This window comes from Semicossyphus pulcher, unplaced genomic scaffold, assembly GCF_022749685.1.
Source record: "Semicossyphus pulcher isolate SPU_LCO1_2020_fin unplaced genomic scaffold, fSemPul1.0.p SCAF_1, whole genome shotgun sequence".
Taxonomy (NCBI): domain Eukaryota; kingdom Metazoa; phylum Chordata; class Actinopteri; order Labriformes; family Labridae; genus Semicossyphus; species Semicossyphus pulcher.
The window spans coordinates 1723733-2011380 of NW_027211603.1; the positions used below are offsets into that span (position 1 = coordinate 1723733).

At 43.4% G+C, this 287648-nt stretch overlaps 10 protein-coding genes and 19 non-coding genes across 29 annotated transcripts; 26 read left to right on the forward strand and 3 right to left on the reverse strand.

Annotated features, from left to right (window-relative positions):
* Positions 1-64592: 64592 nt before the first annotated feature.
* On the reverse strand, positions 64593-154107 carry LOC138599864 (nuclear receptor ROR-alpha A-like). The gene is made up of 13 exons (XM_069671657.1): positions 153957-154107; positions 99036-99047; positions 92673-92705; positions 73997-74082; positions 73306-73447; positions 72585-72856; positions 72303-72492; positions 68286-68407; positions 68038-68170; positions 67600-67707; positions 66430-66540; positions 66229-66341; positions 64593-65334 (listed from the first exon to the last, which is right to left on the reverse strand). The coding sequence occupies exons 1-13, from the start codon at positions 154105-154107 to the stop codon at positions 65170-65172; spliced, it is 1638 nt and encodes a 545-aa protein (XP_069527758.1). The 3' UTR covers positions 64593-65169.
* On the forward strand, positions 106752-106824 carry trnav-uac (transfer RNA valine (anticodon UAC)). The gene has a single exon. It is a non-coding gene; the product is annotated as a tRNA-Val (tRNA).
* Positions 107145-107217, forward strand: trnav-uac (transfer RNA valine (anticodon UAC)). Its single transcript has one exon. It is a non-coding gene; the product is annotated as a tRNA-Val (tRNA).
* Positions 107539-107611, forward strand: trnav-uac (transfer RNA valine (anticodon UAC)). The gene has a single exon. It is a non-coding gene; the product is annotated as a tRNA-Val (tRNA).
* trnav-uac (transfer RNA valine (anticodon UAC)) lies at positions 107932-108004 on the forward strand. The gene has a single exon. It is a non-coding gene; the product is annotated as a tRNA-Val (tRNA).
* On the forward strand, positions 108325-108397 carry trnav-uac (transfer RNA valine (anticodon UAC)). The gene has a single exon. It is a non-coding gene; the product is annotated as a tRNA-Val (tRNA).
* On the forward strand, positions 108718-108790 carry trnav-uac (transfer RNA valine (anticodon UAC)). Its single transcript has one exon. It is a non-coding gene; the product is annotated as a tRNA-Val (tRNA).
* Positions 109112-109184, forward strand: trnav-uac (transfer RNA valine (anticodon UAC)). Its single transcript has one exon. It is a non-coding gene; the product is annotated as a tRNA-Val (tRNA).
* Positions 109505-109577, forward strand: trnav-uac (transfer RNA valine (anticodon UAC)). The gene has a single exon. It is a non-coding gene; the product is annotated as a tRNA-Val (tRNA).
* trnav-uac (transfer RNA valine (anticodon UAC)) lies at positions 109898-109970 on the forward strand. The gene has a single exon. It is a non-coding gene; the product is annotated as a tRNA-Val (tRNA).
* Positions 110292-110364, forward strand: trnav-uac (transfer RNA valine (anticodon UAC)). Its single transcript has one exon. It is a non-coding gene; the product is annotated as a tRNA-Val (tRNA).
* Positions 110686-110758, forward strand: trnav-uac (transfer RNA valine (anticodon UAC)). Its single transcript has one exon. It is a non-coding gene; the product is annotated as a tRNA-Val (tRNA).
* trnav-uac (transfer RNA valine (anticodon UAC)) lies at positions 111079-111151 on the forward strand. Its single transcript has one exon. It is a non-coding gene; the product is annotated as a tRNA-Val (tRNA).
* Positions 111471-111543, forward strand: trnav-uac (transfer RNA valine (anticodon UAC)). The gene has a single exon. It is a non-coding gene; the product is annotated as a tRNA-Val (tRNA).
* On the forward strand, positions 111865-111937 carry trnav-uac (transfer RNA valine (anticodon UAC)). Its single transcript has one exon. It is a non-coding gene; the product is annotated as a tRNA-Val (tRNA).
* Positions 112258-112330, forward strand: trnav-uac (transfer RNA valine (anticodon UAC)). The gene has a single exon. It is a non-coding gene; the product is annotated as a tRNA-Val (tRNA).
* On the forward strand, positions 112651-112723 carry trnav-uac (transfer RNA valine (anticodon UAC)). The gene has a single exon. It is a non-coding gene; the product is annotated as a tRNA-Val (tRNA).
* trnav-uac (transfer RNA valine (anticodon UAC)) lies at positions 113044-113116 on the forward strand. The gene has a single exon. It is a non-coding gene; the product is annotated as a tRNA-Val (tRNA).
* On the forward strand, positions 113438-113510 carry trnav-uac (transfer RNA valine (anticodon UAC)). Its single transcript has one exon. It is a non-coding gene; the product is annotated as a tRNA-Val (tRNA).
* trnav-uac (transfer RNA valine (anticodon UAC)) lies at positions 114588-114660 on the forward strand. Its single transcript has one exon. It is a non-coding gene; the product is annotated as a tRNA-Val (tRNA).
* A 16232-nt stretch (positions 154108-170339) lies between the features above and the next one.
* Positions 170340-177007, forward strand: gpn1 (GPN-loop GTPase 1). Its single transcript, XM_069660862.1, has 13 exons — positions 170340-170515; positions 171701-171794; positions 171991-172097; positions 172334-172371; positions 172564-172642; positions 172726-172820; positions 174411-174456; positions 174546-174692; positions 174968-175050; positions 175996-176035; positions 176110-176200; positions 176323-176430; positions 176527-177007. The coding sequence occupies exons 1-13, from the start codon at positions 170348-170350 to the stop codon at positions 176631-176633; spliced, it is 1203 nt and encodes a 400-aa protein (XP_069516963.1). The 5' UTR covers positions 170340-170347; the 3' UTR covers positions 176634-177007.
* An 8069-nt stretch (positions 177008-185076) lies between these two features.
* LOC138591624 (stathmin-4-like) lies at positions 185077-191533 on the forward strand. Its single transcript, XM_069662272.1, has 7 exons — positions 185077-185102; positions 187002-187069; positions 187217-187312; positions 187702-187910; positions 188503-188667; positions 188787-188804; positions 189663-191533. The coding sequence occupies exons 2-7, from the start codon at positions 187057-187059 to the stop codon at positions 189669-189671; spliced, it is 510 nt and encodes a 169-aa protein (XP_069518373.1). The 5' UTR covers positions 185077-185102; positions 187002-187056; the 3' UTR covers positions 189672-191533.
* Positions 191534-191572: 39 nt separating this feature from the next.
* Positions 191573-194035, reverse strand: il17a/f1 (interleukin 17a/f1). Its single transcript, XM_069662482.1, has 3 exons — positions 193991-194035; positions 192512-192711; positions 191573-192375 (listed from the first exon to the last, which is right to left on the reverse strand). The coding sequence occupies exons 1-3, from the start codon at positions 194021-194023 to the stop codon at positions 192129-192131; spliced, it is 480 nt and encodes a 159-aa protein (XP_069518583.1). The 5' UTR covers positions 194024-194035; the 3' UTR covers positions 191573-192128.
* A 9051-nt stretch (positions 194036-203086) lies between these two features.
* Positions 203087-205405, forward strand: il17a/f2 (interleukin 17a/f2). The gene is made up of 3 exons (XM_069659288.1): positions 203087-203137; positions 204092-204255; positions 205171-205405. Exons 1-3 carry the CDS (start codon positions 203105-203107, stop codon positions 205403-205405), a joined length of 432 nt encoding a protein of 143 aa, XP_069515389.1. The 5' UTR covers positions 203087-203104.
* Positions 205406-207304: 1899 nt separating this feature from the next.
* Positions 207305-208776, forward strand: LOC138590135 (membrane progestin receptor beta-like). The gene is made up of 5 exons (XM_069660706.1): positions 207305-207589; positions 207680-207792; positions 207903-208059; positions 208132-208347; positions 208465-208776. The coding sequence occupies exons 1-5, from the start codon at positions 207305-207307 to the stop codon at positions 208774-208776; spliced, it is 1083 nt and encodes a 360-aa protein (XP_069516807.1).
* A 2636-nt stretch (positions 208777-211412) lies between these two features.
* On the forward strand, positions 211413-219620 carry LOC138592574 (uncharacterized). Its single transcript, XM_069663410.1, has 9 exons — positions 211413-211499; positions 213936-214001; positions 216778-216904; positions 217039-217096; positions 217200-217269; positions 217777-217857; positions 218075-218149; positions 218318-218392; positions 218716-219620. The coding sequence occupies exons 3-9, from the start codon at positions 216783-216785 to the stop codon at positions 218991-218993; spliced, it is 759 nt and encodes a 252-aa protein (XP_069519511.1). The 5' UTR covers positions 211413-211499; positions 213936-214001; positions 216778-216782; the 3' UTR covers positions 218994-219620.
* Positions 219621-224780: 5160 nt separating this feature from the next.
* On the forward strand, positions 224781-236746 carry LOC138593648 (zinc finger protein 395-like). Its single transcript, XM_069664728.1, has 10 exons — positions 224781-224849; positions 227192-227382; positions 227487-227611; positions 227809-227918; positions 229260-229462; positions 229548-229648; positions 229984-230290; positions 230557-230652; positions 232058-232128; positions 233649-236746. The coding sequence occupies exons 2-10, from the start codon at positions 227206-227208 to the stop codon at positions 233758-233760; spliced, it is 1302 nt and encodes a 433-aa protein (XP_069520829.1). The 5' UTR covers positions 224781-224849; positions 227192-227205; the 3' UTR covers positions 233761-236746.
* A 1123-nt stretch (positions 236747-237869) lies between these two features.
* On the reverse strand, positions 237870-241324 carry gtf2a2 (general transcription factor IIA, 2). The gene is made up of 4 exons (XM_069662604.1): positions 241154-241324; positions 239109-239213; positions 238536-238693; positions 237870-238266 (listed from the first exon to the last, which is right to left on the reverse strand). Coding segments are annotated over exons 1-4 (336 nt in total). The 5' UTR covers positions 241226-241324; the 3' UTR covers positions 237870-238265.
* Positions 241325-274563: 33239 nt separating this feature from the next.
* foxb1b (forkhead box B1b) lies at positions 274564-275866 on the forward strand. Its single transcript, XM_069662308.1, has one exon. It carries the CDS (start codon positions 274922-274924, stop codon positions 275864-275866), a length of 945 nt encoding a protein of 314 aa, XP_069518409.1. The 5' UTR covers positions 274564-274921.
* The last annotated feature ends 11782 nt before the right edge of the window (positions 275867-287648 follow it).

Sequence of the window (287648 nt, forward strand, 5' to 3'; positions counted from 1 at the left end):
AGAAGCCTTGAATTGCGGCCAAAGTGGACACAAGGTTTGTTTAAAAGGTCCAGTTGGCACAAGACCAGCGGGCAGCGGATTCCCCCTGATTGATGGCGGTAACCTTCACAGTCCCAGATCAATAGCCGAGCGCTCCCCCTCCATCAGCCGTATTAAGCAGTCAGACACAGATGAATCCACAGAAACATCATCATTAGCCTTTAGATTATGGAAATCCCCTCAAACAATAAACAATTGCTCCCTGAAGCGGCTTTTTCCAGCATTATCACAACCGGGGCTGAATTTTAAACCAGCGTTAATCTGAGCTGCTTAAGCCTCACACACACACACACACACACACAAGCACACACACACACACACACACACACACACAAACACACACACACGCGCGATATGGAAATGTACTATGATCTTATTCAGTGTAGCAGGGATTCATCACCACAGTAAGCAGAGGATATTCAGTATTCACAAGATAATTTCTCTCCACCATAACTTGGCCGTGTGCACCTGTTGCAGTGACGGATTTTATTCCTGAAAAATAATTAAATAAATGACATATTTTCACTAAGACATAACACGTGGACAGAAACGTCTTCTATTTCAAAATAAGTCTGGCATCAAAACCGAAATGTTCCAAACATGCAACAAAACTCTGACGTCTCGTTTAGATCACAAACAAGCTTCTGTGAGAGAGCCGGAGCTGCCAGAGAAGTGATACGGCTCACACTGATTGATGTTGAGCGTTTTCTGTGTAAGAGTTCCAAATTTCAATTTGATTGATTTCCATTTTAAATAGACGTGTTTGTTAATGATTGCAGGAGATTTCACTGGTGATCTAAGTGCATGACAAAAGAAACAGTGGATAATGTTTAGCAAATGTGTTGCAGAATTGTGCTGAAAATATGAAGCAGAAAATGTATTTGTACTTTCAAAGCCGCCGTTTGACGTTAAAGAAGTAAAGGTTAAAGGTTAAAGGTTGTTTGTTTAACGATTCACATTCAGGCTGAAAGCTGTCGGCAGAAAGCTGACGAGAAAATCAAAAAATATTTTCAAAAATATGTTAAAAACTTTGACAATTTAAACACAGAACGACTTGACAGAAAGCTTTGTTTTGTGTGGACTTTGGCGCCCCGTGTGGACAAACAGCGCATTGTATCTCATCCCGTCCTGTTCGCGCGTGTGTGTGGTATTCTGTAACACAAATTTTCCTCTTGCATCCTTTTTCTGTCCAACATGCAGTGAAACTTTAAAATGTCAACAAAGGCTGTTCTAGCGGTGCGCTGTGAATCGCTTCGTCTAAAACCGTTAACATTAAACATGACTAGATAGAAATAATGAACCTTCTTCTTAATGGTCTTCTTTAAAATTAATACAGATGCCTCTATACGACCTGGAAAAGCAGTCAGTGCATAAAATACTGACGGCGTATTCGGGCCATTGTAAAAAACTGTAAAGCAGTCGAGAGCTAGGAAACAGAATGCTGGAACGCGACACAGAGGTACAAACGAACCGGCAACGAGACAGGAGGGTAAAATACACGAGGTAATGGGGCTGATGAGACACAGCTGGGGAGAGCACAATCAGGAGCAGGTGAGCATGTGACGGGGGAGGGGCAGGACACAGACCGGGAACAGAGACAGGGCTGAGTGATTTCAAAATAAAACAGGAACAGACATGAAACAGGAGGAAAAATAAAATAAAACTTAAGCTAACGGTCGGACAGGACAGTCTGCTTCTTATGTGAAGGGAGGCTAAACATGCTCCGAGCTCCGTGCCATGCACGCCTGTGTGAGCAGCAGAGCCAACAGGGCCGAGGAGAGACACGGGTGAATCAGAGGGAGGGGGCCGTGAACCCTGACCTGCTCTTTAGGGGGGTGGGCTCAAAAAGGTTCCAATAAACACGATTTTACTAGTTTTTGTTTCTTGCCTTTGACTTCATAATCTCATAATTTTGCAATTCTTTCAGGTAAATTTACGACTTTAATCTCTGATTTTCTCGATTTTTCTCTGGATATTTCGTTTTTTCCTTTTCATGTGGCCCTAATACGCCGTCATAAAAAACTCCTCACAGTATGTTTAAGAAAAGCCATAAAACATGCCTTCACCTCATCACTGATCCACGCCTGCAGCACCATGAAACGGGAGACATCACTAAACGTCTGAACATCTTTCCATGGCAGCCGTTTGTGTGAAATTGGCTTCCAGTCTAATAATGTAGAACAGGTCATGATTGTGTATTGGTGTTTTATTGTGTGCTGCAGCTTTAAAAACAACCTCTGTAATGGAGTGAAACAACGAGCCTGCTAAAAGAAACCAGCGGGCGGAGGAAGAGAGGGAGGGCTATAGAATGAGATGTGCTTTAAATGGAAGAGGGACATCTGTAGCTGACAGCATGAATCCTTATCCCAGCCATGTAGACACTGCTCATAGCACTGTGTTTGCTTATTAGCCCGCGGCAGACGAGTAGACACTAATACGATGCTTTGTTCCACGCTGTTTCGCCGGGCAGCCACTTATTTTTTTTTAGACACGACTTCTCAATAACAAGAGAAGACAAAAGCTGCACCGAGGCGCAGCGGATGTTTGCTGCCCTAACCAGAGACGTGGAGATGTAGTTTGAGGCCTGAATTAAAAACATCCACTCTGCATTACAGAGTGTGTGGAAGAAAGCCAGGCAGCAGCAGGATGAGAGTAATGGAGACAAAGGCAGAGAGGTGGAGGAGAAGGCATGGGGAAAAAAACGTGCATTGGAAGAGAGAGAAAACATAATGTGAATCAAAGAGGACGCTGCTCCGTGAGAGACGACCTTCAGAGAGCAAAGAGATGAAAAGAGTGATAAAGAGAAAAGAGGCACGTGTACGACTAGCTCAGCTGGCACGCAGGCGGCCTAACATGAAATACCACGACCTTTTAGCACAACATTACGCAGCGTTAGCATCTTCTGCATAAAAAATAACACACTGAAAATATGCAAATGTCAGTACCCGTAAACTACAATGCACAGTTTGATGGTTTGTTTCCTGTATTTGGTCCTACTTGAAGTCCGTTTACGTTCTCACCAGAATCAAACCGGACCGTGGTTCGTTTGGAAACAGATGGAGACCCGTCTTTTCGAGCGTACCATGGTCCGGTTGTTTGGTCCGCACCAGAGTTTCATTCCGGCGTTCACACCACCTAAACGAACCGCACCGAGGAGACAGACGCTCCAGGGTTCGGTCCAATCGGACTAAACAAGGCTGCTGCCTCGGCGGCTAGCCTCGTCTTCTGTCCACCAATGATCACATTTTAAAGCTGTTCTCCTCTCCGTTCATTGCGACCCTCTTCCACCCCATTCACCTCCAAGTCCAGCTCTTCCTGTATCCTTTCTTCACCTCCACCACCAGAGTGTAGACTCCATCGGGGGTGTCCCATCCTGCTCTCGGCCTCACGACCCCTTCGAGTACACGGGGACATCACGATTGGGTCTAATCACCAGACATTGCACGATTGTCATCTTTTCAAACTTGTAAAACAGTCATTCTTCACTCATCATGAAGTCTCTCCTGATTGAAATGTGACTGAATGAACATCATGCTGTTTTGAAGAAGACTTGAAACTACAGACTGAGACTTATTAAACTTGTTAGGAACATGTTCACTGAGGGAATAAATAAATAAATACAAGAGAGAAGAAGCATCACTTTCTCCAAGAGCGAAGTCGCCCACTGCTGGTCTTTAGAGAGAATGCAGGTTTAAGGTACATTGGCTTCCTTCACTGGGTAAAGGCATTGTAATTTTAACAGATGATCTGCCCCATGACGTAACGCAAAGTGGTGGTAATTACTCATTGTTCTGTGAGACTATACTGTACTGCTGGTTCCAAGCCCAGTACATGCCCAGCATCCAGAGCAGGCAGCAGCGACCGAGGGTGAGAAATGAAGACAATGCACAAGTGCCAAAAAGCTGCAGTTCCTCTGGTGTCCACTTGAGGCTGTCTCCAGCAGTGAGTCAGTCCCCATAGAGCCCCATGTTAAACTTTACAGCAGAAATAAACATGTTTACAGCCTGGTACAAAAAACAGTTTGGGTCTCTATAGCTCATTTCTCTCTTCATGACAACTGTACGGGGAGAATCTTTATACAGCTCACCTGTTTACATTATATTAAGGCTTAAAGTGATGCAGCGTCATTTTCTGCTCATACTGACTCACCTAAAAACATTATTCCAGCCTGTAAAAATTCAACCACAGCAACATGATATTTGTGTGTTTTTGGCCTCTGAGGGGAAACCATTGTTGCTCCTAGATAATTATAATCGTTTCACACTAACAGTAAGCCTCTGCTGCAGCGAACAAAGGAAGGGATTGTGTGAAAATATTGTTCCTCTGGCTTTTTATTTTCCAGAAAGCAAAAACAAAAGATTTCTTGGTCTCTGGCACAAACTCCACTCCTCCCTCATCTCCTCTTTCATCTCTGTGTCCACTTCATCCTCTGCACTCTCTATGTATAGCTCCATAATTACAGCTCAGGCCGAAGAGGACTCTGGTTAGTACAGCAGCTAAATGAGTGTTTGCTTTGAAAATCTCTGACACGAAACCAGCCCCATTCTTACCTGTGCGTTAGTATGTGCGCTGAAAATCCTCCTTACTTTATACTGTTAACTATATTAAATCTAAATAAGGTTATTAGAGAAATCTTTTAAACATGCACACCTCTCAGATCAACAGAAACGTCTCCTCCAAATGTTCAGCACATTTGAGAGCATTTCAAAGTCCTGAGCAGCAGTCAGACCTCAGTTAATCCCTGTCCTCTCTGCTTCCCTCCGGGCAGCAGAAAAGTGTGCATGTGGACCGGTGGGAGGATTGATGGTGGCCTGGAGGCATTCGTGGTTCAGTGCAAGCTGACCAGTGCAGAACATGGAGCCTGTTGGCCTCTTCTCCCTGGAGCCACTTCCAAAGTAATCTAACTGTAAGAGAAGCCCCTCCGGTCCTCCTGTGTGAAAATGATCAGGAGCAAGTTTTTACAGAGAGGCGTCTGTTTACAAAGCTCCGTCCGAAATGCATCAGCAGGAAGTTTGTCGTGATAAAAGCCTGCAAATAGTCACTTGTTGAAGCAGTAAGGCCATCGACTGTTTAAAAAGATAGCCGACATGACAGCTCCCTAAAAGTGAAGCCTCTCTATCGCCCCCTGCTGGCTGGCTGCAGTACAGCTCATAAAGCCCGCCTCCTCCATGTTAACAGATGGGACATGAGTCAAACTATAAAATCAAAATACACGTCAAATACATTTTTCTCTAACATGGTTTCTGTCATTATAGTTAGTTCTTATCATGCTGATTTATGTCACAGTGTTCATTTTTCTGACACGTTTACTTTTAATCAGTTATTTGATGCTGTAAAAATGATGATTGACAGCTCTGTTGACCAATACGGCTCCTGCAGCGTTCTGTCTCTGATACCACCTTACCTCGCCCCCCTCTCATCCCATCCTACTTTGACCCCCTCTCTTCCCACCCGACCTCGACCCCCTGTCATCCCACCTTACCTAGACCCCTTCATATTCAACCCACTCTCCACCCCCTCTCACCCTGCCTTACCTCCACCCCCTCTCATCCCACCCTACTTCAACCCCCATCATCCCGCCTTACCTCCACCCCCTCTCACCCCACCGTCCTCACAGTAGCTGTGGATGTGAAATAACTGCACTGTAAAGCGCTGGATGTTAATGTCGTAGCCTGGTTATCGAAGGACTCAGAGAAAGCACTTTTCTTTTATTCAGACCTTGTCAGGGGTCCTTTGATTTTTTTTTGTCCTTTTTTCCCACATGGATTTTCTGAAAGCCGTTCACCGTCCTCTCGTCGCTGCAGCAGCTTTAACACCAGTGGTTTTGTCCGTGATGAAGGAGCAGAAAGGTCGCGGCTGCGATCCCCCACCGAAGCTCTGTGTGTGGGAGCTCGTATTTGCGCTCTGTCGGCCTCCTTTCACACAATAACGACGCAGAGCCACCCTCACAGCCAGGGAAATGTCAAAACGTCTTCTCCGCATGTGTGGGTGAGCACAGGCGGGATGCGTGCGAGGAGACGTGTGAAGAGGTGTTGAGAGACAGTCAGACGGAGGATTCAGGAACAGTGAAGACAGCAGCGAGGAGAGGAGGCGGTTGTTACGTACCTGCTTTCTGAACTCCTAAATTAGTTCAGCAGTGAGATCCCACCTGGAGAGACTCCGTCAGAGATCACCACTTCATTTAATTACCTTAAAACCTTTAGATGAACATCGATCTTCTCTCAGCCCCATCTCACGTCGTCCCGGTCCTTCTGCAGTGAGTAAAACCTGTTGTAGCTGCATTGCATGCTGGTCTATTTCCAGCTGCTGTAGATGTATGAAGGATACTGAAAAGAAAAGATGCTGTTGCTGAGATGGGATTTACTGCAGGACAGAAAGATGAACACGTCCACATGAATTCAATAGCTGTCGATCTATAAAAAACACTTAAAGCCTCTTATGAACGAGTGTTTTATATTTCCTGTTGTTTGGTTGTAAGCTGCTCTAAATGGAGGACTGCTGGGTTGAATGTGCCCCTCAAAATATCACTAAATAATTCAGTCGGAGTTTCGGCCCGATCTCACTCCCTACTCTGCAAACAGGGCAGCTCGGTCAGTGGCCCTAACACTTGAAATACGCTGATAAAGCTACCTCTGGTCATTAGCTGCTGCTGGCTCGTCGGTGAGGGTTTCGAAATGACTCTTTGAGGACAATAATTACGGCCATTAGAGCCTGACTGTTGGTAGATTGAGTGGCACCGGCTGCTGCCTGAGAGAGAGAAACAAAAGACATCAGAGGACGAAACATTGAACTCTGACTTTACACAGGATGTAATTAATGAGCCGTATTCCTGTTTTCCTTCATGCCAGAACCAGAAGCTGGTATTCCCAATTTGACTGCACTCATAATTTCACAGAAGAGGTCGGCCGAAAGTTCCACCAGGTCCAAATCTGGACGGTCGCCCTTAATGCTTAGTTAGACATAATTCTGAAATGTCCCCTCGCGTTACAGAAACACTGATAGAAAGTTGTCTAAATGAACCACATTATAATATGAATGCTAACATGGAGAATGGGCCAGCACCATGTCTGTTCTTATAGTCACTGGACCAACACGTCTGGAGGCTGCTCAATGTGTTGACGGGCTGCTGAAGTCAGCTGATGAAGAGGCCAAACGTCCTCCTGGCGTGGCGGTATGGGGTGTCCGTTGGGTCAAACAAACTTCCCTCTAGGAGAGGACGCCGTCGCCTCTGTCGGTGCAGCTCCGCAGATAAGACTTCTTGTTCTCCGTACAGTACCTTCCCTTTGGACCCGGCACTTCATGATGATGACTCTTGGTGTGGAGGTTCAGTTGGTTCAGCGCCACAGCCACGCCCCGAGCCCGGGGTTTTTAATCCTGTGTAAAAACAGTCAAAGTTAAAGTCTCCTTTTGTTGAGTAACACATGGACGTTGGTCGTACTGCTTATGTACTGTATGTAAGAACTTTGAAACGCATCAGTGATCTTTTTCTTTATCCTAACCAGGTCAGTTTCTGCCTTAACAACCTGTTTGCACATCCAAACACGTAACATGTGACATGTTAAAAAATCTACTTTGACATGTAACTGGAAGCTGCTGCATAATTATTATCACTAACATGGCAGCAGAGTCCTGCACGAGCGTCTGGACTTACCCCTCGATCCCACAGGATCTGTCTCCAGCACGTTCCGTCTGCGCTGCGTTTCTGATCCGTCAAGCCCTCGCCCACAGGAAGCATGTCTGATCCGCAGTGCAGCGGAGCGCTGGCCCAAGCAGCTGGATTCGCGAGATCACAAGATCGCGGGAGAACGACATTATCGCTCGAGAACTGAGAAATCATGCGATAACATCAATGTTAGCAGAGCAACACACAAACTACAGCTCAGTTTGCACATCCGAGGTTGATTATCTGCTCATTTAGAAATCATTCCGTGATTTTTGTGCTTCTACCATTGAGGAGTACGCTACTTAATTAAAAGTGTTCTTTTTTCGAGATTTCAGTGTTGATCTTAAAATAAACGGAAAAAAACAGGAGTCTATCCCGGTCTGTACATGGTGTTTTATTTTGAAATGACCGGATGCTGTATGCTACTTTCGTGTGTGACTTCCTGTTTGGAACGATCTGCTCTGTTGAGCTTGCCACGTGTTTGAAGCGGCCTCCGTCAAAAATAGACCCGGCGCGTATCTTTAGCAGAGCAGAGTGTCTCCACAGCACACACCGGAGACGGACCGCGGCACGTGCTGTGGAATCACGATCATTCACTTGAATGGGCGCGATCGACTCCGGAGGTCACGGCGCACACGGACCGCGCCGGAGACGGATCCTGTGGAATCGAGGGGTCATGCCCTCATTAATGCTAAAACTACGAACTACAACCGTGATTATAACACAAGGATCAATGAATCAGCAACCATACAGACAAACAGGAAATGATACAGCAGGGTTAAAGGTCAAATGTTTCACTCAAAGAGGTCGTACACATTCAGCCAGGAGTCCTCTTTGGCCTGACGGGTAGTCATGGAGCTACAGAGACTGCAGAGGATAAAGTGAACACAGAGATGAAACAGAAGAAGAGAGCTGGTAGCAGAGACGAGAAATCTTTCCTCCCTGCGCAGAAAGCTGACCCTCTAACTAGATCACCGTGTTTTGGAGCCAAGGCTCGCTGCCGTGTTTGATGAGTTGTGAGTGAGGCCGTGTTTCTGTGTCACGCTCTTTGAAGCGGCGGGTCACATCTGAAAGCGATACACGGAAATTAATGTGCTCATCCTCATGAAACAAGTCGTGTGTGGCGAAAAAGGAGGTCAAGCAGCTCCGTCGTGCCGAAGAGAAGTTTAAACCTGATCAGTAGAACGGATCTGTGTGATAGATAACCACAGTCAAACACAAGATGATGTAAAAACAGAAAGTGTTTCTGCTGCAGAGAAGAATATTGCAGCCATTCATCATGCAGATGAGGAATGAACATTTAAATGAGGGTGTTTTTCTTGCTCACTTGTAAAAGAACTTCTTTTGTTTGCTCATGAAGCCCAACAGTTTTTTGCCCTCTGTCATTTTGCGCCCGTCGTCTGTGTTGGTTTTTGTGTTGTTGTGAATGTGATGTCAAAATGCAGCTGTTCCAAACATATTTGGTTTTATTTTTAGACGGCTTTGTTCTGCCGCTTCAGCTCTCGTCTGTTAGTCTTCCTCTCTGCCTCTCTCTCTCACATCCATTATCCGTCCTGCTCTCCTCCCTCGCTCCGCTCAGACTCAGACCCACCTGTCTGAAGAGCTGAAACCATCCTCTGCCGTGCTGAGACAAGATAAAAGCTTTGCTTATCGAGGTCCATCTCATCACCATATATAACGACCTGTCGACCCATTAGAGAGGACAGAGGGCTCTCAACACAGAGCACAAGGTTTAATGGACAGCAGCAGAACAATATGACGTCAGCAATAACCGATAAAGGTAATAAATCAATCAATCAGGTAGAGTTTATGGTGCAGAGGAGGGATGTTATCTTCCATTTTAGCTTGATAGCGACAGCCAAGAAAAAGTGTCAGGAAAACATCCGTAAAGTCCCGACAAAGCCGATCGTGACAAACACGATCTGTCACGCAGCTCCTGACCTGTTGGAGAAGAATGGTGCTCCAGGGCCGCTCATCAGACGGGCAGCCTTGTTTTCATCAACAGGTTTCCATGGTGAGAATCCCAGTGTTTCTTTCTGTTCATGACTCTGATGGTTTGATGTTATGGTCATCTGCTCAGGATGCTGCTCCAGTGAGGAGTGCGCAGCGGAGCACTGGCCCAAGCAGCTGGACCTCCGAGGTTGATCATCTGCTCATTTGTTATCATTCTGTGATTTTTGTGCTTCCACCATGGCTGAGTACACGACTTAATAAAAGTGTTCTTTTTTCAAGGTTTCACTGTGTTGTTGTTTTGTTGTTGTTGTTGTGAAAACAGAAAAAAACGGGAGTCTGTCCCTCTCTGTACGTGGTGTTTTATTTTGAAATGACCGGATGCTGTATGCTGTTTTCGTGCGTGACGATCTGCTCTGTTCAGCTTGAGGCGTGCTTGAAGCGGCCTCCGCCGGAGACAGACGTGCTGTGCACGTTCACACTTTAAAGGAGCTCAAAGTTCAGGTCACAGATTAAAATGAACTCATCATTTATTCCCTTTTTTTAAGCTGCGATCCCTCCGTCATTGTTACTGATTTCTTGCAGTCATCATTCACTCTCAGATATTTCCCGAGACTGGCCGGATGCTTCAACGCGATGTGTTTCCAACTTGTTGCTGATGTGACGTTTGGACTTGTTTTTCAGACCTGCAATTTACATAAAATGTGAGATTTTCGTTAATTACTTCAACTGTTCATTAGAACTTCAGCAGTAACGGTTGCTGCATTGTCTGAACTGCTAGCAGCACTCGCCGTGCCGAATGCATGCTGGGTGCCGTAAATCTGTCTTCAGCTGTTGTGCAACACAGCGCTCGGCGTCTGCCAGTGCCTCTCTGAACGTCGTTCACTGCAGCGTGAACTACACTCACGTCCACGTTTATGAGCTGCAAATTGATTCTGTCAGTTCACTGTTACAAAACAGAAACAGGCTAATCTAAGCAACATCAGACAGAACAGAAATTCAGTCAGATCATCAGAGGGAAAGTCTTGCAACACATTCTTCTTGAACTGTAAAAGTTATTTTTCATCCCACACGTGAAACCCCACAGCTGAAAACCACATGAAACCCCTCCGAGGCTCTCAGAGGACATTTTGGGAAAAGCAGGAAACGACTAACTGGAGTGGAAGCTGTCGAGGAAGGTGGAGGTGAATTACATCGCTCCATCATAGTCCTGAAACATCAGCCGTCATTCAGCTCAAACACCTCGTCAATGACTCTGTGTTTCCAGAACCACATTACAGCACAGCACACAGAGAGAGTCATGTTCTGGATACTGTATCTTTGTGCTTTCACAGACGGTAACAGCCTCCTGCTGCTGCTGCTGCTGTCGTTCTCAGAGCACAGTCATGTTGGACTGTTTATAAAAGCTTTTATTTCTCCACTGAGACGTCTTCATGTGGAAAAGCTTTTAGTGTAGTCGGTGTATAATGAGGAAAGAGTCATTCCAGGTAATTCTGCTGCTATTCACACTAGATGACGCAGTCTGGGAGCGAAGACAGCACCAGGAGAGGGTTTAAGTTACAGGTTTACAGGAAGGTTAAATTACTCCACACTCAGCAGCTCTTCTTCCCTTCAGGCCGAACACGGACTCAAGGATGCTCCGCAACTTCTACGGGTGTCTTGACATTTGAATCACCCACGCTGAAGCAGTGGGCTCTACAGAGGGTCAGCAGGAAGGATTGATGGAGGAGCTCTACTCCAGCAGCGCAGCAAGAAAAGCCAACAGGATCATCAAACATCTTGACCCGACAGAACCAGGCTGAGGAGCAGCTTCATCACCAGTTACAGGCTCTTTCTCAGATCTGCCTTTCTGCAGCGCGACGAACCCAAAATAAACAGACTGTGCGGTTATTTCCATGCACTGATATTCCTGGACAGCTCACGTCAGCGCTGGCCCAAGCAGCTGGGGTCGCGCGATCACAAGATTGCGCGAGAATTGCGAAATCACGTGATAACATCAACGTTAAACAGAGCAGCACACAAACAACAGCTCAGTTTGCTCCTCCGAGGTCGATTATCGGCTCATCTGGAGATCATTCTGTGATGTTTGTGCTTCTACCATGGCTGAGTACTCTACTTCATTAAAAGTGTTTTTCCAAGATCTCAGCGTGTTGTTGTTGTGAAAACACAAACCGGTCTGTACGTGGTGTTTTATTTTGAAATGACCAGATGCTGTATGCTGTGTTTGTGTGTGACTTCCTGTTTGGAACGATCGACTCTGTTCAGCTTGACACGTGCTTGTAGCGGCCTCCGTCAAAAATAGACCTGGCAATGAAGTATCTCCTTGTTGAACTACTAATACATGTGAGAAGTCCAGTAATAACGTGTTCTCAGAGCGGATGTTTAAACATTTCAGTCGTCCAGGTTTCCTTACAGCGCGTTTAAACGTCACCACGTGTGTCGCAGCTGCTGGTTTAATGCATTGCAAAAGGACAAGCGAAGAGATTCAGACACACTGAAGCATTCAGTCTGCAGCACTGGTCCTCTTTAAACATAGATGTCAGGCTCACATTCTCAGCAGATGCTGCTCTCCCCTTCAGTTACCCTCAATGTGTTTTGTGCCAAACTGCACTTAAGCCATTTCCATATTCAGCATCACAGCGGGCAGCCGTGCAGACTGATGAGGCCTCTGGTGTGCATTAGATCCACATCCGAGCCGAGAGGCTGAAACATGCTGCTGAGTGCTGCTCGGAGAGAGACGCAGATGAGCTCCTGTTGAACAGCAGCAAACGGCACTTATTCTTCCAGTTTTACTCGTTCAGCCACTGATGATTTGTTCTTTGTACATCGCAGAGACGAACATTTAATGTACTCGCTTTTTAAAGAAACATTTCAGGGTAAAGTGATTTGTTAGGTCCTTTGTCTCCTTCTCTACCGCTGTTCACATCAGGGTAATCATGGTCGTTTCTCTTTGTCACAAAATACACAGAAACAAACAAACACAACAGATCCATAGAGACACACTGTAGCAGAGACTGCACAAAAAACAGGTTATTAGCTCCTGTACTTAGTTCGGTAGTGATGTTTGTGTGACCGGATAAAACTTTCTCTGCATAATGTTTTGTTGCCCTCAAAAGAATCAGGAGATAAATCTGTGTCAGGCACATAAAGACACATCTTTGTCCAGATGTGTGCAGTGGTCTGCAGCCGTTACGACGGAGGGAACAGCATTCCACAGCAGTCAAGTCTGGGCTGTTAAAAGACCAACTCTTCTCACAGCATCATCTACTGTATATACATGCATTAAACTCAGTTAGCGAGCGGAGAGAGGAGGTGCAGACCGCTCCTGAACTGTAATTAATCTTATGCCTGTGTGTCTGAAATGACACCTGCGAGCTAGTTCAGGCAACTCGAGCTGCACTGACAAACACTTCCTCCGCTCTCTCCCTCTGCTCTGTCGTCACCACCGCTGCCCTGCACCAGTACTGCGCTCATACTCTCAGCCCCACCACCACCCCAGCATCCAACTGCAGACTCCGGCTGGGGGGGTTAAAGGTCAACATCTCATCACCCCACAAATTTCTGCACTTAAAACAAATCTGCGCGGAGTGACGAGGTCGGAGCCGAGACACCAACCAAATCTGCTGCCACAAACATTTTAAACTATCACAAACGTGAGCTGTCTGACTGAAATATCACGAGCACAGAATCCTTTGTGAGTCGAACTTTGAGTGCAGGTAGCGGTGGAAAGTGATGCACAATTCATGGGGCTAGAAGTGAACACAATCCATTCTCTGTGAATCAGCCCCTCAGTGTCAGACCTGCCACCCTGTATGCCACCTACACGCCATTTAATCAGTTTTTCCTGTGACATGCCGGTTCAGCAGAATTCAGCACCTTGGAGAGGGCAAAAGAACATCCTGAACATCTTGGAAATCTCTTCCCGTCCTGCTCCTGTACGACATCAAACTCGGAGAATCTCCCTTTCATGAGGAAATAAAGTCTGAATCAATACTCGTCTCTGCCGAGCACAAACAGAGCGGGATTTAATTTGTTTCACTCTTCCTACAGTACATGCCCGCTGCTCGCTTTCATTACATCTTATTAAAAGCTGCTGACGGTCTGTGCGAGCCGCTCCAATCTCAATGTGAGCTAAACTGTGTATTAGTTTGGTCCGACGGGGAATATCCATTGATCTGTGATATGTGCAGCAACGACTGATCGTATCGTTCAGCGTCCCGCGGGTGGAGGAGGTGGAGGGAAGATTACATTGAGTGAAACTGAGAACAGAGGTGAGCCATCTGTGCGTGAATCAATCACTTCTCCTGTCGCCACTTTGGTTCGAGTTTTCATTCTGAAACATCACTGAGTCATTCTCCTGGTGAGAGCTCACGCAGCGTGACGAGCCGGTCGCAATCACAGCACATTCCCAAAACTCCAGCCGAGTCAATATTGCATCCACAGTGTGACTGAACATATGGTCGGCTGCCAGAGACGACAGTTTGATTCCAGGAGCCGCAGCGCTTCTTCATCTTTTCTCTTGTTTTGAACTTCTTCATCTATTTATCTCAGCGCGGATCATTAGTCTAAGAATCGAGTTACTGCTGAGTTAGAGCTTCAACATCTGTTTCGTTACGCAGGAGAAGAGAAGATATTCAAACAGATGAAAGCACTGGCGGTGTTTGCATTAGAATGAGGCTCCATTGTGTCCTCAGCAAAGAGGATTTTCTGTGTTTATGTACGTTTATGTGGCTCTTTGCTGCTGCTGTGTGGGAAGCAATTTAAATGCACTCAATACAGGATTATGGACACACACACACACACACAGTCAGTATAGTAAACAGTGATTATACATCAGGTTTGTTGTTTCAGCACCATGGACAGCAGCACTTTTCTCTCCTTGAAAGCTCTGGAGTCGCTGCCAAAATGTCTCAGAAATTAAAAAAGTTAGACACCTGTATCGTGACGGAGAGTAGCAGGTAATCCAATTTTCTTTAGGCTTCACTCGGGATCAAAGAAATGTTATTTTACCAGCCTTTCCTCGTCCCAAACTAACTTAAACGCCTTCTTGTGTCTCTGACACACAAGGCAGTGTCTTCTCACTTCCTGTACAGCACGTGGTTAAACGTCTGCTCGGTTACGCTTTAGGACAAAATGGTTAAGGTTAGAAAAAGCATCATCCCAGCTATAAACCTTTTGTTCTAAGAGCGTTCTGAGAATGTTACGTGCGATGTTCTGGTAATGTTTTGATCGGGATGTTTTTATTTGGTTCCCAGAATGTTCCTTTTTATAGCAGGAGAACATCTCCCTTAAGGTCAGGTCGCGTACACAATCGGCTGCGTCATGAATGTAATTGTTCACATACTTGTCTCTACTCTACACGTGTTACTGGAAGATACCTCTAGAGGGCACAGGCTGTACGCAACTACCGTATGTGCGGGATGTAAACAACAGACATGGTGACACTCAAGGAGGTTACTTTTATGTTCAGTCTGAATTCTCAGTGGACGGTGACTGAGAACATTCAGTAGTCAGCTCAGGCGACTGATGAGCGGTGGACAGAACATGAGAACAGAGAGTAATCGGTCATGTCTGAAGTGTGTGTATGAGTGGAAATGTTGTATGATTCATACAGCAAACCAAACAAAGGAAAAAGGTTGAGGAGGATGCAGCAGGCCCAGCCGAGTGAGAGAGAGCTTCTAAGAAAGGCAGGCCTTTATGCTTTCTGGAGGCCCAGCTCAGGTGGGCAGGATCAGCTAACGACCCTCCCAGCTTCACTAACAAGGCATCCCAGTACCTGAAATAAACGATCAAACACTAGAGGCAGACAGACTGGGAGGGGATCATCACACTGCCCCTACTGTTCATGTGCATACTGCATCATGCGTATGCGTAGTGTTGATTTTTGAGGATGTGCACAGCCGCGGCTCCACACAGACGCAGGGAAAGCACGACAGCCATCATGCAGACGCAAACTCGTAGTTAAAAGCAAGTTTATCTCTGGATTAAGCGGACGTGCTTAGTCACAAAGTTTTCTCCAAGCTGGGGGTGGAGGAATTTACGTTATACTCAGCTGATGTCCCGTCTTGACTCGTATCAACGCTGAAAGGTCTCTTCTGAGTCTGTAAGAAAAGTGGAGGGCAGAGAAAAAGCTTGGCAATAAGAATGGGCGGCTTCCAGCAGAGAACTGCAAAGATTTTCACCTAAAGTGGCAGTTTAGAAAAAAGCTTTTCCTCCGTGCGGCCGCATGCTTTCATATACGCTCTCTCTTCAATGGGAACAACTGAGAGACACTGGCGCTCAGGAGAAAGCACGACGTGGACACAGGCCCTTTATCGTGATATACACCAACATAATCCTAATTTGAGGACATAATTTCTTCCTGTTCAGAGATAATTGATGACAGGTGTGCTGGAGCCAGGCTGTCAGCTGCCAAGCATCACAATCAGCCCTACTACAAAGATCCGCTCCGACTATTCCGTACCTAACACCTGTTCCTGCGGTTCCTCCAGCCTGACTCCTGCATCCGTCTCCACGCCTCCTGCTTCCCTCGTCTCCTGCTCCGTCCCCTGGCTCTCTCTGCACTCGCCCCCTGCAGCTCTCTGCTTCCAGTCTCTTGGGTTCTCTAGCTGTAACAGTAATGCAAAGCTTTTCTAGCAAGCGTTCATTACTAATCTTTAACAGGAAGGAAAAAGAACCGACAAAACAAAGCTCAGGTCTCTTACTCTCTTTACTCCTGATAAGATTGATTTATTTATAGATGAAGTGAGATGTTGTAATTCTTCTTATTTACTAGATACTACACAGGTATCAGTGTGAGTTTTCAGCCCCTGTAGGTGCTCTGCTTTCTCCTCCCCCTGTCTCTTTCATGTTTGTCTTTCAGCCTCACAGGCAGAATCAGGTGTTTTCAAGGTCGGTGAGGACGGACGCTTCCCTGCCTGGAAATCTAATTCTCAGATCAATCTGTGGTCGGTTAACGGGCGATGTGCAGGTCTCATCAGGTGTTTGTCGGAATCTGGGATTAATTAAATCTGCCTTCCTTTTTAACCGCTTCCCTGCCTCCTCTGAGAACCATCATACACACACACACACACACACACACACACACACACAGACAAACACGCAGACACACTCCTGCCTGTGTGCTGCACCCCCCCCTCGCTCTGCTGGATCCCAGTGAGCCGCGCATTCAAGCTTGTAAACCAAATAGCTGCTGTTCTCATCCACAGTAAATGTTTCCCCGCTGCCGACGAGGCGGAGGGACCATTTCAATATTTATCACCTGTAATGATTGTCACAAAATGCCCCGCCACCTGCTGTTAGGGTCACACACACACACACACACACATCCAGAGAGGGGAGCAGGCAGAGAGGAGGCGGTGAAGGAGCGAATGCATATTTATCACTGTGCTCCTGTCTGCCGTATGAAGTAAGGACAGGATTTAACTAAGATGAGTGTGTTCATACTGACTTTCAGTGCTGCTTTAAGGCCACACAGCCCATCCTCTGTGGATTTACATATAAATCCTTTTACTGCACCTTTTACTGTCGGATGATATGTGGAATTTAAAGGAATGCTTTCACAGATCACACACTGTTTCTACTGTGGAAAGCCGGGAAAGGTGGAGGAATGACTCTGAGGTACATGAAACATAAAGTGTATTTTATAAAGGATTGAAGGGAAACGGGAGGGGATCAAACATGGACCGAATATTCCTCCAGTCAGGGGTGTTTGTGGGCACTGAGAACAGAGTATTTCTGATCAGCTGTGACGGGAACCAGCGTATCCCCGCTGGTAATGGACAGAAGTTTCCTTTAGTCGGGGGAAAATGAGAGAGAGACAGAACGGACATGATTAGCATTTTTCTGCAGCATTTCTCTCGTCATATTTTTGCTGTAATATACATATATTTTTTATAATTTTAGAGTAGGCATCCCGTGATCGCTCCTTTTTGTCCGTCAAACACAGACTTTAATGCCTGAAGAAGACGGCCTGAGTTAACAAGGACAGTTGATATCTAACATAGTTTTCTCTGACTGCGGCTGTATGTTTAGTGTTAACGCCAGGGTTCGTTGAAGCTGCTTTGTCACACAACTAAGATTGTTTTATACTCAGCACAACCTTCCTACCAGTCTCTTCAGCAAAGCCAGGGTGAGTGTGACACCTGTTTGCTTCTCTGGACTGACTCACTGATGCACGTGAGTGAATTTCCTCCCTGATTACCTGATGGGCTGCAGGTGTGAACACTGCAGTGGGGATCTGCCTCTTGCAATTCCTCTGGATTGGCTGAGCTGTTTTCCTCAAGTTTGCAACACAAAACGGAGCCCTGATACTTTAAGTTAAACCTTTTAAAAGTAACTTGTAAAGTCCTGAGTTTTGTGTTACCAAAAATTAAACCCCCTTTGCAACTCGTTCCACATGTGTGTTATATCATCAGGACGGCGTGTAGCCTGCTGTACGTCTACCTTTGAATGTATCAACTCTACCATCATTGCGTCACCTCGTTTACAGCCCATAATCTGTAACTCTGCAGCCTGATAACAGGACTGACAGACGCAGTATAACCTTTACAGCTCTTTATGAAGCTAACAGTCTGACAGTGAACTGGGCAGAGGCAGACAGTATTAGTCACAGCTGTTTCCATGACAACAATACAACACAGGCTCTTAGTCCCACCAGTGTTGTGGAGCTGTGTTTAGCTGCAGATGCTTCTTCACATTTGAAGTCGAGCTCTTCACAGCTGACGAGCACTTCTCCTCCAGACACAGCTTACATTTCACCGTCATGTTGTTCTCGTCCCTTTCACCCAAACATTCAGAATAATGTGAATATTTACACAAAGTAAACGCTGTCCTCTCTGACAGCTCGCTAGCTGAGTTAGCTAGCTACACATGCGCACTGACACAGCTGTGTTTACCTTCTGCTGGTACGCAGCGACCTGCCAAGGAGGAGGAGAGAAACAGAAACAGAGCTTCAGGGAGTTTCTGTTTCTGTGGAGACAAAAGGAAAAGAGAAATATGGTGATTTATGTTCAAGTAACAGATTACTGTTTATGGAAAAGGAACTAAATAACAGATTACTTAAATTGCAGTTACTACAAAAAAGTAATCTGAGAACTCTAACTATTAGTGAGGGCTAAAGGACTGTATGAACTCTTGATATATGGCTGGGCCTGATTTCCCACTTCGCTGTCTGTTAAACATGGACGCAGACAACTTCTCTCCTTTAAAGGCTTTAATGAGCGTTTAGGAGCAGTCCAAACATGTGGGTGGTTCTGTAAAGAAATAAATAATACAAATTCAATCATATGCATGTATAGAACATTACATATCCATATACACACCTACATATGCACTTCAACATGTACATATACACACATCCATATTCATATAACAGTCAGTGATATAATAAGGTCCTCTAAATAATTGAGTTACTGCTAAGACACATGCATCTACTTAGCTAGCTAATTTACTAACACGAGTTGCCCAGGTCACTCGAGTGATTATCAGTCTAACAACAGAACAAAGAAGTAGTAACTTCAAGTGTCCAACTTACAGTTCTCAAGGACGCACGCACATGTCACTGCAGTCCGTTAATCAGAACAACCATTCGTCTGCTCTCCTCCACGTGTCGCTCTCTGTACTCTGCTGCACGTGCACGCTCCAAACGTGCTCGCACTATACGAACTGTCACAGCTGATTGACGGCCTTTTGAACACTAACAGATTACTTTATAGCATGTTAGCCCCAACACTGATTAACTGGCAAATGGGAGAGACAAAGCCTATATCTGCCTGTTCAGACGGGTTCTCCGTGTGGCTCAGGAAAACAGGAACCCAGAAGTATGTTCAGTTAGTTATTCTGACTTTTTATTTAACCTGATGTCTGCTTTTACTCTGTAACAGAAGCCACTTCAAATGTAGCCAAGTCAAACACTGGTGTTTGAATAATCAAAAGTAGAATTGGAACAAACTCATTTCAGTGTATTTATGCAGGTCCACTTTGGCAATCACTAATTTGAGTTTTGTGGGTAGTTGTGTAAAGCATCAGCACTGTTGCTATGGTTATCTGCAGCTTCATGTACCCAGTGATTTAGAAAAGTGAAACTGTTGAGCAGAAGTGTGTGATTCGCTCGTTCGGCTCTGTGATGCTCTAAATATTAAAAAAAAGAAAGAGAGCCAGGTGTCCCTCCGATAGCAAGTTGTACCAAAGCCCAGACAACATGAGACACGTTCTGGAAGAAGATGTCAAACTCTCTAAGTGTAACCTGCACTAACGAGGATGGAGATGGTTCTGTATCCTGATGACGCTTCCAAATAAAACATGCCGACAGCCTCCAGCGTGACCTTTCCATGACATCCAAGCTCTGCACACTGTGTACCGTGCGGTGTGTTCAGTGCACAACTACACAACGACACATAACCACACGTGTCTGAAGAAATAGAGCAGAAATACTGCAGGGATCTGGATATATCTGAACATGTGTTTGTGTGTGTGTGTGTGTGCGTGTGTGTGTGTGTGTGCGTGTGTGTGTGTGTGTGCGTGTGTGTGTGTGTGTGTGTGTGTGTGTGTGTGTGTGTGTGTGTGTGTGTGTTTAGGGGGTTAGTGGGATCGTGTCAGCTTGACAATTCATAACCTGACTCACCTGCACAAACTGACTGTACACAGGTACACACTGCTTTGAAATTCTAATGATGATCAGACTCTGTGGCAGCAACAAGAGCAGCAGGTACATAAACACAGCCCAGTGCGTGTGCACATGCACGTGCGTGTGCGTGTGTGGTAAACAGAGCGGTGAGTACACACTGTCCCTCCGCTGGCTGAACCTCATCTGGGAACGTTTCTTCTGAAAGTGAAGTTTGGTTCAAGAGAGAAACTGGGCAGAAGTTGAGAGGAACGAGCAGTTCGGGTCAGTCGGATCACAAAAAGATGGAGGACATGACAGCTCCCTAAAAGTGAGTCCAAACCCTCTCTATCGCCCCCTGCTGGCTGGCTGCAGTATAGCTCATAAAGCCCGCCTCCTCCATGTTAACAGATGGGACATGAGTCAAACTATAAAATCAAAATACACGTCAAATACATTTTTCTCAAACATGGTTTCTGTCATTATAGTTAGTTCTTATCATGCTGATTTATGTCCAAGTGACAAGTTTACTTTCAATTAGTTATTTGATGCTTTAAAAAGGGGGTGTGGCCTCATGATTGACAGCTCTGTCGACAAATGGGGCTCCTGCAGTGTTCTGTTCCCGAGTAGCAGAGTAGAGAAGGAACGGCGAGAGGAGACGTAACTAGTCCAACTAGTCTGAGTCCAAAATGGCGCCTCGGATGGCAGCGTCGGTGCTGCCCTCTCTCGTACTCTTCGGTTTTCTGTTTAAACCAGAGTCAAATTCCTTGTATGTGTACATACCTGGCCAATAAAACTGATTCTGATTCTGAACTAACACTAACACTACAGTCATTGAACTTTCCATCACCGTGAATATCTGCTTCAGACCGACACAAGCAGCTGTTCTGCTGCAGACTGAGCCCACCTGAGGGCTCCATAACGCCAAGGACACCTGAGGGCTCCAACACGCCAAGGACACAAGGGAAAGGTGTGTTTTTCCGTCACTATTGCGGCTCCACAAGCCGATCTCTACTGCACACACACTCTGGATACAAATGAGCAAGTTGGCAACGCCTGCTCCGGGGGGGGGGGGGGGGTTTAGCTTCATGTTTGTACAGCAGGAGGAGGTGGACACATCTTTATATACAGTCATTGACCCCAACCTAAAAGTTTGGACTGCACCTGTGACAATATTTTGATCTGGCTATTTTCAGCGAGTGTTTTGTGAGCGTGAATGCTGTAACTGTTGTTTCATGTTTTATTTTCCTCTCTGAAGAGACTTCGAACTTGAATGTCTTCTAAATAACAACTAGCTGAGGGACAAAAGACAAATGGAAGTTGATGCATGTCATAGCCCTGTCTGCATCCCACTGCTTCCCTGAACTTTCTGCTCAAACACCAGGTGGTTTTCAGACTCTCCGAATACATTCATGATGTTGCCCTTGGTTGTACAAACAAGAAATAAGAAAAGAGTGAGAGAGAAGTTCAAATCCTGCTTACTTTCACCAGGGCAACAGTTGAGGCTGACTTTAGCTGTTACCTGTTTTTTACAGAATTCAACAGGATTGTTTAGGCTGACTTTCCAGATGATCCCCTCTAAAACAAGTAGGTCAACTTAGCAGAGCTCCAAACTACGAGGGTGTAAAAGTTTCTGCACATCCTTGAAACTCAATCTTGTTTTTCTCCAGCGAGAAAAACTTTCTGTTTTTAAGAAAAAGTTCCTCAAGGGTAGAGTTCCCAGGAGCTGCAGGGACAGTTGATTATCTGCACTGTATTGGATCAATCTGTCTTTGAAAATCAATAAAGTCATTCACACGGCAGGTGTATTCGGTACAGTAGGGTCCTGAGGGGCAGGAAACGAGGCGGTTCAAACATCGCTAACAGAGAAAAAGGAGCGCTGCTGTTGAATTGAGGACGTTCCCAAGGGTTTTAGACCTCAAGAGCGATGTTATTCCCCCAGACAGTCCTTCAGAGGAAGAAACAAACTCTAGCTGGATACACACAGTGGGTTGCTCACTTTGCTGAAGCTGAGCAAAGAGGGGTGCTGAGAGAAGTGTCTGTCACACTTTACATAACAAAGAAGCTGCTGCACGACTCATCACTATCCCTGTAACTCTGCACGAGACGAGGAACGCTATCAGAATAAGTAGAGACGCTGCACTCATGCACACACAAACATAGCTAAACACACACATGAGCTTCCTGTCACCTTCCATGTGTGTCTCACATAGCTGGGGAGAAGTTTTGGGAAGGTCGTGAGCAGTTTTATATTCAGGACGAGCGCTGTACTCCCAATGGAAGCTGACAGCTCGCCATCAGCAGAACCATCAATCACATCACAGATTGAGCCCTCGGCAGAGTTTTCCACAGCATCAAAGTCTCTTGAGACATCTCACCAGAGAATGGAGGAGAGAGCAAGATCGGTCCAAAGTGAGGTTTACACTTCATTCAATCAAGGAAAACTACATATCTGAGGACTTTAGTTTCGTAAGGTTATCTGATCCTTGATCTGACATCCGGTCCTTGATAGCTGCTTGGCAGTCTTGCAAGGTGGAAACTTTACTTTCTGGCAGTCAAATTGAAATCAAAGTATAGCTGTGTTTCGTCACCTTAACATTCATGAGAAACGCTCCTAAATGGACCGAGTTACACTGATCAGCCATAACATTATGACCACCTGCCTAATATTGTGTAGGCTCCCCTTTTGCCACCAAAAGAGCCCTGGCCCATCGAGACATGTACTCCACTAGACCTCTGAAGGTGTGCTGAGGTATCTGGCACCAAGAGGTTAGCAGCAGATAAATAAGATAGTACTTTATTGATCCTGTTACGTTCCCCTGAATAACCCGAACACGCAGAGGTCTGTCACACACAAAGCCGAATAGCCCACTGGCTCTGGCTGTCTCCTCTCTGCTGCTCTTTATACTCTCTCCTGATTGCTGGAGTGGTAACAGGTGAGCCTGATCACCTGCTGCAGCAAGTGGAGATCAGCACCTGAGGAGCACAGGAGAGAGACACACACAGAAAACACAACACAAAACTACGGCACGTAACACCTCCCCCCATAAGAACAAACTTATAAAAGTTTGTTATAAATGGGAAACATACCCCAGAAAAGTGTGATTCAATTAACACCAGTTCACCCACCACCATGAAATGTTTCAGTGACATTACTCACCAAAAAGCCATTGCTAAACACACCACATAGTGGAAGCAACAGTACTAATCCCACTACCAACCTGGAACGCATATCACAGGACAGCATCAAACAGAGTGGGGCAAGAATGAAGCTTAACAAGTGTATTTGCTTACTGACTTTAAAGAAGGTTGTGCAAAAGTGATGCCACACTTGACAGACACCAAGAGCTGAACAACTTGCCATCCAGTTGACCAACAGAAGGCACTGACTAACCATCAAACATGGATCATACACATACCAAGGTGGACGACACCTCACAGGGGACAGCCGACGTTTTTGTCTGCTTCCTCTGGACCTCTTCCTTTGTTTTGGGATGACTGGGGTTGAACACGTGGTTGGGGAAGAAACACTTTTCAGGCCACTGACCTCCCCTTGGGCCAGTGGAAGAGACACTATAGGAGCAGCCACTTGCAGCTCCATCACACCTTCAGGCTCACCTGAAGTGCAGTTCACGAGGTCATCTGCAGGGGATGACCTTTCCACTACAGTTCCGCCAGGAGACACTTTATGAAGGCCCACACCTCTGACTGATTTTGAGGCTGCCTGCTGCTTACGCTGCAATGCTTTGCAATCAGCAATGATGTGGCCAGGCTTGTGACAATAGAAACACTTTCTTCGTAACTTTTGACATGAAGCGGACAACACTCTGGAGCATGTGACACCACTTTTGCCACCATTGCTACAGTTGAAATTGCAAGACAAAAAATCATGCTTTGCAGAGACAATTCTATGAGTAAGTGCAAACTCATCTGCTAGAGTAGCAGCCTGCTGCAGGGTAGTTACCCTCTGTTCATTCAGGTAATCCACTACATGTTCAGGCAAACAGTTCTTAAAATCTTCAAGCAGAATTAGCTCACGCACTGAGGCTATGTCCTTAGCATTCAGGGAAGAACACCACCTATCAAACAGGATCCCTTTCTTCTAGGCAAAAACACTGAAAGACTGGCTAGATGTTTTTGTAAGGCCCCTGAACCTCTGCCTATAGGCTTCAGGCACTAATTCATAAGCCTGCAAAATAGCACCTTTAACCTTTTCATAGTTAATACTGTCCTCCAAAGAAAAAGAGTAGAACACCTCCTGAGCCACCAGAGGGGAAATTCGGTTGTTGCAACAGCACAAAGACAAGTAGCAAGAATCCTTTAAGTCCTGTAAGTTGCGAGGTGGGGCCTCCATGGATCGGACTTGTTTGTCCAGCACATCCCACAGATGCTCGACTGGATTGAGATCTGGGGAATCTGGAGGCCAAGTCAACACCTTGAACTCGTCGTGTTCCTCAATCCATTCCTGAACCATATCTGCAGTGTGACAGGGCACATTATCCTGCTGAAAGAGACCACTGCCATTAAGAAACACTTTTTCCATGAAGGGGTGTACTTGGTCTGCAACAATGTTTAGGTAGGTGGTACATGTCAAAGTAACTTCTACATGAATGGCAGGACCCAAGGTTTCCCAGCAGAACATTTCCCAAAGCATCACACTGCCTCCGCCGGCTCGCCTTCCTCCCATAGTGCATCCTGGTGCCATGTCTTCATGTAAGTGACGCACACGCACCGGCCATCCACATGATGTAAAAGCCTTCTTCCATTGGTCCAGTTTTCCTTCCTTGGAACACTTTTGGTAGGTTCTGACCACTGCAGACCAGAATCACCCCACAAGAGCTGCAGTTTTGGAGATGCTCAGACCCAGTTGTCAAGCCATCACAATTTGGCCCTTGTCAAAGTCGCTCACATCCTTATGCTTGCCCATTCTTCAACTTCGAGGTACAGAGGGTTCACTTGCTGCCTAACATATCCCACCCACTGACAGGTGCCACTGTAACAAGATAATCAGTGTGATTCCTTCAACCTATCAGCGGTCATAATGTTGTGGCTGAACTTGGAGAAGAGAAGAGGACCAAGTATTGAACCCTGCGGTACACCACATAACGTTTGAGCAGATGAAAACATAAACGAAATGACAAATTGAGAAAAAGGTCCCAGTTATGTCAACGAAAACACTTGTTTAATGTTGAAATTATGGAGAGACACTTCACTGGACACCCATTCACTATTTTCACTGTCGACCGTGCAACTTAAAAGGTCTCACTGTTGTCTAGAATTCATTGAATGTCGACGTATTCGGACGTTATATTGAGTTACAGCAGATTGTGCCGCAGATATAACATCAAACTTAAGCTCTTGATATTCAAGGTGAGAGTCACATATGAGGAAAATGAGTTTTTGGATTGCTGATGAAATTGGAGATATGAGCCGACTTTGACTAGTTTAGGTATCATATCATGGTGTTCCAACTCTACCGTTCTTACATTGATAAGCAGCCGGTTCTTCAAGGAGAAAATGAAGAGATCAGCTTCCCTGTGCGTGTGTGTGCATTACTGATGCAGACCATGTTTGAAACTATCATCATGTCAAACATTCACAGTCTGCTCATTTAAGTCATTCTTATCTCCAGCCATACTGCCACACAAATCCCCAGAAATGAGTCCTAATCTGGGAGATCTGTGGCAGGATTTAACGCTGGCTGTTTAATTCAGTGTATCCAGGACCACTCAGGCTCTATTTTAATTATAGAAAACCAATTTGTCTTAGACACTATCTCTTCCTTATTTATTTCCTGTCCATTAAAACTTTTGGATTTCTAATAACTTCCTCTAAAATATGCTTTAAATATATCACAATAAGACGCAACATTCTGCCTTCAGGATTTATTTGAACACCTGTCAGGCGTCTTTTGAGAGGATGAGGTGAAGCAGACTGAACCACCTGTGTTTTCATGTCAGCTCCTGTCAGTCTCTTGGCCTTGAGAACAAGAAGCACGAAACCCTGGCGGCTGTGAAAGCTGTGAAGTTTGATGATCACCTTTGTTTTTGCCTGAATGTGAGAGGCAGTTCATGTCTGGCATGACTGTCAGCTTGTTTTATAAGAAGAGAGGAACTCAGGCTGTTATACAACTCAGAAAAACAAGTTTTATCTCTCTCATGGTGAGTTTTAGTGTCGACTTTGGTCTAATCTACACCGACCGTCTGAAGTCTGATGGTCAAGGACAATAAAGTCACATTTTATTTACTTTCTTACTTTAAGTTTGGTTCTAGTGCAAGGCAAACCGGCAAGTCTGAGTGTTAAGCTGCCCCGGTGGAACCAGGTCTGGACCTCTTATAGGGAATTAGACCCTTTTTTGAAAGATATATTGGGGTCTAAATAGGAGAAAGTTGAGGTGGTTCGGGCATCTGATCGGATGCCTCCTGGGCACCTCCCTGTGGAGGTTTTCCAGGCACGCCCCAACTGGGTGGAGACGCCGGGCCAGACCCAGTGCCCACTGGAGGGATTATACTGTATATCCCACCTGGCCTGAGAACACCTCAGGATTCCCCAGGAGGAGCTGGAAATCGTGGCTAGGGAAAGAGACGTCTGGGTCAACTTGCTTAGCCTGCTGCTACCGCGACCCAACCTCCAATAAGTGGAGTAAAATGGATTGATGGATATTGGGGTCTAAATGTCTGAGAGGTACGAATTGCTCGGGTTATTTGCTTCAGCTGGCAGCCTTGAAACAGGCTGTAAGGGCTGCAGGCCTGATCAACGCCTGTCCACTAAAAGTGTTTGTTTACTTTAGAGAAAGGATCCCTACAGAGAGACCTTTTTGTTAAAGAGAAAGATCCTTTACTTGGAGCCAGATACAGCCGTTATATCGCTCTCTTTAAAGCAACCAGACGCTGATTGAGATAAAATGGAACCTTACCTTGCAGGACGCAGGAGTTTCTGAGTTTCTATTGCTGCATTTATGTCTGTAAGTTTGTGTTATTGTGTTTGTGGTTACATCGGACCGAGCAAATTATTTGTGTGACAAACAGACCACCCAATCGAGGCAGAGGTACACAGACAGCTCCCATTTTCTGTAAGATAAAGTCATGTTTTTGTCAATGGACTTTTGTGTATTTGCAGAGAGCCATGTAACGGATGTTTCTGGTTTAAAAAAGCATCTTACCCTGACTCCTCATTCTTGACACCTCCCCGACCATCACACCTCCTCTGTGGTGAAATGTCACAGCCGCTCGTGCACCCTGTGACTCATCAGTGCGCTGACAGGTTGACATTTGGCTCCTCGTCGTAACCCTCGTCTGCAGCTTGTTATCTCTTAATGCAGCAGGCCGGCTGCGCTCCACGTTATCAGGCTCCGGACAGGATAAACATGTACGATACAGGAAACGCACAGCGCCAGACCTTCACTCAGGAATAACAAAACATGTGACGGTATGGAGATGAGACGAGTACTTTACAGACAGGTCTGGTCCACATTCAATGCTACATTTACCAACATATTGAAAGCTGTTTTAAACTGCAGCGATGGAAATATTTGTCACTCTAAATGTGAAAGGTCCTCGGCCATCAGCTGACACTGTTCATCTTTCGGCTGCTTTCAGGTTCACATTGAGGTCAGACCTGTATGTTCTGTATGTTATCAAGAAGGGATGCACGATATTATCGGCACGTTATCTGTATCTGTAGATTATGGCTTGAAAATGACATATCGGCATCGGCAGATATGTCATTTTTCTGCAGATATTTTCCGCTGATAAAACAACACTAATTCTGCCTAAATGCTCGATGATTCCCTTAAAAAGCTTGACGTAATGCTACGACATTAACTCTGCGCAAGTGCGCGTGCACTGCCTGCGCAAAGTTATCAATAATATACAAATAAAGACTAAAAAGTCGCAGAAACTCGAGCCGAGAAGTTAAACAACTTTAACAACTCTTAACAAGCTCATAGCTAGCTCATATTCTCATCATTTTACCGACTTAACAACAAACACCAAAGCCGACGCTAACAGAGAGTAACATAAACATCAGTGCAAAACTAACTCACATATTCATGGACGCACACTCGATAAAAAGAGTCCGTCTGCGATCACTGATGTCTGCGTAGCAGGTGCAGTAAACAAGTCCGGGCATGTCTCCCTCGCTGTGTTTCGGGGGGATGCTGCATTCAGGTGCGCTCAGAAACGTGAGTGATCAGACACGCTTTTGTACAATGCCTCTTCTGTCAAGCGTGAAGAAGGGTGCAAGGTCTGCTTTATGGCCGTTTTTGGCCAATATATTTAATAAATCGTCTAATATATTATTCTCACAGCAAAATGCAATGAACAAACATAACAGTTACAGACACATAATAAAGCACTGTTTTTGATGATGTTGAAACAGTGTGTTTCTCAATGGCGTAAAACATTTTTAAAACTGTGTTTATAACGTACAATGTGAATGTTTTCACCCTCTAATGTGGACTTTCTTCTTGGAATAGTTTTGTGTGAAAATAAATGAATACATTTATCCTAAGTAGTGGGGCGGCTGTGGCTCTGTGGCTCAGTGGTGGCTCAGTGGCTGCAATCATTGAGCTGAACTGGGCTTTACGTGGCAGCCTCTGCCATCAGTGTGTGAATGAGTGAATGCAACATGTAGCGTAAAGCAGCTTTAAGTTTGCAAGACTGCTACATAAGTACAGTCCATTTACCATTTTCTGGCTTCTCTCACTGACTTTGACAGCGTGTACAGAGTGTTCTGGGAGCAACAGAAGCGTTTTATCAGTACAGAGAAGCAGAAAGCGTTTTCTTTAAGTCACTCAGCACACATCTGTCACACGGCTCGAACATGCAGTCATATTTATCTGCCAAGTCAGAGCAAGAATCTGTGATCGACTAATCCGACAAAGTGACCGAAAGGAATTTCCCTCTTTTCCTCCTTCTTTCCTGTCGCTGCAGCTCTCTAATCTCAGTCCTCGGCTTCCTTCTGCAGGTTCAGTAATGTGTGTGTGTGTGTGTGTGTAGGGGGGGAGCTGGCGCCCTAGCAGAGGTGATGCTTTCCCAGAATCGACCGTGACTCTGAAGAGCTTTTTTCTCACGCTGGGCTATTGGAGAAAATCCTGTCGGAGCCCTGCCAGCCTCCACAGGGGATGATACTGCACTCTGCTTTCATCCTGAGGGAGGAACGCTTTAAAGGAGCCTGAGCCCAGGCTGCAAACCTGCACACCATCTCATCTGTGTATTCTTCACACTGTCAGAAAATCCAGTGTGCAGAGCCGAATCAAATGATGGAATCTATTAACAAGTATTGTACGTACATCACAGACTTGCAGATCGTCTTTGTGTGTGCCATCGAGCTCCATTGATCCATTGACCACATCAAAAGCCACACTGCACATGTTCCTGTATTTCCATGGACACACTGTGTAGGTTATTTTAGTTGTTCAGACTAAAACAGAAGCAAATTTTCAGCTATCGTTCTTGTGCAAGTTTTAAAACTGGATACAAAACCCTGCAATGTCTGGGTTCATGATATCACCCAAAGCAAGTTCTCCAGGATCTGTGTCTGGTTTGACTTTCCGTCTGCTTCCAGCCACTCGAGGCTGACGGTTTGATGAAGCACATCGTAGGATCAGGAGGATTTGTTGAAACATTTTATTGATTGATGCACATTCCTTTTCCTGTTATTTTGAAAGATTTCCATCTCCTGTCATTTCAGTTCCTGTATTTGTCTCCTTGCCCCTTCACTATCCAAACCTGTTGCGTTCCAGACAGCTGGGAACTTGAGAACTTCCCAGTAGAAATTTCCGACTTCCAACCTCAGAGCGTTGTTGTGTGACGTTGGACATCTCATTTCTTGAAGTCGGGGCAGATGAATCTCCTCCGAGTTCACAAGTTGGAATTTTGAATGGCACTCCAGAGCAAATGTTTCTAGTCGGAGGTCAGAAAAACTCGACTTCATAATTCAGATTTGTAAAAAATCTGAATTTGGCTCAACCCTTTCTGGTGTAACGTCAGGAAACTGATGGGCTTCGTGAAAATGCATCAGGGGAAGTTCAATCATATGTGTCTAATTGTGTCGTAGCATCTCGGTATTGGGTACTGAATTAGACTCACCAACAAGGCTGCTGAACCTATGGACCAATGACTGTATATATAGATGGAAGACGCGTCTCCATCTGCTCTCATTGCACGAAATTGATGCCAAAATAGCCCCTGTGATAGGCGCTGCCATCTTGCGACGTTGACGTCATTTGGAGCCAGAGTCTGCGCAGTAAGGATCGGCGGGTGAAGTGGCTGTCGCCACTTCCACTAACCAAGACACACTTTTAACTTACCTAAAAAACAGCAAGGATCCTGCACGCCAGCTTCTTTGTGTTGGTCTGAGGTTAACGTTCACAGGTATGGAAACTTCAATGACTGTAGTGATTGTTTTTGTTATGTCTCCTCTTGCGGTTCGTCCTCCACTCTGCTAATCCAGAACAGATCGGCTGCAGGAGCCGTATTGGTCAACAGAGCTGTCAATCATCATTTTTACAGCATCAAATAACTAATTAAAAATAAACTTGTCAGAAAAATGAACACTTGGACATAAATCAGCATGATAAGAACTAACTATAATGACAGAAACCATGTTTGAGAAAAATGTCTTTGACGCGTATTTTGATTTTATAGTTTGGATCTGTTAATATGGAGGAGGCGGGCTTTATGAGCTATACTGCAGCCATACAGCAGGGGGCGATAGAGATGCCATGAACCACGGTAATATCCTGAGGTCATGAACTTGATGGTCACCATCCGGCCATGAATATAACACATCACACTGCTAGGAACTCTTCGTCTCCTGTGGTACATTACACTTCACATCGCTACTTCACACCTGAAATGGAATTTAATTTTATTCTTATGATTGCAAATGCTTCGCCTTCTTTCTGATAAGTTTCTGGGTAAGTTTTAAATGAGTCCACAGTGATGAGTTTGTATCGCTGTATCAATCGATCATGGCTGAAAAGAGTAAACGGCTTCTAATGTTGTAATCAAATGGAACATCAGATTTGTGACATGTCGCTCAGTCAGTCTGAGACAAACGAATCATCAGAATCAGATTCTTCAGGTGTTTGATGTGATGAGATCTGGCAGCTGAAAAATGGAGAGCGTTCTCGCTTTGATTCGCTGTAACACATTAAAGAACCACCCAGCTGCCGATCTGCTCCGCTGCTCCTTGAAGAGAGGAGGAGGAGTGTGATGCTTGATTAGTCTGGGCTGCCTAATTACCCACGCTGCACTGCAGGCTCATCAGCGCTGCAGCCTCGTCGGCCCCTGCCTCGTCTCGTTTTGTGTTTTAGCGTCGACTCGTCGAGATCAAACTGCAGAAAACACAGAGCAGCGTTAAAGACTCATTAAAGGCCCACAGGATCTTAATGAGAACTATTTACACACTAAAGCAACGTTAAATTAAATCTTTCTACTTCTTAACTCATCTTCTGATTGGTGTCAGATTCACTCCATGTTACAACTGTACAAGTTGTTTTTGCATGAGGAGGCTGAAATGCTGCAGATCTACATGATTTTATTGTTTTTACATGATTAAAATAAACTCTTGACCAAGTTTGAAAACAAGTGGTTTGAATTATAGACTGAAAACCACATTCACACAGTTATATGCCCTGCTCGATGGTTCTCTGGACAATAACCAAAGTTATTTGTATTTACTGTCGATGTGAACGGAGTTACCACCGGAGCACGTCGAGGCTTTAATACCACCTGCTGGCCGAGCACACAGCTGATGCAGAGAGCTCCAGGTTGTGACAAATGTCTTTAAGTGATTAAACTTTGACTAAAGCGAAGTTATTTTTATCTCCTGGTCTCGCTTCATATTCCCAGAGTAGGCCTACACGAGCTCCTCAGGCCTGCTTGCATGAAGGTACATTTAATGCTGCTGCATAATGTTGCCGTTTGTTCCCCCGAGTAGAAAATGCATCTTCAGAGGACCGTGTCGATTTACTGTGAGATGAGATATAATGCTTATCATGTTCAGCGGTTTAGTTAAGGGTATTAGCATGCTGAATGTTAATTAGCATTGTTATGCCCCATCTTTAGGTGGCCAACACACAACATGAAAAAGGCCCGTCCCCCCCAATGTCCCAAGCAGCCTCTGCTGCAGACTCTGTGACTGATTACTCAGGAATGTTACATTGGGCTTCATCTTTGCCATGTGATGCTTTCAGCATATTTTCTGAGCGTGCAGAACCTTTGAGGTTATTCTGTAGAATATTCTGGACAGTATTCATCATTGTTTGTGAACGTTGCAATAATAATAAACATACAATTGCATAAAGGAAGCAGATTGGTCCATTCCCATGTTGATAAGAGGATTACAAACTTAAAAATATCTTATTAAGGTACATTTACAACATGTAAAAAATGTGCGCTTAATCGCGAGTTAACTATGGACAACCATGCAATTAAATATTTTAATGGATTGACAGGCCTAGTTATAATATAAAACAGATTCTGGATGAAAGAAGAAGATGTGAGCTGTGGGATTCAGGAGGAGGAGACGACGTCTTGTGTCTCTGTCCACAGCTGTTCTGGTTTCTGAAGCTGAAGTTTCTTCTCAAACCAGACATTCTTACACACATTCACCTTAAAGAGTCTATGAACAGAGTTTACGCTACGCCAATTAAGACCACACGTTTGAGTGCGGACATGTTAGTGCAACATAAGTGCTTCAATTCTATAGATCTGCATTATATGACTGAAATCACAACGTATTTATCATTTTTACACTTTTGATCTATTATTTTTGGACTACACGGTGGCGCAGTGGTTAGCACTGTCGCCTCACAGCTACAGGTTCCTGGTTAGAATCCCTGTTTAAACGTAGTGGGCCTCTCCGTGTGGAGTCTGCGTGTTCTCCCTGTGCATGCATGGGTTCCCTCCGGGTACTCTAGTTTCCTCCCACAGTCCAATGACATGCTCGTTAGCTTCATTGGTGACTCTAAAAATTGCACAAGAATGTGACAGAAAGGTTGTCTGTCTTTATGTGTCAGCCCTGTGATTGACTGGTGACCTGTCCAGGTGTAACCCCGCCTCTTGCTCAATGACAGCTGGGATAGGCTCCAGCCTCCTGCAACCCTGAACAGGAGAAGCGGTATAGATGATGGAAGGATGGAATGATTATTTAACAAATCCTTATGGTCTCTAAAAATACACTGAATAAACACTGAACATTATGCTAATCTGGAACGTCTCATGATCCAATGATCATTTCCTGGTCACGCTTCATATTCCCAGAGTAGGCCTACACGAGCTCCTCAGGCCTGCTTGCATGAAGGTACATTTAATGCTGCTGCATAATGTTGCCGTTTGTTCCCCCGAGGAGAAAATGCATCTTCAGAGGACCGTGTCGATTTACTGTGAGATGAGATATAATGCTTATAATGTTCAGCGGTTTAGTTAAGGGTATTAGCATGCTGAATGTTAATTAGCATTGTTATGCTACGTCTTTAGGTGGCCAACACACAACATGAAAAAGGCCCGTTTCCCCGCAAAGTCCCAAGCAGCCACAACAGTTCACAATATAACAAAAAAAATAATAGAAAAAAACTAAAGATTAAGGAGCGTGTGGGGAGCAGACAGGTTCTCTATCTCCTGTCGAAGTAGCAGTGAGGGATGCTTATGAAGGATTGGGAACACCGGGCCCTGGTGTTCCCAATCGTGATGACACAACCACACCCACTGGCATCTGAAACACAGACAGCAAACAACAGCCAACAAGCAACCACAAGGTTGGTTGTCATATACCTTGTAAAAATCCTTCCAAAGCATCTCCTCTTTCTCCCTCATTAAAAATTCCTGAATCTGCATAGGCCCCGCCCACTATCAATCAATCAATCAATCAAATTTTATTTGTATAGCGCCAAATCATAACCAGGGTTATCTCGAGACACTTTACAGAAAGAGCAGGTCTAGACCGACTCTTTGTTAAGTTATTTAAAGAGAGGCCCAACATCAATCCACCATGAGTAGCACTTAGCAATTCGGCACATTGGCAAGGAAAAACTTCCTTTTAACAGGCAGAAACCTCGAGCAGAACCAGACTCATGTTGAACAGCCATCTGCCTCGACTGGATGGGCCGAAAATGGGATAGAAGGAGATGCAGGATAGAGACAGGCAAAGAGAGCAACAACAACATATGTTGTTGTTACCACAACAACATATGTCCTTGTTACATGAACAACAACAGACACATACTTATGGTTACAATGCCAATAATAGTGGTAGACTAGGGTGAAGATTGGCTAAATAAATAAATAAATAAATAAATTAGCGAGAGAAGCAGAGTAATGATAAAGGCTAAGGTAATCGTAATTGTAACAGTTGAAGTCAACAGGTCTACTATTAGCATTAGCAGCAACAATAATGATACTATGGGGAAGGCTGATGTTAGTAGTTGTTGCAGTCGAGCAGGTGGCAGCAGCAGGTGGTCTGCAGCAACGATCCTCAGGAACCTTCAACACAAGGGAGCACAAGAACTCCCGGGAAGATATGTGGTTAGTAATATTAATGGGACCAGAAGATACAGAGTTAATGAGCTGCATTAATATGACAGATAGAGAGAGAGAGAGAGAGAGAGAGAGAGAGAGAGAGAGAGAGAGAGAGAGAGAGAGTCAGAGAGAGAGGAAGAGAGAGAGAGAGAGAGAGAGAGAGACAGAGAGAGAGGAAGAGAGAGAGAGAGAGAGAGAGAAGCTTGGTGTGTCAGATCCCCCCGGCAGTCTAAACCTATAGCAGCATAACTCTGGGCTAGTCCAAGCCTGAGCCAGGCCTAACTATAAGCTTTATCAAAGAGGAAAGTTTTAAGTCTACTCTTAAAAGAAGAGAGGGTGTCTGCCTCCCGGACCTTGACTGGTAGATTGTTCCAGAGGAGGGGGGCCTGGTAATTGAAGGCTCTACCTCCAACACTACTCTTAGAGACTTTAGGTACCACAAGCAGGCCTGCATCCTGGGAGCGCAATGTTCTAGAGGGGTAATATGGCACTATGAGCTCTTTAAGATATGATGGTGCCTGACCATTAAGAGCTTTGTAAGTAAGAAGAAGGATTTTAAATTATATTCTAGATTTTACAGGAAGCCAGTGCAGAGAGGCTAATACAGGAGAGATGTGCTCTCTCTTCCTAATTCTTGTCAGCACACGTGCTGCAGCATTTTGTACCAGCTGCAGAGTTTTTAGTGACTTATTAGGGCAGCCTGATAGTAACGAGTTACAATAATCCAACCTGGAAGTAACGAATGCATGGACGAGTTTTTCTGCATCGTGTTGAGACAGGATGTGTCTGATGTTTGTTGCGAAGATGAAAGAAGGCTGTCCTTGATGTTTGTTTTATGTGGGAGATGAAGGACATATCCTGATCAAATAGAACTCCCAGATTCCTAACAGTAGTGCTGGATGCCAGACTGATGCCATCTAGGGCAGCTATATCATTAGAGAAAGAGTCTCTAAGGTGTTTTGGGCCGAGCACAATAACTTCAGTTTTGTCTGAATTAAGTAGCAGAAAGTTTCTAGTCATCCAGATCTTTATGTCCTTAAGGCATGCTTCTAGTTTAGATAGATTGGTTTCGTCTGGCTTCATAGATAAGTATAATTGAGTATCATCTGCATAACAATGAAAATTAATAGAGTGTTTCATCATGATATTACCCAGAGGAAGCATATATAAGGTAAAAAGAATCGGTCCGAGCACAGAACCTTGTGGAACTCCATGACTAACTTTGGTGTGCATAGAGGACACATCATGAACATTAACAAACTGAGATCGATCTGATAGATAAGATTTAAACCAACTTAGTGCAGATCCTGTAATGCCAATTAAATGTTCTAGTCTCTGTAACAGGATGTGATGGTCTATCGTGTCGAAAGCGGCACTAAGATCTAACAGGACGAGTACAGAGAGAAGTCCTCTGTCTGAAGCAGTAAGTAGATCATTTGAAACTCGCACAAGGGCTGTCTCAGTGCTATGGTGGACTCTAAATCCTGACTGAAAGTCCTCAAATAAACTGTTGTTATGAAGAAAGTCACATAATTGATTAGCGACTGCTTTCTCAAGGTTCTTTGAGATAAAAGGAAGGTTAGATATAGGTCTATAGTTAGCTAAGGTGCCTGAATCTAGGGTAGGCTTTTTAAGAAGTGGCTTAATTACAGCTAGTTTAAAAGACTGGGGTACATAGCCCGTCGATAAAGACATATTGATCATATCTAGTAAAGAAGTGCTAATTGAGGGAAAGACTTCCTTAAGCAGCTTGGTTGGAATCGGGTCTAAAAGACAGGTTGATGGTTTAGACGAAGATATCAGAGAATTTAGCTCAGGAAGGTCAATTGGAGAAAAACAGTCAAGGTAAACATCAGGTTTTTGAGCAGTTTCCAAAGATACATCTGCACCAGTTAACGGCCGGAGGTTACAAATTTTGTCTCTTATCTTTAGGATTTTGTCATTAAAGAAGCTCATGAAATCATCACTGCTGAGGCCTATAGGAATACTTGGCTCAGTGGAGCTGTGACTCTCTGTCAGCCTGGCTACAGTGCTGAAAAGGTACCTGGGATTGTTTTTATGTTCTTCTATGAGGGAGGAGTAGTAGACACCTCGAGCATGCCGTAGGGCCTTCCTGTATTTATTAAGACTATTTTGCCAGAGTAAACGAGACTCTTCTGTTTTGGTGGATCGCCACATTCTTTCAAATTTACGCGACATTTGCTTCAAGTTACGAGTTTCTGAGTCATACCATGGAGCTAGCCTCTGTCGTTTAATAATCTTCTTTTTTAAGGGGGCAATCGAGTCTAGAGTACTTCTCAGCAAGCCTGCAGTACTATCAACAAACTGATCAAGCTGAGAGGGACTAACATTAGCATAAGAGCTTTCTGTAGTAAACAGATGTGGTAAAGAATTAAAAGCAGCTGGAATTGTTTCCTTAAATTTAGCTACAGTCCTGTCAGACAAACATCTTGTGAGTACATTTTTGTTAACTGGAGAGTAGTCGGTTAATAGGACATCGAATGTTACTAAATAGTGATCTGATAAAAGAGGATTTTGTGGGAAGACAATTAAGTTTTCGGTTTCAAGGCCATAAGCTAGAACAAGGTCGAGGGTGTCTATGCAGATTACCATTTGCCCCCTCCGTCGCGAAAACAAAACACGTCTCTGCCATTGTTTAGCGGCGACTTGTTGAAGCTTAGCTCGCTTGAAATGTCGGAATAGTAGTAAAGTAAAATTCCGATGGCGGTTACTGCTGGCTCACGCATTGCCGAAGTGGTTGCCATAGGTTACACATAATGATATGCAAAGCGTCACCCCGTCTATTAACGGGATTGGCTCCTTAGGTTTGTGACGTCTCAAACCTGCCAATCTGAACATGTGTTGTTCAGCCTGTCCTTGGTACGCTGCAGTTTAAAAGCAGACAGGCCCAGCCATGGAGATGACTGCTGATGTTGTCCCTGACACGTCTTGTAGCACATGAAGTACACCACCTGGAGATGTTCACAAGGTTAAACTCTGGATTTTACCTGGAGGGGGTCTTTAAATAAACTAAACAGAAAACTGGCTCTGCACATGCTCGAAACAAAAGATAGTGTGGCCGGTTGAGAGAGGAGGGTGATGGGTTTTCTCCACTGACTGTATAAAAAGATGGCCGACATGACAGCTCCCTAATACTGAAGCCTAACCCTCTCTATCGCCCCCTGCTGGCTGGCTGCAGTATAGCTCATAAAGCCCGCCTCCTCCATGTTAACAGATAGACCTGAGTCAAACTATAAAATCAAACATGGTTTCTGTCATTATAGTTAGTTCTTATCAGGCTGATTTATGTCCAAGTGTTCATTTTTCTGACAAGTTTACTTTTAATTGATGCTGTCAAAAGGGGGCGTGACCTCATGATTGACAGCTCTGTTGACAAATGGGGCTCCTGCAGTGTTCTGTTCCCGAGTAGCAGAGTAGAGGAGGATTGGCGAGAGGAGGCGTAACTAACACTACAGTCATTGAACTTTCCATAAGCGTGAATATCTGCTTCAGACCGACACAAGAAGCTGTTCTTCCGGCTCCACCTGCTGATTTCTGCTGCACAGTCTCTGACTCCAGAAATCGTCACCAGTGCAAGATGGCAGCGCCCGTCTCAGGGGGTATTTTGGCCTCAATTTAGTGCAATGAGAGAACATGGAGACGTGTTCTCCGTCTTTATATACAGTCGGATATTGTTGAGATAACTGAACAGGTGGATTCATGAGGACTGTGGTGTTGATGTGAGGATACGAGGATTCTACACGCCAAGCCCCCAAAACAAGCTCTGACAGAAACACATTCAGCGAGATTCAATTAACTGTACAGGAAATCCAATTATGCTTTTGCCAGCACTAATCCGAGCCTGGTCATTGGTGTTGCTGATAGCGTTGTTTGCCAGGGAATTATTTTCGAGCAGCCAATCAAAGCTCTGACTGCTGTTAAGCCCTTTGTTGATGCTGCACATTAAGGAGACCACAGGCGCTAATTCAATCCTGCAAACACAACCTTTGGAGTGTTCTGGATGTTCTGCGAGTGGGAGGACGTGAGGTTTGCAAACACTCGTCGGCCCGGCCGGTTGGAGCTCAAACATGGTGCTTCTGTGGCATGTTGGATTCCTCTCTTCTCCCCGCTGTCAGTCATGTATGAAGAGGAAGGCCTCAGTGTGTTTCCTCAGGCCTCTGATGGAGAGGAGACAGACTGGTGTGAGACAAGAACACCTTCAAAGCTGCAGCCCAACAAGGAGAGGAAGGTCGAACCTGCAAACGCACTCACACACATCATTAAGTCACATTTTAATGTGAAAGTTGTTCCTTCAAATTTACCGACAATTTCAGGAAATTAATGTCTGTATGCAAAAAAAACTATTTGGTTTTTAGACAAGAAAAGCTCTCGTTGATTCTGAACTCAGGAAATGTAGATGTTTCTGCAGCGCAAGGACGGAAACTAATCATTTATTTATTTAAATCTTCATCACAATGAGAAAAGGATTAAAATCAAGATCAGTTAGCAACCTAACTTTTGAATTTGCTCCAAGAAAAAAGATTACCACAAAGTATGTAGGGCACAGTAACAGAAAGCTCAGATGTACGACAAACACAGGTGTGATCCACAGGAGAGCAGAGTTTGTGAAACCCAAAGTCAAGTAAAGGAAGGTGCATGAGACTTGCATACTTATCTACATGTCATCTTTTGTCTCGCTTATGTTACCTAATTAAGTGTATCTATTAATTGTCCCAATAATAATACTTGTTCTGATAAAGACGCCACCCTGTGGAGATTTTCCGTTCCACTAGGTAGAGCCCCTGGGTGAGTGACCGCTCCAAACGTTCCTTAAATCAGCATCTCTCTCTTCATGTCACGGCCGCCCGATCCGGATCTGAACCATTCAAACCTCCTGAATGTGATCAAGAGGAAGATGGACAGTCACAAGCCATCGGACACAGACGAGCTGCTCCAAGAGCGGCCTGACGTCAGCCAGCAGCTCTGTGACAGACTGCAGAGAGCATGCAGAGATGCATGAACGCTCTGATTAAAAACCAGGTTATTCCAACAAATATTGATCTTTGAACTCTTCCTGAGTTAAAACATTCTGTTGTTTAAACATGAACTTGTTTTCTTTGAGTTATTCGAGCAGTGAAAAACATCTCTTGTTTCCTTAACCAGTCGAAACTTTCTGCAAATAAAAGAGCCAAATGAGAATATTTGATTTGGAAGTAGGAGAAATGTTGTTTACAATAAAACAAAAGTTCATTTCTGTGTCTCTTCCGGAGCTGTATATCCCCTCTGGCCTGGGAACACTTCGGGATCCCCCAGGACGAGCTGCCTGGGTTAGCTTGCTCAGCCTGCTGCTACCACGACCCGACCCCAGATAAGTGGAAGAAAATGGATGGATAGATGGATTTTATTTGTGTGCAGTTTAAGGAAACAAGTACTGACTTATTGGTGATCTTTAGGTAACCAGCCCTGCAATCACAGAACCACACAGGTCAGTGGTTCTACCCTCAATGCACAGGAGCGCTTTCTAAATTAGCACCTCTACCATCGACAGGAAGTACAACCTTATACATGTTTGTACCGTGTTTTGACTGGACTTTAGACTAAATGCTGCACACCATTTTTTCCTGACAGTGTTTGTGGGGAGTTTCACACACATGAAACGCAGCAGCAGTCAGACATGTTCTCCTCACGCCTCCTGTCATCAGCAGCAGCGGGGGAGCCGAGGAGAACGGGGGACACATTCTCTGCAAAATGAGAGGTTGTTGAAAATTGTCCAACACACTGACTGGTGCTGATGCTCCTGGGCCGAGCAGGAATAATGAGAACATCTGCTCCTGTTATTTCCCCCAATTTACAAGTGAATGAGTCGTGGCGTGCGCTCGGCTGTCGCTGCACCCACCTGAGCGCTCCCAGGAAGCCGCTCTGAGCCGAACTGCCCCCCCGAGAATCTGCCATCACTGCAGCCGCGGGGAACTAATGCGAGTCATGTTTCATACGAGACGTGTGTGAGTGTGTGTGAGTCGGTGGTCGCGTCAGATGTGTGTTTGATTTGTTGGCAACGACTTTAAATTCATCGTGTTGCCTCCTGAAAAAACACATCTGAAGAGTAAAGTAAACACATGGACTGCTCACAAACAGGCGACGTGTTCGCACCTCATTAGCAGATCAATTAAACACCAAATGAGCAGCAAACACTCTGAAAGTGTTCCTTCATTAAAACCTCACACAATTTGCATTTTTGTTTCCACCAAACACATTTTCGTGTCTCGAGCAGCAAAGAGACGTAATGACACTTCAGGAGTCGAGAGGGAAACAGGAAGTGATGCGAACATTCGGCGGCAGATGAAGTGCTGATAGTAGCGAGGATGAGTTACTTATATATTCAGTAGGACTGTTTTATCTTTTCGAGTGTGTGTGTGTGTGTGAGAGGGAGCAGGCTGGTGTTAACATGTTATATAAACCTGTGTTTGTAGGAGTGTGTGTGTGTGTGTGTGTGTGTGTCCCTGATGTTCACAGATTCACACTGTGTCAGATGAGCTATACTTAGCTACCCTCGACGCATGGCTCCACAGATGGAGATGTCTGTCTGTCGCTCGGTCGGTTCACCACTTTATTGAATCCTACCTACCTCAGTGATCCTCTGAGCTTACCTCTAGCGCCACCAGCAGGTCAAAGTTGTCTTTACGAGTCAGATTGGGACAACACTGTGCACAGAATCATCGCATTCAGGTTCAGGCTCTCCGCGGTGGTCAGGGTTACATTATGGTGGGACATATTCAGATCCATTTACCTGCCAACAGCCCTCGCTGTTGTTTTTCTTTCTTTATAATATAGAAATAAAGTTCAAAGTGAAGGAAAGAAAGGCCTCACTGAAGCATCACAGTACCAGCATCTACAGCAGACGTTCAGCCTGTCATCTTGTGCCTGTTTTATCCTGTGTGTGGATGTTTTCTACTAAGAGCTAAAGGTTTTAAGATTTAAACACTGTTTCAGGCAAGACAACTTCCTGTTTGCACAAATATTAAACAGCTCATTTTCTGCAGGTAGGAAGCACATCACTGAAACCCCTCTGTGCTCAGAGTAAATATTACATATATAAAGCTTTACCCCCCCGGTCCAAGCTGGCGTCTGAATCCTGAAAACACTCAATATTTTTATCATTCATAGCATGAATCGATAGTCCTTCCCAACTCTGCAGCTCCGCCTCTCTTCTATGTGTTTTCCAGTTACCCTCTTACTTAGGGAGCAGATTAGCTACCCTGAGGCAGCAGTGTAATGGGCAGTGTGGCGGGCTGGGCAGCAGGTCGATGGACATTGATCCGCCTCATTATTCCGCACCATCGAACGCTCACCTCGGCCATTAGTGGCTAAATAAAAACCAAATGCTCTCTCTGTCTAATTCTCAGTAATATTCGGACGCTCGGCTCTACCTTTGGTCCTTATTGTTGTTTAAGAGCTGCAGCACTCTATCGACTCGTTGTTTAGGCAGAGTGGCTCGGTGTTCCGGCTTGGTGGATGTAATTACCGGCTGTTTTAGCGTTGGAGGGCCTCGGGCAGAGGAGAGGAACTCGGGAGGCGACGGTCGATGGCGCCCGGCAGCGCCGAGCTCTTATCAAGAGAGAGGAGATCTAATTCCAACTCTCAACTTTCCTCTTTCAACCACCTCAGGAGGACGGAAGGATGCAGGCTGTTAGTGCTGCATGTCCGTGCACTCTGAGATCTTAACTCAGACCAACAGGACACACACACACACACACACACACACACACTTTTATATTGCGTTATCCCTGTCAATCAACAGAGAAACTTTTTCTTCAGTCAGACATATTTTAGATGATTTTCTTCACTTTTTTATCGCCTCTTTTTGCAGGAAGAATTGATGATGACAGTTTTTGAACTTTTTACTGAAAATTCAGGAAGAAAAACGAACAAACTGTGGATGAAGTGGAGGAGACGGCGTGAACACGGGCCGCACATGTTACTTTATGCTGCACGTTTGCTTTTGTCGCCATGGCTGCGGTTGTCGTGCTTCCTTCTTCTGTCAGCTTGCTTCCTGATTGGCTGTCATTTGGTTCCGCACACACAACAGGATATCAGATCGTAAATATCGAACACGTTTAATATTTGAAATCGGTGCGGCCACGACGCTCTTCCGAGCAGCTCGGGGGAAGTAAAATCACGACAGGGACATCTGCAGAGATCATCTTTAGAGCCATCAAAGAATCAGGACTTTGCTTACTTTTGTCTGAGGGAGGGAATCAGGCCCAAAATCAGCTCGATTATCTTGTCGTGTGTGGCCCGCTTAAGAAATTTGTATGCAAGGGAGAAGATCTTTGGTGTGGGAAGGGTCGTCTGGTTTCTGTGCGTCTACGAGCGCTTCAGCAGGAAAGCAAACCGTGCAGAGTGCAAGAGGCGGTTTGCACTGGCAGTGATGCAGTCATAGAATCCATTGTTATCTTTGATTGATTGTTTAGCATTTTATGAATCTCTCTACAGGCCGTTTACGTCCCCTCTACGTCTTAAACTGCATGTCTGAAAGTGCACAATGAAAAGTGCATGGAACAGGAAGATTAACTCGTGAACAAAAAGGTCTTGAACCAAATAATAATAAGTACAGGAAATGACACGTTGTTTTTAAAACTTTCAGTTCATGTGCAGTGCATGATTGTGTCTGTATGTTAGCTGTCAGAGACGAGGGATCCGGTGAAGTATTCCTCTTCACTGTGACTTTCCGTTTTAACAGGAGAAGCAGAGCAGAAGTATTTCACACTGTTACCGTGTGTGGATTCAGTTTCTTTATTCCTGCTGCAGAAGGTGCACCGTGTTTACAGCCAGATAACCTTGACAGCTATTATATCTGATTTTTTTATTATTTCCGCAGCCGTATGTGCAGGAAGATAAGAACCTTTTATTTGGGACGATTCTGAGAAGCTGCTTTAAACTCCAGGAAGCCGGATAAACACATTAGACGATGGTAATAGTGTTGATAAGGTTGGCAGTGTGATGCTGCTCGGCTGCTATCGGGGAGGAAATACAGAAGATAACAGCGATGAGAGAAAAGTGGCTACACTGCTCTCATCACTGCCTTTGTTACTGATGTTGTAGGCGGTGTTTCCTGATGAGGACAGACTGACACACGGGAAACACAGAGAACTGACTTAAAGTTAAAAACAGTCAAATCACGCTCTCACATTAATCTTGTTTATGAGTCTCACGTTTAACCTTTAAGACTCTGATTAAGTCACTAACCCGTCTGTGGTTTCAGATCCTGCCACACTCTCACGCTCTGTAATCAGCTCATTCCCCTCACCTGGTTTCCATCTCCTCACCTGCAGCTCGCTCCCTCGTCAGTGCTCCGTGTTTCAGTTAGTGCCTGCCAGATTTTACTGTGTGATTTTACAAGCTCTTCAGCATCTTCACCTGTTTTCCGCCTGATCAGCCTCGTGTGAATCTGCTTTACTGTTTTATGTTACCTGCCTGCTCCCTTTGGATTGTTTACCTGTTGGTCTGTTGTTGGTCATTGTTACTCTTTTGTCTTATTGTCGTACTTTTTGTTTCAGATCTTCTGTCACCATTTAACACTAAGGGCCCTGTTTAGACGGCGGAAGGCGCACAGTCTAAAGTGATTTAGGGCGTGTCTGACCTACTGCTGCTCGTTACACGGCGCACAATCTGGGCGCAAGACGCAAAGAGGTTGGCTTAAGTTCCTGGATTATTCACAGGCGTGTTTTTGGCATAACATGATTCAAACCAATCAGAGTGTCAGCTCTCATTCTCTTTAAGAACCCGGTGCACCTGCAGGCAGGCGTGTTGCTATTTACACAGCGGCTTTCAGTCTTTCTTCTTATAGAAACCGGACCCCGACTGGCTTATTTAACTTATTTCTTTCCACTGTGTCCACTGTGAAAAAAACACAGGTTAATGTACGATACATGTCGAATCACAGACTGATGTTAAAGCGAGGCACGCTGTGTACATTTACGCACGAGGCGCAGCATTAATGATTTAGTGTTTATTAAAGTTCTGCATGCTGACCATCAAAGACAAGAAGGCTTTAAATGTTTATTTACTTATTGTTGCTGCTGGATCACATGGCTGTATTCTGTCCGTGCGTAATGGACGCGTAACGGGACTCACTGGACAGTGTTTTAATATCTGTGGGCACGATTGTCGGTGCCACAGGGGGTTATGTTTGAGTATGGTAATTAATTTACCTCCTAGTTGCGTGTGTGAGTGTGTCTCAGTTTCTGTATTATAGAGAGCGTGTGTCTGAATGAGCGCGCAGTATGGAGAGCTTTGTGTCGGTCTCTGTAGTTTTTGGCCGGTGCGCGGCTCGAGCAAGAATCTGACTGTAAAGTTTACAGCTCGACATGCTGTTGCTCCTGTACGCTCTGTGAACGACGACACGGCTATAAACATGAAAAATTAGATTCCACAAACAGAATGAAGCCGACACAGTGTTTCCTATACTGATCCTTTGAAATGACTTTGTGGGCAGGCCTGCTCTTTATACTTTATAAAGGGGACTGAAAGTTATATGAGTCATGCATACGTTTGTGAAAATATGCATCAGAATCACAGCAGGTTAGAAGAACTGGTGAATAGATTCCCACAGCAGCCATCAGGATTAAAATAAGACATGAAACCTGTTGGTTTCTTGGATACATTAACATGTGTGTCACTCCTGTAAAGACCCGGTTATACTCCCTAAAATTTTTTTTGCAGATCCACTTAAGGAGAAGTCAAACGCAGGTCAATACTCGGACTAGTGGAGTGTTTTTGCCTTTTGACCCAGACTACAGTAAAACCCAGGGGCAACAACTCTCTCCCCTCTGCTCAGGAGTTTGTGAAAGCTTCCACCTCACTGACCACTAAAATCCATGAAAGCTATACAAGAATAAGGAGCACACAGAAATCCTGCTGCACGTTTGTACTCTGGGGGTTTGTCCGTACGCTAATAGATCCTCTGAGGAGAGCAGCGCAGCTACGAGGGAGCTGGAATCAATGGAGCGGGAAATTAGCCCTTAATTAATAAACATTTGTATTCAGCCCGTCCACCGCTGCCGGAGGAGCTACCTGTGTGCATACTAAACACAGCTCTGACACATGCACACACACAGAAAACCGTACCGGATTAAACTACAGGTTGTAGCACAGGTGTTAAGATTCAGCAGTGAATAAGAATTGTAATAAAATCCTGCAACAAGACAATTTAAAATAATTAAAGCAAATAATCTGATTGTTTGATATGCTGCTTAAAAAATGACTGTAAGAACGGAAAGAGAAACATCAACGTTGCAATGGCAAGAGAAACCATGTGAGCTGATAGGTGGAACAAGGTAGACAGAAAAGGGACCAAGAACAGATCCTTGTGGTACTCCTTAAGAAGGGCAACAAATCTTTTTAGTTTTAAAGGAGCAGTCTGCCCCTATAAAAAGCTGCTGTCAGTCAAAGCTGGTGTTCTCTGCAATCGATAGAAGCAATAATATTTTAACTTGGCGCCATAGCTGTGGAGAAAGTTGTACAAACAGCTCGTGGTTTCGTCCATTCTACATTCCTGCAACACCCAGCATGCATTGCGCCCCTCCCTCTGAAAGGAACGGCCCAGAGAGAGACGCTGGAGTGAAATATCGTTTTCCAGTCAAGGACATTGATCGCTGTCGGCAACGGCTCAGAGCGGTACAGAATCCAAAATACGACGAGAATATACCGGTGGATCGTCTAAAACAGGTCTGCAGTCTACATTTCAACGACGATTTTGAACGAGACATGACATCGGAGGCGGGGCGTCCTGGATTGAGGAAGTGTAGTTTAGCGAGCTCCCTGGCCTCCGCCAGATTTCCAGGGCCCATTGGAGAAGCGGATAGCGCTCTCCAAATGTTTTTTCTGGCATAATGGCCCAGGCCAGGTACAAACAGCGAGTGCCTCAGAGTAACAACAATCAATGCGATTATAAACAAATGCACAACATTGTAAAAATAGTGAAGGCTACACAGCGAGAGGCTTGTCGGCGAACTAAACGCATTCAGTGCTGCGTCGGTCAGGCGAACTCTGATTGGTGCGAGGGTCTGGGTTGGTTACCAATCAGCCTCCTCGGGGGGGGGCAGCTGTTCCAGACAGATTCTATCTTCTTACAGTAAAATCATTTGTATCACAGCTGGCGTTTCAATTTAAATGTAATGATTATAGAGCAGAGTTAGTACATTCCTTGAAAAAATAAAATAAAAGTGAACATGCTGTTTCTCTAAATTACCCTAAAAGGTGTCCTAATGGAATATTGAGCAGCATTAATGAGGTTATTTAAAAGGAGGATTCACTCAAGTGCAAAATGTGTTTTGTTGTGTTCTCCATGACAACTGCTGACGCGGCCCGGTACTGTACTTTTGTTATTTATTCTATAATATGAACTTTTTAATGTTTTTAAAAGTAGTTAACTTTGGGGCGCTGGTTCAGCTCAGTTGGTAGAGCGGGCGCTGCATGTACAGAGACCACAGTCCTCGACGCACTGACCGCAGGCTCGACTCACGGTCTGCTGATCATTTGGTGCATGTCACCCCCCACTCTCTGTTCCCAACATTTCCTGTCTCTCTTCAGCTGTCCTGTGAAATAAAGGCAAAAAACCTAAAAAATTATCTTTAAAAAAAACTAGTAACTTTTGCACTATGACACTGCGTGAATTGGGACCTGGTTTCAGGCAGCTGTGAAGTTAAACCCTCTGCGTGTAGCCAGTGTTGAAGCTTGATTTCCTTTTTATCTGAAGCAGCAAAACTCTTGTTTGTTGTTTTCAGGGCGCCAGGTGGACTGTAAACGATGAAAAACAGAGAACATGCGTTCAACAATAGAAATACTGAGAAAATATGTGGTTAACAAAAGGAGAAGTAAAGAAGAAAAGAGAGACAACAGGGTGAGAGACGGAAAGTGGAGGGGGGAACGAAACGGAGAAAACGGTGGAAGTGACTCAGCCGATGCCGTTAGATCTCCACCTCGAGACTCAGGTAACATGAAGTTATTTCTGAATGTAACAAGGCTGAAAAGAAGCTCAGCTCCACACCTCTCCACGCTCCACAGGAGAGGTTAAGAAAGCTCAGCGGTGAGAGAGGGAGCCTGGGAAATAAGTGAGAAATGGAGGGAACATGAGGTGCAGGTAATGGGAGGCGTGGAGCAGTCCTGCTGGCAGATGTGATTTAGTAAGAGGAAGAAATTGCCAAGATTCACGATGTCTGGAGAAAGTGAAACAGAGGTGGAGGAGGGATGATCGGGTGATGTTGGGCAGTGGGAGGAAATGTAAGAAGATGGGGTGTAGGCTGCAGGATGGAGGATGCTAAGGGAAGAGATGAAGGATTGAAATAAAGATGAAAGTTCTTCTCAGTTAACCGTCTGCTGGTTTTAAACCAAACGCCTTTGCTTGTTTTTCCTGCCACATTATGACACACGTATTTCATCTCATCGTTTGGTTTAAATCACAAAACTCAGCCTGAGTCAGTCTTTTTCTGTACTCATATTAAATCAGCATTGAGCTCCAGTGAACGTTTAAAGTAGGGAGGGAGGTAATGCCTTGCTAACCCTGCTAGCTCATAATGCTAACCCAGCTAACGTTACAGCCTCAGTCTTTGCAGATTGAACACAAAGTGTTCAAGGCAGCTGTGGCCAAGAGCTGCTGCTGTTTCTGCTCCATTGTTTGTTTTTGTTTAAATTTCCACCAGGAGCATGATGGGAAATAATCTCGACAGATGCTAGTTGTAGTCTTGTACATAGTGATCTCTATTTAGGCTACATAGAAACATAGAAACTATTCTACATAGAAACATAGATTTTTTATTACAGGAGGTGTTCTTGTTTCCGTTTGCAGTACGTATTGTCAAGGTTTCGGTTTAAACTAAAAAGGTGAGGACCCAGATGCAGACTTAGATGCTTTGGTTTAATAAACAAAAGACAAAAAGGAAAATCAAAAGACACAGCAAAAAAAACTTACAAACAAAACCAGGAACAGGGTAATCCAAGGAACACTAGGAAATCAGGGGAGGCATGAAGATAATCCAGAGTAAGGGACATAGACAAAACTCCAGAGAAGGATGACACAGGATGGACAACATAGACTCACATACGATGGATCACAATGAACAGGCAACGAGACAGGGGAGCACAAAGACTAAATAAACTTAGGAGGTGAGGCTAATCAGACACAAGTGAGACAATCAAGGGAGCAGGTGAAAACAATAAGGGCAGGGCACATAATCCAACAGGCGGGAAAACACACAAAGGCAGGAAGTAAAACAAGACAAAACATACATAGGGCAAGAACTACAAAATAAAACAGGAAACACTAAAAACCAAACTCAGGACTGTGATAGTAGAACTCATGCAGAAAATCTCTAGACAAGAAAACACAAATGAATTACATTACTAAACAAGACTAAATCAAGACAAGAACACAATATATTAAATACAAAATTAAACATGAGAACTCATGACAAGGGGCAAAGTGACAAGGTAAATCAAGAAATAATAACTGAACACCGAAATACAAGACAAAAACATAACTAAACTAGAATGACTCATGACACGTATGTATTCCAAGTAATATTGACCAATCACGTATCAGCAGGCTGCAGCATGTGCAGGAAAAACAGTCTGTGAAGAGAGTCGTAATGACATCCCGGCTCCCATCGACCATTTAGCTTCTTACTAATCTCTATAGAGAACAATCTGTTCTAGATCAAAAATTCAATTTGAGACAAATTCGCTTGTAAGTATTTAGATTTCCCGACTTCCTCGAATGCATCATAAATGATGGCTCTGCCCTCCGTTCAATAAACTTCATTTTAAAGTGGTCTTCTTCTCCTCTTGAGGACAGACCTGACAAAGCTTCATGTTGTTCCTAATCTGCATCATGATGTTGTTATTTAAACTGAAGAGCCGTTAATTAAAGTCGATCACAAGAAAATCTGTTTCTGTTTGGGCTTCATGCCGCTGAAGTGAGCCAGAGTGCAGCCTCTGTGTAACTTACTGTTTACAGCGAAACAATGCAGCTAGGAACAGGAAGTCCTTTTATCACTAAACGCTGGTAAATCCGGAGTGCCCGCAAAATTCACCGTCGCTCCCAGAGGATAAATCGGAGCCGATGGGTTCGGAGACTGGTAAATAGTGACCCTGCAAGATATAGTCTTTGAAAAGTCTCCTGTTTGCTAAACATAACTGTGTTTCCCAAAATGTTGCTTCATCCCTTAAATCATTTAAAAACACTTGAACCTGTTGGGTTTTTTTGCGTGTTAGTCTTTTGTTGAGTTTTTCTTCAGAAAGTTTTTACTAAAGCAAATTTTAACTTTATTTTCTGGCAGCAAATTTAACCGCTGGAGAATTTTTGCAGTTTATATTATTTTGAACAAACTCCCCGTCTCCTTCCAGACGTGTGTGAAACCTCCCTCACTTAAACTCACATCTCCCTGTGGCCTGAACACCGGCGCTTCCTGTCTGCGTGATGTGAGACTATACAGAAACAAACATCCATATCAATGTGACCGAGAGAGACAAAGTGGTACACGACTGTCGTAACTGCCACAATTTGTCATCATAACAGGTTTTCAGAGACGGGATTGAGTCCTCGCTGCCCGAACATGTTCCTCTGTTTGTGTCGATTTCACAGGGATGATTGTTGGGAGACGACGGCGGCTGATTGTTTGTTTACTCACTCGATTTGGATCCGAGGTGCTTGTTCAAGGATAAATTACTTTTTTGACATGTTTCTTTTACGCTCTCAGTTCAATTCCGCTGATGAAAACACGGATAAACTGAAACAAACTTAATATGAAATATGAGACACCTTAATCGTACAAACAAACACGAGGAATAAAGGTGTGCTCGTGTGCAGGTAACATGGGGGGGGGCAGCATTATTAAGTTATCCATCTGTAATGAGTATCCCTTTGGTAAATCAGCCCCTCACTAATGAACAACCAGAAGCTGTAAAGGGGCTTTAATGAAACAGGAAGTTTAACGCAAAACAGGTTTAATGTGCTGCTCATTATGTCCTCATTACAGCCCGTTTAGCCTCGCACACATGGAGCAGAGACGCAGGGAACGCCAGGGAATAATAACAGAACAACGTATGAGAAAATACGAGCTCAGGTTTTATTACTACCACATGAGAATATCCTTTATAACTGTGTAAACATGTAGAAATAAAATGTTTAATGTACAACTAGAGTTTATTTTCAGGGTGTGTTACTGGACTTTTACAATGTCAGTGAAAGACATTTGTTGACTGACTGCTATTAGCAAACTGGAGGCTCACACACAACATCCTTAAGTCTCACCATGCTTGGTTCTACATCACATAACCAACGTGGTACTGTTCTGGATTCAGTTTATCAAACACATTATGCTGTAGGACTCCATCTGTTTATTAAGTCTGGTTTTATTTCACCAAAAACATGAGAATCAGCTGTCAGACGGTCGTCACACACCAGCAGAAGCAGAAGCCATCACCCGACCACCGTGAGTGCGATCACTGCCAAACAGTCTCTCCAAACCACGTCTTTTAAATGTATCGAAAACTAGAAATAATACAACTGTTAATTGGTTTAACTGTTTGTTGATGGTTTTGGCCTTTATCGAGTAGGACAGTGGAAAGATTTGGAAATGAGGAAAGAGAGAGGGGACGACATGCGGCAAAGGGACGAGGCTCGGAGTTGAACCCAGGGCTGCTGCATCGAGGGCTGAGCCGAGCCACTATGATCGCTGAGCTAAACCCCAATTAAAAGTGCGACAGATATGACGGCCAGACAGAGCTTGAAATGAGACAAATATGGCAGCCAGCCTGAGCTCAATAGACGGAGTGTTTAATCTGGCAATGTAATATAAATGCCTGTCGATAGCTGTGTCCCAATCCAGGGGCTGCAGCCTTCAAAGGGTGTATTTAAGGGGAACTGCATCCCAGCGGCGCGGCACGGCGCAGGCTGTCCCAATTCAAAGGCTCCTTCAGGTGCGGCCGAAAAATGTGTCCTTCATTTCCCGGCCTAACCTATCCCGAGATTCATAGGGCGCCAATTCTAATGAAATGGCGGACTCTTACGCAGCCGAGGAATACACTTTAAAATGTAAACGTTTTTGGTTTCAACTCAATCGAATAGCTGAGATACAAATATCTGAGAAACCAAAAGGGCCCTTTTAACAAATTATCTTTAAAATAATTGGTTAACTTACTCGACATTAGTTATGCTAGCTAGTTAGCCCGCTAGCTACCTGTTGCTACGACAGGAGTGGCGTTTGGTGATGCAAGGGTAGACCAGACCGTCTCATTTCAGTTAGGCTTTCACGTCTACGCAGGCTACGAATGGAGCATCCCCCGTGGACCGCCTCCTTCGAAGGCTGCAGCCCGTGGATTGGGACACAGCTGATATATTAGCTAGCAAGCATAAAGTGCATGTGAAGCTAGTGTGGTGGTAATGCTGAAAATAAAGGGTATCCAGCAACCGACTTGTCTTTGTGACTATCATGACCTTTGCAAAGGGGCAACTGCACACAACAGAAACTGTGTCTCTTTATAAAATAAAGTGGAAGTGTGGAAATCTCCATTCCCTCGTCTGTCGAGTCTTTAAGCTAACCGGCTATTCTGGAGCCCCGGCTAACTAGCCCCGCTGCCAGCTCTCTCTACCTACACCCAACAACGTTACACCGTGTGTATGAACGTTTGACACACAACTCTGGGATTCATCAATATGTTCTTACTTGAGTTTGTTCGTTCTCTGCGAACAAAGTTCGACCTTCCTCAGAGCATGGGTACGCACACATGATGAAGGACCGGCTTTCTCAGGAAATGTAAACGCGCTCTTCTAACTTAATGCACGACATCTTCAAACTATTCATCTAAAAAAAGCCTTTAATAGACAACAACAATTAAAACTGTTAATTTACTAATGCAGTGACCACATTAAATTGTTAATTCTAATGAATTAACTGTTGCAATGAGCATTGCTGTTTTCATTTGAATAAAATGTTTGTTTGTTTTTCAGGATTGATTTGCACTCGTTAATTACAAAACAACACTTGAGATTATGAAATGATCAGTTATTGAAGCCCAAGCTTCATTATTTTTTAACATGGTGACTCGTGAGGACACGCTTCGAAAAAAAGTGTTTTTTTATTGCGTCCACCTCCGACCCTCATTTATCTCGTCTTCACCTCACCACTCTCTTCCTGATACGCTGAGCAGATGTCCTTACACAAAGAAATGGGGGCGTGGTAGTCTGCAGGTTGCAGCAGACGCTTGTCAGTTTAGAATGATTCTGATTCACTAACATACGCACAGTGATGTCATGAATCTGACGGTGATTTGGGGTATTTTGAGTAACAACATTTCTACGCATATATTAGCGAATGAGGCCCAATGAGCCCCGTGTGTCAGATACAAACATTCTGCTTAAGAGAAGCTGTTTGTGCAGCTTACATTTAATACATAAATATAATATGATACACTAAAAGATGTTATTTTAAGATGGAAATATAATGTTTCTCCTGTCGGCAGGTTTTGTCCCCCTGATTTCGACACCACGTCTGCGTCCTTGGTAAAAGGCAGTGCACATTGTTCTCCTCACCAGCTGCAGTAAAGCGTTGGCAAACTCCTCTCTGTTTGTAGCATTGTTCACACAGAACAGTTTACATTTAGCAGCTGGCTGTTGTTTTTTCTGTCCTCGTCCTGGCTGGAGACAATTTCCATTAAATGCTGAGACAAACCGGTGTTAGAACGGAACGCAGCCAAAACGCAGCTCAGAAACGGGCTGCCCGTTCTCTGCCAAACCTCCGTCTCCTGAATGACACTGTGATTTACACACCCTACATGTGCCTCCTCTTCTTTTACCTCTTTCCCCCTTCATCCGGCCCCGCGGCTCGAATTACCACGACGCACAGGAGGACGTCCCCGAGAGGCGAGGGAAGGAGGGAAGTCACTGGGGAGGTGTGTTTGTTAATGAGATGGATGGGACTTGGCAGGCAGCAGAGCCTGGCAGCAAACAGTGGACAGAGAGAGACGGACGTGCAAATGTGTGAGCTCCACTCGCACTTAACCAAACAAATCTGGAGCAACAGCAGAGACCTGGACTGTAAATAGCCTCAGAGTCCATTTCGGAGCCGAGGGATTATCCGCATTTCCGTACTGTCAGTTTGATAAAGCCTCAGTGAAGCATATGTGAAGTAGGACTGATTTCACGGCGGAGCAGAGAGAGCAGATTGTAGCTTTAGTAAAGCAGAAAGGTTTCTGAGAGGCAGAAATAATCTCTGTGAAAAATCAGGAGCTGCTGTGATCTCTGTTGCCACACCCCCTAACTGTGATGTCATAACAGGTGTTGGCATCGAATGAGAAACACCTGTTGAGTAATCACTGGCTGGAAGGTCCCAAAAAATTCAAAGAAGCATTTATATCTGTGTGTGTGTGTGTGTCTGAAGGACTTAAAGGTAAAGGTGGAATTGCTCCAGGAGATTGCGTCTGCTCTCCCCGTGCATGCGTGGGTTCACTACAGGTCCTCCGGCTTCCTCCCACAGTCCAAAGACATGCTCGTTAGGTTCATGGCTGACTCTAAAGGTGGAGTGTCAAAGGTCGTCTGTCTCCCATCGCTCTGTGGTCGAGTTCTGATGCTCACCTGTCCATTGTAGGCGCTTTCAGAGGTGGACAGGGGTCAGCATGGGCACCCTGACCGGTCTGCAGCTACACAGCCTCATACACAACAGACCGTGCTGCTCTGTGTGTTCTGACACCTTTCTGTCAGAACCAGCATTCACTGTTTCAGCAGATTGAGCTTCAGTAGCTCTTCTGTTGTCAAAGTCGCTCACATCCTCACGCTTGTGCATTTTTCCTGCTTCCAACAACTTCAAGGACAAAATGTTCACTTGCTGCCTAACATATCCCGCCCACTGACAGCTGTCTTTGTAACAAGATAGTCATTGTTACTGTCACTCGACCTGATCGGTGTACGTCCGTAGGATGGATTTCCAGTAATCCCACATCCTTCATTATCTCTCCACTGAGTCTCTCTGTCGCCATAAAGAGGCTTAAAAATGCACTAAAATCTAGCTACCCATCCAATAGTTGTTGTGATATATTTTACGCTTGATGTGGACCAACATACAAACATGCCATGAGGAGATAAAGGATAATTCCAGTATTTTTAGACCTTCTTGCAAAGGTGGGATCCTTTCTTTTTAAGACCCTGAATCAGCTGTTATGTTGCTCTTTTGAAAGACACCAGACTCCCCTGACAAAACCAGAGATTGTGGCTTGCAGAGCACGGGAACTGCTGGTCTACCACTGCCTCAATTACAAAATAATGTTAACAAAAAGGTTGTTCTCTGTCCAGACCCCCAAAAAGACCCTCAGTTAAGATGTCTGCCTGCTAAATTCCCTTTAATAGACCCAAGATGAGCTCAGAGACTCCTTCTGCAGCTGTTTCTGTGAAGCTTTTTCTTCCATCACACTGAGCAGAGGAGCTGAGTGACACTGATCTCAGCAGGAGGAGCGGCAGCAGAACACACGGCTGCAGGACGGACACCCTCCGGCTGTCGCTCACCTCGAATGGATCGCATGTAGCAGCTTTCACTCCTCCACACTTCTCCATTTTCTCATCTCACCCGCTACACACACACACACACACACACACACACACACACACGCACACACAGTGTCCACTTCTGTCCATCATATTATCTGCTCAGCGAGGCCACATCTCCTGTCTGTCAGCCTCCTGTGTCAGAGCTCTTGAAGGGTTTATCACTTTATCAGCCCACTCAGGACCGTCGACTCGCCTGATAAAATCACATCATGGTGTCTGTCCAATGACACGCCTGTAACTGCCCCGGGCCAAAGCCAATTGCTACTCTTCACGCCTATTTTCACCCAGGTCCTCGTACGTCGCTGCTGCTGCTGCCTGCAATCACTTCAGTCACAGGAGATATTTTCACACACTCAAATCATGTTAGATTTATTCCCAGTGTGACTTGTGAGAACAAGTTTTAAAATAAACCGACTATAGCCAGGTCGACACGACAAAGTGCTGTTGACAGCATGCTCGTCAGATCCAGCTGCAGTTACATGTGGCACAATGAGGCGCTTCGTTAGGACGAACAAGCTGCACTGTTTTCTGAAGATTTGTGTGTCCTGATCAAGCGGCGACCTCCGGTGTTGCAAAAGACTGCAGTTCCTCGAGTGGCCACTTGAGGCTCAGAAACAAACACATTTTTATATAACACACTCCTTTAATTATATTAAGTCTTAAATTACAGGGGAGGGGTCACTTGATTGACAGGTGGATCCTGCTGGCTGTCTGCTAGACATCAACACAGACACACAGACACTGAGCTTAACTTCACCTGTTTGTGTTGTTGGGATTTATGGAACTTTCTGTCCGTGCAAGAAGTCTGAGCTCCAGCTTTAAGTGAGTTAAATGTTAGTGTTATTGTAGTGATATATTTTTAACAGTAAGTAGCAGGTATACTGTGCTCGCTTTAGCTGCTGGTTAGCCTGTAAAGTGTTTATCAAACATTAATTTAATCGTCGGACAGTGCAGGAGTCAGGAGTTGTCGGGTTAGAGATTACAGCGGATCGTAGCGATGAAGAGACCGGTTATTTTAAGTGTCCCATTACATGTCGATCACCTGCCGCTCTCTCGCTCGCCCGCTACCTCTTTAGTCTGATAAATAAACACCTGCCGTCAGCCACCGTCACAAACAGAATCTCTGTGGGAAGTTGAACTAGCTCATTCATCGGCTAATGGATCACACACGGACTGTTTAGCTTTGATAACTTCAGCTCCACCCTCTCATCCAAATATGGTCACTTCTGGTTCCAGGAAACCAACATGGCGGCGGCAGAACTCGAGGCTACGCTTCATTTATGCATTCCGGAACACGGTTGGTGGCATCACAGTGGTTACATCCATTATTTATACAGTCTGGTCCAGACATCAACAGATTGATTGGGGGGAAATCATTTATCATCGTCTCCATTCAGTCACAGGTGAGGCTGATGCCTGAGTGTTGGTTGGTTGAGAGTGTCTCTCTGAAACATGCAGCCTAATAAAAAATTAACAGTGTTCATAAGAAACCATAATTATATTCTGGGTTATTAAATAATGATTTTACAATCACAGTATCAATAAATACTGCAACAAGTCATGAATTAATAATATAAAGTCATTCTTCCATTAGAAGCGGCTCCTGTGCCTCCAAGCAGGAAGCAGTCACCTCAGACACATCTCCTTGTTTCCTCTGTCCTCGATGGTTTACAAAGTTGCACTCCAGTTTTGTTTGTGTTCACACCAAAAGTTTTGATACGCAAGGAAACTGCTCTCTGATTGGTCAGAATTTCCACGTGGGAAAACTGAAGTTCACAAATAGAGATTGTGCGTTCCATCTACCTCGGAAGTTGGAAGTTGGAACTGGGAATGACATCACACCCGAGTTCCCCGAAGTCGGACAAACAAGTTGGACGCCTCCAGTAAAACAGTTATTGTGTTTGCTCTCTCAGAATACAGACAAGTACAGAGCAAACATGAGGTCCACAACACGTCCACAGAGAGAGATTAGACAGTAGTGTGTGTACGACGAGTCAACGAGACACAAATTAGACAGAAGGGCTAATCAACAGTAGCTATACGTGCGGAAAGCTCCAGCCAGGTTAGCCATTGAATCGAACTGAACCGTGGTTCTTTTGGAAACAGACTGCGACCCGTCTTTTCTGGCGGACCATGGTCCGGTGGTTTGGTCCGCAGCAGAGTTCGATTGCGTGTTCTCACCTGTCCAAACGAACCGGACCAAAGCTTTCAGGTGCATCCTATGTCTCTTAATGCATCCACAGGGTAAAGGACCAAAGTTGAAGTAAATGTTTTAATTCCGTCCAAAGAAAATGCAAATATGAGAATAGATGCAAATTTGCTGCAGGTGACGTGAAAGACAAGAGTCACATGAATACGTTTATTCACATCGAGCCTTGAGGCTGTGTTGGGAGGACTTCCAGTGTTTAAACTCCCCTAAAATCCTGACGTTGCATTCAAAGGTCGATCTGATCATCTGATTAACAGGCATTTAAAAAGCTTTCATTTTAAAAGTGTCTTTGCTGATGGACCTGACAAAGCATCAATTCAGACTATTAACAAATCTGTATCTTGATGTCGTGATTGCAGCATCCTTTTATTCATAGCGCCGTGGTTAACCAGATTTCAGATGGACAGGTGCTTCAGTGCTGAAAAGGAACACCAATTTGGTGTCCATCAGAGAAATCCTCGACCAGATGAGCTGGAAAGTGAAAAGGTAGAAACATTTCAAGGTTGTTTGTTTTGAAAGGAGGTTTGCAGCGAGAGCAGAAAGTCTGACAGAGGAGGAGAGGATGCTGAAAGAACAAAGCTTTGCATGCTGGGATCACAAAGAGGTTTGGAGTTTGTGAAGAGCAGGAGAGAAAGACCCAATGTGTCAAGTGAGTAGCAGCACCATGAGGGAGACTCCTTCGGCTGTCTGGGCTGTCAGCTTTTTCCTCATGTGAAATCCAACTTGATATTGATCCTGAGCACAGATACAAACTCCATCAGACATAAAGTAATCTCATTCAGTGTGTGTGATCCTCTGGGTGGTGATCAGCTCTGCAGCGTGTGTGAAAATCTGTGTAATCTGCCTGTTTTCTGCTGAAACGCGGTCTCCTCTCCTGCTGCAGGTTACAAGAAATGCACCTGTGCACTACTGCCATCTACTGGAGACAAAATGCAGATAAATACAGAGAAGTCATCAACACTCCTCTTACAATCCTATCTGAAGCTTTACTACAAACTTCCTGTGTCCCCAAATAAAGAGTTCATAGTTTCTCTGTCAGATCACAACCAGCAGGTTTATTCATGTGTTTATTTATTGTGTTGTTTTCCTCAGAGCAGCAGCTTGTAGAATCAGAAAGAAAACAAACAGATGCATCTTTTTCATTCAGTTTTATTTAACACATTTCTGACACAGAAGCTCTGCTTTGTATCAAACATGTTTCAGGTTAAACTAAGAAATCAACAGACCCGAGCCTGACACGCTGATGCAGGTGCAGGCCGGGCGATTACATTCTCTTACTATGATAGTTCACTATCATAATAATGTTTGACAATTTAAAGGAAAGGTGTGTTTTTATACAACTCGCACAGCAGCCGAGAAAACCTGGGTTGAATATCGCACAAAATCACCCTGAAAGTTTGTTCTCCTCTCTGATTGAAGTTAATGTCACTTTACCCAGGTTCATATTCCAGACGATCTACACACTTGCGGTTGTGAGCCTAGTTAGCATGTAGCTTGAGCGTGCCAGTCTTTGTCCATTTAAACGTATTTACTGTGATAAAAGCATCCAGACATGTGTGAACGTTGAGTTTAAAGGTTCATTCTGGTTATTTTAAAACCATATTCATGTTTTTATTTTTTTGTTCTGGAATTACTCCAGTAGATGCAACGAAACAGGAAGCAATGTCTTCAACGTAATTCTAGAAGTGGCTGTTTTTGTAATGACTGTACTTTAACAAAAAGGTGTATCTCTGTAGGGAATCTTTCTGTGATGTTGTCAGACACTTAGAAAAACAATTCGAGCCTGTCAGCGACAAAAACAAGAACTTCAGTGGTCTCACTCGGATAGAAACAATTGCCCCAAAGGATTTCATTGTAGCCGTCAAAGCCTGTTTTGTGGCTGCTGGCTGCAATGTAATCTACTGGAGCATCAAAAAATCTTTTGTACCTATGACCCTCAAGCTCCACAGGATCCGTCTCCGGCACTTTCCGTGTGCACCGCAACCTCCGGAGTTGATCACACCCATTCAAGTCAATGCTCGTGATCCGACAGCACGCGCCGCGGTCCGTCTCCGGCGCCGGGTCTATTTTTGACGGAGGCCGCTTAAAGCACGCGTCAAGCTGAACAGAGCAGATTGTTCCAAAAAGGAAGTCACACACGAAAGCGGATCAGACACGCTTCCTGTGGGGAGGGCTCACGCCGTCTGATGGACCAGAACCGCGGCGCAGACGGAACGCGCCGGACACGGATCCTGTGGGATCGAGGCGTTGGTCATTTAGACCCCAAGACTTGTAAAATAGAAAGTTAAAAAAAAATCAAGAATTTCCCTTAAAATTTTGCCTTTGGAAATTTACAAATTCCCCTGAAATATTTATCTTGCTGCAGGAATTTTTTAATTTTTGTTTCACTGTCTGTAATTTTGCTGAGCACTCGTTGCAGTTATGACATTATTAACATTTTAGTCACCAGAAACACGGGACTGTGCTCGCCCTCAGATAAGATTTATCCAGTGGAGGCTGAACATGTTTTTCTGTGAGGTTGTTAAGAACACACCTTTCCTTTCATGTGTTACCCTGTGAGGACACAAACAATGTGGCATAGTTGATAAAATCAAGACCCTGCTAACAAACGGTTACCTAGCACCACACACATGTTAAAAACACAGATGCTCTCTGTTATGTACCTAAATCTAATAAAGAGCAGTGCATATCAAACCAGATATTTTACATTATGATGCATATCAATCAACAGATAAAAAGTCCGATGCTCAGAGGGCATCTATACCAGTATTTTCCTGCGGCCTGTACAGACTTATTCATAAAGTTACTCATAGAACGAGGGTCAAACCGAAGAGTGGCATGAAGAGAGAGAAGGGTGTCATCAGCGTATGTGATCACGTGACGACTCGGGACGAGATAGTCAGCCAATAATACACAAAAGGAAAAGCCCCAGATTAGACCTTGCAAAGTAGAATCTGCAGTGACATGCCTTCATTTTCAAACTGTACACAATGAACTACAATAAAAACACATTTACATTATTGCTCGACATTCAATTATGGCTGAAGTTACGCTCGTGACTCAGCAGAAATACAGATTTGTTTTGGGCTTTGGACCCGGAGACTGACGTTGGGGCGTGGTGGAGCAGGTGGCTAAACACAACAGTAGTCGTGTTATCTTATTGACTGTGTGTTTTTAAACTGAAAGTGTGATGGACGCACGTGCTGAGTCAGCTGTAAGGGTTCAAACAGAAGCGCATCTGTTCTGACAACTGAACACCGTGGCTGTATGCAGACACGTGGTTTGAGGAGGCTGTCCGAACACAAAAGATAGATGTGTAGGTCATCTGTGCAACAGCTTATTGCGACCCACATTTACCTCAAACTCTGTTGGCCCTGATAATATAACCTGATAAGAGGTGGTAGTCAGCTGAAGACATAAGGAGAATGATAAAGTCCATTTGGCGTGGCGGTCAACAAAGGCAGAGTTCAAGTTCTGCACAATAACGAAACTCAACATTGGCTTCTTTTAGCTTCATGCATCACATCACTTAAATAAGTGACTCAAGTATGTCATTTAACTAACGTGAGAAGGTGTCTACTTTTACCCCGATCCCCAACCTTTACCTTAACCTGAACATGTCGTATGTATAAACCTCACCTAACTGAGACCATGAGATTATTCAGGTGTTTCGCTGTGAGGCCGTGTTGTCTGTCATCAGGACGGGCTCTATTTAAGGAAACAAGAGTGGATTGTTTAAGAGGTTAGGAACAAACAACCTATGTGGTTGGATAAGAGGGCTTTTAAATAAGAAGCTGTGACCACCAAAGTTTTTTAAGGTCTACCGTAAAACTTGGAGTATAAGACGCAGTCTGTTTTGGGGGGAAAAGGTTTTCTATACCTATTTATTAATAAAAAGGTGTATACAAGTTATTTCAACACCATTTCAATCATTTTGCATTCAAAACACACAAATTACAGCCTACCATCTGTTTTCACCGTGTCCAGTTTGCAGTCCTGCTAGCTGCCGGTGCTGTGACCTCAGCCTACGGTAACGCTGATTGTTGCGAGGATGGCGGCTGCACTGGCGATCATGACGGCACATGTCCGTGATGACGCTTTAGCTAGATTATAGCGCCATCGTCTGGACGCAATAATATACCTCTCTCTGCATTTTATACTGGTTTATTGGTCGCACCGGTGTCGAGGACGCACCCCACTTTTTAGATTAAAAAAATGCATTAAAAGTGCATCTTGTACACTGAATTTTATGGTGATTACCTGATCGTGGTTATGTCTACCCTGCCTGTGAAAACATTTGCATACTGTCCTCTGTGGCGTTGGGACATAACCCCAATGACGCTGCTCGCTCTTTCAATCCCAGCTACAGTAACAGATAGCGACCGTTCTGCAGCAGCCTACACCAGCTAATGGCTCAGCTGATTTCTTGCCACACATCCATCTCATACGAGGAGCTCCGTTTAGGCTGCCTATCCTCTACAACCTCCACCTTAGCTTCTGCTCGGGATTCAATGTTTTCTTGGAACTTCACCCAAACAGACATCTATCAGTCAGGGTATCTGAGCTCTGCTACTTCCACTTACACTAGTTTTAAAAACAACTTGTACAAAGTAAATCTGTGGATGGTGAAAACATGTCCGGTCTCCCAGCAGTCTGTAACCACCAGCTAGAGACTGTAGTGCAATACAATAATATTTTCACCACCTCACCATGGTCTTCTCTGCATAGATTCTATATTGCTCGTATTATTACCCTGTTATTTTTGTTATATTGCTCGCATTAAGCTGGTTGGATCATCAATGATCGTCTTCTTCCTCTCATGTCTGCAGAAACTGTCCACAAAATGTTCTATTACTTATTATTTATGTGGATTTCAAATGATTCCGATGGGGTGAATGGATAAGATCGGATTAATGGATCCAGACAAACTGACAGAAATTGATGAACCTGCACTTTCCTTCCAGGGCCACCAGATGGTGCTACAAGCTAACTGCTACATTAGCATGGATGGGCGGATATAAGGCAGGTGGAGGAGGAATAAAATCATGGATGACTCAGACATTTGCAACCTAAACCTGTCTTACATCTGTGCTCACTCTGAGGAAGTCTGCTCCAAAAAGCTTCACTGTTAACTTATCTGTAACCTTCTGCTTCTGGAAGTTACTTTAACTGTTAGTTTAGATTTAGAAGGAGAGTGCATCTGGACACAGACGGCTCTGAATACTGCTGTGTAGTTAGCTGTTGTGCAAAATTACTTCATTGTTGTCCATCTTTGCTCCCGTGTTCTTTGACTCACAGAGTAAGTACGTTTTTATCCTTTTGAAAAGTCAACAAAATACAAAGCAAAGAGAAGAAATGTGATCAACAATGGCGTCTATCTTAAAACCTGTTGAAATCATGACTGCAGCTTTTCTGTTTCTGCTAATTAACAATGAAGTCAATCTGCCTGAGAAGAGACAAGAGTATGACATCTGGTGATTAGATCTGCATTTCTGCATTAACCTGAGTGATGCATCGACAGACGTCAGGGAAAGAAGAGCAGTGTGTTTACTGGACAAAGAAGCGATGTCAATGGAAAAGGTGAGTGGAAAGCAGCTCTGAAACACTGTGATGTTAGAGGATAACAGAACAGATGTTCTCATTACACCCATCTGATGTTGAAGCACACGTTAAGTCCTGCGGAAATTTGGTGTATAAGTGCAAAGTCAAAGTCAGCAGGACCCGCTGTAGATCCAGTCTCATGTGCCCTGGATGACTAAAACATCTTCACAGACTTCTAGAACATTTCTGAACCCCTTCCTAAACTTTGTTCTCCCCTCCTGTGCTTTTATCCAAACTAGAATCAGAACAAGAAGAGAAATAAGCTGATTTCCTGGACGTGTTTTTACAGAGTGGTGCAGCTATAAAAAGAGAGAGTGCATAGACTGTATATAAGAGTTGAACGTAGCCACCGTGTGACACCCGTTATTGTTCGTTTTTAGACCTCAAGTTTTGCCTTCTGTTTTTGTCCTTATCAGAGCCAGATGTCACATATTCAGACCAGAGAGTGGCGCTAGAGAGGTGCAAGGGGTTAGCAAACACTAAGCTTCAGCTGTTGCTCTAGCTTGGCTGACAAGGTGCATCAGTGAATCACACAAGTTGTGATATTAGTTGCGATGAATTTTGGCAAGCTAAAAACAGGCTTTAAACAAAATGTGGTCAGAAAGGGGACTTTTAATTCTTAATCAATGTCTTAGACAGAGTGCGTTTGAGCAGCTGGGGTTGCAGTTGTTTTCAAAGAGAGGGAAGCTTTTTGCGCGCTGCTCTTGCATTGCTGATTCCCTCACGTTTTTGGGGAAACACTTCAAACGGCGCCAGTTGTAAAAACACAAAGCAGAAAAGCGCCCGACAGGCAAGTCCTGCCCCAGCCTTTCACTGTTATACAAATGACATTTAACTCTATGCCCAGTTAAATCCTGGCTTTACTGATGTTTCTCACATCATGTCCTGTCTGACTGAAACTGGATGTCCAGGATCTCCGAGCCTTTGCAGTTCGGGCCCCACAGCTGTGGAACTTCCTGTCTGATTTTTTAATTGTAAAGCACTTTGTAACTTGCTGTTAATGAGTGCTGTATAAATAAAGTAATTTTTTTATAGTTAAAAGATGAACATGACATTTTTCAAGTCGCTGTAGTAGTGACTTGTCAATCACAGGTTGCCCCGCCCCCGCTTTATTGTCTTTTTTGACTCTAAATAAGGAGCATCATCTACTAACTGAACATCATGCTGTGTTGAAGAAGACTAGAGACTGAGACCATGAACTCATTAGGGACACGTTTCCTGAGGTAATAAATCAGACTAACCAGTCGCCCCCTGCTGGATGTTAGAAAGAACGCAGGATTAAGGAGCTTCTACATTGACTTCCCTTTTCTGAGGCCACGTCCACTTCTTATATACAGTCTGTGGATGATACCAAAGTGGTTTTTGAAACATTGATGTGACAACATAAAGATGAGGCATCCACTGTCAGGGCTAACCGTCGAGGATAAGAAGATAAATTGTTTAAAACAGAAGAAGCTATCATATTAGCTTGATGCACATCCAGTTTAAAAGGAAAAACCCTGCTCCTGTGTTAACTGTTTGTCCCGTTAGCGACCACGCTAGCTAGCTGGTGAGCCTTTTCAGCTAGACCGCACCAACTTGCATATCAGTTTGTTCACTAGCCACGTTGAGCTAATTTTAATGTGCTAAGTTTTGTTGTGAGCGACACTCGAGGTGAACTGTGAGAAGAAGTGCTGATGTCATGACAAACAGAAGCAGGTTTCAGTGTGAATACTGAGTCTTATTGTGTCAGAGGTGAACCTGATCCAGATCCAACATCCTGAATCTGAGTGTAAATAAAGGTGGAGGGAGTCAACCTGATCGCTCACTGCATCCAAACGAGGAGGAGGAGGAGGTGAAGTTCAAAGTCTCTGTTTTTGTCGACTCAGCTGTCCAAGAGAAGAAGAAGTGCAGAGACAGCGTGAGTCATCAGCCCGTCCTCCAGGGCCGTGGACACCGGGGTCGGCTCATCAGTTCGCCGCTCAGCTCTGAGGAGGTCAAAGTTCAGTCGTCAGTCTGCAGAGTCACCTCCAGGTCGGCTCCAAACAGCTCCTTATAAAGAGGAGGGAAGTGCGTCCCAACGACGTCGGGGTACACAGCTCTGAACGCAGACAGCTTCTCTGTGTGCCGACAGCACAGCGAACGCAACGCTGACACCTTACATCTGAGCTGAGGAGGGGAAGAGGGAGGGAGGAGGCACGGAGGGGAGAGGAAGAAGGACGGAGGAGGCAAGGAGGGGAGAGGAAGAGGGAGGCAAGAGAAGAGGAAGGAGGAGGCAAGGAGAGGAGAGAAAGGAGGAGTTGAACAGAAGAAATGAAAGAGAGGAGAGTAAAGGAAGATGGAGACAAGGATAAAAAAAGCAAGAGGAGATGAGACAAGAGGAAACAGGAGACCAGGAGAGGAAGGAAGAGAGGATACAAGGGGAGGAGACAAAGGAGACAACAAAAAGATGGAGGAGACAAGGAGAGACACGGAAATGAGGAGAAAGAGGAAACAGGAGAGGGAAGGGTAAAAAAAAAAAAAGGAAAATGAGTGGAAACCAGGAGGAGATAAATAGGACACAAGGAGAGAAGACAAGGATAAGACAGATAAAGTGGATTAAAATTGAGAGGAAAGTCAAAGGGTAACAAGGAGTGGATTGGAGAGAAGAGGAAACAAGAGAGGAGAGGAGGCAAGGAGATGACAGAGTGGAGAGGGAGAAGGGAGGAAAAAAGAGAGGGGACAAGGAGGTACAAAAATATTAATGATAAGATTACCTTCACAGGTATAAAAATACAATTTTAAAAGTGTATAAAATGTTTAATTATTGTGTATTTTTATTACAGGTTGGTTTGAATATTGCTGTAGTTCACAAACTCGCCACAGGAGGGCGTGTGAGGCAGCTGCTCTGACAGTCACAGGGCACATTTGTCTACTTTAAATACTTAAACCACATTTTCCTGATGATATTTTCAGCACTTTTGCTTCTAACAGACTTTCTTCAGTGTATTTTTGTAACTTTTACTGAAGTTAAGTTTTATTTATACTTTCTTTTCTGTCTCTGTAACGGTGCTGTGTGTGTACCTTGTTCAGCAGTCCGTCCTCTCTCTGGTTCTTCTGCAGGACGTGTTGCAGAGCCAACTGAGTCTTCTGCTGCAGCTTCTCCACCTGCAGCTTCTCCTGCAGCCACGACCGGTCTGTGAGAGCACACAAACATACTATAACCTCAAATAAATCTCCAGGAGAACAGAGATGAATGTGTGTGTGTGGAGTGTAGAGGCGTACCTGCAGAAAGCAGAACGAAGGCTGAGAACAGAGCGAGCTCATCCTCCGACAGGTGCAGTGAACACATGCTCTTAGCAAAGTCAAACACTGACGAGATCAAGTCATCGCAACCTGGTCAGACACACAGAAACACACACACACACACACACACAGGGAAATAGTGATGAGCATGGAAACATATTAAGTGGAGTTCTTCATGTGACTTGTTTGTTCATAGACTGAAAGAGAAAAGGAGCCTCTATTCACCACATTATGCCTTAGAGAAAAATGCACTGCTGAGGCCCCTTTATACAGTTTTATCTTAATATTTCCCTGCAATAATGAGTACAGTAAAAATACTAATGAACTAATGTTTTTTCACAACAGGTACATTTCAAAAACTTGGATCACCCAGGAGGTCATATTCTGTTTCTGTTTCTCTCCTCCTTCTTGGCAGGTCGCTGCGCACCAGCAGAAGGTAAACACAGCTGTGTCAGTGCGCATGCGTAGTTAGCTAACTCAGCTAGCGAGCTGTCAGAGAGGACAGCGTTTACTTTGTGTAAATATTCACATTATTCTGAATGTTTGGGTGAAAGGGACGAGAACAACATGACGGTGAAATGTAAGCTGTGTCTGGAGGAGAAGTGCTCGTCAGCTGTGAAGAGCTCGACTTCAAACGTGAAGAAGCATCTGCAGCTGAACACAGCTCCACAACACTGGTGGGACTGAGACCCTGTGTTGTGTTGTTGTCATGGAAACAGCTGTGCCTAATACTGTCTGCCTCTGCCCAGTCAGACTGTTAGCATCATAAAGAGCTGTAAAGGTTATACTGCGTCTGTCAGTCCTGTTATCAGGCTGCAGAGTTACAGATTACGGGCCGTAAACGAGGCGATGCAGAGACGGTAGAGTCGATACATTCAAAGGTAGACGTACAGCAGGCGACACGCCGTCCTGATGATATAACACACATGTGGAACGAGGCGCAAAGAGGGTTTAATTTTTGATAACACAAAAGTAATCTAACGCGTAACCTTTCTCAGGAGGCAACGCAGGAACGTAACAAGTTACTTTTAAAAGAAATGTTACCTAACACTGTTCATATTGTAGAAATAACATAAATGTGGAAATCCTGGTATTTTCACTACATTTTGACACAAGAGAACCAGGAAGAAGTTGTAAGTATCATCTCACCTAATGCTTTGAAGACATCAGGTCCGGCAAATTTCCCATCGAAGTAGACGGTGTTGTTCTGAGAGTCAAAGACCCGACACATTCGGACGAAGACGACCTCCAGAGAGCCTGCAGAGACAACATGGAGACACTGGTGATTAGTGTGTAATCTAATGGTGCCAAATTTGTTGGGGACTGTTTTCAGAGGTGGTGATACTTTGGGGCAGCAGGATGTTGTTTGCTGGACTGAGTCAAAATAAAAAAAGAAAGAGCTATCAGAAAGTGTGACTCACTGATGTGTTATTTTAATACTTTTTGGACAACAATGGAGCTTTATGGCAGAGAGGAAGAAGATTTTACAGGCTGCCAAACAGACAGCTCTTCTAAGTAGATATATTTGAATTGTTTGAGTCTGAATATTATATATTGAATATCATCAGACCAGTTGAAGCGCCTCACCAGCTTTCAGCAGAACGATCTGGTCATTCTGACAGAGATCCATGAAGCCGTCGATCCGTTTGGCGAACTCCACCACGTACTGTATGGCCTCTGTGATCTTTACCGCGCAGAGCTGCCACATCACCTCCCGCGGCTGCAGAGAATGCAGAGGGAAGATGTCAAAACAAATACACCTGAGCTTAAGACTCAAACAGAACTCAAAAGAAATGTTCACATTTATTACTGTGTCCTGTAAAAGATAAGCTCACCTTGCTCTGATAGCTCTCCACTTCATCCTGCAGGAAGTTCTGCCAGCTCATCTGCTGCAGCTCCTCCCTCAGGTACTGACACGTCTCCAGGTGAGACTTTGAGATGATCTGAGCCCGGTGATCTGCAACGAAAAACGAGAGACAGTGAGCTGGTGAACATGGCTGAGGGAGCCAGCGATGTCAGGGGCTTTATGATTAAAAGAAAGTAAAAGCGATAACGGCTAATGTGGTGAAGCTAAAAATGCTAATGCTAGAAATCGAACCATCACCTCCAGTTACAAACAAACTCAGTGTGACTGAGTTGAGCTTGCTTTAAGTGCCTCAACACTTCCTGCACATGATGAACTGCAGCCCTCACACAGACTAATAATGAAGAGACCGCTGGAGGCTTTTGTGTCTCAGCAGATTTGTTCATGTTCCACAGTCAGGCTGTAAACTCAGAGCTTGTTAGCTTGTTAGCCTGTGGATATTATCACTGCTGCCTGCAGAGTTTGCAGAGACTCACTGCTACAGTTTGTATGATAATTAGACAACTTTCAAAGCCTTTAAGTGCTAATGATTCTTTTTATTTTTATTTTAATACTTGAAACTTCTTGAGGTAAAAAATCCACGAGGACATTTCTCTCTACCTGAGTTTTGTTGTTGCGATGAAACGGCAGCAGAGATGTCAGAAAAACAAGAAACGGTCACACGCTTATTGCGTGAGTGTTAAAGTGAGTTCTGACGCACACAGAGCTCAGCCGAGGGGAGACAGCTACACTTTTTGCTCTTTTTGTAAAGCGTCTTGAGATAACTTTGGTTATGATTTGGCGCTATATAAATAAAATTTGATTGATATGATTGATTGATTGAACACAGCATTTGTGTAAAACACTGTAGGACCATAAAACTGGTCAAACAAAACGGAGCTGGAGGAGAAGAGAAATGTTGGAAGAAAAGATTTGCCGGACAAAAATGGCAAATTTATGAGCTTATAAAGTCATAAACTTGCGAGAAACCAAAACTAGTAAAATCGTGTTCATAGGAACCTTTTTGAGCCGCGAACCCCCCCAAAAAGTAGGCTGTGGTTCACGGCCCCCTCCCTCTGATTCACCTGTGTCTCTGCCCTGTCGGCTCTGCTGCTCACACAGGCGTGCATGGCACGGAGCTCGGAGCATGTTTAGCCTCTCTGCACACAAGAAGCAGACTGCAGAGAGGAGAAAGACTGAGCGACCCTCTGCTGCAGAAACACACGTTTCTCTGCTCCCCATTTGCCCCAGGGGTTACATCACACATGACAGTTACCCTACAACCTCATGACGGAGACTGAGAGGAAACAAACAGAATCAGAAATTCTCTATTGATCCCCGGGGGGGCAAACTTGCATTACTGATAAAAAATATTAAAAGTTCTTTAAATCAGTCGTTTTGTTGTTTGGATGGAGGCTGATGCAACAAACAACCAGCCCAAGGTTGTGGTTGAATACTTTAAGTGCATTACGCGTTTGGGTGGGCGTCCAGAGAGGATTTGTGCGCAGAAATTTGTGAGTTTATTCTTGCAAATTTGCGACTTTAATCTCAGAACGTTTTTCTCAGAATATGACTCTTCTCCTCCAGCTCAGTTGTATTTATTTATTTATTTTTACAAAGGGCCTAATGAGCCGCGATATAAACCAGCAATTCCAGTTAAATTACTGTTTTTGTCAGTGGAGTTTATTGGATTTGACACATTGCGTCTGTGTTCGTGTCAGTGCATCTAGTCCAATGTATTGTGGCACAAACATGGGATTTAGTCCTTCGGCCAATTTTTTATAGTGTATCAAATGTTAGTGAACGCAGCTCAGATCAGGAACACACCAAAGAGGAACAGACAGTAACTGCTGCTCTGTGCTGCTGCTAATTGTTCCTGCATGAAGGAATAAATGAATACATGAAAACAGCCAGCTAATGCAGCGTCTGTTTGAGGAGGTGGGGGCGCAGGGGTCTTATGGTAAATGCTTCGTCAAAGAATAAAAAAATCGGAGTAAAAAATAAAATCTCCAGAGAGAATAAAGAGATGATTTCCCCCACCGAGTGCCCCGCCACGTCCCGATTGGCCCTAATTAACAGACAGCTAATTACCACACAGAGATTTTAATGAGCTCTGCAGATGAGTTTCCAACCTCCTGCTATTTTAAACCACCTTTCTGTATCTGTTTGCCCCACAGATCTCTCTCTACTCGGTTTCTTTGTCTCTTTAACTCTTCTTTGTGGCTCCTTCTTCCTCCTACTATCCGCTTCACTGCTTTCAACATATTTCCTCATCTTCTCCGTGTGTTTTTCCCTCCAGCTCTCTACAACCTTCTGCCGTATGCCTCTTCTTTTCTCTTTCAAAGCACCACGCAGTATACCACCAGATGAAGATACAGATCTTGTATCCATCATGAGAGATCACAATCAGACCTGTTCAGTGTATCCTCATAAAGTGATATCTCAGGAGAATTGCAGCGCATCTGTTTGTGCATCATCCTGTGAACGTCTTCTTGTCCCGGGTCAATAAGTTCAGGCGCTTTGTCACAATATCTGTTTATGCATACCAACTACATAAATATACTTCCATACATAAATGTTGTGCTGCAGAAATGTTATACTTTAATGAATGATGGAACCAATAAGGTTTCACTTAAGTTTTAAAAATGGTCGAATATTGCTGCAGGAGAGGAGGAGATATTGCCACCCCTGGGCCCTCAGATCTATCAAACTCTAAAAATGGTGGAGCCTACATTTCCCATGATGCAAAAGCATCTATTTACTAAATATTCTTTGCCAGATTCACCCTGCACTAACTCACTCCCAGATGGTTTTGTTTACTGAGTTGGGAACTAATCTAGGCCACTTAATGTGGACAGCAACTCACGATTACGACCTAATACTGTATTATACAACGCTTAGTTCTGACCAGGTGGTGCAGTGGTTAGCGCTCTCACCTAGAGCTAGAAGGTTCCTAGTTCAAACCCCGGTTCAGATGTAGTGGGCCTTTCTGTGTGGAGTCATGTCTCCCCATGCATGTTCCCTCCGGTTACTCCGGCTTCCTCCCACAGTCCAGTGAGTGAATGAGTAAGTGAGTGACATGAGGCTACAACATCACTGGGACTTTTCACTCTGTGTATCACTCCGCCTCGGCCAGGTGTTCTTAATACTATTAACTAACATTACAGCAGAGCGTGTTTGTCTACATTAATCAAGCTGGTACCTCTGAATCACACAGCAGACTCTTATCTCACTGGTTGTAATAAATTCAAACGTACAGATAAATGTTCATGATAAAAACAGCTGATCTGTGGTGACCTGGAGACACAGAGAGCGGGAGGATGTTTGGGTTGCTTGGCAACAAAAGTCCAGTTGCAGTTAAGTTGTGGAACTAGTTGAGTTGGTGGAGCAGAAAATAATCTGTTGTTGCTTTTTACTACTATTTGCCTCATGTGTAGCTGTTGTATAAAAGCAATATCACACTCGAGGTTGTGATGTGTTACTGAATATCATCACGGCTGTGATTCGGTCGTAGGCAGGAGGCCTGCGGATAATTAAAAAACTACATCAGAGCAAAATATTGAGGTTTCTGACCATCAAATTTACTTTCGTCTGCTACATGAAGTCAAGTTTGTCATCTTAGCAAGTTGTGTTTTCTCAGATTTTCCAAGATCTTCACATGAATTTGACCTGTAGGATTTCATTTTTCCGATTATTCCAACCCCACATAAATGCAGCGTAGTGACCAAGTCGTTCACTGTCCCCTAACTTAAAGCTAAGCTAATTTTGCAAATATGTTACTTGTACAGCAAAATTTAATTTATAATATTTGAGTTTCTTTTTCTATTTTGAGGTTAGAATAAGACACATCACAAACATTAAACAGAGAGCTAAGTGTCCCTAATTTGGGGGTTTCGTGTGCCTTGACAGAGTCATGATACTTTGTTCGGTATAATCTTAAAGTTTGGGGGGCACAAAGTCCTCCCAGGCCCCTCATACACCTCCACCTCAGCTCATCCCTCCATCTCACCTAGTTCGGCCATCGACGCGGTGGGCGATGTGTCCCCGTTGCTGAAGGAGCAGTATGGGAAGAAGCCATTACTGGATCCGTAGTCACACAGCGGCTCTGGTTTGATGCCGTTAATATCGAGGCCCGACTGGTCTGGGGAGGGCTGGAAGTCCAGATAGAACCCACCGCCTCCTCCTCCTCCAGAGTCTGCCTGTTTGTGGCAGAGAAGATGTATACTCTGTGAGTGAGTCAATAAATCTAAGTGTTGAGAGTTTGCACCTCTGAGAAATAAAACCCACAGACCTTGGATGATACGGATCCTCCTTCAGGTGAGTCATGATCCATGTAGCCTCCCAGCTCATCCGGCAGCTCCGTGAGGCCAGTGGAGGACAGGCCGTAGTGAGGGGACAGCGGCTCAGCCTCGCCCGGGCTTGGGGTGCCGAGGCTGGGGTGGGACAGGAGGAGGGAGCCCTGCTGCTGCTGCTGCTGCTGCTGCTGCTGCTGGAGGCGGTGTTTCTGCACCTCAGCGTACAAACTGTCCCGCTGCTTCTTAGACATGCGTCCAAACTTTACAGCTGTTTGCAGTGGAAGAGAGCAGGGGAGAAGTTAGCAAATAAATGTATGTATTTCTGTCAGAATCGATTTTTTAGCAAAGCAGGAGGCGGGAAGAAAACAGAGACTGGAGGTGGGTGCCAAGGCTTTGGAAATCTTTTTAATCCTCCACTAGACCAACATCTTCATTCTCTACTCCAACACACTTTTGTACAGAAACCTCAAAAATTGATTGATTGACTTCAAATTGTAGTAGAACTTGATAGGACATAGGTAAAGGTAAAGACAGCACACTGATTGAACCTGAATCAAGCCGAAGAGGTGCCTTCAAACAGCTTTATGCATAAATAACACAGACAGACACTTCTGCACTGCTGCAGCGTCTGCAGACTCAAGATGTAAGTATTCATCACTTTGTAATATCTATGTATCTGTGTGTGTGTGTGTGTGTGTGTGTGTGTGTGTGCCTCACCGTCTCGGGACATGCCCACAGCCAGACATTTCTGCAGACGGCAGTGTTGGCAGCGGTTACGGCTCGTCCGGTCGATCAGACAGTTTTTCTGGCGAGGACACGAGTAGGCGGCGTTACTCTGCTGACTCCGCCTGAAGAAACCCTGAAAGAGGAGGGAAAATAACATCTTATTATATATACAGTTGTGTTCAGTCAGTGACACCATGATCAGGCCTCCTCTAATCTTTTTTCTTTGATACATCTCCCCCTCTTTCCTGCCAAGATCCCTTGTATGGACAACCCATAAGCCTCTCTCTCTTTCTCTCATATTTGATAAATCTCCATCCTCTGCTTGTTGGCTGTGAAACGAGCCTCCAGCTGCAGACAGCAGCTGCTGCAGCTGAGCACACCAGCTTGTTTGAGGAGCCAACCTAACCATGAGAACGTTTTCTGTGCCAAGCGGCTGTGACTGAAGGTCCAAAGTGAGCGTCAAATGTTTTCTCTGCTTCTGTTAATGGGACTCAGACTGAGGATGAACTCCAGGCAGGCGGAGACGGAGCAGAGTAAGAAAGACAACCCGCCCAGGTGTCGTAAATAGAGACCACCTTTTAGAGAAGCAGTTAAAAGGTCTAGATAATTATAATAAATAGAGTTAACTTCCTGAATGTTTAAAGACGGTACTGTAGTCAGGAGCTAATTCTGAAAGGCTTACCTTGCAGCCCTCACAGGTGATCACCCCGTAGTGGATCCCTGATGATTTATCTCCACAGATCTTACAGGGAATGATTTCAATCTGAGCTGTGGACACAGAGAGACAATAAACTGTCAGGATCATTCACAACATGAAAGCCACCTATACTACCTCTCACACTGTTCACACCAAAAAATATCAAAACCAGACGTGTTAAAGTTTTGTCAAAAATAAAATGGACACACATCTACGGCACCAACAGAAGCATCCTCCATCGCAGACAGAAGCTTAGAGTGGGAGAGGAAGAAGGAGACGTCCTAACTCACGTACTGTGTGTGCCATTTAGGCACAACTGAAGGAGTGTAACAAGACAGGAAAACACAGTCGGACACTTGAGATGCTGTTACTGATGTATAGAGCCGGGTAGCAGTAACAATCAACCCTCTTCTCTTTCTACTAAAAACTAACCTACACAGCAATAATAAAAATGATGGCTGCTCATAGCAACTACAGCTTTAAAGATGCAACGTAGAACAGTTTGTCGCTAGCCGACACTGTGGAAGCCAGCAAAATGATGGCAATCAGAGATTTCAAACATTCATACAACATACATACGGCAAAATACAAGAGGAGCTGCGCACTTAGCTCCCGCTCGCGTTAGCTCGGCTTGTTTTGAGGTTGGAATTCGCGTCTACTCGCGTCATTGCATAGACTTTGTATTGAATCTCGCCGCAGATTCGCGTCTATTCGCGTTCGGTGTGAACGCACAGTAACTGTGCGCACAGTAATTAACAGCGTTTTTTGTGCTGTCAACGCCCATAAACTTAATTTCAGAGCGCGTCAGGTATAACAGTATACTGTTGCTAGGTTACGAAAGTTGTCTGGCGGCACTTCCGCTGCCCTCGGTAGTGACCGTTAAGTCTGTTTTAAATCACTCAATATGCTTAACATTTGCTCTTATTCAAGAATATTTTTACAAAAAAGCATAAAAACAATGTAAAGGAATCGCATCTGGCGTTAGCAGCAGCTCTACAGCTGGAAATTGTACCCTCGAAAACACGTAAGGATTAGCTTCTCCTCCGCCATTGTTGTTGACAAAGTTGATATCGGAATATATATCGGAATACCCGCCCCTTCTGGATTTTGATTGGTCAACAATCTGACCCAAAAATAACCAAGTGAAACACCTCAAAATACTCAAACACGTGGGATTTATTAAAGGACAATCGAACAACCGAATCATTAACTGAAGTCAAATGAAACTCAACAAATCACAGCAACACAAAAGCTGCGAGGCAGAACCACAGCAGTCCCCACTCCAGAAGCCTCTCTACTGATGTCTGTGCTGGTGTCTTAAATACCGTTCCGAGGCCAGGTGCACCTCATTAACAATCAGATTCACCTGCAGCGGTTAGGACAACAGAAGGGGAAAAGGGACAAACAGAACAGGGAAACATGCAGCCGTAACACGAACCATGACTTAAATATTACACAATATTTAATGATTAATCAGATTCTTCACTGATCAGAACACTTGTTTCTGTCTGTGCTACTAGATTTTTTTCCCAAGCAATTCGTGTCTAATTATTTTAACTTCAACTTTTGAGAACGTTTTCTACATTTATTTCTTAAAGGCTGACACACATGCAGACATCAATACATCTGTGAGGAGCTGAAATCTGCAGTTCTTCAGAGGCGTTAATTGGCAGCTGGATCTACAACAGCAGTTGTTCACACTTGTTTTGTTATTAAAGATCAGTTCAGAAGTGAAGGATCTCAGAGCGTGTCTGCAGTTCATCAGACTGAGACTGAAAACACACAGACTGACCGACCATGTGTATTTATACACTCAGCAGTTTGTAACACTGACAGCTCGACTCTGAGCCGCTAAATTTAGCAGAGGGAAGTTATGTAAGTGTGCAGCCACATGAACACAAACACACACTGTGACACACAGGCTTTTACACTACACACACAAACACACAAACAAGGTGTAGAGGAGTCTTGAGACGAGCAGGGGAGGAGGATCATTTCCCAGCTGCAGCACAGACAGACTCTTTGTCTTGTGTCTGAGGTTTACAGACTACATCTGCTCCTGAATCAGATTTATTTCATCCAACAAAACAAAAACATTTACTATTGTTGTATTCAAACCACTTCAAACAACGTTTGTTCTTTTAAATCCATTTGGAAATAAAAATAACAACACGATTTGCAGTTTTGTGTTTCATTCTGTCCCCGAAACACGCAGCCTGTTTGTTTTTGTGTCGAGTTTAAAGCAGCTGGTCACAATTTGATTAATCAACTCCATCTCATTATGTCAATCAACACATTAGAGCCCAGATTCTAACCTCATGTGAACCGACTTCATGACTTATGTGTGTTTAATCCCTCCTCCGTGTCCCTGTTTGCCTCCGAGTCTCTCCCCCTCCCTAAGAGAGGAGTTGACCACCTGACCCAGTGAATGAAGATCTTCAGCTGAACTCATTCAACCTCAGCACAGTCAGATTAACTCCAGCTCTCTGTGTGTACACACTGATTTGATCTTGGTTGGTACCAGCCAAGAGAGGACTCCATAATCCTTAGGAAAAAACAATAACTCACTCTTAACCCCAGTCTCACTGCAGTTTGTGAAATAACCACTATAATATAATCTACAAGTATATTTTGTGCGTGAAATACAAACGCCGTTGGATGGGTCCAACAGTCACTGAACTTTACATCAGGAGCCGAAGTTCGTTTTTTAATTTATTTGTTGGCCTTTTATGCCTTTGTTGACAGTGAGAGATCAGTAGATAGTGCTGGAAACAGGAGAGAGCGAGTGGGGATGACATGTGGCAAAGGGTGTCGAGCCCGGGGCGCTGCATCGAGGACTGTAGCCTCTGTATAAGGGACACACGATTTAACCGCAGAGCTAAACCGCCGCCCCGAGTTCCATGCGTCACTTAATAATCACTTAATGTGCTGAAGATGTGCGGACTACTAACTTCAACAACTAAGTGCAGCTAAATGGTTTAAAACACAGTTTGAAATGACAGGATCAAGGACACTGACATTGACAACATGTAAACATAACCTTCAGTCCTAAAACCAACAGTCACTTGGCAGTAAAGACGTGTGTGTGTGTGTGTGTGTGTGTGTGTGTGTCCTCAGTAAATGTCAGCTTCGGCAGCTGCGTTCAGCTTCAACCGCTCTGACCAAAGTGTGAAAATGGCCAGATCGGATTCACCGTGATGTCACACCGCTGACTGACCAAACAGCTCCCAGACCAAAGTCTCCTTTAAAACCATCAGCTCTCAACATGTGACCGTCAAAGGTTATAACAACGGCAGCTTCAAGTGCAATGGAAAACAACAACCAACATGTGTTCAGTGCGGTTATCACACCTTTTTACGAAGCTGTGATTAGCGTGAGAACAAGTGGAGACGAGATGTTCCTTCTGAGACCACAACACAGTCCAAGTGGTTTATGATGCTCAAGTGTTTCAAACCGAAAAGAAAATAATGAAACAAAATGCTTTCAAAAAGAAAAGAGGCAAACCATGACTTTTTACACAGCTTTCATTTGCTAAAACAAGAACAATTGTTTACACTTTAGGAGCAGTTTGTAAGATTTGGTATCAAACATGTAGGAGAACGTATAGTAGCAGGGACGCTCACGAAAAGCCCCCTCCAGAGCCAGTGTTTGGTTTGTCCGTTCTGGGCCACTGTAGAAAGATGTCAGTGTAACATGGCCGACTCTGAGGACCAAACACGCTTCCTCTGATACTTTTGAATGTTATATATTGAAATTTTGAAAATCCATTTATAATCTTCACAATGAGAGTTTGATGTTCAGACTTGTACCACTCTCTAGTGGTACTAAGCTACAGCCAGTAGCATAAAGAGTGGAAACATGGGGAAGCATCTAGCCTGGCTCTGTACCTACGAGCACATTTAAAGCCCTCTAATCAATATTTCATAACTTGTTAATCTGTATATATCTGCTTCTAGGCTCTGTCTACCATTATGGAATTTTTTGTCAATAAAGTTTATTGAATTTCAGAATGCTGATATTAAACGTAGAGGATTATACTTCAGAAACTGTAGCTATTTTAGTATTAACAAATGTTTGAAAGCAAACAACAACATAAAAAGCAAAGCCTCACACATACAAATCAAATGATGCAAACACACTAATGAAACCACACACACACACACACACACACACACACACACACACAGCAGCGTCTCTGCTGCTGTTTCCTCTCTGCAGTAATTAGCTCTCTGAGCGTTAATCCCGTCTGAATTCTGCATTTGAACATCAAAGACGACGTTCAACAAAGCCACCGCCTGAAATTAGAGCTGATGTGAGAGCAGCAGATATTTATACACTCCGCCAGCTGCAGCACAAACATCTGCTTTGTTTCTTAAGTCCCCCTCAGGCCCAGTGGAGGAGCTGTGAAGGCTACTGAGGCATGTTCTTCTTCTCTGGCCCACAAGACAAACAGACGAGTGATGGAGGAGAGAACAGGAAGAGTAAAGGGGAATCTACACAGGCAACGTTTCTGAAGCGAATGTTTGACCCGCGTGTGCCGGGACAGAACCGCTCCAAAGTTATTCAATGCTGAATTTAGGCACAATTAAGAAATAAGTCTACAAGTTGGTTGCAAAGTTGTCACTGCCACCCTTATTTATGGCCAGGAATCGTAACTACCATTGGCTAACTTTAAACTCCCCTCAAACTCCACAGGATCCGTCTCCGGCGCGTTCTGTGTGCGCCGCGGCCTCCTGAGTCGATCGCGCCCATTCAAGTCAATGCTCGTGATTCCGCAGCAGAAGCGTCTCTCCGCTCTGCTCCGCTAAAGATACACGCCGGGTCTATTTTTGACTGAGGCCGCTTCAAGCACAAGTCAAGCTGAACAGAGCAGATCGTTCCAAACAGGAAGTCACACATGAAAACAGCATACAGCATCCGGTCATTTCAAAATAAAACACCACGTACAGACCGGTACAGACTCACGTTTTCTTTCGTTTTCACAACAACAACACACTGAAATCTTGGAAAAAAGAACACTTTTAATGAAGTAGTATACTCAGCCATGGTAGAAGCACAAACATCACGGGATGATCTCCAGATGAGCAGATAATCAACCTCGGAGGTGCAAACTGAACTGTTGTTTGTGATTTCGCAATTCGCGTGCGATAATGTCGTTCTCCCACGATCTTGTGATCTTGCGAATCCAGCTGCTTCGCTGCGGATCAGACACGCTTCCTGATGGCGAGGGCTCGCCCGGTCTGACGGACCAGAACCACGACGCAGACGGATCACGCCAGACACGGATCCTGTGGGATCGAGGTGTAAGACTCATCTTTGCTGCAGTTGCAGCCGGTGAAGATTGCAGAATAGATGCTGCTGTGACGCTTACGTGTCACGCACGTTCGTCTGATGTTACAGTGTCGGTGTAGATTCCCATTTAGTGATAACAGTAAGATATGAAATGATGCTATATAGCAAAGTTTCAGGAGCAGACCACGCCTCAACCGCGCCTCTTCCGGCATTCCCATGAATTCAAACCTAACCCTCTCCTGTTCTCTCGCTCGCATTCTGCACCCCTGCCTCCCACCCACCCATTTCTCTCTCTGTCCTCCTATCCGTCCGGCCCTGTGGGGGTTTATCATGCCTGGGATCTACGGTGGATCCCCAAAGAAGTTTCCCCAAAACGAAGGTAACAGGAAGTTTAACAACACTGAATTCAGCATCATCAATTCAGATATATATTAATCGATAATTGTCGAATCGCATCCCGTTGAAGGTGTGGTCCTTGCTGGTGGAATCAGTAATGTTTGATGATTATGAGCTGGCGTCCCCTGATGTTAACAGCAAACCAGGTGTAACTCAAATGTTTTAAACAGTGTCGGTAAAACAAACAGCTGAAAGAAAAAGGAAGGAAACGATTTGACTTGTCATTCATCAGATTCACACAGCGGCCATTTTCCTCTGATGTTTATCTACGGGTAGGAAACTCAAATGCTGTTATCGAAACAACTGCTGTGTTAGAGGCTGTAAATCATCTTTGAGTTTTGGCCTTTTTGTAGAACAAAACATTTGAAGATGTCACCTTTGAAAAGAGAGATTGACATTTCTTTCTGGTTCCCATGACCTGCAGCTCGGATAGACCTTTAGATTGATGATCAAGACGTGACAGCACACCGTCCTCGCCCTCTTCTAGTGTCTAAGTCAGAGGAAATTTCTGCGATGATTCATCAGCTTTCATGATCGTCATCATCTGCAAGCAGTCGTCAAACAGCAGAGTGTGTAAGTCCGTGTCTGTGAGTGTGATACTCCGTCATCATCATGTTTCCTCTCTCTCCTTTTCTTCTTCACTGTGTTTCAGTCAAACGCACAGTTACATGTGACATGTGCTTTTCTTCACGTCTCCTCTTCCTTGTCAAAACCTGGAGCCGTTTTTTATTACAATTCGGTTATATATTCGAATTTAGAATATTCGTTGACAGCCGTAGTACGAGCCATGTGTTGCATGCTCTGGAAGGTCAAAGGGCAAATCGACATGACCGAGCAATCGAGGCCAATAAACACCCAAAAATGTGAAACCCATGAAAATATGAGAATATCCATTCCAAAGACATGACCCCTTTAATAACCTTCATAACATAACAACAAATATGTTGTATGCTGTTTTGTTGGGACAGTCTCATGTATTTAAAAGTATTAATATTTAACCTGTTGTTACATGAAACTAAATGGTGACCATAACTCCACGAGCCGAACTTGGGCAGGGCTCATCACCGTTATCACCCCGACTTGTCAAAGCTGCCCTTTATAGTGTTTTAGCGACGTTAATGTCCACCAACGCAGAGAGACAGTGTGACTATAAACTGAAACCAGAGGCCCAAAACGACCAAAACCTTTCAACACATAGTTTAAAAAAATCATTAAATAAGGAATTGAATTGTTGCTCTAAATGTCCGGCCCTCGCTAAGACCACTTTTTACCTGGTTGCACTTCAGATTCATTGTGTCGACCTCCGTCAGCTTACATCACTACAGCTCTGTTCGATGAGACGTCACCGACAGAGAGCCTCTCTTTTTTAATCTACTCGTCCAGCTTTCTGATAATCTCAGAGTGGATGTAATAACGGCAGACATATGGCAGCCCACATGGATCACCAGCACTCTCAGTGAGCTCGTCAGCAGATGAAGCAGCAGCTTGTTCAGCAGCCACAGTTGGTGGTTTCGCTGAGTCACATCTCCAGCAGGTCCACGCTAATCTCCACACTGTGAGTCGTATATGTTCATATAGGTTTACATCATATGCAGGAACAACTCGACCTATTTATGATTCTGGAGAAGTTTTCTTTAACCTTGTAACTACGTGTAAGAGAAGTTCAGTATTACCAAATGACAGAGGTATGTTTCCATCCTAAAACCAACCCTAAAACCCATCAGATCATTTTGTTTAATTGCTCATGGTCTGTGAATTCCACTGTTTATTTTGCTCAGCAACAACTACACAGTGTTACGACCAAAAAAACACTTGAGATAGGACTCACAAAACACTTGAAGTAAACAGCCTTTACTTCCAAAAAAGGAGACGAGATCCTAAAAAGGGAACAGGCAGAATCTCACTCCAAAGAACAAAGAAAAGATAAAAACAAAGCAAAGAAATAATGCTGGTACGCTCGACCGAAGGGACAAAGACGAGCTGGCGCAGAAGGACGGACAGACAAAGACTAAATTTGGACGATCTAAATTAAGAGGACAGAAAAGGAACCAAAATTAAGTTAAAATGAAAACACGCAGAGCTGGAGACGACGCTCAGTAGATCAAAAGGTGATCCTCATGGTTTAAAACCTGGGTCCTATTTGTTTTGTATTGTTTGGGGTCTTAATGGGTACAAAAAGTTTTGGTACTGCTCCAGCAGATTGCAGCCATTACAGCCTGCTTTGCTGCCGGCTGATACAATGTAATCCACTGGGGCAAATGCACCTGATCGAAGCGCGTCCACTAAAAGTTCTTGTCGTTTCACTGACGGGTCTGACAACATCACAGCAAGGATCCCTACAGAGATCTTTCTATACACCGATCAGCAAAACATTATGACCACTGTCAGGAGATGTTTGCCACGTGCCACCTACCGAAACATTGCTGCAGACCTTCATGGAAACAGTATTCCCTAATGGCAGTGGCCTCTTTCAGCAGGATAATGCGCCCTGCCACGCTGCAGACATGCTTCAGGAATGGTTTGAGGAACATGACGACGAGTTCAAGGTGTTGACTCAGCCTCCAAATTCTCCAGATCTCAATCCAATCGAGCGTCTGTGGGACGTGCCGGACAAACAGGTCCGATCCATGGAGGCCCCACCTCGCAACTTGCTAACATCTTGGTGTCAGATACCTCAGCACACCTTCAGAGGTCCAGTGGAGTCCTTGCCTCGACGGGTCAGGGCAGAAGGGGGAGCTACACAATATTAGGCAGGTGGTCAGAATGCTGCGGCTGATCGGTGTAAGATTGAGATGCTTTTATCTCCAAAGCCACCAGACTTTTGTCTTTAAGAACACGGCCATCGGGGCAGCAGTGTGCTGAGTATGATGACTCTGAAAAGAGTGATGTTACTCTTTAATAAAAAGGTCTTTCTCTGTCGGGATAAAAAATAAAAAATCAAACAAAAATGTGTATCCGGTTGATCTTTAAGAAAACGGCCTTGTTTTACCTCCACTTCCTGTTCCTCAGCTGCTCTCTGAATGATGTTAACCTCTTTGTTTCTGTCTTCACCATCTTTGCACTGACTCCATGTGCAGATTAAAACCGTATTCTGCATTCAAAGTAATTAAATTCAGAGCTCCCCATGAACACTTGAACCTGCCCGTGTTTTCCCCCTGGACTCTGCAGATGCTTGCTATAAAGCTACCACTGTATGATGTGTAATTAGCAGTATAGCAGCGCTGCGTCGAGGCTAATGAGCTGGAAGATTTCCATGTGAGCCACCGCGTGTTTACTCCGAAGATGCTAAAGCTCGGGCCAAACAAGTCCCTGATGGATAAATTATCTGAAACCCACATTAAAACATAAAGTTTTTTAGACACTGGATCAAAGAGGAGGCAGAGAGGAGGGCCGATTAGCCGCCACAGAGCCTTTGAAATATGTCAAGGTTTGGAAATGTAAAACCTCCTCACTCAAACGCCCCAATCTCCTCCTTTCTCTTCTATCGCAGCCGACGTTCACAGTCGTTCAAGTGATTCTAGTTTTTCTCCTGAAGTCCTTTCTTGGTTTTCTCTGAAGCAAAAAGCTTATTTCTAAATATAAAGAGTTCTAAAGAAGAGGGAACAAATGTTACGCAGGAACAGACTTGGATGTCATTTCTGTTTCAGTTTACAGAAAATGGCTGTTGGAAAGTCAGCTGATGTACATCAACGTGTCTCTAATCTGAAGACTGAAGCCGGAGATATAATTAAGTTTAGCTACGAGTTTGCGTGCGCATGATGGCTGCCCCGCATGCCCTGCATCTGTTTGGAGCGGCGGCTGTGCACGTTCTCAAAGATTAAAGCTACACGTACGTGAGATGCAGTCTGCACATGAGCAGTAGGGGCAGTGTCGAGTCAGAGGGGATGTGACAGGGTCAACACAGCAGCAGGGACAACAAGGGGAGAAAGTTCTGGAGACGAGCTGATAGACCGAGTCCTCAATGATCCACATCTGTACGATGTGTTGTTGCCGCTGCACAGAGACAAACATGCCTGTCAAACAGCTGCAGACAGATAAGTTCTGTTTTAGAAGTCGACGTGGAAACCTGCAAAACTAAATGGAAGCAGGTCCGGGAGCGTTACGTCCGTGCACGGAGGAACATGTTGGAGAGACGGAGCGGGGACGGAGCAGACGGTGTGTTCTGTCCACCGGGCCACTGAGGTTTCAGAATGATGTTTACATCCTGCACATACAGTTGCATACAGCTCTCTGGTGTGCCCTCTAGAGGTATCCTCCAGTAACGCCTGTAGTGCATAGACAAGGTTCATGATGCAGATGGTTGTGTACACGAACACAAGGTTAAAAAGCAGGAACACCTCCGGCCTTAAGCTAACAGTGTCTGAGGCAGGATTGTCACATGAGCATGTTTTAGTACTTTGTTTCGGTATCATGGCTCAGTTTACGGGCAGCAACAAACAACACTGTTCAAACTACAAAACAATGTTAAAACGAGAGAACTGAACTCCTACTATCACACACGTACTGGGTGAATAACTGCTTTATTTTGAAATACACAAATGAGACTGAATGTCAGCAGGCCGAGCTCGACGTCAGAGGAAAAAGGTGAATATTATGAAATCCTTGTTCACATTGTTGACGTCATGTAGGTTAACTATACGCATGACACAAGACTAAAACTCCTGATACTAAGCAGGTTTTTATCGGGACGACGAGACTTTATCTGTGTGCACCAAACTGAGAGACAGTTGGGTACCATCCGTCCCTGACCAGTTCTTCACCTCCTTTATGTTCAGTGTTTCTTTGCACTGATCTGGCGTGTGATTGGTCTCCGCAGGCTGCAGGACAGCACGCCGCCCACCCCGACGACCTGTAGTCCACCTTTCAGCTCCTCCTGCTGGGCCGACCAGTCCACGGCCGCCTGTCTCCTCCTGCTCGAGTCAGGAGGTCCGTCTAACCTCCAAAACCCTCAATCTGTCACTCATCTGCACCTCCTGCCTCCAGTTTCTCCCTCCGTCGCTTCAGCTGCCTGTCTTTACTCTGGAACAGTCACCCAACAGTCAAATATGTGAACCTCAGCTCATGTGAGGGGTAGAGGGAGACAGATGGATAAAATTCATGAGAAAATAAAAGGAGTTGGACTTCTGCTCGTCATTTTCTTTTTTTGTAGCTGAGGTTGATGATGTCACTCGTCCCTGCAGAGAACAGTTAAATAATCTGCCGGCTGTTGTAATCCTCTGACATAACAGGCTGGCTAAACGCCTCCTGCAGCGCCTTTCAAAGACTGTGAGTGTGGACCAGACAGATTTAACACACACACACACACAGACACACACACACACACACTGTGCAGAGCTTGGAAAATCCAGATTTGAGCAGTTTGAAAGAAAAGTTGCCTCCTTGAGGAGAAACACTAACGCTGCTCTGAATAAATCATGACTGGCATTAAAGTGAAATGCATTTTGGGAAACTATGAAGTTAATGTAGTAAAACTTTAATGACGAAGGAAAAAGATGGAGTCAGAACTGTGAGTGTGTCTTTCAGGAAATAAACAACAACCGTGTGGAAGAAGAAAACACTTCCTATGATGTCATCCAAACAAAGTGCACGATTATAATTACAATAAATTCTAATTAATGCACATTTCATGTTGCTATTAGTGATGGGTCACGAATTTCAAATATTCGAATAGTCATTCATTTATAAAAAAAAATTGAGGAGTTCAAGCGATTATTATCGCATATTTTTTCTATTGTTTTTACTGGCACCTGGTTGTAATGTGGTCCTACCACCAGAGGGTGGCAGTAGCCCATCTGAAAGTTGTTTGTTAACAGTCATTAAACAAGAGAAGAAGAGAGCGTACGTCCAGGTGCCCGTAAAACGTGTGTGGTGTTGTGAGATTCAGAACCGGAGAAAAATGCAGCCTTGAAAAAGTTCTGTGTGGAATAAACAAAAAGGAAGTGCAAACTTTAAAGGTAAAACGAACACATCACACATCTACAACAAATAAGCATTAAGCAAAATAAAACCAACAGAGAAGACGCGAAAAAGAAGTAAATCTCTTTCTCTTTATGTCAGCGTGAGTTTGTGCACACAGGCGGAGGCTCTTTGAGCAATGGTCGAACACGTTATGTGTTCACATCATGTGCCAGCACCACAGAGAACATGCCATGGAAGTTAATCAGGCCTGTTTGTGGTGGGCATACGATTCCTCATGATAGTGTGATGATGACGTGTGAGTGGCAAAGTCCTGTTTGGATGGCGGTCGTGGGCGAAGGACAGGTCAGATAAACACAGGACTCTGAGTTAGAGTCCCGTGCAGGCAAAGGTGACTTTTTATACAAGATTGACTTTATTATTAGAAAACTCAGAACTGAAGATTAAATCAATCTTTAAAAAAGACTGTGAAAGAATGTGACATTTTTCAATTTGAATTTATGGTTAATAAAAGTCAAAAAGAAAAATAAAAGTAAAAAAAAAAATTAAACAATCTAAGTTAAAAAAAAAAGTACATTTTCAAAGTAGTAAAAATGTCTGTCTTTCAGATTAATTAATTATATAAAACAGGAAGAATCTAAGAAGCTAAATATAAAATAAAAAAAACAATAAAATTGAAAATAAAAAACGACAAAAAAATTACATTCTACATAAAAATGAAGTCTTAAAGTTTTTATTCTACATATAAATTCTAAGTAAATAAAAAATTTAAAAAAGAATGAAGGAAAAAATGCGAAACAATTCTAGCAAAAAAAAGTCTGGATTGTGTCTTTAAACTCACATCTCAAGAACACTTTTCACTTGTGGCTCTTGCCCTTTAATTGTGTGTGTGTGTGTGTGTGTGTGTGTGTGTGTGTGTGTGTGTGTGTATGTGCGAGCGCCAGGTTTCATCTCTAGCAGCAACTTTTATTTACTCATGCTGTAACATCACCTTCACCACGAGTAGGACTGAAAACCACATCCTCCTCCTGTCCACCACACACACACACACACACACACACACACACACACACACACACACACACACACCTCCTCTCCTGCACTGCTGCCTCTATCACACTCCTCATTTCACTAACTCATTTGACTGACAATTCCTAGAATAGCATTTACACGAGCAGTGAGGGTGTCGTCTCTCCAGGCTGCACAGTAAACACAACAACACATGTGCACACAGAAACCCAACAGTGAATGAAGATCTTTGATCTGTTACTCAAGTAAAGGTAGAAACACTACAGTGCAGTAACACTCTGCAACTGTGAAAGCCGTGCATGAAGCATCAATATGCTGAAAATGCAGTGAAGTAATATCACCCATTTTGCAGAACAATCCAGAATGATGCATGTTATAGGGTTATATTAAAACTGCAGCTGGTGAAGATGGAGCTCATTTAAACCAGTTTATACACTACTGGGTATTTAAATCCATATATGTCACACACTATTTAACAGTAAGTTTTTTTGTTTGTTTTCTTGATTAAAAACTTGTGAAAAAAAGTGACAATTAAATAATTTTTTCAAATCTCATGAAGTAAAAAAAATGTAGAGTAGAAGATTAAAGTTGCAGAAATTCATCAACTCGAGTATTCACACTACTAAATTGTACTTCCTTGAGAAAACACACTCAGTTACTTCCTTAAAACCAACATTTTTCCAAGCTGCAGCATCAGTTAAAGGTTTTATAATAAATGAAAACAAGGCTACACATCATCAAGTATTCAGAGCGACTTTGAGAAGAAGAAAGACAAACAGAGTGGAGCATCCTCTCAGACATAAAACATCTTTGAAAGAACTTGTGCAGCACAGAAAAAAAGAATTCAAGAAGCTGTGATTAAAATGATAAATATAATAAACATGAAAGCTTCAGTCTGCGGTGCTTCAGTCGGATCAAAACAGACAAACACAGATTATAATTCTTACCTTTCATGGCAGAAATGACAAAATACATATTTATAATCCAGACTCATGGAGGGAGCAGCAGCACCAGTATCCTGTGTGTGTGTGTGTGTGTGTGTGTGAGATCAGCAGCAGCTCTCTCCCAGCTCTGTCAGCCTCTGCTGCTCTCTGCACCACATGAGGATCCATGTGACGGTGACATCACCCGTCTGCCCCGCCCCTCCCCTGGCCTACCCCTCTGTCTGACACAGCTGTCAGCCAATGAGAGGAGAGGGGAGGTAAACAACGGCTCTGATTGGATATTTGTGTGTGTGAGTGTGAAAGTACTCTAATGAAAGTGATTTTAGTAGAAGAAGAATTTTTAAAGATTGCTTTAAGGTTTTAAAAATGATGCTTTTAAAGAGAAATTTAACATCTTTGCATCTTGAAGTTGTTGGTTTATTTCCTGGTTTAAAAGGCAATAAAATATAATAATAAAGTGGGTAAATGTCTGTAATAGATACTTTTTTTGTTGTTGTCATTTTTGTTTGTTTTCTATTCAATAAATAAACAGAAATTAAATGAACCAATGGACTGATGAACAAACTACTGACGTCCTTCCTCAGTGTGCTAAATGTCAGAAGAACACCAAACAACACCTAGCGTGTTTGTGTTGCGACCTTTTGCAACTGCGGTTCATAGAAAAAAAAACATTTCAAAAGAAGAGGAGGAAGGAAGGAGGTTTGATACTCAGAACAAGAGAGGAACAACCAACAAGGAAGATATCAAAGAAACCACAGAGAAAAGCAGCTTCAGCGCAAATCTGTCCACCAATCACATCCATCTGCTCGTCCTCCAGCTGCTCCAGCCAGCAGCTTTTTTATAACACAATGATTTGCACCTTCAGTAAAAGCATCCACTGATGTTGTGCTGGCCTCAATTGATGTGACGCTTTTATTTTGAAAGGGCAGGGCACATTTGGAAAGAGTCTCTTATGGAGCCGCTGAAGTCACAGTAATGAACTGCACTTACACTTTCTAGTCTTCTGACCCATCGAGCAACACAAGTCGCATTCACCCTTTCGCACATTCATGCACTAATCAAGTGCCGTGCGAGGCAACCGTTAAACTGATGATGCGCACACCGATGTAGAGCAACTTCAGGAGCAACTTCAGGAGCAACTTGGGGTTTAGTATCTTGCCCAAGGATACTCCAACATATAGAAAGGAGGAGCTGGGGATCGAACCACCACCATTGGAGGGTGACCAACCTCTAAGCCACAGCCGCTCCATACTGTAAAAACAGACAAAAAAACGCCACCCATTGGTCTGTGAGTGGGGGTATATGCATGGCTAAAACCATCTCTATCGCCCCCTGCTGACTGGCTGCAGTATAGCTCACAAAGCCCGCCTCCTCCATGTTAACAGATGGGACATGAGTCAAACTATAAAATCAAAATAACATGGTTTCTGTCATTATAGTTCTTATCAGGCTGATTTATGTCCAAGTGTTCTTTTTTCTGAGTTTATTTTTTATTAGTTATTTGATGCTGTAAAAAGGGGGTGTGGCCTTGTGATTGACAGCTCTGTTGACAAATTGGGCTCCTGCAGCGTTCTCTTCCCGAGTAGCAGCTAGCATCTATAGTATCTAACACTAACACTACAGTCATTGAACTTTCCATAAGCGTGAATATCTGCTTCAGACCGACACAAGAAGCTGTTCTGCTGCAGACTGAGCCCACCTGAGGGCTCCGACACGCCAAGGACACCTGAGGGCTCCAACACGCCAAGGACACCTGAGGGCTGCAACACGCCAAGGACACAAGGTGAAGGTGTGTGTCAGGTAGAGGAAGGGGCAGGGCGTCAATACTGCAGCTCCACCAGCCGATCTCTACTGCACACACTCTGGATACGCACAAGCAAGATGGCAGCGCCCGCTCCATTGGGATACATAAAGACTGTCTGGAGTCTGAAGTCTGTTCTGACTGAAGGTTGTCTGTCACACCGGAGAGCATTTCTGTAGTTCAACAACTCCAACAGAGTGAGACGTCTTCATGATTGAGACTTTGAAGCTCTAGTTTTTTTCACCAGAAGAGTTTAGTATTTGGCTCAAGAACATTTGGAAGGATTTCAGTTTGTCAGACTCACATTAAATCAACATTTAAGTGAACAAAAGACTCAGATCTGGATCAGGGAAGTCTCTAATGTAAACCTGAACAATTGAACTAAATTGATTTCCACTTCATTTAACGCCCCTCTCTGCTTTACACAACGCATCCACACTGAGCTGCGAAGCATCGTAAAAACGTTTGAGCAGAGTAAATCTCAGTGTGTAAAGTGGAGACGGCTGCAGGCGAGAGCGACTCCTGCCAGCAGAGCGAGCACACTGAGGAGCAGCAGGAGCTTCATTCTTCCTCCAAATTGGCGGAACAGGGGGGCGATTTACGCTTCGAAAGGCTCTCCACCTCCCCTCATCACCGCCAGTCAATAGATTCACAGCAGCACGTTACGAGCTGTTGCCTGAAGGATCTGAGCTTCTCCCTGCGATCATCCCACGCACAGTCGACTGCAGGAGGATCTCACATTCATTATCCGTCCTTATCAGCTCTAATGAGAGCGACGCCGCTCTGGCAGCCGTCCCCCGTCACACATTTATTCTCATTTATACCGAACACTCGCACTCTTTATTCTAATGTGGAAAAATAAACATAAAGTACACAAGCAGCACAGAGACAGCATAAAAACTTCAGTGAATATGTTTAAATTCAGCTGAGACCACCTTCAGCTAAAAGTCTTTACAGGGTCTGTTCACCAGCGTCACAAAACAATTGTTAGAAAGCTCTGTTCCTCTAGTTGTATCTGCTCATAGACGGCTTTGGGGAATAGTAACAGAATAGTACAGAAGTCCGTTTGTGGGACTTCCATCCAACCAACCATCCATTTTCTTCCAGAAGCAGGCTCAGCAAGTTCGCCCAAGTGTCCCTCTCCCCAGCAACGTTGGGATCCTAATCAGACGCCTGAACCACCTCAACTGGCTCCTTTCGATTAGCCGCTCTACTCCGAGCTCCCTCCGGATGTCTGAGCTCCTTACCCTCTCTCTCAGGCTGAGCCCAGACACCCTCAGGAGGAAACTCATTTCAGCCGCTTGTATTGCGATCTCATTCTATCGATCACTACCCAAAGCTCACGACCACAGGTGAGGGTTGGAACGAAGATCGCCTTACGGGTCCGCTCCTCCTCCATCACGACAGTCTGGTACAACGCTCGCATTGCTGCTGACGCTGCACCAACCCATCTGTCAATCTCACGATCTGTTAAACACTCACTCACAAACAAGACCCCGAGATACTTGGACTCCTTCGCTTTGGGCTGTAGCTGTAGTAGTAATTGAGTTTGTGGGAAACGCTGCAGCTACAAGCAAACAGCGTATTAAATTGTCATGCTTCATACTCGGACAAATATGTTAATGATGCAGATATTCGTCCTGTAGGAGGGCCCAACACACTATTGTGCCTCTTCACACTTAAGCTGTGAATTATAGCAAACCCTCAAACAACGGCATCATCTCGATTAGCTGCCATTATTTTCCTAAACAGTCACATGCTTTCTAAATTTCCACCAGATCCCTTTTTGCTTACGTCTCTGCTTGTGCTTATATTTGTCCTGCTCGTGCTCGGGCTTTATGCTCACACTCAGATATAACATCAGCCATAACATTATGACCACCTGCCTAAAATTGAGTAGCTTCTTTTGTCCCCACATCAGCGCTGACCCGTCGAGGCATGGACTCCACTAGACCTCTGAAGTAGAGGTCTTCACGGGTCTACTTGAACCCGAGGACCCGGGACCCGATGCGGGGTCCGGACGGGTTCGGGTCTACGTATTACGTGCTCAAACGGGTCCAGGTCAGGACTCGTTCTATAATCCTGGGTTCCGGGTCTGTTCAACATTATGTGTAAAACCCGAGTGGTTCCGGGAAGACCCGGCCGTGATTAGAAAGTGTTCATGACTAAGGTGCTGTGTGTGTCCGTGTGTGTATTTGAACTTGCAACAATGTGTCATTCGCACGAGGACGTGTGGTAAATAAAGTGGAAAAAAACACAAGACAGAGCAACGAGCTGAGTGACGTGTCACATGACTGCAGGTTCAGAGAACAGTTAAGCCAAAGCCGGTAAAGATGGATACCTTCCTCACTGATGTGGACAAAAAAGATCAAAGAAAATGAATCTAAAAAGGTAAAACCTCGTTTATGCAAACTGTGGACAAAGACGAGAAGAAAGTAAGCGCAGTGACGTGTAACACGTGTGTGTGGCTTCTAAACGAGCCGCGCGTTTGTCATCCGTCTGAATGACGGCAGGTCTGTTTCGCCCGGCCGGGTCGGGTCCGACATAACTCAGTTCGGGCCCCAGCCTTCAAATAATAGACAGGTCCGGTTCGGTTCCGGGTCGCACAATTATTGGTCTCTTAGGGTTCGGGCATGAAAGTTTGGACCTGTGAAGACCTCTACTCTGAAGGTGTGCTGAGGTATCTGGCACCAAGACGTTAGCAGCAGAGTTGTGAGGTGGGGCCTCCGTGGATCGGACTTGTTTGTCCAGCACATCCCACAGACGCTCCATCGGATTGAGATCTGTGGAATTTGGAGGCCGAGTCAACACCTTGAACTTGTTGTTCCTCAAACCATTCCTGAAGCATGTCTGCAGTGTGGCAGGGAGCATCATCCTGCTGAGAGAGGCCACTGCCATGAGGGAATACTGTTTCCATGGCTGATTGGTGTATTTATTGTTTGTAAGACTGTGTAAGAGTGTGAGGAGGAAATCTCTGCAGATTTGAAATCCAAGTGCAGGCAGAGACTACCTGAGGGCACAGTCTGGGTTTTGAGGGACAGAGTTGCAAAATCTGAACATAGCTCAAACTGAAAGGTCACAGTCTTCAATAAAAAGATCCATAAGCGAGTCCCACTCATGTGTTCACATTCAGCTCTTCTGCAAACTCCACGAGCAGCCACCACAAACAGATGAAACAAAGGCACCAGTGAAAACAACACAACGAACCTCATCAAACCAAAGAAAACCTCCGGCTCCTTTCACTCCTCATCCAACATACAGAAGACACAAACAGTCAACTTACATGTGTGTGTCTTCTTCACGGCTGCTGACGAACCTGCAACAGAGACACAGAGACACAACCGTCATGTTCTGGATCTGGATGTTGTTGCACTCGCAGGTTTTTCAGGTGACTTGGAATGAAATGACTGAGATGCGTCGTGTGCTTTCTAACACCAGATTTTACTTTGTATGTAACTCCCCTCTGCTAAAGTTCACCTCTTCTGTCAAGTCTCCTCCCATCAGCCATCGAGCTGCCGTCGGGGCAGACATACAGGGCTGGGTCTCCTTGTTCAGTTCTTTCGGTCACCTGAGGCCCGTAAATTGATCACCTTTAGATTTGTTTCATCTTTACTAGATTTAATAAAGTTAAGCACTGTCGCTTAACAGCAGAAAGGTTGTGAGTTTGAACCTGGTCGCTTACTGTAGCTCTGGATGTGGCTCCCCCGTTAGTCAGAAGAAGAAGAAGTCCATGTTACAGTTGAGGTATTCTCACAGGATTTCCAGCCCTACATTTATCAGTACAGGTGAATATACATAAACGCTGATCCCAAAATAGCACAGAATCCCTTTTACTGGCCAGGTGTGGCTGCATGTTTGACAGACTAACGCCCGTCTCGGCGCTCTGCAACAGCTCGTTGTAGCTTTAAAATGTGTCGTTGTTTGGTGCAGTTTGTGTCCCAGAAGAACGACAGCTCAGATAACTCGTCTCTGCCTTCACTTGTTTGGCAAACTAGCTGCAAAACACTGAAAACACACAAAATGGCATCCCAAAACATGACACAGTTCTGTCCTCGCTAAACTTTCTGTGCTCACAGATCTGTCCCCACTCACCATCACATCCACTGTATCTTGTTAAACTGTGACTGTGATGAACGGAGGAACCCTGTGTTACAGTTTCCCAGCAAATACTTTTGAGGAAAAATAAACAATCTGTTATTTCTGAATGTTGACTTGAATCCTTTGTGAGCTGAAGTCTCGGGGTGTTAAAGAGCAGATTCCTGCAGCTCCTCCGCCGGCTTGTTTCTGGTCACGTTTAATGTTGAAGGCTGAGGTTGAACACCACAAAGGAAAGCTGCTGCCGCTGCTGAATCACTTTAAAATCATCAGTAAACCTCCGGCTGAGGACGACAGAGACGACGTGGTGAAACGGTGGGAAACAAAACCTCTTTGAGACGGTGACTGACAGACGTCTGTCCTCAAACTGTCCCAGAAACACTTTGATAAAAACACTTCATTAGAAACTGAAGGAGTAAATGACCTTGATGGATCAGCGTAACCTTTCTGCATGTCACCAGCTTTATTCTAACTGCCTGTACGCACATGGGAACGTGACGCGTGTCCCCCGGGGGCCACAAAAGGTGATTCATGCCTGTTTTTTGTTTCCAGGTCACTCTGAAAAATGGAGCAAAAACAAGCCGGTGTGTTTAATGAGACGCAGCTCTTGGTGGTTTACCTACAGTGGTGCATTGTTTGAATGCACAGTGCATATGGTTTACTAATCAACATTACTTAACACGAGTTGGGACAATTCACTAAGAGTGGATTGGACGGATTGCGGGTGCTGATAGCTCCACTATCTGCTCGGTCTCAAGGACTGATTCACAAAGCAGATAGCACTGATGATGTTCAAGACACGCAGACCCGTGTTTGCTCTTGTTTTGCGTCTGATTGTGAAGCTGTCTGCACATAATACAAAACTACACAACAACAACTCATGACAGACTTATACGGCCTTTAATGACCTCAACAACCACCAGAGATTCAATTATCAAAATGTTTAAACATTTAATGAAAGTATAAAAATGAAACTTAAAAAAATCATGTCGTTGACTAACATCAGTTTGCACTACTGCAGTGGTTCGCGGTACTGAAGTTAAGGGTAAGATTTCTACAGGGACCCTCATGTGCTGAAGACGCTAGCTGTTTTTTAGCTTTAGCCTCACTCTTAAAGGACATCATGTACTATAATATTTATGTCATTATACTTTTACAGGGTTCTCCTTTCAAAACGACCGACCTGGAAACATTAAAAAGTCAACATGAGGATTTTTAGTTGCTCAGGTATTTATTCTTTTTTTGGATCCCCGTTAGCTTGCACAGAGTGGTCGCTAGTCTTCCTGGGGTCCAGACAAAAACATAAAACACTTTAAATCAAACAGTGTTGATAAAAACATAAATAGACACAAAAAATCAAACCTGAGATCAGAAAATAAAGAAACTAGCCCGGCTGCTCTGTTCTGTTCTGTTTGCAGTTGTTTTCTGTTGCACTTGACCAAATGATGGGGCAGTATTCCAGATGTGACAGAACCAGTGATCGAACAACGATACCGAAGATGGAACAAAATCCTTGAGATCGCAATACCCTTTCCCGTCATGGAAACAAGACGATCAATTTGATCAGATGACAGCAGATTATCTAATTTAACACCAAGTAATTTGGTCTTTGTGACCTGCTCAACTGATGAACCATTTGACATTAATTAGCTAGCTAGCTAAGAGCTGTAGGTGTTATCTGACACCACCAGGGACAGTTTCAGGTTCAGTGATGATTCAAACGTGTGTAAACTGAGCGCCAGAGAAACGTCACCTCCTCTGACATTTAAAGATAAAGAAGATAAATCGCTGAAGCTGTTTCTGTTTCTCTCCTCCTTCTTGGCAGGTAGCTAAACAAAGCTGTGTCAGCGCGCATGCATAGCTAGCTAACTCAGCTAGCGAGCTGTCAGAGAGGACAGCGTTTACTTTGTGGAAATATTCACATTATTCTGAATGTTTGGGTGAAAGGGACGAGAACAACATGACGGTGAAATGTAAGCTGTGTCTCGTCAGCTGTGAAGAGCTCCACTTCAAACGTGAAGAAGCATCTGCAGCTAAACACAGCTCCACAACAGTGCTGGGACTAAAAGCCTGTGTTGTATTGTTGTCATGGAAACAGCTGTGCCTAATACTGTCTGCCTCTGCCCAGTTCACTATCAGACTGTTAGCATCATAAAGAGCTGTAAAGGTTATACTGCGTCTGTCATTCCTGTTGTCAGGCTGCAGAGTTACAGATTATGGGCCGTAAACGAGGCGATGCAGAGACGGTAGAGTCGATACATTCAAAGGTAGACGTACAGCAGGCGACACGCCGTCCTAAGGCTAATAACATCTGCTAGCAACACTCGAAATTTCAGCCAATAGTTGATTGGTTCTGGTTTCAATGATGGACTAAACCACAGCCTGTTTTCTCATTTGAAGGCAATCTCAGAGGAGGTGAAGTTTGTGGCGCTCGGTTAAGTTGCAGTCATCAGTGAACCTGAAACTGTCCCTGGTGGTGTCAGATAACACCCACACCTACAGCTCTGCAGCCTCCTGATCTGATCTCCTTCCTGGTAGAGCAAACGCTGGCTGCACTGTGGTATTACTGAGAACCTGAGCGAGGCACACGCAGAAGCTCAACAAGACGGAAAAAAGAGTACGAATTAACGATCCAGTTGATTTCATTGATCATCAAACGCTGACCTGAAAACAACTCGATATCACGCGGCTGCAAAAACCAACATCAGCAGAAAAACACTCGCTCTCTGTTTCCAAGTTCAGCGAGCAGCGTCGTTTATCTGCAGCGACCTTTGACTGCCCCCAAAATTAATCCTGCCTGCACACAAACACACTCCACGCGCTTCATATTTCAAAGACATGATAATGGGGGAAGTCATCAACACCTACAAGACTTTATCACAGAATCTAGGCCAGATTAGAATATTCATTAGCTCTGCCCTTTTCAACTCACGGCTGCAGGAGGAGACGCTGCTGCAGAAACACACACAATAGTTCAGGCTGTCAGGTCGTGGTGCAAAATGAAGTGGATCAAAACATCGACAACCTGAGAGGGAGAGAATCGTCTGTGACCGACACCGTCGACACCAGAAGCCTTTCCTCTTCTTTCCTTTGTCCTTGAGCTGCTTTTATGTTTCTTAACGGTGTATTATCGTTTTGTGGCTCCTTGTGGTGCTTTGGAATCTTTGTAATTGTCTTCTGTCTCTATCTGCCGTCTCTTTGAGGTCGGTTGATCTTTTGTGGTTATTTTGCATTTCAGTTGATGTTCTGCAGGTCTGTGTGGTATTTTTGTGTCTCTTTGTATTTTGTGTATATTTGTGGTGGTTTTGCAACTCTTTGTGGTTCTGCGTCATGTTGTGATTATTTGCACCACCTCATAGTCTTTCTTATCTCATTCTGTGTTAATGTGTCGGTGTTCATCTTGTTAACGAGAATTATGAGGATAGATGTTCGTCAACAACCTTTTGTCCATGAGTCATTGTGTCCTTGAGTCATGGACAAAAGGTCGAGCTAAACACATTAAGAGACGGGATAAAATGTAAGTGGTGGCTGTTGGACATTTAAAATCCATGATATTTTCCCCACTGTGCATCTAACAATACCAACAATGCATCCTGTAACTCCGGGGTTCCCAACCCCCGGTCCACGGACCGGTACCGGGCCGTATGTGACAGTCCAAACATACATGGAGGCAGAACCGTCTGTTCATGGGTGTGAAGTGTGCAACCACACAGGGCCTCGCGCCTCTAAAGACACTTCAAAAGTCGCCCAATTCAGGTGGAAAAAGCGCAGACCTGGCAACTCTGGTTTCGCATCCCATGAAACTTTGATCAAGAAGCCTGATGCTCCTCTGAAGCTCTGTGTTTATCAGTGAAATATATGAACTACACAGCATATGGGCATATGACAGCCTGTGGAGACGAAGTTTATACCTTGCGCAGAAATACGGACGGATCACAACGTTATTGATTCAGGTATGAGCATCAAAACACACTCAGGTCTGCGTCATATCTGCTTTCCTGACGTCTGTCTCCTCCCCGCGCGGCATGATGACTCTGATAAACTCTGCGTGGCTCACCTCGGGCTCATCTCAGTCACAGCGTGTGAAAACGTATTTTATGCTTTATGAAGGGTTTTCACAGGAAATAAGGGAGCGATAGCGACACTATGAAGTCAGGGGCGGAGCCTGAGAAACACACACAGATCGGCGTCATCACTGCGCTGCATGATTACAAACTGCTCACTGCTGGATCGCATTATAAATTCATGCATGTCAATGAGCAGAGCCAAACTACACCCCCCAGTCTGTCAAAAATATGATTGCTGCTGACTGGTCCGTGTAGTCAAAAAGGTTGAGAACACCTGCTGTGATTGGTTGAATTGGTTAAAGGGTGTCTGCAGATCCCCTGACTCCCACCCAGCCATACAGGTGATGATGTCCCAAAGTGGCAGCTCGACAACAGCGCACACAAAACGAACATGTATCACGAAGCTGGTTATGAACGTTCTCTGTTAACTTTCGGCTTTGACGCTTCTTCCGCACTAAAACGAGCGACCGTCGGCTGTCTGCTTCAGTCCAACTGTTTAAATGAGAAGCGATGATCAAAATATAAAAGGTTTTCACGGTAACTTCCTAAATTGATGATCACAAACAAATCCCTGTTTGCAGCCACAATCAGGCACAAGGTCTCCTGCAGGTTTACTCTCAGGGTTAAAGCAAAGATTAGTTCATAAACAACTTTTCAGCTTACAGCTTTTGTGCATAGCGTGTATGTAAAAACCCCTCGGGGATAAATGAAGTGTATCATCTTCTCTTTCTTCTCTTCTCAAGACATCAGGCACGACCCCGGGTGACAGAGTTTTTAGGGAGCCCCGTTTTCTAAATAAAAGTTGGCTTTTGAAGGATTGTATGTGAGATGAAACAGAGCTCTGTGTGAGCACAATAAGCTTGTCAGGATACCAAGCAGCAGATTTAAAGCTGCACAAACAACATTAGGACATTAGATACAACAAGTTTTACACCGACTCCTGTTTGCAGATATGTCACATCTGTCAGTAATCTGATCGTTAAAGCTGCTCTGTGATCATAAGTTGCTCCTCTTGGTTCGTGCGTCTCCTCCTGCCCCTCTCTCAGTGTTCTGCAGTCTGTCACATCACACACTGACACACTGACCCAGAACCTGCAGCTCACTGCTGAAATATTCAAAGCTTCACTGAAGAGCGGAGACGAGTCTGAGTGTCGGCCTGTCTGCAGAGAGAGAGCGGATTCACTCTGTGGAACGTGTCTGCTTACAGACGACAACAAAGGACGCATGCTAAATATTCTCTTTCTCCTTTAAACACATCAGAAAGCTTCACACGGAAAAACAAATGACATCAAATTAAATCAAATATCAGAGTTGTGTTTGTAGCCTCGTTAGCAGCATGGCTCTAAAGATTGGGATGTTTGCTAGTCAGGCTTCCACTTGGGAGGAAATATGTCAAAAATCAGAGGATTGATTGCCATGAAATATAGTTTGAACACTCATTGTTTCCAGAGGAAGAGGCCCATTTACTCTCATGATCCCCTGACCTTTTCCAGCCCCTCCAGCAGAGTAAAAATGAGTCAAAACACTAAACTTGTGACTTTCTGATCAGCCTCAGCTGCACATTGATTATAAATTAGCAAATGTAAATGTTAAGTTGGTGCACATATTAAAGGAAGAGTTCATGTTTTCTGGAGTGGGAATGTATGAGGTACTTATCAGTAGTGAGTTAACAGTCAGCACGGCGACCGTTAGGAGAAACCGGCCCAATGCCCACACAGAAGCTAAGCAGCGCTGCAGACAGGGCCAAGACTTCAACGTACTTCAGCCACTCTAAAGAGTCCTACATATAAACAAACGTTTCAGTGTACGCTGTGTTTTAGTTTTGTCACCACTTCACACTGACATCAGACGGCCCTTTACCTCATGTCTCACTCCGCACAGCGGCCCGGTATGCCTCCGCATGCAGCACGGATCAGAGGTTTGTGGAAGAGACAACAAATACAAGAAAATATGATATTATGGAAACAACAAAGTGCTGTTCACGGCCGGGACTGGAGGATACTCTTTTCCTACGCATGAGGTGAATCATATTTTAATTTGTATTGCTCTCTTTTCTTTGATCTCCTTTTATTGCTTTATATTTCTTTATTTCCTTTCTTTCATCTATTTTAGTTATTGTCTCCTTCTTCCTGCTTTGTCCCGTTGGTCTTGTGCCTGGTTATGTTGTGTGGGTTCTCCTGTTGCCTGTTGGGTTTTGTGATTTGCTCGTTTTTGTGATCTGCTTTGCTTGTTTGTCAAAGCACTTGGTAAACTCTTGTTTTTAAAAGTGCTATATAAATAAAGTTATTATTATTATCATGCTGTATGTCAGCTGTTTGTGTGAAAGTGCAGCGGCTAGCATCGACTGAAATCAAACATCACTTTTCTGAAGATATCCCCGTCGGTGCTTGTTTTTTTCTGGACTGTTCAAACCAATGTTTATATAGATGGACAACACGTCTCCATCTGCTCCCATTGTACGAAAGTGATGCCAGAATAGCCCCTGTGATAGAATAGTCATATGGAGCCAGAGTCTGTGCAGTAGAGATCGGCGGGTGGTGCCACCGTATCCACTTCCGCTAACCCAAACACACACTTAACTCACCGAAAAACAGCAAAGATCTCGCTCGCCGGCGTGTTTAACAGAAGAACAGCTTCTTGTGTTGGTCTGAGGTTAAAGTTCACAGGTATGGAAACTTCAATGACTGTAGTGATTGTTTTAGTTACGTCTCCTCTCGCTGTTCGTCCTCTAGTCTGCTAATCGGGAACAGATCGGCTGCAGGAGCCATATTGGTCAACAGAGCTGTCAAACATCATTTTTATAGCATCAAATAACTTATTAAAAGTAAACTTGTCCGAAAAATGAACAGTTGGACGTAAATCCGCATGATAAGAACTAACTATAATGACAGAAACCATGTTTGAGAAACATAATTTTTCTGAAGAGGAAAGCCAGCACTAAACTGATTCAGACATCACGACGTCGTGATGCAGATGTGTAGGAATAAAAAAATGATGCTGTGTCAGGTCCGTCTGCAAAACAAGAGTTTGGTTTCTGATGCACCAGGATGTCAGAAGAACCACAACAATAGTACATTTGTCTGTGAACTTGAATGAATTATGTCTCATTATTCGTGTCATTTGCGCGGCCCAGCATGTTATCCTAACTCATGTCTTTGCACTGACTCTGAATGTATTTCGCTGCCTGCAAAGCCTCCTTTGCTTTCGGGCTGAACACCTTCAGTATTCTTTTGCATGTCCTGAAGGATTTTCTTGTTCTGTCTCTCGGTTGAATCTGACTGTTGCATTCTTAATCTAATCAAACATTGAGTATGCACTCAATACTGGAGCCTCTCTGTCATCCTGCTCTGCTTTATAATTCATCAGCCGAGCCGAGCAGACGGCAGCGACATAAGGAAACACATGAGGGACGTAGAAGCTGCTTTCCTGTAGGGGTCTGCCAGGCTGGACGCAGCGGCGAAGAGAGAGAGGCTTTAACAAGAAGAAGCAGGCGACATGGTGAGCGGATCCCTCCGGGCTCTGATGGATGGAGGGAAGAAACATTTGTTCAAGACGCGGCGAGCCTGGAGGATGCAGAGGGAAGAGCTCTCTGGGGTGAAGGAACAGCTCGGACAACCCTCTCCAGCTGAGCTCAGATATTTCAGCTTTTTCTTAATGTAGTGAACAAACACTGTGTTTTATGTGTCTCCTGTCTTTGCTTCTGTTCCCACAAGTACTTCACTCCTCACGCAAACACACTCCCAGCTCATGTATTTTTTAGTCAACTGTCTGCTTTTGTTATGTGTCTCAGTTACTCGCTAGAACTGCTCAGCTGCTCGGTATGTTTTTAATCTGAACAGGATGAAGTGGTTGAGTTTTAAAGACAATTTATGGCTGCAGCAGGAATTTACTTGAAAACACCTGGGCCCTTTGTGTACATGACTTAGGGTCCACATGACGAATAGGTAAAAAGTGTTTTGGAATTGCTCCAGTAGATTGCTTAAACCCGCAGCCACATAAAAAGGCAGAAAAGTACATACACTTAGGGTCCCACAGGATCCGTGTCCGGCGCGTTCCGTTCCGAAGCGGCCTCCTTCAAAAATAGACCCGGCGCGTATCTTTAGTGGAGCTGGTGCTGTGGAATCACGAGCATTGACTGGAATGGGCGCGATCGACTCTGGAGGTCGCGGCGCACACGGAACGCGCCGGAGACGGATCCTGTGGGATTTGAGGGTTAAAGTTCTTGTTTTCTCACTGACAGGCTCAGATTGTTTGTGTCTGACAGCATTACAGAAAGGATCCCTGCAGAGACAGAGCTTTTAGTTAAAGAGGAAGAGGATTTTTTGAAGCAGAGACAGCGACCACTTTCTTCAAAGCCACCAGACTCCACTGACAAAATTTCCTGATCAAGAAACATGACATTGCTAGTTTACTAGTAACAGATTTGATCTGCGTATTAGCAGCCATGACATCCTGTTTCATGGCTGCAGGCTTAAACAATCTGCTGGAGAATTTCCCAAACTTTTATACCTATTAGTCATTTAAACCCCAAAATCTGTCTGGATAGGGCCCAGGTTTAAAAATAACACTGCTGTGAGGCAGCAGACGACATCATAACCTCCCTGCAACCGAAGAGAAACAAGCTTCTGCGCTTTTCACCTTGACGAGAAATTTCTGGGGGAAAAACATTCGATGATGAAAAGTTTTTGGGTTTTATTCTTATATGACATTGTCATTTCATTCAACTCCCACAGCACATTTCTCTATTTTGATTTCAAACACCCTTTGATTTATTTTTGTTCTGTTTGTTTCAAATAACTTCAGAGGTTTCCCTCTTCAACCACAGAGTGCCTTGACTTCCTGACATGTTTTCAGAAGAGAGGAAGGCACACGGCTCACTGCTGCCGCTCCTCAATGAGCTGCTCTCAAACCACAGAGATCAACTGAGCCAACGCTCCCGTGTCAGAGTGACAGAAGTACCTGAAGAGAGCGAAGGACGGAGACTCAGTTTCAACAGCGTCTGATTGGATCCTGATGGAGCCGATTACTGGCCAGTGGCTTCAGACTGTTTTGTGTCACGCTGTAACCCATAATGACAAAGGGAAAAAACATTTGTTGGCCTTTCTTGCTAATTTTCATTTACATACTGAAAGCTGCAGGCTCCTTGGATGGATGTGAGTCCTCCACACTGAAATTATATCGCTTTAGGTCTGGGTTACAGTCAAGCAAGCAGCAACCTCTGGGTCTGACTAGGAAAGTCAACATGTTCCTCAAACCTGCAGTTCCTCTGGTGTCCACTTGAGGCTGTCTCCAGCAGTGAGTCAGTCCCCATAGAGCCCCATGTTAAACTTTACAGCAGAAATAAACATGTTTACAGCCTGGTACAAAAAACAGTTTGGGTCTCTATAGCTCATTTCTCTCTTCATGACAACTGTACGGGGAGAATCTTTATACAGCTCACCTGTTTACATTATATTAAGGCTTAAAGTGAGGCATCATTAGGGGTGTGGCCTCTTTGAATGACAGCTGGGAGCTGCTAGCTGTCTGCTAGGTGTCCCCTCAGCTAACTCAGTCACTGAACGTAACCTCTGGGCCGCGTTTGTGCTGTTGGTGCTTTTGAGTTTTGCAAGTATCAAAGAAATAATCTGCCTTGCTGTGCAGTTTATTGTACTAATAATCCAAGAAGAATGCAAGTTAGCACTAATTAGCACTAATTAGCTGCTGAATCCGTCTAGTGGAGCAAAACCTTTTGCACCAATAAGTCATTCAATCCACCAAACATCTAAAAATATGTCCAAGCTTTAAAAAAAAAGCTGAAGCGGAGGTTTTGCCAGGTATCACTCACCTTGACTGTTTCACATTTTACAACTTAAGAACTAAAAGTGCTGGAAAGTCCTCCAGGCTGCGGCAGGTACAACCAGAGCTGTCAGAAACTACAATCTCTGCTGCTTCACTGTGTCTGAAAACTGTTTTAAAGCAGAGAAAGATATAAAACACAGCAGGCTGACACCAAAGATGGAGTGAATCTGTCTCCCTCCGAGTCTCAGCAGAGATTACAGCTCCTGGATCTTATAATTGTTCAGAGCAAGTTGCTCCTCGTACCAATTATAGCGCATTAGCAGCAGCCGCCAAAGTCATTTCATCGTTGCACATCAGGGAGCTCAAAACAAAAAGGAAAAAAAGCCACCCTTTCTCGCGCTGACTTCAGTCGCCTGCAGCTTCAAATGAACTGAGGATTTAAGATGGTGCAGATAAAATGAGATTTAAGGATTAGACAGAAATGTGAGTGAACTTTTAGTGACTTGTTTTGAAATGACAAGAGGAAGTGAGAAACGCTGAGACAGAATCATCTTCTGAAAAGCAGCTCAGGAAAGATGGTTGGTATAAAACCTCAACAGAGAAAAACATTTTACTGTAAATAAGGAGACGAAGAAGGAAATGTTCAGCACCACGTTCACACAGTATACTATAGAACTCACTGTGTAAAGGCCACCATGTCTGCTTAACATGCAGAAGGTCAACAGTTCAGTCCCCAGTGAAGGCTGAAATGTGTTTTATGGTTGGATGCTACAGAAGTACTTTCAATACATGAAGGACAACTGTGGTCATAATCTGGACCAAGCCATGTCCACATCAAGGATGTTGCCTACAAGTACCAAGTTTCTCTGCAGGGCACTTTACCTAAACTCCATCCATCCATTATCTGTACCGCTTATCCTGTTCAGGGTCACGAAAGGCTGGAGCCTATCCCAGCTGTCATTGGGCGAGAGGCGGGGTGACACCTGGACTGATTGCCTGTCAATCTCAGGGCTGACACATCAAGACAGACGACCTTTCACGCTCACATTCACACCTACGGGCGATTTAGAGTCACCAATGAACCTAACGAGCATGTCTTTGGACTGTGGGAGGAAGCCGGAGTACCCGGAGGGAACCTACGCATGCACAGGGAGAACATGCAGACTCCACACATAGAGGCCCACTACGTCTGAACCGGGATTCACCAGGAACCTTCTAGCTGTGAGGCAGTGCTAACCACTGCACCACTGCTCACCATTCCTTTGCATACTATTTGTTATACAAAGCTATGCACTTATTCTTTAAACACACTGGAAATTAAGAGCATGAGCTATCAGGTATACACGTTTGCTTTCAACAACAGTGCGTACACACTCTGAGAGTACAACTTCTGTTACACACACACACATGCCTCCTGGTAGTTGTTTCCTGTCTAACCACAGTAACGTTCACCACCACATGAAAGAGCAGCAGCTTATCACCAGCAGCCAAACACAACTGACACGCTGCTGCAGCAACCGAAGCATCGACAAACACTGTGTTCATCAGGTATGCGAGCCGGGGAAGTACCACCGACCAACCTGCCAGTCTTCACACGCTGCTGTGAAGGTGTCCACAGAATAATAACACAGAGCAAGTTTCACCTTTATGAAACAACTAAAGGAGGAAACAGTGCATGTGGTGGGGACATTTGTTTGCAAAGGATGAATCAACATTCGATGCAAAAGAGTGTGTTCATGGTAATAAAGGAACAGTTATGTGTTTTTATGTTATGTGGGCTTTCAGTTTGAGAACATTTTACTTGGTGGTGAAAATTCAAGTTGATTGACAACAATGGTCCAAAGCACAGAAGCTACATATCACACCACCCCCTCCCATGCTTATTAAATATATTCAATCTGTAGTTTGAGCTTCTTGGGGCTCCAGTTGGAGTCCATATGGAGGCAGAGACAGGCTGCTCCGCCTTCTGAGTGCCGTCCTCAAACCCCTTACACATACACACAGACAGACAAGCAGCACCCCCTTCCTGCCCTCGGGGCCCCCATATGGACCTGATAGATTCTCTTTTCCAAAGCTGCTTGCGCAAAAATGAGCAGAAAGCCCCCCACACAGAAAATAATTCAGTGCAATAGTACAGTCCACATAAAATAATAACACGTAAGGTTTACTGCAGCTTGTACAGATCACATGAGTCGCTGAGAAGCAGCTCTTTTGAAAGCAAGATTACAAAGTTTTAATTTTCTTGTGTTACACTGCTCGAATATTCAACACTACCTTCTTAGACAGATCAATTATTAACACGCAGAGAGCTGTCATCACGTCTGCTCTACACACTGAAAATCCTGCTTGATGCCGAGTGGAACCAAAAGGCTGTCGAGGTTCCCCGTGGAAAAGGAAATTCAAGATTGAGCCAAAATGAAACAAAGAAACAGAGTAATAACCTGAATCATCTTTAGACCCACAATTACACTGCACTACTGAGGTTGTCCATACATTACTCAATTGCAGTGATCTGGCCCATTCAACATGCTAGTCAACATACAAGTCACAAAAAAACAAGGTGATGAACTCAGAAAATTTCAGACCTGATACTTTTCAGCATTCCTAACCTTCTCAAGATATTACCCCAGAGGGCTGAATGTGAAGACCCAAATCAGCTGAATTAAACTTTAAACCGACTTTACCTCGTATAAAGTCCATGTACAAGCTGATAAGTGCAATGAATGTGTAGGTCTGAAGATGCCTCAGGTTATCCCATTGCTTTCAATCTTGTCCCTCCTTTTTCAAAGGTACATAAGACCAACTTCTCTGTTCATCAAACGCAAAATCTTGGGCGGCCCTTACCACATGATGCAGTGAGCTTATTAGGTTTCACAGTGTAGTGGTCATCTTCTTTTTCTATTTGTAGGTCAATTTTGTATTTCCTTTTCTACGGGGAAATAAGACAGACGTCTGCAATGAAGGAAAAGTGCTGTAGGTTGTTCGTGAATCTGTAATTCAGTCACAGTAATCCTACAATAATAGTAATAGTAATACCACATGATGCAGTAAGATTGCCATACAGTACAGGTTCCATAGTGTAGTGGTCATCACGTCTGCTTTACACGCAGAAGGGCCTGGGTTCAATCTAAGAAATATTGAGACCCAGAAACTGACTCAACTCCTCAACTTGTCCAGACATTACCCAGAGGGGCTGGAGGTGAAAACTCATGTGTCCAAATCAGTTGAACTGAACTTGAGACGCACTTTATCACACTGTTTTTTCTGTGTGTGGATCATCTTGTATGTCATTTTCATGGGTAAAAAGACAGATTTCTGCACTGAAGGAAAAAAGGCTGTAGGTTGTTCGTAAATCTGTTGCTCTATCGCAGTAATCCTGGCAGCCCTGACCACATGATGCCTTAAGATTACCTTACAACAGAGGCTCCGTAGTGTAGTGGTCATCGCGTCTGCTTTACAAGCAGAAGGTCCTGGGTTCAATCCCCAGTGGAACCATAAGTATGTCTTATTTCATCATGGCTAAGAAATCTGGAGACCCAGAAACTGACTCAGCTCCTCAACTTGTCCAGACATTACCCAGATGGGCTGGAGGTGAAAACCCATGTGTCTGAATCTGTTGAACTGAACTTGAAACACACTTTATCACATTGTTTTTTTCTGTGTGTGGATCATCTTGTATTTCATTTTCATGGGGAAAAAGACAGAGTTCTGCACTGAGGGAAAAAAGGCTGTAGGTTGTTCGTAAATCTGTAGCTCTATCGCAGTAATCCTGGCAGCCCTAACCACATGATGCCTTAAGACTGCCAGACAATGGAGGTTCCATAGTGTAGTGGTCATCACGTCTGCTTTACACACAGAAGGTCCTGGGTTCAATCCCCAGTGGAACCATAAGTATGTCTTATTTCATCATGGCTAAGAAATCTGGAGACCCAGAAATTGACTCAGCTCCTCAACTTGTCCAGACATTACCCAGTTGGGCTGGAGGTGAAAACCCACGTCTCTGAATCTGTTGAACTGAACTTGAAACACACTTTATCACATTGTTTTTTTCTGTTTGTGGATCATCTTGTATGTCATTTTCATGGGGAAAGAGACAGACCTCTTCACTGAAGGAAAAAAAGGCTGTAGGTTGTTCGTAAATCTGTAGCTCAAACGCAGTAATCCTGGCAGCCCTGACCACATGATGCCTTAAGATTACCATACAACCGAGGTTCTGTAGTGTAGTGGTCATCACGTCTGCTTTACACGCAGAAGGTCCTGGGTTCAATCCCCAGTGGAACCATAAGTACGTCTTATTTCATCATGGCTAAGAAATCTGGAGACCCAGAAATTGACTCAACTCCTCAACTTGTCCAGACATTACCCAGAGGGGCTGGAGGTGAAAACCCATGTGTCCAAATCAGTTGAACTGAACTTGAGACGCACTTTATCACATTGTTTTTTTCTGTGTGTGGATCATCTTGTATGTCATTTTCATGGGTAAAAAGACAGATTTCTGCACTGAAGGAAAAAAGGCTGTAGGTTGTTCGTAAATCTGTAGCTCTATCGCAGTAATCCTGGCAGCCCTGACCACATGATGCCTTAAGATTACCATACAACCGAGGTTCTGTAGTGTAGTGGTCATCACGTCTGCTTTACACGCAGAAGGTCCTGGGTTCAATCCCCAGTGGAACCATAAGTACATCTTATTTCATCATGGCTAAGAAATCTTGAGACCCAGAAACTGACTCAGCTCCTCAACTTGTCCAGACATTACCCAGATGGGCTGGAGGTGAAAACCCATGTGTCTGAATCAGTTGAACTGAACTTGAAACACACTTTATCACATTGTTTTTTTCTGTGTGTGGATCATCTTGTATTTCATTTTCATGGGGAAAAAGACAGAGTTCTGCACTGAGGGAAAAAAGGCTGTAGGTTGTTCGTAAATCTGTAGCTCTATCGCAGTAATCCTGGCAGCCCTAACCACATGATGCCTTAAGACTGCCAGACAATGGAGGTTCCATAGTGTAGTGGTCATCACGTCTGCTTTACACGCAGAAGGTCCTGGGTTCAATCCCCAGTGGAACCATAAGTATGTCTTATTTCATCATGGCTAAGAAATCTGGAGACCCAGAAATTGACTCAGCTCCTCAACTTGTCCAGACATTACCCAGTTGGGCTGGAGGTGAAAACCCACGTCTCCGAATCTGTTGAACTGAACTTGAAACACACTTTATCACATTGTTTTTTTCTGTTTGTGGATCATCTTGTATGTCATTTTCATGGGGAAAGAGACAGAGTTCTGCACTGAAGGAAAAAAGGCTGTAGGTTGTTCGTAAATCTGTAGCTCAAACACAGTAATCCTGGCAGCCCTGACCACACGATGCCTTAAGACTGCTAGACAATGGAGGTTCCATAGTGTAGTGGTCATCTCTACTGCTTTACACGCAGAAGGTCCTGGGTTCAATCCCCAGTGGAACCATAAGTATGTCTTATCTGACAATTGCTGGGACATTTTGAGACTCTCAATCTGACTCTTCTCCTGAACTTGTCCAGACATTACCCGCAAGGGCTCGGTGTGAAAACCCATGTGTCTGAATCAGTTGAACTGAACTTGAAACACACTTAATCACACTGTTTTTTTCTGTTGGTGGATCATCTTGTATTTCATTTTCATGGGGAAAGAGACAGACCTCTTCACTGAAGGAAAAAAAGGCTGTAGGTTGTTCGTAAATCTGTAGCTCAAACGCAGTAATCCTGGCAGCCCTGACCACATGATGCCTTAAGATTACCATACAACCGAGGTTCTGTAGTGTAGTGGTCATCACGTCTGCTTTACACGCAGAAGGTCCTGGGTTCAATCCCCAGTGGAACCATAAGTACGTCTTATTTCATCATGGCTAAGAAATCTGGAGACCCAGAAATTGACTCAACTCCTCAACTTGTCCAGACATTACCCAGAGGGGCTGGAGGTGAAAACCCATGTGTCCAAATCAGTTGAACTGAACTTGAGACGCACTTTATCACATTGTTTTTTTCTGTGTGTGGATCATCTTGTATGTCATTTTCATGGGTAAAAAGACAGATTTCTGCACTGAAGGAAAAAAGGCTGTAGGTTGTTCGTAAATCTGTAGCTCTATCGCAGTAATCCTGGCAGCCCTGACCACATGATGCCTTAAGATTACCATACAACCGAGGTTCTGTAGTGTAGTGGTCATCACGTCTGCTTTACACGCAGAAGGTCCTGGGTTCAATCCCCAGTGGAACCATAAGTACGTCTTATTTCATCATGGCTAAGAAATCTTGAGACCCAGAAACTGACTCAGCTCCTCAACTTGTCCAGACATTACCCAGATGGGCTGGAGGTGAAAACCCATGTGTCTGAATCAGTTGAACTGAACTTGAAACACACTTTATCACATTGTTTTTTTCTGTGTGTGGATCATCTTGTATTTCATTTTCATGGGGAAAAAGACAGAGTTCTGCACTGAGGGAAAAAAGGCTGTAGGTTGTTCGTAAATCTGTAGCTCTATCGCAGTAATCCTGGCAGCCCTAACCACATGATGCCTTAAGACTGCCAGACAATGGAGGTTCCATAGTGTAGTGGTCATCACGTCTGCTTTACACGCAGAAGGTCCTGGGTTCAATCCCCAGTGGAACCATAAGTATGTCTTATTTCATCATGGCTAAGAAATCTGGAGACCCAGAAATTGACTCAGCTCCTCAACTTGTCCAGACATTACCCAGTTGGGCTGGAGGTGAAAACCCACGTCTCCGAATCTGTTGAACTGAACTTGAAACACACTTTATCACATTGTTTTTTTCTGTTTGTGGATCATCTTGTATGTCATTTTCATGGGGAAAGAGACAGACCTCTTCACTGAAGGAAAAAAAGGCTGTAGGTTGTTCGTAAATCTGTAGCTCTATCGCAGTAATCCTGGCAGCCCTAACCACACGATGCCTTAAGATTGCAGTGCAAGAGAGGTTCCATAGTGTAGTGGTCATCACGTCTGCTTTACACGCAGAAGGTCCTGGGTTCAATCCCCAGTGGAACCATAAGCATGTCTTACCTGACTATTGCCAAGACATTTTGAGACTCTCAATCTGACTCTTCTCCTGAACTTGTCCAGACATTACCCGCAAGGGCTCGGTGTGAAAACCCATGTGTCTGAATCAGTTGAACTGAACTTGAAACACACTTAATCACACTGCTTTTTTCTGTTGGTGGATCATCTTGTATTTCATTTTCATGGGGAAAGAGACAGACCTCTTCACTGAAGGAAAAAAAGGCTGTAGGTTGGTCGTAAATCTGTAGCTCTATCGCAGTAATCCTGGCAGCCCTAACCACACGATGCCTTAAGATTGCAGTGCAAGAGAGGTTCCATAGTGTAGTGGTCATCACGTCTGCTTTACACGCAGAAGGTCCTGGGTTCAATCCCCAGTGGAACCATAAGCATGTCTTACCTGACTATTGCCAAGACATTTTGAGACTCTCAATCTGACTCTTCTCCTGAACTTGTCCAGACATTACCCGCAAGGGCTCGGTGTGAAAACCCATGTGTCCAAATCAGTTGAACTGAACTTGAAACACACTTTACCACATTGTTTTTTTCTTTGTGTGGATCATCTTGTATTTCATTTTCATGGGGAAAGAGACAGAGTTCTGCACTGAAGGAAAAAAGGCTGTAGGTTGTTCGTAAATCTGTTGCTCAATCGCAGTAATCCTGGCAGCCCTAACCACATGATGCCTTAAGACTGCCAGACAATGGAGGTTCCATAGTGTAGTGGTCATCACATCTGCTTTACACGCAGAAGGTCCTGGGTTCAATCCCCAGTGGAACCATAAGTATGTCTTATCTGACCATTGCTGGGACATTTTGAGACTCTCAATCTGACTCCTCTCCTGAACTTGTCCAGACATTACCCGCAAGGGCTCGGTGTGAAAACCCATGTGTCTGAATCAGTTGAACTGAACTTGAAACACACTTTATCACACTGTTTTTTCTGTTTGTGGATCATCTTGTATGTCATTTTCATGGGTAAAAAGACAGAGATCTGCACTGAAGGAAAAAAGGCTGTAGGTTGTTCGTAAATCTGTAGCTCTATCGCAGTAATCCTGGCAGCCCTGACCACATGATGCCTTAAGATTACCAAACAACAGAGGTTCCGTAGTGTAGTGGTCATCACGTCTGCTTTACACGCAGAAGGTCCTGGGTTCAATCCCCAGTGGAACCATAAGCATGTCTTACCTGACTATTGCCAAGACATTTTGAGACTCTCAATCTGACTCTTCTCCTGAACTTGTCCAGACATTACTCGCAAGGGCTCGGTGTGATAACCCATGTGTCCAAATCAGTTGAACTGAACTTGAAACACACTTTATCACATTGTTTTTTTCTTTGTGTGGATCATCTTGTATGTCATTTTCATGGGGAAAGAGACAGAGTTCTGCACTGAAGGAAAAAAAGGCTGTAGGTTGTTCATAAATCTGTAGCTCTATCGCAGTAATCCTGGCAGCCCTGACCACATGATGCCTTAAGACTGCCAGACAATGGAGGTTCCATAGTGTAGTGGTCATCACGTCTGCTTTACACGCAGAAGGTCCTGGGTTCAATCCCCAGTGGAACCATAAGTATGTCTTATTTCATCATGGCTAAGAAATCTTGAGACCCAGAAACTGACTCATCTCTTCCACTTGTCCAGACATTACCCAGATGGGCTGGAGGTGAAAACCCACGTCTCCGAATCTGTTGAACTGAACTTGAAACACACTTTATCACATTGTTTTTTTCTGTTTGTGGATCATCTTGTATGTCATTTTCATGGGGAAAGAGACAGAGTTCTGCACTGAAGGAAAAAAGGCTGTAGGTTGTTCGTAAATCTGTAGCTCAAACGCAGTAATCCTGGCAGCCCTGATCACACAATGCCTTAAGACTGCTAGACAATGGAGGTTCCATAGTGTAGTGGTCATCACGTCTGCTTTACACGCAGAAGGTCCTGGGTTCAATCCCCAGTGGAACCATAAGGATGTCTTATTTCATCAAAGCTGAGAAATCTTGAGACCCAGAAACTGACTCATCTCTTCCACTTGTCCAGACATTACCCAGATGGGCTGGAGGTGAAAACCCACGTCTCCGAATCTGTTGAACTGAACTTGAAACACACTTTATCACATTGTTTTTTTCTGTTTGTGGATCATCTTGTATGTCATTTTCATGGGGAAAGAGACAGAGTTCTGCACTGAAGGAAAAAAGGCTGTAGGTTGTTCGTAAATCTGTAGCTCAAACGCAGTAATCCTGGCAGCCCTGATCACACAATGCCTTAAGACTGCTAGACAATGGAGGTTCCATAGTGTAGTGGTCATCACGTCTGCTTTACACGCAGAAGGTCCTGGGTTCAATCCCCAGTGGAACCATAAGCATGTCTTATTTCATCAAAGCTGAGAAATCTTGAGACCCAGAAACTGACTCATCTCTTCCACTTGTCCAGACATTACCCAGATGGGCTGGAGGTGAAAACCCACGTCTCCGAATCTGTTGAACTGAACTTGAAACACACTTTATCACATTGTTTTTTTCTGTTTGTGGATCATCTTGTATGTCATTTTCATGGGGAAAGAGACAGAGTTCTGCACTGAAGGAAAAAAGGCTGTAGGTTGTTCGTAAATCTGTAGCTCAAACACAGTAATCCTGGCAGCCCTGACCACACGATGCCTTAAGACTGCTAGACAATGGAGGTTCCATAGTGTAGTGGTCATCTCTACTGCTTTACACGCAGAAGGTCCTGGGTTCAATCCCCAGTGGAACCATAAGTATGTCTTATCTGACAATTGCTGGGACATTTTGAGACTCTCAATCTGACTCTTCTCCTGAACTTGTCCAGACATTACCCGCAAGGGCTCGGTGTGAAAACCCATGTGTCTGAATCAGTTGAACTGAACTTGAAACACACTTAATCACACTGTTTTTTTCTGTTGGTGGATCATCTTGTATTTCATTTTCATGGGGAAAGAGACAGACCTCTTCACTGAAGGAAAAAAAGGCTGTAGGTTGGTCGTAAATCTGTAGCTCTATCGCAGTAATCCTGGCAGCCCTAACCACACGATGCCTTAAGATTGCAGTGCAAGAGAGGTTCCATAGTGTAGTGGTCATCACGTCTGCTTTACACACAGAAGGTCCTGGGTTCAATCCCCAGTGGAACCATAAGCATGTCTTACCTGACTATTGCCAAGACATTTTGAGACTCTCAATCTGACTCTTCTCCTGAACTTGTCCAGACATTACCCGCAAGGGCTCGGTGTGAAAACCCATGTGTCCAAATCAGTTGAACTGAACTTGAAACACACTTTACCACATTGTTTTTTTCTTTGTGTGGATCATCTTGTATTTCATTTTCATGGGGAAAGAGACAGAGTTCTGCACTGAAGGAAAAAAGGCTGTAGGTTGTTCGTAAATCTGTTGCTCAATCGCAGTAATCCTGGCAGCCCTAACCACATGATGCCTTAAGACTGCCAGACAATGGAGGTTCCATAGCATGGAACCATAAGCATGTCTTGTTTCATCAAAGCTGAGAAATCTTGAGACCCAGAAATTGACTCAACTCCTGAACTTGTCCAGACATTACCCTGAGGGGCTGTGGAAACCCGAGTTTCCTGAACTTGACACCTGTTCTTTCCCTGTTCTTTCCCTGCCAGCACTGTTGTATAAAGTCCATGTATGTGCAGTGCAGTGCATGTGTAGGTCTGAAGATGACTCAGGTTATCACATGCCTTTTTCTCTGTTTGAGGGTCATTGTTGTATCTATTTTTTTCCATAGGGAAATAAGACTTCTGCACTAAGGGAAAGATTGTTGTAGGATGTTCAAAAATCTCAACATTAATTGCAGGAATCTATGGCTGCCATAACCACATGAAGCTGGAAGACTGCCATGTGACTGCCATCATATCTGAGAAATCTTGAGACCCACAAATTGACTCCACTCCTGAATTTGTCCAGACATTACCCAGAGTTGCTGGATGTGAAAACTCAAATGTCCAAGTGTCTGAACTTGAAACCTGATTTTACTCTGCCAGCACTCTTGTATAATTTCCATGTACAAGCTGCATGTGGAGGTCTAAAGACGACTCAGGTTATCAAATTACTTTTCCTTTTCCATAGGCAAAGAAGACAGACTTCTGCACTGAGGGAAAATGTTGTAGGATGTATTTAAATCTCTAACTTGAATGCAGGAATCTTTGGCTGCCCTAACCACATCATGCAGTAAGACTGCGACATTGCAGCGGTTCCATAGTGTAGTGGTCATCACGTCTGCTTTACATGCAGAAGGTACTGGGTTCAATCCCCAGTGGAACCATGAGACTGTAATAATTCAGTGGCTGAAATAAGAAGAATGAGCCACACGGAGAAGCCAAGGTGATCTCAGCCTTCTTTACATCCACAAATTCACTGCACTCCTGACTCTTTTAAGGTCTGAAAATTACTTGGTTCACCATGGAATATTTTAATCTGCAGTATCAATATCAGTGCTTGTACTTAATGTACGCTTCTCTTGGGTCCTAAAAATTGACATGCTGGAGATGTTCGTGTGTGTGTGTGTGTGTGTGTGTGTGTGTGTGTGTGTCTGTAGAGGCCTCGGGGGTAAACACAGCTCTGTGGCAGTGCAGTGTGTTTGTATGTGTGTTATCTCTACACTTACTACTGTTCTGTTCTGCACACAGACGAGATGCTCCAACTGTGAACACATCTTTGTATGATTCAATCTCTCCTTGTTTCCCAACAGATTTCCTCCAAACACACCCATCAGCCGATCACTTGTGTCGGGCGATAAATCATATTTTATTTTCTATTATAACCACTCTTAATTTTAAACAATTATAAAATCAAGACAAAGGAGATGAAATTATTATTGCGGGTAAAATCTGCGGTTATATAAATGTTGAATGTTTAAATCCCTGACGAGCCCTCACAAAATAGCACGATGGCTGAAGAAACTCATCCCCCGACAGAAGGAGGCTAAATAATGTCTTTGCTTCTGGTGCTGTGCATTACATTGGCGGTCTCCTACTGGTATAAAAATACATGACAAGCAAGATACAGTGGGCGACTGCTGGAAGATGAAGGGAAAGGAGACGTGGATGACAGACTGCTTTTGGAGGAATAGGAACCACATGGTGGAAAGGCTCAAGAAAACCAGCGAGTGGTGAAAAAGTGGACCTCAGAGCTGTAACCATATGGGGAGTTTCTTCCCACATTGGTTGGGCAACATGTGTTGATGGAACTCTTGTGAACAAGGAACATGTTGACAAACAGGGCAGGGTCACTGTGGGGAATGAAGAATGGCAATCAGTGCAGGCCGACTCAGCAGCTGACATGGCTTTGATCAGGCTTGGGGAGTAACGAATACAAGGCTTCATGTAATTAGCATACAAAAGGGTATTTTCTGTTACAGATACATTTATTATCTGGGGATTACTAAAAGACGATACCAAAGATGCTCTTTAACATCTGGCGTCTCATTTTTAAACCGTCCATCTGACTGTCTCTGATAATACCATGCACCTGCACGTCTCACAAGTCTCTCAAGGTTGCCATCAACAGTCTATGGTTGCAATCAACAGTCTATGGTTGCCATCAACAGTCTATGGTTGCAATCAACAGTCTATGGTTGCTATCAACAGTCTATGGTTGCCATGGCCTGTGGTGAAAATAATGCTTTCACTGGCTGGAAACATTTTCAGGTAAGACCAACCGCTGATGCACAGAATTCCAGAACGCACAGAATTCCAGTTAAAAATGTTAGCCAACCTGTCGTCTTCTTCTTCTACTACTGAATAATAGTTTGAGACTCTGGTGAGGCTGCGGCCGGCATGGTGTGGGGAACAGCAGGCTTAACAATGTACATTTAAATGTGCATATTTACCCCTTTTAATTTAAACCGGCTTCATGCATTACAAAACTATAGACATTTCTTTTCTCTGTATTTGCAGATTTGGTATTGAAGTAATCCAAAAGTAACTGACTGACTAACATTAAAATTGTGATGCTTGCCTTATGATACTGATTACATTTTTTAACAGGTAGTTAGTAACTGTATCAGAGTACATCTTTAAAGTAACCCTCCCAACCCTGGCTGTGATGAGCAAAGGTAAAGTGCCCTAACTGGAATGGTTGATGAAACCTGAGTGTGTTGAACTGAAACATGTTTTATTGCTTCAGAAATGGAAAGAAGTGAAAACATTGTGATCGAGTCTTCTGAGGGCCCGATCAGACGAAGCGCGTTTTCCAGGCTGTAAAACTTGAGGCGCACCGCACTGCCTTTTTTGTTGAAGCCTACGGTTGTAAAAAAAAAAAGAGCAGATCGGTGCGGCCTTTTTTTCTACTGTTGTTAAGGCAACCACCGAATCATAGCTGGCATTAACCTAACCGTTATATTTTAAACTGACAGAAGGCCCGCCTCTCCTTTCATCCGATTGGACAATGAGAAAAAACGCCCATGACATCGGGCGCTTTTCTGCTTTTCGCACAAAAAGCCTCTCATTGAAAACAGTGACAAAGATACAAATGTTACATAGTTGTGTTTTAATGCCTGGAAAACATAAAAAAGAAAATCCTGCTGTTGCAGCTTTTCTTTCTAATCAAGTGACCAGTCAGTAAAACAACAGTGTAATTACAAGAATCAACTGAGCCTCAACAACACTTCAGATTCCAGGTTGATGAGGCAATCAGCTGTACCTCTCCATTTCACTCTTCCAGCTGAGTCCCTGTTAGTGGTGGTGTTTGTCAGGAGCTTATGAAATCAGCTCAAAGGAAGAATGACCATTAAGTTAATTTGATCAAACCCAAAAAGAAGTGTTTCGTCATTTCAATGAATCATAATTTTTAAAGATTTGGTTTCACTTTTTAAATTACAAGAAGCCAGCAGTCATTCTCTGTCATGGTCAAACATTTCAATGACTTCCTCTGTGATCTGAAGTGATCAGCAAACAGGCCTGTTGTTTAGTGCAGCCTATTCACCTTTACTTCCTGCAAATGTACATGTTATGGCTGCATTTGTGTCAGAGAATCACTCTGTTTCGTCATCTGTTTGTGCCAGTGAACACATGCTAAGTGTGTGTGTGTGTGTGTGTGTGTGTGTGTGTTACATCAGAGAGCCATTATGTAACACTGACATCTGCTGGGAACAGAGTGGGTGTTGGTGATGGGCTGCAGCTTCACTGCTCCTTCTGCTGCAACTACCATTTGTGTGTTTATCTGTTTGTTTACCCGTGCCTGTTTGTTTGTTTACTTCAGTATATGCTCACATAGTAAGTCCTGAAAATGAACGCAAGTGCAGAGATTGAATTGGCATAATGCAGGGTAACACTCAGGGCTCGTCTAGACTCATGATTTGAATCCTTAACCCGCTTTCATTTTCACCCCGACTTTATGCAGAGTTTTTCCTGCAGCAGCCTCCGAGTAAAATGTCTGCAAGAAGTCGGGGTGAGCCGATGTGTGAACGCAGCAGGTAACAGTCAGGAAGCTCACCGCGAGTTATATAGACGATTATATCGTGTGACCGGTGTGAAGCCAGAAGAGCGACACATAACAGGATGATTAACAACATCCGAGGTTGAAGATGAAGGATCGACAGCAGCAAAGATGTCTGCAAACTCGACAGATGAGGAGATTTGGGAGCTTCTGTTCATTTTTAACTCAAACTTACTTTTCTTTGACGTCCTACCTGCTCAGACTGCTGGAGCATTTGCAGTTTTGGGTTTTTACTTCCATCTTTCAGCCTTCAAACTCTTCAGGCTTTTAACACCAGCAACCCTCTGTGTAATAAACAGGGGAAATGATTTTAATGTGGATTGAATGGAGCTTCCCCTGCATCCATCTTGTCAATTTTCAGGGGGGCCGTCAGGCTGAGTTTAAGAGCGCTAAACTGGTAGACGATAACTTAATCCTTTTATCCGTATCCTTGCCGCAGGGCAACCAAAATAAACGCTGAATTGTAAGTTGGGAGGAATGTGGTGAAAGAGGAAAGTCTGAGAGCTGCGACTGTGAGAGGAAGGACTGCATAACACAGCACAGGAGAGACGAGAGGGAGCTAATAAAGATGTTTTTATTTGCCTGGGAGCTGGAAAAGTGAATAAATGAGTAGGTTTATTACAGTCGGCTTCCCTCCGACATCTCATGTCCTCTTACCACAGTGTGCGGTGTTAAAAAAGAGCACTGCAGCTGCAACACTGGTGATTTCAGGGGTGAAACTGACACGAGAAAGACCACGGTCTAAAAATGAACACTAGATAAAGCTTTTAAAATCATGTGCTTCTGTTAGTGACCTAAAGTCACAGTCCAAACACTCCAACAAAGATTTCATTAAGTCTTCAAATGAAGCCCGAGCTTGTTTCCAACACTAAAGCACACGAGGTTCATTGTCAACATTAAAACTAAATCTCCATGTGTCAAAATAAGATTGAGGTAAGCCAACCCGGTCTAATGCGGTTTTTTTGCATCCATGATCTCGTCTCGTGATGGCAGAAATGAGTTTTTACATCAGAATAAACAGCAACATAAATAATAGGTAATATTTAAGTGCCTTCAGGACTCCCACTGAAGGCACCACCAAGAGTCGCTCGTTATCTACATGCTAATCAGACAGATTTTAAGTGACTGGAAGGTTCATTTTATCTCTTTTGATTGGATCGGGTTACCAGTTTCCAGCTATCATTTTTAATATCGTGTACAAGGACACAAATTTCCCTTTTTTTCCCGTGTCAGTCAGAATGAATTCAAAATGCATGTACGTAAAATGGGAGGATAACTTGTGCTCCAGCAGGACAGCCTTCTCGTGTCGGTCACAGCGACCGCATTAGGCATTGGCATGATTTTTTAGGGAGCAGCCTTCAGGCCTTTTTTGCCGGAAAGCTCCTTCTCTACCAGGAGACTGCTGCACCCTGTGCCATGTACTAAAGATTATGATGACATATTATTTCAGTCCAAACGATGGACTGTGTAAACAGATAGACGACGCGTTTCTGCCTCCTCTCATTGTACATATTTATACCCCCGGAGGCGGGCGCTGCCATCTTGTGCTGGTGACGTTGTTTGGAGCTAAAGACCGTGCAGTACAGATCAGCGGGTGGAGCCGCGGTAACCATGTCCCGCCCGTTCTGCTAACCAAAACACACGTCACTTGAACGAAACGAAAGATCACAACGTCGGCGTGTGTAACAGCAGAACAGCTTCTTGTGACGGTCTGAAGCAGATATTCACGCTTATGGAAAGTTCAATAACTGCAGTGTTAGTGTTAGTTATGTCTCCTCTCGCCGTTCCTCCTCTACTCTGCTACTCGGGAACAGAACGCTGCAGGAGCCCCATTTGTCAACAGAGCTGTCAATCATGAGGCCACACCCCCTTTTTATAGCATCAAATAACTTATTGAAAGTAAACTTGTCAGAAAAATGAACACTTGGACATAAATCAGCCTGATAAGAACTAACTATAATGACAGAAACATGTTTGAGAAAAATGTATGTGACATATTTTGATTTTATAGTTTGACTCATGTCCCATCTGTGAACATGGAGGAGGCGGGCTTTATGAGCTATACTGCAGCCAGCCAGCAGGGGGAGATAGAGAGGGTTTGGCTTCACTTTTAGGGAGCTGTCATGTCGGCCATCTTTTTATACAGTCCAACCATGACTAAAAATGTACCTGTGTCGTAGTTTGATCATGTTTAGGCGATAAAGCGCTTTGTAATAAAAACACGGGTCCCCTGACATGCAACATGACCATCCAATGACCTCCATGTGTGACTTTCCAGTGTGGGTTCAACCTCTTTTATCTCACCTTCTTTCAGTCAGTCAACCTTCACTGGTTGTACAGTAAATTTATTTAAACACAGACAGGTTCGGCAGCCTTAAATAAACCTGTATGTGTGAGTGAGTGGGCAGGTGTGACAGCCGTTCATTCATCCTGCCGGTGCAGTCGACTCTCACCTGAGCAGCAGCAGCCGCAGCCGCAGCAGAGAGGCTAAATAAATCACAGCAGCGTCTCCAGACATTCAGGAGCTAAAAACAGGACAGCAGAGACAGAGAGAGGCTGCCTCGCACGTCCCTGCGGAGCGTCGAGAAGCATCTGAAATATCTGTGCTGCCCTGCAAAGGCCGCAGGCTGCAGCGCTCCCGGGCAGACTGACGAAGAGGAGCCAAAGTTTTCAGCAAATGAATCAGAGCACGCTCCCCTCACAGCAACATGAGCTGTTTGTTTCTGCAGCTTTCTCCCCCAACAGAAAGTATTGTGGCATTTTACCCATATTTGATGTGTTGACATGTGACTCAGGTTCCTGGCTGGAACTGAAGCAGAACATACTAAACCTCTTAACCACAGGAGTATCCAACCAGCTCTGGCTGAGCAAAGATGTGTTTCAGCCCTCTAGGTTGGAACAAGTCAATCCACATCCATCGAACACTTAATAAATTTAGTCCAAAGGAAAATACAACGGTCTGTCTTCCTCAATCCCTGCTTTTAAACACCACTCCCTAAACCGAAAGGGGAAGTCCGTACTAAAATAAAGTGCCATGGTGCCATGAACAGATATGTACGGAAGCCCTAAGCGGACATGTATGCATGCATTTTATTCACTCCGTTTTCCCGTCATAACGAGTACTTTCCGGTTGTTTTCTGGCGATCTTGACTTGTTTATCTTGTTGCAAAGTGTTTTTTTAAACAGTGGGAAAGCGGCTCTATGCTCCTAACACCTGCTAATACCCGGCTTTCTTGCTTAGTGGGAAATGTCACAATCGGCATTCAGACCCGGGTCAAACGACTCTGCAGCAGACCCGGGTAAGTAACGCCTCGGCTCCAATCGGCATTGATGGGAACACAAATCCCGCTTCGACACGCTAATCTCCGCCCCCTTTCCGGTGCGATGCTGTGCTCCGTGGGTAACTCCTGCGACTCCTCGTCATCTCAGCTACAAACTGGGGTTAGGGTTCGTTTTGCGTCTCATACACAAGGAAGGTAGTGACCGTGTAGTCTCTGTTTCAAGGTACCGTTTAATGCTTGTTCCTCTCTAATAACAAACTTTGTCCTTATGGTTTCATCACAAACTCCACCTTTAAAAAATATTATTATATTTATAAACACAAAACATAACTTCTTGTACATATTAAAGATTTTCAAAGATGTTCATGCAACTAAATGTCTGTTAAGTCTCCATCTATTGCTGAATGAGGTAACACCACGGTGACTGAGCCTGTGGCCCACTGATGAAAGTCTTTGTATAAAGTATTATTACAGACTGGGTGTCTGTGGCGACTTTCACAAGCGGCGCCCAGTTAGTGACGCGTTTTCCATCAGCCAGCAGTGGTTGGTCTGCCAGAGAGGGTAGGCGGAGCTAAGCGGCTGCTTTTCCGCTCTCTGCAAGTGCTGCGAGTAAACAGTAATCTACTATGGCTGAACAAACAAAGAAAAGATGGATGACTACAGATACAACTTCAACAAGAAGTGAAAATCCAAAGAAACAGAAACAAACTCGACGCTCAGATGAAGCAAACAGTCTGAAAAGGAAAGCGACCGTCAGCCAGGAAAATCAAGAGTTACAACCGGAGCCGACTGTGGACGTCTGGTTATGTGGGACGTATGCGCCTGCAATTGCTTTTTATCGCCATTAGTGGGCACCAAATAGAACGAAACTTAGAGATTACACCTTTAACAGTGAATAAGTTAATTAAAATCTGTGCACAAACAGCCTTATTGGACGAGTGAACTCCCACCATCGAGCTGTATCTCAGACTCTGTCAGCCGTTCATTCAGCATCTCTGACACCTAAACGTGACCTCCTTCATCTACAGCCTCCTGAAACTGGAGCACTGCCTCTTTAGACAACCACGCGGTGTCACTGGTCTGTGCAGATGAATCTACAAACATATTCAAGAACGCTGAAATGCTGCAAAAACAGATGATTAAAAAGATGCAGGCGAGATAACTGCAGTGAGACGTAAATGGACGTTGTCATGTTTCCATATTCTGACACATTCAAACTGTTGTTACACTGACGACTAAATTCACATCATGTTCCATTTCTGATTAAGAACTCTCCGCACTGTTTCCCTGTTTAATTAACGTAGTAAGCTGGGAGCCGCTCAGATGGATGCTCTTGCCCTAAAGTAAGCATTGTTAGCCGATGACCAATGGTGTTGCAGGTTGTCATTAATATCTCCCCGTGCTCGGGGGCCCCTCGGACCCGGAGCGCAGCAGCAGCAGGAGCTCCAGCACATCTTTATCTTCCTGGACCGAGCTGCAGCTCGCCGGGCCAGGTGAGAATCCATCATGGCTATTATTACCTGAGGCTCCGCACTGAATCCATCACACACACCAACACACACACCTACACACAAACACACACACACACACACACATTCCTACATGACCAACAGTGGATTCTTATTCTAAACCAGCAAAGTGAGGGCGTCTATTTCTGCACATTGAATTGACCAACCTGCTGCCTGACGTCCTTGAATCAGTGATCAGCTCTGTGGGCAGACCTGACACACAAATCTGCATCATGATGTAGTTCAACATTCCTTCAGTTTGTTTTTACAATTAAATCACAGCTAAATCAGTTTATTCTGGGTTCATAGCGCTGTGGTCAGAAAGATTTCAGCCTCTGTAAGACTTGCTGGATACAGTGAAACTCCCACTCAGCGGAGACAGATGGACAGGCGCTCCACAGCTGAAACAGAACGGCGGTACTGATCCAAGCTAACAGCTCATCACACTGGGCACTGGTCCGCCTCAAGTAACTATCCGCATCTCCAATGGGCCCTAGAAAACCTCCGTCAGACGACGTAAAAAGCGTCATCTGGCGGAGGCCAGGGAGCTCGCTAAACTACACTTCCTCAATCTAGGACTCCGCCTCTGATGTCATGTCTCGTTGTAAATCGTCAGGTTTGAAATGTAGACTGCAGACCTGAAGATCCGCCGGTATATCCTCGTCATATTTCTGTCCCGCTCTGAGCCGTTGCCTGCAGCGAAACAGTCGTATTTCACTCCAGCGTCTCTCGCTGGGCCGTTCCTTTCAGAGGGAGGGGCACAATGCATGCTGGGTGTTGTAGGAATCTAGAATGGGCGAAACCACAAGCTGTTTTTACGACTTTCTCCTCAGCTTTGGCGCCAATTTCAAATATTATTGCTGCGACTACAGAGAACACCAGCTTTGACTGACAGGGGCTTTTTCCGGGGGTGAACTGCTCCTTTTTAAAGCTTGATCTTGGCGCCTTTTGTGGACAAAGTACGTCTCTCTCTCTCTCTCTCTCTCTCTCTCTCTCTTTGCTGATCTCGTCCTGTACACGTGTCGTATTTTCTGACTAAGAATCTCCTGCTTTCTTGTAACAGTCAAACGTGTCACTGTGAATCTTTGGAAAGCTTAAACAAAGGCACTTTCGGTTGATTCGTATGACACGGACTCGGTGGAAGTGATGACAGGAATCCAAATAACCAATAAGATCAATCTTCTTCCTGATGGTCTCGTTTGCATTTGTAGCTCATACAGAGACATCAGTATTACTTTCAGTCTGCTTTAGAACCAGTTAAAACTCCTCACAGGAGGTTCGAGCATCCTTACTGCAGTGTAACTTTGACACACACGCAGAACACTGAAGCTAAACTCGTCTTTACCTCAGGTGCCAATTTTTCTCACTGAACTCTATGTGACTCTGATGTTTCCATCAGATCGAGTTCACCTCGCCATTAACCTGAGGGGGAAGTGTGTGTGTGTGTGTGTGTGTGTGTGTGTGTGAGGGTCAGGAAGAGGGGAACGTTCCCGATAAAGTGCCGTAACATAGAGCTCAGTCGAGGTTAAGTGATGTTAAAGGAACCGGAGCAGTGAACCAGTCAGAGCGCAGTGTGGAGCAAAGGACCGCCGTCAGTGATGTCACAACGTGCTGAAGTCTCTGACATCATGAACCGTGTGTTTTTAGTAACTTCCAAACATTTGCTTTGAACCTGTAAATGCTGCTCTTTTCTCTCGCTTTCAGCCTCTTCTCTGCCCGCTCGCATCCACCTTCCTCTGAGCTGAAGTTGTCTAACAGCCAAACACAGTTGTACGTTTGTAATATTTAACATATGAGCTCCTGCAGCTGTGGTTGTGCAGGCAGCAGGAGATTCCAAACAGTTTAACTCCCGCTCTGCTCCTCATCCTCGGCTCAGGAGGAAGCTCTGCCTGCAGGAGAGACGCAGCCGCTAATGAACAAACACACTGTTTGTTCTGCCGCCACAGGAGGGAGATGATGGAGACAGCGGGGCCTCGGAGAAACAAGAGAGGAGGCTGGTGTGAGCCGAGGTCTCCGGTTGTTTAACACACAAGCAAAACACAAAGACTTGATGAAGGGATGAAAAAGGGAAAAGTTGAAGCAGCGTAGCGTTAAAAACACTTCAAATGAGAGAGATCACAATAAAACATGGTTCCTCTTCAGATAACTGATTAGCCTGTTATTAAATCTTAGATTAGGATTGGTGCCACTGGTCCACATTTTTCTAAGTTAAAGGGATAGTTCGGATCTTTGGACACCAAGTTGTCTGAAATACCTGCTCGTAGTGTGGTGGATGCAAAGCTACTAGCTCACTCACCCACTCCCGTGGTCGGAGCTCTGGCCGGTTCTGAACGTAGAATAAGTAGTTCCGGCGAGACGCCAGGGTCATGAAACCAAAACTTTTACCCGCAGGCGATGGGGATCCATTTTCAACACAAAATCATCGTCCTACGATTTCATATCCCAAGCCGTTTTTTGGCACTATTTTCTCTCTAAACTAAAAGACAAATCTGCCGTAGGACAAAAATATCTGATGTCTGACTAATACGGAAAAACTGTCAGTTGAAAAGTGCTGAAGCTGTCATTACAACCGTCCATTTAAATACATTTAACTTATCAGGCTATCTGTGAGCATGATTTGTATTGCTGTATAGGTGGAATTACACAAGGGCTTAACCATCTATCATTTAACCTTTGCAACTGCGATGTGCACATGTGCAATACTCACATCGCATCAACCTGCTACTTTTTGTGCAAAATGCAAACTCACCAGTTTCTCGCTTTCCATCACTAACCTACAACAAAAGTCCGTCTGATATCAGCTCGGCGGCTCTGATGGTAAACGCCTCGTCGCCCTTGGTTACCAGCCTTGACTGAGGAACAGCTAACAAATGTGCTCTGGAGGATCTGAGATCACAATTTGGAACAGAAGGGGTTAAAAGCTCTGTAATGTAAGCGGGGGTCAGACCGTGTTGTGCTATGAAAGTGATTAAAAGAATCTTAAAATCAATCGTGCGTGTAACGGGAAGCCGATGAAGAAAGGACAGGATTGGGGTCATGTGGGAGCTACGGTTTGTCTTTGTTAAAATCTGGGCAGCAGCATTCTGCACTCGCTGGAGTCGAGCTACTGAGGTCTGACCAAGGCAGGTAAGAAGTGCTTTTCAAAAAAACAAAGGCGGGAATAAGCCTTTTTTAATGTATTTATAAAGAAACGTTTCACCTGAACTCTCGACTTTTTCATGTAGGCGACAGAGTTGCTGAACCAAAAGTGATAAAAGTAGGAGAGGGTTTTTATTTTGTTAGCGGGAAATAGACTTAAAAGTCCCAAATGATACAGTATGATCAGTCATTTTATTGGAGAATGATTAAGGCTTTAGCCAAGTAGGAAACGTTTACAACATGACCCAACAAGAATGATGCTGAACACAAATTAAACCACCATCGGTCAGCAGGTTTCATGAACAGGGAGCCAGTTATAATGAAGCAATACGTTTTTTAATCTCACTGTAATCAGAGGTATCAGGATCTGTAACAGGAAGGAAAGAACCGAACACACAGTATCTACAATAAATCCTTCCTTCCCGAATCTAGCTCTAAAAAAATGTGTTTCCTGCAGTTGAACAGAAACCTGATTTACTGGTTCAAGTCTGAAATGTGCACCCACATGGGCTGTACCACGCTTTAAACACACACACACACACACACACACACACACACACACGTGCAGGTTCAGACAGGCTCCATCTATCAGAAGACTCAGGAGTAAAAAAAAAAATCAATGTGTGAAGGACGGTGAAGAAGAAACCTTCAAGCAGAGAAAACAGAGCAGCGGGCTCATCAGTTATAACCCTCAGTGATGCACTGAGACGCAACAGACGACAACGCTCAGGTGTACTGAATGAACCCGAACGCATCGCAGCTTAAGAGCAAACTGAAGAGATTATGAGGGAGTCTGTGTTTGAGTCTTTCATCTTATCACAAAAATAATGAATCAAATTCATCACCGTCCACTGATGTGTTAACTGAGCTCTGTTTCTGTGGTGTCAGCATGTCATTACAACATGTGGTCATTGTGTTTCTGTGACATCTGGTCGGATAAAACACTTGTGTGAATGTTTTTGTCTTTAGCAGCGCTGTGATTGGCTGTCCGCATGAAGCCGAGCTCAGAACTGCAGGATAAAACCACGTCTTTTATCATTTCATTCCCTGATGGGCCCTGTGTTGAATATCGTGTCCTGACAGTGTTTGTTGTCGACTTTACAAACAGCTCTGAGGGTTCGTGTTACATCAAGGTTTCATCAGCCACATATCACAGACCAGCAGTACAAAGCTCCATCAGCAGCCTGAACGCAGCGTACCAATCTTCTGCCTCTGCAGCAGCGAACTGTCAAAGACGAATCAAAGGCCAGCACATTTCTGTTCAGCTGCAGCCAAAATAAAAAACAGAAAACAAACCAACAACTGAAAAATAACATGCACAAAAAACTCAAATCAAACAGCTAAATCCCATTAGAGGAATAAGTCTGCTCGTGTTCCAGACAGAAGTTACAAGACGGTGGGAGGAGAAATCCTAAATCTGTAGAGAGGAAACGAAACACTATAACAGCAGCGGAGTCCACGCTCATGCAGACTTTCACTATTCATGTTCCTTTTATGGAGGTGTTTTACCTGTTGATATGTTTGTGTGTATCATTTTAAAGATGGTTATAGTGTTAAGTGTAAATATTTGCAGCCATATACATGTTTTATTTGTGAGTTCTACGATTACTTGAGAGCAGCCAAACGTACGGTGGGCGATCACGCTGCAACAGCCCAGACAGTTTTCATTTGAGAAACAGGCCGCCAATTCAAACACATGCAAAAGTCCAAAACAAATGCAACGATGGAAACGTGCTGCAAAAGAAAAGACGCGCTGTAAACACAGAAATGATGCAAAGTCTGTCGTGTCGACACCGTTTTTCTTTGCACGTGTTTTCTGGGTTTGTGTGTTTTTGACATCGTTTCTGTGTTTGCAGAGCGTTTGATGTCGATGCATTTGTTTCAGGCCTTTGCGGCACGTTTTTTCATTTGAGTGGCGTTTCCATCGTTGCATTAGTTTTGGACTTTTGCATGTGTTTTTGAATTCGTCTTGGTTCTTGTTAGCGCTGCGGCTATATAAACAGACCGTTCACGGAGCAGGCGTGATGCATAGTACTTTTAGTGGTTACACCTGCAGCTCACACACGGCGTGAGGTTGTGTGTGCCGACAGGAAGTAGGAGATGGTGAGCTTTAATTTCCAAAAGTCACTGTCACCGTGCTGATGGCGCTGATCAAACATACATTTGATCATTGTAAGAAATTGAAACATGTCAAACAGTAACGCAACTGCAGCCCACAACTTTATTTTTATTCATTTATAAAGAAATGTGTCGCTCCACCTGAACTCTCTACCTTTTCATGCGGGCATCAGAGTCGCTGAACCAAGACTGATAAAAGTAGTTTAGTTATGTTAGCAGAAAAAAGTCCCAAATAATACAGTGGATTCCATGTCGACTGGATTTGCAGCGTTGTTCTTTACACGTGTTTTCTAGGTTTGTGTGTTTTTGACTTTGCATCGTTTCTGTGTTTGCAGAGCGTTTGACGTCGATGCATTTGTTTCAGGCTTTTTCAGCACTTTTCTTTTTCATTTGCGAGGCGTTTCCATCGTTGCTTTAGTTTTTGAATTCTGCATGTGTGTTTGAATTTGTTTCTTCCGATGGAAACCGATCGTGCTGCTGCAGCGCAATTGCACTTGTTGGCCACCGTACAAATGTCACTTCCCTGGCCTCAGATTAACCAAGCCCCTACTTGGATGAACGTCCACACACAGGACCGGACCTTGGCATGAGAAGTGTTCTGGTTTCTGTTTGTGGTACGCTTGTAGTCCGAGTAATATTGAACCAATCACGCAACAGCAGGCTGCGGCGTAAGCAGGAAAACCAGTCTGTGTGTAAAGTAATTTTCTTCTCCTCTTGAGGACAGACCTGACAAAGCTTCATTTTGACTTGTTACTAATCTGCATCATGATGTTGTTACTTCAGCAAACATATGCGTGATGTTTGAGGCTCGAGAGCATCAGAAAATATTTTTTGTTCTTAAAGGCATGAAACTCAGAATAAACCAGTTTTCAGGTGTAAAGGAGGCTGTTTTTATGTTTGTTATTCATGCCACGCTGCGTGGTGGAAATGATGAACATCCAGTAAAATGCAGAGTGTTAACAGTCCACACTTGTGTCTCAATGCTTGTGTGCTGTTGGACTTCAAAGGCAGCTGATGACTGACGAAAACGATCACGAGCTTCCCCTCCTGCTCGGGCCGTCAGTAAAGATTCAACTGCAAGTCTTAAAATCCATCACTGATGTCGAACACACCATCACAAAGCGGCAAATATCACGTAAACATTACGTCTGTTTCCATGACGACTCAATGTACATTTACATACAGGATAAATAAGCTGTAACAGAGAGATGGAGCCAGAAGTGTTGGGTAATCCACGTCTGAAGAGGACTTTTGGTCTCCTCTGTGTGTTTGAGGGGAAAACAGGTGACAGAGCGTCTCCTCCTCCATCTGCTCCCAGCAGCCTGAGGAGGTGAAAGGTGATGCCCCGCCCACCTTACCGTCAAGAGGTGAGAGCCAGGATGACGAATCAAACCCACACTGTCACACATACTCACTTATATAACCTGCTGATTATGTGTGTGTGTGTGTGTGAATAAATTGAGTTAAACACACACATTTTATATCTTAATTGACCACATTTAAATCTTAATTTCACATTTATTACACAACAAGAATGTACGCTAACGTAGCTAACAGAGGCTAAAGAAGTTATTTGGAAACTGTATAATGTTCACTATGTGGCCAAAAGTATCTGTTCACCCCTGTTCATGTATTTCTCTTTGGTGACACTGAGGTTTTATGCCCCAGTGTTAACAACATAATAATCTTATACAGTTTAATAATTGACTGTATTTACACTGTAAAAGTGACTAAATCAGCCATATAGTATGGCCTCTATAAAACCCCACATTTTCAGCAGTGTTGTTGTACACTATTCTCCCATAATGCAATGCTCACAGGAAATGTAAAAACTGTTTGTTCTTGTGAAACAACTTCCTATCCCAAGACAAAAAAATGATCTATTACATCCTTTCTGACTTTATGTATGAAGTTTATTTGGCTGTGACACAACAAAGTATGTCAAGTTGTTTATATTATTATAATTCTTATAAACACAGAAGTATGAACACAGCATGACGTGCAGTTTGTCTGTGCTAACATTAACAAACATTAATAAACCGACTATTTCACCACATGTTGCAAATTATAAGAACATTGTTTTAATATCATTAATATTTAAAAATAGGAATAAACTGTCGCCACACCTACGGGCAATTTAGAGTGACCAGTGAACCTAACGAGCATGTCTGTGTGTGGGAGGAAACCGGAGCACCCGGAGAAAACCCACGCATGCACGGGGAGAACTTTGTCCAAACCATGGTTTGCAGCAGTCACCTTCTCGCTGTGAGGCAACAGCGCTAACCACTGCACCACCGCGCAAAAAGTGACATCACAGGTAGGAAACCACCGTGTGTTCAGTGGAGAAAGGGTGTATAGGTTAGATGACGGTGGTGGGGTAAGAGGGTCAAGAGGGATTTTATGCTTAGGAACATGAGGGTCCAGAGTGCTGGGGGCTGGCTTTTGTAAGCCAGGGATGGAGCTGGAGCTGCTCCAAGGAAGGACGTTGCTGAGGGTCCTTATTTAAACACAGGCGCAGAACATCCTTGCAGCTTTGAGACAACTTCTTGCTGATCATCACGTTTTGGTTGCGGAAGTCTGTAATCTGAAATCTCCTCCTGTGCAGCATGTCATGAAGGACCACACCCAGCTGCCACACTGTGGTGGGACCGGCCCTGTGGTACCCGCTCTGGAACCACTCAGGTGGGGTGTGGGCGGAGGTGCCGTAGAAGACTCTGTATGTGGAGCTCTTCTTGGTGAAGCAGCTGAGGCCAAAGTCGATCAGCCTCACTCGTGGGACTCCAGCGCTGGTTTCTATCAGGATGTTCTCCGGCTTGATGTCTCGGTGGAAAATGTTCTTTGACTGAAGCTCCCGGGCTGCTTCAACCAGCTGCTTGAGGATCTCTCTTGTCTCCTCCTCCTGCAGGGACCCTCCTCTGTTCACAATGTGATCAGATAGGTTGACAGCGGGGACTGGTCGCTCCAGAACCAGGATGAGCTCCTGGTCCAGATCATAATAGTCCAGCAGGGAAATGGATGCAGATTTTCCTCCTGCTGCTCCACTGGAGATCTTTAACATGATGGCTACCTCCAGAGGGACCCTCTTTCTCTTCAGAGTGACACCTTTAAAGATTACATTGTCCCTGGGAATGTGTTTGATGGCCACAGGGAATTGGTCAGCCCTCCTTACACCAGCGTAGACGGACCCGAAGCCTCCCTCACCCAGTGGGCTTAGCTGTTGATATTTGGCCTCGAACTCTCGTCTGCTGGCATCTTCCAGTCCGTCCAGTTCAGAGACCCTCTGTCTCTTTCTTGGTTCGGTTCCATCCTCAGTGAGTTTCCTCTTCATCCTTGTGTTGTCCTCTGAGGGTTCAGGATCGGAGGTCCTCTGCCTCTTCCTGGTGTCTTCTTGATCTTCTGAGGCTTTTCTCTTTCTGGCCCCTGTGCCTGCAGAGCCGGACTCAGGGGCCCTCGTCCTCTTTAGTGGTGAATCTCTGCCAGAACCGGTGTTGGTGTTTTCTCCCCTGGTCCTGACAGAAACTTCACTGGGAGGATCAAGAGTTGAACATGTGTGAGAATTACAACCAGCCATGTTGATTTTGAACGAAGTTTGAACTCAGTGACTCGACTTGACTTGTCCTGAAGTGTTAGCAGATACTTCTGACCTGCTCAGTCTGGAGTCCGGATCTTTTATGTCTTTTATGACGTCATCAGAACATCAAAGCCATTCTAGAACCCTGCTGTGTGTGTGTGTGTGTGTGTGTGTGTGTGTGTAGGTGTGTGTGTGTGTGTGTGTGTGTGTGTGTGTGTGTGTGTGTTTGTGTGTTTGTGTGTGTGTGTGTGTGTGTGTGTGTGTGTGTGTGTGTGTGTGTGTGTGTGTGTGTTTGTGTGTGTGTGTGCTGGGCTTCTATATCCTAATCTGGTTTGAGCAGCAGTTCATCCTCATACAAAGGTTCAGATGATCAACCAAAGGTTAGCTCCTGTTGAGGGTTGGTTACAGATAATCTCTTGTGTCTGTTTTAAGCTTTAAGCATCTCCAAGAGACGCGTCTGCTTGGGAATGTTGTAAGATATTCCTTGGTGTCAACGTCAAGGTACCTTTTAACATCTCTTTCAAGGTACCATTGAGCATGTCACACACAAAGATGTTTGGTGTCTGTTTCAGGGTTTACCCTTTAGTGTCTGTTTTAAGATTCCCTTTAACTTCTCATACAGATGCACAAGGTAGGGTCCAAGTGTCTTTAAGGTACCCTTTAAGCATCTATGTCATTGCCTTTATCTTCTTTTGTAGATCCACAAGGTAATGGCTGTTAATTGTTGTTTCAAGATATCCTTCGGTGGCTGTTACTCCTCCTCTCTCCTCCTCTGTATCACTGAATAAAACACAGGCTGATGGCACCTACTGGAGCCAATCAAAGTGTGATTCGGAAACGTGACTGTTTACATCAAAGACTCTATAAATATAGATGGACGACATGACAGCTCCCTAAAGTGAAGCCAAACCCTCTCTATCGCCCCCTGCTGACTGGCTGCAGTACAGCTCATAAAGCCCGCCTCCTCCATGTTAACAGATGGGACATGACTATAACTATAAAATCAAAATATGTCACATACATTTTTCTCAAACATGTTTCTGTCATTATAGTTAGTTCTTATCAGGCTGATTTATGTCCAAGTGTTCATTTTTCTGACAAGTTTACTTTCAATAAGTTATTTGATGCTATAAAAAGGGGGTGTGGCCTCATGATTGACAGCTCTGTTGACAAATGGGGCTCCTGCAGCGTTCTGTTCCCGAGTAGCAGAGTAGAGGAGGAACGGCGAGAGGAGACATAATTAACACTAACACTGCAGTTATTGAACTTTCAAAATATGTCACATACATTTTTCTCACACATGGTTTCTGTCATTATAGTTAGTTCTTATCATGCTGGTTTACGTCCAAGTGTTCATTTTTCTGACAAGTTTACTTTTAATTAGTTATTTGATGCTGTCAAAATGATGATTGACAGCTCTGTTGACAAATACGGCTCCGCAGCACATCTGTTCTGGATTAGCGTAGAGGAGGATCACTGAGAGGAGACGCAACTAAAACAATCACTACAGTCATTGAAGTTTCCATACCTGTGAACGTTAACCTCAGACCAACACAGAGAAGCTGCTCTGCTGTTTTTTCAGTAAGTTAAGTGTTTGTTTTGGTTAGTGGAAGTGGAAGTGGCTGCGGCGGCCGAACTCTACTGCGCAGACTCTGGCTCCAAACGACGTCACCATCGCAAGATGGCAGCGCCTATCACGGGGCTATTTAGGCATCACCTTCGTACAATGGGAGCAGATGGAGACGCTTTGTCCATCTATATATACAGTCATTGGTCTACATCAACAACAAAGATGGCTGATGAGCACTGATCTATAAACATGCAGAGAGAATGAGCAACGCGCCAGGCAAATAGAGGAGACTATCCATAAACTTTACACTTCGGATCAAAAATTCACTGGAGCATGGGCTTGTTGGAAAGCTCTTTTTCTCTAGTTTATGCGGAAAAAAAACGCAGGTCTCTGTGTCAAACTGTCGAAGAGTTATGAGTGACGACATGGAATTTGGGCACGTATACGGGCCCGTGGGTCTAAGAGGGTTAAGGTACCAACTGTCTGTTACAAGGTAAGCCTTAGTGTCTCATACAGATACACAATGTAGCTTCTTGTCAGCAGCAGTATCAGGATTCCTGTTAGTGTCTGTTTTAAATAAGTGTAACTTATTTTTGACACTCGGCTAACATTAAGCACATAAACATCTTGGGTAAGTAAGGAAAAATATCACAGTGTGAGTAAAATAACTTATTGTTAAGTTGCACAGAGGACTCAGAACCTGGGTGAATATTCTGCACTGATTGACCCCTCAGTCGTTTCCTCTGAAATCACTTTTATTTGTAGCAAATGAGACAAACAGAGAGAATCAGGGACGTCTAGAGGATGTCTCTTTTAACACTTTATTCCTACAATCTCACAGAATCCTCCACACAGGAGCTTCAAATCTTCTGAAGGCTTGCAGGCGAGGATGCAGCACAGAAATCTCACAGTAATGAAAGTAACGTTACTGAGAATGAATCTAGTTAAAAATCAGAGGAGCAGTGATATAACCCTAAAGGTGGTTATGCAACACGATCTACACATGCAGAGAGTGAAATATGAGACAAGTGTGTTCAAACACCACCTGTGCATGTGTGTGTGTGTGTGTGTGTGTGTGTGTGTGTGTGTGCCTTGTAATCTGGTGTCTTACAGTCCTATAGAGAGCAGAGAATCCTTATTAGGAAGCTTTGACGTTATGAACAAGGAAGCAGGCTGTTTTCAAGTAAGAAAGAAGCCGTCAGATTCCTGAGGAAGAAAGAAAAAAGTTTTCTAATTCAAAAGCGAAGACGAGTGAAACATCCGGGAGAGATGGCAGAGAAAAAAAGCTTCCTATATGAGGAGGAAGGAGGGAGGATGCAACCTAATTAGAACAGAAGAAAGTCTTCTTGTTCAGATCCGGGAAGAGAGAAATCCAAGTGGGGGAACAGGAAGTGAGGAAAGAACTAATAATAAGCACGTGTAGTCAAAGGTCGAATACACCTCCCAGCCCCGCCTCCATCCACACTGCCCATGAATCAGAAATATTTCAGACTAAAAAATTCAATTTCCCAGAGTTAATTTACTTCTCCAAGCAGGAGGCGAGCGGCCGAGTTTAATTTGAGCAGGAGGGGAAGGTGACGGAGGCGAGGCCACAGAGGGAATATTAACGAGGACGGACGCAGCTCTTATTTTATAAAACATCTGCACATTTCACTTTAAAATCGAACCAATGTAAACATTTGCATGAACCCCCCCTCGCCCCCTCGTACGCTGTGATGACATGCTCTAAGTTCCTCTGACATGTGACCAAACAACTTCGTCTAATTACAGTTTCCATAAATAAACAACGTATAGAAAAGTGTCAGGCTGCCATGTCGATGATAAGCTATAACGCCTGATATTGGAATTTAAATGGGTTTGGAAACGCCAGCCTCCCACTCACACATGTGGCTGCGAGATAACAGCACACACCGGACTGTGTGTGTGTGTGTGTGTGTGTGTGTGTGTGTCTGTGTGTGTGTGTGTCACGTCACTGTGAGGGTGGTGTTTCTGCCTCAGGAGAAATATTACACTCAGGATGTGACCGCTGACAGGATGTTTTAGACTTTCTGTTTCAGAGCATGTGTTGTCTCACCTCAGTCCCTCTGGTTTCCAACAGTCTGTGAATGCATCAATGCATGTCACGTTATCGGTATCTTCATCGGCCGATATGTCATTTTCTGTCGATATTTTCCGCCTAAATGCTTGATGCTTCCCTAAAAAAGCTTGACGTAATGCTACGACATTAACTCTGGGCGAGTGCGCGCGCACTGCCTGCGCTAAGTTATCAATAATATACAAATAAAGACTAAAAAGTCGCAGAAACTCGAGCCGATGAAGAGAAGTTAAACAACTCTCACAGCTCTTAACTACCTAACAGTTAGCTCACATTGTCATTATTTTACCGACTTAACAACAAACACGTCGAACATACACTCGCAGTCAAAGCCGACGCTAACAGAGAGAGTAACATAAACATCAGTGCAAAACTAACTTACATATTCATGGACGCACACTCGATAAAAAGAGTCAGTCGGCGATCACTGATGCAGTAAACACGTCCGGGCATGTCTCCCTCACTGCCGTGTTTCAGGGGGGATGCTGCATTCAGGCGCGCTGAGAAACGTGAGTGATCAGACACGTGATCTTTGTACAACGCCTCTTCTGTCAAGCGTGAAGAAGGGTGCAAGATGTCTGCGGTACAGCAGATTTTGGCAACTACAATAAGAGTAGACATGATATCAATTCCACTACAGGAGACTTGATGTTCTCTGCAATTAGGTGGAAAAAAACGTGCGCCTCATATATCGGTATCGAAATCGGCAAAAAGGGTTGAAAAATATCAACTTATCTGATATCGGCAAAAAATCCAATATCGTGCATCCCTAATGCATAAGTGTCATTACTGAGGTGTTGATGTTTTCTCTGTCAACACGTAGATCTACTGTCATGTTTTCCTTTATTTTACCCAAATAATGAATTTTAAACGTTTATTCTCGTCTCTTTCTTCCTTCGTCCGTTTATAAAAAGCTTCCCTGCTCCATAAAGCTTTCCCTGCTCGCATCCCAACAAACAAGCTTCCATTTTCATCGGTTCCAACGTGCATTCTTTAAATTCCCTTGCTCCAAAATTAAAAACTTTTCCCCCCTTTTTTAAAGATTGAAAAGTTCCTTGTTCCTCTTTTGGGGATGACTTTTCTTCCCATAACAAAAAAAATTTGATATTTTCTTTTTCCATAAAAATCGTATTTAGTTTACGGAGGAGAGGTGAAGTCTGGGGACATAAGTTGTTATTTTCACACACAGTACAAGTGAGGAGTGCTTGGTGTGTTTGGGTTCTCCCCTTCCCCCTTGCCCTCTCTTTCACTCTCTGCACACCTGCCCTGTGTCAGCAAACACACCTGCCTGCCAGCAAGCAATCACCACCTCCTACAAGAGCCCTGCACAGACTGTCAGTCTCTGCCTTAAGGCTGACCTGCACTGAAAGATGTTTAAAATCTTAACAGATTGTAAAATGTGAGAGAGCCACACATGACGAAAGATACTGACAGATTGAACAGTTTTGTTCCCGTAGTGTGGAGAGCAACGATACGACCCAAACAGCACACTCACAGATTCATCACCAACAGCCAGAGTCTCAGACTCTCACGGCTGGAAATCTCACTAAATCTCTCGCGGCCAAACGAGACTTTAGAGTAAACAAACATGGCGGACGACGGGCAGGAAGAACTGGAGATGAGGATATCTGATCGTTTATAATGAACATGTTTATTCCGAGCAGATCGGGGGAAATAAAATCACTCTGAACATCGCTCACAGCACAGGAACATCTGGAGAGATCATCTTTAGAACCATCAGAACATCTTTACTGACTTTACTGTCTCCATGATCTCCATTTCGCCCCCCTGCCTGGATACGTCCTCGCTCCCCAGCCCAAACTCCAGCCACCCTCCATCACTGCCGCCCTGCCAGCTCTCCTAAATAAAGCACTTTATTTTACACCCTACCCGCTTGTCTGTCTGCACCTGGGTTCAGCCCTGACTCATGACATTTAGGTTGTACAGATTATAGGGAGATGAAGCAGTTGAAGATAATCCTGAAAGAGTTCAATAAACTAAAACACTTCTGTTGCAGAGGGTTAGCTGCCACTTCAGCTACTAATTGACGCCATTGAGCTGCAATAGTCTAATGTCACCTTCAAACTGTTTGAGACATTTAAAGTCATCCCGGTGTGTCTTCCAAAGAACCGAGTCGTGCCTTTAAGACTCAGCGTGGGGCACAGAAACTCATTATGTGAAGTTCATTCCACTCTACATACAGACGTCTGTCACCTGAGGACAAACTTCCCGGCTGTCCTTTGAAAACGAGCGACATGGCTTGTTTTCACTTTGTGCTATCAATCACTTAGCGAGTCTGCATGTCGGGTTTTCTCCCTAAAATATCTCGTCAGGGAAACAGAAATGAATCAATATTGTGAGGAGCTGCTGAGCTCCTGAGGGCGAACGAGAGAGATGAAGAAAAAATCACTTTCACTTCAACTTTGGGTAACTTTGCTCAAAGTTACAGGAGACAAAATACACCGTCGCGAGTTGATCCGCGCTGACACGTTTCACAGCGAAAAGACACGACGACCTCGTTCAGAGAGATTATCATACCAAGACAACGCTGCGTGTGTGTGTGTGTGTGTGTGTGTGTGTGTGTGTGTCAGGGCGGTCTAAGAATACCAGCTGACGCCGACCTGCAGGTAAGAAAGATGGGAGATAGTTCCCCATCGATCACCAGCTGCTCAAACATCGTCCCACTTTCAGAGAAGAAGATGGCCGCCGCCTCCTTGTTGCCCTTCCTGAACATCCTGAAAGTGATCAAGGTGAGCGCCGCACCTGAGCAAAGTCACCGCTGAGACGCTCCAGGACTCACAAGTCTAATATGTTTAACTCGAGAGTCCCCTCACTCTGCTCTCAGATCCATTTGTAACTCAAAAATAAAGCCAATGTGAGACTTCTGTCCTTCAGTGTTTCATACCTACAAAGAATAATGCACTATATTTTACAGAACAGACATCTTCATAAACCTATTAGATGCTCTAACCTGAGGTGGAGGGAGGTGATGTAGGAGAAAGACTGATATGGTGTGTCCGGGGTGGCGGTAGGGGAACGTAGAAGATTTAAAACCAGGAGACTGTGGCTGTGTTTCGTTAACGAAAATTATCACGATAAGTGTTCATCAACGACCTTTTTTCATGATGAAGACGAGACGTTGACGAGCTCAAATAGATCGTTGATAATAAAAAGTCTGACGACATGCGTGTTTCGTCGGCTGTCTGCTTCAGTCAGACTGTTTTAATGAGAAGTGATGATGAAAATATAAAAGTCTTCACGGTAAATACCAAAACACTGCTGCTGTAAATAAGGAAAGGGAGGAATGTGCAGCATGTGCTGATGTAACGGCACGGCTTCATTCTGTGGCTTTACAGTGTAACATCTGTAACAGTGTGTTCCAGAAGTTTCCATAAACACATCTAACCTCCGCTGAGGATCTGTGTTACCTGTGCAGAACATCGTCAGGAAACAATGAACGTAAGGACGGATGAAAACAGCACACTGAACCTGTTAGGCTGATTGAATTAGTTTAAAGAGAGAAAATGTGTCGACTAAAATGTGATGACTTTTTATTGACTAAAACTATGAAGGGTAAAAATAAAATTAAAAAGCATTTTCAGAAGATTAAATCTAAAAAAGGTGTGTAGAGTTTTACCCCGTGTGTGTGTGTGTGTGTGTGTGTGTGTGTGTGTGTGTGTGTGTGTGTTCATCAAGAGCTGGGCATGGATCCACACACCTTGCTGCCAATCAAGCCTGCACACCTGCCACTCATCTACAATCAAGCCACCTACACACTCTGCAAGATCAGGCTCAGTCTTCCACTCTTCACCATCGTCGGTCTTCTCCGTGTGTTATGAAGAATGTTTTAAATTAAGGCCATGTCTTCATGTTCTCGAGTATTTTTCAGAAGAGTTTTTCCCTCCTTCGTTTCCAAAATACCTCCGTCCACACCAGCACGGTTATAAAAAATCCTCGTCCAAACAAAAACACAAAAACACAACAGAAACGCTGTCAGGACAATGCCACACCAACAGGTGGCAATATAACTCGGTCATACAAAGAAGAAAAAGAAGAATCGCGGCCAAGTCTGAAAAATCTATTGCCAGAAGTAGTGCATCCCGACGCCTCTGCTCCTCAATACGAGTAAGTGTACATATATGTACAAACATGTAAAAAGCCCTCTTAGCAAGGCTAGAAGCATCACTGTTTCTGTCACATTGTCGTGTCAGAAAAGGCCTCAGATCAGAGCGAGGGCCAGGTGAGGCCTGGCCCTCCAAACACTGACAATTTACACTCTATACGTATCTAAAATCTGAAACTGATTAAAAAGTAACTGAAGTCACTCAAAAGTGAGAGGAGAAAAAAGCAGGATCTGATGCCCGCAGAGACGCAGAGAAGAAGATACGTTTTGAAAAATACCTGTGTACGTGTAGACATGGCCTCAGTCTACTCTTCACCAATCGTCCGTCTTCCCTGCGTGGTGAACAGAACTTTTGAAATTAAGTTGGATGTTATGTACCCTGTCTCTCCTTGTGTCCCGATCTCCATACCTCCAGCGCCCAGCTCCACGACCTCAACCTCTGCCACCCTGGTCAGCCCCTGACTCTGGTAATTCTGGAAACTCTCACCCCACAACCCCACCCTCACATCCAAGGAGCTGCTCATTCAGCCAAAATCACCTTTCAAGATAAGAATAAACTCTGCATTTGTTGTAACACTACCTTGATCCAGATAAAACTACATGTTAAGGAAGAAAACAGACCTTTAAACAGACACAAAAAATACCTTGAAGTAATTTGATATATGAGCTAAACGGTGCCTCGAAACAGACGCTACCTGGAGTCTTTGTAAGAGACGAGCTGTGATAGAGCGTCATTATTTTCAGAGCTGGGATGAGACGAGTCGGACAATCGTTAAAACATTTCCCGTCCTCCGCAGCCAGTGTGGATCTTAAAATGCTGTGTAAATGTAACTTGTATTACTCGCTATCTTACAGTCTACAATCTAACATAAACTGGCACAAGAGGTACCCAGGGTGGTTTCTTTAAACTATCATAATTATCCACAGGAATCCACATATTCTTCAGTTTTTGAGCTTCCTATCGTGCCACAGTGTCGGAGTGTGATGACGTCTCAGTAAAGTCTGCAGAGGAGACGTCACGAGCATCCTGAGGCCTGAAGACTGCAGCAGCAGGCCGAGCTGCAGACTGACACCAGATCAGATCCGGCTGACAGGAAACACCTGCTTTGATCTCAGCTGAGTGCTTCGGTTTTGCATTTCAAAGAGCTGCTGGCTGTCAGAGTGTGGAAGTCTCTGCAGTCCAGTGTGAGATGAGACGATGCTGCAGAGGTTCAGTTTCTGCTCCAGTGGATTTACAACACGTCACCATGCGGCTTCAGAATGTGAACTCTTCATGAGCGAGGAAACAGCCTGATGATCGAACAGGTTTTTAAAGGTGCGTTTAGTTTACAGAAAGTAGCTTTCATTTAGCTCAATCTGCATGTTCTAAACGTGTGTGATGAGCTGCTGTCTCAGTCACTCACTCCTGACGCATTCAGAGCTCAAAGCAGTTCATTATGAATTTAAAGGGCCATTTCACCAACTCCACACGGCACATGCTTCAGAGTCTTCTGCACAATACCACGGTGATGTCACAGTGATGTCAGTGAGGTCTACCCGAGCTAGGAAACAAATTAATCGAATGGAAAGACAGACTGGTGGAATTTACAGTTTACAAGGCATCAGGAAAAGCTATGAAAGATTTATCCAGCTGCATTATGGGAAATGTAGGAGCCAGTATTTGAGGGACTGTAAGTTACAATGCTCTGATTGTTATGGCGCAAATGGACGCCTTGTAACACACCAAAAACACAGAAGTGTGTGTGTGTGTGTGTGTGTGTGTGTGTGTGTGTGTGTGTGTGTGCGCGCGTGTGTTAACAGCAGCCAGATACAGACATGACAGCAGTTTGTCGTCTTGATGACGCTGCTCCTGTACTTTTCTTCAATACTACAGATGATAAACTGAAGGACAAGCGGGTCTGCCTCTGCACATATAACACACACACACACACACACACACATGCACGCACACACATAGAAACATCTTTGCATCATGTGTGGAACTTCTTTCATTTATCTTTTAGTTTCAGAGTCCTCAGAGACTACACACGACAATTTAGTCATCCATCCATGGGGGGGCTGGAGCCTGTCCCAGCTGTCATTGGGTGAGAGGCGAGGTTTCATCTGGACTGATCACCAGTCAACCTTTCACGCTCACACTCACACCTACGGGCCACACCTACATATTTCCATTTCCTCGTCGCTACCCCACGTCTGTCCAGTGTTCAGTTCAATCGGACCAAACAAGGCTGGTGTGAACCCGCCCTGAGAGTCACCGATGAAGCTAACGAGCATGTCTTTGGACTGTGGGAGGAAGCCGGAGTACCTGGAGGGAACCCACGCATGCACGGGGAGAACATGCAGACTCCACACAGAAAGGCCCACTACAGTGCACTTATTCCACTATAATGGAAATGAGACTGCTGGTAGAGTGTGAACAGGATGAAGAGCAGCACTGTGACTGATTCTTCTTCAGATTATTACCCGTCACTCAGCGCAGCCTCAGCAGACTGTTCACTGCTGGTTTCACTGCGATGATCGGACAGAAGACCTTCTGCAGCAACAAGGTGTTTATTATTCTACATTTCTGCCGCCATCGCGCCGAATCTGCACTGAACCGACTGCACAAACACTTCTGACAATGAAGACAATTACTCCTTCCACTCTGTGTGCAAGAACAAAGAGGAGTCAAGAATAGCTTTGTATGCAAATCGAGCCCCACACCCACTGCACCTTCACCGACGCTGGAAAACACGTAGTGACATCAAAGGCAGCGGCTGACATGACTTCAGCATGCTGAGCGAGGCTGATCAGGATTCACAGCAGTTAAATGATGGTTCACTTTAATCCTGCAGGGAAGCTTCACCTGAACACACACACACACACGCACGTACACGCACACACACATGGCAATCAGGATAATATTAACGTAACCACTGCATCTACAGTATGTGTTATCCTGCCGTTAGAAAGAGCTCCAAAGGAAACTGTAACAAACAAGACTTAGCCTGCTAAGCTAAACAATACTGTACTGCTAATATTACAGCAACAATGCTAACATGCTAATGTGTAGCAGGTGTAATGTGTTACATCTTATTTTAGCTAGTAGCTTGCTAATATTTGCTTGCTAGTAGTAAAAACAAAGTACAAATGAGACTGATGGGAATCTCATGAGTTCTGCAGGTATATTTCATATGAGCCAGAAACTGGACACATTAAAATGTTGACCTGGTGATGGCGCTTTAGATGAAATTAAGAGTCAGATTATCACCAAAGTTATTAGATTTGATTGTGAGGGAAACATGAACGTGTGAACCAAGGATAATTGTAATCCCTCCCATAGCTCCCAATAGACAAAAAAACGTCAAACAAAGTCGTTGAGATTCATCGTCTTGGAACCATAAATGTTTGTACCAAATGAAATGGAAACGTATCATAATATGTTTGGAGATATTTACATCTGAACCAGGATGTCAACAGTTAGAATATTTTTGAGTCAATAGTAGGGCTGCGTGATAAATCATTCAACAATCGCAATTACGATGTGCGCATGTGCAATAATCACATCACCGGAGGTGCAATAGTGTTCGGTGCAAAACAAAAACTCGCCAGTTTCTTTTTTTTTTTGGCTTTTGCCTTTATGATATAGGAGAGCTGAAGATAGACAGGAAATGTCGGGAGCAGAGAGTAGGGGATGACATGCACCAAATGATTGGCAGACCTGGAGTCGAACCTGCGATCAGTGTGTCACGGACTGCAGCCTCTGTACATGGGGCGCCTCCTCTACCAACCGAGCTAAACCAGCGCCCCAACTTGCCAGTTTCTCATTTATGACTCATCACATGAGTGCAGCTCTTCATCAGAACACAGAGTGAACTGACCGCTGCGCTGCAGAGTCTCTGTGTCACCTGCCTGTAAACTGAAAACAAACATGCGACGCTGCTGCCATCTCAGATCATGTCGGCGGGATGACGAGGGCAGACGCTCCGTAACGCAAGGTGGCTTTTCAGTGAGAGTATTCCTGTTATCAGCGGCCCCTCGCCCCGGTGCCCGTTAACGCTGTGGCTACATAAATGGACCGTTCAAAGCGGACGTGCCACAGAATGTTTTTCATGACTTCAACTGCAGTGCACACACAGTTGTGTGTGCAAACAGGAAGTAGGAGACGGTGAGCTTTCGTTTCAAAAAGTTCGTGTCACTGGTCTGATCACACTAATTAAACATACATTTGAGCACCGTTAATAATAACTTAAATGGACTTATAAGTCCAATGATTGTTAATTGTTTATATGAACAGAAAAACACGCTGCATTTATCTGGTATAATTTCCTGTATCTTTTAAAATCGCAGAACAAAAAGTTGTCGTAACGTCACTTTTTTCCATCATCGTGCAGCCAGACTCAGTAGGTTTATTTGAAGCGTAAAACAAAGCCAAACATTTACCCAAGAAAAGCGAGCAGCTCAAATATAAATTATGTGATGCTACTCATTGAGTAAGAGCACTGACCATAAACGGTACCACGTTAAGAACATTCACGAGGCTGCCATGTCTCAGGATGGCTCGGAAAAGTTTCAGACGAACAGACTGATGTGTTTCTGATCCCTGCAGATTCTTTAAGCTGTCGCTCGCCCGTCACTCAGACGGATCGACCTCATCATTTTATCATTAAAGGCTGAACTCTGATGGTATCTGAAGCCGTGAAAGATGATCACGCAGCTTCTCCTCGGCGGGCTCGTACTATCTGTAGTCACACAGGAGGAACACACTTACAATCACATCTCACTTCATAAATAAAGAGCGAGCGCTGAGATTAAATCTTTGAGCCTTTTGAATCCCGAGAAGACGAGACGAGTTTCCAATAAGCTGCTGGTTTGTAAGAGAACCTAAATAATTGTGATTTTATTTGAACTTTTCTTTGTGATTTTCGTTCAGTGATTTTAGGACGAGGTTAGGATGAGGGGAAGGTTTGGGTAAGGGACTTGGCCGGGTATGTGTTATAAATCAAAAGAGGGTCCTGTGTGTCAGCGTGAAGCGGCCTTTTCTCTGCAGAAGCAAATATAGACTGTGACAGATCCTCACATTTTCAGTGAAGCAGGAGTCAGTCAGAGGTTTTTAAAGAGACAGAGACCGTTTTTCAGCTCCTCTGCTTCTGAACAGTTGATACAACGATCAGCCTTATGACCACTGACAGGTGAAGTGAATAACATTGACTATCTCGTTACAATGGTGCCTGTCAGTGCCTCGTTGTTGATGTTGGAAGCAGGAAAAATGGGCAAGTGTAAGGCTGTGAGCGACTTTGACAAGGGCCAGATTGTGACGGCTCGACGACTGGGTCAGAGCATCTCCAACACTGCAGCTCTCGTGGGGTGTTCCCGTCTGCAGAGGTCAGGAGCTACCAAAAGAGGACCAAGGAAGGAAAACAGGTGAACCAGTGACAGGGTCATGGGCGAGAGGGGAGAGGAGGCTGGCCCGTGTGTTCCGAACACGACAATGACAACGAGCCATGGATCCATGCTGATTTCAGCTCTGGATTCAACAGTTAATGAAACCTGAGTGGATCTGGTGCAGCAACCAATTATATACCAGTTATATTGTATATTCTGTGCTTGGAGATGTTTGAATAACTTGGTGGCATTGTCTATCCAATACAATCTCACTTTGATGCAAACAGTGAAAAACAGGCCTGCCACTGCTAACGTTAGCTGGTTAGCTAAATTGATTTGTTTGCTTATGCTCACTCTAGTAGGCTAACATTAGCTAGTGCTCAACTTAAATATACTTGATTTATTTATCAAATGTTTCTTAGTGGATTTGAAGATAAAGATTCAGTCTCAAAGATTTCAGTTTTGTTCTCCTTGGTGGTAAACGTTATTGTGGGAGCACACTTCCACGGTCGGCTCCGGCTGTAACTCTTGATTTTCCTGGCTGACGGTCGCTTTCCTTTTCAGACTGTTTGCTTCATCTGAGCGTCGAGTTTGTTTCTTCTTCTTTGGATTTTCACTTCTTGTTGAAGTTGTATCTGTAGTCATCCATCTTTTCTTTGTTTGTTCAGCCATAGTAGATTACTGTTTACTCGCAACACTTGCAGAGAGCGGAAAAGCAGCCGCTTAGCTCCGCCTACCCTCTCTGGCAGACCAACCACTGCTGGCTGATGGGAAACGCGTCACTAACTGGGCGCCGCTTGTGATTTTTTCCACCAATGTCGCCACAGACACCCAGTCTGTGATAACACTATAAACTGCAAATGCAAAGGCTTTCATCAGTGGGCCATAGGCTCAGACACCATTGGGTTACCTCATTCGATGATGGAGACTTAACAGACATTTGTTTACATGAAGATCTTCAAGTTTATTACTTTCAAATGTTTGTATATGAATATACACTCTCAAGTTTGTTATGATTGTATAGGGCACAAGGCCATGATGGGAGAGGACATGTTAATGATAACTGCAGTCCCGTCATTATCTTAACCACAGTGAGACGAGTTTCCTCGTCTGCTCTGACTCTCAGCTCCTCACCATCTGGACTCTCTGAGCAGAGACCAGGAGTTGCCTCTCTTTAAGCTCTAATTGATATTTGTGGTCCGGTCGGCCACCTGTCCAGGAGGAAAGGAGGAGGAAGGACAGCAGGGGCAGAAACAGGCAACAAACCTTCAGGAGGACTCGTCTAAGGATTTTCCAGATCCTGTAACTCTGTCTGGAAGTAAATTCAAGAACATATTAGGGCCAATAAAGCAACCTTTAGAGGACTGTATCAAAGGAAATGATCAAGCTCCTTAACAACGACTCCACCTGAGGATCAAGCCGTGTCTGTGGCTGTTTTCTGATCCTGCAGCCGGATCGAGTTCTGACAAAGATAATGAAATTTCCATGACAGCGATCTTCTGTCTCTATCAGTGAGCAACGAGGCGTGTTCGGCCCAACAGACCTGCGGCTGCACAAAGGAGCCGTCGACACGCTAATTAACAGCTGGCTGCAGACCAGAGCAAGAGGCACTCTGGGTAATTATCGTTCGAGCAGAGTAATTCACCTCGTGTATGAGTCGTGAGGGAGGAGGAGGAGGTGTTTGGTAAATAACCTGAAGTACAAGTACAGCTCTGACCGAGTGAGAGGACGAGGAGGAGAGAGCAGATGTGTTAGTTTCTCTAAAAGTTCAACCAAAAACCTTCTGTGTGTATGACCCTGTTACTGTTGAGTCATCTCGGCTGTTCTTCTAAAATACAAAGTTTTTATAAACATTCTTTAAAGGAAGTATTCTTATTCTATTTTAGAGCGAGTTACCTTCAGTGGTAAAACCTTAACACTTTTGGTGCGTGCTTTTACTCACAACAACTCCTGAGTCATGTTACTGATGGCAGGCAACAAGTCGTCATACTTCCACATTTGTAATAGAGAAACTCACGAAACATGTGGTTAATTATGCAACACAGTCAGAGTTTGTTTAGGCATCAAACTCTCATGGTTAGTTAGAGACAAACAGGTTTGGGATTCAAAGTATGCTGGCTGAGTACGTAGGCAACGTTACATTAAGTCTAGATAAGTGATGTAGCACACAACGTACTTGTTAGTTTACTTAAAGTAATAATCTTGAAGATCTTCATGTAAATAAATGTCTGCTGAGTCTCTCTCTATCTCTGAATGAGGAAACACAATGTGACTGAGCCTACGGCCCACTGATGAAGACCTTTGCTTTTGCAGTATATAGTATTATTACAGACTGGGTGTCTGCAGCGCCCAGTTAGTGACGTGTTTTCCATCAGCCAGCAGTGGTTATGTAAAGAATCTGGGTTGCATGGTGGTGCAGTAGTTACCCCTGCCACATCACAGCTAGAAGGTTGCTGGTTCGATTCCCCAGTTTGTCGTAGGGGACCTTTCTGTGTGGAGTCTGCATGTTCTCCCCCGTGCATGCGTGGGTTCCCTCCGGGTACTCCGGCTTCCTCCCACAGTCCAAAGACATGCTCGTTGGGTTCACTGGTGACTCTCAGGGCGGGTTCACACCAGCCTTGTTTGGTCCGATTGAACTGAACACTGGACAGACGTGGGGTAGCGACGAGGAAATGGAAATATGGGCGACCAAACAATTTCACAAACACTTGTGGAAACGCATGAGAACACGGAGGTGGTCAAACTGTTCGGAGAAAAACTAAAGGAGATGGAACTGATCGATCTGTGGAGCTGAGCAGTCTGTGGAACAGTGTCGGTTAAAAGTAAAAAACTCAGACATCAAAACATTAAAGTCCTCGATCATGTTGAGTGTGACTGATCAGTGTGCTCTCTCTCTTTGTTTACGTCAGGGAGTTTACCCATATGGAATTTCTGACCAATCAGAGAGCAGTTTCCTTGTGCATCAGAACTTTTGGTCCGCTGGTAAAAGCTGCCGTGTGAACACAAACCAAACTCGAGGCAAAATGCAACTTTGAGACAATTTAGTCTTTGATTCGGACCAAACAAACGGACTTCAGGTGTGAAAGCAGCCTAAATTGCCCTTACTGTGTTTTTTGAGGCGTCTCCTGCATCACACGGTCTTCATGAGATAATGGACCTCATCCACGACTTGAGCGTTATACAAGTCATTATAAAGGGTTGTGTATCTTTGAGTTCCTCTCATTCTGGAGGGCTGTATGTCTGTGTTGTGTGATTAGCAGAACTTGAGTTTGATTCTCTGCGAGTTAAAGCAGCTCCTCTCTGTTTCTCTGTCGGAGGTTTTAATTAGCAGCGAGTCTCAAACCTCCAGCAGCGCTCACTGAACCCGCTCAACTCCAGCAGACATCTGAAACATTCACATGGAAACACATCACAGGCGACCAATAAAAGTGAAACAAAAGCCGAAACACAATAAACCTTTTTACAATATTATCAACAAAACGTAGAGAACATAAAAGATGTGCTCGTGGAAGTGCTAACCCGCCCCTTTCAAAATAAAAGTCGGTGCTTCAATCCACATTTAACTTTTTCCAAATGTCTGATGCCCTTTTCATCAAAGTGCTATGTTAGCATCCTGATGTTAGCATTTAGCTCAAAGGCTTGCTGTGCATCCTGACAGAGCTGCTACCAGGTGTGTTTCAGTCATCATCAGGGATCTTCTGAACTTTGAACTTTTTCTACGGACGATTAAAAGATACAAACAGTTGTTTTTGTTGGAAACCAGGAAAGTGTCATTTTCAGCTTTAGGACCAGATGTGACAGAGTTTTGCTTAATGAGACAGAAGGTTCTAAGTCGATCCATAGAGGAGCATAACTTTCTTCACATTGACTTGATAAATAAAAGTGTCCCGGACAGTGAAGTTAAAGAGACACATTGTTGTACTTCGTAAACCTTGCAGCCTTTCTGCAGCTTTTCTTTCCTGCAGCACAGCAGCTGCTTCTGAGCCCCCCGAACCCGACGTCCTCAGAGACTCTAACCCGAGTGAAGTAAAACACATCCCAAATCAGATAATTAAATCCTGTTAGTGGAGGCTGTCATGAAAACACGGAGCTGCTGCCTGTGGAGTCACATCCAGCCTGAAACACACCGAACCTCCTCCAGCATCCAAGCCTCGGAGCCACCGGGGACCTGCGGCCAAAATAACTTCACACGAGCCACAAAGCGAGCACATCGTCGCCCAGTTTGTGAAACACTTCAAACTGGGTCACACAGTCACAGTCAACTTCTGTGAATGAGGCTGTTCATAAGAAGTGATCGGAGGTCAGAGCTGAGCTGCAGCCGTTTAAGGTGAGGCTTGAGTAAACACAGACAGGTGCACGTGTGACTACAACATGTGACCTTTGACCTGGCGGGGTTCAGAGCAGCTTTGATTGGCCAGAACGCCAAGATTCACTTCCTTTGGGATATTATGTAAAGACAGAGCAGCTCATCTGAGAGACTGTTGACAGTAATGAAAGGCTTAAAGAGCAGGACGTCCATCGCTGGGGCTCAGCCGACAGTCTGCAGGTCGGGACTGCATGAAAACATGGCTGTCTCTCTGCTCTGCTCTCTGCCTGTCTGTCTGTCTGTCTGTCTGTCTGCTCTGCTCTCTGTCTGTCTGTCTGTCTGTCTGTCTCTCTGCTCTGCTCTCTGCCTGTCTCTCTGACTGTCTCTCTGCTCGGCTCTCTGCCTGTCTCTCTGACACTATCTTCTTCTGCATCTTTATGAGACGTGAAAGGGACGTCACAAAACGTATTCATGTGTCGTCCAGTGAATGAGAACAGTCCACTGTGTCGTTGCTGTATCAGAGCTCCAGGTGTGACGGAGGGCGGAGCAGACAGACACACACAGTCGACTTCGGCCTTTAAAAACTAAACCCTGTCACTTCCTGCGGGGTTGTACGGAGGTGTAGGCGTGAAACAACACCGCTGTTTCACTGCTTTATTTACATTAATAACTCTCTGTCTTTTATTGTTTCAACAAAATCCTTTAAAAGTACCTACATTTTATAGACATGTAACGATTCATTACTGGAGAACTGCTTTAATCGTCTAATGATTGAAAGAACTAAATGATGGACTTGATATCTGTCTGATTTTTCTCCTTGGTCTTCTGCCCCTCTCTGTGTCTGAGAGTTCAGCGTCAGTCAGCTTTAACCTGACGCACGGCAGGAGGTTATATTCACCATAACAACACAAAGTCTGACTGGGTGCCTTTGATTCACCTTCATTATCCACAAACAGCAGACGAGAGGATCTCCAGGATGAGACAGCAGAAGATGGAGGTTCAGATTTATTGTTTGTAATGAAGCTAAAAACCAGCTGGAAGAGGAAGAAGAAGAAAGAGGGAGACGAGCTGTGTAGGCGAGACAGAGAAACCTCGAGGGGCTGAGACGCCCGACTCATCCCCGAGGAGGAGAAGAAGAAGAAATGACAAGTGAAGACGCAACAACATCAACAGAGAGGAGGAGAGAAACACTGCAGAGATGAAGAGAGCAGAAACAGAAGACACGGTCTGCAGACCTGATGCAGAGTTCACACGAGCTGTGTGTGTGTGTGTGTGTGTGTGTGTGTGTGTGTGTGTGTGGTCTTTTTGTGGGCCAATAAGAATTTTAGAGGGAGGTCTATTTAGAATGTGAGGACATGTTTGATCACTTTCAGACGTGAGGACACATTTGGAATAAATATGAGTTGTTATTTCTGCACAATCAAATGTGTGGACGTCTGGGACAGTTTGAACATTGTGTTTAAAAAAGTTTCCTCTGTTTTTACATGTTCATACGAAGCTTCATACCTTTTCTGTAAATAAAGACAAAGAAAAGTGAGAAAATGTGTGACAGTAACAGCTAATGGATCATGTTTACAGACACATTGTGACATTATCACCTCATCATGAATCAAAAGCCTCTCAAACAAATGACAGATGTTATTTTTGGATCCAGGAGAAAGTCTTTGTCAGTCGAGCGCTGACAGCAGGAATGTGGGTCAGCAGGTTAGTTAGCCACGTTAACCTGAAAGCTGTTCACAGGTCTGTTTCAGGGCTGTCTGCCTGCTCTGCCACTGAGCCCTTTCACCCGTCACCTGTTACATAACAGGCACGCTGCCTTCAAGTGCAGTCAGAAATAACAAGACTGTCACTCGCTGAAGCCACTTTCCCACTTGCTTAGAGTTAAAGGTTGCAATCAGCATTCAGACCCGGTCAGACGACTCTGCGGTCGTCCTGGATAATTATCGCCTCGGCTCCGATCGGCATTGATGGGAACACAAAGCCTGTGTAGACACGCTAATCTTCGCCCCCTTTCCGGCCCGATGCTATGCTCCAGCGGTAACTTCTGCGACTCCTCGTCATCTCAGCTACAAATCAACCCGTCTCCGTCCGAGCAGCGCTCAAACATCGTTCCACATTTGTCGGCACCGAGTTTAAAACAGACTGAATGAGTAACAGATACAATAAAGACCTAACAACCGTTTATTTGAAAACTCTTAACAACTTAGACAGACTGATGCAGAACTTTAGCCTCAATCTCCTTAGACCATCTTTAAAGTCTGACCTTTGACCTCAGAGTGGAAGGAGACCCAGTCCTTAAGAGTAAATATATTTTACTGCAGTTGGACAAGCTAACCATCCCACCTCACATTAAGTTTATTAAGCTGCAGCTGTTTGGTAAAATTAAGGTTAATCAAGGAAACTTTAAATTAAGAAGTTAAATCAAACTAAAAACGTAATGAAACTTTTGTCAGGTAAAATGATTCAACTTTGACCTTTGGTCTTGCACAGGGTCTCCTCGATGAAAGTCCTTAATCTGATGCATCCATAAACCCTGACCACCACCCCGGGAGACTTCTCGTGTTGAGGGACATGAATGTACTTCCAACTGAAATACACGTTCGACATTTGTGCAGACTGGCATGAAAAACATGCGATATTCTTGTCAGTGTTCACTGTTTGGTTTGTTATAATTTAGGGGTGCAACGATTAGTCGACATCATCATCAAAATTCGATGACAAAATTTGTTGGCAACAAATTTAATTATCGATATTTAGTTGCCGTGTTTTTCTTGCTGTGCGCGGACATAACCTGGTTTTCCGGAGCTGAGTTTGCTGAGGGGTGAGCCATCTCACATCCTTACTATCTCTGCTGAGAGTTGTTCACGCAAAACAGCAACGGGAAGCGACAGGGAAACAAAACAGCAAAATAGCGACAGGCGATGCAACACCATCACGTCCTAAAAGGTGTAAAGTCTGGGAGCATTTCAGCCTCAGAGCTTGTTCATCACGGGAGCACGTCGGTAACGTGGAGCATCTGAAGAGAAGGCACGTTGGACTTGTGTTGTTGCTAGCTAAATAAGAGCACTTAAGTCATTGTGAAAGTCATTATCTGATTAGTCGATTAATCGTTTGAATAATCAATGACTAGTCAACTATCAGAATAGTTGTTAGTTGCAGCCCTAATATAAAAGTTTGTATTAACTACCTTGAGAACAGGTTGTTACTTAACATGTTGCAGGCACAAAATAAACTCCAATCACCTATGTTGCTGACTAACAAAATAAAGAGGGAAATAATTTTATTTCTATTTCATGAACTGCTGGCTTGTTGCTCAAGTATCATACTTAGGTACAAAATTTAGGAACTTTTGAGTTGAGTATTTCCACTTCCTGCTCCTGTTATCTACACTTCAGACTGAACTTAACGTTACTTTAAATTCCCCACATTTATTTGGAAACTTAATTAAATAGTTCGTGGCTCTCTGCTTTAACTGAGCGTCTCAGAAACTTCCCCTCTCCTTTACGTCACACTTTAAACACTCACTGGGAATTTTTTTTCTCTCTCCTTCTCCTTGAACAGCTGTTACGTAACAAAGACTCCGCTCTGAGAAACTCAATGAAGCTCGATCTGACCGCCTCCCTCCCTCTCTCTCTCTCTCTCTCTTCAGTCTGCATACCAACAGAGAGCTGCAGGAAAATCTGGCGTCAGACCGGAGAGCTGCATGCACAGGACACAGGGAAGTTCACTGCACTTAATTAGCTTTGTGTGTGCGGCTGTTTCCTAACAAACATCTAGCAGGGTAGGGCCGCAACTGTCAACTATTTCCACTATTCATTCATATGCCAATTGTTTTTGGAGTGAATCGTGTTATTGTTTAGTCTGAGAAAAGACAAGACAAGTGAAAAATGCCCATCACAGTTTCCCAGAGCTGAATGTTTTGAAACACCAAAAGTTGCAAAAATATCGTCTTAAAATGATAAATGGACGGCAGCAAAAAGCACCGTTTTAGTCCTCCGTCCACTCAAAGCGCTTTACTCACCAACATTCACCAATTCACACACACATTCACACACTGATGCTGGATATCTGGATAAGACTACTACAAGGAAACTATAAAAAAGGAAGTTTTAAACCATTGTACCTGTGTTATGTTCAGATAAATTCATTCAATTATGACCTTTGCCCTCACAAGACTAACGCTGGTCTCCTGGGTCTGTGTATTTGTTGGAAACATCCATCAATCGCCAACCCAGGGGACATTTAAACCTGTTTTTACTACACCACCTGCCTTCCTGGAGACTTTGTTACACTCTCATGAAGTATACCCGGGGAAAAAAAGGGGAATTCAAGTCCATCCTTTATAACTTTGTGACCATATTTAGAGTCAGTTTGCTCAAATATGTGAAAGAAAAGCCTCAAATCCTCACGTTCGAAAGCTGGAAGCACTGAACGATTGTCATTTTTGCTTTAACTATGACATAAAACATCATAAGATTATGAAAACTCATTGCATCCTCATTCCATTGAGTAGTTTCAGCTCTGGCTCTGCTGAATGGTCAATTCATCCAGACGAAACTGGGAAAACTTAGCTTTGTGTTTGGGGGTAATGTCATATTGAAACAGGGATAAAACCAAACAGTTTTACACAAAGATGTAAGAACACAACATCACGGTGTGCTGCAGCGTTAAGAATCACCTTCACTGAACTAATAGACCTCGAAAACCACTTCAGTCTGGAGGCATCTGTGTCAAATTGTTCAAATTGAAACCTCTACCACCCTTAACAGTTAGTTAGAACAGTCACTCCATTGATTAGGCTAATTAAGGGTGAAAGGTTTAAATGATAGAGTCTAAACTGCTGTGTAAAGAAGTCACACAATGAATGAGTGCATCATGAGTGTGAAATGTTAGAGAAAATCCGAGCCATGTCTGTCTGAGCCTCAGCAGACAAACTGCTCCACAAGCCGTTTGAAGTTTCTGCTGCAGCCTGACAGCTGACATATTCACCGGCTGCCTGCCAGGAAACATTTAAAAGATATCATCTAAAACCAGCAGAAAGAGTCTTACCTTTGCCGGAGCTGCTGTCTCTCCTGGCCGGGGTCAGGTGCTCTCCGCGCGGCAGAGTCTCCACCTTAGCCGTCGTCTCCGTGACCGGCGTGGCGGGCTTGGAGCTGCTCCTGCCCGGGTCGCTCGCCGAATCCTGCGGGGAAGACTCCATCCATTCACCGAAAAATAAAAACTCACAAATCGAACAAAATCCTCCTCGGTAAGTGGATGTTTATGTACAACAAAATAGTGAAATTAAACCCAGTAAGCAGCCAGCGGAGCGAGGTGTTGAACAGCGGGAGAAGCGCGGCTGCTCGGCGGCTGTCAGGTCGCTGCTGTGAGCGCCGTTTGGAGGAAAAGAAGCCGGGCTGAGAGAGAGGGAGGGCGGCGCTGTGGAGAGCTGAGCTGCCCTCCCTGGAGGCTGAGATCCGGGAAGGATCAACAGGGGAAGATACCAACAAAGATGGAATAAGTAGCCTACTCAGATGTTTTAAGAAGAGTAGTATCACAACAGTGTAGAGATAATCAGTTGTAAGTAAAATAATTTCATATAAAAACACTACTTGTCAAAGGCCACTGCAAATCAGGGCTGAGAAATCAAAAAGCTGCAGACATGTTTGCAAAATTGAAGAAACCTGAACTGTGGTAAAAAGTTTTTCCATGCTGTTATAATTATTAAATAAAGACATTAAGAGAAGTTAAGTTAGATTTTCGGATATTCCCCTTCATAATAACATAAACGCTAATCAGGGGAATTACCGGTAGTTGACAAGCCACCATTACTGCGATGGCATCTCCCTACAACATCTGAATTTTTCAATGAAAATGAGAATGAAGTAAAAATTATCATTCCCTTTAATATCGCAAATCATATCGATATCGCAATATAAGTAAAAATAATCACAATTAGATATTTTTTGAAAATCTTTCAGCCCGACTCTAAAGCTCGCTAGCATAATAAAGCTGCATTAGCATATGAATAGAAAAAAACGTTTAATTGAAAGCTAACTAGCTAGTAGAATAACGGTATATTACACAGCACTTAATCGCTGTGTGTAATGAGCTGTTGTTGTAAATCTAAATAATACGTAAAATCTAAATAATGTTAAGATGGCCTGCTTATGGTCCCTTCATCAGTTACTGGAGGCACCTGTCTCACGTCTCTCTATGCTGCCGTCACAGTCAGCAGGCAGCAGCAGAAACTGAGTTGTCTCTGCAGTAATGGCACTACACACAAATTGGTCACTGGATTAGTCTGTAGCAGGGGTCTCCAACACGTAGCTCCCAATAGCTCACGGCCTGGATTTTAGTAGCTTCACAGAGGTTCACAGACTCCTGACGACAATAAATGCACCTTGAAAGCCTCTTCCCACTTCAATTCAATCAAATACACAGATGCCCCGCCCCCTCCAATACAAAATCAGCTGTCAATAAATAACAGTGATGCTCCTGATGAGTTTGTCAACATCTGAACTGAACCAATCACTGCAATGTTGCAGCAACCTGCAGCGACAGGCCGGGTCAGTTATGCTGTACGCTAGTTGAGCTAACGTGAGGAGTTCGCTGCTGTTAGCCTGTTTAGCCAGATTTATGATGGACAGTGAAGGTGACCACGCCAAGAGAAAGCAGAAAACATAGTGTTTCCACGGGGAGTGGGAAAGCAAGTCTTTATTCACAAATGTGAATGACAAGTGTGTGTGCTCCGTGTGTGGTAACAACGCTTCAGTCGACAAAAGAATCAACATGTGGCGCCAACCAGCGGTTACAGCCAGGAATGCAAGCAGCTTTTGGCCACTTTGGTTTTTTAGTAGTAGCTCTCAGATGAAATAAGGTTGGAGACACCTGCTCTATAAGCTAACAATAGCCTATTATTACGACTTTATCCTCATAAAATTAGATATGTATTCTCGTGTTATCCGAGTCTATCTATGTAATCTAAGGTGTTTTTTTCTTTAATTTGGCCCTTATACTGCGTCATATATAATCACATCATACGTCTTTTTATGTACAAAGTAACAATAAAATATGAATGCCAAACAAAGTGCAAGGTACAAAATGTCCCACTGAATTGAATTGGAGTTAAAACATGATGGAAACACTAACAAACTGTTGGCCGGACAAAACGCGACAGAGGACGAGGATTTTATAAACCAAGCTGACAACTTAACGGATACAACGGGATTCAATAAGACAGATGAATAGATGATGAAAATAATCGTAAGTCGCCTGACCATTCTCATATTAATCCCACATTCATGGTTTGTATTTATTTGGCCTCTCCTGCAGCCGTCCTCCGCTCACTGAACCCTGCCAGCTGTGTTACCGCCTCCCTCTCTACCTTTTCATCATCAGCCTTTTTAACACTAATTTCCTTTAGCCAAAAGCTTCACATCGCCTGGAACATTTAAAAAAAGAGGATATTGCTCCTGATTTCATCACTTTAATTAGTTCAGATGAAATAAAAGAGCTGAATATGATGATTATTTAGAGCCAGGATGAGGACTGAAGCGGTGTTAGCCTGCAGTGAAAAGCCTCAGGAACTTTAACTCATTTCCATCTTTACAGCAGAGTGAAGAAACCGTCCACCTGCTGCAGACCTGAACTTCTCTCAGCTCACAAGTTTCTTTTTGCATCGGAGGTGACATTAACTCCAGCAGCACAGAACAAATGTGCGTGTGTCTCTTTTGATTGGACCATACAGGCAACCGACAGAAAGCTTCACTAATGAAATCTGTCAAACCAGTTCAAAGTTATCACACTGGAATATCATTCAAACACTAAATGCTCATGAATCATCCTCTTACAAAAGAAGTGTCATGATTTTAGGTGTCATCACAAACACAACCTGTTGAGATGAAAGAGCAGATCAGGGTGGAGCTCAGCAGCTGGCACTTCTGCAGCTGCCTCGCCCTCTGAAACCGCAAAGCCTGAGGCCTGTTTGGTTTGCACTGTGTAATAGATACAAGTAAGTAACACGTACACAGAGGTGCACTGCACGAAATGTGCAACCTGCTTCTTATTTTCAGAATTTTTCAATCATGTCGACTGAATAAAGAGTTTACTCGTTTCTACTTTCTCTATTTATGTAGCCCCAAAAGTTATCTCTTGGAACTCTGCATCAGATCAAGTCTATCCATCCGTTATATATACCTGGTATCCTGTTCAGGGTTGCGGGGGAGGCTGGCGAGGGATGGGGTTACTCCCTGGACAGGTTGCCAGTCAGTCACAAGGCATGCAAACTCCACACAGGAAGGCCCCCTGCGTCTGAACCATGATTCAATCTTAGTAGCCGTGAGGCAGCAGTACTAAATACTGCACCACCTTGCAGCCCCAGCAAGTCTAGTCAATATCATTTACAGGGCAGCCTGAAATTGCAGTAATCTAGCCTAGCGGTAACAAATGCATGCACTAGTTTTTCTGCATTGTTTTGAGACAGGATGTGTCTGATTTTTGTTGTTGTGAAGGTGAAAAAAGGCTGTCCCCGAAATGTGTTTTATGTGGGAGTTGAGGGACTTACCCCGATCAAATAAAACTCCCAGATTCTAAAGGCATGCTTTGAGTAATATTAACTGATTGGTTTATCATCGGAGTATCATCTGCATAACAATCAAAAATGTATGGACAATATGACCGTAGTGTTACGTCTTTGTGTTGGACCCCAAAGCAGAGACAAGACAGAGAGCGCATACGATAACAAAGTTTATTTAATACAATTCAATACTGGCGGAAGAGGCAGGAGACGGGCTGGCTGGCTGGAGAGTTGCAGGCACGGGAGACGTCCAGGTGAGTAGATCGCACACCAAAAACGCATAGAGAACTGGAGCTCCGGAGGCACAAGAAACAGCACAGCAGCAAGGCACATTGGAGGTTTCTGAGCACGAGGAGAAACACAGGTGAGTATACTCACAGTAAACACAAAAATCTAGAGCCGTAGCAACAACAGCAAGAAACATCCAAAAATCACTAAAGAGTAGAAGCGAATGCACTACCGATGAGACGGAATTATCTGTCACAGGAGTGGAGTCATGACCGGGTATATATAGAGCAGGTGATGATGAGAAATCTTTCCAGGTGTGTCTCGTTGTCTGTGGAGTAGAGCCAGCCACGCCCCTGCACACACACACAGAGGGAGAAAACCAAAAAGGAGGGGGAAACACAGAGAGGCACGAAACAGACAGGGAAAACATGAAGCCCAAACAAAGGAGGTGAAAAGAATCGGTCCAAGCATCGAACCCTGTGGAACTCCGTGACTAACTTTGTTTGAGATTGACTGACTGAGATTGAACTGATGGATATGATTTAAACCAGTTTAATGCAGTAACTGTAACGTCACATGTCTCTGACAAAAAGAAAGAGTGTCCCTGTTTTTTCTTGCTTTATAAAGAAGGGCTTGGTTTCATGTGTGGAGACTGCATTTTCCTTCCTTCATCAATCATTATTATGAGTTATGTCGTAGTAACAGGAAGTTTTTTAATGCTTGGTTCATGTACAGGCAACTGTACATGTTGGTGTCAGGCCAGTTAGAGTGTCCCCGCTCTGTCTGCTTTCACCTGCTTTGTTTTGCATACATTTACATTACAGTGAAGACAACAGATGGATCAGATGGAGCAGTACGATATGCACATAACCACAACACCTGATGTCTGATTGAACACTGTGAACAATATGGAAAACTGAGTCTACTGGTATGCCATACTTATCTTATTAAATGTACTTATTCTAGAGCACATGTTTCTATACGTATGCACTTTTTTTGTCAAATAAAGTTATTAAAATATATATTTATGTGTACTGACCTTCTTTTCTATAAGGTTCCAACTTCTAAAGATTTTTTTTCAGTCTTTTATTGATAGGACTCTCTTTATCTGAAGAGAGACAGGAGATATGGGAAGGAGAGAGTGGAGGATGACATGCAGCAGAGGGCCGAGGGCAGGAGTCGAGCCTGCAGCTGCGTTAAGGACTGTGGCCTCTGTATATTGGGCATCTGCTCCATCCACTGAGCTAAACCCCAACATGCTGAATTTTTAAAGTTTTTTACAGAGTGGCTTTAAAAATGCATCAGGTCTTTCCCTGCGTTCTTGTGCTCCTTAGATGGTCCCATTCCCTGAGTTTGAAAGTTCCCACTTTGTTCACTCTAAGCTGTAATGTGGAAACAGCAGGAACGCTACACAGAAGATGTGTTAGATTATATGTTTACGTCATGTTTCCAAGAACTTTTTCTGACTTGAGTTTTCATGTGAATGTTTTCAGTTCAGAACTCATTTTTCTGGTTATTCCGACACCAAATGAAACAAAAACAGGCACATAAAGCATGAGAGAAATATGAGTTATGTGACCTGATGTAAGTGACACTCAAAACTTTCAGCATAATTTTCACAATGAAAGTGAAGGGCCTCTGCTCCTTGAGCCAACAAAAGCCAGCCGACAGGTACCATACCTGCTGTCCTGGAACTAAATTCAGCCTCAGATTTGAGACTGAATTAAGCTTCAGTGTAAACAAAGCCTGTGTGACCCGGTCATTCGAGTTGTGACATCGTCTCAGTGCCTCATCAATCACTGTCCGCACTGTGGAGTGAGTGCATCCACCTCTCTGCCAGCCGCTGCCTCCTCCATCATTCATCCTAACGGGGAGTGAAGCTCGCAGCACGTTTGTCCTCGATGTGAACGACACGGAAGTCACAGAGAGTGAGGAAAGGACGAATACAAGAGCGAGACTGAACATGTGTACTTTATTTGTGTACTTATTTGAAGTACTTCCCCTTTTCTTGAGTCTACTTTTAATCCCACTTTCTACTTCTACTCTTCTCCATCTCAGAGGGAAATAATGTACTTTTTACTGCACGGCATTCATTCGTCATGGACCATGCATATTAATTATTACTAACGTGACTGCAGAGCTGTGCATGTGCAAAGTGGTAGTTAGCGGGTCATATTTACACGGAAGTATTCACAACAGTTTCTTCTGTCTCTCACTAAAACCCCTGGTAGTAACACTGTGTTTTTGAAGGGTTAATTTGAGCCTCAGACGCTTCTCACATACTCACATACCAGCACTGAGTTCAGCCGGGTCGAGTGGAAGGATCGCAATACGGCAGGTCAGAGGGGTCAGATCTGCAGAGGAGATAGCAGCAGCTGCAGGAGTCCAGACTGAAGTTCAACACAAGATCCAACATATGAAGGGGAAGGATGCTTTAATTCATATACGAGTTAGTGCCAAAATAAAAGCGCTAGTGGGGATTCTGCACAAATTAAGACGACAAAGCAAAGTTAAATCTTACCCTCAAATTCCACAGGATCCGTCTCTGGCGCGTTCGGTGTGCGCCGCCACCTCCGGAGTCGTTCACGCCCATTCAAGTCAGTGATAGTTATTCTACAGCACGCGCCGCGGTCCGTCTCCGGCGCATCCCAGAAGCTTCTCTCCGCTTTCCTCGCTAGAGATACGTGTCAGGTATTTTTTTGACGGAGGCCGCTTCAAGCGTGCGTTCCAAGATTATTCCAAACTCAAGTCACACACGAAAACAGCATACAGCATCCGGTTGTTCATGTTCAGATCGGTACAGACATGATAACAAATGAGCAGATAATCAACCTCGGAGGTGCAAACTGAACTGTTGTTTGTGTGTTGCTCTGATTAACATTGATGTTATTGAGTGATTTCATGATTCTCGCGTGATCTTGTGATCTCGCGAATCCAGCTGCTCGGGCCAGCGCTGCGGATCAGACACGCTTCCTGTGGGCGGGGGCTTGCGCTGTTTGACGGACCAGAACTGCGGCGCAGAAGTAACGTGCGTTTACAGGTCACATGAACGAAATCAATCCAGGCTCTTATGGAGACGTTGTTTTGTATTTTGTATTACGATGTCATCAGTTAAAGGGGTATTTGAAGAATGCAACCTCTAAAAATTGGTTGTATCTTATTTAAATATAAAGGATAAGGCCGGTGATGGTCTATATTTTTGTTTTTCTCAACAAATTCCAGACTGAAAACAGCCTTGTTTTAGCTTTAAGGCAACGCTATCGAGCTAAAGAGTGGGTAAATATGTGATTTAGTTTAAGAAGAGAATTAAATCAATACATAAGGAACGTCTGTAATCTTTAAAAATGTAAGACAAGTTTAATATAGTAGGGGGGCTGGTTTAGTTTAGTTAGTCCTGGGTTTGACTCTGGCCCTCCGCCAAGTTGCTGCACGTCACTCACGCTCTATATTTCCTTTGTATCTTCGCTATCTTGTCAAATAAGGACAAAAAAATGTAATATAGATAAAAGACATAAAGTATCTCTATTTTCTCCTTAGCAGCAGAACTTGAGCAAATGTCCTTTGTTACTTTCCATCACCTGCATCGTTTTCTTGCTACCAGAAGTCAGAATGTCCGCCCTGTAAAAGCTCCGTCATCCGGCTGTTTTTTGTTACAACTTTAATAAATGAATCATCAGATGATCCTGCTGATAAAACATGTCCGGGCCTGTTTCCTGCTCAGATCAGCTGCTGTGAAAAATCAGAGCGGAGCTGATTGGAGATCAGGCGTCTCCTCTGCGATCAGAGGAAACTGAAGCTTCAGAGTGCGAGTCATCGTCGGACTAACTGCTCGGTTCAATAATTCAGAGCTCCTCTGTAAGCATGAATTATTGAGTCTGGAGACTGAAACCAACGCAGAACCTCAGCTGATACTAACCTCCCCTGCTGAGATGACACAGTGCATTTACACAAGTTTGTACTTTACTTTAGAACATTTAAACTTATCGTAATAATTTAGAGGTTTGGACAAAACAGGCTTTATGCAGGTGTCACTTCGGGTTCTTCCAGCTCCATTTTGTGCTGCATTCAGGCTCATGGACACATTTTGCATCAAACTCTAAGACTTAAAATGAAGACGCAGGTTTCACGACCTCTTTGCGGATTCTTGTTTCTTCGTAACATCACTCGCCCTAAACTTGAAACACCTCCAAACAAGCGATGGCGAGCCGTTTCGGGGGACCAGCTCTTCGTCTTCTGTTCCACATATTTGACTTTAGTTTCTACCGACCGTTCACTCTTCCACTCAAGGTAGTCGCTCATCACATGACATGCCAGCTGCCCCAAAAGTGAAGCCCAGACCTCTCCATTTGGGCATTTTAAACGCCAATACCACTGTCAATCAATTCTTTTAATTGTGCAGCCTTACATCAAAGTTAAGGTGAAGGTAAGTTTCTTTTACGTCATGCAACTTCGCACTTTTAATACTCTTATTGTGAAGCAGGAAGTGTTTGTTTACATTTGCACAACAGTTCTGGCAAGCCTCCGGATCAGAGAGGCCTCGATCAACGGGATTCAATCATAACACGACTCCTTGTATAAGAAGCTGAAGTGAATCAAGCAGGTATGAAATCTTCTCATCTTCTCCTGAGTCTGTTGTTCGTGTTTTGTTGCTCTCCAGCAGCACGTGAAGCTGTTACTCTGAGTGAGACTCAGATAAAAAGGCGCTCTGACGTTCCTGTAATGAATCTGAAGCGTCTGCACACACTTTCCTCTCATCTTCACATGAATCGCTAACACGGTGTCACAATCATTTCATCACACCCGGCCCTGATGAAACACCAACTACAAAGGGAAGTTTTAAAATTATAATGCCGCGCATTAGCACTCACTGAATATTTCCTTTCTTTTTAACCAGATGCATTTTAATAAGACACGCTGCATTAATTTGCATTTTCTGCAAACTCCTCTCACTGGGAGGAGGAGGAGGAGGACGTGGACGGCATGTGAGGAAGGTGCAGTGAAGGTTTTAATCCAGATATTTGGGAAAATTCTCCAACAATCACTGACGGTGTTTATGATCATCACTGCTGTGTTTCTCCATTTCCAGAGCTCTAGTTTGTGTCCCTCTGGATCCAGTTGGCTTGATTCATCAGGGATGTGATGAAACCGGAGTTCCAGACTAGCTGGTGGAGTCAAAACATTTAAAGGTAGACCTACAGCAGGCTCCACGACGATATAAGCCCACGTGTAACGAGTCGTAAAGGAGGTTTAATTTTCGGAAACGCAAAAGTAATCTGGTGGTTTTCTTTTAAAAGTAATGTTACCCAACACTGCTCCTGCACACGAGCGGCTCATGGCGCGGCCTCTCTCGCTCTGCGGGCTGACATCATGTAAACGTGGTATAAATGTTGTGTAAAGTCTGGTTAACGAGCCCCCGGTGGGATGATCTCACAGAGCAGGGAAGCAGAGGTTCAGAGAATTTGACCCAGTGACTGCGTCCGGTTCAGCTGTGGGGGCTCAGTGTTGTGTTTATACGATACAGTCCTGTTACCACGACAACAACAGCCATGTTGTGTCTGGGTAAAAATTTCCGCTGGCTCTGAGTCAGCTTTTACATCAGCTCTGACTCTGCACGCTGACATTTCACCAGCCTTTTATTGCATGAAGTTAATGGATAAAAAATGCAGCTCCTGCCTCTTTACGGTGAAGTCAGACAGGAGGAAAGAAAGGAGAGAGAGGACAAAGACGTGGATGATAACTATGGATCGAGAGATGCATGATGCAGGGAAAAAAGGGACTTTTAAGGAGCTTGGATGGTTGAACAAAAAGCATCAAACACATCAAAGAAACTAAAAAAAAGATTACATGTGTCCGCATCGCATAAATGTCTGTGTTGTCATTGCAGACGAAGAAATAGTCAATACATATGCATCCAGTGGACCAAAGGCTGATAGTTATGAGCCTGTTAGGCATCAAAGAGACGAGGAACAGGCCAGGATGAGGAGAAATAACGGCCCCAGGAGAGACACTGAGCTGCAGTGTGACGAGAACAGAGGAGACCCGGGCAGGTGTCGTGATGAGTGATAGGTGAACGCTGTGCTCACATCACAGCACTGTAACGTTTATCACATACCAAAGGCCTTAACAAATCATGAGTAGTAGCAAGTGGGAGCGTTAATACTTGATCACTACAGTTACTAATGGGCGAGTGTCAGCATGTATCAGTTGTATTTCGTATTGCCCTCTATAACGGTAAATCCGTACCACGTTTTAGGAGCCACAGCGGTGTGTGTGTGTGATACTTTGTTTGATAGGTGCTTGTGTGTCCCGTCCCGAAGTCGCACCCAGGCACGAAAGTTCGCCCTGCTCCTCTTCCTGTCACGAGAACGGTGGGCTCGACGTCCTGTCAAGCTAGAATTTGTGCAACCGGCACGAACGCAAAAATGAACCATCGTAAGAACTGGTGAAATGCAACGTTAGGGCGCGATCAGGCAGAGCGCGTTCTGCAGGCTGCCTTTTATGTTGAAGCCTGAATCTGATTGGACAATGAGAAAAAACGCCCATGACGTCGCGCGCTTTTCTGCTTTGAATTGAAGTTTTTTCAACTCGAGGCGCTCAGAGCAGAAAAACGCGGGGCTGATCGGACCCTTAGAGTACCGAAATAATATCTACACATTACAACACGACGGCTCAGACTCACCTCGCCTACTTCTGCACGTTGAGTTTTTAGCAGCTTTACTGAAAACTTTTCCTCTAACTTTGTGCCGTTAGGTCTGTAAATAAGATGAAATCAAGGATCAACCTTTCCCACCTCCTTTTTCAGACCACATTGAGTCTTGATGTAATAAAAATGTAACCTGCAAGTTGCTCTTTAAGGGAACCAGATTGAAGTCAAATTTTGAATGAGTGATTTTTTTATATTCACTGGCGGTGAACCGCAACATCTTCACCTGCTGCCGCCAGGTCTGTGTAGAGGTTGTGTTCTCTGTGTTGTGTGATGGACCAGACATAAACATGGACTTTTGGCACCAGCACGCCGTTTATTCTGGAAACAACAGAAGCATGTTCGGTCTCTCGCAGCCTCTCTTCTGGTAATAAGAAATTTGCCAAAACACAGAAAGAAACGGCGGCGTTTATCATCTGGAGTACATCAGATTGTCACTGCACACACGAAGCCTCGGGAAACGTCGCAGTTTAAATCGTTCCATTGTCCCCAGTCTGGAAAACAGATAAGAATAAAAGGTTTAAAGTCATTGTCAGTGTACAGCTGACTCTAAAGGTCTCATCACACCTTGAGTTTGTCTTTTTGGTCCGGACTAAAGAAGACAACGATTCATTGTTTTTGAGTTTTGTATTCACGCTGACTTCTTACAAACTGATCAAGAGGAGCATGTATGGACTGCTGACAGCAAAGTTTTACTTTATTTAAATCCACCTCTGTATTACCCTTTTTAACTTTGTGATTTAACAGGAAACTTGAACCAAACAAGGTGTGTGCCACTTTCAAGGTTACATCCACAGACTGTTTAGAAGAAGCCACAGTGGCGTCACCAATCGGTTTATCGACTGCTGTTTTGAGCTGTTTGACCTTTTGAAATCGCCATGTTGGTTTTTTGGAGCTGTAAATGATTAAATGACTAGAGGGTGGAGCGGGTGAGGAGCGAGCGGTTAGCAAACGTTATAGGTACATCCCAAGTCTCTTCATTGATGTTTCCTTGCTCCTTGATCCTCACTGCGTCTCTCCATGCATCCCGGGTGGGAGTGACTAACACGCCAGGAACGTCATGTCCCACTCTTGTTTCCAATCATTTCTTGTTTCATGTTGTTTTAGTTACTGACATGTCCTCTCGTTTCAGAGTTCCTCTGCTGCCCTCGTGTGTCTTCCAACTGTATAAACATCCTCCCAACCTTAGTGTCAGTGTCTTGGTCCCAGGTGTGTCTAATCCTCAATCACCCCAGCTGTCCTCTCTTGTCCTGATTACCCCATGAGCATTTAGCCTCTGTGTTCCTTCAGTGCCTGTTTGTCTCAGTACCTTGTGTGAGCCCAGTGATTTTTGTACCTTTGTCTGATCTTTGACCAGTAAACTTTTCTTGAACTCTAAGTATTGAGTTGTGCATTTTTGTCTCCTGTTTGTGCCAAGCCTGACAAGGAAGAGACCCAAGTGAGGAAAGCATGGATGCAATGTAAGAGACGGCTAAAGCTGTTACAGCTAAAGCTAGCTCTAGCTTGATTAGCTGACAACACTAACAGCCGAGTACAACTGAACACTCAACAAGACATTTTCCAGGTCGCCTTAATAAGGACCTGTCAATCACAGGTTGCCACACCCTAAAGCGTCCCCGTCTTTATCTATTTCTCTCTAAACGGGTGTGAAAGGTTCCCTCAACACTTATTCGCCTACTTCAACACTGCAGCTCCTGCAGCCAGGAGAGTCATCAGTCAAGGAAATGTAAACATGTTTTGTGTTACAGTCATATTGTCAGTTTATTTAGTACTTTTTGTTCACTTTGAAATATTGTAATTTAGTTCATTTTTCTGTGTTTGACTCCTGTTTCATGTTATGATCCAATCAGAGTGGGGCCAGGAGAGGCTGAAGAGTGACTCAGGGTTTCTCAAACCAGACCAACTCCCACTGTGTCGCGGAGTGAACTCTGTTTGACGTCACACTCAGCTGAATGGAGCACCTTTCTAAGGTGAAGGGATTAAACACAGCGCCGAGCTTTGAGACGAACTCCCCTCACTCCGGTGAAGACAGGAAATGTGTAACCATGGTTACATGTTACTCATAATAAAACAGAGAGGCAGAGTCATGAAAATCACTATGAGGAAAATAAACTTGGAGCTTCCTCGGTGGCTTTTCTTATTTGTAAATATATTTTTCAATCTGATGTTGAAGAACTCGACATCAGTGTATTATTTCACCTTTAATTTAAGTCTCTCACCTCGTGACGAACACAACACAGCGTCGCACCTGCTCAGTAAGTCAGCATCTGTGCAGACTCGCTGGTGGAGGGTTAAACATCTCACTCCTACTTCTCACTCAGAGGTTTGGGACAACACTCAATGTGGCGGAGCCTCCACACGAGCCGCAGAGTGGAAGCTTGTAGGGAGAGGGGGTACGGGGAGGTTTGAGGAAAGCCCTCAGACATTGTCTGGAGGAGATAGTTGTTAGTAGCAGCTAACTGTGAGGCTGGGTTTTTTTTTTGGCTGACTGCCAGGGTCAGTCCTACACACGGGTCTGTTCACTGACAGACTGAGTGAGTGAGTGACGGTACTTTCAGAGCCGTAGAGAGAGAGAGTTCTGACATCGCAATGGTGGATCATGGAGCATGTTGGACCTCCACTGTCGCGACTATCTCTCTATACGGCTCTGGATACTTTGTTGTCACAGCACGTTGTCATAAGGACAGTCCTTGTAGCACATCGCCCACAAAAGCGCACATTGACCTGTTGGGTCAGCCACGTCTGAGGTTTTGACCTCGTCTGGTTTTTCAGTTGTTTTGAATTTATTTTCTTTAGGTTAATTTACCTTGGACTTGTTTGTTGCTCTAAATAAAAGAAAAGTTCTTTCTGCACAGATTTGAATTTAAATCCATATTTCTCCCTAAAAACATTTATTAGTGGATTGACCAGTACGCCATTTGGTTCAGATATCCGTTTTTACTCCATGATGTCAGATAATTAAGCCAATAATCATTTATACTCAAACACAATGGTCTGATGTCACATCCCTTCTTCTTCCCTCCCTTCAGTAACTTACAGTTGTAGCTGATCTCAACACATTCTTCTGCTGTGTGATAGAAGTTTGGCTGCATGTCAGCGAAGCGGCTGAAATCATGTCGAGTGCCGTCAGTCCAGTCGCAAAGCAGAAAAGCAGAAAAGCTCTGAAAAGAGTTAAAGGTTATTTTTTCTTTCATCAGCGTTTTTATTTCATCCAACCAGCTGCAAACCCCAAACTTATTTTAGTCTTTAGTCCAAACAGGTGCAGACTGAAGTGACATACATTAAGACAGTTATCAACTTATATTCTGCACCAAAATAGGTTTTCTACGCAACTGCTTTTAACGATACACATCTGAACCTATAGAAAGGATGCGACCTCTAGTGGCCAGAGTTATTATTGTGAGACGAAAGCAGAAGGTATAAAGAATCCTGCCTTCTGCCTTAATTGTAAATAGTTTGCCAACGATGTATTTAGCTCTACGTGTACATTTTTATTCTTTTAATTTGTTATATATTTTACTTTATGTCTAACCGGAGTGACAGCAACATCTTGAAGCTATCCACTCAGTGAGCTGCTTTATGTTGAAGGGAGGATTCGCTGCTTACAAATGTTAACTTGAGTCCGATCCAGTGAGGAGCTCTTTCAGGGGCGACTCTGAACATGGTGCACACCACTTGGTCCAGCTCCCGTATGTTGTGGATCGACACCAGATGACCTCCGTACGTACCACGGGTTCTCTAACAGCCACAAAAAAAGACAAGTATTATCTGAATCATAGGCTGTATATAAAGATGGACGACATGACAGCTCCCTGAAAGTGAAGCCAAACCCTCTCTATTGTTATGGATATAAATACAGTATGTTATATCACTGCAATAGTTCCTTTGCTGCTGTAATTATAAAACTGTATAAGGATATGTAATCATATGTAACACTTATAATGGTCTAGTGTAGTGGAAGCAAAACAGTCAAACTAGTTTGTTAAGTGTGCATTATCAATCTGCGATGATACAACTGCACAATGTGAGGTTATAGTAAAATAGATGGAAGTTTCTTTATCCGCTTTCTCACCCAAATACCAAATTAAAGTCGCTCGCTGTTCTCCTAAAACCTTTCAAAGAAAGAAAGAGGACTCACCACAGGTGCGTTGGTCTTCCTTAACTTCAGACTGAGTGTCAGATTAAATATACACCCAGGTCTGATGCCCTCAGTGCATGTCAGTTTTAATGTTCAAATAATGAAAGTGAAAAGTGAGGTCACGTAATCCTGGAGGGGTTATCTGTTCCCTTCCACTTTATCCCTGAATGACTGTACGCTGCTGGGTCGGTCCCTGTCACGTTTAGTGCCAGCATATTTTTTCTACACCCCTAATTTTGTTTATTAAAACCAGTCGCAAAAAGCTTTATGAAAAAAAAGAGAGAAAAAAACAACAAATTATCACGTCTCGGAACAAATTATTGTGATACGAAAACAGGATATCTCTGAAGAGTCTCAGACCTGCAGACAATCCTGGGGACGTCTTTCATTGGCCTGTTGTGTGAATTGCACCCTCTACTGGCCAAAGTAAATATTACAACAAAGCGTTTTAAAAGGCAAAACTCCTTAAAAATCTTTTTAACCTGTTTTCACAGGTAAATAAAAAGTAACAAAAATTTGATCCAAGAACAAAAAAAAATTCTTTGAATTTACTGTTAGTAAAACAGTGTTTTTCCCCCCGTCCTGAACTCATTATCACAAGAGAGAAAACAATTTGGATCAGACTTGGTTAAGGGATAACCAATTAATTTTTCTCACTTGGGCTTCAGTACATCGGGAAAGCACAGGAGTTTAATTTCGGGGAGGTAAAGTGAGCGTTCAGGGGCAGAAACTCTGAAACTTCCAGAGCCTCTGAGGACAGGTTCAAGATGTACATCTCCTGTGTTTGCTGTGAAAACACTTCAGGATGAGATTAACAGTTAAATGACCCCTGAGGAACACGGCTCTTATAGTTTGTTTTATTAAAGGGTGTTTTTACTGCTGGGGGGCAATATTTAATCCAAATCATAGTATAATGCTACACATCATGTGTGCTTTGCAATTATATGTGCAATTATCCAACCACTGTCCTACCTGTATAAGTGAAAGATAAAGGCCAACATAGCTTATATAGTTTTATTATTGTCTTTTTATTGTTATTATATTTTTATTGATCACTTAATTTATCTTTTTTTTCCTTCTTGTGAAACTGTGGCAAATGAAATTCACAAAGTTGGGGATCAATAGAGTTAACCGTATCTTATAATGTCTATGAATAAGGGAGGTATGCTGTGTCTAAAGACAGAGTTTTAACTTACACTGCACACCTGCTCTGCTGCTCTTTTCCCTTGAACAATACTGATTCTTAGCTAAAGGAATTTGTTAATGCAAACATGTTTAACATCAAGGTAACTGTTGAAGAAAGACAGAAAGAATGAAAGAAAGACATATAACCAACAATTCCATCAGTGAAATTCACTTGGCCAAAATGTAAGGGGTTTCTCACTGTCTTTATTATGGGACAGCCCCACATGCAGTTTTTTAGTATTCTGTTGAAATAATCTCTATCACATTTAAAGTTTAATAGATCTACACTGTGTAGTTTTCACCAGAGATAATAAACGGGACATATATTGTTTGACTGTTCACTTTTGCTGATTTTAAAAATAATTTTGTTTTCCTCTGAGCTTCTATTGATAAAATGACAATTAAACTTTAATTAAAATTTGAATTCAGGACTTAATCTAGACAATTATTACTACTTTAACTGAAGTAAAAGACTTAAGAACGTCTTCTTCCTCTGTTTCTAATAGTGGCTCCCTCTGGCGGTTAGTGTTATGTACTGCGCATGCTCCTTTTGCCTTCTTCTTTGACTGCCACATTTGACGACAGTACCAGCGTCTTTACGGCAGCAGGTTTCCACAACATCAGACATCATGGCAGATGCGGCGCAGTGTCCCGGTGCTGAGGAGGTTTCGATGGAGAATCAGGAGAGTTCAGCAGCGGGGAAAGACAGCGGGACAGCGGGAGCTGGAGCCCGGGACAAACCCGTGTGTCTGATTGTGCTGGGCATGGCGGGGTCCGGGAAAACCACCTTCGTTCAGGTAAAATTAGCGAGTGTGGCTAACGGTTGCTAGCCGCATGAGTTAGCTTATTCAGCCTGGTAGCCAGCCTAAAAAAGTTAACTTCATGTGGCTGTTTAAAAAAACTTGGTTCTTCTTTTGTTAGAAAATTGAAATGTTGGCTTTCGATCACCGAAAGCTGTTACCTTTCCAGCTAATACTTAAACTAATGCTAATATTAGCTTGCTGTCTTCTGTAGGCTAGTAGCTCTAACCTGTCAAGAAACTTCATGATGCAGGTGGATGTAATAGTATAAACAGTATAAATATATACATGCAGTAATTATATATACATGATAAAAACATGATGTATCTTAACAATTAGAATAAATAATATAATTTGCAGGTTCAGTGGATGTTTTTGTGTGACAGACTTCTTGAACCTGGCACTTTATGACAGGTGTTTACAGGTGGATTCATTCACTGCTGAAAATAGTCCCAAACAAATGCACTGTTTCCTGCTGCTCGATTGATTTTTAGAAAAATGATTGAGCCTTTTTAAGTATGAACCTATATATTCATGAGGTATTTTTAAAGATTAAGGTAGGACCTCTGGACTTTGATCTGAGAGCCACAGACAGGAAGTCAGAAAGTTTTGAGAGCTGTACTAATATAGGTCTGTAGTTGGTTTAAATCTTTTAATGGGATTTAGACTAAATGTTATCCTAATATTTTGGCAAACTTGCGATTTAAAAACACCAAAGTCACACAATAACTAATGTACTAACTAACTAATGTAATCAAGGCAGATATTGAGAAGCGACTCTCGTGTGCTGTGAGGTAACATAACTGTATCTGGACATTAGCGTCTGTTGGCTTTGAAGAACAACGAGGTCGATCTCAGTTGTGTTCCTTCTGTAATGTTGTCGGGTATTAGAATAACAATTTGAGTCTATCAGGGACCAAAAATGAGCACTTCTAGATGCAATGATTATGTCACAGCCATTACAGCATGTTTTGCGGCTGCTGGCTGAAGCCATCTACTGGAGACGATAAAATATGTTAGAATAGGGCCCAGTTTTAAAATATAGCAACACCAAAAGTTTAACCATCTCTATGAAACTGTAAAACTTTAAATAAACACAAGCCATCACACAAACATCACCATGCCGTTTAACCTTTAGTTACAGTATCTCTGTTTTAAACTGTGTGTTCTCGTTCCCTCCAGAGGCTGACGGCTCATCTTCACACTCTTAAAGATCCTCCATATGTCATCAACCTGGACCCCGCCGTCCACGAAGTCCCCTTCCCTGCAAACATCGGTGAGAAAGCGTCGTTTTTCTAAACACAAAGAGCTTATCTTTTATAATGTTCAGTTAAAAACGGAGCGAGTGGTAGCTCACATGTAACTGCAGCACATCCCCCTACGTTTGCCAGAGTTGGAGCAGACAGGCGGTGTTTTCTGTCCCTCCTGCTCTCTGTAGCCTTCAGTCTGTCTGTCTGTCATCTCTCCTCCAGACATCAGGGACACGGTGAACTACAAGGAGGTGATGAAGCAGTACGGCCTCGGACCAAACGGGGGCATCGTGACATCACTCAACCTGTTCGCGACACGCTTTGATCAGGTGACTCAGTCTGACTCCACCTCCTTTGTAAAATGTTTAACCAGCAGAAACAGGAAGTCGTTCTGGCTGTTATTATTACAGGGTTAGGTGGGTTGACAAATGGCTGAATGGGGCTTTAGACAATGGCCGTTTCTGAATTGAGACACAGCTAATACTTCCTGTCCTCCTCTGTTCAAATCATGAAAAACTACAGGCTGAACAAATAGTGACGACATGTTTGTGTTTGTGTTGTTCAGGTGATGCAGTTCATCGAGAAGAAGCAGCAGAATCACAAGTCAGTATCAGCCTGTGACTCTCTTACCACTTCTTTCTTTACAGTATTGGACTTTAGACTTTGAATTCACAGAGTTCTGTTAAGCTTGAACATTTAAATTACAACAAACAAAAAACAAACAAACAAACAAATAAATACACTCAGAGCTTCATCTCTCCTGTGTTTGTGTCTGATGACCTTTAACCTCTGCAGGTACGTGCTGATTGACACCCCGGGTCAGATTGAAGTCTTCACCTGGTCGGCGTCTGGCACCATCATCACAGAGGCTCTGGTGGGTCTGCGCTCCGGTGTTTTGTTTGCTTGTCTTCTATTGATTACATCACAGTCGGTTTATGCTCCACGTGTGTGTTCCAGGCGTCGTCCTTCCCCTGCGTCGTGATCTACGTGATGGACACGTCCCGCAGCGTCAGTCCTGTCACATTCATGTCAAACATGCTCTACGCCTGCAGGTACCTACTGATTTATGACTCCATCAATCTCAGTGCAAAGAAATGTCTGTTTTATTGATATTTGGGGAGCACAGTGTTGTTAGTGTGAGACGAACGACAAAACTGACGTCCTCTGAACGCGACATCACAAACTGACGACAGAGTTAAACATAAGCAGTTATTTGATCAGACAGGTTCAATTAAAATCATGTGAAGATCATTTAGGGGCGAAATATAGAAGTGAAATGTAAATATTAAACTCTTTTGTGTTTTCAGGAAAGTTTTAAAATGACGCTGCAATTACACTGATTTTCAAGAATCATTAGGGCAGGGACGAAACTTAAAAAAAAAAAATCAAATTATAAACAAAGTTATAAAATAAATATATATTTTTATGAAATGCAAATAGTGAGCGCAACACATTACTTTTGATGTTTTTTAATTGTGTGTATTTGCTGTGGGACTGCAGTGACTTCAGCTTTCCAGCAGGGGGAGCTGACAGATAGAGAACACAACTGATGTGTGACTTCTCCACTGCATACTAACCTCGAACATTATGTTCAAAGTTTATACAGAAAAAATGAGACAAGTCCTGCACCAAGACATTTAAAGGTAATTCTTAAAGACCCCCTCCAGGGAAAATCCAGTGTTAACCCTGAACCTTAAACATCTCCGTGTGGTGTTCTTCATGTGCTATCAGCATGAGCAGTCATCTCCATGGCTGGGCCTGTCTGCTGTTAAACTGCAGTGTACCAAGGACAGGCTGAACAACACGTTTTCAGATTGGCAGGTTTGAGACGTCACAAACCTAAGGAGCCAATCCTGTTAATGGACGGGTACAAAAGTCTTTGGTATTGCTTCAGTAGATTTTTTAAGCCATTAAACAGGATGTGTAGGCTGCAATATAATCCTTTGGGGCAAATGTGGGCATTAAGGTATGTCCATTAAAAGTTCTTGCCACTGACAACGGAAGGATCCCTACAGAGACAGGCCTGTTTGTTTAAGAGGAAGATGATTTATGTAACTAGAAACAGTTCTCTCTCTTCAAACACACCAGACTCCATTGACAAAAAGAGTCATTTTACGTCACAGAACAGGTGAGTTGCTGGTTGCTCGATAGTTGTTTCTGTGTGTTGTGTGTTACACACATTTTGTGTTGTATTCAAACTTCTCAAACTAAAGTGACAACATATAAACACTTGTATGTTAGAGTCGCAGTGTTAGACCAGCAACTCCTGCTGTCTGCGAGGTAAAATTACTGTTTTTGTCAATGGACTCTGGTGGTTGTTTGTGGGGGGGAAAGGGACGAGAGGAAGCAGCCTACTGAAAGCAATTTCAAAACTCTTTGTACTTTTTATTCATTCAGAACCCAAAATATGTGAATGTATGTCCAGTTGTTTAATAGTTATTTGTGTGACTTTGTTCCTGCAACACTCATAGTAAGTTTTTTCCAGCTGTGAGCAGCTCCTCCTCTGAAATGCTACGTGAGACAACAGTGCAAACAGACATTGTGACACTACAGACTCAAACCTGTGTTATCGTGTGTTACACAGATATTTCTTCATATATAACTGGGACACATTTAACTCAGCTGATGTCTCTCTCCTTCAGTATTCTCTACAAGACCAAGCTGCCCTTCATCGTGGCCATGAACAAGGTGAGGTCACTTCCTGTCTGCTCTTGCTGTGTTGAATTGTTTACGTGTGTTGCTGACTGCTTTCTCTCTTGTTGTTGCCGTTTGTGCAGACTGACATCATCGACCACAGCTTCGCGGTGGAGTGGATGCAGGACTTTGAGGTTTTCCAGGACGCTCTGAACCAGGAGACCTCGTACGTGAGCAACCTGACGCGCTCCATGAGTCTGGTGCTGGACGAGTTCTACACAAACCTTAGGGTAAGAGGACGAGTGAACAGGGCGACTCAGACCAATTAATCCTGGAGAAGGTGTCCAATATTTAAACACAAAAAGAATTCACATCTTTATCTGTATACAAAGTGCCTCACACAAATATGTAAATGAATAAATGGCAATATTAAACACAGCATAATGAGATCAAGATCCATTAAAAGTCTTCCTGTCTATCACTCTGGGATATTAAAAGTGCCTTTAAACAGCCCACACATTCAGCAGGTCTGATCAGTCTGACGGCGTTGTCTCTGTGCCTGCAGGTTGTGGGCGTGTCCGCAGTGACAGGAAGTGGATTGGATGAGCTGTTTGTTCAGGTGGAGGATGCCGCCCAGGAATATGAGAGGTGAGTTTGTTTAATTGAACTAACTGGTTCAAGCCTCTTAAATGTACAGATTTTGTTTTTAAGATTGTTTATTGAGAGGAGACGGTGGATAGAGTCAGAGACAGGGGAAGAGAGGGTGGGGATGACACGCAGCGAAGGGCCGAGGATGGGAGTTGAACCCTGGGGCGCGTGGTTTAGCTGCTGATCTAAACCGGCTCCCCTAAATGTAACGATTGGATGAACGTCTTTATGTTTGGAACTTGGTTAGTTAGACGGAAGAAACGATCTAAAGACGTCTCTTTGGGCTTTAGGACAATGTGATGCTCATTTTTCAGAATTGCATTTGATGCAGTAACCATAAATTAACAAGGCTTTAAAATTATGTGCAGATTTATAATAAAAATCATCATAATATTTTGCATATATGAAAATATTAGTATTACTGTGATGAGCAGAAACTCAAGGTTACGACAGCGTGACTCTCTAACCCGGTGGTTCTCAACCTTTTAGACTCGCGACACACCAGAGTAATCAAGTCCGTGTTCGTCACCACCCTCCAACCTTAGTTAGGATTACTGTAACACATAAATGTAATATAACACACGAGAAGCTACGAGACTCAGTCAAAGGTGCGTGAGTAAGATGGGTATACATAGGCGAGTTCACGCGCACTCTTCTGCCTTCTGTTACTCGCACAGGGACACACACAGGTTTAACTGAAATTTTGGTTTGGTCTTAATAAACATCAGATCCTGTCCGACCCTGACGCTGATCTGGAGATTTAAATAATGAAGTTACGCTGCTGTGCCTCGTGCGTGAAGGTTCACAGTGTCTCTCTTGATGTTGGTTTCTGCCCTGCAGTGGGATCGCTTCAGTGGCTTTAACATCAGCTAACACGCTTAATAAAATCTAATCTAATCACTTTCAAAGGTGGTGTAATGTAAAAAACTCTTCCTCCTTCCTCAGGGAATATCGCCCTGAATATGAAAGACTCCGCAAACAGCTGGTGAGTGTGTTTGTTTTTTACTTCTCTTCTGCCTCTCGTGTCTGCATGTTTTTAACTGACCTCCTGTCCATCAGGCCGAGGCTCAGAGTAAGAAGCAGCAGGAGCAGATGGAGCGGCTGAGGAAGGACCTGGGAGCTGTCGACATGACGAAGACACCTGCTACAGGTAGAGCCGACTCGTACTCAAACATAAAATATAAAACTTAAAGTCTAGCAGTGAAAGCTCCAGCCACTAAGATACTTGTTCTGTATTTAATAGTTTTTGTCTGGTTGACTTCCTGTCCACAGAGGAAGCTAACATCGCCGGGCCCAGTGACCTCATCATGACACGTGGGAACCCTGACGAGGAAGAGGAGGAGGGCGAGGACAGTGACACAGACGACATCGACCACACAGGTGAGGAATGAAACCTCCAACCAACACACTCTAAAAAACACACAAGTGTACACTGTAAAAAATGAGTCTTAATAACTGTTGTTTGTTTGTTTGCAGCAACGGAGGAGAGCAAAGAGAATGACGCTTTTGGAAACTTCTTGACAGAGAGGAAGGAGGTGGTCCAGGTCCGAAACAAAAAGTGTGCGATGCCTGAGGGACCCTGACCTCTGACCCCGGCCTTTGTATCCTGATATTTACCTCTGCCAGAAGGAGAAGCAGTGACAGAATGTAGGTGAGGGGAGTAAAGAACCTCAGACAGGTGTCCCTCTGGTGGATACAGACTGGAACAGACTCTGTGGAGGTGCAGTAGGCTCTTCAATCCGTGACTCTTGGAGCTGAACTTCCTGTCCGATCACGTGACCTCTGACCCTGTGGCTTTGCTCGTCCAGTGAAGCTGATTGGCTGCTCCTCAGTGTCGCTCCTTCCCTTAAAAAATTATATTTTTATATCAGAAAAGACTCTAATCTTCTGCTCTTGTTGTGTTTTACATTAAGGTTGACTTTTGTTTGTGAAAGCGCTGAAAGGATCTGCAAAATAAAAGTGGTTTTAGTTTAGACTGACGTTCTTGTTTCCACCACAAGCTAACAAACTCTGGAGTACAGTTCATGTATCAGGCCTGCAGCCTCATAAATGGTGTTTGATATTGATGTCAGCCTGGAAGACTTTAAATTGTATATCTTTAATCAACACAACAAACTCACTGAGGACGGGCTGAGCTCTCTGAATGTAAAACAGTTAACCCGCTTTATTAAATCCAGCATGCTGTATCAGAGAGCATCAGCGGTTGTTCTCTGTGTTTCTGGTGGCAGTGATCAGGGTGGCTTTGATCTGTCACTGCTGACAGAAGCTGGAGTTGTGTTCGAGCAGCTTTCATTCATGTCTGCGCTCTGTGAATGGATTCAGAATCTCCGCCTGCCGACCATCTGCCAACACGCTCTGTTCCCTCGCCTACACGCGCGCGCTGAGATCCGGCAGCGTGGTCGGACTGAAGAGCGGCTGACTCACTTTCCACTCGCCTCTTTCAAAAGTGCATCTACAGTTTCTCAAGTGCTGCACTGAAGCTTAAACACTTCTGCTTTAATTGAGTCTTTTGATGCAACTTTGTACTTCAGCTCCACTTAAAGTGAAACACTTCCAGCTGACAGCTTTAGTTAATCTATGAGCGAAGACTTTTGCACGTAGCATTTAAACAGGTTGATGCAGGTATAGCATAGTGGCTGCAGACCGAAGAGCTTCATCATGACCAACTACAGCAGTTAAATCCTACTTTGACGTGAACGCACGAGGAATGATCTAATGATGAAAGTAAAACTGTCACAGGGGACATTCTTGTACATTTAATATTTTAGTTACCTGTCCTAATTATTCTTGGCAGGACTTTTAATTGTAAGCAGGTATTTTTAGCTGACCGTCGGGGTCAGCCCTACACACGGGTCTGTATGTGACGGACTGACGGTACTTTCACAGCGGTAGAGACAGAGAGAGTTGCGACATCGCGATGGCAGATCATGGAGCACATTGGACCTCCACTGTCGCAACTCTCTGTCTATATGGCTCTGGAGCCTTTGTTCGGGGAGTAGGCTGGGTTGCTCGTCCGCTGTCCTCACCTACCTCTGCAGCGCGCACCTGCTTTGAAACACGTTGTCATTGACCTCACAAGGACAGTCCTTGTAACACACTGCTCACAGAAGCGCACGTTGACCTGGTGCGGTCAGCCACATACAAGGTTTTGACCTTGTCCTGTTACTGTGTTCAAACGGACATCAGGTTACAGTCACTAAAGAGATCTGCAGAGAGGGGGAATGGAGGCCTGCACAGCTTTTCGCGAGGAGATGAAAAGCAGCAACTAAAAAGGAGTTTGACTTGCACATGTGGAAGTATGTGGAAATAAAAAAAGAGAGTCTGGAGTGATCGGGAGTTTCAAACTCTTTGGTGGGGAACACAGAAATTCAGAAAGGTAAAAAAAACACAAGGCACTCTTCTGGAAAAAAATAAAATAAAAGGCCTTTATATGTGAAAAAAACATTGACAGGTCATGTTAAAATAAGAGTAACAACGCACGTGTAGCGGCACAAACCGCCGCCTTCAGAGTGTAGATAAACACAAGATACTTGTGCCCTCGTGAGAAGGATAAGTGCTCAGTGAAGAAATCCCTCCCCTTGTGCCCTCATCCCAACTTATAAATAACCTAACCTACCATCGCAACCCAAGCAGCAGCGCCAACTTCAACAGACCCAGGCTCCGTTCATGCAAGCTCCAGGCATTGACAACGCTGATACTACCTGTCCTACCACCTGGCGTCTACTGGCCCCCACATTTGAGTTAAACACACAAGAGAAAAATATAGAGAGAAGGACAGAAGAGACAGGAGAGAGGTGTGTTAGAAAGAAGACGGGGAAGGCAGAGCCGGGGTCATGTGCCCTGTCTGGGGTTAGCACCCACCCCCGCCGGGCTAGGGTGCACGCTGTACCTCCTCCTAGTCCCCCAGATGGGCAGCAAGAGTCAGCACATCAACAGGGTTATAAAGTGGGCGCCTCCCTTCACCCGTGTGTCGTCAAGTTAGGTCCATGACACCTCAGGGAGGCTCAAATGTTAGCTCTGGCGTCCCAGAGTCATCCCCCTCCATGCCAGCTCCCGTGCTATGAACCCTCTACATCCCACCTCACCCGACAAACCCTAACCTTCCACCATCCCAGTGTCATGGTCGGGGTTACAAGTTAGTGCAAACTATTATCTGTGGAACAACAAGTATGAAAGCAGTTGGACTGCGACCTGTGCAGCACTGCTTCTTCACTCTGCTCACACAGTCTGCTGCTCTGTGAAGGCTGCGGATTCAGAGAACATTTCTGGAGTTTAAATGGGGACAGCTGATTTTGAATCAAGCTTCAGTGGTACATCTGTCCATCTGTCTGTCTGTCCAACTGTCTGTCTGTCTGTCTGTCCTTTTGTCTGTCTGTCCGTCCGTCCAACTGTCCGTCTGTCTGTATCTCAGGTGAGTTTCTGGAAGCCTCCGCCTGCAGCATCAGTGACTCACCTCCGCTGACATTCAGCCCACACTGTTGTCTGTTCTCTCTCGCTCTCCTCCTCTGCCTGCAGCTCGCTCGCCCCTCCCTCACCTTACTCCCTCCCCCTCCCCTCTTCTCCTTCTCTCTCTCTCTTCTCTCTCTCTCTCCTCCTCCTCAGTGGGATGCAGACACGAGCAGAAACAGGAACGCTGAGAGTCACGACGCCTCGCCGACACAAATAAAACACACGACGGCTGGCTGAGAGTCAGTCATGCTGCTCATTCATACTGAGCTGAGCAGGACACACATGAACACGCACACACTAACTGGTTTTAACTGGTTTAAACTGGCAAACTGCTACATCAATGTCAAATTTCTCGCTGCATGTTGTGGCTCAAAGAAAAAAACATACCAAATCTCGGTCTGATAGCTGTGCTCTCTTTTCCCCAAATACTGTAGGCCTACCTGTTAACCTCACTGTGTGGAAAAGATGGGCATTATTTTAATTTACGATAAAATGGTAAAAAATGTAGATGAGGTTTTGAATGTAAACTGATAAAAGAAAACACTGCGGCTGTAGTGATTCTTTTTGCCTTCCTGGGAATCAAAGCAGCGATCTTGCAGGCATAAGTCTGGTTCTGGAGGTCTGCAGAGAGCGATAGAAGAAGTCCACAGATGTACAACAAAGTAAAAAGTACTTCAGTTAAAACTCTACTTAAAGCTCCTGTGAGGAAGATTGATTATTTCTATATAGTTATTGTGATGCCTGAAGCAGCTGGCAGGGGGGCAGGTGTCAGACGAAGCGATTAACTGCACGCTGCCTTTGTTTACATTTTCCAGGGCAAACATTTAAAGTGAGTGATTCATGTGACTGTTACAGAAAGCAGGAGGAGATCTTTTGTTAAAAACACCACTAAAGCATGAACAGGACAAAACCAGCAAAGAGAAAAGAGGCTCGGCTTTGTCCACAGGGGGCGCCAAAATCTACACAAACTGAAAGTTCCTCACAGGAGCTTTAAGGAAAAGTACAGAAGTCTTAACATCAAAGGGATCCGATGGTGTCAGATGATCACCGGGTGAAGAAAGAACAGAGTTTTAGTGGTTTACTTTTCTTGGGAAACAATTTAAATATATTATATCTATTTCTAAAACCGTTATTTAAATCAAACCATGTGAGAAACTTTCTCATGTAACATCTGAAAAGTGAAGAGGTGCCCCCAACAAGCCGTAAAGACTGAGTACACATTACGTTTAATTTATTGTAAGCTAATTACAGGTTTCAATGTAAAATCCTTGTATTTAATGTAACGCGTATGTACAAGTGTTAAGTACTAACAGGAGTAGCTGACCTTTGTTTCATGGTAACCTCCTCTCTCGCTTGTGTTTCCTGTCTGCCTGTTTCTCCTCTATAATAAAGGAGAATTAAAATACATATATAGTACTACGGAAGCCCGAAGCGTTCATACATGTTTCTGTGTTTGTTTGGTGCTTTTGCAGCTCTGGGGATACGAGTTATGATCATCTGACGTTACGGTGGTGCAGCGCTGTTATCTCGAGATAAGTAAGGAGTGAATGAAATGCATGTCCGCTTAGGGCTCCCGTACAGTGCAAAGGATCAAGAACATTAGTAAATGAATGAACTTCATTAATTTCTACCAATATTCAAAGATTACATGGAGACGAGCTGCTTGCTGCAGTCAAATTTAAAATCATTTTACCTTTAACCTTTGACCCCGCTTGCTGAAACATCCTGAAACTCAGGCTGGTAGACAGAAAACATTTACATCCAACAAAATCCCACAGTTAGAGTCCTTGTAAACACACACATGGAAGTTTGTGAAGAAGGACACAAATGTACTAAACCTTTGGTGTCAGGCTGCACGACTGTAAAACGAACAACCTTTGGCTCGTTGTGTGTTTTAGACTCCAGCATGGCCAGTGAAAGGCAGCGCTGCCTGGGAGTCTAAACTCAGGGCACAAAGGTTTTAACCTCATCTGAATGATAAGAGGTGAAGAATGCAGAAAAGGCACGTTATAAATGATGTTTTCTCCGGCGCAAATACACAATTTAAAACGTTTGAACACTATCTCCTTCTTCTGTGACATCATCACACACACACACCTCAGATCGTCTTTACGTCTGTGATCACTCTCACCTCAAACTCAATATCTGACGACATGCCTCCTCCTTTCTTCTACCTCTCCCTTTCTGTCTCTTCGGTCACGTTTTGATGACATCACTGCGTCAAGCTCAGTGCAGTGACCTCATTGTCAGTGACATCATCGTCCGCACTCGGAGATGATGTCAGCTCTTCCCGTTAGTCTGCTGCTGTTTGTCCTCGAAAGAAGCCCGCAGAACCCCAGCATCCCCCCCCTCCACCTCCACCCCCACCCCTCCGTGTTTATCTCACATCTCCAGTCTCGACTCTGGTTCTATGTTATTCTATTTCTATTCTCCTCCTCCTCTTCTCCTCCATCGTAAACAGCTCTGCCCTGCAACAACGCCGCATGCAGCTCTTTGAAAAACATTGTGCTGCAGATGTGTCGCTGTTTCTGCTGAATCCTTAACCTGATGTGACTTCAAAGGCACACACACACACACACACACACACACACACACACACACACACACCCTGACAGTGGAGCTCTGAGAGCTCGCAGCTGATTGGCTGCGGGTGACATCATCAGTTGGGATGTGGAGGTTTCTCTCTCTTCTTGCTGCTGCAGCCTCCCACTCATCTTGCCACCTCCACACACACACACACACACACACACACACACACACACACACACACACACACACACACACACAGAGACATTGCAGTAATATAAAAAACCTAAAATCTGCCTCAATCCCACAAAACCTGCTCAGCAGCATTAGTCTGAAGGTGTGAATCTGGTGCTCACAACGATACAAGAACAAGAGCACACACACACACACACACACACACACACACACACACACACACACTGCAGCTGCATTACATCATCTGGTTGAGTGTGAGGAGGAGAAGAAGAGAAACGGGGTGGGAGAACACTGTGTTCTGCCCTGGTGCATGATGGGAACTGTAGTCTTCTGTCAGTCATGTTCTTCACTCAGAGTGTGTTCACGTTTAATGACACGAAAACAAAGAGGTCACATGATGAATCATCCTTCAGTAAATTAAATCTCCTTCTTTCTTCTTCTTCATTTTCATCTTCTTCTTCTTCCTTTTGTTTTTCTTTAGTTTCTTTCTTCTTCTTCTTCTTCCTTTTATTTTCTTTAGTTTCTTTCTTCTTCTTCTTCTTCTTCTTCTTCTTGTTCTTCTTCTTCATCTTCTTCTTACTGTTATTGTTCCAGCGGCAGCAGCTGTGATTTGACCTCCGACTGTCTTATTATTAATTCTTTACCAAAGTCGTATCTCTTAGTATGAAACTGTTGCAGCCCGGGTTATACTGGTGAAATAGATCAAATATCCCTCCTGTCATCTGCCCTCTCATATATGAAGCTCAGCATCCAATACAAAAACATCCTCTAAGGGCTAATGATATTTTAATTGTTTTTTTTTACTATAATAGAGACTGCAGTTGCCCTTACTTAGTATGCATGAAACTGGGACCTTCTGCTTTCTCAAATTGCACTTTGAACTTTGACCCTCTTAGACATAAGTCCTTAACACTACAGGGTACAAAATGTGAAAAAAACTGCCTTTTACCTTTGAGACGCCTCATGAGAGCTTGACAGAGCTCTGCTGCCGTTACTCTGACGTATGTTGTTATAACTTGATTAAAGATTCTAACGAGCATTATTATATCCAGGGTGGGAACATTACATTTCTGTCATTGTTGATTTTATAGTTCTGTCCTTTTTTCTAAACTACAGAGCACGCTGACTCAGAAAGAGAGACGCCGGCTGCATCCTGACTGTAGGAACAGATTACATGGAATCAAAGGGACACCTGAAGACCTTCGCTATAAAGTCGTGCAGTGAAAAGTAAATGCCGACATAATAAGACCAAAATGTTGTTTTCCATTAACATCACAGCTCTTTTCGTCTCCTATTAACATGATAACTGTGCCTTTGTTCTGCCTCTGAGAGCTGTGAGTGTTTGATGTCTTTGAATGAAAAGGAAAAGCGATAGACGGTCGAGCTGGCTGTCAACCAGAGCTACAGATGGAGGCGTTAATACACAAACCCAGATCTGTGTGTGTGTGTGTGTGCATGTGTGTGCGTGGTGAGTCTTACAGTCAGGATGAGTAACAGTTCATTGTCAGCCTTTTAAATTTAGCGCTGACATTTCCTCTGAAGCACGGCGACCCAACAAACCAGATCCAACCAGATCGTGTTCGACTTCCATCCCCAAGTTTCAGGAGTTTAAGTGTTTTTCACTTTTATAATATTATTATTTTTAAATGCTTTTCTATAGAAGGTGTATGTGTGTGTGTGTTTTCTGATCTCTAATGTGCTCCTCCACGCAGGGGTCAAAGGTGAGGAACAGTGCTGAGTATGTACTGTATATATATATGTATAAATATGTCCCATAGAACTCATTAGTCTTAATGCATCATTATAGTAATGCAGAAATACTACATATATTCTAATATTCTAATATATTAAAGGTGTTATTCTAATATCTTCTGCTCTTGCACAGGCTGATGTGTCGTTAAATCACTTTGAAACATGTTAGTGGAAAATCCTGGAAGATTTTTGAACCTGGGCTTTTTTTTTTTTTTAACCTATTTTCAGGTCATTTAAAATCTGTCCACTAAAAACGTGTTGTTTTATGCCACTGACAGGCTCAGATTGTTGTTCTAAGTGTCTGACATCTTTACATAAAGGATCCCTACAGAGACAATGAAAGAAGAAGATGCTTTTTTTAACCAGAAGCATCCTTTACATCGCTCTCTTCAAAGCCACCAAACTCCATTTAAAAAAAGAATAATTCTGACCTCACAGCACACAGGGGTTGCTGCTCTACTGCTGCTTAGTTTCTTTGTGTTATTGTGCGACTGATGATGTAAATAGTTAGTTTGAATCGAACACAATATTGGTGTATCCCACAAGAACACAAACATCTACCCCTTTGAGGCAGCAGCAGCAGACCAGCAACTAAATTGTTCCTGTGATGTTAAATCACTGGTTTTGTCAATGGAGTCTGGTGGCAATCCTTAAGACTTATACTGGAGCCATAACAGCCCCTTTCTTTTGGGTTAATTCCAACACGTTTGTACCTATGTGATGTTTAAATAGTGCTTCAGTTCAGTCTTGTAGAAGCTTTTTCATCAGATTTATCTACAGTGTTTTCTCAGCTTCATCAGAGCTCATCAGAGCGTCAGATTCTCTGTAAGATGAAAAACATGTTTGTCCAGAAGAAGCCGTCTGATTCTGCTGAAGAGCTCTCTGTCAGCGATGAGGAGGATTCCTCTGAAATAAACCCTTCACTGCTCTCAACCCCCACCTCCTCCTCCCCATCTCCTCCTACACCTCCTCCCCCTCACTCTGCCCTGCTGGACCAATCACAGCCCAGTATTCCTGCTGGCCAATCAGATGGCCCGTGGGTGATGTCATGCAGCAGGCTGCTGTTTGGTGCTGATGCTGCTGAGCTGCAGATCTTCAGTCTGAACAGAGAGACCGAGCATCACTGCAGGGTGAGTACAAAGACACATTTCATCTAATATCCACATGTCTTCATGTGTTTGTGATTTTTTAAGAGATTCTTTTCTGCATGTTTGCTGCTCAGAAACCAACAGCCTCGTTTAGACAGACGTGTTAAACGCAGGTTTCACTCATCTGAGAGTACTTTCTTCTTTCCTTCTTTAATATTCTGCAGTTTTTCTTCGTCTTTTCTTTCTTTCTGTCTCTCCTGCATGTTTCCTGCATCTTTTTTCTTTTTTTCCTTTTCTGACTGGTTTTGTGTTTGAGCTGCGTGCTCCACTCGCTCCTCTCTGCAGAAGGTGATGCGCTTACTGGCAACAATGACATCATCGCTTAGTCCCTGCACACACACACACACACACACACACACACACACACACACACACACACACATAGATGCAGGCACATGCATAGAGCTTGTGTTTGCATTTGCCCCCAAATTATAAACAATTGAAAAATAAATTAAAATGTTAAAACAGATTCATATTTTTTAGGGGTTTTGCAGCACATATGATCTGTTTCTGTTACAAAGTGAAGATTTGCAGCTCTGTTTGTCATCTGATTCTATGATTGTTCAGAAATAGTGCAAGGAATCAGTTTGTAAAGACTTTTAACAATGCAAAGATTACTGTGAAACAAGCTTGATCGATGATGGAAGCTGCAGATTAAGAGTTTTTGCACAACCGCAGTTTGTGTTATTTCAGGTGAAAGCGTCTGTGAATTTCCATCCTTTTCTGCACTGAATGAGTTTGCAAACTGATTTGATGCATTTTGGGGGAAACGTTGAGACAGAAGCTGCTGCTGAGTTCCTCCTGAGTTCACTCTGAGTGTCGGTGCAGCAGCTGGATGATGTGTATCATCAGGAGGCTGATTCATGCTCTGAATCTCTGAGTTAAAAGTCCTGCAGCGCGTCATGTCCCGGTGTTTGTTGCTCTCTTCCCTCTTCACACTTTAGATGAATTATTTTAATCTCTTGGAGTCACAGCTGCTGAATCAGAAACAGCACAGACTCATATTTGTACGAATGACTCAAGAATCAAGACAGAAAAAGAAACAATTTGACGTTAAACCTGAAACATTTGTCGTGTTTTAGACTTTTAAAGGAAAACTGCAAAGTGATTTTAAACTCCAGCTGATGATGATCTCATGTTTATGGTGCTCGGAGCGTTTCATATTTCTGCTCTCGTTAGATTCTCCAGTTTTCCAAACAGACCCTCAAAGACGCTGACTTTGCTTTGTGCACTTTGGTTCCCTGAGTTTAGCTTGACAGGCACAGGCAGAAGAATTCAACTTGGATAAAACTGAGATCCTTCTCTTTGGTTCTGATCAGTTGCAGCCTTTTCAGTCCACTCTTTGTTCCCTGTTGATTTATGTTGACTAAAACATCGGGAACACGGGTGTGATCTTTGACACACTAACAAGGTCATCTAGGCATGCTTCTACCACCTGAGGAAAAGCTGCTGATGAGCTTTAATGACACTCGAGCATCATTCATACTTTCAATTCTTCAAGGTTTAACTGTTGAATGATCTTTTAACAGATACAAATGAAAGAGCAATAAAAAAGACAAGAAGCAGCATTTGATCCTTTTTGTTTCCTTCGTGGTTTTTGGGTCATTGCTGTTTAAGTTTTACTTGTTATGTGTGCCTGTTGTGTGTGCTAGCATAAGGTCATTTGAAACTTGATGAATGCTTTGGTAGTTCTTAAAGGTGTATACCTCCCTGCACAAGCTGCTTCACCTCCTGCAGAAGAAGTAGTTTAATAATGTCGTTGCCTGAGAAGCTTTACCCAGGGCACAAATAACCCTCATGTATGTTTCAGTGTTTCCTCTGCAGGTTATCAGAGGGTAGTTCTTTTATTAACTTTAATGTGAATGCTGTGTCTCGTTTCAGGAACAGTCTCTACCTCACCACAGTGTCTTTGACAGAAAACAGCAGCAGCAGCAGGATGACTCTAGCAGGTAAAACTTCAGTGATTACTAATGTCCTAATTGTTTTTTCTCACTGATTGTTTCTACGTAATGAAATGTGTTGGCTCAGTTTTTCATTTTGCCTCTCTCTCTCTCTCTGTCTCTCTCTCTCTCTCTCTCTCTCTCTGAATGTTCCAGCATACAGAGAGAAGATGCGAGAGCTCCCCCTGGTGTCTCTCTTCTGCTCCTGCATCCTCCCTGAACTCAGAGAGACCAGCGCCGACAAGAAGGAAGGTCAGCAGCTCTCTTTAACTCATGGAGGGAAACTAAATCTGAACAGGGCTTTTCACAGAATGTACACATGCTGCTGGAGGAAGTATTCAGATCATTTAGGAGTTCATTGTGGCGGAGCTAATTTTAAACTACTTTCTATAAGACTGCAACTGATGATTATTTAATTGTGGATCTGCTGATTATTTTCTCCATTTATCGATGGATTGTTTGGTTTGATAAACAACTCTGAAAATAGTGAGAAGTAATAAGAAACCTCAAATTATTCAAATAATTTAAAGGAAAAGCAGCAACTCTTCACACGTGAGAAGCTGGACTAACTAAAGCTTTCAGATAAATGTACTGCTGTAGAAATAAACTGTAAAATTCATTGGCTATTGTTCTTCCTCCAGCCGGCGTAGTGGACTTGAACCTCTGCAACATCCGGGACATGGAGGTGATTGAGCTGAGCAAGCGGGCAAGCGGCCAGGCCTTCGAGGTCATCCTGAAGCCGCCGACCTTCGATGGCGGCCCTGAGCTGAGGGCAACCACGCCGCCTCGCCAGAAACCCTCCCTGGAAGAGATCCAGAAGAAACTGGACGCCGCCCAGGAGAGGAGGAAGGTGTGTGGGCGATGGGAGGGGATTTAATAACAGTTAGGAGTCAACAGATTTTTGATTGCTATTCGAAGGGAACTCCAGATGATCAGCACTAAACACAAAATAACCAAAGTATTGGATACACTGAACTTCATGATTGTAAGGTATCATCAAAGTCAGTCGGCTTATTCCTCTGCTGTATGAGAATGTCTGTACAACATTTCATGGTCATCCATCCAACAGTTGTTGTGATATTTTAGCCTGTACTAAAGTCAACAAAAACGTAGTGGCCCCAGAATTGAACCCTGAAGAACCCCAAGTTATTTTGCAGTATTAATAAATGATATTTATTGATTGAGCTACCAGTTGCCTTTCTAACAATTCAAGCAAATGAGGCAACGGCACACTGCTTTGGCCATATTTATGCCAAAGAACATTATGTCTGCCACCTAGCTTAGACTGTTCCTGTGGTGCAACACTATTCAGACATTGATTTGGAAACAACACTAAACATCTAGTTTTTATGCTCATCGGATTCTGTTGGACAATTAGGAACACAAAAAACATGCAAACTCAGGTAGAACTCACTGTAAATTCTCCCTCTGTCTCCCTCTAGTGTCAGGAGGCGGAGCTGCTGAAGCACCTCGCAGAGAGGCGGGAGCACGAGCGTGAAGTCGCTCAGAAAGCTCTGACCAAAGAGCGTCAGGAGCACCGTGCCGACGCCGTCAAGGAGCAGAGGCAGATGCACCTGAACGCCTCGCAGGAGAGGCTGCAGGAGGAGGTGAGGATTCATTCTAATTTTTTATTTCTAGGTTTTATTGCTGACTTTACTGAGATGCTTCAGATTCTGTTTAATGGAAATGAATCGCTAACAGGAGATGTGATGTTTGTGTCTTTCAGGACAAGCACAGTGTGGAGGTGAGGACAAGCTGGAGGAGGAGGAGGAGGAGGGGATTCTGGGTAGTTGTACTGAAAGACAACATGAAGATGGTGGTGTTATAACAAAATCGACTGGGGTTAACTAAAAATACTTCATGGACAATTACTGTTAAAGTATAATCTCAGACTAAAGAATTGTTGGGCAGGTTTTTCCCAAGAAAAAGTGCCACCACTTAGCTCCCCTTAAAATCACATCTTCTTAGGCCTCACTGTGACTCTTTCAACACATATAAGCATCATCATAGTCAAAGTTCTCTATAAATATGTTTAAAATAACGCTCAAAATAGGTCTCTGACAAGAATGTGGAGCACAGTTTGTTCTCTGGTGAACTCCAGAATTTACCTTTAAATAACCAAGAATGTAAATACACTACGTGGTCATAGCATGTGGATTCCAGTGGTTATTGCAACCATATTTAATGGCTGATGTGATTTCAGCAGAATTTTCTTCATGTGCTGCTGGAACTACTTACACTCTCCTAGTTTCAGTCGGTCCCCCAGATGTTGATTTTGAATGCAAGGATTTCCGCAGCTTTGATCAGTAAAGGTGTTTCTCTTATTCATTGCCACCATGATGGACATTAAGATTATCCCTCACTGGATCCTAGAAATTTGGTATTTCCCAAGAAACAGGAAGTACTAGTGTACTCCCAAAACTTTTTGCCATATAGTTTAACCACAAAATGTTGGGTAGTTTCAACCTTTCTGCCAACTGTGACTAAAGTCACATTTGAAGTTGCAAATCTTTGTCTGAAGAGAGGCTGTACCTTTTCCTGAATGTAAGAGTTAGCGTGTATTATGAATGTACTAACTCCTCCCCCTGTCTTCTGCTTTCAGGTGTCTTGATGGCCTGATCACAACACAAGCTGAACTTTATTTGGAAGCCATTTTGGAGGGCTGACGAGTGCCGTAAACCAGGTACTGCCCTGACTTGGAGATTGACACGAAGAGACTCGAGTGAGAGAAGAAGACAAGGAGGAGGACAGTGGACGAGTGCGACTATTCGACCTCCTCTGTACAACCAGGACTCTTCTTTACGAGATAAACTCTTTATCATGAGAAAAACTGAAGCTGACGCTGTGGATTCAGTCACCAATAGATGGTTCACAGGGGTTTTACTGTGCTTTGTTGCCATGCCAAGAGTGCCATTGTGTTCATGTATGAGTGATTATGTACGCATCAAGGATTCAACATCTTCTCAAGTCTGAAAAGATGTACCCAACCTTACCAAATAGAACTGGATCTGAACGCAAAGGAAGCATTACTGAAAGGAACTACGTTTGTTTTAACTTCTACTTCCAAGTCAAGTGAGAAAAAAATGCTCTGGTCGGTCTCCGCCTGCCAAGAGAGTTGAAAATGGGGTAGTCTCTCCTACCTGGAGCTAATCTGAGTCGAATGGCTTCATCTGCTGGACAGTTTGGATCATTGCATCGACTGTAAAACAACAAAGGTCTGATCTGCAACATGTGGTTGTTTCGACATCAAGTGTAAGCTGTGGAAGGTACAGCAAAACCAGCAAGTGCCACATTGTCACAGAGCTGTGGTCAAGACCGTGCAAGCCAAGTCAGTTGATGATCGAGCCCGAGCACAGATCAAGACCAAGACAAGACCAATACCAGGGAAGGACACAAAAGACTGTTATGGGTGAGATTGGGTCTGGGTTTGAGACTAGTTTGAGATAAACATGCAGAAGGGTCAAAACATCCATGAGACCCAGGACAGGTTTGGTTTAAAACACCTAACAAAGACACGTTTGGGTCAAAACCCACGCTGAGATAGGCCCAGGTCACAAGTCAGACTAAGAACCCAAAAAGTCGGATCCAGGTCAAAACATAAAAGATGCAGAGACAAGTTCAATTCAAAACACTTACAAAACGGAGACAATTCAGAGTAGAAAATGTCGATGACACAGGAAGGAGTTTAAGTCAACACCCAGAGGAACTTCTGCTAGAAATGTTCGACAAACCAAGACCAACTTAAATCAGATACTACAATAAGGTCACCACAGGATCCAATTAAGTCAGCCAAGTGCGGTGGAAATCATCAACCAAATTGAAACGTGTTGTAGTTTCAGAAGACTGACAGAGCGGAGTCGTAACATAGATAACATACAGACAAGTTCAAGTGAAACAAAGATAATAGCGAGGCCTGTCTGGGTCAAAATCGATCGAGTCAGGTAACGGGAAATTCTAAAAACACTCAACGAAACTCAACTTGTGTGCTACATTTCTGCTTTCATAACCCAGATATGTTGTTTTACAGATTCAAAATGTGGTTTTGTCACATATTTCTGGATACCATAATTACAGTTAGCATGCTAGCATCGATGCTACCATTTGCAATTACATGTCTGTATTTCCTTCCTGTGTAAACTGGATGAGAGGACAAAGGCACAATGAGAGTCCTGCTGCATGTTCGTAAGATGATAGCCAGTGAGGCTTTTGCTATGCTATATAAACAGCAAACAGCTAGCCAGCTAGCTAATGGGGCTAACATTAGCTTAATCACAGGATACTTACATGACCCACAAACATAATACCATGAATGAATTGTACTGATGAAGAACTGACTGTGTACGTTGTTTACAGCTGTTTGTGTGTGTCAGTGTGTTTCCCTGGCAACGTCGATGTAAAGGAGTCAGGGTGATGACGATGATGTACAGAAATCACATTATATTTTAAATTCAAGAATAAAACAATGACACTTTACTTCCTTGTTCAGTTTGTTTATTGAGTCAACACCACATACAGCCTCTTAACGATAAATATATTAGAATTCATATCAACAATAAATACTGTCAAATCATGACACTTAAAATTAATTTAAATAAGCAAAACCATAAATAAATTCCCAAAATAAATATAACTTTTCTGATCGCCATTTCAAGACCAATAAAAAATGTCTCAAAGCAAAAAATTAAATAAATACTGAAAAAATTAATTTGACATCCAGGAGATCACAGAGCAGCATGCTACATAAATAAATTCAAACGTTCAGTTGTGCAAAACATTTAGTAAGATATAGTACGAACCAACGTATGAGGGTGTTTTAATGTATTGCCTTTATGTTTAATTAGTTTCTATGCCAATGACTTATTGTTATACACTCCTAAATCATAAAATCCCATTCCACACTTTATTTTGATGGGGCTGGTTATGCTTCCTCTAACACAATTTTGACTTTAAGTTATTATTAAATTTTTCCTTTTAATATATTTTTTTGTTTTGGGCACAACTGGTCTTCCGTACAAATCTGCTGTTTGTGTCAGACTGACCCAGCAGCTGGTCCGCTCTCTGCTGCTCTTCACTGTTGGTGTTTGACGACGGGTCGGACGCAGGTGCAGCCCACAGCGATGAGGCGTGTCTCCAGACGGTAGTGGTAGTTGTCCCCTCCCCCCACAGACCTGACGCGGCGCAGCAGCAGCACCTGGTGCATGATGGGTTTAGACTCCAGACTCAGGTCCTCCTGACCCTCGGAGTCCAGACAGCCTTGCAGCAAACAGCGAGCCTCCGACAGCATGGGTGGGAACAGAGATTCATCATGGGTGACGCTGAGGACGGCGAGAGAGAAGGGACAAAAACTATTAATATCACTTTATCAGTTCATCCTACAATTAAAGGACCATACCACAGTTTATTTTCATTTTAGCTCTGTCTGTGTTTAAGTGTGCATGTGTGTTTCCGTACTTGTAAGTCCAGGGGGAGATGGAGGCGTTCTGCAGTGGCCTGACGTTTTTGGTAGGGCCGAATGTGTCGGGGTCGAGCTGCAGATGGACCGTTTGTGATCCTTCAGAGGACTTCTTGTGTGTCTTTGCTGAGCGTTTTGACACGGCTGCTGCCTCTGACGTGATCAACATCATCATCATCATTGCTGCCACACAGACCACCTGAGGAAGGGGAGAAGAAAAAACCTTAAGTCTCATACGTGTATATGTGTAAAAATTTTAAAGTACACAAAAGTGAAATTAAAAGTGTACAGAAGACTATGAGGGCCGGGTTTAAGCCCTAAGTCTCATTTCCACTTGATTCTTATACATTTATATTTGGTACATTTGAATTACAATTCAAAAAATCAAACTGTGGCATATTGAATTTTCAGATGTGAAAAGTAAGAAACATGTAAAACATATTATTTAGCCTTTATTCAGACGGGTAATCTGTTTGAGACCCGTGGTCTCATTTTCAAGAGAGACCTGCACATGTAAGAAAGGCACATATAAAGTGTCAAGTATTATGTTTGTTTGTCAATTTGTTTTTGTGTGAGCCAAAAAATGTATAGTACAGAAAATGTTGCCTGAAAACAAGTGAAATAATAAATTACCAGCATAATTTTACTGGTTTAAGTTGAGTTAAGTTTTAAGATTCTGGTTTAACCAATTTAGTTAAATATACAATAAAAGTAAAAATACAAAAATATGATTCACAAAATAAACGACTCAATGTTTACAATATTGTCTAGATTTAAATGGATTGTTTATAGATTGAAAGTAGAATATCCTTCTATCCCATGTTCGGCCTGTTAAAAGGAAGTTTTTCTGCCAATGTGCCGAATGTTGCTAAGTGCTGCTCATGGTGATTCATGTTGGGTCTCTCTTTAAATAACAGGACAAAGAGTCGGTCTAGACCTGCTCTTTCTGTAAAGTGTCTCGAGATAACTCTGGTTATGATTTGGCGCTATACAAATAAAATTTGATTGATTGATTGATTGAATATTATCAAAAAATGGATTGATAACGAAATGCATTTAAATGTTTTTTAATTTATTTATTTATTTATTTATTGTATGTTCTCCCGTTGCTTTCACCTCTAATGACCGTATGTTTGTTTTATTCTCTCTAACATGCAAAAACGTCCAAAACATACTTTAAATAAATTAATTTGACAAACTGAAGAAAATGATATGATAAACAGCTTTCAAAGGGTTTAATGCACAGGGAATGTATGGAAGCCCAAAGTGGTCGAATTTGGTTCAATAAATAAGAAATAAATAATGTAATTAATTCAGAATGTCTAATTCTATTGAAGATTGAACCCTTTAAGCCTCCGTACGAGATTAAATTATGCTCTAAAAGCTCCAGATTTTATTCTGAATCATAATTTGTTTGCACAGATTTAAATAAGTTAAATAAAATTAAATCTTCACTGGAAGGATTGAGCTGCTCTTACCGTCACTTTGGAGAAGTTTGATGTAGAAAACATGCTGATAGTTTGGTGCTCAGAGTGTCCTCCTTGTCCTTCTTGGTTCGTCTTAAGGTAGATCTCTCTCTTCAGGGTCCTCAGGCTCTGCTTGAGGTTCAGGTAACAGGTTATAGCGTGGAGTTCAGATGTTTCTCGTCTGCTGGAGTTCAGATTTGATCTGTGTCCTCAGTTTCAGAAGATCTTCCTCTGGTGTTCTGCTGGATGTCGGGTTATCTTCTGATATTTATCCTGATCGGCGTCAGAGTCAGCGCTGCCACCGCTGCCGCCGGACTTCCTCTGATGATGTCACCATCTTTCCTGTCTTCCTTTCTTTCTCTCTCCGTGTGTCTTTGATCCTCCTCTCGAAACCACACGGACCAGAGTGCATGACGAGGCCTGATGCTCGACCCACTTTCACAGCCGATGTCGAGGTTCAGGTATTCTGCAACGCAAAAGTTGCAGCAGATTTTCTAGGTCATCTTTTTATCTACAGCATCAAGGCTGCACCTTAAACGCTCTGTAAATGTGCACATTAACAATATTATGAATCTTGCAAACATCATCAGTAAACTCTAACAGTCAACTCTGCTACACGGGGTCGTCCTCATTCTGTAACTTATTTTTTTCCTTGTTTGTTCGAATCGATAGAAATCTGCAGGTGATGACATTTAGAGCAAGAGTTCTTACATGTTTGTGTGTACAGTTTGTGTCCAACTCTGTTTCTACAGGACAAAGCCCCTTTGCAAAATGTAGCTGCATAAAGAAATGTTTTTGTTCCAGCTTGGTTTGCAATTTGAAGTAAACCCCATCCAGTACCTGAAGGATGAACTAGAGTAGAAATGATGGATCAACATGAAGTTAGAAGGCAACTATTTTAATCATCTTCTTTGTGTTTCAACAAAACATCTCACAGTTCCAGAGTTTAAAGACAAGAATCTGGTGCTTTTCTTTCTCATACATGAGAGTAAACTTGATATTTTTGGCTGATGGACTTTTGCTTTGATAAGTAGTTTCAGCCTACGAGTTTTAAAATGTCGCATTTGGCTTTTTGGAAATTATAATCAACTATTTTTATTTGTTCTGACACTAAATTGACAAAAGAAAATCTCAGCGACATTACAACAATTTTAAGGCCTCGATTTTGTCCGTTGCCATTTTTTTGGGGAAATGGAAGTTAATCCTATAGCGACATGTTTGATTCCAGTGAATAGTTTCCAGAGAGAAATATGCTGCCCTCACTCAAAGAACATTTTTCCAGAGGAGGAGAGAGTACTGATGAAGAGCTTTGACACATGATGCAATTAGCATCACCTTTCAATTCAATATTAGCAAGATCAGAGAGCTGGTTGTGGATCACCCGAGGAGCAGGAGGCCCCCTGTCCTGGTGTCATCCAGTGAGAGGAAGTGAAAAGGGTCAAGTCATACAAGTACCATCTAAATCAATAAGAATTGAATTGGAGCAACAATATGAAGCATTATGCTGTCACAGCGAAGCTGACCTTTCATCTTTTTCGTATAAAATGTCATCACTTCATCGTTTTAAACCTTTTAGAAATGTGTGTGAAATTTTGTCATAATTAGCGTATGAATGTTTGAGTTATGGCCACAAACGTGTTTTGTGAGGCACAGTGACCTTGACCTTTGACCACCAAAATCTACTCACTTCATCCTTGAGTCCAAGTTGACATTTGTGCCAAATTTGAAGAAATTCCTTCAAGGCATTCCTAAGATATCGTGTTCACAAGAATGGGATGGACGTGAGATCAGAATGACCTTTGACCTTTGACCACCGAAATCTAATTAAATCATTTTTTAGTCCAGGAGGACATTTGTGCCAAATTTGATCATAATTAGCGTGGGAATTCTGGAGTTATAAACAGAAAGGTTTTTTGGGAAATCACAGTGACCTTGACCTTTGACCTTGACCACCAAAATGTAAACAGTTCATCCTTGTCTCCAAGTGGATAATTGTGCCAAATTAGAAGAAATTCCCTCAAGGCGTTCCTAAGAAATCGCATTCACAAGAATAGAAAGGACATGAGGTTGCAGTGACCTTGACCTTTGACCTCAAAAATCTAATCAAATCATCCTTAAGTCCAAGAGGACATTTGTGCCAAATTTGAAGAAATTCCCTCAAGGCGTTTCTGAGATATCGTGTTCACAAGAATGTAACGGACGGACGGACAACCCGAACACATGCCTCCAGCCTCGGCTGTCGCCTGCACAGAGGCATTAATATCCTTATACAACCAGTGGTGGTGCCCCCTGCTGGCCATTAGAAAGAATGCAGGTTTGAGGCATTATACAACATACAATATTTTCTAATCTTTCAGGTTCCTAAGTGACATTTAAATCCTGACTTGAAACACATTTCTACTCCTTGGCTTTTTCTGTTGGTATTATAGTGTTATATTTATTTATTTGGTATTCAGGCTTTTTTAAATTGTATTACTTGACTTTGCTTATTATTAATAGTAAAGCAGTTTGTGAAGTACATTTGCATTGGTTTATCGAGGGATTTTTAAAAGGCCAAGATGACCAAAAAGAAGAAATTTAGATTAATACACAGATTGTATCTTCATAGTGAAGGAAAGTGTGAGGTGAGCAGGGGCGGAGGTGAGCAGGCCTTCAAATGGTGTGAGTCACATCCTGACATCACAGCTGCTTTAATGTCTGATGCAACAGGAGAAACTTCTCAACATGACGATATTCTGGTCACTTCCTTTGGCCCCTGGTCACTCTGGGCCCCTGAATCACTCAGCGTCACCCTCCTCTCCCTTTCTCCACCTCTGCTGAAGTGTTTGTACATCTGCTGATTTGCCTCTGCAGCCTCACTCATGCTGCAGGAAGCGAGCACGCTGCTGAGCCTGACCTGGTTTACGGTCGTGTTGTGACTCAGGTCGGTCCGGTCTGCAGCAGCATCACTTACACGTCTGCTCCATGTGATTTGTTTCAGCCCACGCTGCCAGCTCACTTCTGACCTGGTTTGATTTAGGGGTCGATGCTTATCAGTGATCTGAGAGACTTCCTGCATCAGTTTGCAGCCTCTAGAATCTTTACAATGCTCGTTTTGTCCCACCAACAGTCAAACCCTTTCTATTATTACCGAAGATATACTGCATGTAGGAGGTAAAGGGTGCAACATTTTCCCTTTGAGATGTACCTCAAATTTGCACTTAAGTACAGTACTAGAGTAAGCTCACAGTGCATGCAGAGAAAGAAGGCTTGTCCCTTAACCATCTCCACCAGAGTCATTCTGTTAAACATCTTTGGCTGCTTATAAAGTTGGTTGCAAGTAGATCACAGATGAAGGTGAAACAGGTGACCCCAAGCTTCAAAAATATGACTTAGAACGCCTTAAAAGTTCCGGGACATTCAGGCTCAGATATTTTCCAGATTTGCCTAACACACACGTCCCTCGCAGCATGAGAATGTGAGTGCCAGATCACAATCTATCGCTATCACTGGTTTTGTTTAGGTGAGGGGGGATGCGTAGGAGTAGGGGGAGATATGATTCTGAGTTAATATCACTACATGTGTGGTGATGTATTTGCAGAATAAACGTTAGACTGTAAACGTAACTTAACGTAAATGACGTCATCACCCCGCCCACTGGCGGTGTAAATGTTGCAGACTTTTGGGAATTTAATTGTTTGCTATATACAAACCAGCGACTTCAAATCGTCGATACTCGCACCGATGAATCAACCCTGGCCTGCAGCCAAGAATCATCGTTGATGCAAGCGCACTTTGCAGTACAGGCCCGATATCTCTTCTATTGTTATTTTAGGTTGCAATTGTTACTGTTGAAAATTAGGTAATGCAGGTAAACTTTACTCATTTCTATTAATTCACTTGCTGACTGATATACTTTTAGTGTCATTTACACAATTTGCATGATTGTTATTTACTACCCTCAAAAATCCTTTTTGACAGTGCAGGGGGCGGGCAGGAAAAGTCCGGGCGAACAGTTTCAGACATTTGCGTTCTCACATACACCTCACCGGGTAATGTTACCTTATGTAACCCTCTGGACGGCCATTTTCCTCTGACGTCATGCTCAGGGTGGGAAGCTCAAATGTTGTCCCACTACCTCCAAGGTTTGCAAATCATACACATGAAGGAAATCTGATGAATCATTATCATTTCACAGCTTGTTGTTTGATCAGCAACTGGAGAGAAAATGCCTGATGCCAACTGACAAAGCGGCCGTGTTTTACCACTCAGGATACAGAGCATGTTGGAGGTAACGTAAATGAAAATACGAGCACGAGGTAGAATACTCGAGAAATGACGACATGCTCTTTTCCGTCTAGACGTCCCAACACATTTTACCCCCGAAAAAATGTCGTGCAAAAACTTCCAGCAGAAAAAACCCCACACTCCATGATATAAAAGGGGGTCACAATAATTTCCGTAAGAAGAGACCGCAGGAGTTTGCTGTGGTTCATACGTACGTGATCACAGTCAGATTTAATAATGGGAGTAGTGTGTCACACTCTCGGCGAGGTGTGGTCTGTTTGATCAGGGAGGTGTTCTTTCTAGGACTCTTACTGCGGCGGTGACTGGAAGCACCTTGTCACAAAGAGGTGAACCTGAAGCTGCAGCAGGGGGTTTCTGAACAAACCAGAGTCTCTGTTGTGGTCAGATCGACCACAGACTCTCTAACTGACAGCAGAGGAAGTATTGGGAAGCTTGTACCACCACTGGTTGATGGTTAAACTGCTGCTCGTAATGTTCCCTCATAATGTTCTCTGACTTTATGTACAATCACCTTATGTTCAGACACACATGCTTTGTTAATAATTGAGTTTAACTTTCCCATTTGTTTTTACTTTTGCTAACTTTTTACTAACTGCAGCTAATCTGCCTGTGCTGGAGACGATGAAGTTGAAAGGTGTTTTTATTTACAGCCGCTCTTCCTGCAAACACAACAGAAAGACAGTCTTGTACAAACATCAGCTTCCTGTGCTGCTATGCTGACTTACTTATGCTCCATGACTGGGCTAACTTCCTGCTAAAACAAGTTACAGTGTACACCTTAGCCAACCCCACAGTCCTCTCCAGCTCCACCCCCTCGTCCAAATATGGTCACTTCTGGCTCCAGAAGAACAATTTGGTAAAAATGCTACTGCTTCATGACGGTAAACCACAAACCAATGGTAGATGTAAAGGGAACAACGTCCACTACAGTATTCTCGTGCAGTGTGTCGAAACTGCAGTGTTGTGACCAAGTCATCTTTGCTCAAGTCCGAAGCAAGTCTCAAGTCATTTTTTCTTGGGCAAGTCAAGTCAAGTCACTTTTTTTCCACCCAACATCCAGCACTCTTACCTGTAGTATCCGCTCTTTATAAAGAGAAAACACAAGGTATCAGCAGCCCGTCTAATAATGATATTATTGGCCAGTTTATATAACCTGTTCAAAAAGTATGACAGTGAATTGTATCTGTATTTTCTTGGCACAGACGCAGCCATGATGATGGTCTGCTCTGAGACCTTGTTGAGTAGTAACAAGTACGACTGATGAGGCTTCTCTTTGGGGGCTTTGATGTTGCGTGTTGTCATGGCGAGGAGTTTGACTGACAGCCAGTCAATCAATCAATCATGACAATCACATACCGGGGAGCTTTCTGAGTCGTCCAATCATGATTCCCAGTTTGCGCTGCGTACATACTTGATAGTAACACCAAGTTAAACCGGCCGAGTCGAAGTCAGATTTATGGTTCACCGTCACTCTTTCTCGTGTTCCTGCTGGTGAAAACTGTGAATAAAAAAAACACTGAGTGTCTTTGTTCTTTCTCTGGGTTACACTGAACATTTTTCTGTCAAATCAAACAGCTTACAGCGTTGCCTCGATGATGCTTCACAGTGGATGGCGGCAGATTACCTCCAGAGCATGCACTGTCTGTGTGAGCTTGCTGCAGAAACTGTAAAAACTGCAAAAGAATATTTTGCAAAAAGTTTCTCAGAAAATATAACAAATGAAGGGAAACACATCCACCTCTTATCGTCTATGAGTGCAGCTGTCGTCAGCTGATGATGTTGTCCTGTTGGCTTCTTTGAGCTGGGACCTCCAGCAGGCGTTGGAGCGGTTTGCAGCTGAGTGTGACGCGGCTGGGATGAGAGTCAGCAGCTCCAAGTCTCAGGCCGTGGTCCTCTGCCGGAAAACGGTGGATTCCTCCCTCCAGATGGGGAGTGAGTCTCTGCCTCAAGTGAAGGAGTTTATATAATAATACATATATATATATATATATATATATATAATATCTCGGGGTCTTGTTCAATAAAATGGATCATGAAATTGACAGGTGGTGTAAGAGTTATATAAATAAAATGAGTTATCGACACCATCTAGTGGTGCTTTCAGTTTTTTTTCTTTTGGAGAAGAAGGAGTAAAAGAAACCCTTTCCGCTCTGACTAAACTAACCAGACAGCAGGTGTGTGGAAAGCAGCTGAAGACGCCAACGAGTCACAGTTTCCCAACCGTAAACCAAGCGCAATATAAGAAAGAAAATAGTTTTACAGTTTCATTTAGTGATATTCGTTTTGTTTGCTTACTTTTGTTTATTTGAGTTTGGTTTGAGTTGTTACTTTCAGTCAGCCCTCTCTTTTCCAGGCACGTCCAGCTGGGAGGAGATCGCTGGAGGGATTATATATCTATAGGGGACAAAACTTAATGTTCACAGTGTGCCAGGTTGTTCTCCTGTTGGTCTCCGTACAATTGCACATTAATTGTTCTTCTGGTGGTCCAGGTGGAAGATTATTTTTAACTCAAAAGTAGCAGAGTTATTTTCCTGCTCTCATCAGTTTTTAAGGGTGTTTAAAAGTTGTCTCTTAAGTTGTAGTGCTGCAGTTGTTTGATCTTTCGTGGTGATTTCAGTCTCCTGGTGTCACTGCATTGGCTGCAGATGTTTGCTGTATGGTCTGAGGTTCATGGCGCTTCCTGTCTGTGTTGAAAAAGTGCTGACAGCTCTGACAGTAACCAGCCACTGGTTAGTCTGTCTGCTCAGTAAATCCAGGTCAGAGCAAAACTGCTGATGCCTCCGATAGAAACACTGTTCAGACCTCAAAGACGACCACATCGCATCTGAAAACCACACACGCACACACCCACGCTGTGATGTCACAATGAGGGGCGGGGCCACAGCGCAGGAGGCTCTCTGCACTCCGTATATGGAAACAGGAAGCTGAATACTGACAGCAGAGTCACACCTGCTGCAATGTGCAGGATGTGTTCAGCTTTTTTTATTAGTTTATTAGAGACAAATGTTCAATTTATCTAAATATTTAGAAATAATATTTAGAATGTTTTATATAAATGTGCTTGATTAAACTAAATTTGTAAATGGCCACATATCAATCAATGTATGAAGTAACTGTGAGTTAACGTCCCTTAATTGATGATCTATTAAGTGTAAACTAATGACATAAAGTCACAGTGACTTCATCATTTCTTAATGTGAGCAACAGGAGTTCTTGACACATCCTGCATTAATTCATCATGAGTCATGCATTAGTTCAGATCCATTCAGATCCCTTCAACCACAGGAGGTGTGTGCGTTTTAAAAAGGACACATTAACAATGTTAACAATTCATGATTTCAGATGTTGCTATAAACAGCTCAGAAGGTGCTGCTTTAGAGGCTACAGTCCTCAACGCACTGAACGCTGGTTCAATTCCATTCAATCATTTGGTGCATGTGCCGATCACTTCCTGTCTCTCTTTAGCTGGTCTAAACAATAAAGGCCCCCAAAAAAGCTGCTCTGACGTTACTCGAGTAAAAGTCTTAAAGTATCTGATCTTTTCTGAACTTAAGTATCAAAACTATTGTTCTGATATTAATCGTACTAAAGTATTAAAAGTAAAAGTTCAAGTACATGATGTTAATAAAAAACAAAGTGGTCAGAATTTAGAGAATGATGAACTTTATTTCAACTGTAAACCACCACAGAAGAAGAAAAACAAACTGTTCGTCGACCTGTTCATCTTCATCACCATCATCATCTTTCACTGGAGGAGCTGGTGCCGACGCCGCTGCTGTCTCTGCCTCCATCATGCATCCAGTATCAGTGCCAAGTGGCATTGTACTCACTCTACTCTTTCATCTGATGCCTGGACTTGATGCTTCTCCTTCTTCTCCTTCTTTTTCTCCTTCTTCCCCTTCTCCTTCTTCTCCTTCGAGGTTCTCACACCTGTTGGCATCCACGATGTTGCATTACCTCCACCCTCAGTTTTTAACCTCTCTGTTTCCATTCATTTAAAGTCGTATTTTCAGTATTTAAATCCTAAATCATGAACATTTCTCTTGATTTATTTTTGAGATTATTCAGGTAAATGTATCGGAGTAAAAGAACACATTTTATTTCAGAAATGTTGTGGAGTAAAAGTGGAAGTTGATAGAAACACGAAAAGTTACAGTACAAACAGTACAGGTACTCTTTGGTCCTTGCTGCCTCACACGGCCACTAAACATCTGCCTAACGACATGTTAGCATTCTGATGTTAGCATTAGCTACAGCCTCACAAAGCCTCAAGCATGGGAGACTTTTTGTTCTAGAACAAAAACATCAGAATAAAACATGAGAACATTTGTATGCAGGAATAAAGACAGCTCTCAGTCTTAGTTAAAGTTGATGCTATTATTAACACTGTTCATTAAATTACGTTATAATAAGTCTGAAGTCCCTACAGCCTCCTTTCCTCCTACGTCCTCGTCTCCTTCCACAGAACTCTTCGTAAAGGCTTTTCGATCACATGGAAATATTTTATTTATTTTTGAACACGTTTTCCTAAAAAGCCACTCTGACATATTTAGCATCTTAAGAAACCCAGAATAAACTGTCGACTCAGCATTTCGTCCAAAGGAAGTTTCTGTTGTTTTATGATCTGTCAGTCAGAGATGTTATCAGAGAAGGAAAGCTTGTCTTTGTCTTCTCGCAAACTGTAGATAGACCTCAGAGATAACAGGAATCTCCCCGTCTCATGTCACGATACGTTTATCGTTCAGAGATCTGCTGATGTGAGGGCCACAGAGCTTCATAAAGACACCTGAACCAGCAGCGTCGCATGCAGCAGAGACCGGACAGGACGACGACGGCATCATGAAGCTGAGACACTGCGTCTGCACTCTGCTGGTGAGCATCCACTTTATTGACAGTATGAGCTGAGGAGACACCGATCGGGGCTGAAGTGCTCGGAAAAATGAGAAATGATGAATTAAATGAGACGAAAAGGCAGAACAAAATGTATTAAATGAATATTCAATACTTTTAAAGGAATTTTTCCATCAAAGTTCAGAGAATACATTTTTTTATAACAACTTCAGGTTGGAGAAGAGACAGTAAGAGAGAGTCTGAACCAAGAGATCAAACCGTAGATGTTGAGTCACAAAAAAAACAGAACAAAGAAAATCTGTCTGAATTATTTCTGCCATTTTTACAAAACCGCCTTCGTAATGATAACTGGTACCTTTAATGATCATTAGCCAAAACTTTATCAGAGAATATCTCTGAGTTATCCACGACTGACTCTGCTTATCAAACTCAAACAGAGGTTAGAAGAAAATATGTCCATGTTTGGTTCATATTTTTCTTGAAATACAAGAAGACGAACAGATCTGAGGCAGACGTTCACGCTCATGGAAAGTTCACTGACTGTAGTGTTTGTGTTAGTTACGTCCTCTACTCTACTCGGGAACAGAACGCTGCAGGAGCCCCATTTGTCCACAGAGCTGTCAATCATGAGGCCACACACCCTTTTTATAGCATCAAATAACTAATTAAAAGTAAACTTGTGAGAAAAATGACAGAAACCATGTTGGAGAAAAATGTATTTGACGTGTATTTTGATTTTATATTTTGACTCATGTCCCATCTGTTAACATGGAGGAGACGGGCTTTATGAGCTATACTGCAGGCAGTCAGCAGGGGGCGACAGAGAGGGTTTGGCTTCACTGTTAGAGCTGTCATGTAAAAATTATAAACATAAATAGAAAATATTTTATGCAAAAGGCAGAAATGTGTTTAATTTAATACTTTAAAGGAGCCTCAGAGTTTCATCCTTAAGCTTACAACCTCTCCTCTCCTCAGGTATGTTGCAGTGTATTGTGGGTAGTCTCCTCCTCTTCGTCCTCCAAGGTCACACCTCCTCTCCCTGGTTGTAACTCCACGTTGGTGTTCACCTTGGATGTCACCGCTGCGACTGAAGGGAACGGGAACATGCACAGCAGATCTCTGTCTCCGTGGAGCTGGAGGTCAGTCAGACACCACAGAGTCAGAGCATCCAGCTTTTATGAATCAATATATTATCAATAGAATCCATTGACGGATCAATGGAGTAACTTTTTTAAATGTGGTTAATATAAATTGCTTCAGCATTTTAGTAAAGGACCTGAAAACTTCCATCTGTGCAAAAAAGTACAAAGATGTCTTTATTTTTACTTCTTTCTGCCTCTCACCCTCTCTCTCTCTCTCTCTCTCCCTCTCTCTCCCTCCCCCTCTCTCTCTCCCTCTCTCCCTCTCTCCCTCTCTCTCCCTCCCCCTCTCTCTCTCCCTCTCTCTCCCTCTCTCTCTCCCTCCCCCTCTCTCTCTCCCTCTCTCTCTCCCCCCCCCCCTCTCCCTCTCTCTCTCTTTTTTTTAATTAGCAAATTATTTTTATTATTAGAGTTTCCTGTTTTTGCTTTATTTATCAAAGCACTTTTAAATATGATAATTGTTATTTGCTGGATTGATATGCAGGATACATCCCCCCAAACCTCGCTGTCAACAAGATATTAAGATATTGAAAAACGTAATAAACTCAACACTCAGATGAAGCAAACAGTCTAAAAGGAAAGCGACCGACAGCATGCAGCACTGTCTGGATATCTGGGAAGTGTGCTCCCGCAATTTACGTTTATCGCCACAGGTGCCGCCAAAGAGAAAGTGAGATCTTCTAGATTAGCACGAGCAGTAAAGAATGATTTAAATGAATTTTTCTCACACAGATCGTTTCAATAAATTCTCTTTTAACCGTTTAAATGTTCCTGTCCTACCACACATTGAATCATAATCTCAACACGTTCCTTTGGCTTAAAAAAAGTCTGAATGTTGTGTGATTTTTGTCACCTGTGGGTCTCCGTACATACACGGAAACCTTCTGTATGACTCAGCTGCTGCTGTGTGTTCAGGTCGTCCACGGTAAAGAACAGGATCCCCTCCACCCTCTGGGAAGCCGAGTGCAGCAGCAGCTCCTGTGTCAGTCCCAACCCGGGACAGACAGACGGACACAACCTGAACTCAGTCCCCATCTACCAGAACATCCTGGTGCTCCACCGGCAGGGCGGAGGACGCTGCTACACCGCAGCTTACCAGCAAGTGGCTGTGGGCTGCACCTGCGTGTGGGCCAAGACCAACAAGGGCTGAAACACCTGAAACTGATTTCAACATGTGACAGTGACGTTATTCGTGCTTCATTAAATCAAACTGTTTAAAGTGTTTTCAACTTGGCTTCTCTATGATCTTCATTACTAGGAGGACAAAAACACGGTCAGGTCATGCCTGAATAAAAAAAGTTTTCATCATAGACTGTATATAAGGAGTGGACATGGTCACTGTGACATCATCCATTGGACTGCTGTTTTTGCTGATTGCTGTGAGATTTTGATGAGAGGGCAGGGCTGGAGAGGAGCGAGAGGTTAGGTGCATCAGTAATTCAGAACAAATTAGATTAACAAAAACAGGCTTTAAAAAAAATGTACTTAAAATAAACAGCCACGTCTTCAAACTGAAAGCTGAGACTGAAACTAGAGATTGAGATCATAAAGTCATTAAGAAAATCCTTACTGAGGTCATGAATCAAGTTAGAAGTATAGGCTCTACGTCTGCTTCGCCCCCTGCTGGCCATTACAAGAAGTTCAGGCTGAGGGTGCTTCAGTGTCTGCTTCACCTTGAAACATAAACGGCTACATCCACTTTTTACATAACAAGATACATACATAACCAAAGTCAGGTTTATATTTGCCTCTCAAACTGTTCTGTGTGATCATGTAGGTCTTTAGTGACTGAAACAGCACGCATGCTGCAGTCGGGTGTGTGTTTGTGTGTGTCAGCAGTGTGTTGAGTCTCGTGACGTCTGAAATCCTCGGGAAAGAAAAACTCATTCAGACTGAAATCAGCTTGAATTAGCTGTAAACAGGAACGCATTGTGGGGATTAGAGGTGTGTGTGTGTGTGTGTGTGTGTGTGTGTCACCATGCATGTGACAGTGCCCGGGTCTGCAGGACTGAGCAGTGAGCAGGTCTGGACAGAACTGGACAGAACGGCTTCTAATCAAACAGAGCTGTGTAAAATAGAACAGAAATGTCTCCCACCGTGCCGAGGAAGGTCACGTCCTGAAGCCCACAAACAGGAAGGAGTCAGGTAGGTTTGTTTCCTCTGTAAGCTGCTGTGACCTCTGACCTGCTTGTAGTTGGTTGTGATTTTGCACTTTTCATTCAGTCTTGCCGTCTTCCTGATCCTCTTAGAGGTTCATTTGTAGAAAGGCAGAAAAATCTGCAGCAAAGTGAGATTTTGAACTGTTCACACCTGTCTTAGTAACACACCTACCTTTAACATTTCTGTCTAACCAATAGCACACCTGTCTTACCATTAACACAGCTTCCTTATCCACTTCTCTTACCAACACACCTGTTTCAATATCAAAGCACCTGTCTAACAAACACATCTGTCCGACCATCAACACATCTGCCCGATCAACAAATCACCTGTCTAGCCATCAAGACCTGTCGAACTAACACACCTGTCTTACCAACACACCTGTTTAATCAATACAACTGTCTAACCAACATACCTGTATACCCAATACACCTACCTTTAACATTTCTGTCTTACCAATAGCACACATGTCTTACCATTAACGCAGCTTCCTTTCTACTAATCCACTTCTGTAACCAACACACCTGTTTCAATATCAAAGCACCTGTCTAACAAACACATCTGTCTGACCATCAACACATCTGTCTAGCCATCAACACCTGTCGAACTAACACACCTGTCTTACCAACACAACTGTTTAATCAATACAACTGTCTAACCAACATACCTGTATACCCAATACACCTACCTTTAACATTTCGGTCTTACCAATAGCACACCTGTCTAATCAATACAACTGTCTAACCACTATTACACCTGTTTCAATATCAAAGTTAATGTCTGACCAACAAAACACCTGTCGAAAAAAACATATGTAAACACACCTGCCAACCTGGTCTTTTTCAGCTCCTTAGGGAACAACAAGCAAAACTGAAATTCATCTCCCATCATGCCTCTGGTGTCATTTGCTCCCCCCTCGCTGTGCCTCACCTTCCTCCCCCTGCTGGACCGCCTCCTCCCCTCCCTTCCCCCCACCGTCCGAGACGTGGACGTCCCCCCTCTGTTTCGTGAGCGCTTCATCCTGTCCGGGTACCGTCCTGTGGGCCTGTCATGGCGCTGTTACGTCCTCAGCCTCTTCCAGATCCACAACGAGACCGTGAACGTGTGGAGCCACCTGCTGGCCGCCGTCTGCGTGGTGATGAGGTTCATGATGTTCACCGTCCTGCAGGGAGGGGTACTAAACTGTTCAATTCAAAGTATCACCTGCTAGAGTTTGAAGACTGTGTGTTTGACTTCCTGCATGTCTGACCTTTGACCTCCTTAGGGGATCCTGGGTTTTCGGCTGCAGGGCCCTGAGGGTCAGGGGTTTTCTTTGGACGTCTCCTCGCTGCCTCTGGTGCTCTACGTTTTCTCTGCCGTCACATACCTGAGCTGCAGGTGAGCCATCAAAAAGAGTAACTCCAAGAATGATGTTGCATACACACATGTAACAAAAGGTTTTAAAACACTGGAAGACCGCTTGAACTAACTGTCGTTAAATGTCGCAGTGCTGCGGCTCACCTGTTTCAGTCGCATTCGGAGGAGGCGCATTACTCACTGTTCTTCCTGGACTATGTGGGCGTGGCCGTCTACCAGTATGGCTGTGCTCTGGCTCTGTGCCTGTACAGCTCTGACATCACCTGGACACAAAGCATGCTGGGACAGGTCTGTTGTTGTGTGTAACATCTGTTGTCAGGGAATGCATTTGGGTGTACTGATGATGCATTTTTCTCGCAGGTCTTCCTCCCGGCCGCCGCCGTCCTCGCCTGGTTCTCCTGCACTGCCTGCTGTTATGCGAAGCTTCGTTTCCGGCGGCCGTACCCGCTCCACAGGAAGCTCTGTCAGGTGGTGCCGTTGGGCGTGGCTTACCTGCTGGACATCAGCCCTGTGGCTCACCGCCTCGCCACCTGCACCTGGACAAGCAACTCTGCACTGCCACTGCACTTCATGCAGGTGGTGCTACTTTATCATGATCATCAAACTGCATCTTGTGTCATTATTTTGACCCCTTTGACCCCTGTAAACAAACTATAGCTGCGTTCTAACCGTCTGTGGTCATTCCTCCACCAGGTGGTGCTGTTTCTTCTGTCAGCCTTCTTCTTCTCTTGCCCCGTACCTGAACGCTTCTCCCCCGGACGCTTTGACATCGTCGGCCACGGCCATCAGCTCTTCCACATCCTGCTGTCTCTCTGCACGCTGGCCCAGCAGGAGGCGCTGTTCCAGGAATTTCTGTGGAGGCGGCCGGGGCTGGTCAGGGAGTTTGGAGAGGAGCGCCTCCTGCTGGCTTGCTCCTCCTTCCCCTGCCTGACGCTCTGCTGCATGATGACGGCGCTCGGTCTGAGGAGGCGCGTTCAAGCTCAGCTGATGAAGGAGCAAAGGTAGAAGAAGAAGAAGGATATTCTTTGCTTTAGGGAGACATTTCTGCTGTCTGAATTTTCACCTGTCATCTCCTCAGGGCCTGAACATCAGATCAGAGTTTCTGGATTTTCTGGTTTCTGTTTTTTTTTGTCACACACGGACACTGTAAAAATTCAGACTGATGTTTCGTCAAATCAACTGAACTTTAGTTCCCCTGTTCTCTGTAAGGAATGCCATTCCTTTATGTGGGGTACACACTACGAGATAATCAAGCTGATTTCGGGCCCGATTCCCTCCTTCAGACAAAAGTAAACAAAGTCCTGATTGTTTGATGTTGTAAAGATGATCTCTCCAGATGTTCCTGTGCTGTGAGGGATGTTAGAGTTATTTTACTTCCCCCGATCTGCTCGGAAGAACTTCTTGGCCGCACAGATTTCAAATATTAAACATGTTCAGTATTTATGATCTGATATCCTGTTGTGTGGGGGGAACCCCGAGGACAGCCGAGCACGCTCTCTGTGGATCGTCATGTGGAACCAAACGATAGCCAATCAGGAGGCAAGCTGACTGAAGCAGGAAGCACACCAACCGCAGCCGCAGCGATAAAAGCAAACGTGCAGCATAAAGTAACATGTACAGCCCGTGTTCACCCCGTCTCCACCACTTCATCCACTGTTTCAGTAAAAAGTCCAAAAACTATTATTTCCACATTACGACTTAGAGTTTGTGAACACAATGAAGTAGGGAGTGACTCGGGACCATTTGATGATCATGAAAACACAGGATAAATCAAGAGAGGAAGTGATGTCATAACTTCACGTCTCTTATAATCTCTATTTCCGGGAGGTGGATTTCCGGGAAGGCAAGTGTTCTGGTTTCCGTTTGTAGTAGGCTTGTAGTCTGAGTAATATTGACCTGTCAGCAGGCTGAACTCTTACACATTTCCTAGCTGGAATCTTTGTGAACACGTGAAGGATTTTTCCTTTAGCTTTGAATTTAAATTAACAAGCGAAATTTAGAAATTATACGATAAATGAATGCCTCTGCTTTTTATTAAGATTTACCTGCGGGACAAAGTTGCCATGGCTAGATGTTCACAGTTCACTCATGGATTTAAACGCAGCTTTGTGAGCAGCAAAAATCTCACTGAGCTCATGTGTGTTTTGGGCGGGGGATGAAATCCAGCAGCTGAGAGCGAAAAAAATCTTTACTACATACATGACCAAACACAATAAAATACAGTTCTTTCAAGGCGCAGTCGATGTTGTTATCTCTCTCTCACAGTTCACCGCAGGCCTCGCTCGACCAGTCAAGCAGTAAGTGTCAGTTGCAGTGTTTGGGTGGAGCAGCTGATAATGTTCCACTGTCGGTTTGATTTTGGCTTTAATAAGATTATCAGTCCCAGCTGCCTGTTGTCAGAGCAACCGCCATACAAAAATATCTAAACGCTCCTTTGTTTTATTTTTTTGAAAGTGACACAAACTAGAGGAAAACTCACCTTCACAGTACTCATTTTTATCACAGACACAACAGGTATGAAAGCATCTCTGTTCTAACCAAATGTGGAGCTAAACATGTAAAGTTTCTCTTGGTGCTGAGGAAGAATCACGCCGCAGGGAGGGAATGTGCTGGAATGTTTTTAGGACATTTTGTCAATCAAAGTGTATTTACCTTTCATAAAAGTTAGGGCGGTTGAAAGTCCTTCACAAACGACTTAACAACCAATAAAACATAGAAAGTACACCCAATAAAATAATTGGGGTTTAATGTGTTCTTTGTTTGAAGATAAATAAAAGAAAAGTCAGTAAAATAAGGAAGATATATTGTTAAAATAAATGTATTTACGAGATAAATAAAAGACAATAAAAGTACATTTTATAGCTGGCCACAAAGCCTGCAAGCTAACAGGCAAACCAGAGCCTATTTAGCAAGTTAGCCTCAATAGTTAGCATGCAGACTAGCTAGCAGCTGACAACCCCACACAATAACAAACCGCCTTTATGAGCCTTCAATTTATTATTCACACAAACTTAATAAAATAAACTTAACGAGCTGGGATCCATTAGCAAGTTTTATTGACCTTTGAACAAGATACAACACGGAAATCAGACAAACTGGGAGCTGTTGGAAGCTAAGCTAGCAAGAAACCATTCACGCTAAGCTAGTCAAACAAATTGTCAGTGTTCATGGAGATGAAAAATTTCTTCTTTTCTTTGGGAAACACTTTTGTAGCTCACGTGTCGTCAGATCCAACAACTTTTGAAGATTGAGAAAAGGCTAACAAGGTAGCTCCCGGAGGCTGTTAGCTTTAGTCAATGAAATCCAGCTAACTACCAGATGGATGGTTGACTAGCTTGTTAGCTTAGAAGATAAAACATTTTAATATCTATAAAGATGGTGGAAGGTATTTTTTTTATAGAACTATGCTAGCAGTTTCCCCCCACTTCCAGTCTTTGTGCTAAGCTAGGCTAAACATGTCTTCTCCGTACTGGACGTACCGAGATGAAACTGATATCCATTTTCTCCTGACTCACAGAAGCCCGAGAGGACGATGTCTCTGCCGTCTCTTCAGTAGTCTGTCCGTTAGTCTAATATATGAGCAAACAGGGTGTGTGTCTTTAAGCAGCTCAAACAGCAGAGCTTCTCACTGTTTGTTCAGCCTGTCAATGAGTAAACCTGCACCAGGAAGAACTCCTCACATGCAGCATCTGAACCCAAACCCACAGCTGTGTGCTCCATGGACACGGGTAAGCTCAGCAGAGTTTATTTCTACCTTGAACTGTTGTTTTATAGTTAACGAGTAAAACAAATGTTTCCTTCTGAAGTTTTTACCAGTGGCTCAGTAACGTCTCCCACCCTGCAGCTGTCCACAGCTATTTAGAATATGTTTAAATATAAAGAGTAATAAAATCAATCTGAGACTTATTTTATGATGTGTCTCCAGATAACTGTCATTTATTTTGAATTATATTCGAGATAACAGAGATGAGGAAAAACAGAAAGTACTGATTGGTCACAAGACACACACGTCTATATGTGTAGACAAGACAAAACTTGTGTTAAATTTGAAGTTTATTCTGAGGTATTTTTAAGGTATTTTAAATGTTAGTCAGCAGTTAAGTGTGTAATGACGCCTGTGTGTGATGGCAGACAGCCACATTAAACAAAAATGTCCTCAAATGAGCTGAAATTCACATTTTACAGCAATTTTTCAATATCTCGTAAGAATTTGAAGATGCCACAAGAGGAAGAACATTTTACATTTGATGACAATTGTGTGTCAATAATATTGATAACATTTGATCTGCACTGACGGGCACATGTGGTTTCTGACATTTGAAATATGGATATTTGTAAAAGCGTGAATTTCGCGTTCTTTTTCCTAAAATTTAAACCTGCAGTGTTTTGATCAGTCTGTGTAAAAGAAGGGGAAGTGGCCACCATGACATCTCGGTTTGTAGAATTTACGTTTTAGGCCACTTGTGTGGCATTTCTGGCCCTCGCCATCTTTGTTTTCGGGTGGTTGAAGTGACCATGATTGGAGGGTGGAGCTGGAGAGAAGGGAGGGTTTAGCAAACCTGAAGTTAAAAGCTAAAGCGAATGAGGGAAACCAAGGGGCTTTCTTCTGGCACACTCGCACCGAGCCGAGGATTTAGTTTAACGCCACGACTCTCCCTAGCCACGCCCTGAGGAAGACCCGATGAGGGTCGAAACCAGTCGGCGCTTATTTCTTTGATTCTGTTGTGTTTTATGAGAGACGTCCTGATTCAATAAAGGTATTTTAAACTAAGTCCCTGGCTCGGTGCGAGTGTGCCTGATGAAAGCCCAGTGGCTTCCCTCCTTCGACAGTGAGCTTTTTAGCCTTCAAGACCACCTGGGATTCATCTTGAGTATAACACCTTGCTGTCTTGAGCACCTGGTATCCCTCTTTTTCTACAGCCAGTGCTAGCTTGGTGAGTAAGGTGAATCCGTCATATCTTCCGTCAGATTTATTGGGTTGCTAAAAACAGGCTTGAAAAAAATGCACCAACTGAAAAAGTGAAAAGCTGACTCTTCAGGGTGTCTTGTAGTACGACCAAATGTTGCACAGAGTCGCCCCCTGCTGGCCATTAGAAGGAATGCAGGTTTAAGGCACTTCCCCGTTAGCTTCACTTTGCTAACCTGCAGGCTCCACTTCTGAGTGGTTGTGACAAGAACTCCATTTTAAAAGCCTCATTGTTTTCTGAGTTATTAGAGTTATTGATTTGAAAACACGACAGCGGTTCATCCCATCACTTTGTTGGACTCAGCTGGACCCGTGCATCCGGCCCTAACGGTTAGCATCTCGACACACTGACATTGCAGGATATTCTGCTTTAATGTCTCGAGTGTTTATTCTCTACTTTCTCTAAAACATTGGAAGAATCATTGTTATTAGATTACTTCTCTGTGTTACTTCACTTCACTCTCTAGTTTCTCTTTAACTTACTAAATGTGACATCGTGTCATTTATTAATCAGTGAAAACAAAACTTCAGCAGCAGTTTGGCGCTTTGCTCTTTTCTTTATTGCCTGATATTTAGAGAAATGCTTCCCAATATTTTAATTTTTAAAGGAACAGTGATGGGAATTCATCTCTTAGCAGTTAGATGTTCAGCTCAACCACTTAGATGTTTATATGCTAAAAACAAAGCTACATCAAGAAGCCAGTTAGCTTAGCTTAGCATAAAGACAGGGGAACAGGGTGGAACTTATAACATTTACATTTTATACCCTTTTAAACCAAACAGTGGTGTAAAGACGAGAATATTTCTGTTTTTAAAGGAGATGTTTCAGATTATTTCTTGGCTTGGAGCAGTGAGTCACCGATGAGTCAGCTGGTTGTCTCATAAATGGTCAGATTCCTGCACATGATCCACTCCTGAGCTTTATTTACTTTTAGTCAGAGCAGGGAAAGGTGTTTCCCTCTGTTTGAGCAATGCTAAGCTAACAAGCCGATAGATAAAGCCTCATATATAAAGACTGGATGTCAGAGTGGTTCATCTGACTCCGCCATAAATACGGAAAAAAACATATTTCCTGAAACTATTTCTGTCATGAATAATTATCATGTGGAGGAATCTCTCAAACACGACACACCTCTGCATGTTCCCCTCAGTCTGACGGTCGCGTGTTTGCTCTGCTCGTCTTGTGTTTGTTTGACAGGAGTCAGTCGGGATGATTAAACTGCTGCTGCTTCAAATCTTGCTGAGCTGGAACTGAGAGAACAAGGTAAACACATGAAAAAACACTCCTTCACCTTGTTTGTTAAAGAGCAAATGACATCATAAAATCCACGCAGCTTTTCCTTATGTTTGATCCAGATTTTAAATATTTCTTTGACATTTATTTTTGGTTAAAAAGTGTATAAATTACATCATTTTGTAGACCACAAACACTTCATAGTTTCACATCATTACTCTGCGTGTGTTTCTAATCACATCTATAATCTAAATATTGATATTAAAGTGCACTCAGAGGGAGGATTCAGGCTGGATCTTCCCACTAAAGAAAAGAGAGACTGTTGCTCGTTGCATGCAGCAGGCATTAGATTTCCATACAAACCAGTAAAATGCAAATGTAGTTTCTTCAACAGTCATGAAGTTTCTGTGTTGCTGTTTGGCTGTTTTTTCTTACTAAGAGCTCAGTGATGCTTTACTGCACCCTGTGGCTGCTCATCCTCGCTGATTTGAATCAGCATGTTGACAAACAGCCTGCAGCACAGTTTCAGGTGTCGTCTCATGTTTGTGTGCAGCTCAACCTGAAGCTGTAATTGGGACAGCTGTCCGGCTGGACGACCAAACAAACAACAACAAATTAAAACCACAAAATATGTCATCCTTTGCTGACATTATCGTTCTGTGTTTATAAAACTGCATCACATCCAAAGAAAGACAAGTAGGACATATAGCCACCGTGACGTCACCCATTGGTTTCTCGACTGCGTAGATGAAGCCGGGATTTAGGCACCATGTTGGCTTTCTGGAGCCACAAGTGACCATATTTGGATGAGAGGGTGGAGCTGGAGAGGAGCGAGGGGTTAGCAAAAGGCAAGCTATCAAAGCTAATCAGTCTGTGTCTGATCCATTGAATGAGCTAGTTTAACTAATTGTGACTGACTGCAGGTGTTTATTTATCAGACGAAAGAGGTCGCGGACTCGCCGCTCACTTGTCCAGTGGGAGAGCAGCGGATGAACGACATGTACCGGGAGATGTAAAATAACCGGTCGTCTCATCACTGCGGTGCGCTGTAAGCTCTCCGGGGAAAAGCCGACAACTCCTGACTCCTGCACTGTCCGACGATCAAATAAATGTTTGAACAGGCTAACAAGCAGCTAAAGCGAGCACAGTATACCTGCTAACTTAGTGCTACAAATATATCACTACAATAACACTAACATTTAACTCACTGAAAAGCTGGAGCTCAGACTTCTTGCACGGCCATAAAGTTCCATAAATCCCACAGAGATTATTTGTCCTCTAAAGGCTCCAACAACACAAACAGGTGAAGTTAAGCTCAGTGTCTGTGTCTGTGTTGACGTCTAGCAGACAGCCAGCAGGATCCACCTGTCAATCAAGTGAGCCAGCCCCTATGATTTAAGACATAATATAATTAAAACGAGTGTGTTATAAAAACATTCACCCCCCGTACAGTTATCATGAACAATAAAATTAGCTATTTATAACACAGCCGTTTTTGCACAAGGCTGTAAACATGTTTATTTCTGCTGTGAAAATGGGCATTTTCCCATCTGCTGTAATGCAACAGTTTCTGAATCCTCAAGTGGACACTCGAGGAACTGCAGTTTTTTGCACTTCCACATCGGCACATCCTCATTTTTTAACACCGGAGGTTGCCACTTTGTCACATCACTGCCAAAAAATAAATCAGTCAATGCTTAAGGTTTGGCTATGGTTATGAAGACATCATAGTAGTTAAAATGCAAACTATGATGGCCACGGTGATCAGCAACCAGGTGCTTGAGGTAAGTGAACCGTGGTGCCAAGTGAACCGTAGTCTCTGGTGCTCAGATGGTATTTCCTGTATTTTTAAACCTGGGCCCCGTGTTTTTAGACAACAAGTTTTGGATTGCTCCAGTAGACTGCTTCGACCAGCAGCTGCAAAATGGGCTATAATTGCTGCAATGTAATCCTTTGGGCAACTGCTCCCGATCAAAGTATGTCCACTGATAGTTCTAGTTTTTTTTCACTGACAGGCTCAGACTGTTATTCTAAGTTGTGACAACATTACAGAAAGGTCACAGAGGAAGATGCATTATTTAAAAGCAGAAACAGGCGTTACCTTGCTCTCTTCAAAGACACCAGACTCCATTGACAAAAACAGTAATTTTACCTTGAAGAACACGGGAGCTGCTAGTGTACCGCTGCCTCTATCAGTCAGTTTGTTTGAGTGATTGTTTGTACACAAACATTGCGTTGGATCCGAAGTAACCCATTACAAAAGCAAAGTCATAACACAACACAAGTAAAGTATCACTTCGAGGCAGCTGTACACAAGGTAAAATTACTGTTTTTCTCAATGGAGTCTGGTGGCTTGAAGAGAAAGAGAGTGATGTAGCGGCTGTTTCTGGTTAACACAAAAGTCTGTCTCTGTAGGGATCCTTTCTGTAATGTAGTCTGTCAGTGGAAAAAACAAGAACTTTTAGTGGACTTAATTTGATCGTGCACATTTGCCCCCAGGATTATGTTACAGCCTGATTTGTGGCCTCCCTTTCACCTCCCTCTCTAAAAGCTTTCACATTCACAAAACATTTCTTAGTTATCTAAAAAATGCAAACCTTTTCCCATAATTCACTGCAGGTCTCCGGTGTGTTTGTTCATGGTTTGGTAAGTCGGCCACGCCATCAGCAAATCTAAGATTGTGTCACACAGTCAAACAGAGAGGTCGCACAGGAGTCGTCCTTCGCATGACTCACTTCCTGTTCTCTCAGAACACCTTCACACCTTTCTCTCTACCTCTGTGTATAATCTGATCTGTCTCCCTCAGTGATCATGGCTGCAGTCGGAGCAGAGGTCACCGGGTCGTTCTTCCTCTCGTCGGGAGTCGTCAGCTTCTTCATCCTCCTCCTCCTCCTCTCCATCTTCCTCACTGCTCTGTGCAGCGACTGTGGCAGGTCAGCTCTTTCTGTCCTCTGATGAATTACTGTTGGATTCCCTCCCCTCTTGTCTGAATATGAGATTACCTGAAGCTGTCAGCCTTCTTTAACTCGTCATTATTGTTAAGATGGCTGGATGGTTTTTTTTGTAGACGTTCATTTGAGCTTCGAGAGCCTGAGGACAAAAACCCTTCAGCTCTGATACGAGTGGTAAGTGACCTTTGACCTCTGAGACAAAGCTCATCTGTTCTTTTTAAACAATAAAAGCTTGAAAATGGACAGAAAATAACTCTAACATCCTGGTGATTGACAGGTGAAGCTGGAGGAAGCCATGGTGGCGAGAGAGAATCCAATGATCAATGAGATCCGAAACGATGAAAAAGGTGAATTCAACCAATTACTGCAACTTTTCCACCAATCAGCCGGTTGTCCTGCAAGCGTGAAGTCATGAACGTCACCAATGTCACTTCTTTGATAACTAGCATATTGATCCCCTGAGGTCTGCAATGTTGTATAAACACCTGAAGGCATCTTTTACTGCATGACTTGGTCCTGATGTTTGTGTCAGCACTGATTTTAAATCATCACACCCTGAGACAGTAATCCCCCTGTCTCTTATCAAAGGCTTCATGCTGCTGCACAGACGAAGTAACGAGTAGAACAGTGTAAATGTAATGTTTGCACATGTGGGAGCATTGAATGTGCAGTTAAAAATGAGCATTTCATGGCTATGATGTATGTTTAAAACAACATACTTTAAAAGATAAGGAGGTTTCACAACCTCAGTTTCAAATCAGAGATTTTTCTGTCTCTTATTGATCTATCTTTTGTGTGTGTTTGTGTGTGTGTGTGTGTGTGTGTGTGTGCGTGTGTGTGTGTTGTGTGTTTAGAGTTTAAACCTGCAGAAGTAATCACAACGTCCTCCGCCTATCTATGGAACAGCCACCAGGGGGCGCCACAGCCCCACCAGGGTGAGTCTGACAGATGAGCGTTTCAGTCAAAGATCAGCTCAGTTTAAACCCTCGTGCATGTTTTTCTTCTGCACACATGAAGTCACTCAGATGAAGCACAGTTTAGTATACACACTTTCAGTTCACTCTCTTCTGGTTATCTGTTCCAGTTTACCTGAACAAGGTAGAGAAAGTTGTGTTTTATTCTGAAGATGTGATTCTGTGTGTGTTCGCAAAGGTGTGTTTTCTGATGTCCAGACCAATGGCAGCGCAGCCGTGATGACGGCAGCAAGTGACTCTGAAATTGCTGGAGGTGCTTTCATATTTATTTTTTGTGTTGTTGATCAGAAGAAATAATTATTCATAATCATTAATAATAAGTCTGTTGTCTGATGTTCAATTTCCACTGTTCCCTCTCTCACTCCCTGTGTGTGTGTGTGTGTGTGTGTGTGTGTGTGTGTGTGTGTGTGTGTGTGTTCAGATTCAAATCCTGAAGAGGAAATCTCTGTCTCATTCACTCCCTGGAGGAACCACCTGAGGGCGCCACAGAGCCACGGTCTGTATTTTCTCACCATAACCTGTATAAAAAGATGGACGACATGACAGCTCCCTAAAAGTGAAGCCAAACCCTCTCTATCGCCCCCTGCTGACTGGCTGCAGTATAGCTCATAAAGCCCGCCTCCTCCATGTTAACAGATGGGACATGAGTCAAATGGGGCTCCACAAATTGGTTTGGCTTCACTTTTATACAATGAGAGAGGAGGTGGAGACGCGTCGTCCATCTTTATACAGTCAGACATAATATCCAAGAAACCTGACGAGAGCTCAGACAAGTGAAGGAGAAAATGTTTAATCAGTAAAACTTGTCTCTGTGTACAGATCTGCACACCTCCGCCCCTCCAGACTCCGCCCACATGTGGAGCAGCAGCGGCCGCAATGTTGATGTTTCATCACCACCTGCCAATCAGGAGCCAGGGGAGGATCTTAGCAGTGCTTTCCCGGAGGATTTGTGCGACAGTGACGTGAATTCAATGTATGCACAAATCAGCAGGCAGGTGAGACTGACCGCGCCCACTGAACACACACCTGAGGAGGTGCAGGTGGAGGAGGAGTCGTCGCCTCCACTGCCTGACAGGAAGGCACAGCTGGAGGGATGATGGAGGACATGAAGGACTGAAGCTACAGGAGAAAACTTTAGAGACTAAAGATGAAAGATGGAGGACGTACACGTCGACGTCTCCTCGACATTTAGCTGATAAAATAGACAGGATGCAGTTTATCAGAGAAATTATGTTTTAGATTTTAGATTGATTGTCTTCCATCTAACTTTCAGGTCATTTCTATTTAAATCAGAAGTAAGCTTTCTGCAGAGAGAGACTCCATCACAGTCGACATGAAGTCAGATAAATTTTATATTATTTATACTTTTATATGATACATATTGTATTAGGATCGGGTGATGCAGCTGAATGCAGTGACTGTTTTAATCTAACCTCTAACCTCCTCTGTCATCTCAAACTTTGGATTAAATAAAGTTTACTAAATTATTGTTCATCTCCAAAAGATGCTTCTTGTCTGATAGAAAAGTGTGAGCAGCAGAAGTGTTGATACTCTGGGGAACAAAAAGAATGTTCTAGCTATATGTAATATGGATTTTATAATGTTGATTGTTTTATTTTTCTGTGTGTAGTTTAGAGCGTGTAGAGTTTTTCCTACGATGCTGAATTAGGGCCGGAGGAGAAATATTCAGAGAAAAAACTTGAAAATTCTGAGATTAAAGTCGTAAATTTGCCAGAAAAAATGGCAAGTTGATCATAAAGTCATCAACTTGCAAGAAATAAAAATCGTGTTCATAGGAAACTTTTTGAGCTTCGACCCACCAAAAAGTATGTTGTGGTTCACGGCCCCCTCCCTCTGATTCACCTGTGTCTCTGCCCTGTTGGCTCTGCTGCTCACACAGGCGTGCATGGCCCGGAGCACGGAGCAGATTCAACCTCTCTGCACACAAGAAGCAGACTTCATGAGGAGAAAGACTGAGTGACCCTCTGCTGCAGAAACACACGTTTCTCTGCTCCCCGTTTGCCCCAGTAGTTACATCACACATGACAGTTACCCTACGACCTCATGACGGAGACTGAGAGGAAACAAAACCTGCATTACAGACAAAAAAATATACAAAACTACTTTGAATGACTTTGGCTTTAATTAAAGTTTTGCATTTTATTCCGACAGCAACTCGTTCTGAAGGAGACGACACGAACTTTACAGACACAATCATGAAAAAATGCAAAAACTAGGGCCCGTGTATTCTCACTAATTTGCCATTTTTTCCCAGCAAATGTACGACTTTAATCTCAGAAATTTTGAGTTTTATACGCTGTTGTTCTGACGGTGGAGATATAAAAACATCAGGGGTTGATTAAATCGGGATCTTCCGTCTGATCAAACCACAAAGCGTCACAGTGAAATTAACCGGCACTTATTTGTTACATATTTGCATCTAAACACAGAAACAAACAGTTCTGTGGACTTCATGAGAACCATCGAGGGATGACCTAAGCCCGCTGGTGGTTGGGATAGCAATTCAAGTCGACTCGAAATATCCCACAATGCATTGAGAAAAGTAGTGTTCAACCGCAGGGCACAAACCCAGCACAATATATCACCTTGCATTGCGTTAAAATAAAAAGAACAGCAGAGAAAATGACCCGAGAAGTGTCTGAAGTGTTTTTATGTTTATAGATGAGTCCACTATATAGGGCTGGCTAACTGCTGCTAGCCTGGTACGCGCTCTGTTTTCTACTTCAGTTTAAAGCTCCTGTGAGGAACTTTTGGCTTGTGTTGATTTTGGCGCCCCCTGGGGACGAAGCCGTGCCTCTTACCTTTTTGCTGATTTTGTCCTGTTCATGCGTAAGTGGTGTTTTTAACAAAAAATCTCACCCTGCTTTCTGTAACAGTCACATGTTTAACTCACTCTAAATGTTTGCCCTGGAAAATGTAAACAAAGGCAGCGTGTAGTTAACCACTTCGTCTGACACCTGCCCCCCCGTAGGTCATAAAGAGGCTTCAGAATTAATTTCAGTCTGTTTCATAACCAGTGAAACACTCCTCACAGGAGCTTTTAATCCACATGTCAAAGGTCATCAAAGTGAGAAACTGTAGAGCTGGAGGCGCCGCTGCTCCAGGCCTTAAAGTGAGATTTGTGGAAATCAACAGTTCTGCAGATGTCTTCCACCATCCTCTCGTCTTTCGTTCTTCCAACTGTAGAAAAATTGAGATTCCACTTTGTAAATATGTGGCTGAACTTTTCTGTAATAAAATAAATCAGTTTAAAAGAGAAATCTTGCAGCGTGACTTTAATTAATTCATCATTTCATGTGAAGGTTTGTCTTCAGGTTCATGATGCAAGTTTGGAACAAAGATGCAAGATTTCGAAAACCTACAGTGAGTCAGATGATTTTGCTCTGTCATGATGACGCCCTACTGTAACTGACAGTGTCCTTTGTGTGCATGTGTGTGTGTGTGTGTGTGTGTGTGTGTGTGTGTGTGTGTGTGTGTTATTAGCTGAGTCAGACACTTCCTGCAGGCACATTCATCACGTCGACCAGCTGCCTGTGAGACATGCAGACATTTGCAGTACGTGCACACAGTGTTCTGCCAGTAAGAGGAGGGAGCACCAGTTCATCTCACTGGTGTTTACTGGTGCGCAGGTCGAGTTCTTTCACTCCACACTGAAGAGACACTTTTCTTTTTGGAGCTGCTTTGACCGAACGTGTTCAATGTGAGGGCCAAAATAATCACAGAGTTCTTACAGAGACGATCACTGCTGCATACAGTCTTCTTACCTGTGCAGGTGATGTCATCAACAGCTGATCACACAGCAGTGAAATGCATCATGGGTGATGTGATCACAAAGCTTGTGAACCAAAAGACGCATTTACACAAACATTACAATATTTTAAAGTGCTGATAGGCTTTGTTTTCCCACAATGCAATGCACAAATGAAACAGAGGAGCGGCTAACATGAAACAATCACATAATAGATCATAAAAAAGCTTGTTTGTCAGACATCAGTCGACCTCCTGCACTAACAGCAGAAACAGGCCTGTGGCTGTAACTGGAGCAGAGGTCCTTCTCACCATACGCAGCAGCAGTTAATCCCCTCACAGCTGCTCAGTCTGTTGATTGAGGCTCATTATTCACTAATCAGGATGAAACTGCATCAGCTGGATGATTCACTCTGTACACAGAGATGATCATCTGTGAGGATCCCGTCCAGGCCTTACAGTGTATATTCTTTCATCTCGTCACCTTCAATAAAGTTTATTATGTGAATGTCTTTGTACTGATCATTTTCTACAGTGCAGGAGGAGTTTGTTCTTCCTGACCTGAAGATTCCTCCTCCTTTATTGGGCTTGAAGGAAGTTTGTACAGACTTGATGAACTTTATAACACTTTGTATCATGCACATGCCCAGTTATTGCATCCTCTCTGACATCTTGAGACATTAAAGGTGATTTTTTTTGTATTTTGAAACCTAGGCGCTATTCTTTATAGTGTCTACATGACTACTCGGTACAAAAAGTGTACTGCAGCCAGCTGTCACCAACTGTTTCCATAATCCTTGCTGCAAATGTGCCCATTCAAAATACATCCAGTAAAACTTGTTGTTTTTCCACTGACAGGCTCAGATTGTTCCTCTAAGTGTCTGACATCACAGAGAGGATCCCTACAGAGATAGACCTTTTTGTTACAGAGGAAGATCATTTTTTAAACCAGGAACAGACGTTGCATCGCTCTCTGCAAACCAGACTCCATTGAAAAAAAGAGCATTTTTACCTCAGAGAACACAGGAGTTGTTGGTGTGCTGCTGCCTGAATTTGTTTGTTAGTTTGTGTTATTGTGTGACTTTGCTGTTGTTTGGATCCAGAAGAATATGTTTGTAATATGCTCATTATAAATGCTGCAGCTGGAAACTGTGGATCTTATTTTATCCACTCATTATACTTTCTCTGCTGGGAGGACAAAACGATCTTAATCTGCAAAGTAACTGGAGTTTTCAAATAGATGTATGAAAGTGGTTCATTGAATGAGACGTAGAAAGAAGCAGAGACAGAAATATTCATGTAAAAGAAGCTCAAACTAAGAACAGAATGTTGATTTATGTCGTTATGTTCAACACTGATGTGTTTCCTTTTTTAAGTTCTATATATATTTTTTATCTTCTTCTCCTCCTCCTCTTTGTTCTTCTTCTTGTCCTCCTCCTTCTTCACTTTCTTCTTCTTCTTGTTATTTTGCTTCTTCTTCTCCTTCCTCCTTATCTTCCCCTTCTTCTCCTTCTCACTATCTCGCAGCATGCTCAGAGTGAATGTGGGTCAGACTCACATAAACAGGCTGGATGTTCCTTTAAGCAGCAGGCTCGTCACAATCAGCACGTAGATCACGAGCTGAGCGGCGGTGTGTTGTTGCTACGTGCAGCGCTGCACACACACACTCACACCCAAACACACACACTATCTGAGGACACGGTGTTAGAGTCCGAGAGTGGGTTATGTAATCAGTGCGGGACTGATCTCCGCCCACAGGCTGCGCTTTGTTGTCACCACACACACACACTGTCAGGACACACAGTATTTGTACACACACCGTTACTACACACAATATTTGTACACACAGTAATCATACATGCAGAAGTGGATGAAGCTGCAGAAACGTGAATGTTGCATGATCAGTAAAAGGAGAAGCGCACAGTAACACTCCTGTAACTGTACTGTAGGGGGATAACAGGAGTGTTGCAGTATTTTAGGAATGTGGTGTACTGTATTGTCAGTTTGAAGTGCAGAAAAAGTCAGTAAACAACAGACCTCAGTGGGGTGTGTTCCTGCACGGCTGATCTCCACCAATCAGAGGCCAGATCCTCCCCACGTGGTTCTCTTGTTTACTACGAAGGTGCAGAGACACTGGAAGGGCTGCTGGGAAAACCAGGAGCGGATCAGCTGCTCGGCCCTCAACATGTGCAGTGTGTTACAGTTTGTGTCTTTCAATAAATATGTTACATAAAATATATTTTAACAGACTTTTGAACAAGTCTGTGCATCGACTCTGTTTAAAAAGTGCTCATGTTTTATAAGAGTGTATTCGTGTGTGTATTTTGGTGACACTAGGGGAGACTGGGGTCAGCTGTCACACTTCTTACTCTCAGGTGAATTACTCGTGATCGATACTAACAGTGGTCATTCCGAAACTGGACGTAAGCCTGTAGTCTTGCGTTGTGTCCTTTTCATTCTTGTGAATTATTTTAACAGCAAGGTTTTATGCTAGCTACCACATGGCTTTAGCTAGCTTGCTGAGGGTCAAATCAAAGCTATTAACGTCCTCTTTTTAATAAATGCTTGATTGCAAAATGACTTATTATCTTGGAACTTTTAATACAAAAACATCCGACCTGAAAACTTACTCCGACTGAGTTTTTGTTTTATGTGTGAATAAAGAAACGATCATGGCATCAGGCCAAAGGTTTGAACATGATGAAACAGCGTCCTGTTGTTTGGCTGTAATAATCACTGTGACCAACCCCTGCAACAACCAATCCCAGTCTCCTCTAACATCACTTCATGAAGTTGGCTGCACCTATCACATATCACGAATATGAAGTTGCACTTTGTAACTACTTTAAATTTGCTGTGTTGCTCGTTATAATCTGAGTGAAAGTGAAACATGTGAGGCATCAAACTTTCCTCCACTCTCTGCCTGTCCCGAGTGTTTCTGAAAGTTTCCCTCTTTCGTCATAAACTGCTTTGTGTTGCTGCAATGTTGCGAATGAAAACCCCTCCCTTCCAGAAGTCCGGGTCTGATCCGCTCCAGGTTTTGTGTGCACCCGCTCCCTCCCTGTTCAGACTGGATGCAGCCTGCAGCAGCAGCAGCAGCACTCACTCTCAGCACCCATTGAGCAGCAGAGGACTCCCTCAGACCTACTGGAAGTGTTGTTGTTGTTGTTTTTGAGACCGTGCAGGTATGTGACAGCTGATGCATGCTTTAAATTACAGGTTACCTTTACTCTCTTTGTACAAACGGTTTGCTGCTTTCCTCGCTTCACTGGTTTCTTCTGAGTTTAGTGAATGAACTGCGATCTGCTCCTGAAGTTCACAAAGAAAGCGTGACTTCATGACTTCACCTACTGTCCTACTTTCACCTCTGTGTTCCCTCACTTTGTCTTTCCAGTCTATCTATCGACATTATGATGGCGGATGAATCACTTTGAGGGTTTTCTGCAGTCTAAACGTTGCATTTGCTTCTTTTCTCTGCCTCTGACCTGAATGGTGTGTTGTTTTTCACACTTGGCAAACAGTGTTGAGAGTTCGGACAGTGAAAGAAAAATGCAGACTTGGTTTTGTTTTCAACATTTTGGAGCTTAAACTAAACACCTGAGAGATGCAATAATGGTTAACTAATGATTGTAGCTGTTTTTGTGTCTTCATTGAGGGCTCTTATTGTGGAGGATGTGAACTTGGCACTGAAGGAATGTGATTGGTTCAGAGCTGCGGACAGAAGGGGGTGTGTTTGTACAGTATGTGTGAGTATGTGTGTGTTTAAATAGTAGTGTGCTTATATGTTTGTGTCTCACCTCCAGTCCACATTGTTAATTACCCCTTTAGTCTTATTGTCTGGTCTTTTAGGTCCCGTCAAAGTGAATCTGCAGTTAGACAGCAGTGTTTGTATTTGTCTCTCCCTGTGCACAAAGGAGCTCCTTAAATAATGTTTCTTTATTGAAGAACTCGACCTCACACCCCTCCAGCACCTTCGCGATAAACTTGAACCATAGACTGTCCATAAAGTGCCGACACACTGATGCAACCATTCATCATTATAAGGCTTACGCAATTTTACCTGTTGCCATCTTGGATTTTTTGGAGCCACATGTGTCCATATTTGGAGAAGAGGGCGGAGCTTGATTTGGCTAGCCTGAAACACAAAATGTATTATATGTAATTTCTTCAAAAAAATGGACAAACTTAAGTACAAAGTATAACTAAACAATGAACAAGACAATTTTTAGGTTGCCATGACGGCGACTTGTCAATCATATGTAGCCACACCCTAAAGCATCGCCTGCTTTAAGATAAGATAAGAAGCTTTATTGATCCCTCGCAGGGGAAATGTACTCGTTACAGCAGCTCACAAAACAGGCAAATCAAATAAAAGTAAATAAAGTACTCGAGTAACAAGAAGATAAAAAACACGACAATATAAATTATAACGGTAACAAAATAATTATTAATTATAATAATATAATAATAACAACTAATACACCTGTACACTATGTACACATGTTCCTTGTCGAAAGATATGCAGGGGTTATTTTTTTATCATTTTTATTGTCGGTTTGACTCTAAATGGGAGAATAATCCACTAAATGAGCATCATGCTGTGTTGAAGAAGTCTTGAATCTACAGATTGAGACTATTAAGTGAAAAATGTTTACTGAGGGAATAAATGCTGCCCCTGCTGGCCAGTAGAAAGAATGTGGGGGAGGGGGGGGCTGCCAGTTTAGCAATGAAGGTGTTGTAATTCTCCTCAGTGTAAGCAGATGTAATGTGATAAAGAAACACTGAATTACAGTTGACGCCATCTGTTCCACTGAGTTTAATCCTATACACACACACACACACACACACACACACCCACACCCACACACACACACACACACACACACGTGCACGCACACACACACACACACACACACACGTGCACACACAGCAGCCTGACTGTAAATGACACTGCTGCTGCTGCTGTGAGTCACTGGGCTTTCACTCAGATCTGTGAAGCATAGAACGGGTCCGACTGTGAACACTTAATCCACAGCAGAACTTTTCCCAGCAGCCACTGCTCAGGTCATGTTGCATCAGGGGGGCGGGGCAGGTTACTTTGATGGTACTAACCCAAACGTTCTATTATAGTAAGCATCTTCTCTGCTGATCTGCTGACATGATGTTTCCAGATTTAAATCCTCATTTCTACCAGTGTTCGACTGTATTTTTAAGTATTTTGGCAAAAAAAGACTCAAACAAAGGTTTTGTTTTTGTATAAGTTCTCTAAAATGTGAACTTAAAAGAAGGAGTTTTCTTCCTTTAAAAACAGGATGCAGACTGATCTTTTTCTGGAGCTTTACTCTGAGTAATACTTTCTTTTGCAGATGAGAAACTTCCCCAAGTTTGAAAGAAAACTTATGACACGATGAAGTTGCGATATAAAAATAGGACATAAATACGAAGAGCCGAAGGAAACAAAAATACGACCTTTGAAATATTTTCTTAAAAAGAGCTCTAAAACTACAGTGTCGCATTTTTGTTTCAGACAGACAAACAGACATGTTACCAAAGACTCGTCTAGGTAAGCGCTCTCCACTCGGGGCGTTGGTGAGCTCCACCTGCCCGGCAGCAGGGACACAAGCAGGCCAGGAGACAGGTGACACCGGCGTCTACATGGCTACAGCAGCAGGACAGCAGCAGAACATCAGCAAGGTCAAAGGTCATCCTGGGCTGAAGGTGAGATTATTTTGTTAAGAGTGATAGAAAAAGTTCTGTTCAGGGAACGTGTACCTGGACTGACAGGTGTGTCAGCCTATCACAGTGGTTGTTTCCTCTCTCAGGTGTATTTTCAGTGTGGAGGACCAGTGGAACCTTCAGGTGTGGTGGATCAGGTGGAGCAGAGCGATGTTTCAGCGCCTCCGTCCTGGAGCAGATCCGTCTCCTCCTGCATCGACGTCCCGAGAAGGTCAGACGTCCTCTGTGTCTCTTGTTTACGTGTCTCCCTGAAAAAAAGTTTGCAGGAAATAAATCCTCCTCTCGTCTCCTCTCCTCCTCTCTCCTCTCCTCTCCTCTCGTCTCCTCCCCTCCCCTCTCCTCTCCTATCCTATCCTATCCTCCCCTCTCCTCTCCTCCCCTCCCCTCTCCTCTCCTCTCCTCCTGCAGTCAGAGGAGTCCAGGGGAGGTGGACATGGACGAGTTGATGGCAGCGATGGTTCTGAGCAGTTTGTCCTGCAGCCCTTTGCTGCACAGCCCCGCCCACCCAGACACAACAGGTACCACAACAAACAACAACAAACCAATAAAGAACAATAACAAACACTAACAGTAAGAGAGAAAAAGATGACAATAAACAACTACAAACAATGAGAAAATAACAAACTGCAAAAAATTACAGCAAATATGTTGAATAAAAATAAACACTGATGACAAACTACGACAACAACAAACGAGAACAAATAATTACAACAGCAAAAAAATACAAACAACTTTTAGAACAACAGAAACAAACAGTGAGAATATAAACAAATAAGAAACATTAAAAATCAACAACAACAAAAACAACAAACTTAACAACAACAGCAATTACACTCAACAATAAAAACAAGTAAACAATAACAAAGAATAAGAACAACTTTAATAAACAAACAATTAGAATATAAACCAATAAGAAACAACATTAACAATCATCAACAACAACAAGGAACAACAATGAAAACAATTACAAACAACTACAAAGAATAATAATAATATTAAACTATTTTTTAAACAATTAAAAGATGAACAATTGAAACAACAATGATCAAAAGTGAGTGTTGTTTGTTCATATGTTTACATTTTTAAAATATATTTGTTTTAATAACAATAAATGAGTAAAAGCAGAAAAACTGTTTTAAAGATTTTTAAAGAGAAAGAGAAAAATCCTGGGGTCCGTTTCAGAAAGCAGGTTTAGTGAAACCCAGAGTTTGTGAACCCTGAAATGAGGGAAACCTCGGGTTTGCCGTTTCAGAAAGAGAGGTAACTTTAACTCTGAGTTGGTTACTATGGTAACTGTGTCTGTGAACCTAACCTGGTCGGGAGCAGGTTTTCTTCAGCAAACTCAGAGTTTCGCTCTGTCTCCTCCCTCTAGAATATAAGTCATCATTTTTAAATTTTCCACCACCACTGCTGAGAGCGCTCAAATAAGACGCCGTAAGTTATTGGATTTTTTTTTTTTATTAACTAAGACAATTCAGTTTAATCAACATAAATTATAATGTATGTGAAGTCAGCATCATGTTAGGGATAAAGCTAATGCACATTAAAACAGCCACTGAATGATATTTAATCTGTTTAATATTTAAAATACGGTTGAAGTGAGGTTCAGCCATGAGCCTGTTCTGCCTGAGCCGCACCTTTGAATGATGTTCTGGTGTTTTTAACTGCTTCCATGTATGTTTTTCTCCCGCTGGATTGCTCCTAAATTAATATAAATTTTAGCTTCCGGTCGTGATTAAGTATTAAATAAATAGACCATTTCAAACTTGCAAATTTACACAGTCCGGGGTTAGACTGAGGGTGTGTTGAACCCCCTTCCTGAAATGGAGCCCAGGTTAATTTTTCGTGTTGTGTTTCAGCTCCTCCGATGGACTGCGGAGGCGGCGAGCTCTCCGACAGTGGCAGCAGTGGCTACTGGAGCGTCGGCCACAGCAACGGAAGCCCCGTCCCCTCTCCACCAATCGGAGAGCCCGCAGTGAGCCTGGCCACGCCCCCTGACGAAGGACTGGACATGGAGCTGGAGCAGGTGCTGTTTGATGAGCCGGCACCTCGTAAACGCAGGGTGAGCAGGTTTTTACGACCTTTTTAAGGACAAATAAAACTCGGACACAGCAGAGAGAGAGGTGACGGTGTTTTTCCTCCCGCAGAACTCAGTGAAGTCGGCCTACAGGTGTCTGTGGCCGAGCTGTGGGAAGGTGCTGACATCAGTGGTGGGAATTAAACGTCACATCCGGACAACACACCTGTGGTAAGACTCAGAGAGTGTCTCTCTATTCAGGAAGAATTTTTGTGTTTTATATGGAAGCCTGATAGTGACAGGAGAATAAAAAGATAGTTAAAGAATATTTAGTTATAGGTGCAAGAATGGGCTTCCATATGTTTTATTCTGCATCATTAAATAAGACGGCTTGTTTTGTACAAAATATCATCTATTTTTCTTTTACATTTATTTTTTATTTTCCTGGCAGTAACCAACTTGCTTACATCAATAATTCATCCTTAAAATAAACTTGAATTAGTATTTGATGATTCTATTTTCTCTCTTACGATTTGGCTAACATCTTGACCTTTGACCTCTGACAGCCGCGGCGGCGAACACGAGCGTTGTTCCCGCAGTGAGGAGGATTTCTACTACACTGAGATCAACCAATGGGACCAGCAGCAGCAGCAGCAGCCGCAGTCCTCGCCCCCTCCTCTCCTCTGTGGCCTCGCCCCTGCCTCACCCACCTCCACCTCCACCTCCTCCTCCTCCTCCTCCTCACCTCCTAGCCCTCCCCCTCCCTCCCCGTCTCCTTCTCCTCCAGCCTGCAATGATCTGGGAGCTCTGAGTCGCTCCGCCCCCTCCTGCTCAGGCAGCCTCTGGCAGGTCCAATCAGAACACTCCTACCAGGTGGGGTGGGGCTTGTCATCAGTGATAAACAGCAATAATATTAATCAATTTAACACTTATAGCTTTTTTTTAAACACAAGTTGACACTACAATTTAGTTTAATTGTGTTTTTTAAACAACTTAAATATAATAAACATGAACACATTTCTTTTTACAAACTAAGCCAGTCATGAATTAAATTAAAAACTTTTATTTATATATAAAAAAACTTTGTAAGAACATTTAAGTATAAATATGTGTGTAACATTTTATATTGTTCTTTTTAGGCCTCAGCTCCGAGTCACGTGATGTCAGCTGCAGCCGCAAACACACCCTCCTGTCGCTGGACGGCCACGCCCACGCCCACCAGCTGCGTCCGACAGGTATAATCAACATGGTTTTTTTTTTATCACCGATACGGAGGCAAATGAGTGCCTTAAAAAATCTGTTAAAGGATATGAATGTCAAATAAAACATTTTTAAAAAGTGAATAAAAGTTTGTAAATGTAAATAAAAAAATTGAAATAAAAGAGGCTAAAGAGGCATTTTCATCGCTGCTTTCTGCTCTTCCAAGCCAACAGTAAGTTATCTCAAAATGTGCCGCTCGGCAGAGGATTTTATCCTGTAATGCAAATAGACAAATATACTTCAACAAACAGTGCTGAAAAATAATATAGAAATATAAAACAAAGATCAAGGATAAATGGTACAGATTTTTCTGTTTTTCCTTTCCTTAATAATCTCATGACCCCATAGGTTTTATCCAGTGTTCCTTAAAAGGTGCCAAACCACTAAGGACCACTGCACCAAACTGCACAACAAAAGTACTTTTTACACTTAAAGTAAATGTTAGTGAAACTTTGGTGCTTTTATTCTCATAGGGAAAAAAGGGCTTACACTTGTAATGGAGGATTTTGACATTGCTGCATTAGTACTCTTTCCACCACTGGCTGGTTGTGTTTTGCGACACACTTCCTGTCTGGTTTAGTCTCTGTGCTTAATGAACTCTTGTGCACCACCTGCTCCAAACGACAGGTCTTCTCCTGGTATAACTCATGTCTCTACAGTCTACTTCAAGAAATATTGCAGGTGTGTTCCAGGTAAAATTTTCTGTAGGCGTATGCAGAAGGAAGACAAAATATGAGTGGTTGCACTAACACAATAAGAGACAGCGCGCAGCAGAGAAGCCTGCAGACAGCGGAGGCGTTGCAGTCTGCAGACTCTCAGTTGTACTTTATTGTTTTGTCTCAACAGAAGGCAGACGGTTTGGACTTTCCCCGAGTTTATAAGGTTACATTTGAGATTTTTGACTAACTACTGTGCATCCCCTGACAGCCAGCTTCAGTCCTCCTGTACAATAACACACACTTCTCTAATTCAGTTCTGTTTTCTCTCAGTCCGGATCCTGTACAGCAGTCTATTGTTTATTTCCTCCACCGGCCAAGAGAAGCCTGTTAAAACTGGTTTTACACTAGAGGGGGGTGAAGTCTGTGTGTGTGTGTGTGTGTGTGTGTGTGTATGCTCCTCCCTAATGGTTTTCATTCAGCAGGAAAATCCCCTCCTGGATGGTTTTTGGTCACATTTTCCATCAATCTGCCACAGTGCAGTGCTGCCACCTGCAGGTGGAGGGAGGCAAATGCAGAATGTTTTTCAGCAGAGGGGAAAAACACAAAGGCCATTAACTGCAGAGGCACAGAGGGAACATAAAACGATGAAGGTGGAGGGGAATAAAGAGGAAAAGGCTCAGATAAACAACACTCACTCTTCTTCTTCTCTCCTCTTCCTCAGGGTTTGGCGTTTCGTGTGCGTTCTGTCAGCGTAGGAGAGCAGTGGCTGCAGCAGCAGAGCACCCCCAGCAGGTCAGTAAACTCATTCTGTGTGTGTTATTGGTTGTGTTTTAAATAGTTATTTTTAAATACGGTTTCCTATTTTTCCATATTGAATGACTCAGTAGATTGTTTCAGCTGGTAGAGCGAATGCACCCAATTAAAGTACGTCCACTAAAGATTCTTGTTTTTGTCACTGACAGGTTCAGATTGTTATTCTAAGTGTCTGACAACATTACTGAAAGGTCCTGACAGGGATAGACCAGTAAGGTGCTATTTTTAACCCAGAAACAGCTGTTGCATCCCTCTCCTTAAAGCAACCAGACTCCATTGACAAAAACAGTAATTTTACCTTCCATAACAGCTGAGTTACTGGTCTGCTGCTGCCTCTATTGATTTGGTTGTTTGTGTTATTGTGTGACGTTGGTGACTCAAACTGTGAACACATTATTTGTGTATCACCAGATAACACAAAAACCCCGAACAGATCGAGGATGCAATAGAAAAGCAGCTCTTGTGTTCTGCGAGGTAAAATCACTGGTATTGTCAATGGAGTCTGGTGGCTTTGAAGAGAGTGATGTAACGGCTGTTTGGGGGTTAAACTTTGGGGTCTATCTCTTATTAACTCTCTTTACTTAATGCACCTATTAGTCATTTATACCCAGAATAAAATTTTAATCCGAAAAAAATATGGTTAAGTTCAAGGGCCTTGAATACTGTCTGAATTTCTCTCCTTCCTTTGATGTTCCAAATAGAGCAGCTATGAGGCAAGAAACGCCATGAATTTATTTATCTTTTCTTTTTTATTTTCCTGATTATACTTACATACTTTTACTTGTCATCATGTATTTATAAGTGTAATTCGAGTACTTTTTCTCAAAGGCCTAATTCGCGCCTGGAAAAAGCCACTGTCAGTCAAAGCTGGTGTTCTCTGTAATCGATAGTAGCAATAATATTTTAACTTGGCGCCATATCTGTGGAGAAAGTTGTACAAACAGCTCGTGGTTTTGCCCATTCCACATTCCTACAACACCCAGCATGCATTGCGCCCCTCCCTCTGAAAGGAACGGCCCAGCGAGAGATTTTGGAGTGAAATACTATCGTTTCACTGCAGGCAACGGCTCAGAGCGGTCTAAGACATCTTCGGGTCTGCAGTCTACATTTCAAACCTCACGATTTTGAATGAGACATGACGTCGGAGGCGAAAGTCCTAGATTGAGGAAGTGTAGTTCAGCGAGCTCCCTGGCCTCCGCCAGATGATGCGTTTTACATAGTCTGGTTTGAGGTTTTCCACGGCCCATTGGAGAAACGGATAGCGCCCTCTAAAGGCACAGAGCCAAGTTGTATTTTTTTCCTGCCATAATGGCATTAGCTCCCCATAACAGCATGATGGGACTGAGGTTGAAAATCGGCGAACTGGCTCTTTAGGTACAGAACCTTCCTTCATGCCCGTGTTAAGTATAAATCCCGTATTAGCGGCTGCAGAGGACTCAGAAGCTGGAAACACACCTGATGAAGTCCTCAGTAGTTATGGATGTTTCTCTCTTTGTCAGGAGGATTCGTGGTGAAGCCAAGAAGTGTCGTAAAGTTTACGGCATCGAGCACAGAGACCAGTGGTGCACGGCCTGCCGCTGGAAGAAAGCCTGCCAGCGCTTCCTCGACTGAATGAAGGAAGGAGACGGAGAGGTGGAGAAACAAAAGAAGGACTGAAGCAGGCTGTGGACTTCAGCGTCACCTGGTGGATGTTTTATACTTTATTACATCAGTTTTCCATTTTTGTACTCTTTCTACATTTGCTAGAAGTGTCTTTTTTATTTTTAATGTGTCTTCTGAATGTATTTTGTAGACGTTGTGTCCTGTCAGTGCAGCTATTATGTGACCTTTGACCTTGAAGCAGCCATGTCAGTTTTTTTTTTGCGTCCTGCTGACTCCTTTAAGGTGTTCTCAGCAAAACAAGACAACTTTTTTTGTCCAGATTATTCAGATTTATGGATGGAAATTTAAGTGTCACCATTTCTAAGGGATCCCTGAAAGGACAAAAACACTTGAAGAGACTTGTTAAAGGAGCACAGAGTGAGTTAACCCCAGACTGTAAACGAGAAGTGGGCGCAGCTTTAGTTATGTTGGTTTTCAATCCACTGTTCTGAAGCCTGGACTTTGGCTTTTTGGGTGTCACCATCTTGTTTTTTGGAGTCAGAAGTGACTAAGAGAGAGCGAGGGGTTAGCAAACACTAACTTATCAGCGAATGCTAGCTCTAGCTCGATTAGCAAGGCAAATTAAACTTGCATGCTAGTTTTTGTTAGCAACAAACAGGCTTTAGACTCAAAGTTATGGCTAGAGAAATGAACAACCACCTCCTCAGGGTGTCTTTTAGGACAACCAAACGCTTAACGAAACATATTTCAGGTCATCATGATAGGGACTTTTCAATCACAAGTTAGCATACCCTGGTGTTTCATTTATTTTAATCAAAATGGGAGCATAATTCCCCAAATGAACATCATGCTGTATTGAAGAAGACTTGAAACTAGGGATTGAGACCATAAACTCGTTAGGAAAGTGTTTATTGAGGGAATAAATCAGGAGAGAGAAGGCTCATTTTCTCTTAGACTTCTATACAATCTGACTTCTCTTGCCAGTGGAGTCGCCCCCTGCTGGAATGATAAAGAATGCAGGTTTAAGGCACTTCTACATGGCCATACATTTTCCAACTGAAGCCTGCGACCACTTCTTCTACAGTCTGTTCAGTTAACTCTCCAGTGCTCCTGTCTGGCTTTAACAGGAGGCAGTGGTTCGGCAGTTATATGAAAAATAATGAAAAAGAGTATTATTTATTTGTTCAAAGTCTCTCCCAGCATTCCTGTCAGTAGTTCAGTACAGCGCTGGCCAACATGAGGCAGCTAAAAGTTGTTTTAGTGAACAATATGTAAATAAAAAGGACCCTCTGGACCCTGATGACAGGCAGCAGCAACTATAGTTTTACAGCAGAGCTAACGCCAACACTAATATGTAGCACGTTTGTAGTCCAAGTAGTATTGACCAATCATGTATCAGCAGGCTGCGGTGTATGCAGGAAAAACAGTCTGTGTGGAGATCAAAGGCAGGCGGAACGTAATCTGTAATGACATCCCGGCTTCCATCAGCGTCATCTGACAACGATTTAGCTTCTTATTAATCTCTATAAATAGACATCTGCATGCTAACAGCTAACAATCTGTGTTAGATTAAGAATTCAACTTGAGATAAATTCTCTTGACGCTGTGTCACCAAAGTTGTTCAGCGTTTAGATTTCCTGACTTGCTTGAATGCATCATAAATGATGGCTCCGCCCTCCGTTCAACAAATGTATTATTTTTAAAGTAGTTTCCTTCTCCTCTTGAGGACAGACCTGACAAAGCTTCATGTTGACTTGTTCCTACTCTTCCTAAAAACTGAAGAGCCGTTAATTAAAGTCAATCACAAGAAAATCTGTTTCTGTTTGGACTTCATGAAGTAAGCCAGAGTGCAGCCTCTGTGTAACTTACTGTTTACAGTGAAACTGAGACTCAGCACAGACAGATGAACGGGCGCTTGATCTGAACACACGGTCACTTCTCCAGCTGCTAACTGGACTGTGAACAATGCAGCGCACGGAGAAGGAAGTCTGGGCTGGAAGTCGATTATCGCTAAACGCTGGTTAAACCGGACATGCTCGACATGTTCACTGGTGCTCTTAGAGGATAAATCGTCATCAGACTGTAGCTGATGTGTCCCGGGATTGAGCACTAGCACCCTGTTGCAGTCAACTCGGCAGTCTGTAACCTTAATAACATTAATACATGAAACTAACACAATCGTAGCATTTCAATCACGTTTTCTGTTGTTCAGGCCGAATGAGAACTCTTTTCTTCTGCAATGGTTTATTGTTTCCGACTTAAAATTTGTCCTACATTTGGATGTTAATCTGACAAATGGAGGAGGAATATGTGGATTTTATTGTTTCTGCCTTTTGAAAAACAAAACAACACGTTTTATTTCGTCCTTAACGTCGTATTAGGACGTTTGAAATAAGGTCATCTAGGGTCTTATTGGTGCTATACAGGCCACTGGATTAACCCGCAGTTTGTACATAAAGAGCTGACTCAGGAGCAGCTTTGAACCCTGACACCAAACCGACCATCGGACCTATTATCTTCGTCGCAATCATCTCTCAGACACTTCAATGTAAATATCATCATCACTCTGCTTCTCCGCCATTTTATTTCCCATCAGCCCTTTCTTCGTGTGAGCTTCAGTTCAGTTGTTCCATGTTTGGAAACAGAAGCCATTTCTACTCCTCTCTGTGGGAGCTACATGCAGTATTCATCAAGAGGTCTTACAAATAAAAATATACAATGTTTTACACTGAAAGAAATATATTTTATGCTATCTACATGTAACTGGTGGATGTATACAGACATATAAATACCAAACGACCTTCCTGAAGCCTTTTAAACACTCAGAGTTCAGATGTTACTTTGCAGTAAACTGACAAAGATTCTGTATTTATATTCTCTGTGTCCTGTTTGTTGATGAGCAAAAAAAGTAAACGTTGATCATTGTAATCGTTTCTTTTTTAAGATGCACTCTTTTATACTTGATGTTAAATCCTGATGTTATAATAAAGTGAAAAGGTGGATTCTGACCCTCTTTGTCTGGTTTTATCTTCACTGATGTTTCGTTTAAATCCTTTGACACAGACGGATCTCGGCAAGATCGTCTTTAAAAAGATTAAATGAAAGTAAAAGTAGAGGCTTGAACCTTATCATTGCTTTTGTCTTTACTGTTGTAAGACATTTATTACCGATATTCTCATCCATTTATATTCATTCCACCAGCTTTTAAACTCATTTTTAAACCCTTTTAGCAATACATTAACACATTTTGGGGTCTAAATGATTAAAGTTTTGGAATTCGCAAGTTTTTTAACTGAGAAACCTTTTTGTTACGGTGAGATACTGTCGAGAAACAGCTGTTACATCGCTCTTTCCAAAGACACCAAACTCCATTGACAAAAACCGCGATTTGACCCCACAGAACACGAGAGTATCTGGTCCACTACTGCCTCACTCTGCGAGTGTGTTTGGTGTTATAAATAGTAAGTTGTGATCAGTCAGCACAATATTTATGTAACAAACAATGACATGAAAAAAGGACCTGATAGAGGCAGTGGTGGACCGGCAACACTCATGTTCTGTACGGTAAAAATGACTGTTTTGTCAATGGAGTCTGCTGGCTTGGAAGAGTGATATTACGTCTGTTGGTGTATCTCTGTAGGGAGCAATTCCAAAAGTTTTTTGTACCTATGTGTCATTTAAATTCAAATTCTCAAAGCCTTTATTGTCATTGTACAAGCAACAGTACAACAAAACTGGGAGTGCTACTTCTGATATGTGCAAAAAAATATATAAAAACAGGCGATAAAAAATAAAAAAATAGAGAGAGAGGGTAGAAGAGTTTGCGGCAGTTATTGCACAAAATCAATATTGCACTTCAGGTGTTGTTGTGATAATTATATTGCATTACGAATATTGATTATATCATTTTTCAAAGGTAGGAGGGGTTAAAAGTTCTGCTTGCCCAGGGGAAGAAACTGGTTTTTAAGTCTATTTGTTTGTGAGTTTGTATGCTCTAAACCACCTACCAGAGGTAAACCACAATATATGTAAAAAAACAAACAATTGAACCCAAGAATAAAAATACAGGAATCCCTGTTTAATAATTTCTTTTAAAAAGAAACCAGAACCTGTCTGTGTTTTAAATAAAGTTTTTATTAAAGATGTTCCAGCTCAATAATAACAGCAAACTGAACACGAACCTCCTGTAAACTGATATAAAAAAGAAATTTGCTGCAGGTACAGTAACTGGTCCACTCTGGCACACGCACATCCACTCACACACACACATGCATAAACTCAAACACACACACACACACACACACACACACACACACACACACACACACACACACACACACACACACACACGCACACACACACACACACACACACAAACACGCTCGCACACACACTTCTCAGCTGTGACTCTGCTGTAATAATAAATTATATGTACAGTCCAGGTCCACCTGTGACTCCATCTGACAACAACACACAGTCAGAAGAGTCTTCGCTCTGCAGGGCTGCAGCCAGAGTCTGCAGGGACAAAAACACAGAACATGAATGTTCAGAACAGAGAAAACAGGCCGAGGAGAGAGAACCAGGAGAAGATGGTAGAGCTAACTTTTATATTACAACAGAGACGGATCATGACAGATCTTCCAGGATTGTTCTGTGTGGATACTTGACTATTGGTGCTAAAGGCAAGTCCACTGTTTCCTTACATTTTCTGCTTTGTCTTAAAGAGCTGATAAAACACAGTCTGTCCTCTTATTGAGTGAAGTCTATAAAAATGTTACACTCACCATTTATCCGTCTTGTTCTGGGTCGACTCACTCTTTCCGTCACAGGCTACTATTTTGACCTTGTCGACCTTCACGAGGTCCGTCACCTCCCTGAACTCCACATCGTTGAGGACAAATGTCCACACGTTGTCACAGAACCTGTAGGTGTTCAGAGAGCCCTGGAGGACGGACGCAGAACAGAAGCTTAGCGACTGAACACGCCGAACACAAGTACAGACCAAACCGTCTCTGTGAGTTCAAATTCCCTCTGAGGGTTCAGCACTAACTGACAGTTACAGTCACACATGGTACATTCACTTAAAGCACCGTTCATTTTCTACTTCTTAGAGCTAAATATTGTACTTTTTAACCCAGTTTTAGTTACTTTGCAGACTATAATTTTTTTAATTTCCTGTGAAGGAAGGATTACCAAATGATTAATTCTTAAACTAGACAAACTACTAACTACTTAAACTACTTAGTAGTTTTTAAAAAAATGAATCGACTCTTTCCATGGTCAATACTGTTGTAGAGGGTGAGCTTGATGGCCAGAGGTCAAAGGTCGAAGGTAAGAGGAAATGAAGGTGGACTCACCCTGAAGTTGACTCTGTTGCGGACTCTGTTGGCAAGCGCTGTGTTGATTGCTTTATCAAACTGAAGGAGGACCTGAAGAGCCAGCTGAGGAGTGATCTGCTGAGTCTGAACACACACACACACACACACACACACACACACACACACACACACAATTTGATTTGACATCTAACATCAGCGACCTTCAACATTCTGACACACATGTTGTAGAACTCACAGGCAGTCTCTTTGTTTCTATGATAAACAACAAATCCAGATTCCAACACCTCTAAAGGTGTGTTCAGACCAAAGCTATTTTTTTGCAGCAGTTGACAACATACAAAGCCAATGCAAGGAGGGGAACAGAGACATCATTTACACATTTGTGTAGTTGAACTCATGTTCATCTTAAGCAAAAGTTTTTTACTTGTCGTCTTGCAGACAGACCTGACAGATCTGCATCATGATGGAGTTATTTCAGCATCCTATAGCAATTCAATCACAGCAGAATCGGAATATTTTTTGGTTCATACATACGGCTGTAGTAATAGAGATTTCAGCCATTGTGTGACTTGCTAGATACAGTGAAACTGGAGACAGATGGACAGGCGCTCTGCAGCTGAGACTAACTGAAATAGACACAAATAATCCTGCGGTTAAAGTCATGCGAGTACTGCAAGGCGAAAATGTACTTTGTTTACTGTCTGAACACAGGAAACACTCAGACGTGCTTCTCTGGTGGGAAGCACTCATGCATTGAGAATCAGATACATGGCATTCCTGGCATTTTCACCCATGTTGTGTAGAAAGATGTTTCAGCTAATTGCTGCTGTTCCTCCTTTCAAATTTAAATGATCACTTTCAATTATATTCTTTGAAATGAAGACAAACTTTGTACTGTTTCTTCCTGTCCATCATAATTAATTCTTGATGGCGGTTTCATGCAGTATAAGCGCACAAGTCGGAGGTCATTGTTTTCAGTACATAGCTATCAAAAAAAAACATTGCTGCTGTTGATAAAAGGGATGTTAAATCCCGCAGACATGAGATTGTGATGGACCGGACCAGAACTTTGAGCCTCCACAACTAAAACTAAAACTGGTTTCTACAGATTAACACCTGACATCTGGTTTGTATAACCTGTACACAAACCAATGTGTAAAACCAACAGTTTGTAGTTTTAGGGAGTTAGGCATTGAAGCTATTTCTTATTAAGCAATAGTGTGAAGTCTGTACAAAGCAGTCAATATGGTTCTAGCAAAGAACTCCTACTCGCATCATTAACTGTTGTTTGTGTGCAGATTGAATGTAGAAGACTGGCTTGATTCTTCAAGCTAATTTAAGATAACCACATCCTAACTATAATTGTTTTCTTATTAATTTGAATCTGGCAGTCTTTTGTTGTGCGTTTATTGCACTTGTTTATATCACGATAACGATGAAGATGTAATTTGTTTTGCAGCCCTATTTTGAATGAACCATTCTAGAGTTTACCTGGAGATGATCATCTATTTCATAAAACTGTCATGAACTTATCAATCCAAATATGGTAAATGGTATGGTAAAGTATGCATCTCTAAATTGGACCTTTTCACATCCTTAACCAGTTCTCATACTGGTTCTTGTTTGTGTTTCCACTGTATTCCGAGAATCAACAACAGAAATCTCCATTATAAGTCCATCACATCCGTCGAACAAGAAAGAAGTCATCAGAAGGATGCACTACAAAAGCTGACATCTGATGCTAATGTTAATTTCACGAGTTAATTACATTAACAGATGCCACTTAAGGCTAACTTAACTTACTGAACTATGAGGAACTTTGTTGATCTATATTTGCTCATTTTCAAGCGGTTGCTAATCAGCAGCTGTAGATGAAAACTACAGTATTTTAAAACCGAAGAAGAAAATAAACTGTATTTTCTTCTGCCTGAATCAAATCAATGCCGGAGTAAACCTCAGCTAGCAAGCTAACTAGCGAAACTGACCACGGATGGTACAATTAGCAACATGCTAATCTGGGCTAGCTGTGGGCTAACAACCGTCATGTTTGAGATTGTTGTCACCTGTATGAGCTCGTCCAGACTTTCCTGCAGGCTGTTTCCCAGAGTGGTGTTCCTGTATAGCTGGTACGCCATGATGGAAACTACCGGGAGTGAAAATAACTACGGCAAACTATCCTTCAAACACACACAGGGCTAACGGAGCTAACTGACCTAGCCGCTTCCCTCCACAACAACAAGCAAAGCGGTGCGATTGCTCAGAAACGACAAGCTAACGCCAACAAGCTAACAACAAAGAGTAACTTTCTGGTTACAAATTTCAAAATAAAATGTTACTTAATGACACTCATATTCTTGGATTTACTCTACGCAAACACGGCAAAATATGATATCCATAATGAACATTGCACAATCTTGCTGACAAGTGAGCAGGCCTTTACCAATTATGAAAAATGTAAATACATTTAAGCTTAAGAATGATCCTAAATAATTTTGTAGCTTTAGTGTGAAATGTCTTTGTTAACATTAAATTACAGTGTTTTCATACGAAGGGTTTAGTTTAGTTTTTATTCATTCTTTTTGAATATAATATTTGTTGATCAACGTTTGGTATGGTAGTCACCATATGATTCTCATTTCGTTTCTGCTTTTATTTTGAAGGAAAGGTATCCTGTTTACTCGATTTGATTCTTGCAAACTTGATAGAGGGTACGGAAGCTGGGAAGGAGAACAAACATTCAAACAATGTCACTACTGTGTATGTCACATATTGTATGTATTTTACTTATGAACTACAGACTGTTGTTTTATTTTATATTTTCGTGCATTTTCTTTTATTGTTATGATAGCTACTTTTACGATTGGAATTACTGAACTGTTTTGTGTTTTTAATTAACGTTAAGCTGATAGATGAATACAGAATACAAAAAAAACAACAAAATAAATGTTTCTCTGCTCACTGACAGTTTCAGTGTTGAGCACCTTCCTTTAACTTATTAATTAATTAATCTTGATTTAATGTGCAGCTGGTTAGGATCAGTAATACTGTGGATGATTTCAAATTAAATTCCGCTAGATGGCAGCAAAGCCATCTTTCTGAAAGTTCTCCTCAGCCTCTTTATTACTGATGTTTGAGGAAGATGTTTTTCTCTTTGTTTACATTCCTTCCCTGTTTCAGTTTCTTCTCAGTGGTTTACAGTATGTCTCCGGACTCCGTTTAAGATCTGACCTATTATTTCCAAGACTCTTCAGATGGGTTTTACTGATTAGTTTAAAAAAAGTATTTTAGATCAATTTAAGTCCAGTTTGAGAGAAGATGCTGTGCAAATTAATTCAATATTTCAAAAAACAAAAGACTTTCATTAATGGCTTCTTTTTCATCCGCAAGTCCCGGGAAAAGCTTTTAAAGGGCTTCTTTAAAAACAACCATAAAAAAAACTAAATGAGAGCATGCAATCTTAGTGTCATTAGCGGTGTATTAAGGCCCTCCCTTTAAAAATGCGGCGTCCCCCTTAAACCCCTCCCACCGGTCATTTTATAATAATAAAAAAAAAAAGATAAACATTGATTAAACGTTTGAATTAAATCTTTTTTTTTACCAATAGATACATCACCCTATCTTATAAAAACAAATACAAATTCACAAAAATCATATTTTTCATTTCCGTACGTAATGACGTTTCAGTGACGCAAGTGACGATGACCGTGGACCTGCTGTTTGTGTGAATTGATGGGTTGGTTCGTATATTTACAATCTGATTGAACGTCTGGGACCACGTAAACATACTTTACTCTAACAGTTTCTTGTCTAGTTACTACTAGTGTCATATTGATTCAGTTAAAAACAGAAAGTTCACGCGTGCTCCTGTGTTAAAGCTAGCTAGCTGATTATGGACCAGTTACGTTTGTTATCGATAAGAAACAAGGCAAAGTAGAAGATACCGGAGGAGTCGATTCATAGACGGCTAAAGAAAGCCACTAAAGAGGATTCTAACAAAATGGAGACATTGGGATTCCACAGATGGACGAAGAAGATGAAGGAGAGGATTGTGAGGGTTGTGAGACCGTGCTTAATAGGGTAAGTTTGCTTCATGAGTTTAAAGTTAGCTATTTCTGTCTTCTGCTTTGTGCCTCGTGCTAATAACGTTAGCTACAACTACCGCGAAGTTGCTAGCTAGCAGGAGTTCATTCATTCAATTTATTGCTGTTTACATAACTGCTTTGCCAAGTATATAACTCAAGCAGTGAAACAGTCATTTTTGCTCACAGCTGAACTATTTTGTAAATCCACAGATGCTTTTTGTGGTGACTTTCATTTGGCTCGTGATTGTTTGAGGTTGTTGTTCTATACTTATTGTATGCAGATGTGTTGTTCGATATTAATGCACGGAATGAATTATTCTTATGGTGTACCTTTTAGTAACGTGCATTTCAATTTCAAACCCCCTTTCTTTAGTCAGCTTTAGTTACTTTGAAGATTCCGTTATAATTATCAAAAACAATAATGTACAAATACATGTATTATGTATTTTAAGACAAAAACTGTTAATCATTTGGATGAATCGCACAAAATACCCTGCTGTATATGAAGTTATTAAATGAGCTACACCTTAATTAGCTGCAACAGTAAAGTGATAAACACATAAATGCATCATTAATTGTAATTAAATAAAAATATATACATTATTCTGCCTACTGAGTATTTTTACTTTTGGTACTTAAAGTATATTTTGATGCTAATCAGGTAGGAAGAAATACCCAGATATGTAAAGCAGCTAATAAAAGTAAAAAAACAAAATAGAATAATATAAATAAGAGCAATAGTAATTTCATTTGTAAAGCACTTTAAAAGATAAGCAACATTTTCGATGCTGTACTTTTACTTTGAACAGAGCACTTCTTTGCTTCAGTAGACGGCCTGAGTATTTGTTCCACAGAGAGCTGCTGGTGTTTGTGAGCCTCAGGTTTCCTCTCAGACTGGAGGTAAAGCTGCTGCTGCTGCTGTAAGCGTTTCTTTGTGATGGATGTCGTTTCTGAGCGTAGTGAACGGCTGTTTGCTAATGAACAGATCTGTTTAGCCAGCCGCTCCGCTGACCTCTGACCCCCCTCAGTCTCCACTCTGAGGGAAAATAAAGCACAGCAGCGCTTGGTAAATATATGAACGAGGACGGAAAACGTAATTATTGGGAGGGAGTGTCGGCTCAACATGAAGAGAAATGATTCAAAATGATGCAGAAATTCATATTTCAGATGTTCAGTCTGCGTTAGAGCAGGAGGGACTGATGATCAGTCACCAAACAGGAAGTGCTTCCTCCACTTAATTACTGCCTGAGAAGGAAAAAAAAACCCAGCCAATCAGCTTCCTCCATTCACTATTTCTATTTCTTTTTTTTTTTTAAATCACAACCGTGAGGGCTTTTCTTGCATTTATTCATTTGCAGACAGAGCTTTTATCTGCTGTGTTTGCAAATATGGAAAATAAAGGACAAACATGTATTATTGTTGACCATGCTGAGCCAGTGTTTTGTATTTTGGTGGCTTTGGCAGAAATAGAGTTGGTAATAGTGAAACAAAATGTTTTAAAACATTGGGGATGTGTGTTGCAATGTCTGTCATGGCAAAGGTCTAAAACAAGAAAATGCTAATAACTCTGAGTAGAGTCTTGGGCCACGTCCACGGGTATTTTTCAAAATGTAGTTTTTTCTCTGCGTCCACACAAACGCTGTTTTAGGTCACTGAAAACGGAAAAGGTGAACACTTTTAGAAACTCAGTTTCCATGGAGACGTGTGGATGGGGTAAACAGTGTTTTTGGCTCGTGCCATCAGGCTGTGCGGCGTTATCTCCTTTTGTAAAGCGTCACAAATGAGGCGACATTCCATGACAGACGTGACAAAAACAGTGATGCCGCTAACCTTTCTAACACGACTTTGTACATGTTTATATGTACGGTTACTCGTCCACTATATTGAGGAACAGAGGCGTCGGGATCGATTTATTCAGACTTTTGGCTGGCCATGATTCGTCTTTCTTTTTCTTTCTTTCTTTCTTTAAAAAGTCCTCCTCTGTAATGTTCTTACTTCCACCTGCAGATTCTGTTTTATGTCATTAGCACCACAAATAAACTAAAACATATTCTGTAAATAAAACATATTTGGATTGACTCCCTACGTTAAGATCAGTCACCATGTTGCCCATCCAGTCGAAGCAGACGGCTCTTCAACATGAGTTCTGCTCGACGTTTCTGCCTGTTAAAAGGACGTTTTTCTGTCGCTGTGGTAAATGTTGCGAAGTACTGCTCATGGTGGACTCATGTTGGGTCGCTCTCTAAATAATACAGAAGAGTACGGTCCAGACCTGCTCTTTTTGTAGTGTCTGGATATAACTTTGTTTGTGATTTGGAGCTGTATGAAATGAATTCTAATTGATTGACTGATGTTCAACAGATAACGATGCCAAGAGATGGCTGAGAGTTAAGTGTCATTAGTCCCTTTTACACTACCAGTTCAAAGCAGGATTATTACGCTTCTGTTACATCTCGTCTTTAATGTCAAATGCACAGAGGCAGAATAATGGGGCGAAGTTGTTCTGCATCAGAGCCGGCATCGGAGGTTGTAACAGAGGTGTAACAGGTGAAACGGCATCAGTGTTACGTTGGAGCCTTGTGTGTATGTGAAGCTTGCGCTGTTTGTTTACAGCTCTTTTGCTTCAGCAACACCAGACCGTATGTTAGAACAGCTGGGTCTAATGTAAAATGGCAAAGTTGGCACGATGGTGGAGCTTCGTTACAGCGCCGTGGATGAATCGCGATGGAAAACGGGCTGTAGTAAAGGTGCGGGCTGGAAGATCCCACAACGGTCATTAAGCCTGGCTTCAGCAGAACTTTACAGCAGAACTTTACAGCAGAACTTTACAGCAGAAACAAACTGTTTACATCCTGGTGAAAAGATATTTTTGGTCTTTGTAGCTCTTTTTTTCGACAACTGATCAGGGGGTGAAATCTTTATTAAGATGAACGAGATGAAGAAGTGGCAGACGATCATGCCCCTTTCCCACCTAAATTTAGCACGTTGACGCAGGTTTTTCAGACCCGGGAAGACTCACTTATAAGTGGCGATTGTCTCCTTTCCCATTGCCAGTGAAGTATCCTCCTGTCGGTCTCTTTTCTGCTGCGTCACCATCTGACGTCACAAATGTGGCAGAGACAGGGTGAGTAACCAGTGAAGATGTTACGGTGGTTAGGTCTTTATTGTTTCTGCTACTCATTCAGTCTGTTTATCAAATCAAATTTGGAACGATGTCCGAGCGCTGCTCGGACGGAGACGGGCGGAATTTGTAGCTGAGATGACGAGGAGTCGCAGAAGTTACAGACGGAGCATGGCATCACGCCTGAGAGGAGAAGAAGAGTAGCGTGTCGACACGGGATTTGTGTTCCCATCAATGCCGATCGGAGCCGAGGCGATGATTACCAGGGTCTACAGCAGATTCATTGGACCCGGGTCTGAATGCCGGTTGTAACCTTTCCCACTAAGCAAAAACGCCGAGTGTTAGCGGGTTTTTTGAGCAGTGGGAAAACGGCTTCAGAGAGAGACGAGTCACATTTTATTTTTATTGATAACAGCTGTGAGGATGATTTCTTATGATTCTTCAATTAGGATTCATCCCAACTTCTGTTTATCTGCACCACAACTTTCATGTCAGCTCAGAAAAAGTACTTTGGTGACGTTATTTGATATTTAAAATGAGTTTAAAAACAGTTAAACAGAAACCTGTTTTTTTGGCTTTATGTGGATCGACGTTAAAAAATGTTAGTGGTTGAATATTTAATTGTGGAGTATTTATCTGCGTGTTAGTGTGAGGAGGTTAAACAGCTGATTAATAGGAGGCTAAAAGCGTGCAGCTCCTGCAGCTCCGCTCCATCTCTCACTGTTATGTTAATGAGCTCATTCAATATGCAGATTCAGTCCTCAGAGGCCGCACGCGATTAATTGTTCTCGTTGACTCGAGTAATTGTTTGTTTGCAGATTTAATTTGGAGATTTAGAAAGTGTTGATGTCACATGATTTGTAGCTGTGCGTGTGTGTGTGTGTGTGTGTGTGTGTGTGTGTGTGTGTGTGTGTGTGTGTGTGTGTGTGTGTGTGTGTGTGTGTGTGTGTGTGTGTGTGTGTGTGTGTGTGTGTGTGTGTGTGTGTGTGTGTGTGTGCGTGTGTGTATGTGTGCGTGTGCCATATTATGTAATCAACACCTGCTGTAGACATAATGCAACAGCTGATCATGAGATGCAGTGAGAAGAAGTCCTGATCGTTTGTAGCACAACGTGAATTTAATCATTTTAGTGATGAAAAGTTTAAAGGAACAGTTCAGAGACAGATCCAGTATTTAGCCTAGCTTAGCACAAACACTGGATGCCGGGGGGACAGTTAGCAAAGGTCCGTCAGAAGAACACTTGAACAGGTGAGGATTCCAAACCTTACATGAAGCATCATGTCATGTATGTAGCAGTCTAACACATACTGCTGATTATCCTCCGTAACCCCAGTAACCCCCAGTTTATCGCTATCAATATTTATGTTTATGATCATGCAGCGTCCTCTAGTGGCCATAGTTATTACAACGAAAGCAAATCAGTAAGTCAGGTGACGGAGTGCAGAGAGCAACAATGTTCACAAAAGTCCAGAGAGCAGGTATTTACAGGTGTTTACTTGTTATTTAAACCCAAACCCATCCATCTACCCATCCATTATCTTCCACTTATCCGGGGCTGGGTCACGGTGGCAGCAGGCTCAGCGAGGTGACCCAGACGTCCCTCTCCCCAGCAACGTTTTCAAGCTCCCCCTGGGGGATTCCGAGGCATTCCCAGGCCAGGCGGGATATATAATCCCTCCGGCGAGCTCTGGGTCTGCCCCGGGGTCTCCTCCCAGTTGGACGTGCCTGGAAAACCTCCAAAGGGAGGCGCCCAGGAGGCATCCTAACCAGATGCCCGAACCACCTCAACCTGCTCCTTTCGATGCGAAGGAGTAACGGCTCTACTCCTTCGCAGGAGTCCCCCCGCTCCCCCCGGATCTCCGAGCTCCTTACCCCATCTCTAAGGCTGAGCCGAGACACCCTCCGAAACTCATTTTGGCCGCTTGTACCCGCGATCTCATTCTTTCGGTCACTACCCAAAGCTCGTGACCACAGGTGAGGGTCGGAACGTAGATATCAACCCAAACCATTTACTCAACTTACCAATTACTGTGTTCCTAAACCTGACCAAACAAATCGTTTCAGGGTCACGACCTGCATGAAAAGAGAAAGGAAATTAAACGCTACCTTGTATATCAGTATGAGACACTGAAGTGGTCCGTGACAAAGCGTCTGTGCTTGAAGACCTCGGATGAGGACGCCTTTGACAGTCTAAGGACGTCATATGAAAAATCAGCAGTACTTTTTGGAGGATATCAAACTAATAAGGATGCACTGACTTAAAGGTGTAACAAGTAGGATTTTCCTTGAATAATAAAATGGACTTTTACAAATGTAATATAAATCATCACTTCTGGGCCTCTATGTGTGTCGGTGAGTGTGTGTGCAGACCCTTGTGAGACCCTTCCCTCTGCATCTATGAGTGGTTCACATTAGCACCTGGGCCCCATTCAGACCGGCGAACATGGCGAAAGAGCGATGCAGAGTTGGCCTTCTTCCTGTTGGACAGGTAGGTGCCTCAAGCCGGTTAGCATGCTAGCACAAAGGTAAACGTGATGCTGTCGGTGTTAGCTCGGCGGGGTGGGCGTCTTCGCGCACGAGAGAGTGAGAGTGAGCTTCTGGTGAAGAAGAGCCCGGGAGGAGGAGGGGCCCAGTTTGAATGTGTTTCTGACAAAATGCAGGAAAAATCCTCCTTATTATACGTTCAATCACAAGCTTCTTCTACACATAACCCCAATCATATGCTTATATAGTTTCAACTGTTTTGTTGCTTAGGAATGAGGACGTGTTGCATACCGAAGACCTTTTGGTAATTGGAAAACTAGTCAATCATAAACTCTGATAAGGCAGCTAATAATCTGCCAGTGACAGATGTCAATTCAATATGCTTTCTAAGACGTCTGGGCTTTTTACTTACCTATATCTATATCTATATCTATATAGATATAGATATAGATATATGTGTGTGTATATATATACTTAAGTACAGTACTTGAATACAATCCACAACTAAGATGAACTGTGTGTATTGCTGGACTGTAGTTAAGCACATAAAAGAGGCTGTGAATGCAGAGCACGCTCCCTTCTCTGGTCCTCTCTGTGACGCTCATTGTCTCTAAAGTAAAATCGACTGATGAGCTGATGATTATTTCAGTGTGTGAGTGTTTACTGATGGAAACCTCCAATATTTCCTCAGAAGAAGACAAACAGAGCGCAGTCTGTGTAATTTTGTTGGATTACTGCTTCATTCACGCAGCTCTCTGATCTCACAGAACAAACAGTGGCGCTCTAATTAGCAGCATTAGTGTTAATTAGCTGACGGTAATCTGAAGTTAAACACACTGAACTGTGTCTGACATGTTTCTGATTCTGTTTGAAGCTACTGTTTGGTTTGTGCATGAGGTGCAGACATGATGTGAACAGTCTGGTCTCATTTTAAACACAACACATAACCTGTGAATTCAACCATAGTGTATTCATTGAGAGAGCTAGCAGGACAAGCAGTGTCAGAGATGAGCCCTTACAGCTGTCACAACAGAAACTAATTCTTCTGTGAGGTTAAGTTTGATCTGTAAAAAGGCCGACGACATGTGTCCATCTTTTTCTGCCTCTTGTCTTGTGCTGGGTCACGGTTGAAGCAAGCTAAGCAGGTTAGCCCAGACATCCCTCATCATTCATCATTTTCCAGTTCCTCCTGGGAGATCCTGAGGTCAGATGGGATACGTTATCCTTCCAGTGAGCTCTGGTTCTCCCCCAGGGTCTCCTCGCAAAACCTCCAAAGTAAGGCGGCCAGGATGCATCCTAATCAGATGCCCTCAGCTGGCTCCTTTTGATCCAGAGTAATTGCAGCTCTTCCCCGAGCGTGGTCCTGGTATTTGTGCTCCTTACTCTCTCTCTAAAGCTAAGCTCAGATAGCTCCTAAGGAAACTAGTTTCCACTGCTTGTGACCACAGGTGAGGGTTTGAAAGGAGATTGACTGGTAAGCTTCTGGCTCAGCTCCATCTAAGCCAAAAACCACGGTCTGCTACCGCGCCAACGTCACCGCTGGGGCTGATCTCACGCTCCGTTTCACCTTCACAAACGAACAAGACCAAGAGATACTTCACTCCTTTGCTTGGGGCAGTAGCTCTGTTCACCCCGAAGGGAGGAATCAGCTGTTTTCCATCAAAGAAACCCCTCCAAGAATCGCCACCTTTACATGGTGGAGGGGTTTGCGTGATCCTGTGGGCTGTAATGTTCGGAGCAGTAGCCTCAGGCAGGGTCTCCAAAGGCCAATCAGTCTCAGAGGAGGGTCCAGACTCCTACTGACGAGCCATTCACAGACCCTCAGTGTATCTGCCGAGTTGGAAATGCACCTCACCTGGATTAGAGAAACCATGCTCCTCCTAGTGAGGGGATAGTGACGACAAGTGACATGGAAAAGGCTCTGTCCCCCCAGGGCCGGCGTTTGTGTGTAAGATGAGGAGGCTGGCATCAGTAGATCTTAGGTTGCGGGTGGGAGTCTATTGGAGAAGGAGTTCAGTGAGGTAGGAGGGGGCAAGATTGTGAAGGGCCTTGTAGGTGATGAGTAGGATTCTGAATTGGATTCTGAATTGGAAGGGAAGCCAGTGGAGGCGTTGTAGGACAGGAGTGATGTGGTCTCTGGTGTGAGAGTGGTTGGGCAGACGGGCGGCAGAGTTTTGGATGTATTGCAGCTTGTTGAGGATTTTGGAGGATGTGCCAGAAAGGATGCTATTGCAATAGTCCAGTTGTGAGGTGATGAAGGCGTGAACGAGTGTTTCAGCAGCTGAGAAGGCGAGGGAGGGGCGAAGACGGGCAATGTGTTTCAGATGGAAGAAGGCAGTTTTGTTGATGTAGTTGACGTGATGTTCAAAGGAGAGAGGTTGTGGATGTGGGTGGAAGCAGGAACAGTGGAGCCATCAGTACAAAGGGCGAAGTCGGGGCAGGATGTGAGGAGTGATTCGCGACCGATGAGGAGTTCTGATTTGTTGCTGTTGAGTTTGTCCACAAACCAAAGGTGGCGTCCATCCACTTACATACAGTCTGTGGTTTTTACAGTGTAAAGACAACGTGTGTGTGTGTGTGTGTGTGTGTGTGTGTGTGTGTGTAACTCCCACCTGCCCAAAAAAATTAATAACTGCAGTCCGGCTTTTTAAAATGTGCCAGCTAATAAGAGCAGAGACGTAATTAAATTTGCAGCTGAGCGACCTTGAGGGAGTTTAAACATAAAAAACATGATGAATGGAAGACACACACACACACACACACACACACACACACACACACACACACACACACACACACACACACACACATTTTCTCCTCAGAAACACGTCACCAGAGAAGATATCTGCAAACATGTGGAAGTACTTCTTCCTGTTTGAGTTGTGGTCACTCAACAAACCGCAGCAGATTACATATTAACTTTCTTTAACGCTACGCTCGGCTTTCGTCTCCATAATAGCACCGCACAGTCACATCTCCTGTCTGAGATAACCGGAGCTGTAAGTCATCTCTTCATACACGACACGAGCGACCTCCTCTCAAACTATTTTACGAACGTAATCAGACGCATCAATCACAGCGAGGCAGCGGGGCCTGTGTTAATCCTCTGTGTTCACTCTGAGTTTGGAGTTAAATGGCCCTAAAGACTGATGAAACACTGAGCTCTTCTTCCTGCAGGCGGAGGGATTAATCTCCTCTGTCACTGCTCAGTCAGTGTTGAGCACATCCAATCATCATTCAGCTCAAAATTAAATCACAGTTTCAACTAAGGAGCCATTTACATGAAAAGTTACCAAGCTGAGAGCAATAAGTTCTGCCAAATTTAAACAATGAAAAATGTTCAAATGTTCCTTGAATCAGTCGCTGAAGATTTCCTGAACACTTTTGTTAAATAAGAATATCAAAGCTCAGTCGATGCAAAATGATTCCTGAAGCAGAAGTAAAGAAGAGCAGTCCTTTTAGATGTGTTGCCACAGTTTCCAGTTAAATATATCAACTCGATGTTCACTGAGTTTTCTGTTGTGGAAGAATCAAACAAGTGCTCACTCTCCATCCGTCAAACAGCTCCACCCGGTCAGAGGTCAGAGATCATTTATCTGTGAGCAACACCAATTAGACTTCAAAACAAGGCCTAATAAAAAACATTTTACTACAGGTGGAAAGAGTACTCAAACATTCTACTCAAGTAAAAGTACTATTGCGTAAGTACAAGTAAAATTACCAAGTTAGTAGCTTGTTTAAAATGTACTTAAGTGCAATTAATTACAAGTAATTAAAGTGCAAAAACAAAATAAAACATTTAAAACCATGAGGGAGGTATAAGGTGTCATTTTAGGGGCCTGCATAGAACAAGACACACCTTTGAATTCCCTCTGTTATTGTGGAACCTCAGACTGTTGTAGACTGTGTTAGGAGCTGTCCAGCAGTGAGAGAGGCTGCGTGACGTCTAAACATCCGCAGAGTGCATTTACAATATATCTGTTTTTATGCTGTCCGGCAGCTTTGTGCTTGTAAATGTTTCTGGTCGTTTTGCGGCTCATGTTTTCTTCACCTGTCAGACGTGTGTGATAACCCGTAGTGGTGAGAATGTAGAGTTCCTTCTACACGGCACTAATCCTCGACGAAACTATAAGGAGTCCTCTTTACCTCAAGGAAACGTTTATTAATGTAGTCATACCGACTGTAACAGTCTCCATGTAAAGCTGCTCCTTATTTAAATGTCTCTCAGGTTAATACAGCGGACACTCAGGTGGGATGATGGCGGCCTCAGTCACGCCTGTCGCGTTGAGTGAGTGCTCTCATTGAACTGTGGGCTGCTGCAAACACGTCTTCAGACTCGCTCTCATCTGTCTTTATCTGCAGCCGCGCAGAGAGAGAGCGACCACCGCCCGCTGAGGCTCCAACACATCTGAGGGACAGGAAGCGTCTGATAGGTCAGAGAGTCACGAGAGACAGCGGACAAACTGAGACTGCAGCAGACGTCTTTTAGGATGAAGCTACAGCGTCCAGACCTGGTGTGCAACATTTATAGAGGAAGAATCAGCGGACAGAGGTCCAGATGGATTGAGGTAAAGCACCAGATTTTGACACAAGTGTAGAATCTGTAAAAGAAAAAAAGGATTAAGGGAAAAGATTTCAGGATGGCAGCAGGCTGGGTGCAGTACCACAGCTGTCCACTAGGATAACCTGGCAAAGGCCATCGTGCCGTCTTAGTTTGTTCACATTAACACCTGTTAGTTTAGCTGTTTAACGACATTATAAAGAAGTGAAACTGAACACTAGATATACATGGTGACTGTCTGTGTGTCCGTGTGCGTGTGTGTGTGTGTCCGTGTGTGTGTGTGTGTGCGCTTGTGTGTGTGTCTGATGGATGGAGGCGCTAAACGATCTGTTCACCAACACAAGGCGACACAATAATCTGCTCGTTTGTCGGCTTAACTGGAACGCCAATACTGTATCGACTGAAATGTCAGCTACACTAAGGCCGTCATTAAACTACCATCTGTCACACACACACACACACACACACACACACACACACACACACACACACACACACACACACACACAGTTCAGGCTCAGTGTGTGTCAAAGACCATGACGGAGCCCATGAACATGGATCTCAGCCGTTTTAAATCACCACCGCCTGACAAACGTTGAATTCAGCTTGTGGTTCAACTGACTATCTGCATCTGCTCACAATCACATGAGTTTTTTACCTTTATCTTTAAACATTACTGTAAGGGCTGAAAATGACACATGTGCACATATCACATAGTGTATCTCCGTAGACTCCCTGGCTATCTCTGCCGGTTGTCTCCAGTTGTATACTCTGAAGGGTCCACACTTCTTAAAGCAAGGTTTTGGTGACTTGGTCCACGCGATGGCACAGCTTATGTCAATAACTTGCATTAATTCTGATTTTGTCAGACTTAAAAAATAAGTAGGGATCTAATATGGGGTCCATTATCAGTGGACGACCTGCAGGCCAGAACTGTCGGATATGCATGCTGAGCGTAGCATGTAGCCCAGGGATGAAGGAAAAGCCTCACTTAAGGCCTACTAGCTCACAATGCTAACCTAGCTAACATCATGGCCTTAATCAGGACAGATCACACCAACGCCGCTGTGACCAGAAGATGCTTCTCTGTTTCAGTGTTCGTTTTTCTTTTTGTAAATGTCTACCAGGAGCATGACGGGGGAAAAATCTCTCAAAAATCTACCTGTAGTGTTGTAAACAGTGACCCTGCAAGAAACTCAGTCTTTTACCCCTTTCCCACTGAAATTAGCGCGTTGATGCAGGTTTTTCAAACCCGGGAAGACCTGCTTATAAATGCAGATTGTCTCTTTTCCCATTGCCAGTGAAGTATCCTCCTGTCTGTCTCTTTTCTGCTGCGTCACCGTCTGACGTCACACACGTGTCGGAGACAGGGTGAGTAACCAGTGAGGATGTTACAGTGGTTAGGTCTTTATTGTGTTTGTTACTCATTCATTTTGTAAAGTCTGACTGAGACTGAGACCAAAATGTCTTTTACATGTGAGAGTGTGTCAGACTTAAGACCAAATCTTCTAGTGTATTATCAGCTTAACTTCTGTGGTCTTGGATGACTGACCCTAAATAGAAGACGTGTGTCCAGTGACACTCAAAGTTTTGTTCTTGAAACTTTGCTCCCAGCGGTTCCTCCTCCTACAGAAGCGTCACTGACTCGTCTTCAGGGATCACTCGCACTTCCTCCCCATCTTATTTAACAACCACAGGGCCCATTTGGTTCCATCGCTGCACTTTGGTCCCATGTTCCCTGAACACATCAGAGCAGTAATGTTGGCAGATTGTCTAACTTAACAGCACAGGACCATTTGAATGGTCTGCCCCCCCCAGCATCTCTCCTGGCCCTGCACACACCTTGTTTAAATCCCACTTTGTTTGCGTCCCTCGTCCTCTGACAGTTAAAGAAGTGACGAATGGCCATTATTATGGAAAGAAGGTTACTTTTATACACGGCTCGCGGCGCTGAGGGGGGCGCCGGCGGCTGCTCCATCACTGTCAGGGAAACTAATGATAAGATATCATAAGACACAGGACGGCCATGTTAAGATGGAGTGGCCTCCCGCCGAGTTTTCATCAGCCGCCGTCTGTCTGCGCTCAGCATTCATCTTGATTCTGCATCCACTCGCACTTATTTTGCTCTACACCTGCAAAAATGCATCAAACACTCGCAGCTCGGGTACATTTCTAAGTGGAAGAATCCGCTCGCACGGTTCAAATGAATAATGATGATAAAAGTGTCGTTTTCACTCTTATTTCTACAACCTCATTGTTTAGAAGCTGCTGTGTGTTTGCAGATCAAACAGTTGGATTTCACATAAATACCAAGTTAAATCAAACAGCTCTGCCTTCAAAACAAACAGAATGAATCAGAGATGAACTGCAGGAGATTTCATTAACAGCAGGATGTGTTCGGTCTGAATTAACTACAGAAATGTTGTGTTTGTGTTTGTTTGGTCTGCAGGCGTTCGTACTGAGAAGGTGTTAAACCAGGTGAGGGGCGAGCTGCGGCACAACATTAAGTATGATTCAGTTGGTCCATTTAGAGTTACACACCTATGAATGCTTATGCAAGGTTATAATAACAGTAATTATATTATGTTTCATAGTAAGTTATCTACCAGGAGTGCTTACATGTGTTTGATCATCCTGCTAAATGATGTTACGTTACAGCAAAAGTTGAGTCAGGTTTAACTTTTGGTCGCACGGCCCGGCTGCCTTGTAGGTTTATTTGTGTATTATGTTGGATACAAGCTAACACAATAAAACAGCAAAGTCAAAAGACAATTTGCAGATTTACAGTCGTAGATACGTCTCTCCTGTGTTCTGCAAAGTAAAATAGCTGATTTTGTTGATGGAGTTTGGTGGCTTTGAAGAGAGCAATGGTTAAAATGCATGTTCCTCTTTAACACAAAGGTCTGTGTCTGAAGGGATCCTTTGTGTAATGTTGTCAGACACTTAGAATAACAATCTGAGCCTGTTGGTGCAAAAACAAGCCTTTATAATTCTCTTTATACGTGCACTGCACTCCTGAAAATGTCCCGACTTTGTCCGGGTGGGCTGCATGTGTGAATGCAAGAGGCCAGATTTTTTTAACCCCGACTTTATGCAGACTTTTTCCTGCCAGCCTCCTGGTAAAATGTCTGCAAGAAGTCGGGGTGAGCTGATGTGTGAACGCAGCAGGCAACATTCACCGTGAGCAAGTGGGTGGAGTGATGACGTTTATATCGTGTGACCGGTGCGAAACCAGAAGAGCTACACTTACAGGATGATTTAAAAACATCCGAGGTTGAAGAAGAAGGATCATTGACAAGATTACAGCAAAGATTTCTGCAAACGGGAGAGATGAAGAGATTGCAAGATGACTCAGTCGTGACCAAATGACGCGACACTGTGACATAATCCAGAAAATGTCAAGGGTTTCATGACGTTAAAAGTCAGAGTGCATGTGTGAAAGGGCCTACAGTTATACAGTATTTTTAGATCCAGCCTTTGCAGCTGGAGCTATTCCAAAACTTTTTGTATCTTTTCGTCCTTATAAAAATAAGGCAGCAGTTCTGAAAATGCCATCATCCCCCTCTAACATTTACTTGAAACTGCAATCTTTGTATAGCATTTAGTGCTTTTGTGATCTAATCTGAGCCACACAGGACGTGAACTCCGGTCCGTCATCTGTCCTGACATGTTCTCTGTTGTCCTGCAGGAATCAATCAGACATCGAGTTCCTCTCAGAGAATCAAAGCCGAAGAGAAATTTGTCAAACTTTTAATCAGAGCGAAGCAGGCAATGATAAGCTGCTAGTCTGGAGATCCGTGCTGCATTCAAGGTCTGTAAGAAAAAAATAACCGGGGTCCCGGGGATCCTCGTCTGTGATTGTCGGATTAGAGGCTCAGATTGTTTTCCTGCTGCAGTTTCATTGAAGTTTCCTCGGCTTTAATTGAAAGTGTGCGCTGGTTAAGCCCTGAAAAAACACTTTCCAACACGAGTCTCGTAGTTTTTCGCCGGACGATTCGCGAATCTGACGCCGTGGTTTGTGATGTGTTTGAAGAGGATTTTGATTTAATTACAACATGCATACAGGAGCGAGACGGAGCTGCTCTTAAACCAAAGTTAATATCAAAACAAAATCACACTCTAATCTTTTGATAATTGAATCCTTATTTATTAGGCAGCTTTTATTTGTTTAATCAGCAGCGAAGGAAATTAAGTTCTGCTGCAAATATATGCACAGAGGACGACAACATAAAAGCTCGCGTTCTTTAACTGTGGAGGAAAATGAACTAATAAGAGTTAACAGAAAGTATACAAGTAGACAGACGAGCCGGATTTACTGTCTCACTTCTTACATTTCAGTTAATATTTAGTTTCATTTTACCAAATATTTCCTTATATGACAACAGGATAAACAGCTGTAGTGTTCAAATGCTGTGTACAGTGAATGCATCAGTAAAAACAATACCATTGTGTCTTATGTAACGCTTACAGGAGCCTTCATGTGGTTTGTACTTTTACTTTGCAGATAAAACGTCTGTACTTTTACTCGAGTGTGTTTTGAATGCAGGATTTATAACAGAACTTTTATTGTAGTTTTTACTTTGACTTCATCTGAACACTTTCTGTTCTCAACATGAAGGACGTCCTCCAGGAATGTTTGAACATATACTTTTTCTCCACCACTGGCAACAACATGCAGACTGTGTCAGAGCGGTTTGGAGAAGCAGACCGTAACAGGTGTGGAGTTCACCTTCGTTAAGGTCAGGGGTTGTGGTCGTGATGGATGTTGGTTTTATAAACATTGTGATTTCTTGTTCTCGCCCTGAGAAGAAGAGAGGAACAGTAAACTTCCTCTCTGATCAGAACATTTATACAACGAAAAACAACGGTAGTTTTTTATTTAACTTTTTCTACCCTAACTCTCTCCCACACGTGATACCTTTACTCTTCTCACAAACTTGTCCAGATCCCGTAACACAAATAAATATCTCCAAACACAAACGTCACATGATGATCAAAAAATGCCCCGTTTCATTTAATTTATCTTTAAATCAGTTTCTTCCCTTTCTCTCTCTCTTCTCCTTTTTTAAATATTGTTATTATAAAACCCGCTAACACCCGCCTTTTTTGCTTCGTGGGAAAGTTTACAATCAATTCAGAAGTGGGTCAAATGACTCTGCAGTAGACCTGGGTAATTATCGCCTCGAAGCAGCGCTCGAACATCGTTCCAAATTTGTCGGCGCCGAGTTTGATAAACAGACTGAATGAGTAACAGACACAATAAAGACCTAACCACCGTAACATCTTCACTGGTTACTAACGCTGTCTCCGGCATGTTTGTGACGTCAGACGGTGACGCAGCAGAAAAGAGACCGACAGGAGGATACTTCACTGGCAATGGGAAAAGAGACAATTGGCATCTATAAGCGGGTCTTCCTGGGCTTAAAAAACCTGCATCAACGCGCTACATTTGGTGTGAAAGGGGTATCAGTGTTGTTTTGAAGTGCTGGCTCCACTGTTAGGGGCTGATGACATCAGAGGGTGAACTAAATGGTCAATTAAACTACTTTTATAATAAGATGACAGTCTTAAGTAGATATAAATGACATCTTCTGATGAATGATCTGCTTCCTGTTCCATTATTCACGAGGGTTTAAGTGTGCATATTTCAAAGACCGTCAAAGGCATTGATGGAAACTTTGCTTTATTGTAAAGAGGAGCTGTCTCTGAACCTCGAGTCCAAGTTCCAAGTACGCACTCGCCAACCTCCGTTATCTCTCTCGAGCTGATCTCAGGTCAGCTTCCTGCACGAAAAACAGAAACCTCTTCTTACATCTTAAAACTTATCGTTTAGGATTCCCACCAAGATTATAAATACTGCTCTGTGTGTTTGTGTGAGAGACGCTGGAGTTTTACAAACACTGAACATATTTAAAACACGTTATTTAGTTGTTAATCCTGCAGACAGACCTGACTCCCCTCACAGCGTCTCTATAAGCAGCTCTGACTCTGAAAGCCAAACGACTGTGCTGTGTAAAGACCATCATTTCCTTTTGTCCCGCACCGTCTTCTGTCTTTATTATTGCATAACAGAGGAGTAAATACAACAGATTCATCCTCTCTAATGACTTCCTTGTCGGCCGTGTCCTCCCTCGACGCGCGCGCTCGCTGTGATGAATGCGGCGCGGCGAGTCCGAGCCGAAACGCCGGGGGAGGAGGACGGAGGAATGAGACAAACAACAACAGGAAGAAAACAAAACGGTTGTGGGGAGATCACGGGAGAATTGTACAAGGAGCGTCTTGTGTATCAGAAACATTAAGAAATGTAATGTGCTATTACTCTGTGAGCTGCCAGCCGCCTTTCTCCAGGCTCGGCTGATAATAGAGCCGGGCTTTAGGACTCGTCTGCAAGCGAGCACGCCGACAAGGGCCCTCGACACGCCGCCGCCTTAATACCAACCTCGCCCATCGCTCCTCGGACAAAAATTGACATCGTCTGGAGAGCAAAGCAATCAGCCGACCGGGTATTACCGAGCATTTATGTCTGAGCCGAGCCCCGGCACAGCAAATCTTGACCTTAAACAAGCCTGTTATTCCATTTTTCTTTCAGACAACTGAGTAACTCCCTGTGAGGGGATTTCCTGCAGGTTGTCTGTGGGTTTAATTCACTGATTCACCTATCTGTTTCCTCCTAATGCCGCTGAGGATGAAGGCCCAACACCGGCAGCAGAAACACAGAAAGAAAATATGAGCAGAGACTCTGACGTGTTGATAAACGAGCCGACACAGACACGAAGCTTCTCTCTCTCAGAGTAAATACTCCTGAGATCAGCTGCAGGGCTGCACAGGTGAATGTAAAGGTGAGAGAACTGAATAGTGGATCAACGCTGACACAAAACAGAGTCACTTATTAACTCATCAGCTTTACCGGCTGCAGTCGATCCTCCGCAGTGTGACACGAGAAGCTGTCTGAGAGCGCCGATCAGACGGTTTGTTATCCTGGAAAAGTCCACAGAGACACAGAAACATCGACGTGCTTCTGCTGCTCTTTTTAATCTAAGTTTAGTTTCAGAGAGTGAAAGTTTATTTGAGATAAAAAGACAAAAAATGAGCAGATCGAGGCAGCGATAGACCGACAGCTTCTGTGCCCTGAGAGGTAAAATTACTTTTGTCAATGGAGTCTGCCGGCTTGGATGAGAGCAACGACGTGTTTCAGGTTAAAAGAAACATCTCACTTTAAACAGAAAGGTCCGTCTCTGTCAGGACCCTCTCTGTAATGTTGTCAGACACTTAGAATAACAATGAGAGCCTGTCAGAGGTAGAAACAAGAACTTTTAGTGGACGCACATTGGCTACTAAGGATTACATTGCATCCTTTACAGCCTGTTTCGGCTGTCGGCTGACGCGATCTTCTTCAGCGAACCCAAAACTTTTATAAAGTCAGAGTAAAACTCGGGTAAAAAATAACCTTCAGGTCTAACATCAAAGCTGCCTCAGTTGTTTTTAAAATCTGCTCGATCCGTCTCCAGAACACCCCCGCCATCCTCCACCTGTCCACCAGATGTCATCATAGTTTTCCACCAATCCCGGCCACCGGACTCCTTCTTCCAACTTTTCACCTGTTCGTCATCCCCCACATATTATATTAATATGAACCCAGCTCCACCTGCTCCTGGCCTGATCGTCCACATCGGTTCATATTGTTGATTTGTAGCCACCTGGACCGTAACCTGGACCAGGACCTCCCTGCCATAACGTCCTGCTGACCAGTAGATTCTCTCTGTTTCTGTTTTTTTTTGAATCCCATAGGACTCAATACATTTGAAAATGATAAATATAACTTTGATTGTAATATAACAGAGCCAGCCTGAGCACGTCTGAGAGGAGAGAAACATGAGACGCAGGACGGCTGGAGAAGCAAAAACAACCTGGTAATAAAAATTGCTGCTTAAGTTGCACTTTTACCTCTAAAAGCTTTAATTATGTCAGATACAGTCGGCCCAATCGGATGCCCGGGTGTTACACATCATGTGGGTATTTTAAACTTTTCTGGTCACGCCTCTGACACATCTTTGTCAGCTGTAATGTTGCTCTACGCAACTGTTGCATGACTTTCCCCAGCATCAGCTCCAATTAGACTTAGAGAGGCCATGCTGGCCCCCTCAGGTGCTTTCAGTTATTCTCACTGATGAGACGTCTGCTCTGGTTAAAGGTGGACAGAGCTCAGCTTGCTTAAATGCTTTTCTCTCTTTTTCTACCCTTATGTTCATCCCGAAGTTCTCTTTCTTTTCATGGTTTGTTTTGTTCTTTACTCTCAGCACATCTGAACTCTTTCCCTGACCTTGTGACCTTTTCCTGTGACGTCCGAGGAAAAGTATAAAGAAAACAATAAACTCATTTTTGGGTCTGACGGCCCCTCCGGTGATGTTTTGGCGTTGCGTCCTGGGATCTGCCCGTCAGTAAACGCCTCCCGGGTCGACCGAGGCGCCGAGCTAACGGCCTCTCCGCCGCCGTTTGAGCCGTTAGAGCTGTGGACTTCACTCAGAGAAGACGGCTTCATTTCCTCCTCCATCCTCCCTCTGGGAACACGAGCAGCAGTTTAAGTGATTTCTCTCTGAGCGTCCCCATAAGTGCAGCAAATATCCCCCTTTAAACCCTGTGAATTGTAAAACATGATGTTTCTTCTTTTTAAAAAGCTCAGCGATCACCGGCCGCCATCCGCGGAGATGGGCTAATTAAATTGGTACTTTTTACAAGTCTTACTCAATAAATCTGAATAAATTAACAAGGCATTACTAAGGCTGCTACATTAAATTTGCATAGTGCATTTAATGAATATGCAACCGCGAGTGGAAAGGTCTGCCACTGTGAACCCCGGTGAATTAGCATAACTACTTCCAGCATGTTTCTTAAATAATGCTCTCATTTGCACATCACTGAGTTGGCTAATTCTGGCTTCGGCGAGGGCGGCCTCGTAATTAAAGAATCCCACTTTAATTTTTAATGAAGTTTATGTTACATCAATCCTGACAGTAATGAGGGGGACGTGGAAACAAAAAGGCTGCTAATAATTAAATTCACAAACCAGTTTGAGGGATAATAACTCCTGAGGAGGAATTACATGACTAATTATTAATTAAATATTCATAGTATCGTGCAGCAGAGGCGGCGTGATGGTGGCGGCGGCGGCGGCTCACTGTAAGCAGCCGCCTCGGTGCCGGCGGAGCCCAGATGCCAAACGGCTTTTATCTGTGAAGGACTTGAGAGGATCATAACGGCGCTCCAGACTGTCATTAATTATAATGACCCCTAAAACAAAAACAGGCTGTAATTGGTCGGTGTCTGTGGCGGTGTGATGTCAGCAGAGGTGCAGTCTTAGCTTGGTGTGTCGGCTTCACACAGCACAGAGAGGGGTCATTCATTATTAGCAAGAGTCGTCATCATTCGGTCTGATAATCGGTCTTTAAAAAGAGTCAGCGGCGGGTGAAAGATCTGCAGTTTAAACACAAAACAAACCTACAAACGATCGAATCGACTCGGTTAACAGCAGGTCTGTGGCTCAACCTCTCGCATGTAAGAGGTTCAGATGGTGTCGAGGTGGCACGTAGAGTATAAACTCTTTTGATGAGTTTTAGGGATGAGTACAATTTATTAAAAAATGTAAGTAGGATGTTTGTTTGTTTTTTTTTCATGTAGGAACTAAAGTCTAGACATCGAGAAGAAGCTACAAACTTTGAAAATAAAGTCAAAATATGAAAAATAAAACATGAAGGATCAAGAATCATGTGAATGTGAAACTGTGCTGGGTACAAGCTCAGTAAATCTCAGCATGATTTGTATTGTTTTGCATTTTGAGGATAAGGTCTAAATGTCGATTCTTACTCACCTCATTGTTTTTGTCAAGCATCCAAACAATCTTTTCTGTGCTGCTACTTATCGGCCCTGAAACTGTGCCACCGTTTTATTCAACACAAGTTAAAAGTCCTTCAGTTTAAACGTCCTTCTCCTTCAGAGGATGTTTAAATGATAAACCTGCATTTTATTTTGAAGGAACGGTCTGACATCTAAAAATGTGTTTGCAGACACACAGCAGGGTAATGACCAACTAAAAGCCTCTCAGACGGCCGCCTGTGGATGAAGTTATGCGTTACAATGACCTTTGACACCTGTTTTACAGCAGTGGACTTTATGAATCCACGTTGATGCAGCAGCAGTGGATTAATGGAGGGATCTCTCAGGAGAAGCCGGCTCTGTTTGTATCTCTTAACACTGTCAGAATCCACACAGCTTTATCTCTACACAGGTCTGAAACCTGATCATTTGAGCTGCTCCATGTGGGGAATGTTCAACCTGCATGATATATTTGTCTGTGACAGAGTCATCAGTTTACCTGTGACTGGGCTCAGCACAAGCTGCAACCACGAGGGCTGAAAACTAAAGGCAGCGAGGAAGCACCAAAAACTGTAGTTCCTTGAATGTCCACTTGAGGCTGGCTCCAAAAGGGAGTCAATCCCCATTAGAGCCCATATTAACCTACAGCGTGATAAACATGTTTACAGCCGAGTACAAAAAATGGTTTTGGTGTGTATAGCTAAACTCTGTATTCACACTGTACGGGGAGAATCTTTCTACAGCTCACCTGTTTACATTATATTAAGGCTTGAAGTGATGCTTGGCCTCTCTGAGTAACAGGTGCGTCCTGCTAGCTGTCTGATAGGTGTCACCTCACTTAACTTACCTCTCAGCCTGTTTGTGTTGGTGCCTTTTAAGGAGTTTTGTCTGCAAATAGCGGACAAATAATCAGTTGCTGTGAGGTTTACTGTCCTAACAGACCTCTAAAGAACTCTGTGCTCCAAAGTAACGCTCTAGTATTTTGTTTTTATGTAAGCGTTATTTCGCAGGTATCAGCGTCTGTGATAACATGTACCTGGCTTTGTAGCTTGTTCAGTGTTTGTCTATGCACATGCATAGATTAATTTTGTGGCAGCTTGTGCAAAGCAGTATTGTTGTTGGCTTTTCCCTGTAGAGAGAGTCCCAGTGGAAGGTCTGCTACGTTCCACACACTCTCCCAGCTTCTGTAGTCTGATGAATAAACCTCGATCACTAAAATAATCTCATTCTGTTGAGACACAATGTTTAACTGGCTCATTCACCCACTAATGAATCAGTTGGTTCCACTTCTGGCTCCAAAAAGAATCGATGGTAACAGCTAAATGCAAAAAGAAAAGGCCAAAAGGCAAGATAATAGGTGATGTCATGGTGGCCACGCCCACTACTGAAAATATGAGGTATGGACGCTTTGTGAAGATGTCCCTTTGGATCATTTTGATAACGTCTCTTACTAATCCCACAATTCTTACAAACTAAAGAATTTATTATTAATGGAGAAAATATAAAGCACATTTATCCACAACTCCAACAGTCACATCCTGATGAACAATGCATGACAAATAACGATCAAATAATAGAATATATATTAGTAGAACATTTTTCTACTTTTAATACTTTGATTACATTTACATCTTGATTTTATCCTTTAACTTGCTCCACACACTGATTGTAATCATGTGAAGTCAGAGGTTGATGCAGAGAGGCGTCAGTCGCTCGCTGTCCAATCACTGCGGACGGTTTGTGCCATCCTTAAAAGTTAATTTCAGAGGTAATGAGTGCTGAGCTCCCGCTAATTCAGCACGGCGCTCTGGTCTCAGACGGAGGAGGTGGAGGAGAGCCATCCTGCCTTTTCTCATTACAGACTTGTGAAACATCCTCATTGCTCGTGTATTTAATTGAGCTGCAGAAATGCAACATCAGGAGGACTTGGGGATAAATAAGCAGCGTTCCCATTGGTCCCACTGAGGAGCTTTTGATGTTCCATAAATCCCAGTCAGGAGAAATTTAATTGAGTTATACCACGCTGAATTACCTTGCATCTAAATGGCATCCAGGTCCAAGCAAATGGAATAATTAGGCCTCGCCAAAATGTTATGGAGTGTTATCCCGAGTGACGCGGAGCCGCGGATATTCATGGATGTGCCGCACTCGATTGGCTGCATTTACGGAGAAGCACATCAGATAACAAGGCCGAGCAGGGAGCACTTCACGAGTTCAGAGGGAAGATGCTGAAAATAACAGCTGCCTCTGCGGAGAGACGGCGCGAAACAGACTCATCAGAAAGTCCCTACAAAACCCTCAGTCTCACATCCTATACTACAAATATTAAACCCCCCCCCCAAAGATCATGGAACACTTTTTTTATTTGAGTTTGTCTTCATTACAACATAAATATCACGTCAGATTCAGTGGATATCTTCCAGATGTTTTGCAGCCTATAAAAGCCCAAACATGACAGTGATGTGTGTGAACATCGATCTGACCACAGGGCCCATTCGGTACATCTCGTTTGGAGCTTGCCTCTATCTGTTTCCATGTTGGAACATTGACGAGAGGACTTTCAAGTGTTAGGAGTGGAAATTTGAATGTCTACAATCCATTACAGCTGAGGAAGCTCCTGAGCGGGGGTCAAAGCTCGGTCATGTCCTCAGTCAAATATTCCTGGGAATGTTGGTGTTGCATAGCAACAAAAGGAGTTTCCAACCTTTGACTACACTCATATCACACATGATGACTTTCTTTAATTCTGATTCTCGTCCTTATTATTCAAGTTTCATGAATATTTTACTCTTTAAGGCAAAAAGAATTACAATTCAGGCCAGGGAGATTCTTCATCATGATGGTGGCTCTAGAAATATAAAGAACCAACATTTCAATCTTAAAGTTGGGGGATAACATTTCGGGAAAGTTTGAATGAGTGAATAAAATACTAGATACTTCGTACTTTCCAAAGATAAAAGCACTTCCTGTTGTCTTGTGACCTTTCTGAAGTCCTGCCTCTGACCCTGATCACAACAGCTTCTACATGAACCATGAGCTGCGATTGTTCTGGTATACAAAGTGTCTTCAGACCACAAGGAAAGTGATTTTTGGGGGAAATTACAGACAAAGTGAATGAAACACTCTTAATTTGTTTAAGTTTGACTGCAGGATCTTTTGTGTTTCTTCTCCTCCCAGACACGCTGTAAAAACACTGTAATGTCTGGGTTCATAACATTATCCAGAGGCGCACACAGCTCGGTTAATGAACTACCTTCTCCAGGAACTGATGGACACAAACTATGGTCATTTAGTTTCAACTGTGGAGCGCCCGTCCTTCTGTCTGAGTTTACCTGTATCTAGAACGATGAACGATATATTGTTTAACAATCGCAAATGTGCATTTGTCACATCACAGCACGTGTGATAGTGAAGCGACTTGCCCGTTTCTCGTTTCTATGACTAATCTACAGGAAGTCCGTCTGATGTCACATGAGTGCAGCTCTTCATCAGAGCACAGAGTGAACCGACCGCTGAGCTGCAGTCTGTCACCTGCCTGTAACGTGAAACAAGCACGCGACGCTGCTGCCCTCACAGATCATGTCGGCGGGAGAATCTCAGCAACTTTAGTGACAAAGCATCCGAGACTTTCTCGCTGAAGTTGAAAAATATAACTAACTTGTACGTAAATGAAGTGAATTATTGTGGATTCGCTTTGCTTTAGATTTTAACACATATTTGGTTCAATAAGAACTTTCTTTTAACTCAGTTTGTGGTCTCCACCAGCTCCTGAGGCAGAAATATCTGTCACTTTAGCTGCCAAATGTTCACAAGCTAGTCTGTAACTTCCGTTCGCTGCTCAGCAGGAAGTGTACGATGATGTCTTAAAGCTCTTTCTCTGTAAACGATGCTCTGAGAGATAAACCTGGAACAGCTAAACAATAAGCTGAAACTCACTACAGAGTTTTGTACATCCCCGGGGAGGTGCAGATTCAGCTCATAATTCACTTCCAGGAACATCCAACAAACTGTCACTTTATATGTCGTTAAAAATATCGATTATAGCCACTAAACAAAGTTTACAGGCGCTTCCAGCTTGTGAAACGGACTTCTAAGATGCAGATTTCCTCTCACTGTGATGAGGTCGCTGTATTGGCAGCCCGGTGGAGTAATAATCTCTTAACGAGTGCCGACGCCTCATTCGCTGCTCTTGACAGACGCTAATCGCCTCCCTAATTAGCAGCTCTCCTGAAGACCGCCGCTCGTTTACTAATCAGCCTCCAATTTGCTTAATCAGCGGTTTAATTGAAGTAATCTCCTCCTGAACACTGAGAGCCACTTGAGCGTGAGACCAGAGCAGAGACAGACCTGCAGAACCCAGAGCTGCTGGGAATCGAACCGGCGATCCCAGCCTCAATCAAGTTCAGGCAGTAAAAGCCAGAGCTTTGGTGCAAATGTAAAAATATATGTAAACAAGTGAGCTGATCGTGTTTCAACTGGCGGTGAATAAAGTGAAAGTTTTCTCTGTAGGTCCTGATGAAGACCAAGACGACGACTGAAAGTGGATTCAGAGAAGTGTGTGTACCGTCAGTGGAGCAGAGGTGGAGATGAAGGAGATGATGAAGAGCAGCAGGAGGTAAATCCCACACTGACACTGAAGACACTCGGGTGACGAGTGTGTTATTAACCTTTGAACTTTCCTTGAGTGTTTGCATGTCCATCTCTATTGTCTCTGGGTCTGACAAATGAAGCTTGCAGTTCCTCTGGTGTCCACTCGAGGCTGTCTCCAGCAGTGAGTCAGTCCCCATAGAGCCCCATGTTAAACTTTACAGCAGACATAAACATGTTTACAGCCTGGTACAAAAAACAGTTTGGGTCTCGATAGCTCATTTCTCTCTTCATGACAACTGTACGGGGAGAATCTTTATACAGCTCACCTGTTTACATTATATTAAGGCTTAATCATTAGGGGCGTGGCCTCTTTGAGTGACAAGTGGGAGCTGCTAGTTGTCTGCTAGGTGTCACCTCAGCTAATTCAGTCACTGAACGTAACCTCTGGGCCGTGTTTGTGCTGCTGGAGCCTTTTGGAGATTTGTTCATGTAAATATCAGACAGATAATCTGTGAGCTTTATTGGACGAACAGAGCGTCCAAGAAGTTTGTGCCTCAGTTATTTCAGCGACGTGCTCACCATACCTGGCTTGTAAGCTTGTCCATGGCCGCCTGTGCATGGGAGTCACTCCCACCTGAAATGTTTGGTTTTGCTACGTTCTACAAGCTCTCTTAGCTTTTTAAGTCTGATCAGATACCACTGAGGGAAGTATCTCTTTCAGTGGGAAATTCGGTTGTTAGCCGGCTAAATAGCTAGCTAGTGAATAATCTGTATGCATAGACCAGGTAACTCATATAAACACAGCAGGAGGAAGTGGACACAAGCAACAGTTTATGCTCTATTTAACCAGTTTTTTTTCAATGTTAATTTTTTCTTTGATGTTTGGATGGAAACTTGTTGTCTTTGGACTGTTCATGATCGGATCTTGAAGATGTGTGTTTGGGACTCCACAGCGCCATCTTTAATCCAGCTCTTTTACCTGCTGATATCTGAACATGCAGAGAAACTTGGAGGATGTGATCGAAAACGTACATGTAACCGTGTAACTGGGACTCTGACCTCCCACTGTGATGTACCGGTGGTCGGTGGTTGGCTGTATCCACCGTGTGCCTCCATATTCAAACATTGTAATTGAGTGATTTACATTGTTTTGAATTCTCTCCTCCTGATAAATCAGCAGCGCTAATGGAGGCCCCCAGCTCTGACTGTGTGGGGGTTTTTGGTGGAGGTATAAGGGGTTGTTGGAGGCGTGCTGGGCGGTAACGGCCATGACACACTGAGTGGCACCCCTTCATTTATTTCATAATAAGGGCTTGGTGAACCTGCAGCCGCAGCAGCGGGGGGGGTCGTCATTAATCCGTCACAAATTGGAGCCTTGGCAGCGCTCGTTAAGTGGACACCAGAGGAATATTTAAATGTATAACAGAGGTTCATTTTGTTAAGTTTGATGTTTACTACCAACATGCCGACGTGGAGGGTAAACAAACAGTAACTTGTATTCAGGTATATTACATCGTTTGGGGTCTTGACTAATCCACGAAGCAAGCTGTAACATGAAATGTGTCTGGGCACATGCACGGATCAAAGTACGTCCAGTAAAAGGGGTTTTATTTTGCACTGACAGGCTCACATTGTTTTTCTCAGTGTCTGCCAACATTACAGAAAGGATCCCTTCAGAGATGGAGCTTTTTGTTACAGAGGAAGATGATTTATTTTAACCACTAACAGCTGTTACATCGCTCTCTTCAAAGCCACCAGACTCCATTTACAAAAACAGAGATTTTACCTTTCAGAACTCCGGAGTTCTACGGCTGCTTTGATGTTTTTGTGTGTTTGTGTGACTTTGTTTTTTTTAATGGTTAGTTTTAAAACAGCACAATATTTATGTAATGATAATATTTAGTATTGTGTGTTACACGTTGTCGCTCTGTCACCTGACAAACCCATCTGCTGCGTGGAGCAGCTGTTGCGTCTCATGCAGACCCTAAAGGCCACCTTGTGCATCTGTATGAGATGCCAGAGGGTGAGAGGATCACTTGTGTTAAAAATAAATTATAGACTTACTGAGTCTAAATATGAACAGTGAATAAGAACAGCCTTCTTAATATGGCAGTAAATGAAAAAATACTTCACTGCATCCTTCGAAACATCCTGAACTACAAATGTATGGATCTGTCCGCTGCTGGATTTACAAGACGTTTTCTGGGAAGTGTCGTGGTCCCTTTAGGATGAACTGATCACACTCTCCATCTGCCTCCCACAGCCTACAGCGCTGCAGCTCTGAGTGTGTGTGTGTGTCTGTGTGTGTGTGTGTGTGTGTGTGTGTGAGAGAGTTTTGGGGTGTTTTAAAATGCAGAGTAGCAGCGGTGGCCGAGGTCCTTCAGCACGCTCCTCATCATCCGCCGACACTTCAACTGCACTCAGAGCAAGAAAGGAGGCAGACCACACACACACACACACACACACACACACACACACGGTCATTATTTCTTGGTAATGAATCACCAGATTAAAACTATTATGACTGCTTCAGTTCAGTGGGCTTCTCCCCCAAACTACCACAGCGTGTTAATCGATCTAAACAGTCTTAATGTTCTAAATGTGATCGTTCAGACAGATTGAGATCCTGCTCACGAGCTGAAGGAAGTTGTTGTTGGTCTGTCTTCTGTACGGTGGCCCTAAGAGCTCAACATACTGAAAGAAAACTCAAATAGAAGAACAGAAAAATGCTGCAGTCAAAAAAGGAAACATATACAGACACACAGACTGTTTCCAGGGGACAGAAAAAGTGATGCACATGGGTCACACTTTTATCTTCTTAACCTCATGCTGCGTTCACGTGCTGGTTTCATATCCAGAGTTGGGAAGTCGTTCTTCCAGCTTCGGTGTGTTCACGCGCGTGACGAAGGATCCCTCCTCTGCTCCTCCTTCCGATCCTTCTAACACGTTTTTCCTGTTTTTGGGGAATTTTTCCGTCCCTGAGTCGGAGCTCTAAAGACAGAAGGCGTCGTCTGCTGTACAGGCTGTAAACGCCCCTGAGGCACGTGTGTGATCGTGACATTAGGCTGTGATAAATAAATAGAAGAGACCTGCTGCAACATTTATATTGTGGGCTGCTGAATGCTGGGAAATGTGTCTTTTTATCCTTTATTTTATCCCTTGTTTTTATCTAGAGGTCTCAGTATTAACTTGTGGAGGTTACGTGGAGCATCGAGGGAATAAAAGAGGAAGTTTGGGGTCAAAGGGCATCACTGCTGAAATATAAAACACAAGTAAAGATCTGAAAGCAGTAAAATCATGGACGTGCGTTTTATCCAGGAGAGTCTCGTTTGGTCTTTGAAGGCAGCGTCTGCAAAGGAAAAACACACATCAGTGTTTTCTCTGCACACAGACACACACACACGGACAAATACACACAGACACACACACACAGGGACAATCACACACAGACACACACAGAGACAAACCGAACACACAGACACACACACACAGACACACACACAGACCAACACACACACAGACACACACACAGAGACAAACACACACAGACACACGCACACAGACACAGACAGACACACACACACCTCATTATTAAACGAGTGAAACACAAACACACACAGAGACAAACACACAAAGACACACACAGAGACAAACACACACACATCATTAATAACGAGTGAAACACAAACACACAGTAGAATCTTCCTGCTTATTAACTGACAGCTTGTTGAACATTTACTACTTTTAAAGCACAATTTACTGTTTGTTATTATAATTATTAAAATAATAATCATTAATTTTCTTCTTGTGTTGGAACAATAGTTTGAATTGAATCAATCGCTTCATTTAAAGTCAGTACTTCATTAATCTCAGGCATCAGCTCGTCACCACCTCTTCAGAGAAACAACTGAAAACAATCAAACTGAATGTTTATTTTTTATTTGTTTATAAAAACATAGAAATATTTTCAACGTGTCGGTCACAGAAAGGCCTCACATCGTCAGACATTAAGTCTGTTTATTTTATTACTCGTATTAAAGTTTGATAGAAGAATCTAAACATTTCACTGTATATATATAATGTATAAAAATTATAATATATTTTAAAAAATGACCTAATTATAAATGTTATAATCTTGTTCCTCACGCCTTGCTCTGATTGGTTGCAGGATAACCAATCATACAGCTTGGAAATGATTAAATACTCCCTGCAAATAAATAAATTGCATGTAAATGTAAACACACACATTTCCTCAAAGTGTTTGTTTATTTATTTTTTATTTGTTTTTGTGTTTTGTTTTATGAAACCAAAGCTGCAGACGGGTAGTAACAGAAAGATGATTTATTAAGATAATCTGCACTTTAAACTAATCCTGTTCAACATTCAACTTAATGATAATAATTATATTAATAATGATAATGATAATAATAATAATAATAATAATAATAATAATAATAATAATAATAGAACATAAGACAGATATAAACAGTAAAAAACAATAATTGTACAACAAAAAGCAAAACAGAATTGAAACCAACAAAACCCTAAAACTGGACCTTATTTTTGATCAATATATAATTGTACTTTTAAAAATAAAACTTGATCAGATGATCAAAGAAATGATGAAATTCTTTAAATGAATTTCCTCCCAAAAATATTTTCTTTGCAAAATGAAAAAAGGAAAATTTCAACCTTTGACTTAAAGACGTCTGTAAAGCCTTTCACACATCGGCTTCTAACACGTAAAACATTCAAACAAAATCACACATGTTTTACTGTAGAGATGTAACATGACGGACACATAAATCAATAATTAATCATGTGTCACATTTAAATAATAAATAAGTGATGACCGTAACGAGGAAAATGTCGTAATGAACTCTTCATTGAATGTTTTCTTCATCGTCTCGCTGAACTCTTCAGACTGTTCCTGTGTTTCCTGAACGTGTCTCTGCATCCTGAATGCTCTCCATCAGATTATCAGCTCAGAGGTCAAAGGTCAGACATGTGAAAGTGGCTCTTTGGTGCCACCCCCCCTCACCTCCTCCTCCTCCTCATTGGGGTCCTCTGGGAACATTAAAACCTTCAGCTCCTCATGTTTAAGTCCTCCCTCTGAAACATCATCAGTCATTTGTTTCATCTGATAGGAAATACAATCAAACACGTGCTGCCTTCAGGGACACAAACAAAGCGGGAAAATTGAAACAATTTAAATTAGATCAGATTCTCTTTTAATGTGTTAAACGTTTCTTTTTATTAAGAATTTATTGATTTGTCTTTAAATCTATCAAATAAATTAGTTTAACAATTAGCTAATGACTCACACGTCATCACATTACTTATTAAACTAATTATCACCAGTGTTATCCTAAAAAGGTCTCGTCATTTTTATCAGTATTTATGTGACAGAATTAATTCATCATTATTATTACTGTTTGATAATTATAATTATTATGATAGCTTTGTAAAGTCCGGCTTTACTCTCTTAGTTTTTATTTGTTTTAAAGCTCTGTATAATAATAATAATAATAATAATAATAATAACAAAAGTATTATGGACCGACGCCCCGCGTGCGTGCGACGGAAACATTCGTAGATAGATGTATTTTCATTTCTCCAAAAAAGAAACCAATAAATGAAACTTATTTTAAGTTCAAAATCGATCATATAATTTTAAAGGTATAACTTGTAATAATATAAACAAACAGGTGACTTAAAAAACCATAAAGCCTAAACAACCTGAGAAGAAAAATAATTAAATGATGTTGAAGACGCAATAAATCCTCGTTAGAGCAAAATAAAGCGTCTTCAGTTTGTCGTTAAACAATAATCATTAACAGCTTGTAAATAAATAAAACATTTTATTTAGATTTTCATTGAATTTTGTCCTTAAATTAAATGTTCTCCAATCCGCTGCTCAAAATCGATCATGAAAGACATACAGGTTAGTTCAGGTGAAATTACGCAAATGAAGGAAAGACTAACGTGTGCAAAATGTTAAAATTAATAAACAATACATCGATTAAAAACAAATTAAAGTAGCTTTTAATTTCTCTGTTGTGAAAAATCGATTTAAAATGAAGCTCGGTTAAATTCGGATGTTCTTTTATAATTTGCGCGTAAATGAAAGAATAATTAAAGAGATATTAAGATTGTGCCTTGTCGTGTAAAACATCTTTATCTCGTCTTTAAGGTCATTTGATTTGTTGCAGCAGCTTCAGCTCGGAGCTGTAAAAGAAAAAAAAACACATAAAACAGAAACAAAGCAAATTGCCATTAAAGGCGCTCAAACAGCAGCTCTCAGCGGATCTATTTGTCAATGCAAATTGTTGAGGGGCACCCAACAACCCCCCCTAAACCCAAACACACACTCAAACACACACACACACACACACACACACACAAACACTGTGCGTAAAATGTGTCCAAACATACCTCCACAGAGCGCAGCGCAGCTCCGTCACACACATCCCCGATAATCAGGCTTCATGCTCGGCTCTCCTCTGCTCTCTTTGCCGCCGCGGCTTCAAATGAAAAAGTCTCGTGTTGGCTCACTGCGTCCATGTAAATACGTGTAAATGAAACCACATTGTGCCCCCCGTTTCCCCCCCGAGCCCCCTCCTCTCTCCCTCTCCCTCCTCCTCCTCCTCCTCCTGGCTGTGATCATGTGATGGTGAAGAAGTGGCCCATTAATGAAGCTCCTCTCCGGGGGTCTTTTCTGCTGCTGTCACCGCCGTCCAGCCCGCACACGGGACAGACCGGGACAGGGACATGGAGGAGGCAGCAGCCGTTTAGCGCAGCGCAGCAGCAGGGCAGGAGGAGCACGGACACCGCGCTGCACCTGCCGGGGACCCGCAGCAGGCAGGCAGGGAGGAGAGGAGGAACCAGCCGCTGCTTCTGTAACTTTTCCTCAACTTGACGGCGGAGTTTTGGCTCCAGCAGAGAGCGTGACAGGCGGGACCATGCGTGCCAAACACCAGGCAAGTCTCTGTCCGTGCGTAAAGGTGTTCTGAAGAGTTGGAAGTGTTTGAACAAAGTTTGAAAAAAGTGAGGAGAGTCTTTTCTGCTCTCTGAGACAGAACTTAGCCCGGCCCGGCCCGGTCCGGCCCGGTTTACCAGAATAATGCCTCGCCCTGGGAGGAACACGTACAGCGACCAGAAGCCTCCGTACTCCTACATCTCGCTCACGGCCATGGCCATCCAGAGCTGCCCGGAGAAGATGCTCCCGCTCAGTGAGATTTATAAGTTCATCATGGACCGGTTCCCGTACTACCGGGAGAACACGCAGCGCTGGCAGAACTCTCTGCGCCACAACCTCTCCTTCAACGACTGCTTCATTAAGATCCCGCGCAGACCGGACCAGCCCGGTAAGGGCAGTTTTTGGGCTCTGCACCCGAGCTGCGGCGACATGTTTGAGAACGGGAGTTTTCTGCGGCGCAGGAAGCGCTTTAAGGTAGGCAGCATGCAGGCCACGGACCCTCTGGTGCCCAGCAAGCCGCAGGATGCCGCTCACTACCTGCAGCAGCAGGCCAAGCTGCGGCTAAGCGCGCTGCACGCCGCCGCTCACCTCCCGCAGATGCCGGGCGGATACAACCTGAGCTCCGTGTCGCAGCCGTCCAGCTTCAAACACCCGTTCGCCATCGAGAACATCATCGCCAGAGAGTACAAGATGCCGGGCGGGCTGGCGGCCTTCTCCACTGCCGGGTACCCGCTCCACAACCAGCTGACCCCGGCCTGGCCGCACGTGTACGGCTCCGGCATGATGGACACCGCGGCTCCCATCTCCATGGCAACCAGCGATTACTCGGCCTACGGTATGCCGCTCAAGTCTCTCTGTCACAGCGGGCAGACTCTGCCCGCCATCCCGGTGCCCATCAAACCCACGCCTACCTCTATGGTGGGTCTGCCGGGGCTGCCCACACACATCCCGGCCTTCCTTGCGAACTCTCCCCAGTCTCTGAGCCCCACATCCCCGCAGACAGCAGCCGGTCAGAGCAGCCCGGCCGCGCACGGAGAGGCGCTGTCCTCCCCGGCCTCTGCGCTGCAGCCCGCGGTGACGGTGCACTGACGGGACTGCGCTCTCTTTTTATACAAACTATGAGAAAGAAAAAAGAAGTCATGAACTTCTTCAACTCCAAAGCAGTGTTTCATCTCCAGGACGAGGATGTGAGGAAGTGACATTCTGAGGATATTTTTGTTGTTTATTTTTCTGAAATTGAAAAAAAAAATCATCCATGACACCCTGAACATGTAAAGAAACAGCAGGTTGACCTCTGACCTCAAACAACAATTCTGATAAATGCCATTTATTTTAAATCGGGTTCATTTACGTCAGAAACTAAAATAGTTTATTTCCGGTTTGGTGTAATTCCCCCTCAGCAGAGAGAGTCGGCGCGGGCGGATCGTGTCGTGACAAATGATGCGGATCTTTTGTGTTTGAACTCTTTTCTTCTCAAAGTGAAAGAAAAGTCGCAGATTAATGACTCTTAAACATTTCTTTGCTCGGGCCTCTGCTGGCTCTTTTCTGCGCCTGAAAACAAAAGTTCATCCAGAAGGGAAGTAAATTTTTCACACTCGCAGGAACATTTAAAAACTAGTATTTGATAACCAAATAACCACCCAGTGTTTTTTCTTTTGCAGAGGATTTAGTCCCAGGCATAAGAAAGAATTAAACATTATTTTATTGAGTTTACATTTTCAGAATAAATTCCAAATATTAATAAAAATGAAGTTAAAATTTTGAGAATGTTAAAATGTCATTTTTTTTTATTCACTCATTCTGAAAGTTTGATTTTATTCTGGAAATACAAAATCAAACAACCTCCTCATTCTTTACCTGACTCTGATGCTTTTACATGTTCCCTGTTTTAAAATCATGTTTATTTGTTTTTTATAAAATCCACGTGAACAATCGCAGAGAAGATGAACGTAGACTTGAGATGATATATTTATGTCAGAGCTTCTGTTTAAAAAGAACGACCGTGAATGCAAGGATCTGCTGTCTCTGATGCACTTTTTAAAAAATGAAATCTAGATGTTTTTTATTCCGACAGCCGTGTTGGTTTCATTTAAAGTTTTTTTTATCTTACAAAGCTGTAACATGACCTGCCGTCTGTGTATTTGTACTGCTGCATGCTCCTCCTGTCTGAACAAGTGAAATATTTCAGTGTTTGTACGTTCAGTGTTTTTTTGGGCTGAAAGCATAAAAGCATGAACATGAACGGTGGGCTTTTTATTCCCTGCGCTCTGTCTGCTCATCCACATCCATTAAAATGACCTTCCCGGGAAAAATACACAAACAAGCAGTGAAGCGGCCTGTTTTTCACCCGTGCTCACATTCACAGTTTACAGGTCTGACTCTCTTCTGTTCCTCATTTCAGACAAATGTTGTACATTGACTCCTTTAATCCGACAGGTAGAGACACATGTGACTGTTGTGGAGTAAATATCTTACTCTTCTTTTCAGGAGCTAAAAAAGACGCCAGTTTGTGCTTAAAAAGCAACATTTAAAAGACGGAGAGAGATTAAAACATTCGTTTACTGTCACTTTATTTATCATTAAATATTCATCAGCTGTGGAAACATGTTTCACATGTCTTTGATTTATTAAGGAACATTTTTCTAGAATATTTCTTGTCCTCATAAACATTTTTGTTTTCTGTTTAGTTCTGTTAAAAAAAAAAAAGAACTACTCGTAGTTTGAACTAAAAAAAAGGTAAGCGTCCGGGCTGCCTTGGAATTTGTAGTTGACTAAATGTGAGCAGACGAGTCGAGATACATTTATATTAAAATATAAATAAACCTTCAAATTAACTAATTAAACTACAGTTTACTCGTCTTATTTACATTTGAGTTAATTTGGTCGTTTTTTTCAACACAGTGTTCAGATTTCATTCATGGCTGACCTGGGATCTGTGAGGCGACAGCACGAACCAGCGTGCTGTGTAACTTAATTATATATGTATATTTGGGTTAACTTTATCATAAGGTTCATCCTTTTGACTCACATTCTTAATTTCAGTTGCGTCATTTTTTTTTGTTTGACATTAGTTGAGACGACATGAGATGAGACAGAATTAATAAAGTAATCCTGAAGGAAACTCAAAAAGTCCTAAATTAGAGAAAAACAAAGTGTATGTGTTAATGCAGAAGAGACGGTGCCTAATAGAAAAACATTACAATAAGTTATCCACAAAAATATGCTGAACGTGATGGTGGCAGTTACATTGACAGTGTTATTGAACACTAAATGAGTCATCACAACATTGTCACTAACTTCTAGTTAAGCAGACTGAATTATGAGTTACCATGACTGTTGTTACTGTGGTTGTTGGATGTGAATTTTCTCAGCATGTTTTCACACGTTTCGTGTTTAAATCTTTCAACAGGCTGGAAAATCCCCCAAACTATAAACTTTCACCTGACGGTGACTCTGTGGAACATGTGACATGAGAACAAACTAACTGTAAATGAAGCTGAGTTATTCTTTCACTTAGACGTCAAAGTAAAGAGACGCCTGTAAACGGTCAACGAGGTGATAAACAGACGCACATGAGAAACACACTGGAACAGATATTCTGTAGAGACTCAGAACTGTTACACAAAACCTAAAAATAAAAACCTGTTTTAAAATTATTTTTCTTCTGGTCGATGCTCTTAAAATGTAAATCTCTTGATAAAGCCGCTTCCTCGCTGTGTCACAGAGCAGAGACGGTGTCTTTAAATGAAGTGTTACAAAGTGATCAAGGCCAGATTTGAAGTCCCTCCAGGCCAGCAGGGGGCGACGCCACTGGTTGCAAAAAGTTTGCGTCAGTTTGCGTAGAAGTCTGTGAGAAAATGACTCTTCTTCTCTCTTAATTTATTCCCTCAGTAAACATTTTCCTCATGAGTTTATGGCCTTCATCTCTAGTTTCAAGTCTTCTTCAACACAGCGTGATGTTCATTTACTGTCTGTGCTCCCTTACAGTCACATTCATTACAAAGAAGGTAATGCTTTAGGGCGGGGCTACCTTGTTTAGCATTTGGTTGTAGTAAAAGAAACTCTCAGGAGTCGGCTGTTCATTATTCAGTTAATAGGTTTTTATTTAAAGTTTTTTTCTAGCTGAAATCAGCATTTCAATGAACTACACAGGTTTCCAGAACTACAAATGCACCTTTTGCTAAGCTAGCATCAGCGTTAACTGTTGCCAGCCCCTTGTTCCTCAGCAGCTCCACACTCTTGCCTAAAAAGGGTCACTTTTAGGCTCCTAAAAACAAGATGGCAACACCCAAACTTCTTCTACAGTCTCAGCTATTAATAAAGAAAAACCTTATAACAAATCTGTCTGTCCCATATGTCCTCCTGATTCCTCTAAAACAATATTAACCAAACAAATTTAAAGTCTGTATAAAAGTAATTATCGTTGAACGGTGTTGATTTTTTAAATTGTAAACTTATAAAATCGTAACTTTTAATCTTTTTCCTGTACGTCGGAGCGTCAGTCCCTCGGAGGTTAATGTGTGCCTGATAGCATCAGCTTCCTCTCGCCGTGTCTGTTCAGTTTAATCGACTCTCCGCTGCAGTTTCTCTAAACGCTGAAAGACGACAGACAGCTCCTCTGAGAGAGAAAAGCTCGTGTGAAGAGCTTTTTTATTCCTCCGCAGTGACGGAGGTCTGGTGTGTAAACACTGGCCGGTTTGTGGAGAGCGCTGAATTAGCAGCAGGCAGCGTCTGGGCGGCCGTAAGGGATTAGCCAGTTAACACTTCCCCGGTGCCAAACACAATTGTGTGCCGTCAGTGTGTATAGGTCTTTGAGTGTGTTGCCGAGAGACGGCGACTGTTACCGTAAAAATGTCACTTTCTGGACGCCCCCCCTCCCATCCACCCCTCCCTCCTGAGCTTTGTGACCACACAAGTAAAACAAATGACATTTAAACAGGAAAACTCTCGCCTGCTGTTATTGACATTCCTGCTCGGAGAAGAAGAGTGACGACTTAAAAACAGAAGAAGCAGTCCTGCATTCAAATATTTACTGAGGCGAAGGAATCAAGTGTTCATGAGTTAAACACAGCGAGGCTTTAAAAGCACAAGGTGCAGAAGAAGAAGAAGAAGAAGAAGATACGGACGAGTTTAGGCGAAAGAGAACATGAAGAGGAGGAGAACATGGAAAAGATGAGAGGAGTCAGAACTGATGATGAGCATCCTGATGCTTTGGTGGGATTTGAACATGACCCTGATGAAGGGATGAAATCAAACTTGTTGTCACTAATTTATTGACTGATTTAAATTAATTCCCAAAACACTTTAAACACATTGAGGATCTCCATGAATGTGTCTGCCAAGTTTGCAGACGCAGCTTAGAAGTAGAAATAAAAGATCAGGGTTTGCCAGAAAGCAACGCCACATATTCCATACAGGTGACACCTTTTGACCCCAAATGTATCCTCATACTGAGCTAAAAAAGAGAGATGGACCCAAAAGACTGAGAGAAAGTACACTATAAGTTTAGAAAGAACTTTACATGATTATAAAAGTGTGTTTTAATTCCATTAATTTCCATTTATTGGACTGTCCCAGCTGTGTGACATTGTGCAACACTCCCTTTTTTATATTGTTTTAATACATTCAGATTGAATTAGCGTCCATGCCTGAGAATACATACGCTGCTACATCAACTAAAACAAAAGAACAAAAGTTTACAAAGTGTAGGAATTTAAAATTATTCATGTAAAATAATAAAAACATCAAACAATCTGAACAATACAAATTAGAACTTTTTTATTCGTCATGAGAACAGCTTCATGAGTATGGAGGATGGGGGGAATCGCAGGGTAACTCGCGACATGATAAACGATACGTGGCCCACGCTAACGATAATATCGTGATTCTGTGATAATATCGCGAGACGATCATATAATAATGATAAATTATCATATCTGTTTAATTCTTGTTTGCCCAATTATTTTCCGTTCACGTTACCCTCATTCATGCCACCAGCGCCAGCACGAGGAGTCATGAAGTAGAGACACGGTGAGTCAAACTCACCGGGAAATCGGTTTAGAGCGCCGTATATTTGTAAATGAAAATATCGATATTTGACGCCAGCCGATCGACGATTGTATTGCATGAGTCAGGACGACGATATATTTCTGTAACAATGAAAATAACAGAAGCAGATTTTCTTTTTTCAGAACCCTGGTCTTTATTTTTACATATTTTGGGTCCAAAAGGCAAAAATGTTTTGGAATTGAAGCCGCAGTATCTTGTTTTTTGGCTTTTTGGTGGAAAGCAGCTAAATATCACCGCCTCTCAAGTCGATGCTTGTTTCCACATCCAGCAGTTTCAAGGCAACAAGATCATATAGCGATTTTGTTTGTGTCCCCCTCATTAACAGCAGTCCAAATATTGTTTCTCTTTTGTCTCTGTTTTGGTCTCCACCACCTCGAGATGGAAATATCTGTTTTCTTTAGCTGCTAAATGCTCTGCTACGCTCACTAGCGAGCGTGTTTGCTGTTTGCAGCTGAGCGTGTCATGTCTTTAAACAGCATGTTGAGCTGAGACGCTGAGATCGAACAAGAACAGCAAAGATTTGGGCTCCACAGAAAAAGAATCTGAAGCTGAAACTTATAAAGATTCGTGAAGCTGAGGGGAGCTGCACATCCAACTGATTACTCACTGTAGCTTCAACACTGTGGAGACATGAACACACTGACATCTGGCTTCATAAAACACAGCAGACATAATGTCTGCTTTTAATGCTACACAGGGCTTTTTTTCCCGCGTGTGGAAACATGACACCTCTTAGCATTGTTGACAACACACAGTGATGTCATACTGTAGTCTCAGTCTGGTGAAACTGGACAGGACACCATTTAGGTCTGAAATATCACAAACGCACTGAAAGTTAAATATCAGCCGGACGTCAGACGTCAGCGTTGGACCTTTCACTCGCCGTACGCCGAGCTGTAATTAATCACGAGCCCCTCGCTGCCGTTTGTGTTCGTTAATTAGAGACTTCAGGGCGAGGCGTGACAGCGAGGTGTCCGGGACTCGCTTCTAAAACACTAATTAACAAACAGAGAGATCAGGCTGAGGAGGAGAACAACAAGAAGCAGAGGAGAAGAAGAACACGAGGATGAAGATGACGGTGATGATGATGACACGTCGGTGCACTGTGTCCCGCCCCCGCCAGCCAGCTAACAGCACGGCTTATTTGCATTAATGAATGGATTTACCAGCTGATGAAACGCCGTGAAAGAAGACTACTTTCATATTTTTGTCTATAAGACATGAGGAGCTGACGTCACTCTGCAGGAGGTGAAAGAGGAAGACTTCAGATATGGAAATGTTTTTACAGAGATGCTTTATATAAAAAGAGCATAAAAATAGTGACATTCATGTATTTTGTCCTCCTTAATCTGCACTTTCTTTTAGCACTCGCCTGCAGTAGAGTAAGAAAATAAACTTTTTGAGCTTTCAGTGAAGTGTCTCTGGGAGACGACAGATTTAAAGCTGCCCTGAGCAATCAATCAATCAAAAGATTATTTGTTTAGGACTATTCATTCCTTCGTCAGTTCTGCACCACACCAAACTCCTGCCTCAGCCTTACACATGAATCAGTTTTGATTTAATATCTCAACATGCTGAAAGGGTTTCCAGGAAGGACCCTCGTGCTCCCACGCTCTACTTCTTCCCCCCAAGAGTCGTAGTCTGCATGACGCCCTGATCTGTCACTTTATCTGATCTCTGACTTACCTGTTGAACTGAAACTCCTGATCCTGGTCCGTCCTCAGGTGTTGATTGACCTCTCAGTGTCCTGACGTGGAAGCTGGTTTTCCTGTTAAAACTGCTCCAAACCCCCTCAGGGCGTGTGTGGCCTTTTTCCCCATCTGGAGGAACATTAAGCTCCAATCCTTTTCTCTTAGTAAATGTGTTTTTCCTCCCCACAATAATCTACGACACCTCATCAATCTGCACATCTTTTCCCTTACAGCGCTGGGCTGGTTTTTGGCACCTCTGCCTTTTGCGGCAGCTTTGAAGTGTCCTAGTAAGGTGTTAGTTTATGGTCGCCCGCCGCAGATAAGATTCCTGAATGGGCCGTAAATTAAAGTCACACAGAATAAAAACAAAGCTGGAGGCAAAAGTACACAGAGGTCATTAAAGCTGACAGAGTCTGTTATCACCTGACACATTCTCCAAATACAAGAGGAGCTCTTTAACAGACAAACAACCCAAACAACTGTAACCTGCTGCAGGAAGACCTGCAGGCAGCTTTTGGCAAGCAGAGAAGATTTCAAATAGTTTTTCTCATGCCCGCTATTAATTAATATAAATACATATAACTACAGAACATTTATACAATGATTTACACAAACTAAAGCTCTACTTTCTGTACAAGAAGGCCCCGAAGAAAACTCTTATGTTTTCAAGAGACTATTAGATGGATCGCTGCAGTTGCAAATGATACGGTTGAAACGAAATCCTTGGGGGCAAATGGACTCTTTCAAAGTACAGCCACTGAAAGTTCTTGATGTTCTTGAAGTGTCTGAAACATTAAGGAACATATTGCTACAGATGCAGATGTTTTTTAAAGGTTAAGATGCTTTTAACAGAGACAGCCGTCACATTGCTCCCTGCAAAGCCAAACTAAAGATTAACCTTGCAGAACATGGTGGTATGTGTACCACTGGTCTACCGCTAAACTAACTGATCAGAAACTTTGGACCGGAAACTCCCGTGTTCTGCAGGGTAAAAACGATGATTTACAAATGGAGTCTGGTTGAAAATAGCGTTGTGACAGCTGTTTCTAGCTAAAGAAAAAAATATCTTTGATTGCCTTTTCTTTCTTACAGTATTCGACAGATTAAGAAAAAGCGTTTTATTTTTTCTGTCATTGCTTTTAAAAATCAAAATCTCTCTTACAGCAGTTTATTGTGCTAAATGTTTACAGTCTGGGTTCAGTAGTTCACCTGGACAGTTTACGGTGGTGTTGAACCCACCTGACGGCTGCAGGGAGCGACAGCCCAACCCTCCCATCTCCTCCTCATCACGCACAGGTGCGTGATGGGAGGGTGGAGCTGCCTGCCACAAACCATTTAGAGGGCAGGGGGGTGAGGTGGGGAGGGGGGGTTAGTTGGTGGGCGTGTGAAAAGAAAACGACACTAATTCATTGGCAATAAACCCCCCTCCTCGTGTTCCCAGGCAGTGCTGTGCTCAGCAGCCTCACGCCCCCCTGCCTCCCCCCTCCTCCCACGACTAATTGTCAGACATGTGGGGGAGGAACCTGCCGCTGTGCCAGCAGCCTGCGACCACCACAGCTAATAAGCATCATAATAAACAAACTATTAAACAATGAGGGTCAATTTTGGTGTCCAAATCGTGGAAGAAAAACTCAAAACCCAAAACAAAGTAAGAGAAACTCACAGCAAGGCGAAAATTAACGCTGTGTTTCTCTGTTCTATAGACGACAAAAGGACCAAGTTAGAGGTTAATCTCATCCCATTTCCTCCTTCAAAAGTTTTTGTTGTGAAGTTTTAACTTATCCAAATTAAAACTACAACAAAAAATTGGCAAAACTACATGAAGAAATTCAAAATGTAATGTTGCTTCAGCTTAGCAGTTAAAACTTAAAGTTAAAAAGCTAAAATCGTTTAGTTATGTTAACTTTGTTTTTATTTGTCTGCTTAACAACTACAATTGGCCAGGTTAGCTTACGGTTTCAGTTTAGCAGCTAAAATCACTGATGTCACGTTAGCTAATGGTTCTGTTTAGCAGCTAAAATCACTGATGTCACGTTAGCTAATGGTTCTGTTTAGCAGCTAAAATCACTGATGTCACGTTAGCTAATGGTTCTGTTTAGCAGCTAAAATCATTGATGTCACGTTAGCTAATGATTCCGTTTAGCAGCTAAAATCATTGATGTCACGTTAGCTAATGATTCCGTTTAGCAGCTAAAATCATTGATGTCACGTTAGCTAATGATTCCATTTAGCAGCTAAAGTCATTGATGTCACGTTAGCTAATGATTCAGTTTAGCAGCTAAAATCATTGATGTCACGTTAGCTAATGATTCCGTTTAGCAGCTAAAATCACTGATGTCACGTTAGCTAATGATTCCGTTTAGCAGCTAAAATCATTGATGTCATGTCAGCTAATGATTCCATTTAGCAGCTAAAATCACTGATGTCACGTTAGCTAATGATTCCGTTTAGCAGCTAAAATCATTGATGTCACGTTAGCTAATGATTCCGTTTAGCAGCTAAAATCACTGATGTCACGTCAGCTAATGATTCCATTTAGCAGGTTCCAACCATAGGTGTGAGGCTAGCTTACATTTAAGTTAATCTGCTAAAAGCATGGAGTCAGGTTAGCGTAATGCTCAGGTTAGCAGCTAAAGCATTGGGGTAAGGTAAGGACCTAAAACTGTTGGAGAACGTTATCAAATAGCTACATTTAGCTGCTAACAGTTGGAAGAAATTATGAACATACCAACAGAAACTTTACAAAAGTGAATTTATTTTGGATCTCGGAGAGTGTGATTGTGGTGTCAGTCAACAAACATTCCAAATAAATGTGTCCTTCACAGTTAAAAAGTCGCTTCTTTCTAGTAATTCAGAATTTTGTTTGGATATAATTTTGGAAATCAGCAGCTTTTCATGTCCTCACAAAGCTCTCCAAACTCACTCGCCTTGAGCAAAAATGATAAATAAATGTTTGAGCTTTTATTTAAAATGTTATTTAGTCTGCAACACGTTTACAGTATTCTTGTTTGAAGATGAATACATGTGGAAATATTAAATATCTGTTTAGACCAACGCTGTGGTCACAGACGAGTCAAACCAGGTCAAAAGTCATGTGTTAACCCGTTCAGACTGACCAGTTAAGCCATACAGGTTTGTCCGTGTCACTGCTTCAGTCACACACACACACACACACACTCACAGGGGGAAGCCTTGTTATTTGGGTCACACATAAAATCAAACAGATTCACCTCTAGCTGAGACAGATGATTTATTCAGATGCTGGCAGCCGGTCGGCACAGTGACAGATTGTGTTCTTGGTAATCTGCCTGACAGCGCCGAAGGGAAACCACGAGACAAGGCTCTGCAGAGACACAGAGACGGAGTTTAGCTTAGCTTAGCTCAGACACGGGAAGCTTGGGGAATGCTACCTCCAAATATGTGATTTATGTGTCTTTAGGTGGTTAAGAAACAAGACACAGCATGGAAATGACAAAGCTCTGGAGTTGTTGAAAAAGTTCTGTTTGTTTGTTAGCTTGTGTTGATGGAGCTTTAGTCATTAGTATGCTAAAGACATCCTGGATGGATGGATGGATGGATACTTTATTCATCTTTTCTTCTGGATATCTAACAGTTTGGTTAAGCTACCAAAGCAGCTCAGTAACCGTGATCCAAACTTTTTTGTTTGCCCAGGTTTAGACAACCTTTGAGGTTGTAGCGATCTCGCATATCTAACGCAATGGACTGGATACTTTTGGCTCACTTTCCAAACACCCATGCAAATCACCGACACACCTCGGCCTGTAATCGTAACTTTATTCACACAAGTGTCCTTAAATGGAAGACACAGTGGGCCAAGATGGTGACTTACTACAACTGAGAAGAACGTCGTGCCAACTGAGCTGTTTAGTGTCTGCTTTTCTTTGTTCAATTGAAGTATGTTTATATTATGCTGTTTCCTCGTTGTTTCCTGGAATCTCTGGGAATCAAAGTCTGTGGAGTAAGAATACAGCGGCTGCTGTGATGAAGACCAACTGGCGCCTGAGCGGAAAACCAGGACTGGACTGACGGGATTCTTGACTCTTGTCGTCCTGTGTGCGCACTAATTGTCTCGTTTCTTTTTTCTTTCTTAAACCTTATTTCACGTCGATATGCACTGTTTTACGTTTATCTCGAACTGAACTGGACATGCTGTGAGATCTATGCTGGTTACCAAACATGTTAAATTCAGGTTGACCTTCAGGACAGCAAATTTGCAGCAACAACAAAGTAGCAAGCTAACATGAACAAAAACGTCTTTGTTTGATGGCAAAAACAGTTCGCCCTGGTTTAAGTATCGGTTCAGAATCGGTTAGGTTCTGAATTGTTTGGTTGTGTCTAAAAGGGTTCGGTTCACGTAGCTAGCTGTTCAGACGTTGTTCAGGTTTCCTTCATGTTTTATCCACAAATAATCAGTTAAAACTTTCAGAATCAGAATCAGGGTTTATTGCCAAGTAGGCTTACACATACAAGGAATTCTATCTTGCCGGTTCAGGGTAAAAGTCTATTTGTCTTTCCTCTTTACTATCCGACCCTCACTGCCTCCTTCAGATCTCTCTCTCTCTCTCTGGCAGTGATTGATATCACCTCTTTAGCCTCTGTAGCTGCCGGCTGTGAACATTTCCAATGTTATGAAGCTCTAAGTTTGTAGAAAGTTCATCGTCTGACTCGACACCTTGAACAGAAAACTGTCTCGAAGCGTTGGTCCAATCAGATGACGGAGAGACACATCAGTCAATCTGGTGAACGACAGCAGCAATCAGAGACATTTTTGTCGACTTTGATGTTTGTTTCTCCGGCAGCAATGTTAACACCCTGAGAGAAGTGCAGGTCAATGAGTCGAAGTTCCCTCGCAGGTGAGGGATCAATCAATCGTCTGACAGACGTGCTTCTTTATCACTCAATCAAGCTGCAGTTTTGTCAGATGACTGGCCAAGAAAAATGCTTTTGTAAGGTGCATTTTTGATGTCATCATAAGGTCTGGTCTCTTTTTAAAGCCCTGACTTTGACCTATAGTGGTGCAACATGCTGGCTTTTTAATTATTAAGCCACTACAATGATAACTTATTAGTATTCCTTCTGTGTTGTTATAT

What these genes read in the sequence shown, in the direction of transcription:
- foxb1b (XM_069662308.1), top strand. Translation starts at nt 274,922, where the DNA reads ATGCCTCGCCCTGGGAGGAACACGTACAGCGACCAGAAGCCTCCGTAC.
- gpn1 (XM_069660862.1), top strand. Translation starts at nt 170,348, where the DNA reads ATGGCAGATGCGGCGCAGTGTCCCGGTGCTGAGGAGGTTTCGATGGAG. An exon ending in GGAAAACCACCTTCGTTCAG is followed by an intron (nt 170,516 to 171,700) that starts GTAAAATTAGCG and finishes CGTTCCCTCCAG; the next exon opens with AGGCTGACGGCTCATCTTCA. An exon ending in AAGAAGCAGCAGAATCACAA is followed by an intron (nt 172,372 to 172,563) that starts GTCAGTATCAGC and finishes TAACCTCTGCAG; the next exon opens with GTACGTGCTGATTGACACCC.
- LOC138599864 (XM_069671657.1), bottom strand. Translation starts at nt 154,107, where the DNA reads ATGGAGTCTTCCCCGCAGGATTCGGCGAGCGACCCGGGCAGGAGCAGC. An exon ending in TCACCTGTGAGGGCTGCAAG is followed by an intron (nt 73,448 to 73,996) that starts GTAAGCCTTTCA and finishes CTCCTCTTTCAG; the next exon opens with GGTTTCTTCAGGCGGAGTCA. An exon ending in GATCGTTCTGCTGAAAGCTG is followed by an intron (nt 67,708 to 68,037) that starts GTGAGGCGCTTC and finishes TTGTCTCTGCAG; the next exon opens with GCTCTCTGGAGGTCGTCTTC.
- LOC138590135 (XM_069660706.1), top strand. Translation starts at nt 207,305, where the DNA reads ATGCCTCTGGTGTCATTTGCTCCCCCCTCGCTGTGCCTCACCTTCCTC. An exon ending in TCACCGTCCTGCAGGGAGGG is followed by an intron (nt 207,590 to 207,679) that starts GTACTAAACTGT and finishes TGACCTCCTTAG; the next exon opens with GGGATCCTGGGTTTTCGGCT. An exon ending in CACAAAGCATGCTGGGACAG is followed by an intron (nt 208,060 to 208,131) that starts GTCTGTTGTTGT and finishes TTTTTCTCGCAG; the next exon opens with GTCTTCCTCCCGGCCGCCGC.
- LOC138591624 (XM_069662272.1), top strand. An exon ending in CAGCGCCGACAAGAAGGAAG is followed by an intron (nt 187,313 to 187,701) that starts GTCAGCAGCTCT and finishes TTCTTCCTCCAG; the next exon opens with CCGGCGTAGTGGACTTGAAC. An exon ending in CCGCCCAGGAGAGGAGGAAG is followed by an intron (nt 187,911 to 188,502) that starts GTGTGTGGGCGA and finishes GTCTCCCTCTAG; the next exon opens with TGTCAGGAGGCGGAGCTGCT.
- LOC138592574 (XM_069663410.1), top strand. Translation starts at nt 216,783, where the DNA reads ATGGCTGCAGTCGGAGCAGAGGTCACCGGGTCGTTCTTCCTCTCGTCG. An exon ending in CTTCAGCTCTGATACGAGTG is followed by an intron (nt 217,097 to 217,199) that starts GTAAGTGACCTT and finishes GGTGATTGACAG; the next exon opens with GTGAAGCTGGAGGAAGCCAT. An exon ending in GGCGCCACAGCCCCACCAGG is followed by an intron (nt 217,858 to 218,074) that starts GTGAGTCTGACA and finishes GTGTTCGCAAAG; the next exon opens with GTGTGTTTTCTGATGTCCAG.
- il17a/f1 (XM_069662482.1), bottom strand. Translation starts at nt 194,023, where the DNA reads ATGTTTTCTACATCAAACTTCTCCAAAGTGACG. An exon ending in CAAACTTCTCCAAAGTGACG is followed by an intron (nt 192,712 to 193,990) that starts GTAAGAGCAGCT and finishes CCCCTTCCTCAG; the next exon opens with GTGGTCTGTGTGGCAGCAAT. An exon ending in ATCTCCCCCTGGACTTACAA is followed by an intron (nt 192,376 to 192,511) that starts GTACGGAAACAC and finishes CGCCGTCCTCAG; the next exon opens with CGTCACCCATGATGAATCTC.
- gtf2a2 (XM_069662604.1), bottom strand. Translation starts at nt 241,225, where the DNA reads ATGGCGTACCAGCTATACAGGAACACCACTCTGGGAAACAGCCTGCAG. An exon ending in GTCTGGACGAGCTCATACAG is followed by an intron (nt 239,214 to 241,153) that starts GTGACAACAATC and finishes GTGTGTGTTCAG; the next exon opens with ACTCAGCAGATCACTCCTCA. An exon ending in GCAACAGAGTCAACTTCAGG is followed by an intron (nt 238,694 to 239,108) that starts GTGAGTCCACCT and finishes TCCGTCCTCCAG; the next exon opens with GGCTCTCTGAACACCTACAG.
- LOC138593648 (XM_069664728.1), top strand. Translation starts at nt 227,206, where the DNA reads ATGTTACCAAAGACTCGTCTAGGTAAGCGCTCTCCACTCGGGGCGTTG. An exon ending in CGGCACCTCGTAAACGCAGG is followed by an intron (nt 229,463 to 229,547) that starts GTGAGCAGGTTT and finishes TTCCTCCCGCAG; the next exon opens with AACTCAGTGAAGTCGGCCTA. An exon ending in ATCCGGACAACACACCTGTG is followed by an intron (nt 229,649 to 229,983) that starts GTAAGACTCAGA and finishes GACCTCTGACAG; the next exon opens with CCGCGGCGGCGAACACGAGC.
- il17a/f2 (XM_069659288.1), top strand. Translation starts at nt 203,105, where the DNA reads ATGAAGCTGAGACACTGCGTCTGCACTCTGCTG. An exon ending in ACTGCGTCTGCACTCTGCTG is followed by an intron (nt 203,138 to 204,091) that starts GTGAGCATCCAC and finishes TCCTCTCCTCAG; the next exon opens with GTATGTTGCAGTGTATTGTG. An exon ending in CTGTCTCCGTGGAGCTGGAG is followed by an intron (nt 204,256 to 205,170) that starts GTCAGTCAGACA and finishes CTGTGTGTTCAG; the next exon opens with GTCGTCCACGGTAAAGAACA.